At 42.4% G+C, this 230,767-nt stretch overlaps 1 protein-coding gene across 3 annotated transcripts; it reads left to right on the forward strand.

The window, feature by feature from the left end:
• The first annotated feature begins 26,669 nt into the window (after positions 1–26,669).
• Neb (nebulin) lies at positions 26,670–225,792 on the forward strand. Of its 3 annotated transcripts, XM_051167175.1 has the most exons (163): positions 26,670–26,738; positions 30,558–30,599; positions 33,529–33,723; positions 35,413–35,520; positions 35,959–36,063; positions 37,131–37,235; positions 38,348–38,452; positions 43,509–43,613; positions 49,790–49,894; positions 50,453–50,560; positions 53,048–53,164; positions 54,814–54,918; positions 55,013–55,120; positions 55,227–55,331; positions 55,806–55,904; positions 56,791–56,895; positions 58,012–58,119; positions 58,199–58,312; positions 59,892–59,993; positions 60,092–60,199; positions 60,290–60,394; positions 61,620–61,718; positions 63,717–63,821; positions 64,336–64,443; positions 64,523–64,636; positions 67,012–67,209; positions 69,260–69,367; positions 71,239–71,337; positions 72,125–72,229; positions 72,313–72,420; positions 74,091–74,402; positions 74,482–74,688; positions 75,719–75,823; positions 76,722–76,829; positions 79,618–79,929; positions 81,042–81,248; positions 83,208–83,312; positions 84,583–84,690; positions 85,556–85,867; positions 86,754–86,960; positions 87,375–87,479; positions 87,639–87,746; positions 88,302–88,613; positions 89,918–90,124; positions 92,961–93,065; positions 93,989–94,096; positions 95,542–95,853; positions 96,036–96,242; positions 97,031–97,135; positions 98,312–98,419; positions 102,024–102,335; positions 102,527–102,730; positions 105,952–106,056; positions 107,191–107,298; positions 108,246–108,557; positions 108,889–109,092; positions 109,318–109,422; positions 109,508–109,615; positions 110,655–110,966; positions 111,253–111,456; positions 111,894–111,998; positions 114,881–114,988; positions 116,967–117,278; positions 119,882–120,085; positions 120,434–120,538; positions 122,609–122,716; positions 123,778–124,089; positions 124,552–124,755; positions 124,853–124,957; positions 128,967–129,074; positions 130,256–130,567; positions 131,746–131,949; positions 134,123–134,227; positions 134,932–135,039; positions 136,522–136,833; positions 138,282–138,485; positions 139,640–139,744; positions 139,887–139,994; positions 140,517–140,828; positions 141,401–141,604; positions 142,366–142,470; positions 143,476–143,583; positions 145,034–145,345; positions 146,126–146,329; positions 146,929–147,033; positions 147,637–147,744; positions 148,595–148,906; positions 151,042–151,245; positions 151,620–151,724; positions 152,726–152,830; positions 152,957–153,268; positions 154,105–154,209; positions 154,748–154,846; positions 155,028–155,129; positions 155,254–155,361; positions 156,002–156,313; positions 157,316–157,420; positions 157,530–157,634; positions 157,933–158,037; positions 158,694–158,801; positions 158,906–159,019; positions 159,475–159,672; positions 159,994–160,098; positions 160,759–160,863; positions 160,962–161,066; positions 161,332–161,439; positions 163,197–163,310; positions 163,755–163,952; positions 164,270–164,374; positions 164,999–165,103; positions 166,249–166,356; positions 168,383–168,487; positions 169,849–169,956; positions 170,498–170,602; positions 170,699–170,803; positions 171,924–172,022; positions 172,405–172,515; positions 173,163–173,267; positions 174,284–174,388; positions 174,801–174,905; positions 176,768–176,872; positions 177,016–177,120; positions 177,910–178,014; positions 179,042–179,146; positions 180,698–180,802; positions 181,434–181,538; positions 183,057–183,161; positions 183,881–183,988; positions 186,590–186,694; positions 188,085–188,189; positions 188,586–188,690; positions 189,364–189,468; positions 189,559–189,669; positions 190,285–190,395; positions 190,633–190,734; positions 190,844–190,948; positions 196,061–196,171; positions 196,936–197,040; positions 197,699–197,803; positions 199,223–199,327; positions 202,169–202,279; positions 202,734–202,844; positions 203,385–203,498; positions 204,508–204,612; positions 205,389–205,493; positions 206,065–206,169; positions 206,807–206,899; positions 208,080–208,172; positions 209,609–209,701; positions 210,240–210,332; positions 211,191–211,283; positions 212,999–213,091; positions 213,980–214,072; positions 214,587–214,679; positions 216,323–216,415; positions 216,718–216,810; positions 217,138–217,230; positions 218,067–218,174; positions 218,878–219,061; positions 219,301–219,393; positions 220,359–220,511; positions 220,892–220,998; positions 225,619–225,792. In XM_051167175.1, exons 1-163 carry the CDS (start codon positions 26,703–26,705, stop codon positions 225,790–225,792), a joined length of 22,566 nt encoding a protein of 7,521 aa, XP_051023132.1. In that variant the 5' UTR covers positions 26,670–26,702. The 3 variants fall into 3 exon arrangements, with proteins under 3 accessions (XP_051023132.1, XP_051023134.1, XP_051023133.1); XM_051167177.1 differs by lacking the exon at positions 181,434–181,538; XM_051167176.1 differs by lacking the exon at positions 180,698–180,802.
• The last annotated feature ends 4,975 nt before the right edge of the window (positions 225,793–230,767 follow it).

The following is a 230,767-nucleotide window of genomic DNA, read 5'->3' on the forward strand; positions in this document are numbered from 1 at the left end:
GATGCGTATCAAAGCTGAGGTTATTACGTTGGCTCCTAGTTTAAACGACAGTCTGTCTAACCGTTTGGCAAGCTAGAGTGATCATTCAAAGAAAAAGAAACAGAGCACCATATATGAGACCTTTGTGCCTGGATGTACACACGCTCAGGGTTAAAACTTGCTGTATTTCCCGCATCATAGTGTTTAAAGAGCACCAGGCAGGGGTTCTGACCACTGAGCAAGAAGCTTTGGTTGAGAGGTAGCAGGAAACTCTTCACTTTCAGTGACTGGTTTGTGCTAGCTGACTCAAGACCTTGGTTTTTTGGCATCTTTTTCTCAGTCAAAATGGTAAACAAATAGTGAGCATATAGTCAGCCTCTCTCTCTCTCTCTCTCTCTCTCTCTCTCTCTCTCTCTCTCTCCCTCTCCCTCTCTCTCCCTCTCCCCCCCCCTCTCTCTCTTTTGGTTTTTCGAGACAGGGTTTCTCTGTGTAACCTTGGCTGCCCTGGACTCGCATTGTAGACCAGGCTTCTGGCCTCAGACTCACAGGGATTCAGCTGCCTCTGCCTCCCGAGTGCTGGGATTAAAGGTGTGTGACCACCGCCTGGCTAGTCAGTGTCTTTTTATCTGATGCTCTCTCACAACTGTGGCTAACAGGGTGGCTCCAGTTTCAAGTCACAGCTATCCCGTTAGACATAACTTAATTTGGACTTAGAAACTAATTAGAAAACACAGCCTCCAGAGAGACATAAACTCAATACTTTTGAGTTTGCACATTTTGAAAACCTTGAAATGTCCGAAACTTTTGAAAAGGCATAGATTTTAATGCCTTGCTTTTTGTTTTACCACCTTTTCTTTTTTCATGATATTCATCACCTTTCCATAATTGACGTGTTTAATGGTAGCATGAGCATTTTCAGTTAAATGGCTGCATATGAGTAAAAGTTGAATTATAATAATTGTAAAAGGTATAATATATCAAATCAAATGATGTCGGCAACATCACACCTACCATACATTAATACGTGTGTGTGCACGCACCTGCTGAATATGTGGAGAACATTGAACTACAGCATGCATAAACTCAAGTGTGACCACAACACTGAAGTGACTCTCATTTTTAATTACAAAGGTTAATTTTATAGGGGAAGCAGTGTGATGAGTCAATATCTCTAACTTATCTTTTAAAAAGTCATCAGAGAAACTGGGCCTTTGACACAAACCTGCAATCCAAGGACGATAAGGCAGGATAATTGAAAGCTTAAAACTAAGCTGGGCTACACAAATAGTTCAAGGATAGCTTGGAAAAATTAACAAGACCTGCATCAAAATAAAGAAGTAAAAACGGGCATAAAGACGGCTCAGCAGGTGAGAGCATACGCCGCTCTTCCAAAGACCATTTGGTTCCCAGGCCCCATGTCAGGCAGCTCTCAACTGCCTATAATGTCAGCTCCAGGACCATCCAATGTCTCTGAGCACCACAGGCACCTGCGCTCACTTGCACATACCCACACACAAACACACAAACATACACACACACACACAATTTTTAAAAAACAACCTAAATTTGTCTAAAAAGTAAAAACACAGCTGGATTCAGCTGGTAGAATACTTGCCTAGCATAGCATATTCAAGTCCTAAAGTTCAATCCCCAGCACCAGAACAAAACAATACAACAACACCCCAAACGACCAAAGTCAAGCGTGCAGCTGAAATCTTCTCCGAGGTAATGGGTATCACTGAGGCCAGAGCGGTGTGGCCAACTGTGGTTTCAGGTTCCACAACGTCCTCCAGGTCCATTTGCTGCCACCTTGCTGTCTCATATTGCATATTCGTACATCTCCTCAGTGAGGAAGTTGTTCAATATGAAAGGGCTGAAGGTCAGAGAGTGGACACAGCCAATGTAAAGCCTTAACATCCTTGGAGAGCCATCCCTTTGCTCACGCCTACATTGAAGAGCAATCTCTATGGGCTGAGCATCAAGATGGATAGCTTCAATGCTGTGCAGTGCAGGCGAATGCAGTCAAGGCAAGGGAGCCTCTTCCAACAGACGCTTGCTTGGACCACCAGTGGAAGTCCAACAGGCTTGGACCAACAGGCAAAGTCACCTGTACTACTTTAGAATTCTGAAAAATAAAAAGCAAAAATGAGGGATTTGGCAAGGCTAGGCTTCCTCTCCTCACCTCTCCTCTTCCTTCCTTCCTTCCTTCCTTCCTTCCTTCCTTCCTTCATCTGAGATTTGCTGACAACCTGCAGTTTCCTTGGCTTTCGGGTGTGTCACTCTGACCTGGTCTTTCTATGTGGCGTTCACTCTGAAGCGCTTAGTAAGAGCAGAAACCATACTGGGCTAAGGCCTACCATATCCCAGCTGACTTCATCTTAACCAATTATACCTTTTACAAGCCAGTTTCCAAATACAGTCATAATCTTAGTTCCTGGGAACTAAGACTTGACCATATCTATTGGGGGGTGGGGTGGGGGGCGGGGGAACACCATGCTCCGTGGTCTACTTTGAAGAACTAAAGTTGTGGGAGGCTCAGCTCCTGACTTGTTTTTGTTCTACTTCTGGTTTCAAAGTCTCTGTCTTTGCTGCTGAATGTGGCTAACGGCTCATGACTTCCCAGCACCCGGGGAACTGAGGAAAGAGAGGATCAAGGGCTTGGAGCCAGCCTGGACTATGTAGTGAGATGCTGTGAATAAATAAAGCATTGACTTACTGAAAAAAAGATACTTAAAAACTGCTGAAGTACAGATGAAACACTTTACGTGGCTTAAGCGAACAAATTAACTTGTAACACAAAAGCAGAGCACAATGCAAGTATGTGGCTCACAAGGCAACCTGAGTCAACTAAACAGAATGATTGATAGTGTACTCCCAACGGTGGGATCTGAAGTTTGAATTTCAGATGAGTGGTAATTTGAGTCCCCTTGGTTTATGTCAGTCAGCCACTGTGTGCCTCATTAGTCATCACTTCAGTCACCTACCCTCAAGGTTCTTTGTGCCATGGAAGGTAGGGCACTGTCCTGGCTGGGAGGGAAGCCACTTACAATGCAGTATACTGTTTCTTTTCTTCTACCTGCTGAGACGACCCATGCTGCCTTCTCCCTAGCTTTGTTTTCCCACTCCTGGCTCAGACCAGCATCCTCCTAGCCCCTGTCCTTTCTCCTCTGTGTCTTGCTTGCTCTTTGTCAGAGGGTGGACATGCAGCTGCACAGCTAAAGGTGGTTGCTATTTACAGCAGCAGTGAGCTCCATAGTCAGGCCTTAAGCCTGTGTGCTCTTGTCCTATGACTCAAGAGGGCTCTAGGCCAGAATGATTTTTCTCACTACTGTGAGTGTTCTGTCATTGCAATGACTGCCACTCTGTATTCTCCACATGTGACAGAGAGAAAGGAGAACAAGTATAACTGTCCTCTGAAGGCTGGAATCCAAAGCCCAAAGCTGGCAGATTTACCCAAGTTGGCATCTCTGCAAAGCCAGGACATGTCCAAGGTGGTTTGAGTGAAAATGGCTTCCATATGCTCATATATTTAAATACTTGGTCCCCAGTTGCTAGAACTGTTTGGGAAGAATTAGGAGGTGTGGCATTGACAGAGGAGGTGTGTCACTGGGGGTTTAGCTTTGAGGTCTCAAGAACCCACAATGTTCCCAATTAATTCTCTCTGCCTCAATGTTGTGCCTCAAGATGTACTCTGCAGCACTGTGCCTGCCTCCTTATCGCCACACACTATGCTGTGGAGGTCATAACCCTCTGAAACTGTAGACCCCCAGATTAAATGCTTCCTTTTACAAATGGTTATAAATTTGCCATGGTGTTTTATCACAGTAATAGAAAAGTAACTAAGATACCCCCAGAGAGGTAGGTGATCTGACCCCAGGGATAAGACTTTTGACAATTGTGGTTCTGTCTCTTTTTTTTTAATATTTTATTAATTTATTCATAGTACATCTAAATTGTTAGCCCATCCCTTGTATCCTCCCATTCCTCCCTCCCTCCCACTTTCCCCCTACTCCCCTCTCCTATGTCTGTGACTGAGGGGGACCTCCTCCCCCTGTATATGCTCATAGGGTATCAAGTCTCTTCTTGAGAAGGTAGCCTGCTATCCTTCCTCAAGTGCTACTAGGCCTCCTCATCCAGGGGACGTGGCCAAATATGAGGCACCAGAGTTCGTGTGAAAGTCAGTGGGAGAGATCAGGAATACAAGGCACATACCTAAACATAATAAAGGCTATATACAGCAAGTCAATAGCCAACATCAAATTAAATGGAGAGTGGTTCTGTCTCTTTTGGCCTGCCATAACAAAATATCACAGACTGGGTAGCTAGATTGTAAACAAATGTATTTCTCATAGTTTTGGAGGTAGCGCTGTCTAACATCATGATGGCAGCAGATTTGGTGTCTACTGAAGGCCCATTTCTGCTTAATAGAGGGCCATCTTTGAGTATAACTTCACAAGGCAGAGACATTCTCAAGCCTCTCCTATCAGTACACTAATTCTATATGTAAGGGCCTTAATTTCCCAGAGCCCCCATCTCTAGATAATCTCACAGGAACGTGGATTTCAAGCTATCGATTTGGGGAATACCTGACACTCAGACAATGGCTATAGATCTCTAAGAGTTTAGAAACCTAATGCATTTTTAAGCTAGGATGGTAGCTAGAGGGGGTTAGAAGCCAGGTGGCCTGACAGACAGATCCTGAGAAAAAGGCCAGCTCTCCTTCACTCTCACTTCATAAGACACCCCAAATGGTTCTGGGCTCTGATCCCTTGAAGGTTTGATGCTGCCTTAGAAGGTTGCTCTGTGCATGCCTATGGCTTGTTTGAAAGGCACCAGCGTGGCTGTTAATACAGATGCCACAGCTACTTTGAGAAGCACTAAAGGGACATTTTTTGCATTTTAGGTAGACAGTTCTTGCAGCTGATAGGAATAGACAGGGAGCCTAGGTTCAGAGACACCAGCTTGGAAGCCATATTGGTAACCCAGATGAGAAATACTGATTGGTCTACATTAAAACCGTGACATAGAAGGAGGAAGAGGGATGAAGAAGAAGGAAGAAGGAAGAAGAAAGAGATGGCAGGAGGAAGTTCTAGGACCAGGGGAGCACTAGGCTTTGCCAGATCTGCCAGTAACAGTTGAGTGCATGAATATGGTACGTAGTGGGGGAGTTCTGCGGTCAGGTTGAAGATGGGGGAAATAACATCTCAGTGTAGCGAGTCTTGAGCCAGGGATTGTATCAGAGATAATTAGGTTGTTAATAATATGTTGCTGTGTGAGCCTAGTGGTACATACCTATAATCTTAGCACTCAAAAATGCTGAGGCAAGGGTTCAAGGCCAACCTGAGCCATGAACGGAGACTCTGTCTCAAAAATAAACAACAAAACACTGCTGATCTTGAGGCCACAAACTGAAAGCCAGTTATATTGAATACAAGACAGTGTAGGTAGGTTTGGATGTGACTTTGGAAGTATTTAGATAGAGCACGGTTTTGAATATGGAAGGAAGCGTTTAGGTGGGTTAAATAGTAAGGACAGTGTACTAATGAGAGACAATGACCTGGCCTCTCAAATGGCCTTTTGAGGGACAGATCATGGTGGAGATGAGGTGTTAGGTTATAGTCATGTCTTCATGCGGGCCTCTCTGGCTTTGAGACTGTTTCTTGCTTGGCCTATACAATAGCTCTGGGAGAGACACCATATTAGAATAGGTTCATCCAGATGAGAAAGGGGTGGAAGTAAAGATACACCATTTACAAAGTGCAGAGCTGGCACGGTGGCCCAGTGAGTAAAGGCACACCCACCAAGCCTGACCACGACACCCTGGTCACATGGTGGAAGGAGAAAACTGACTCCTGCAAGGCATCCTGGCATGCAGGTGTGCTTATATACAAAGATACTCATACAAACAAGTATAATTAAAAAAAATTTTTTTTTAAAAAATCACAGACAAGCTTGGGGCTATAACTCAGTGGTAGGGTCCAGTTGGCTTTCATACACAAAGCATTTGACTGGATCCCAGAATGTTAAAAAAAAAAAAGTTGAATTAAAAAACCTCTAGGTTTGGCTTCCTCTTTGGTGGCTTGTCTCATGATAAGAGCTCAGGTAAAGGACTGTTCTAAAAGCCTGTGTCTATGATCAGGACCAAGCCTAGGGTTGCTGTCTAACTCCACATCACTTGGCCAGTTGCAAAGGCATTCCCTGACTCAAGAACAGCTCCAGAAGAAGGAAGTTGTTAACCAATAGAGATGCTAGGATGAATTTAAAGCACAGGCCTTACATTATGCCACCCACAGCAGGAGGGAACTGAGTGTATGTACACTGCCTCTTAGCCATCATCATTGAGTGACAGAGGAGGCATATCAATACTCCTTGGCATGCCTGGTCTTCCATTTATTCCATAGTAGCTTACCTTGATCCTGGGCAAAGAGCCTCGGGTACCAAGATGCAGATACTGGCTTTAGATGGGCAGAAGGCCTTAGATGGATTTGCTATAGTCAAAGATCCAAGGAGACTCAGGGTAAGTAAAGCAGCACATGCCAGTAATGCTTTTCATAAGGATCCTGACCTGGACCCCCAGGGTGGCCGTGGTAAAATGGCAAAAAGCATGGGATTCCCTGTTTCTTCCTATTTGGGCTTCTAGAAAAAGAGAAAGCCAATCAGGTGAGTGGAGGTGGAGCAAGAGGAAGGATTGCCTTTGTACTCTAAGGTGCAGGTATATTTTGCCTCTGGAAATAGGGCACCATTAGAGGTTTCCATGCCTGCATGTGTGTGTGGGAGGTGTTTATTTGTATGGCTGACTTTGTTTGCTCTTGTTGGTCTTTGCTTTGTCTAGCCAAAAAGCGGAAGAATGGTTCATACTGAGCAGGGCCCCAGGGTTTGCTTTAGTTCTTCGTTTTTTTGATTAGCACATTTTTATGGTCATTTCCTCTCATAGTTTCCCACTATTGCTTTTTTTTTTCTTTCTTCAATGAATTGAACTATTATTTTACTAATTGAACTACTATGGTACTATCTTAGTCAGCATGACTTATTATTCTGAGACACCATAAACTCAGTGGCTCAAGTAATACAAATGTATTTCTCCCAGTTCAGGAGGAGAGGTCTAGGATCTGCCAGTGGGTTCAGTTTTGGCCAAGAGCCTCTTGGTGGTTTGCAGGTGGCCATCTTCCCACTGCGTCCTTACATGGCGGAGTAAATAGACTCTTTTTTCTAAATATGGTAATCTGTCATGAGGACCTGACATTCTCTGACCAGCTCGTCAAAATTCAACTACCTCCCAAAGCCCCGTTTCCACATATCCCCTCAGAGGTACAGCTTCACACTATGAAGTCGGGGGGTGGGGGGTTGTGATAATTAATCTCCACTGTTGCCTTGATGAGATTTCGGATCACTATGGAAACAGACCTTCGAATGTGTCTATGAATGTCTTTCCAGAAAGGTCTAACTTAGCCAGAGAAGATCCACCCTGCTGTGGGGTGGCATCATCGCGTGGGCTGGGCTTCCAAACTAAATACAAAGAGAAACAAAGCCGAGCACTGGCAGTCATTGCTCCTTCTTTTCTGACTGTGGACACAATATGGCCAGCTTCCTCTCACTTTTGCCTCCTTTCTTCTCTGCTATGTGACAGGCTGTGGCCACTAGAACTGCGAGTTGTAATAAACCGTTTTTTGAAAAGGCAGGTTAAAAAATTTTTTAATGTATGTATATAGGTGTTTTGCCTGCATATATGTCTGTGCACCATGTGTGTGTGTAGCCCCTAGAGACCAGAAGACAGGGTCAGATCCCCTGGAACTGGAGTTATTAGCTGCCATGTTCTAGGAATTGAACCTGAGTCCTCTGGAAAAGCAGCCAGTGCTCTTAACTACTGAACCATCTTCAGCTCCAGGACACCTTTTCCTTTCTAAACACCTGCTTCTTCTCAGGTATTTGGTCATAAGGATGAGAAAATTAACAAATACAGGGAAGCACACACATATACAGTGAGTAAGAAATGTTCTTCCCTGAAAATGATATTCTCATGGGCATCTAAATTGGATTTCCACTCTATCTTTGGCTCCTCAGTCTCTACAGTCTCAGATCCACTTTGAGCTTGAGTGGGGTGATATTAATTCATTTGTCACCACATGGAGTTCGAGAAAATGATGGAAATGTTGCTGCCACTTGTTAAACTCTTATGGTGACTGAACACTCACAGGAAACCAAGAAATGTACTAGTCATGTACGAAGGCCTTTTGCACGCAGTAAAAATTTAAAAAAGCAGATTTTCAGGTGAAAACAGGTAAAAACTCCTAATAGAACTCACAGGTGCATTATATTTCTCGTAGATATTTTCCTGTCCGGAGAAAATTTTTACCAAGTATTAATTAGCTTTAGACATTTAAAATATTACAGCTAAAGTAAAAATCAGGCCTATATGTTTCTCAAATAAAATATATACTACTGCTTTGCAATGTGTAATATAATGGTTAAAGGCAGTTGAAAACTATTTTTTTCCCTTGGAGGTCAAATTGGTCTTGTCTGAAAGTTACTAAATGTCAGTCCCCAGCTATAAATTTCATCCTGGGACCTGAGCTAGGGAACATCTATTTATGGAAGATTAGCTGTGGGGCCTGTCACTCACCAGCCTCAGGGCAGTGGTAAAGCCAAGTTCTGGAGTGAGCCTCTCTCCCAGGAAGGTATTTCTTGCAACGACAGAGCCTAAGAGTTCACGTGGCTCACTCATTTTACACATGCAGAAGAGTGACTTCCATGAGTAATACAGTTAGTTGAGTAAATGGCATGTGGCTCAGAGTTGGCAGGGCAGGAAGCTGAGCTTTCCTTCCCAGACTTGGATGCCTTCTCTGATCTGGGTCAACCCCAAGGATTTGTGTTCAGACCAGGGTGGCTTTGAAGTTACCAGTCTGCATCAGAATCGAGGTAGAAAGAGATTTGCTAAGCGTTGTGCTGCAGGACAAGCTTTGCCAACATTACTTGACGGGATTGTTCCATGCTAGGTCAATTCTCAGACACCGAAGGTGAAACTGAGTCAGTAGGTTTCTTTGACGTTGAGTTTCAGCTTCTTGGAGTCATTACAAGGTGCCTGCAAGTGCTGGAGGAATTTACGACACTCGGCTTTCCCACAGTTGCTGCCGCTGGAACCCTCCTCCAAGATGGCAGCTGTGACATTAAGGTTCTCAAGAGCACATACCGAAAAGGCCCATCAGTTCCCTTGCTTACTTAGGAGGAAAGGAAGCTCCAGGGAGGTTTATGAGACCAGAATGACTTCCATTTTGGAAAATGATATTTATCTTCATGTTTCACCAAGTCTTAGATCATACTTACTCTGGGCAGATGTCTACTGAGAAAACTCTAGGGAAGCATCATGTGGGGCTTCCGTTTGGCTTCCAGATGCCTGTGTTATTCATGGCCCAGGGAGCAATCTTCATTCATCCCTAAAGCCATCTTTGACCACTGCAGATAAATTGCTCACTGAGGGTTTCAGTGGCCTCCAGACCCCTTGTGTTCAGTGGTCCAGCCAAACACTACACGATGAACTAGATTTCAGGACTAGTTCTACACCGCAGGTCTCAACAGGCCCTAGGAATCAATGAGATAACTGCCCACTAGTTATCTGCCCATATTTGTTATCATTAAACTTTCTATTTCAGATATTGAATCATGAAAAGTTAATGTAAACAAATGTGTTCTTCTTTGATTTCTTTAAAAAAAAAAAAAAACCTATTTGGGTACCAAATTTTTTGCTAACAGTGGTGAGGGAATGTATTAGGCATTCAAATTTGCCACAAGAGACTTAGACATTTCCATACTACTCATTACCCCACAAAGAGCATTAATAAGTCTTTTTTTGGTTTTGGGAGACAGGGTTTCTCTTTGAAACCTTGGCTGTCCTGGACTTGCTTTGTAGACCAGGCTGGCCTTAAACTCACAGTGATCTGCCTGCCTCTGCCTCCCTAGGTGTTGGGATTACAGGCATGCACCAGCCTTAATAAATATTTTTAAAAACAATTATTTGGATCCACGATGGCAGACAACATGCTAGAATCTCCAGGAAAAACGCTGAGGTAAGCTAGGTAACAGCTATCAGACGTCAGACTAGGTGGTTGATGGCCAAAACTCTCTAGTACAACAGAAAAGTCACATGGGAAACTTTACAATCCTAACAAGAAAAAGAAATCCTCATATAAAGATTGGCAGATCTGGGAGCTTCTTCCACCCCAGTGAGAGCCGGTGAGTAGAGCCACACTTAAGATGGCCTCAGAACGTAACTATTACATCTCGGTAACAGACATTGTCAAGACAGAGAATAAAAGCAGGATGTGGGAGATAAAAGTGTGGACAGACTCCAGAAAAACCCTGTCTGCTCAGTGTTCAGAGAAGTGGCAAGAGTTCATCTTTAAAAGACCCCAGCTGAGTCTGCATTTTTGTGCCCTCCCCTCCCCGAGACCCTCCATGAATCACCCTCTCAGGAAGTTAAGAGTTAGTGTTACTGGACTGTGTGCTGCAACTTGAACAGCAAATACTCTCTTGCGGGAGAAACTGAATCAGAGCCTTGTGGCACTCAGTGAGGCGGAGACGTGCTTGGAGCCAGTATCTACAGGAGAACATAGAGTTCCAAGCGACACGCGGCTGGGGACTCCAGTGTGACCCCCGTCTGGGACGTGAGCCCTTGAAGTAACAGCACGAAGAAGTGACAGGCACCTGGAAGCCTAGGAAGGACGGTTGAGAGAGTAGGGGATATAAGGAGCAATCAGTGGGAGCTGCCATCAGCCTCTGCACCCTGCCCACCTCTCACCTTCACAGTCATTCCTCGCTTACTACCCAGTGTTGCTTTAGCAGGCTGGGTCTGTCTTGTCTTGCTCTTGTCTCTCTTCCTCCCTCTTTTTCTCTCTACTCTTTTCTTTTCCATCTTCCTTTTGATGGACACTCCAAGGGGCATAAAGCAGCCTTTCTCTCATTCCACCTTTAGCCCAAAACTGCCTCATTCACCTCCCTTTGTCTTTACTGGTCTCCACTTATATTTATTTTCCCTCTTCTACTGTTTTCTCTATCAACCTAATACTAGCTAGTCTTGTTCCTTTCCCCCCACATCCACGGACCCTGACATCTCAGTACACACCATGCTCTTAGTGTCCATTCGCTTCCTACAATGACTAGAGTTTGAGGAGTTTGTGTTTGCTTTTGACCATCGCTGTATGTTTTGATAGCATCCTTCAGTAGTAATTGTTTTTCAGACGGTATTTCACTCTCAGGGAAATATTGGGAGCTAATCTGCTGCCCTAAACACCAGTCTAGAGAGAAAAATGACACCACAACTATACCTATAACTCAGCCATCTAGAAGATTGGAAACTGAAAGAATTGGGTGATTATACAACATGACTCTAGTGGACATGTCCCAACACACAAACACAGGAAGCACTCAAAACAAGGCAACACGACTCCTCCAAAATGACTAATCCCCCAGTAGTAATCTCCACAAGAATGAATTCAATGAAATACCAAAGAACTCAAAAAGTGTTTCTAACTATGTTCAAAGAAATAAAAGAGAACCAAAGCAAACTCCTGAGAAAAATTTGAGAGAACACAAACAGCTGTGTGAAACAGAGACAAACAAAAAAATTCAGATTATCGAAAAAGTTATGTGGAAACACAAGAAATATGGAATATTGGGGCTTAAAGACCAGATATAGAAATTTGGACATTCAGTCAATGGGAAAGATAGATTAACAGACAAATATAAGTACAATTTGCAAGATATAAAGAAAACCAGGAAGAGACAAAAACTAGAATCCTAGGCAAAAAAAAAAAACAAAAAACAAAAAAAAAAAAAAACACAAAAACACACACACAAAAAACAAAAAAGAAAGAAAAACATGCCAAAGTTCTAGAAAATATTTTCAAGAACCATAGTAAAAATTATCTAAATCTAGAGAAAGAGATGCCCAACAGGTACAAGTGGCATTTAAAATGAAAAAACAAGACCAAAAGAGAGCCTCCCCTATCATATTATAGTCAAAACATTAAATATAAAGGACAAGGAATATATATTTAAAGATAAACACCAGGCCACATACAGAGGCAAGCACATTAGAATATCAAAATATTTCTTATGGAAACTTCAAAAATCAGGAGGTCCTGCAATGACGTATTTCAAGCTCTGAAAGATAATGACTGCCAAGCAAAATACTTATACCCGGCAAAAACCACCCATCATTACTGAAGAAGAATGAGAAACTTTCTATGATAAAATTAGACAAAAAGAATTCCTAGGCCTATGGATGATATGCGGAGGAGTCCCTTGGGGTGGAGAGATGAGTAAACACACCCGCTAGGCTATAGAGAAGAGTAAAGGACACTGAGCAGATGAAGAATAGGGAATCCTCAGAAGCCACGAGCAGCAATAACATAAGAGGAATTAATATACACTTTTCAGTAATAACCTGGAACATTAATGTCTAAATTCTTCAGCCAAATGCCACAGGCTAATAGATTGGACTGAAAGCAAACAAACAGAAACAAAGCCCAGGAGCCATCTATTTATTGCCTCCGAAGGCATCTTCCCATGAAGGACAGACACAGTGGAAAAAAGAGCTGTATGGCAACAGGGCAAAAGAAACAAGCAAGTGTCGCTGTTCTAACATCCAAGAGATCAAATTAAAACTGAAATTATTTAGATGAGACAAAGATAAAGTACCTCTTATAGTTTTTATGATAACACACCATCAACAGGGCATTTCCAATTAAAATGTATATGCACCAGATGTTGGTGCGTATTAACCCTGACACATTAATTGTGGATGACATCGATGCTCTACTCCCAGCAATAGGAAAGACTTCTGAACAAAAAACAAAGAAACATCTGAGTTGAATTACATCATAGATCAAATGAACCTACCGGACGTCTACATAACATCTTGCCCGCTCATTAAAAGTGCAAATTCTTCTCAGTAAAGAACTTTTCCTAAAGTAGATCATATAATAAGATACAGAGCAAATCTTAACAAATACAGAGAAATTGATGTTCTTACATACTGTCTGACTGCAATGAAGCAAAACCGGGAAGCAATAGCAAAAGTGACTACTGAAAATACACAGAATTGTGGAATTGGACACATTCTTGAATAATGAATGAGTGATCAAAAGATTAAGAAGGAAATAAAAAGTCCTAGAACAGAATTAAAATGAAGTGCAACCTAGCAAAATCGGTGGAATACAAAGAAAGCAGTCTTAAGAGGAAGTTCATAGCTGTAAAGGTCTACATTAAAAAAAAAAAAATTACACAAAGGAAGCCTGCAGAGATTCCCAGAACAATAGAGGCTTTTTCTCTAGCTCTTGCTCAGCTAGAACCAGGGGGTAAGACCATACGGCTGGGACATAGCCAGAAACTTTCTCCCCACTGGAGTAGCATCCACGGTACTGGAGGGTGTGATGCAGGCCGCTAGAGAAGTCATATTCTCACCTGTGTGCCATAACTCTGACCTTCCAGGTAAGATGTGCCCATTGGTGCAATAGTGGCATGATAATGGTAAGAGTAGATGCAGGTGGTAACCAACTGCTTTCTGATTGGATTTGAGGTTCACTCTGTAGGAGGCAATATATGGTGGGTGCTGTGTATATAGTCAAAAGCCTAGGGTTGGGCAAGTCATAGATCCCAGAAGGGAACGTAATACTGGTGTTTTGTTAAATGAGTGTGTAGTCAAACTGCAGTGCAAATAGCTATGTTTATACCCTTAAACTAGTACTTTTGGCCTTGTTCAGAGAAGCAGCTTTTTGAAGTGAGCAATGGTTAATGAATAGACTGGTCAGCGACCACTGAATGCTCAGTACTGAAGAAGATGTCTATATCACCTTGTCCAAGGCTCAGGGAACATCACAAAAGAGGAAGTGAAAACAATATAAGAGGGAGAGCCTGGGAGATAATGCCAGGAAACACTGTCTTCTGGTTATGGTGTGGTAATCTTTAATACACAACAGTGGTGGCTCCTTACAGAGCATCACAAATGAAGGCACATGCAGGGCATGAAATTCAGGGGTCGTCAGGAGTAGGAGAGGGTGAAAAGAAGGTAATGTGGTGATCATAATATGTTGTATGAATGTATAGAATTAATTTTAAATTAAGTCAAACTTAATTTGTTAGATCACAAATAAATTGCTTGACACCTAAGGATTCCGTTAGACAGCAACAAGCCAAACCCCAAACAGTAGATGAAAAGAAATAATCAAGATCAAGACAGAAATCACTGAACTAGAAATAATATGTACATGAATCAACAAAAAGGGAGCTGGTTCTTTAAAAAGATAAGATAGAAAATCTCAGCTGAATTAATCAAGCAAAAGATGAGACTCAAATTAGTAAAATTAGATAAAAAGGGGTATATTATGACAGATAACAATGGAATTTGGAAAATCATTAGGACATGACTTGGAGACTTACACTCCACTAAGTTGGAAAATATAAAAAGAAATGAATTAATTTCTAGATGCATATGACTACTCAAATTGAACTAATATAGGATAAACAATTCATTTAGAGCTATAACAAGGAATGAGACTGAAGAAGTAATTTTTAAATTTCCTGCCTAAAAAACCTCTAGACCCTGATGGATTCACTGCTGAATTCTGTAAGACCATCAGTGAAGAATAGTGTTTTTCAAACTATTTCATAACTTAGAAAAGGAAGGGATTCTGCAAGTCCTCTCACAAAGTCAGTATTGTCCCAGACCGAGACCAAATAGAGTAAAGGAAAGAGATGGAAGGGGAAAGAAAGAGGGGAGGAAGAAGGGGGGCAATAAATTATAGACCAACCTCCCTGGTGAAAATAGATGTAAAACTTCTCAATAAAATACTTGCCGGCATGGTGGCGCACGCCTTTAATCCCAGCACTTGGGAGGCAGAGGCAGGTGGATCTCTGTGAGTTCAAGGCCAGCCTGGTCTACAAAACGAATCCAGGCATCCAAGGTTACACAGAGAAAGCCTGTCTCGAAACCACCCCCCCCCCAAAATACTTGCAAGACGAATTCACAAATACATTTTAAAAATGTATTTTAATTAGCTCCATTCCAGAGATGTATAGATAGCCCAACAAATACAAATCAACGTAACACATCATATACACAGACTCAAGGACAGAAATCATGTGACTATCATTACAAAGATGCCAAAAATAGGGGAAAAAAAAAGAAGCTTCTTTAATGCTGAAAAAACTTTCTGACAAATTCAATATATTTTCGTGTTAGAATCCCTGACTACACTAGAAATAGTAAGTGCAGAGCACCACGTAATAAAAGCTATATGTAGCAAACCTATAGCCATCATTATTCGAAATGGTGGGAACTCAAAGTATTTTGACCAAAGTCAGGAGATAGACAAGGTGTCCACTATATCCAGTCTTAATATAGCACTGGAAGCCTTGGCTGGAGCATATAGATAGCGAAGCAAACAAGTGAGGCACAAATTGGAAAGGGGGAAGGTAAAGTGTCTCTATTTGCAGATGGTATAATTCTATACATAAGTGGTCTTAGAGACTATACCAGAACACTCTTAGATGTGTTTCTGCAATGTGCCAAGCTACAAAATCAGGATGCAGAAACCAGTAGCTTTGCTATGTACCAATAACAAACATGCTGAGAAAGAAATCAGAGATGGAATGCTATGTACATTTACCTAAAAATATCTTGGAATAAACCTAACAAGGAAGTAAAAACCCTCCACGTGAAAACTGTGAAGCACCAAAGAAAGGAAGTTAAGAAGACACTGTAAGATAGAATGAGCTCCTCGCCAGCATGTGGTGTCACTTGAGTTTTTGATCTTAGCCATTCTGATGGGTGTAAGATGGAATCTCAGTGTCATTTTGATTTGCATTTCTCTGATGACTAACGAGGATGAGCATTTCTTTTTTTTAAAATTTTATTAATTTATTCATATTACATCTCGATTGTTAGCCCTTCCCCTGTTTCCTCCCATTCTTCCCTCCCTCCCATTTCTCTCCTTTTCCCCTCCCCTATGTCTGTGACTGAGGGAGACCTCCTCCCCCTATATATGCTCTTAGAATATCAAGTCTCTTCTTGGTAACTTGCTATCCTTCCTCTGAGTGCCACCAGGCCTCCCCATCCAGGGCACATGGTCAAAAAAGGGGCACCAGAGTTCGTGTGAGAGTCAGATCTCACTCTCCACTCAACGGTGGAGAATATCCAGTTCGTTGGCTAGGTCTTGGTAGGGGTTCGAAGCTTACTGCCTATATTCTCCTTGGCTGGTGCCTTAGTTTGAGAAGGACCCCAGGATCCAGATCTGCCTGTCATCAGGTTCTTCTTGTAGGTTTCCAGGACCCTGTGGGTCCTACTATTTCCCCTTTCTTCCATGCTACTCTTGCCTAAAGTCTCAATCGGATGTCCTCTCCTCTGACCCACTTTCTTGGTAAGTAAAGATTTTCATGGTACGTATCCCTTGGACTAGTGTTTTGATATAAGTGAGTATATACCGTTTGTCTTTTTACTTCTGGGTGAACTCACTCATTATGATAATTTCTAGTGTTTCTCAGCCATTTGATATTCCTCTGTTGAGAATTCTCTGTTTAGTTCTGAGCCCCATTTTTCAATTGGGTTGTTTGGTTTGGTGGTGTTTAATTTCTTGAGTTCTTTATATATTTTGGATATTAGACCTTTGTCAGATGAAGGGTTGGTGAAGATCTTTTCCCAGTCTGTAGGCTGTCGCTTTGTTCTGCTGACAGTGTCTTCTGCCTTATAGAAGCTTCTCAGCGTCATAAGGTCCCATTTATTAATTGTTGATGTTAAGGCCTGGGCTGTTGGTGTACTGTTCAGGAAGTTGTCTCCTGTGCCTATGTGTTCCAGGCTCTTCCCCACTTTTCCCTCTAACTGAATTAATGTCTCTGGTTTTAAGTTGAGGTCTTTAATCCACTTGGACTTGAGTTTTGTGCATGGTGACATGGTGACAAATAGGGGTCTAATTGCATTTTTCTACATGTAGACATCCAGTTAGACCAGCACCATTTGTTGAAGATGCTATCATTTTTCCATTGAATAGATTTGGCTTCTTTGTCAAAAATCAAGTGAGCAAATGTGTGTGGATTCATCTCTGGGTCTTCGATTCGATCCATTGATCCACCAGCCTATTGCTGTGCCAGTACCATGCTGTTTTAATTACTGTTGCTCTGTAGTACAGCTTGAGATCAGGTATGGAGATTCCTCTGGAGGATCTTTTATTGTGTACTAATGGTATATACTCACTTATATCAAGACACTAGTCTAAGGGATACGTAGCATGAAAAACTTTACTTACCAGGAAAGTGGGTCAGAGGAGAGGACATCCTATTGAGACTTTAGGTGAGAATAGAATGGAAGAATGGGGAAATAGAAGGATCCAGAGGGTCCTGGAAACCTACAAGAAGAACTTTATGACAGGCGGATCTGGGTCCTGGGGTCCTCCTCAAACTAAGGCACCAGCCAAGGAAAATATAGGCAGTAAACTTCGAACCCCTACCTAGACCTAGCCGACGAACAGGATATTCCCCACCATTGAGTGGAGAGTGAGATCTGACTCTCACACGAACTCTGGTGCCCCTTTTCTGACCATGTGCCCTGGATGGGGAGGATTGGCGGCACTCAGAGGAAGGATAGCAAGTTACCAAGAAGAGACTCGATATTCTAAGAGCATATATAGGGGGAGGAGGTCTCCCTCAATCACAGACATAGGGGAGGGGAGATGGGGGGAAGCGGGAGGGAGGGAGGAATAGGAGGAAACAGGGGAAGGGCTAACAATTGAGATGTAATATGAATAAATTAATAAAAAATGGAAAAAAAGATAGAATGAGCTCTTGAGAATGTGGGTCTGACTTAGTTCTAAGAAATGGCTGTTGTTCTAAAAGTGATCTACTCATACACATGATTCCCATCACATCCCAACATCATTCTTCGTAGAAATGGAAAAACAGTCTAAAAATTCCATGGAAACACACAAGACACTGAATAGCCAAAGTGATCCTGAGCAAAAAGAAAAATGTTAGCTACATCACCAAACTTGGTTTCAAGTTATACTATCGCGATGCAGTCACAAATCCAGCATGGTGAGGGTATAAAGCCAACTGCAGACCAGTTGCATAGAATAAAGGAATCAGAAACAACTCCACACAGCTACAGTCGCCTTGTGATTCTTTTTTAAAAATTTCTCTTAGGGCTCTGTACATAATAAAACATGATGAAAGAGCTCACCTATGAGACAACGTCCAAATCCCATAACAACTAAACACAAGAGAAAAGAAACTAGACTTAAACTCAAACGCACAGGAGGAGGAGGTAGGAAGACTTAGAAGGAAGAGTGGGCAGCCCTGGGGGGAAACGGATTGTGTTCAGCAGTCTTTGAAGAGCAGACAATTCTCAATAGCACTGACTTCAAGAAAGCTCCTTGACTTTTAACAGAGCTGTGCATTCCTGTCTCCCCGCTGTGTCATTTCATCCACGTGTCTCGCAGGTGAATGTGTGACATTGTGAGCTATATGATGGATATTGGATGTATTTCCATTTTGCTAATGGCTGGGTGACTCAACGCCTTATGTGCTCTAGAATACAATAGCAACTTCCCTGTGTGAGATGCAACCTCCTGCTGCTCCGTGAGTGGGCGGCTTCTCCAGCCTGTTGCTTCACAGCAGCTGCTTGCAAAACCTGTCAGATTAATCTCCCTTCTCCACGCATGCCGCACACCTTCCACCCAACACTGCTAGTGCCCCTACTGTCTATCACCCCAGAATGTTCTTCCGTGTCTCATTTCTAGGTCTCAAAGTCCTACTTAAAATTTCCTTAGACTCTAATTCAATGCTGGGGATCCAACCTGGACATTGCTCAGAGTATCACTGTTTGATCTTTCTCAAGACCATGACAAATTTTGCACACAAAAAAGTCAATAATAGCAACAAATAGGAAAATCAGTATCAGCAAATGAATCAAGAAGCTTGATAACTAGTACTTACTAGCAATTCCACACAAACTCTCATTCACAAAGGCAACGAGTGTGACGCAATATACAGGAAGATGAGTCTGGTGACTCACCACTCTAATTTCAGCCCTTGGGAGGCTGAGGCAGGAGGATTGCCAGAAATTTAAGGTTAACCCTCCCTACACAGAGGCAACCTGAAATATAGTGAGACTCTTAAACAAAAACAGAAAGATAAAACAATTAAGAGAAAAAGCTAGAAAGTGTACTCATAATATTAACATGTAAGATGTATATGAAGAAATTAAAACTTTGCTCATGGGTGTTAAAAAGGGATCTGGGTGGGGAGATTAGTTTAAAAGTCATTCTTGCTCTCAAAAAAGAAAGAAAGAAAGAAAGAAAAGAAGAAGAAATAGACACTTTCCATACAGGTATCTGAGACCCCCCTCTTGGCAACATCAAAGCACACCAAGGAGCACACTATGATACTGACAGGAGTGGTAGACAGGCAATTTGAGGCAAGAGCCTGCACTTCTCTGGGATGGAGACACGTGGAAGAGTGTGCTGTTGCAGAAAGGTGTTGTCAAGTCACAGAATGAAAGCCTCTTGGTGCCAGTGCTGAGGTGGACAGACAGGCTGGTAGGAGGCCAGCGAGGCCAGAAGGAACTCATAGAGATGAGGGCAAGGTTGACTGTGGGAGGAACCTCAGCCAGCAGGGAACAAAGACGCTCAATAAACACTACCTGAGAAAGTAAGATTCACACTTACACCTCATGCCAAATAAAATTAATTTACAGATAGGTGAAAGATTTATGTGGACGGTTAAATGTTAAGCCTTTTGGAACAGTATATGAAAATGTTTTCATCACTGTGGGGTACGAAGTATTCTTCCAGAAAACACTAGTCATAAAGAGAGAACACTGGTGAAATTTACAACACTGGAGTGAAGAACTCAAACATCGATATAAGACGAATGAGCAGCCAAGAGGTAGAAGAAGCTGTGACGCACACGTGTGATGGACAGATGAGCATCCAGGAAAGACTTACAGACCACCAGACATGAGGTCAACAATTCAGCAAGAAAACAAGCAAAATCTTAAGCAGATTCTCGTCAAACCACAGGAACAAAACTCCGTGATGACTAAGAAAGAGGCGAAGAGGGTGGTGGTCTGCTGTGGGCATCAGTGGCACAGTACTTGCCTGGCACGAAGCCCTGGGTTCAGTTCCACACTGTTATGTATACGGAAGAGGAAGGGAGGAGGAGGGAGGGAGGAATCCAAGTGTTCCACCTCACGAGCTTTCATAGAGATACAGTTAAAATCAGAAAACTGACTACTGCACATCCGCCAGAAAGCTGAACTTTGGAAAGTCAATTTCAAGTCGTGGCAGGGGAGGAGTGTGCTCAACTGTTAGGAATGTAAAATAGCTCCAACAGTTTGAAAAAATAAGTGATTGTTTGAGCAAATTAAACACGGGAGTACTGGATAACTATTAAATTCTCTATCTCCATGATTGGTCTGGTGATTCTGTGACCCACACACTTGAAGAATGTCAGAACATGCCACCTCCAAACTTGTCACTCTGGAGCACGGGTTCTTTTGAACTGAAGATAATTGAGAAAGCATATTTTTTCACTAGGAAACCATCCTCCCCCTACCAAGGAAAGACACTGTTAACCCAGATGTGAGAGAGCCAATGCTGAGATGAAATCAACCCACCAAAATAGCCCTTGTCTTCTGCTGGCTTCTCCCATATACAGCCTGTCATTTTGTCCCAGTTTACTGCCCCTAGCTGACAGCTTTCCTGTGTCTTGTCATGTCTCTGAAATGTCCTATTCTTTGTTAAAATGATGCTGGCCACAGAACATTCTAACACAGCAGAAAGTTGTCTCAGCCAAAGCTCATCTTGTATATGAGGTGGTGGGTGGGGCGTGGGAGTAACAAAAGAGAAAAAAACAACAGTTAGCAGAGAGACAAACCATTATGCAGGAGAAAGAAAGAAAAAAATATACTAAGTGGGAATCAGCAGAGGAGAGTGAGAACCTTTTGGTGGTCATGATAATATAGGCCTGGAACTTGGTATCACACAGAGAGTTAGATTGGGAGGTGAGCGTGTGTGTGTGTGTCTGTCTGTCTGTCTGTCTGTCTGTCTATGTGTGTCTGTGTGTGTCTGTATGTGTGTGTCTGTGTGTCTCTATGTGTGTGTGTGTGTGTCTGTGTGTCTGGGAGGGGATCCTATGAGGGCTGGAGGGTATATAAAAGTCAGCTGCAGCCTCGTTTTTCCTTGTGGGGCTGAACAGATAATGTGTGTGACTGAGAGATCACAGAAAAGCAGTATAGACTTTTGTGAAATGTGTAGGAAATATGACAAGAGAATCGGGGGCGGGGGGCATGGATACTGATTTAATTAACCAGCCATATTAGATGCTTTTCTGTTACTGTGATAAAATACCCTACCAAGAAGCAAGCTAGGGAGGAAGGGTTTATTTTGCCTTACAGTTGCCAAGGGGCTACAGTATAACATAGTCTTAGTAGGGAAGGCATGACGAAGGAGCTTTGAGGCCATCCGGGCGACATGGAAACCAAATAATCACATTTCATTTACAATGGAGGGACGGACAGAGAGAGAGATGAGAGAGGAGGAGAGAGAGAGAGGCGAGAGAGAGGAGAGGAGAGAGAGGAGAGAGAGAGAGGAGCGGGAGAGAGAGGAGGAGAAGAGAGAGAGAGAGAGAGAGAGAGAGAGAGAGAGAAGGAAGTGAGGAAGGAGGCTAGGTAACAATTCTGTCTCCCCATGATGCGCTTCTTCAGCAAGGCCCCCATAACTATCCCAAATAGCACCACCATCTGCCTACCAGCTTTACAAAACTGTTTGATTATTAATGCATGCACATATAATTTATTAAAAAATATATAAAACCAAAGAAATTGCAGCCACAACACCTCTGTAGCAACCGCCCATCACACACACACACACACACACACACACACACACACACACACACACACACACACACACACACACACCCTATCTTCCCACAGGAAATGCACTGCTTAGGAAGCAATGCCTGAGGTTCACCTGCGGGGCCTCAGGCCACCCTTCCGCATTATGTGGTCAAGCCCTATCAGTTCTTAAATTCTTAGGTTAACCACTGGCTGACTCCAGAAGCTGCATGATATTTTGGTACTTCAGCTAAATACAGGGAAGAAAGAAAGAAAGAAAGAAGGAAAGAAAGAAAGAAACAAACAAACAAACAAAGAAAAAGAAAGGAGAGAGAAAGCTTTTCTAAAAAGTTAAAAACAGTAAGAACATTTTTTAAAAAAGATTTATTTATTATGTATACAGTATGCATCAGATCACATTATAGGTAGTTGTGAGCCACCATGTGGTTGCTGGGAACTGAACTCAAGACCTTTGGAAGAGTAGAGTAGTCAGTGCTCTTAACTGCTGAGCCATCTCTCCAGCCCCAAGAACATTTAAAATAATAATAAACTCTATATGCAAGACGTGTGATAAGAAGCTATCACTAAGCCAGGATTTTGTTTTATTCTTGTTCCACACAAGAGGCCAGGACAGTTGAGCTGTGCTCGCATTCTTCCGGGTTAACCTCTGCAGAGCTCACCAGCAGCATGGCAGTGTTTGGGTTTGGGTAATGAGCAGGGAAATGCATGCTGCTCACTGGCACATTTATTCCTGGGTGACCAGGATGGGAACACGACTGACTCCCTAGTGACTCCGATTTCTTATGTGCTTGGCAAACTGTTGATACAACAGTGAGCAGACAAATTTGGCTGGGGATTTGGGACTTGCATTTAGGATTGAACTCAAGAAATCTAAGGCAAAACATTTTCACATGAGCTTACTCCCTGCCCTCGGATCTGTTTCAGCCTGATTCTGGCTACACTGTACATGCCCAGAGTTAGGGGTTCCACTCCTCTGGAGTCTCTGTGGACTGCCATAGAGTTTTCAAAGTAATGTAGCGTGTCTGAGCCCATCAAGTCTGCTAAAACAAATGACCATAAGCTGGGAGCATGCAAACAACAGAAATCCTACTCATGTAGTGCTGGAGCTGCAAATCTGGGGCCAGGCTGCCAGCAGGGCCATATTCTTAGGTGGCTACTCTTGCTGGCAGCATGTTGCCAGCTTCTGGTATCCTGACAACATTGTAAAAAGAGGGCAAGGCAGCAAGGCCTTTCCCGAACCCCCTGCCCCCCCATGTGAGAGCCTTCCCTTCTGATATGATCATTCTAGGAGAAAATATTTCCATGTATTAATATCTAGGATACATTCACATTTGCCCTACAGCAGGAAAATGAATAGTTCCCCCAATAGACTGCACACTTTACAGGGCTGATAACCCTGAGGTAGCTGGGATGCATGCACAACAAATGAGAGTAACTATTTTGGATGGCAACTTGACAAGAGCTATCAATTTTTGAAATGTGCCTATAACCAAGGGCTTGGTTATAGAGATTTATTCCACAGAAGCATTTCCTACAGCTAGGCAAGCATACCGTGCAGGGGTGCCTACTGTGTGTTTTTCCTTCTTTAGTGCTCTATTGTTTTTATTTTGTTATAACAAAAAGCAAAAACAAAACATAAAACAAGCCATGTCTGGTTGTAATCCCTGCATTCTGGAGGCTGGAATTAAAGACCCTGAGTCTGAGGCCAGTCTGAGCTACACAATAAGAACCTGGATCAAAACAAATAAACAAAAGTAACACAGCACAAACATACATGAATGAAGCAATGGTTAAACAAACTCTATTCATTCAATAGAATTATTTGTGCAAAGTAAAGTATCTGTGTGGTTTATAAAAGAGGCTATTACAGTTTTCGTATGTCAGTTTGTTCATGCCTCCTTTAGAAATATCTCAATTTAACTGCCTTTGAGAAAGTCTGTTTAATTGTTTTGTAATTTTGGACTAAAAATAATGTATTACATTTTTGTTATATTTTTTAGACAAGGGTAGGTAGCCCAGATTGAGCTGGAACTCATGGGCAGTCTCCTGCCTCTGTTACCTGAATGCTGTTTGCAGTGTGTCTTACCATATCTAGCTCTCATTTTCCAACAACATGTTTTTTCTATAATATATATTCACACACACACATATATTGAATAAGCAAGCTATGTATCCAGTCTACAGCCACCAACTGAATGACCTCATGTTACACAAATATCCCTTGATCATAAGATTCATGAGACCTCATGAGATGAACTGGTAAACTTAGTTAAGATGATAAATAGAGGTTAAATATTATTTACTGCCATACAAATCATGCAGCAGGGAAGACAGAGAGGTAAATAGCTTCAAAGTATAAGATAGCTTTGTAATACTTCACCCAAAAACCTCTTACAGTAAGATTAGTGTCAGTGAGGCCTCTCGGGCTTAAGCCTCTGGTCAGAAGCAAGCCAAAGATGAATTATTTCTCTACATGACTTTAAAGTTTCTGTGCTGTGTTTGAGGACAGATAGAATCAGACTGTAGCCTTAAATAGCACACTAATTTCAAAGACAGACTAACAGTGTGAGACACAGGCAAGCTTTAAGAAAGTTGTTGGATGGTTTTGCTGTTGCTTTGGTCTATTTCTGATTTTTGTATTTTTTTGCTATTTGTCTTTTGAGACAGGGTGTCATGTAGTCTAGGCTAGCCTTGATCTCCTTCCCGAGCGTTGGGATGGAAGGCTTGGGCTGCTGTGCCCAGCTGTTAGATCATTCTTTACAAAGTACATGCCTAACACTAGGAATTTTCCAGCAGGGCACCGTTTTCTCCTACTGTGGTAGTAATTTCCTAATTTCCAGTTGATCTGAACTTGCCATTCATAAACGGAGCCTTTGGGGCTGGCATCCACACTTTGCTTCTAGGAGACCAGAGTCAATAGGAAATCAGCAACCCATTTACCATGGGGAGGTGAAGCCTTGTGTCGCCCGCAGCTAGGCATCTGGGGGAAGAAGTTAGACACCACTGGCCATGCCCCCTTCCTTACAACCAGGAAACCAATGAGTTCAAACTCTCTGATTACACTTGTGGATATCTCATCCACTGTTACAACCAAATATTATCACATATTTTTAAAGCATGCATCACATTTAAAAAAAAGTATTGCTTCTGACAGCCCCATGATTTCTGGGTTGTGTTCCTCAGTCTCTCGGTCACCCCGGTGGTAGGCCTGTCCCTCCACAGTCAGCATTCCAACGGAATCCTGTGGGCCTCTGTGAAGATCAGCTGGTGTAAGGCCACCGACAGAGGAACCAAAGCCTCCAAGTCCCGCTTACTTCCCCCGAATCATTCTGCGCAAGTGGAATGCCGAGCAAGGCTTCAGAAAATGAGCTATTAAGCCTGAACTTGACTCTCCGGCAGTTAGGTAAAATTCCATCGCATTTAAATAGTTCTAAGCTAGCAGTTTGTTACCCTTTATCCTTTAGCGGAATTGATGAACAGGTGGTTTGCAGAAGATCACCCAGTATATTTAGCTTCTGAAATTTGAGCAACTCGAGATCTGATTGGTTGTTCCTGCCACATGATAAGTTGGGCGCTCGGCACCCGGGTGGCTTTTGCCTGGGCGGCTCAGGAGGGGAGAGAGGGGAGAGGATTTGCTGCTGGCCAGGGTTATCGTGTAGCTTGAAGGTAAGGCCCATTTATGTCTTCTTCTGGAATGTTCTCCTGAGGGACCGTTCCACGGCACCCCTTGAATTATTTTTTTCCAAAGTTTTGCCTAGCTAACTGGGGAAAACAGTGATGAGATGTTGCTTGGAAGAGCCTACTCATCATGTCTGACATTGAACTCGGTCCTGCCCTCACCAGTTATGACTTGACCAAGTTGGCTGTCTTAACACCAATTTTCTTTTTCATTTTTTTGTCTTGAATATATTCCTATGAAGAAGGCTCTATGGTCAGTGTTCCTATATTTATCCCATCCTACAGAGCTGCCTTTGCCTCAGAAGGACCAGCAGTTTCGCTAGCTTAACAAAACCAGCCACTCAGGGTATTGGTTTACAGTCAAGCGTCTCTGGGAGCCGGACAGCTGCACTCAGACATCATGCAGCTTGCGTAGGGTGGCCACTCTCTGGCGTCAGGCCGAAGGGCTTTCAGCCTTTCCCCAGTTCCCAAATTAGAAATGTAGGCCAAAGACTGACAAGCTCACATGCATTTCAACCAATGCTTTAATTTTTTTTTTTTTTTTCAGGCTTAAACAAGAGCTACAGAAGGGAAAAAAATATATATATATATCCACGGAAGCCAATGGTTTTCCAGAAGAAAATAACCCCATTGCCTTGAGGTTTCTACTTTTATTCTAAAATTTATAGACAGATTTACTCTACATGTTCTCATATTAGATAGACTTCATTAGCATTCTAGACCAGAGCAGAAAACCAAGTTAGCCTGCCTAGAATTGGGGGGTCAGGAGGCAAAATTCCAACTACTGAAAGCAACGCTCACTTTTCTTTCGCGAAAGGTTTTGCTTAAAAACATTTTCTGTCTAAATGTTTGGTTATTTAAATGCTGCCTCTTGAGTCTGAACTGCCTCGCCTCCTTTTAAAACTTGAATTGAGCGAATGGGCACGGGCAGACGTTCTCAGTGTAGCACTGAGGGAATTAGGAGAAAAGAATTGAAGCTCTATTTACAGTGTTTTAAAGTCCCTTAGCTGACAAAAAATATATATATAATAGTGGAGGCTGGGCTGGTTTAAAAATTCATTTATGGTGTTCTAAGTAAATACTAATATGTTTTTGTTTGTATGGAATATGCGCAGTTTGTAGGTGCCACTACTGCTCTGGAAAAATGGCGGATGAGGACGAGTATGAGGAGGTAATAGAGGTAAGAGGAAAGCCACTCTGGCGGCAAAACACTTTAGGTGGTGACAGCTGAAGCCAGTGGGTGAAATCAGTTGTTTGAAAAAAAAAAAAAAAAAAAAAAAAAACCAAAACACACACCGTCCATTATAACTTCCCAAGGAGTCACCATCAAAGTGCAAGAAAGGCCTATTTTATGTGCAGTTTCATAATACTTGCATGACCTACGAGTGACATGATGTATCACCGCTTCCCAGTTTTACTTTTGCTTATAAATGCTCAAAAGACCCTCACAAACAGCAACAAAACAAAGCACGCCAAGGTATAGGTGCAGATAGCTTCTGTTTTGCCTTTTAAAACTGATTGCTTTCCCACCTGCCAACCCCAGTGATTAAAGGGCCCTGTGCGTGCGTCCCAGCATCTGCACCAAGAGGGAATTGCCTAGCTGAGTTGCCTAGGGGAAGAGGGGTTGCACACAGGAACAGCCGCCATATGTGAACTCTGTGTGTGTGTGTGTGTGTGTGTGTGTGTGTGTGTGTGTGTGGTGGGGGGTGGTGGTATGTGTGCCCACGATCTCACAAACACAAGCATGAACCTATGAAGGTCACAGTAACAGCTGGACCCACTTTCCCACCGACTCCATCGTATATTAACAAATAAATAAGATGAGCTTTTGAACCTGGACTGAGAACTAAGGCTACAGCAGCTATCTTGAAAATGCCAGCTGCCCCCCATCATTGCTGGGCACCTGGCAGGTTTGCAGCATTAACTGTGCACGGCACATTGATATCACATTGTTATAATCACGGTGTTTTCCTTATCAGCTCTTGCCTTTAGCTTTATCGGCTAGAACAGAAACCCAAAGGCTTGCTGCTAATCCATGTGAATACACTGCTATTAAACTGGAAATGCCCGAAAAGCTACAATTAATGCTGACCTAAGCAGATTAAAAAAAAATCTGTGCTCATTTTTAATGACTGAACTTAAGTAGAGGAGCTGTCTCAAACAAAACTTTAGATAAAGGTGCCAAAATCTACCCTTGCTGATCAATCTTTATTTAGGAAAAGAAAAAAAAATTGTGTTCTATAAATAAAATTACTTTTATTACTGAAGCAAATAAAAACCAGACTGTATCTGACAGAGGTAGTATTTACCTCTCTGGCTTATATGCTGATGGCCACATCTTCTCATGGATAATAACATAATTAATTAGATTTTTAATGTAAGTTCCTAAAAGGCAGAACTATCCCTGTTAAATACCATATTAAATTATCTATAGCTTATATATCAATAAACTGTATATAACTATATATTATACATTTATTAAACCATAAATTAAGGAATAATTATGATTAATTCTTTCCTGTTGTGATAGTAAAAGGAACACTTTCAGGCCTCCAGTTAAGCTACCCTTAGGTTTTCTTAAGTGTTTGAGTGATCCTGGGCACTGTGCTTAGTGTTAGCCTTGACTGAGTCAACCAGTCCCAACAATGGGAGGCGCTATTTTAGGCATTCCATCCTTTTCCTTTGTTCTCATTACAGCTTCTGGTCTGACCAGCACATACTAAACTACTAGAGTGCCTGTCGGGGAGCCTTGAAGCTGAGTCTCTCTGGTCTCAGATCACAAGAATGGGGTGGTGGCAGATTCATGAGAATTGGCTCAAAACCAATACCAAGCCTCAAAATACATAGCTCTTAGGGGTCTCGGATACCTGAAATAAATTTTTACTGACACTGTCCACACAGACTAAACTGTAGGAGAGAGGAGCGATACTGTACTGCCTAACTAGCAGCATAACTCTAAAAACAAGATTCGGCATTCGAGTTAATGCCAAGCTTGTGGATGGCACTGCACTCTTATGAGCTTAGTTCCAAGACTGATCTCTCAAATGTGAGATCCCAGCAATGGTAAAACCGCATTCCTCACAAAAGCTGCTCTAATCTAAAGTTGGTGGGGATCATCCATTGTAGTTTAATATTAATATTAATATTAATATTGCAGGCTACTCAGGCTCCTTGTGACTAAGGGTGTGGCTCCGTTTGCCCTCAGCACCAAACAATATTTCTTAAAGTGTCTAAGTGACCTTTGTCCTGTGTTGAAGGCACAGGGATACAGAGCTCCCCTCTGCCCTGAGAGCATCTGGCACCTATTACTATATGTGACGATGTGTGCGCACAAAAATTAAATTTTAAATGGAGAGTAAGTTCAAGCGGAAGAGACATTAAGTGAGCTTTATAGAGTTATGACCACGGTGGCTAGATCAGAGCTTACTGAACCAAGGGCAAGAGGAATTAGGGCACTGAGGATTTTACATCCGTGTGCCCCTCCCTGTCCCCTGCCCCTGCCCCTGCCCCACAACACTTCAGTGTCAGAAGTCAAAGAAGCATTAAATGCCATGCTTTTTCTTGACTGAGAAAAAAAAAAGAGAGAGAGAGAGAGACAAGCGCTTCGTTTTTATCCCTCTCTTTTGTGCATTGACCTACAGGAGCCATTCCTGTGGTCAGCCCAGCCGAGCGGGGTGAGGCTGGACCAGAATTCCACTCTCCTCAGGCACTAGAGACAAAATGTCAGCCAGTCCCTCTCTGAGTCTATTTATTGCGCATGATGTCAGAGACCTAAAGCTAGAGTGGGTTTCAGATGCAGGCGGCAGGCCCGGGGGCAAACTACAGCCTCACTTCCCTAATTCCCTGAAGCCTCTTCTCCTTCCCATGACCTTCACCAACTGAACCTTAGCAGCCCCTCTTCCTCACCCCAGCTAAGCTAGTGAGTCAGTCACCTGTGCTTCAGTACCTGTGCTGGTACTGAAAAAGAGGCAGCCCGCTGGGCTCTGGTGGTGCACGTCTGTAATCCCAGCACTTGGGGTGGCAGAGGCAGGCGGATCTCTGTGAGTTCGAGGCCAGCCTGGTCTACAAAGTGACTCTGGGACAGCCAAGGCTACACAGAGAAGCCCTGTCTCAAAAAAAAAAAGGGGGGGGGGGGGGGGGGGGGGGGGGCAGCTAGAAGAAACTCTTCGTAATCTCGGGGGAGATAGAAATAACTGACATGTGAATAGTATTAAACATTTACTCACATTAGGTTGTGTTAGGCTTTTTATTTAGTGACAATGAGCCCTGTCCTGGCTTCTCTTTGCACATATAGGACCTGCAAGATAGTATTACTGTGCCCTTTAGTGAGCAGATTCTCTTAGATATTGTGCTAGTTCGTTTATTGTCTACAAAATACACTCACCTGGAAAGAGGGAACCTCACCCGAGGAATAGCCTCGATCTGTCTGGCCAGTAGGCAAGTCTATGGGGCCTTTTCTTGATTAATGATTGATGTGGAAGGGCCCAGCCCACTGTGGGCAGTTCCACTCCCTAGACAGGTGGTCCTGACATATAAAAGAGAGCAGCAGGAGAAACCAATGGAGGCGAGCCAGTGAGTGGCGTTCCTCCGCAGTTCCTACCTCCGCTCCTGCTTGAGTTCCGGCCCTGACTTCCTGTGACGATGGGCTGCCACGGGACATGTAAGCCAAATAAATCTTTTCCTCCCTAAGTTGCTTTTAGTCATGCTGTGTATCATGGCAACAGGAAGCAAACTAAGACAGAAATTATAAGGGGCCTCATCTAGCTGGACACTTGGCAGCTTTTTGTCAGATCGGACCCGTCTACTTTAGCTTTTCTCAAGCTTCCTCGGTGAAAATAGGCCCCAGATTATGAACAGGTCCTCACCTTCTTGCTCCCTGCAGATATTCCATACCCATTCAAGCAGGGACGCCACCTCGCAGGTTCAGAGGAAGCAGGGAGGGCTGAGTGCTGGCTGCTCTGTTTGTCTCACTGATACAACACCTGTGCTCTCTTTACAGTACTACACCGAGGAGACAGTTTACGAGGAGGTACCGGGAGAGGTAAGACTTGCATGGACTGATTCTCGTTAGAGAAGAGCGAGCCTCTTTCCCCTTTCAGACTCCTGCAGCCAGAACGATGGGGAAAGGGAGGGAGTCTCTTTAGGAAGCTCACCTGCCTGCCTGTGCCCGGAAGCTGGCGGTGAAAGAGCAGACTTCACATTTAGTGGGCTAATTCCGCTGGGTTTTATGCTCTGCTTACCCTAGATGGCAAGAAACGGTTCTCTGCTGCTCATGTGGCTTGGTGTGTGTGTGTGTGTGTGTGTGTGTGTGTGTGTGTGTGTGTGTGTGTGTGTGTGTGTGTGTGTGTGTGTGTGTGTGTGTGAAGATGGTATGAGTGTGAAGGTCATGGCTTTCTGTCCTGGACTGCCACGTGAGGGAAGCCTTGACTTGTGATTGGCACAGTCTAGCATTTCATTACATGGAGTCGTAACTTATAAGGTAAGGTCTCTGCCATTAGGGCGGTGCTCCTGGGAATCATCCCCAGTGACTTAGTGGCTTGTCACTTTAGGCGTCCCAGGAAAAGGTGTGAGGTATTTATTTTGGTAACAATTCCAAGTTTGAATCACCCAGCCCCGTGCTTTACGTTCTGTGTGGCGCTGTTCCTCTTTGAGTTTGACATCCTGGTAAGAGCACCAGTGAAGCTTGCTCAAAAAGCTTATGACTGGGTAAAAACTAACATTGGTGTCTTGGCTTGGTTTCTGATGCTCAGCCATGCCTTAGTCATAGTTGGCAGAGTGCAGCCAATTAGCAATGGGAGTTGTCAGATTTACAGTTGCTGCTGCACCAGGTTTCTCTTCTTTCCCACTAATGCTAGCACGCTGCCTTTGGGACTGGAGAGCTTCGGCTTGAAGGACATGGTCTCTGTTTACTCCTTTCCTTGGACGGCACTCAAACTTTGAATCTTAGTTTTTTTTTCCATTATAGGCTACTGACAAGAGTCAGCGGTTTCCCACCTACTGCATAGTTAACACTGTTGAGAGTATAATTGCCCGTTAATGCTGTCACTGTTGTTCTGGTCCCCAGTGTAAGTGACAGTCTAGTTCACATTAATGACACTAAGCCAAGAGACTAATACTTATAATACTGATGTGATTAGTTTTTTAAAAGTTTTTGTTAGTTTTTGTCTCATGCTTTAGAGAATGATTGAATGCCTACAGGAAATGCAGCTGGTCTTTCTTACTCACTTAAAGGTCATATCAACAATTAAAGCTTTATTTTATTTTCTGTTGTGTTTTTATTTGTTTGTTATTAAAATTTTTATTTATTCACTTTACATCCCAGGTGTAGCCCCCTCCCTCCTCTCCTCCTAGTCCCACCCTCTCTCTCTCTCATCCCCCTCCCATATTCTTTGGAAAAGGGGAGCCCCCTTGCCCACCCACCCCAGCTCATCAAGTCGCATCAGGGCTGAGTTCGTCCTCTTCCCCTGTAGCCTGTCAAGGCAGTCCTGTCAAGGGGAAGTGATTAAAAAGCAGGCAACAGAGTCCATGTCAGAGACAGCCTCCTACTCCCCTTACTAGTGAACCCACGTGAAGCCTGGGATGCCCATTGGCTACATCTATTTAGCAAACCTAAGTCCAATCCAATCATGCTCCTTGGTTGGTGCTTCAGACTCCACAGGTCCCTCTGGGCCCTAGTCAGTTGGCTCTGTTGGTCTTCTTGTGGAGCTCTTGTCACCTCTAGGACCTTTTATTCCACCACCACCCCCCCTCCCCTACGACACACACACACTTTTCCATTAGACTCCCTATGCTTTGCTCAGTGTTTGCCTGTGAATCGCAGCATCTGTTTCCTGGCTGCTGGGTAGAGCCTCTCAGAGGACAGCTCTGCTAGGCTCCTGTCGGCAAGTGTAGCAGAGTATCATTAATAGTGTCACAATCTGGCTCTCTTCCATGGGGTGGGTCTTGGGTTGGGCCAGGCATTGGTTGCACATTCCCTTGATCTCTGCTCTATCTGTTCTATCTTTATCCCTGCATGTCTTGTAGGTAGTGTAAGTTTGGATCAAAGTTTTTGTGGGTGGGTTGATGTTCTCCTCTCTCCACCAGGAGTCTTAGCTAGCTAGAGGGTGTCCTCTTTAGTCTCCATGGCTCCTGCTACTAGGTCCCCCTCATATCTTCCCAGGGGCCTATTCTGACTTACATCTCCAGCTTGTCACAGAAGTGCTCCCACCCACAGTTTCTCTTTTTTCTGCAGGCCTTCTGCCCTCCTGCCCCGTCTCCCCAAGTCTGATTTCCACCCTTATTTCTCTCTGCATTGACTTTCTGACCTTGTTCCCTCTCTTCAATCACTACCTCTGTCTATTCTGTTTCCTCTTCTGAGTGAGATTTAAGCATCCTCCCTTGGGTCCTCGTTGTTACTTACCTTCTTTGGGTCTGCGCATTGTAGTATGTTTATGCTGCACTAAATGGCTAAAATCCACTTATAAGTGAGTACATACCAAGTGTGTCTTACTGGGTCTGGGTTACCTCACTCCACTAATTTTTCATTTTCCAGTGTCCTTTGCTTTTTCTTGATCTAGATGACTTGAAAAGATTCTCACTGTTTTGCTCTGTGTGGATGCTGATGCTGGTTGAGCACAGGGATTTGTGCATGCTCTGCCATGTAAGGACTCTACCATTCAGCTACTGCTCAGCCCGGCTTAAGAAGACATGATTGAGCCTATCTCATTTCTGATTTCTGTATACTCCCATGATGCGTTTGACTAGCTCTCTGAAAATGCAGCTTGTAGATGGTGTCGCAGTCAGTCTCCAAGCTGAGGTGTGTTACATGTCTTCCTGTGGCTGTACGAATAGGATATGCATCTTCCTGCTTTGGCTGGCTGTGTGTATATGGAGCAGGAACACCAGGAGTGTCAGAGTGACTGAAATTAGAACAGTATACTCCAAGGTTGTGGCATTAGTTTTTACTTCATAGCCACATGTTTCATTTTCAGACAGTTACCAAAATCTATGAAACTACAAGGACATCTGACTATGGCCAACCAGAACCTTCCACACCAGCTCTGGTACAGCCACAACCAGCAAAACCGGTGGAGCGGAAGAAGGTCATCCGGAAGAAGGTGGACTCCTCCAAGTTCATGACTCCCTATATTGAGCACAGTCAGAAAATGCAGGATCTTTTCAGCCCAGTAAGTAGTCTTCGCCACCTCCTGCGCTTACTGTATGACTGAGAAGTTACTGATCGATTTTGTTTCTCAATCTTCCAGGAAATACAAACATTTTGTAGACATGTGTCTTTTGTGTGTGACTCAGGAATTTTTGAGTAATTCATCCATGCTACTGCAGCACCGTGATGAGCCCTTATTGTTATCTCAAGATTTGTAGGGGTCCAATTATAAAATACTTGTTGCAGAGCCAATCCAGAGCAATTATAATACAAACATGGATATTTTATTTCTTTATTTATTTACTAGAAGTCTGTTCATAGAAGCCGAGTTGCATAGTTAGACTGTCTTGAGTGGAAGAGCCTCTTAGAGTAGCCAACAGCGAAAACGATTACAAAATGGTGACAGGTGAAGGAAGAAGAGCTTGTGACTCGGAAGCCAAGAGTGTTTGAGGGCAGCCCAAAACCATGGGTTTTCAGCACAGATACACAGCAGGATCTCCTACAAGACTTAAAACTACTAGAGCTCAGGGCATTCTTTTTTTAAACTGGTCTGAGGCTCAGGCTGGTACAAAAGGAGTCTTCAAAGCTGCCCAGGTGTCCTTGTACACATCACGGACTGAGAATGATTCGAGAGTTAATGTTCTCTGCTTCCTGAAGACCCACAACAGTCCTGTAATATACAGTAGCTGCCAGAAGAGCCACACCTATTTCAGTGGAACTGATTTGTTGATTTCCGTGCCAGGCTAAGGTTGATTATATGTTTTCTGGAGGCTTGAGGAGATGAATTGTAGCTCAGGGGGATGTTGCATTGTGTGGGCTCAAAACCAATACCTAATGCTTCCATGTGTGATTGACACTCAAGATTCAATTTTGGTTGTATCAACTTCTGGGGTTTATGAAGTGTAGGATTCTAAACAAGACTTGAGTGACCTAACATGTAGGATCCTAAATAAGACTTCCTTGCCACCTTCTTACTGCACTGTTCAATAAAACCAAAACCATCTCATTAATTTATTGCCATGTAATCTCACTAAGTCAGGCACTAGGAACCTAGAATTTCTGATATTCTGAGTGGAATATTGGCAACACCCCCAAAAGCTTGCCAGTGGTTGGTGTCTAAGTCAGCAATTTAATTTAAGTCGGTGACTACTCAAGACTACTTTTTGAGGCCTTGATAATTATAAATGATGTATATTATTACTAAAGCAAAGACCAACTGCATAGCTAGCAGACATAGTAAATTTGCATGTCATTATGAGGTATTCCATAATTCAGGCTTTCCATTAATTCAGCTGGCATCTCAGCTGTGTAACCACTGCAGTTCAGCTGCAGATTCTGAAGTGAACATTTTTACATTGTATTAGCAATTAAATCTTTTCAGACATAACTCGTTTTCTAGAATAATTGATATTCAGGCTTTTGTATATGTGTGCAAGCAAAAAAAAAAAATCAAAAGAATTATTTTAGGACACACCCAGGACAATTGTTTGTAACAGCTTTCCAGGATCCTATCATGTTTAGGAGGGACAATTAACAGATCTATTTTAGTTTTTGCTGAAGAGGGTATGGGAGAGAGTGAAAACTGTTGCAACCGATAATTGTTATTACTTGGAAGATTTAAAGAAAAATCAGATGGGTGTGTGTGTGTTGCCTGAACTTTCTGCTGCTGTCTGGTCACATTTCCAGACTAATAATCTGGTATTCTTCTCAGAATAAGTACAAAGAGAACTACGAGAAAGCAAAGGGACAGCCATACGCCATCACAAGTGATACTCCGGAACTGCGCAGAATCAAGAAAGTGCAGGATCAACTCAGTGAGGTGGGCTTCATTCCTAAAGTAAAGGAGGGAGGCGGTATGGAAATCAGCCTAGCTCTGGGTATCCTGGGGTTCCAAGTGTAGGCAGAATAGGGATTCAGATTACTCTGAGCTAGTCCAGACACCCAGAGATGGCGTTAGCCATGAGTCATGTCTGCTGCAAGTGAAACGAGAGAGACTTTGGAAAGCTTGGCTTAACAACCAAAGAGGAGACTATCTTCCAACTGTATTTCAATTCACAGGGGTCCTCCACATGGAGCACGCAAGGCTGAGAAGCCTCAGGCTGGAAATTCAGCCAGCAGAGCAGATTAGTCATAGATGCAGTTGCTAAAATGCAGGATCTTTGCTTGGTGATACAGACCTATAGCCGTTTTGGGTTACAACAGCCTCAGGCACATGCCCGAGCTTATCATGAGCTTTAAGCATGTGTTGTTTCTGCAGGTCAAGTATCGAATGGATGGAGATGTTGCTAAAACTATCTGTCACGTGGATGAAAAGGCAAAAGATATTGAACATGCCAAGAAAGTGTCGCAGCAAGTCAGCAAGGTAAGGCCATGTTCTGAGTGGCTCTGGGCTATTCAGCGGCATGTGTAGCACCCATTGCTGTGGCTTAGAGGTGAGCGACAGCCACTAGTGCTGCTCATAGAGAATGTGGACGAAGTGTTTACATGCAACAGGAGGCTCCACAGAGGACTGAAGTGGCCTGTAGATGGCTTGGTTGGATTGAAATGTTTTTGACCTGCCTAAAGAGGCGTTTGCTGCTGTAATGCCAGGTAGTGGTTGAGGTGGGGGTGGGGTGCTGCTGCAAAGAGCACAGTCCTGATGTCTTGTTTAATTATTTTTACAAGATAAAAAGTCAAGATTTTATTTACTGTTATTTGTAAGTTATTAGATGTTGTCACTGAAAGCCAGAAATAGTCTTTTTTTCTTCTTCCTTCTCCTCTTCTTCTTCAGTATTCATTTCTGTCAGTTAATTAATTAATTAATTAATTAAACTTTTCTTATATATTATGTCCTGACTGCAGTTTCCTCTCTTTCTAGTCCTCCAAGCTCATACTTTTTTGATTTGCTCCTCCATTTATTTCCCTTCAATAAAATAGCAGGCCATCTTGTTTGGTTTTGGTTTTTTAAGACAGGGTTTCTCTGTGTAGCCTTGGCTGTCCTGGACTCATTTTGTAGACCAGCCCGGTCTTCAACTCAGAGTTCTGCCTGCCTCTGCCTCCCTGATTGCTGGGATCACAGGTGTGTACCACCATGCCCAGCAGTTATTTTTCAAGGAATTTAGAAAGTGAAATAGTGACAAGAAATTTCCAAATTCAAATGTGGGCAGCTACTTAAGGAGTTCTAGAATGTTATGCAAGTCAAAAGAAAATTGAGTTAATTGGCCGAGTGCAACCTTTGAAAGAAATGGATTGAAAATCAGAATCATGAGGTCATTTTCAAATTTAGGTTTTTGCTGTTGTTGTGTAGCAAAAGCTTACTGATGCAGAAGGGGTAACCTAGGGCGTTGGCACTCTCCTGGTAACAGTAAAGGTGGCTCAAGGCCACCTTAACTCTCCTGTCTGCTGTCCTCCTGCCTGTGTCAAGCTGTAGTCCACCTGTTTTCTCTCTAGGTTTTATACAAGCAGAACTGGGAAGACACCAAGGATAAGTACCTGCTTCCCCCTGATGCCCCTGAACTTGTTCAAGCCATCAAGAATACAGCCATGTTCAGTAAGGTGAGGTCTAGCACTTTCTAATGTCCCATCGCACACTTAGAGCCGTACCTGCTGAGCAAGTCAGAACCAGTGTTTTCATGAACAGCCTCAGGACATGTATAGGGCTATGATTTGCATAGGTGGAAGGTTATTGGGTAATTCGAATGCTAATCTCTGTACCCTGCCCCCCAATCTCTTGTTGCAATGCTTGTTCTGAGGCTCTCCTGCTCCCCAATTGTCCCCTGGTAAGCCAATAAAGCACCTTAAAGCCATCCCTGAGGAGAGGAGAGAATAGGGCTGGACTTTCTGCCAGCCAGGGAAGGAGGAGGAGTTAGGGGAGGAAGTAGGGGATTCAGCCACAGGAAAGGTCCAGGAGACTTCATGAAAGGAGCCAGAACAGGAAAAGCTACAAAGCACAAATATCCCTGGAATATAAGCCGGGAGGAAACCAGATTAGCTTAGAGGGTTAAGAGTAGAGTAATAACTGCTTAGTTCTTGTGCTGTGAAATGTGTTAGAATAGTATAATAGAGTCTTGATTATTTGTGTGATAACCCGGTTAAGAGAAAAACTAAAAGGCAAACACAGTTTTATAAAAATAACACTAACAGATTTGGCCAGAAGAACCCTTGGGTCCTACTGAGGTGCACTGTTGGGCATTGTGTCTGAAAGTCCCTGGAGAGCCTGAGCAACCTGTACCAGGGAGCCTAACGTGGAGAGAACTAAGACGCACCACGGAAGTGATTAGCAAATTGACAATGCAGTCTTTTATTTTTAGATGTCGGTTATGCTTTGGATAGCCCTGGCTGTCACTCTAATTAGAAGTTTGTTTTATGACATAAATTGGGGTAAATACTTCCTTCTTCCCTAGGCAGGAGGCAGGTAAAGTCACACAGAAGACAATGTCTAAAAATAAGGTTTTTGGTGTTGGTGTTGTTCAGAAGTAGGACAAGCTACTAACAAAAATAATATAAATTGCATGGAAATGGGGGCGGGGGGGGGAGGTTGTCTGTGATTTTTACTGACCTCAGCTCTCACCTTGCCCTTGGTACTTTGTCATTGATGGAATTCAAATTATGTGCGCCATATGATTCGATCTTGTTTTCTCACTGCTTTTTGCTTTTCTCTCATTTAGAAACTGTACACTGAAGACTGGGAAGCTGACAAAGGGTTGTTTTATCCCTATAATGACAGTCCAGAACTGAGGAGGGTCGCCCAGGCCCAGAAAGCACTTAGTGATGTAAGTTAAATACACTTGGGACCATATGAATGTGGGGTCAGGAAAGCCTGGGCTATGCCCCTAGGTCCTTAAAAAAAGACCCTGTGTCATTATTATAGAGGATTACATCCAGAATCAAAAATCATTATATGTATTTATATTAGCTATAGTTAATGCTTTATAGTAGACATAGTTTAGCCCAATTCCTTCTTCCTTTATGTGAGGAACCTAAGTTCACATCAGTAGTGGCAAAGTCTAGACTTCAATTCCAAGACTAAGATGCTTCTCACCAAACCACGTCTCAGCCCCCAACCCCCTTTGGCTCAGTTAAAGTTATTTTGTGGTAATGGAGTGGCATTTTTTTTAAACAGCCATTGGAATCACATCCCTCCCTTTGCAAATTTCCTAAGCAAATGCTGTCACCTAGTGTGATTTAGCTCTGCCCCACCATCCAAGCCAAGTCTGAATGGGATGTTTCTCTCTCTGCTGGGGACTCTTGAAACCTGCTTACACAGTGATCCCACTGAGAGAGCCTGAATCAGTTGTCTTCTAGAAGAACTCAATGCAGATCTAACAAACCAGTTGAGACTTACATATGACTTACTTGTAGTGGATGTGAGGATCTCAGCTGAATCAGCGTCCGCACCTTACGATGTCTTTAACCCTGAAGTCTGATGTTTACCACTGTCCTTTGCTATCACTTGCAAATAGAATGGAATTTTAAAAATTCTACTTTTGATTAAAATTCAGCTTGTGTAAACTCATGATTCCACAGGGCAGGTTAGGAAATAAATCACAATGGCATTTTGAAGTCATCTAATACACGCATGTGCCTCCTGCTTCTCTTTTAAGATAAACATTTTGGTTTTGTCTCTCACGGGTTTCGCAGCTTTGCCATGAGGCCGTGTTCTGTCTGAAGAATGATCTATAATGGTGTCTATGCTTTCAATTTCAAGGGACTGAATGTGCTAAGCGTGTAGCAGGAGAAGGTAAATGAACAACTGGTCAGTAGCAGGCAGAGAGCAGAATAGCAAGTTGGGTGCTTACAACATCCAGCACAGAAGAAACCTCCCAAAACATTTAGGCCAGAGTTCCAGACTGGGAGAGCGTTCCAGGCAGAGTGTCTTCTCCATGGATGAGCTTCTGGCTTCCCATTCCCACCGAAGGTGTTTTATACCGTGGGATAAATAACAGCAACATTGATTGGAAATGGCTTACCTTCTGCCTGTTCTCAGAAGAGCAGACGAGCTACCTGATGTTCTCTCTTCTTGTCACAGTGTCAAGGGCCCTGTCCCTGAGCAAGGAGTCTTAGGGGACACAAGATAAATGCACTTGAGTCTGAGACAAATCTTGTTTATAGTATGGATCTTTATCAAGTAATAAATAGCTATTTGTTGAAAGTTTATTATATATGAATTTTGGTGAGATTTTGAAGTTTTCATATTTTTTCCTTGAAAAATATATAATCATACTGGCAGGATGAAAGAATTATCTGTGAACCAAAAACTCCAGAAGTATCTTAACAATGCTATGAGAAAGGACACATATAAGGAATGATTGAAAGATGGGCAAGGATGGAGAACTTTATTTCAGGCTTAGAAACCACCAAATCAAAAGCAAAGCATTAAATAACCTGGAGTGTTAGAAAGCAATGAAAGTGGGCACCTCATTTGCAGGGCTCTTATTAAATTGCTAGATCAGGGCCTTAATCAGACTGATGAGCCGGGCATGGTGGCACATACCTTTAATCCTAGCACTTGGGAGGCAGAGGCAGGTGGATCACTGTGAGTTCAAGGCCAGCCTGGTCTACAAAGCCAGTCTAGGATAGCTAAGGCTACACAGAGAAATCCTGTCTCAAAAAGAAAAAAAAAGAATCAGACTGATGTAGACATTTAGGCAATAAGTCGTCATGAAGTACAAATGAGGAAGACGATGCAATGAAAGTAGAATCTAAAGAAACTCTTTGTAGTCAGTATGAGGAATTGGATCAAAGGAAAACTAGAAGTTGTGAGTAGTCATAGAAATCTAACTTGTAAGTGGAGAAAAGAGAAAGAAAGGAATCCTAAGACAGTAAATATTAAGTGTTAATGACATCAGATATTGGAGACGAGGAAGAGAATGGAGTCACAGGAAAGTTTATTACACATAATGTATATGCTTTAACATATGCGTTGTGGAGATAGAGGCAGACTTGCAATAATAGGGAAAACATTTGGATCAAGGAGTTCTATGGACAAGCTAAAGACTGAGGATGTAAAATCCTCATAGATGTGAAAACAGGGTAAGAACTTATTGCTTAAAAGTCAACAGAATAAATGTGATGGCCAAAGACAAGGAATGTATGAGGGAAGCAGAAGAGCCAAGTGGTCAAGGACAGTCCTGGAGGACACTCAACCGCAGGATGCCTAGGAAAGAGCCAGAACAGGGAAGCCAAAGGGGACGCTGGAAATGCCATGCCATGTCATGTAGGCAAAGGGAGAGCTGTCCAAGAAGACATTCACTGAACACCTCCTTTTCCCCATAAGACAAGGGTTAAGGATTGTCTCCATGCCACTTGAAGTTGACTATGCCATTGGGATATCACATTCATGAACACAAGGAAGAACTTACAACCATAAACTAAAAATCTCACTCTGACTCTGCAAGGCTGGGCAGTTAGGGAATAGCTTTTATTTTTATTGCTGTACCAAGTGTCGCATTACAAGTGTGGCTATTAATACTACTGTTAGCAACAGGAGCTTTTACAGTCACTAGCTCAGGGCAAGCTGTCGTCTACAGAATATACCACTCTGTGGGCACATAGCTGTCAAGCCAAGGGCTTATGTTCGAGTCACTCTTGTTCTCACTCTACCTTAGTTCTGTGTCTCTCTAAATACTATTTACCATGTTTTCCTGTTACTGAAATGGAGACAACACTATTTGCAAAGACTAAGAATGTCTTTAAATTGATCTGGAGTGCAGAATTCTTACTAGACAGAACTCTGAGCATGACTCCTGAACAGCAGGGACTTGGTGATGTGATTTCTCAGAAACTTTTTAACAGGTTGTCATACTTAATAAGCATTTTTCCTGTTTGTTACTTTCTCCCTAAGGCCTTAGCTGTCATGGAAAACTCCACTTCCCCTTTACCTAAAATAAAAATTTTATATACTTAAATCAAGCAAGGAAGTGCATACATATTATCAGCTTTTTAAAAAAAAAGTCTTTTTATGCCAGTTAATTTGATGATATTCATGAAAGCTATGTTATAGGTACTGGTTGATATTATTAAAATATACTTAGACCTGGTTAAGTATAAGATGACTGGGGTCTGGAATAAGCCAAGTTCTTTTTACTATAAGAATGCTGCCATGTTGGAGGAAAGGCACTGTGTGAAGGAAAAGTTGGGAACGTGGCATTTCAGTCTAGACTTCTGCTGGAGTCAGTCACTACCAGTCTCACTAGATAGAAGATTTAAGAAGGCAGGAAAAAAAGGAGAGAAAGGATGAAGAGGCTCAGTGATTCTTCTATACCAGACTTTAAAAAAAAAAAAGACAATAGACACTTTTATAGGGTGGCAGGAAGGAGGTAATAGATGGGGAGAGATCGGAGCCATGAGACATAACAGGAACTATGGAGCTACGAACAAAAGGCAAGCTAGGGACTGGCAGAGAGCTCAGGAGGCCGATGAGATGAATTGTGAGTGTAAAACCCCTCCTTTCTCTATAAAAGAGGAAACTGGAATAACATAGAGTTGACTGAGGACTTATAGGAGTGTTGGGGTTGAGAGCTGCTTCTAGGAGTCTGGGCATCATGGATGTTCATGTGTCACTGAAGACAAAGTGGCAACTGGACATTGTAAAGCCATAGAGCGTTAGACACAGAACTCGAGGCAAGCCACAGTTCACAGAGCAGAAAACTGGGTAGGGAGCCTGTAGAGTTCAAGCTAGGTGCTTTGGCTTGAAGACCTATTCCCATATACCTTGTTCATGTGTCTGTCTTAATCCCACTTACGTTGTGAGCACCATGCCATCACTAAGCATTTGATTCTCCTCTGGACCACTCAGCATCTCAGGGAAAAGAATAGGATGACATGTAATTAAGTTGGTCCAAAAAGTGGGGGTTGTAAAGTAGGTAGGAAGAAAAGACAAGATTGAGAGTTGAGGATGTTAGTGAAAAGAAAAAGTTGCCGTTACCACATACGGCATGAAGCCAGATGCAAAGAACCAAGTTTAGGACCAAGAGTCTTTAAGAAGAGAGAAGACTCTAAGTGGTAGAAATATGGCAAACCAGCCACTGAGCAAAATGTTCTCATTCCTGGAGCAGACAGAATTCTGCCTAGAAAATGGGCAAGCTTGGGTGCAGGCAGAGTAAGCAAGTCCTCAATAGTTCTTGACTCACAAATATGTCTGTCAGATATACTGGGCCAGAAGACGGAAGATGATGCTCCAACATTATAGAGAGTTTTTGGGGACTGTTCAGGCAGTAAACTGTCTCTGTCAGTTTTTCATTTGGAAGCTGCTAACCTGCACTTCTGGTTCACTCAGATAACTAAGTTTTATTCCTTCTCAAGTCTCTGATGGGGTTGAAGACCAAATATTTTAGTCTTACAATTAAGCTTAGTTGTTTAGGGTTTAAGTTTTTTTTTTTTTTTAGGTCTAGATAGATGTTTTAAGTTAATAGAGATGAGATATGATGAATATTGATTTTCATTCAGAATTTTAGACTCACCAAGATAGGAAAGATGGTTTCCAAGTTTGCCAAATACAAATAGCCAAGTCACTATGAGTATAACATTAATATAATTCCTGATTGTTTCGTGTCTCTTTCTGCTGTATGCAGTTAATTGCATTTGTGTGTAATAATATAAATGTATATGTAAAAAAGAAAGGTAATAAAAAAATTTTTTTAAAAAAAATGTGTGGAATCCTGAGAGGCAGGACATGCAAACCAAAGGACAGACATGGCTAGATGGTGCACGGCACTTAAAGACTGAGAGAGAAGACACTGGCATTGTTAAAAATGCTGACAATTGAAAAAGAACATTAAGGTGTCTTTTCAAATGCTTATGGACATTCTTGCCATTTACTTTTGTCAGATTGCCTACAAAAAAGGACTCGCTGAACAGCAAACTCAATTCACGTCCCTGCCCGATCCTCCTGATGTAGAATTTGCCAAGAAAGTAGCCAACCAAGTGAGCAAGGTAAGTATATAGGGGGGAACCCCTTTTTTCTTGGAAAGCTACTCAGTTTTATTTTTTGTGTTTGTTGTTGTTGTTAATCCATTTGGGAGAAAAAACAAACCCTGATGGTGAAGTTGAAGAAGAAACACAAAACACTACAGGTGTTTTTTTTTTTTGCATATCCCCTGCCCCCACAACACAACAAAACAAAACAAAAAACCAAAAAACAAAAACCTTTACACCAAAGACAGCACATGTGTCAACAGCATAAATGATGTCAGTGGTCAGCCAACTTGGTGACTCAGTGATTTTTTTTTTTTAAATGTCACAGTCACCTCTTGATTAGACAGCTTATGGCTTAGTGCCACTTGACATTTTCCTTTTAATTTCTGAGGCAGATAACTTAGGTCACCATCTAACTCTACCCCTCCATGGAAGCTGTGGTTTAACTTGGGGTCTGCGGAGAGACTCCATGCAGTTTTGTACCCTCACACCCTCACTCAGATGTGGACAGATGAGACTGTGCAAGTGAACTCTCAGACCTGGCTCAGTGCACAGTGATAGAGCCCACACTTAAGAGCTTTGAAGCCCTAACAAGCTGCTTCTTTTTTGCCTATATTTAGCTGAAATAAAGTAGTTCAGAAGGGTGCAGCTGTGACAAGGAATGCAGAGAGACAAATGTTTGGCTGGTATATAGGCTGAGCTAAGTCCTGCTGTAACACGGTCTGGTCAAGGCCACTTTCTCTGTGACACAGCTGTTTTTATGTGCCTTTCTTCTTTCCTTTCTTTCTTTTATTTTTCTGGAAGTCAAGACTCAGTTTCTTCTGCTGTTTCACTTTGGACTGAACTTCGGGTTTCATATTTTTCTTTTTTTGGTTTTGGTAGAGGTTGGCTCTTTAATAGAGAAGAAGGAGGAAAAAATAGAAATGCTGTGTTCTTAGCTTCTCATTTTGCAGAGCACTTAATGTAAAACCCAGGAGCTGTGGAAGCATAACAAAATTAATGAGAATACTAGCAACCTACTATTTCCCCAAGGGCTGAGTGGAGATTAACTGGAGGCCTTTGTGTAATGGAATGGCTTCTGGGTGTGTCTGTAGCAGGAAAAAAAAAAAAAAAAAAAAGATGGAACAGAAAGATAGATTAACTTTGGGAGAAGTTGTTTTTTAAGTGATCATTTAAAAGTAATCTATTTTTAGCTTTTATGTAAAGAGTATCTCAGTTCAGGTAGAATTCCTTTTTATCTAAGTTGAGCAAGCAGTATGGACATTTGAAAGTGATTTTTAAGAGTCATGTTCAACCTTTTTTGTAGTCATTCTCCCCAACGATTGAGACTTGCCAATGAAACTCCAATTGTGCTTTTCAGTATGGCAGCGCTGGGACAAACCTGACAGCTGAACACTTACAATGTGACTGGAAAAAACTAAGAATATTAGTGAATTTGGATTCCTATAATTAAAAAAAAAAAACACATAGAGTCTTAAACCGCAGGCTTTTGGCTTCCCAAAGTCTCATAAAATTGAAAGTCAAAATGAAGTGCCATCACATTGAGAGCTAAGGATTCAACATGTGAACTGGAAGTGAGCACATACATGTATCCACTTCCATAGCACTGAAAGACTTACACATGAGAAGTGTATCCTGGATCTTAAATGTTTACCATGAAGTAAAAACAAATGTAAAATAGCTCATCATTTTTATGCTGATTGTATGCTGGAATGGGAATGCTTTGGATCTATTGGGTTAAGTAAAATTCCCCACCTGTTCCTTTGTACCTTAAGAAACATGGCTTCTGGAATAGCTTTCGTGTTAGCTTTGTTGGACTGCACACTCTGGTTGGATAGGGTGACAGACACAGTATTGGAAACTTGGAAAAAGTTGCCAACCTAGGTTTGACCTTGTAGACTCAGATGAGCTGAGGAAGAGTAGCTGTAGATGAAGGTCACTAGCTTTGGCCACAGCGACATGATTTATCCTTGTCTTACCAGATTCCAAGTTCGAAGTGTCTGTTGTGCATTAAAAATACTAGTGTATCTAAAATCTTGCGCATGGTAGCCAGTCCATCCAGCCACCAGGCCCCGGGCTGCCAAGGGTGACTTCCTCGTGATGTCCTCCTCTCTTCCTCACATCCCTCCCACTGTCAAGCTACTTGAATCCCCATTTCGTTAACATCATGTCTTCTTTTCATCCAAAAATAGATTAAAAATGTCTCCTTCATTGTCTCACTTTCAGACACTTAAACTCTTGACATATCCTCGCCAGACTGTGTCTTCTATGTCTGTTGTATGACAGCTCTCTGTTCAGCCATTAACGATCACATATTGGCGGCGGTGGTTGTATTGACGTTGCATTCTCTTTATCAGCCCTCCTTATTATACTTTTCAGAGTATATTCTCATACCCTTGACTTTGCCAACATCATGAGCTTCATGCTGGTACCTTTCCAGGCTCAGGTGTGCTTCGTGGCTGTAACTTAGGTGGCCCAGGAGAGTTGTTCATTCCAGGGGAGGGGGGTAGGTTCACCATGACCAGCTGAAAGTGAATTCTGCACAAACATTGGGAGATCCTTTTACTTTCTCTGTGCCTACCTCTTTGGAATCTAGGATGCTTTTAAAAAATATATATCATACAGTGACACGATGTTAGATACACAGACCCTCCATCTTCTGAAATATTCTATTGCATTGAACTTGGGAGCCTCCTATGAATCTCGGCATAAGGCATTTGACTGAGTCATGAAGCAACTCTGGACCAACTGTGACCAACAACAACAGCAACAATAACAACAACAACAAAAACCCAGTCAGGTTGCCCCACATGCTCTCAAAGATAGCTTCTCTGTGAACGGAACTAACAAGTATCTCAGGGATTAGCTACTTAGAAAAGAGGATATGTGATTATCCCACTTCTTTCCATTTTATAACCACACAAAAACTACAGGTGCCAATCTGGAAAGTGGAAAATGAAGCCATGAGTTTAAGTGAGACAGCAGGGAGCCTAATTTGTAGCCCAGTGCCCATAGCTGACTGCTGTTGAGGAGGGCCTATGGCTCACAGAAGCAACCACTGTGCATACTGGCACGTGGTCACCTTCCCCTACAGTCTATCCATAGTTTAGACCTAACAGAATATACTTTCATCTATTAAATGAAAATTCCAGGAAAAGTTAAATCAGATCTTTCTTCTAGGCTGGGGAGGGAAGTTTAAAGAGAAAGTTTTGGGGCTAGAAGGTTAGATGTCAGACTCTTGACATGGGGGAGACTTCCCACATGGACACTGCCTGCCTTCTCCTCAACTCTTGAGCAGAGTCCTGTCCCTTTGACCTCCTTCTTACCTGCACATGAAAAAGAACAAGGGTACCCTCCTCAACAGTTAGCAAGCTGCAGCCCTCTTCTCCCATGCTGTGGGACCCCTTAATAACATAGACTTTGGAGTAGGCTGTGAGTGATCAGTCCTCAGCCAGACCCATTGAAAAAAGGGATGGGATACCAATTTATATGTAATATGAATAAATTAATAAAATATATTTTAAAAAAGTAATAGACTGCGAGTCCCCAGCTAGACCCATTACAGGAAGTAATAGCAAACTGTTGTAGGAAGTTTTTCCCTCGTGTTCTTAGCTCCCGGAATAATGACTCAATAGATTCAAAATATTATACAGATGCCTAGGCCATATAGCTAGGCTCTTCTCTGACTAGCTCATAATTTAAAATATACTGTAAATGGTATTCTTAGTTCTGCCATGTGGCTGGTTACCTGTGCTCAGGCACTATGTGTGTATCCTCTTCACACCTTGCTGACTGAGTCTTCCCACCCCTGGCTCTATCCCAGAATCCTTTCTGTCTCCAGAATGTTCACCTCCTTTTTCCTGCCTAAGCCATGAGATTCATTCTTGACAGGTGTTAGTTACATCCATGCAATACGCAAGATATTCCTTCTACAGCAAGCTTTTATTCCTGGGGGGTCAGAAGAGAAGAAGGACTTTGGATGAGGCATCTGGATGGTTTTCTACTCTGCTCTTTATCTTGTTTAACTACCTTCTTTAATACTTCATGCCTATCTTTGTTGTGAGAATTACATCCCTACTCGGTTCTTCTTAGCAAAGAGATACAACCAGTTCCTGTTTCTCTGTAATAGCCCAAGGTTGGCTGGTAAGAGTATCTGCTGTGACAACTTGATGTTACAAAGGCCTCTGTATGTTGGCTTTGTGATTCCTTCACCTGAAGTCCTGAGCTTCCTGGGGTTTCTCTGCATAGAGGTCCAGAACCCCAGAAAAACATAGATTCTGGATGAGCTGAGATGAGGGCACATCAAGAACTTCTGAAGTGGCCTTTTGTTCATAAAATATTTTTATTGTTTTATGAGGTTTGGTGTTTGTTTTCAAAGACAGTCTTATTATGAAATCCAGGCTGGTTTTGAATTCTTAGTTTCCTTGCCTCAGATTTCCAAAGCACTTTTTCTTTTTCCTAACAGTTATCTGCCACCAGGCTCAAATCAAACTTCAGAAGCTTCGGTGTTTATGGGTACTTTATTCATTTATCAGCTTCTCAAGCAGCCTGTTTCTCAAAAGATTCCAGGCAGTAGTCTCAAAAGATCTACAGGCAGTCTTGACAAGTCCCCAAATCAATTAATTGACTTCAATTTTGTTTTGGGGACATACTTGAACTGAGGAGTTGTCTCAGTTTCTATTGTGATGAAGAGACACCACAAGCATGGCAACTCTTATTAAATAAAACATTAAACTGGAACTGGCTTACAGTTTCAGAGGTTTAGTCCATTATCACCGTTACGGCAGAAAGCATGATAGCATGCAGGCAGACATGATGCTGGAGAGGTAGCTGAGAGTTCTACCTCTGGATTGACAGGCAACAGGAAGAAACAGTGACAATGGGCCTGGCATGAGCATCTGAAACATCAAAGTCTACCCCCAATGGCACTCTTCCTCCAACAAGGACACACCCACTTCAACAAGGCTACACCCACTTCAACAAAGCCACACCTCCTAACAGTGTCACTCCCTATAAGCCTACGGGGGGTGGGGGGGGGCTGTTTTCATTCAGACCACCACAGGAGGGTAGCTAAATTAGTTAGTGGTCTAATTCAGATTTTGTGGTTCTGTTTTGTGTATCGGGGTAGGGTCTTTCCATGTAGCCGAGACTAGCTTGATCTCAAGATCCTCCTGCATCTGCCTCCCCATCTACAACTCAGATCTGAGTCTCAGCAGAATTCAGTTTGTCTGTGTGCCTCCTCTCTCTGTCTCTCTTGTCTAGCATATAATTTTCTCCAGTTTCCTTATGGTAATTTGTCATTATTATAATTACTCCATACATTTGTTAAGTGCTATGGATATGCAAAGCATCTTTAGCATATGATCTTGCTTTATCATTCTAGCAGTGTTCTGTGTAAAATACAGAAGTCCTTGGGATTGAGAGTCTTGAAGTGTTGATACTCTAAGTCAAAACTTTGATAATGATGGTGTCCAGTCATGGACACTAAAGACCCAGACATCTAAAATGGACAGCTATAAAAGCTGCCCACTAATAATTAGCGTATTAGCCATTGCAAAAACAAGAAATAGGTCATTTGAAGAAAGCTATAATTCCTTTTACTCTGATACATTGGTTCTGTACACCAGAGCTTGTGCTAATAGTATAGCAGAGATGGACTTTCTATTTCTATGACGGACATGGTGAAAGTATAGGTGCCCACAAGACACTTGTGAGTCAGCAGTGACATCTTTAGCATAGCTATAGGAGCCAAGGAGGAGACCCTCCCTAACCCTGACCCAACTTTGTTTCATGGGCCCAGAACTAGGGTTGGCTAGGTTAATTTTATTCCAAGAACCCATGGGCCAAGATAATTCACAACAACATATCTTGGGTTAGTTGTAGGGTAACTTCTACACACCACATTTTGGGTTAGATGCTAATTCCTCCAAGTCAGCAAGGAGAGATAGTCTCCTCTCTCCCTCCCTCCCTCCCCACCTTTCCCCACCACCACCACCTTCTGCTCTCCCCCACTCCCCATTCCCTTTAAGTCAACTTTCTTGCTGGATAAGTTGACTACACTGCAAGATTACATGTAGGTATTTATTAAGAACTTAATAGGAATCTTGTCTAGATATTTAATAGTGTACTATTACTTAATTCTTATTTGTCAACTCTTGGATTTTACTTTTCATTTCTTTTCTTTATGCCATCAGCAAAAATATAAAGAAGACTATGAAAAGAAAGTCAAAGGAAAATGGAGTGAGACACCCTGCTTTGAAATTGCAACGGCCAGAATGAATGCTGATAATCTGAGCACAGTAAGCAGGAGACCTGGGCCAGATGTCCCTTTCTTTGACAACTTCCATCTGCTTGCAATAGCTCAAGGAATTCTAGAATGCTAGATAGTATTTTGACCAAATTTCATGCTATCTACCGTACTTTTCATAGGAACAACCTGATGGTAAGACCCTCTTACCAATTGCAAAGTACAGTTAGCATGAGTCAAAGAGGCTCTTTTTAGTTTATCCGTTTGTTGCCTGCTGAACAAAATTGTACATTTATAACATTGATTGACTTGGTTTCACTGGAAGACAGAAATCTAATTCTTTCATTCATCTGCTCTGACTTTCCAGAGCTTTCTCAGAGGGCCAGAAAAGCTGTGGCTTTCCAGTTGTTCTCACAGCTTGTTCTAATTTTTCAGATCTCTGGCAAGCTGATATTTATTTTGGCAATGCCACTACATTCTCCAATTGCAACCTGACTGGCCTGAACCAAAGTGGGGGGGGTTTCATGTGTACTTGAGGGGCTCTGCCTAATACACTCTGTCCTGGGTGTCTGTCTCCACAGCTGTGCTAAGTGTCTTTACTGTCTTACAGAGGAAGTATCAGGAAGACTTTGAGAACATGAAAGACCAGATTTACTTCATGCAGACTGAAACACCTGAGTATAAAATGAATAAGCAGGCTGGAGTTGCAGCTAGCAAGGTATGAATAAAGAAATCTTCCCACTGATCGTGTCTTTAATGGGAAAAACTTCTCATAACAATTGTTCTTGTATGCAATGGAAAAGATGATGGGGTAGATTCTTAGGGAAATTACTGAAGCTGAGACCAGTGGATAGTAGGATGCCCAAAAAGAAAAGAAAAATATGCTGCAATGACAGTGGAAGCCTTCACAGCACCTAATTGCCCTTTTCATTATTTCATGGAGCGAAGGGCCTTTTGCTGGCCAAAAACATGAAGATGATCATCTCAGCAAGTAGTATTTCTACCAGAAAAAAAATGACAGCCTCATATGAAGCTGCAGGCTTCACACTCAACACTGTCGCTGGTCTTGTGTCCTTGCTAATTGGTGAAAAACCTAGTCACAAATAAGATCAGAAGTCCATGGGTGTCTTCTTGTGCCGTGCACAGTGACTTTGATAAAGGGGTTATTCATTGACAAAACATGGTATTGTTTTTATTAAAAAGCCAAGTACACTTGTTTGATCAATGCCTTTCCCAGGGCCCTGGTTCTGCCATAGGAGAGAAAACAGGAAGACTCCCTTCCTTAGAAAGTGTAAGGCAGTGGTGTTTTGGATCAGGATACCAGCAAGACAAGGGATGAGAAATATTTAGGAAGTGGAGCACCCTTGATTTGTGAAGGATTGGATGTAAGATAGGAGAGAAAGTTTTCAGTCTAAGAAGCTAGTTGGATGGGCTTCCCCTTGGTGGATACAAGGAAGATTATAGAAGGAAGAGGTGATTAAAAGAGGTTGAAACAAGAGTTCATCTTCAAACCTGTTAGATTCCAGATGCCTTTTTGATTTTTTTTTTTTTAGGAGAAAATACCAAGTTGGTTGTTGGTTCTATGAGTCTGGAGTTTCAAAGAACCTTCTTGGGAGTTTTATATACAGTTTGGGTTGCATTAGTGTGTGGAGAGTAATGTCTTGAGACTGGACAGCACAAAGGAGGAGGGTGGATGGACAGCTCCACAGATGAACCATGGTGTGCTCCTGTGTGAATGTATCAGCCCAGTGAGATAGGAGCACAGCTGAGAGGTAGCAGGATTGTATACAGCAAGTGAAGGGGGAGGTGGAGTTGTCATTCGTACCAAGTATCGTTCATGGGTTTGTGAATGCATCGTCACTGGCAGCCCAAAGAACAAGTTTGCTTGGAGAGGGCTCATGACTGAATAAGAAAGAAGAAACTTCCAGAGGTCAGAACATATTTAACTCTTTCAAGAATTTTCCCCCAAAGAAAAGAGAATGGGTGGTAGCTGATGGAAAAGAAGGTAGTAAGTTTTAAGATGTAATAAATACAAAACCCCATGCTGCAATGTCAGTGGGAAAATTTAGTAGAGAGGCAACACAGAACGGATGCTGAGAGTTGCTGGACTGATGCCCTTGAAGGAGGGAAATTCTGGCATGGCTTTGTCACACAGTTCTCCCACGTAACAGAGGCAGGTGAAATGGGAGGATCTGTGAGTGTCTTGTCTGCTCAATTCTGTTTTGCAAGGGCCTTTCTAACTCCAAAGGAAGAAAGGCTGTGCAGACCTCCCATGCCTGTAGAGCCCATGAATAGCTCCTGTAATAGTCTATTGTAGACAGCAGGGTGTGTTTCACTGATCGGCTTTGTTTTGTAAGGTTTGTAAAGGTAGTGGATTATTTCATAATATATACTCTATTATATTAGTAATATATAAATAATAAATATAAAATAAATAATATATAATTATTTATTAGTTATTATTTACTATTATACCTCTCAATAAATATACTACTCAAATAAAAGTCTTAGACTAGAGATCATGGTCTGAAGCAGGGTCAGTTTGCTGTTCTGCTCGCTCAGGACATGTTCCCAGTTGAAGTTTGTTTGTTTGTTTGTTTGCTTGTTTTCATTTTCCCCAGCCCCCAACTTACTACTCCTGACATAGTTGAAATTTAAAGTACTAGGTGAGAAGGGAAAGGAAAGCTGAGGTTGCCACCATCAACCCACTTAGCTCCTTCTTGTCCTGCCTGTAGATGAAATATGATGGTGCTCCTAGCTTCTTGTCGTTATGGTGGCTAGACAAGCGGGCAGTTGGAAGTTAAGTGCCGAGCAAAGGCTCTGCAGGAGCAGACATCTGGGGCTCTGTGTGCCGTCACTACTTGTGTTTCTTTCTTTGCTCCGATATTTATGTGTCTTCCTCCTTTCGAGGACAGAGACCATATGCTGTTCTTTTTGTGTCTTTCCCAGAGCCAGGCACATAGTCAACTCTATCCAATATATTTTTGAAATGAATAAATGAATGAAAAAAAAAGAGTTTCCTGGAAATCCATGCAGTTTCTGTGCTGCTGTTATGCATTTCTATGGGTATTGTGGCAATAAAATGTCACACTGCCAGTTTTCTAAAGAGGAAACTGCTTTGTGGAACCATGTCGTACTCGCTATAATGGAGATGAGGACAAAAATAACCCGTGGAGTTACTTCATTATTTTATTTCATCCTACAGGTAAAATACAAAGAAGACTATGAAAAGAATAAAGGAAAAGCAGACTATAATGTGCTTCCTGCTTCGGAGAACCCACTTCTCAGGCAGCTGAAGGCGGCGGGAAATGTCCTCAGTGATGTAAGTCAACCTCCCCTCGCAGAGTCTGTCTCCTTGTGTGACACCTGTATGCCTGTGTGGCTTTGCTAATATTTTGAAGGTATGGAGGATGAGTTCGAGCAGAGATGACTACCCATGGAAGGCCGAGTGTCTCTGAACATAGCATGCTTCAATGCCTGCAGCTGGCTGAGTGGGTTCAGAGGGCAGGGAGATTCCTCTCTGCTTAGAGCTTTCCAGCATCTGGGCCTCTGAGTGGGCACGGAGCATGATATGCTGGGCTTCTGAACAGGCAAAGGGAGACTTTCCTTTTCTTTTTTGGGGGAGGGTGGGGTGGGGAGGGGGCTCAAGACAGGATTTCTCTGTGTAGCCTTGGATGTCATGGACTCACTTTATCAACCAAGCTGGCCTCGAACTCACAAAGATCTGCCTGCCTCTGCCTCCCTGAGTGGTGGGATTGCAGGTGTATGCCACTGCACCTGGCTAATAGGAGACTTTCAAAAGACATCCTGACACTACCGTCTGAAGACCCTCTCTGACGAGTTCCCTGTCTGCTTCTACTATAGAATTGTTAAAGGCCTGAGTAAGCTATCCGAATCAAAATAAAGAAATAAGCCACAGCCTGTTATTAGAAGACAAAAGGTCCAAGATCAGTTTACCAATTTTACTGAAACACACACATACACACACACATAATAATAATCATAATAATATTGATAATAATAATAACAATAATAATAACAATAATAAAAACACATATGCAACAAACATACACAGGCTAAATGTGTGACCACTTAAAGTATTTTTATGGACAGATTATATAAAGCTTTTTCCAAGATTCAAAGATTTGACATAGTTCTCTGAATAAGTTAGTGACCATCTCTCTACTCTTGAACTATGTCAGCATGGTATGAAATGTGTGCATGTGGCTGGGGGGGGGGGAGGCAAGGAAGAGGGTGTTCATCCATCTATCCAAATTGCTCTGCTGTGACCTGTGTTTCCAAATGAAGGGCATGTCTATCAAACAAGCCAGCTCAGCTTCAAAGCTGCCTTTGTGGCTAGAAACAGGAATATAAGCATATTACAAATGAATGGGTTTACTGAAATCTTTGAAAATCCAACATGAAAAGATGGTGATGGTCTACTTTCTCAGCCATGTACTTGAAACCACTAACTGATTGACTTTTTGTTATTTTAAGGCTAAGTATAAATCCTAGCAGTGCAGAAGGGTTGAGGTTGACCTGTGCTTCAAATTCCCATATGGAATTTTTAAGCTAATTATGTTTTTTTCAACTCACTTTTTCATGTATGTTTATTTGAAAAACAACATGGCTAAATAGACTGCTGTTACCACAGCCTCTGTGTACCTGGGGCATAGTTAGTGAGAGAATAAGTGTGCTGAGAGAGTCAAAGCAGCCCAGGGACATAGTCCCGCCACAAGGCTCAGTTCTAGGAACCATGTTAGATTCTTAAGTTTTGAAAAAGTAAAAACTCTGGTTTTACAATCATTGCTAATAATACCGTCTCTCCCTGTGTTTGGTTGTCAGTTTCTAAGATAGTTGACAGGTGGTGTCTTTTCTTCTTCTTTTGTTTGGTGTTGGAAAATATAAGTGTTATAATCAGCGTAGGAGTGACAGGATCTATTTTAACTGTTCTCCCCTCCCCTTTGGCAGAAACTATACAAGGAAAACTATGAAAAGACAAAAGCGAAGAGCATAAATTACTGTGAGACCCCCAAGTTTCAGCTTGACACAGTACTGCAAAACTTCAGCAGTGACGTAAGTCACCACGCTGTCACTCTTCCTGTTTTAAAGGTCTCTTACTTAACAAGCCACTGATCAATTAACGAACGAAGAGCATTTTGTGTTTCAGACTAAATATAAGGATTCCTACCTAAAGAATATTTTGGGACACTACGTAGGCAGCTTCGAGGATCCATATCACACACATTGTATGAAAGTTACAGCCCAGAACAGTGACGTAAGTCCTAAGACTATTGTTTTCACTTTCTAAATAAGACATTGTAGGTTGAATAATGATAAAATAAAGGCCGGATCCTTACATCTGATTCTGTTCCCCCTCGTAGAAAAACTACAAAGCTGACTATGAAGAAGACAGAGGCAAAGGCTTCTTCCCCCAGACCATTACCCAGGAATATGAAGCAATCAAGAAACTGGACCAGTGCAAAGATGTAGGTTCACAGGGTGAACCTGTGGCAGCCATCCCTGCTCTTACGTACCAGATCCTTCCCATTTCAAGGGCATTGACCCAGATGTTGCTGCCCTTTGTGGCATTTAGAAGCCAGGATACATTTTAAAACATTGGCTGCTTTCTAACTATGTTTAAGCAAGGAACTTGTAAGAAGCAACACCTATCTTGCAGAGACATGCTCTTTTCCCGCTGGCATCCTGTGTCTCTGGAGCTAATCTCTAGCTTATTGCTGTGAGGAGCTATCAGGAATCTGAAGACAGGGGAGCAGTCCTCATATTCACAGCAAGCATCTTTCAAACAAACCGCAATCCAGCTAAAAACAAAACCCAACAAATGTTTGATTAGCCACCAGTTTCTTTGGGGTGGGGGGTGGAACGGGTTCTTTTTTCTTGGCTCATAGGCTGCCTTGGATTTCACAGACACTACTAAACCAAATCCCTCTGTTCCTTCACAGCATACATACAAAGTCCACCCAGATAAGACAAAGTTCACTCAAGTCATGGACTCTCCTGTTCTGGTGCAAGCCCAGGTCAATTCCAAACAACTGAGTGATGTAAGTTCTTCTAAGTATCTAGGGAACCAGTTATAGGGGGTGGGAGGGGGCACCCCATAAATCCATACAGAGATTCAGTTTGTTCCATTTTTGCCATTCTGGGATCAAGCCCCAAGCCTTATTCATGATCACAGCCCATAAAAACCCAACCTCTTATTTTATTGTATTTATTAGAAAACATTTACACTTTGCTTGATGCTTATGTGTTTACCATCACATAAAACTCCAAATTCTAGATTTAGACAAAATTGGACTTACATGCCAGTTTCCTGTGACAAGATAGTCAAGTGCCTTAATCTTTCTGTGCCTCTTTCTCTTAGGTAATTTGTAGATGTTTTCAAAGTTAACATAATAGACTATGTGCTCAGGGTATACAAACCACAAACCACATCTCAGAATATATATATCATACAAGTTTCTCACTGACAAATAACTTTCTAGAAAATGGAAGCCTAGAGATAAAGTTTTAAAGGGCCTCGGTGTGTTTATGGCCAGAAATGACAGTTTCAGCTGCAGTTATCAGTAAGCATGAGACATGCCTGGCGACACTTACGAAAGGATCTCCAGTGAGTGACATGAGTGATGAAAAGAAAGCCAGGACAGTGCCTCCCAACCTAAAGGGCCACTCATGAGAGGTACGGAGAGGAACGTGACTACAGAGCCACCTCATTCTGTCACCTCCCGTGGTGGTGGTGGCCATGGTGACTGCTGACAAGGGTCTAGTACACAGGGTCAGCAGTGCAGTGACTTTCCTAAGCTCTTGCTCGCGGGATCTCCGCCAGTTATTTCCCAAAATGCCTAAAGGAGCTTTTTGTATTTGGTAAATCTTTGTCTTCTGAACTTAATGGTCCTCTCTCTGCCCTACACCCTGCTTCCCCCTCCCTAGCTAAACTACAAAGCCAAACATGAAAGTGAAAAATTCAAGTGTCACATACCTCCGGATGCTCCTGCCTTTATCCAGCACAGAGTGAACGCCTATAACCTGAGTGACGTGAGTACCTCACGTCCTGCACCACAGACAGCTGTGGCTCTGGTTCTGAGTTGCTTTGTTGAGATTCGACGACTACTTCAATGTTGAATATAGGAAAGACCTTCTAGCATTTGTGTTATGTTTCTCCCTTTCGGCCAGTGTAACTTTAAGCTTGCCCTGTAAATCCCTACTGTGTCTGTCTAGTCTTCTTGTAAGTAGCTTCATTCGATTGTTACATAATCTTAGTATATTCTAAGTGGCCTCTAACACATCAGCATGCGTGTGTATTTCAGGGCAAATCTTAAATGTTAGATCTGTTAGCAGAATTTATGTGTACCATATTGTAATTCAGTTTTTCTAGGATGCGATCTTTTTTTAGAAATGATTTCCTTTGTTCCCCAGGCCTACAGTGTCCCTTTTTATACAAATTAGACTTGTTTCTACCTGTAGGAATGCTTATGCTAATGATAACACAGAGGCGCTAAATGGCAGAAGGCCATGAATCCATTGCCAGCGTTTATCTTCCAAATTTAATTTCATAGAAAAGTCAAAGTACCCTTGGGAGAAGAGTGTATCTGAACTTCTCAACAAGTCCTCAAACAAGCGCTGTGATTATCCAGCATTGGTGGACAATAGGATGATTTGTGAAATGACCTCTGAGTGGATTTAGAGGGCAAAAAGAAAGTGATGCCTAAAAACACAGGCTAACTGCAGAGTGCTTGTACCGCTCTGCGTCAGGACTCAAACATTAGTGTGGCCACTGGAACTGAGCTAATTTGATGAAATGTTCTGATGGAGAACAGGAAACAGTATTAGAATTAGAAACTCCAGCTTGCGGAGAATTACCTCAAATATGCACATTTTCCTAGTGAATGAACAGGGTCCGTTTATTTTCTGTTAAGATAAAATGACAGTTGGGCAGTGACTCCTTTAACCGTAGCACTCAGGGGCAGAGGCTGTCAAATCTCTGAGTTTGAGACCAGCCTGGTCTACAGAGTAAGTTCCAGGACAGCCAGGGCTACATAAAGAAACTCTGTTTTGAAAAGCCACAAATAAATAAATAAATAAATACGATGAGTTAGCCATCTTCTTCGAATGCGATGATAAGCCTTTCATTTTTACTAACTCCCTCTCCAGAACGTCTACAAGCACGACTGGGAGAAGAGCAAAGCTAAGAAGTTTGACATCAAGGTGGATGCCATCCCCCTGCTGGCAGCCAAAGCCAACAGCAAGAATGCCAGTGATGTGAGTGTGGCCCTGGGCTGGGCTGCTGCTGGCCTGCAGTGTCCCTGCTGAGCGGTTAGCATGTGTGGTGTCCCTGCAGGTAATGTACAAGAAGGACTATGAGAAGAGCAGAGGCAAGATGATCGGTGCCCTCAGCATCAACGATGACCCCAAGATGCTGCACTCCCTGAAGACCGCCAAAAACCAGAGCGACGTAAGCATCTTTGGCAAACCACTTTGTCTTGATGCGGGTATCGCCATAATTAATATAGCCACGGCTGGATGTCAGCCTGCACTCAGATCTCAGATTCACATGGCAAATTCAATGTAGAGAGGCAGCGGTTAGCAGGGATTCACTGTTTGTGATGTCATTCTTCTCCGGGAAGATCGGTTCTTTAGTCTCCTCTAGGCCTTTGTTTCATGGGGAGGAAACAAACAATAAAAATGCTGTTTTCTCACTTTCCAGAAGTGGGCTGACTATGTTAGTATGTGCAGTGCTCCTCGTATCAGTGTGGATGTGGACTCACACCATGCCCTGAACTGAGGCACTGGCAAAGACATGGAGAAAACAAAAAGCAGGAAGTGAGGAGACCAACGGGGAGACAAAGTAGAGATACTGAATGAAACATAAACACAAAAGCAAGATATTTCAGTTTATAAAGCAAGATATTTCAGTTCATAAATTTTGTAACAAGCGAGTGTGAAGAAAAATATGATAGATACACTCATTAAGGGATTAAAAACTATAGTTAATGGGCAGCTGCTATAAAGAAAATAAAAGGCCAATGGAGATAATCCGACTTCTATGGGTTGGATGGAATATGTGTGTGTGCCACGTGTTGAGCTGGTGGCTTTTGTGGACTGACTGTGTCTTTGGGCCTTTTTTAAGCCTTAGGTGTAATTTTACTCCAATTTTTTAAGCAATTCACATTCTTTTTTTTTTTTTTTTTTCTTCTATAATGATTCTTTATTTGGTTAGATGCTCTGAGTTTTATGCTGCCTTTTTTGAGAGGAATTGAGGGCCCTTTTTATGGATATAGTATCTAATTTGTTATTTTAGCTACATAATACTTAACTGGAGCCTCCACTGTTTTACAGATAGTCACAGAGGCGGAGGGACAAAGTACATTAAAGCATATCATGACATGGGCCATAAAAATGAATGTGGAAAGGGAGCTATAAAAAGAAAATAATACTATTTATCATTCTATTGAGACATCCATATTTAAACACATTTTCTTAGCATCCTTCTTCATACAAGATAATGCATCTTCTACAAGCATATTTGAGGATGCACTTAAGTGGCTTTTTTTTTTTTTTTTTTTTTTTTTTTTTTTGGCTAAGATCAAAAATTCAAGTGACACCACATGCTGGCGAGGATGTGGGGAGAGAGGAACACTCCTTCATTGCTGGTGGGAATGCAAACTAGTACAGCCACTTTGGAAATCTATCTGGTGCTATCTCAGAAAAATGGGAATAGGGCTTCCTCAAGACCCAGCTATTCCACTCCTTGCAATTCACATTCTTTAAGCACTTGCAAATGGGGCGGTTATTTCAAGGCATTCACATGCTTTCCTTTTCAATGTGAGCAGTACTGGGATAGATAGTATGAACACTTTCTGTTATTAGCAGGTGAGCTCATACAAGACACGAACCTCAAGAGCATCTTTTCTACATAGCAGGAAATGAGTGGAAGAAAATATAAGAGTTCTGTCCCACTGCAGGGGCAATGGCACAGATCAGATGGCTGTTAGTGTGTGCGATATATTTTTCTTTCCTTTTTCCTTTGACAGAGACTATACAGAGAAAATTATGAGAAGACAAAGGCCAAGAGTGTGAATTACTGTGAGACCCCTAAGTATCAACTGGACACCCTCCTCAAGAACTTCAGTGAGGTTCGGAAGGCCACGCCCACCTCTTGGGTGGGAAGGCTTTTCTGCCCATTGAAAAGTCACCATTAATTAACTCAAAGTATGTGTGTTTTCTTCATTAGGCTAAATATAAAGATTCATATGTAAAGAATATTCTGGGTCACTACGTAGGCAGCTTTGAGGACCCATACCATACACACTGCATGAAAGTTTCCGCTCAAAACAGTGATGTAAGTTTGAATCCAGTTCCTCTGGCCTTGCAGTGACATGGTTTGGGAGCAGCGGTCGTCCTGATTTGTTTTTGTTCTTGTGCATTTCAGAAGAGTTACAAGGCAGAGTATGAAGAAGATAGGGGGAAATGCTATTTCCCTCAGACGATAACTCAAGAATACGAAGCTATCAAGAAGTTGGACCAGTGTAAAGATGTAAGCCAGCTGCCCTGGGTTCCTCATTGGCTGTGGGGTGCTTATGACATCTAGTGGTACCTTGAACAGGAGTTTACATGCTCTCATCTTGTGGCCAGGATGTGATAGTTTACTTAAGTTTAGTTTTGGGGGTGAGATTGGGGAAACACAAAAATCGCCAGGAAGAAGTCCATTGGTTATGAAAGTGTTTTCAGGTTTTAATGTCTTTATTTTCAATAGTTTGTATAGCTATAAACTCAGGTCAAGAGGACACTATTCAAACTTGTCATAATCAGGGTGTTCGTTGCTCAACAAAGTGACCCCAGGGGCTAACATGAGCCTGACACTGTTCTTAGTGCTGGGGGTTGGGGAGCAAGCTGGCCTGCAATCCTGTACACGCTACTGAGGTAGAAGAGACAGGCAGTGAACAAGGAGAGGAACACTCAGGATCAAGGAAGATACCATCTGATATAAACGTGCAAATCAGATGTAGACCAGGGCAACGTGAAGAGACTGTGGTCCGGGGGGCGATCTGAGACAGGACTGTTCTGCCATGCCAAGCTCAAGGAGCAGAGAAGCCGAAAGAACAGGCTCCAGAGGGAAAGAGGAGCCGAGAAGGTGTGGCTAGGATGTACTGGGGAAGGAAACAATACAGAGATGAAGGGAGGGGGATGTGCAGAACTCAGAACTCGAAGTCCAGCCCAGATGGAACACAAGTTTCAGTATAGAGCCATAGCAGTGCTGGGAATATTGACTTGGTGGCTTAGATGTAGCAGAAAACTTAATGGTTTCTCAGGCTTTTAGCTAAAAACTGAGAGAGAGAGAGAGAGAGAGAGAGAGAGAGAGAGAGAGAGAGAGAGAGAGAAAGGAAAAGAGAGAGTAGAATGGGTAGGGAAAATGGATGGGAATAATGTGATTATGGTTTTTTGTTTTTGGTTTTGTTTTGCTTTGTTTTTTGTTTGTTTTTTGATTATGTTTCAGTTAAAAAAAACTAACAACAACTGCACATCTATGATACAACTTAGGGGAGGGGAAGGTGACAAGGTGACCAACTTAGGGGAAGGAGAGATGACCAACTTAGGGGAGAGGGAGGTGAAGAAGGCAAGGAGGAGTAGAGAATTGAACCATGTTTTCAGGACTAAAGAAAGTAAATCTCTGCATGTAAACTTCCCCTACATTGGCGTGGTATGAGCAGGAATAGAAAAGCACAGTGTGAAATGTCAGCGGAGACTCTCTTCTCTTCCAGCACACCTACAAAGTTCACCCTGATAAGACTAGATTCACAGCGGTCACCGACACTCCAGTGCTACTGCAAGCCCAGCTCAACACTAAGCAGCTCAGCGATGTAAGTGTCCTGACTCGCCTGTGTGCGCGAGGGGATGGCGGGGCGTGACTTGCTGCAAATCTCTGCATGTTCAAGGGCTTGTCTGTCATGCCATAAATGCCATATTCTCAGATTTTGATTAATAAGATGCAAATGGGGCTGCTAGGTTGGACCGTAGCTCACGGCAAATTATTATACAGCAATGAAGTAAGCCATGTTTTCAAGTAACTCAGTGATTTCTCATAGAATTACCTCATTTATTAAAATGTGTCCCATGCACACTAGAACTTTGTGCCACTTAAGAGAACAGTGGCAACAGAGGCATCCATTTGACCTGTGGAAAGGGAAGTATTCCTGTTTCAGTAACATCACAAAGATTTTATAGAAAGAGACAGTATATGGGGTACAACAAAGAGCTACTCCAGGCAGTAATCTGGAAACAAGGCTGCTGCCATGAGGAAAAAGGTGCTTGCCACCAAGTCTGATGACCTGAGCTCATCCCTGACCTCCTTCCACATGACAGAAGTAGAGAGCTGACTCCAAAAATAAATTGTCCTTTGACCTCCGCACTTGTCACAGCACATCTGTGCATGCATGTGCACGCACACACAAATAGAAATGTAAAATGTAATTTAAATGATTTTAGAATTGAAAAAGATCTCAATAGATACATCTCATGTGAAGAACCAGAGGACCACAGAGTCTATAAGATTGTGTCACCTAGCAACGACAGGCAAGCTTCACTCATGGTACCTCAACAGTATGGCTAGCTAAACAAGATCTGAACAACAAGACACCAACACATATGCTAATATGGAAGGGGGAAATCTCACGGAGCCCCACCCTTAGGCAAAGGACTACAGGCAACTAAGGCGTGCTGGGAATGGGAGAGGCAGGCTTCCCACAGGAAGGAGACCCTAGTTGGTTGATTATCCAGTGCCTACTGGTCAGCTCTGAAATAATCATGTACATATGCAGCAATGAACATGCTCAACAGGTCATATTTACATATTTATGCATGAGTGCATATTTGTATTTAAAGTAACAGTTAAAGAGGAGGAGGAGGCCAGGCATTTGAGAGGGAGTAAGGGGCATGGGAGAAGTCAAAGAGAGGAAAGGGAATGGAGGGAGAGTAATGCAATTATGCTTTAATCAAAAGCGAGGCTAGGATGATAGTTAGAAGAGTGACCGGAAGGGCACTGTGGATAGATAGGTGAGGAAAGCCAGAAGCGGGGTTGGGGTGTCGGGATTTTATAATCATGTCAAGATGTTACTGGGGTTATTACTGGTCTCGTTACTGCTCTGATTATAGAAATGTATCACTTTGGGTTTTCATGCCCTCCAGGCCCAGGGTAGTGATGCTGATGAGGTGTGTGTTAACCGTGTCTGGAGGATAGAAGCAGAAATATCAGGGTGAAACCCAGTTGTTTCATAATCCTCTGAGAGAGAACACTTACAAGATTAAGTAGCTCCTTGAAGCAGTTTTCTTAAAAAGACATCAGTACTGTCTTAGGTAAATTCAAGGAATTCCTACTTTGAGGTGTTTGAATTTCTACCGAGTCCATTTTCTGTGCTGGGAGAGAGAGAGAAAAAAAAAATACCTGGGGCCAAGTAATTTAAAAAGAAGAGAAGTTTACCAGATATATTGACCCTTGAATGAAACCCCAGCACCTGGGAGGCTGAGGCAGGGGATCTTGAGATTGAGGTCAGCCTGGGGCTACCTAAAAAAATGCTATTTCTAAAACTGTCTCTTCTCCCCTCAAGAAGGATAGAGGTTTACTTATCCATAGTCCTAAAGGTTAGGATGTTTAAGAGCTTGGAGCCAGCACATATTGTTGACCCACTCCCAAGGAGGAATCAGCCCATTAGGGCAGATCTCTTGTGAGCCAATCACCTCTGACAGGTGCCTCCTGTCAAATTATCACCGGTGTGACTTTAAGGGATTAAGTGAAACTTGGGGCACACAGTCAGCCCACAGCAACATATATTTTCCCTCCCTTCCTCCCCTAAATCTTTCAGCTGAACTACAAAGCAAAGCATGAAGGTGAGAAATTCAAGTGCAGCGTGCCAGCAGATGCACCAGAGTTTATACAGCACAGAGTCAATGCTTACAACCTGAGTGACGTAAGTAAGATGCCACATGCTACCCTTGTGTGGGGGAAGAGAGAACGTGAGAGGCTGAGCTGTGGAGATGGTTATAAGTGGAAATCGTACATACTCTGGGGACCTACTTCATTAGTAGATATCATTTTTGTGGCCTCTGTTGTCATCAGAAGCATTTCCTCACTTATCCCTTTGATGATCTCTAGAGTTTTCGAGATGTCTCCCATGTAAATTTCTTGTTTTATCTTTTCTAAATGGCTGTCTCTTATATAATTATTTGTGATAAATACAAGAGTCTTTAGAAGGTTCCTAAACTTTTAAAAATCAACTATATTATTTATATTTTTAGTGACTAGAAGACGAACCTATATAATAGAAGAATCAATAGTTGTCTACTGTTTGATTAATAAATTACTCATAGATGAGATCATCTTACACATACAAACTTCCAATTTTTTAATAGTCACTGGATTAACCTGTTTTCAATGCTTTTTTTAAAAAACACATATTAATTTCTTTTGTGAACCTTTCCTAGAACGTCTACAAGCATGACTGGGAGAAGAGCAAAGCTAAGAAGTTTGACATCAAGGTGGATGCCATCCCCCTGCTGGCAGCCAAAGCCAACAGCAAGAATGCCAGTGATGTGAGTGTGGCCCTGGGCTGGGCTGCTGCTGGCCTGCAGTGTCCCTGCTGAGCGGTTAGCATGTGTGGTGTCCCTGCAGGTAATGTACAAGAAGGACTATGAGAAGAGCAGAGGCAAGATGATCGGTGCCCTCAGCATCAACGATGACCCCAAGATGCTGCACTCCCTGAAGACCGCCAAAAACCAGAGCGACGTGAGTGTCTGCCCTAACTCCAGGATGCTTTCACCGACTGCATGCCAGGGAGTAGAAGGGTTTTGGTTGGAGGGTTTTGTGCCCCTGGGCTCTCCTCAAGTTCATAAGGTCCTGCTTGAGAGCCTTACAGGTAGAGTGTACCCTGGCTCTTACGTGGCTCATGTTTGAGGAAAGAAGTTATTGACAGCGTGTGACATCATTGCACTTTGAAGACTCTGCATAAATATCTAACAGAGCCTCAAAATCCCCTGGAGAAAATCACTAGATATCTTAATCTAATTGATAAATAGCTTTCAAATTGATTTTTAAACTGTCTTTAGGAGAAACTAATGAGCTTCCAATATAAAAATCAAGTATGCCTATCAATAATTTATATTGATTTTAACAGTTGGTAGTGGCCTCAATCTAAGAAAAACATCCCATTGATGATAGGCCTTTTAAAGAATATGATTATTAAAGTATAAACCACCTTTATAGAACACTTTCTTCATCATGCTTGTTTCTTGAGTTTCAGGGACTTCTGGGTTCCCTAGAGGTGACCCAGGGGTCACCTGTCCTTCTTTGGTTGGGATTTTTACTATAGAGAGGCCAGCATCTGCTGTTGCCAACTAAGGTACATACTGCTTAGAAGATACTTCAGAAGTGGCTACAGTGTTCAGCATAGCTGGCAAATGCTCATTTCCATGGTGAAGCTAGAAGGTGTGGGTATCATTTGATTGTTCTCACCATGTGCGCACACAGTGATCTGGGTGTGCTTTCTTCGTCATTACCATGAGCATCACACAGTGCTCATGCCTCTACTTGTCCATTCCTTATGCTTTCTCAGGCTCAGGAGCTGCAGCTAGCTGTACACAGATGCCACAGAAAGTTCTAGCATTCTTTGTTTTCATTTGTTTGTTCTGGGTCTTTTTTTTTTTTTTTCCATCCTTTTCCTTGAAAGCATTAGACCACTAGGCACAAAATAAACTGATGAATTCTTATCAATTGATTGACATTGGCAACTGAAAGACATTGCCATTGAATTGTCCTCACAAGATGCCCAGACTTATGCTAAGCTGTGTATAGCAGGGAAGCTTTTCCTTAAAGCCTTTTGCATCTTTGACAACATTTTAAAATGATTTTTTTAAGTGTAGCATACAAAGTAACTTGACCATGTCTATCATGACATCTTTGCACACATGACTTGTGTCATTAGATTTGGCTCTCCTTAAGTCACCTCAGCACTGCCTTCCCTCACATTCCCCCAACACCTCTCACTTGCTCCCTTCCTTCTGGTTAGTCTCCCTACCCCACCCCTCCCCCGACCCCGCTTTCCTATATGTATTCCATTGCCCTCTGTTTCCCAACTACTTTAGTGGCTTTTTCTCTTTCTCACTCCCTCTGTAGTTTGCTACGTAGACATCTACACATATAAACACACATACATGCACACATGTGCACACACACACACCTAAATCTAGGCTCCACCATACAAGACAAAACATGGGGTTTGTCTTTCTAAGTCTGCCTTTTTCACTGAACATAATTTCCATTTGCATTTGTTTTTCTTCAAATGTCCTCATTTCATTTCCATTTGTGGCTACGTGAAATTCTATTATGTGGAGCATCCACGTTTTATGTATCATTTGACTACTGATGGACAGCCAGGCTGATTGCGTTTTCTGGCTACAGTGGCTTGTGCAGCAATAGGCATGAATGTGCAAGTGTTTCTGTGGTGTGTTTTGACAGCGTTTTATAGACACTGCTGTGTGTGTCAGATGGCTGAGAACATAAACACAAGTGTCACAACAAATGATCAAATCACTTCCCCCCAACTGCTGTTGCAGCACTGCCTCGCTAGTTCCTTCCCAATGAGACAGGCTTTAAAGATGCGCTTGCGTGCCTTGGTAAGTCCTCGAGTTCTTCATCCGTCAGCCAGCGCCTGGGTTTTATAGTTGATAAACGACTTCCCTAAAACTAACAACCCACAAAATATAAGAAGGTAGACACAGTTCCCTGAACTTGCTGATAGGTTTCCCTGATGGAAAATCTTTGGAAGCTGATGTGGTACTTCATGCTTGCAATCGCAGCACTCAGGAAACTGAGGCAGGAGGATTTCCATAAGTTTGAGTCCAGTTTGGGCTTCATAGATAGTACCTGACCAGCCAGAGCCAACAAGCAAGAATCTGTCTCAAAACTCACAAGATAAAAGTAAAATGAATTTGGGAAAGATCTGTCCATGTCTCATTTTTCTAGAGGAAATCGATGATATACGTCCTAGGAACAAATCTGGGGTAAAATAATTGCTCAAATGTTTGCCTCTGTTTTTTCTGTTATACTTTGTTTTTCTGAGAACTCACTAAGGATGCCGAGAACTAAATAGCCTCTTCTTACAGCGTGAATACCGTAAAGACTATGAAAAGTCAAAAACGGTCTACACTGCCCCTCTTGATATGATCCAAGTCACCCAAGCTAAGAAATCTCAGGCGATTGTCAGTGATGTGGACTACAAACATGTCCTGCACAACTACAGCTACCCGCCTGACAGCATCAACGTGGACCTTGCCAAGAAGGCATACGCCCTGCAGAGCGATGTGAGTAGCGGGGTGCTTTTCTCCTCCCCTCTCTGGAAGGTGAGATGGGACAGGATCTAGTACGAGCCTTGTCCTTGGTACCCCGCTCCCTGAAGCGTTTGCCTTATCCATGAGGAAGCATGGAGACACTCGGAAATGGCCCCTGTGATTCTTAGGAACGTAAGTGCTCAGGATAGTACTCATGTGTCAGGCATGTGCCCTGTTAATATTTCCTCCTGGGAAAGACACCAACCTTGCTGAGCCAAAAGGCCTTCGGCTGTTAAAGTGAAGTAAAAGTTGTTGTGAGTATTTAAATGGATGCCGAGGGCCAGCAAGGTGGCTCAGAAGGAAAAGTACTGACTATTAAGAAATAGGTTCCCCACTCTCATTCTGTCCTGCCGAAACCACCTGCCGACATAAGTTTGGCTATTGCAGGCCCCTCCCATGTGTGGAATTAGACAGTGTTTGTCTTTGGAAACTGCTTTACTTCTCTTAGCCAGTGCTCTCAACATTGGCCCTTGTCGCAGCTTTTGTCAGAATTGTCTCCCTTTGTAAAGCTAAGCAATATTCCTTTAGAAATATATGCCATGTCTTTTGTATCTGTTCTTCGGTTGCTAGGTGTTTGGATTGTTCCAACCTTTTAGCTATTGTGAATTGTGTTTCTATGACCATGAGTAACTGAATTTGTCCTGTCAACATCTGATTTCGGTTCTTCTGGGTATATGTCCCAGAAGTCAAGTTGTTAGATCATATAACAGTCTTTTAGTTTTCTGAGACACTTATTTTTCCAATGACTGGATACTTTACATCTCTGCTGTCATAGAAACATTAACCAGCAATGACCAAGCAAGCATTTGGAGAGACCAGGGAAAAGTCAGCTTGGTTTCAAACCCAAGTGCATGCTTGGTAAAGCTCAGCTTTTACAGGTCAGGTAACAATGTGACATCTGAGGCTGGCCTCTGAGTCCCACGCTCACCAAGGGGAAGTCCCATCACTGTTAGACATGTCTGCAGGAAACAAGCATTTGCAGGTAGAAGTTAAAACACACAAATGCTTGCAGATAGGGAGTAAAGCATTTCTTCCTGTGATATGGCCTTGATAGCTGCCATGAGCATCCCTTAAGGCAGTTTGTGCAAGTGTTTGCCTTCCAAATGTAAGAGGAAGGGGCGTTAACCCCATAGTGTAATGAACTCAGTGCACTTGAGTAAGCTTTGACTGATTCTATTTTCTAAGTAATCCTATACAGTGTCCAGGCAGGAATTTCTATTAGAGTAATAATTTGATTTTGTTAGATACATATACTACCAATGGAAGTTCTACTGTATGCATGATCTTATTTCTTAATAATTTAATTTTTCTATGTGTCTTCATCACAATTCTATTAGAAGTTCCTCAGAGGCAAGGTTGATATCTTGATTTTTTTTTTCCTACTCCAGTTTTTAAAAATCCATCATAAAGAACAACAAATTTCAGTTTGCTTCTAGAGATAAATTTCATGTGTCATCTATGGTCAGATGACCAGAAGAGCTCACTATTTTAGTGGCATCTGGTGACCGTCCCCACATAATACCAATTCCAAATAACAGCTGCCCATTTAAGCAAAGTGACAAGTAGAACTTTTCCAAATGTTTTGTTGGCCAATGCAGAAACCCTCCCAAGATGGTCATTATCCATGAAGGACAATGTGTGCCAAGGTTTTGACAAATAACAACCATCAAACCTTGCTAGAAATTATTGAGATTATTCACCATTAGTAGGCGTTCCAAGGAGCAAACCTCTACAGCCACTAGTCCCAGTGTAATTGGTCCATTTATTCTTTGAAATACAGTTTGGAATCAAGCGTTTTCTGGCCTAGAATCAGAATTCCACCCATTTTCAGTAAGCTAAATGCGAGGGGGAAATTGAGGATGTGGCCAGTAGAAGCTGAGAGTTCAAGTGTTCCAAACTATAATCATAGAAATATACATGTGCGGAGTGACACAGCCTGCTTAAAAACCTTTAAAATGCTGAATAAAATGCCCATGGTGTACTAATGACAGCAAAGAAAACTGTGCCTCCTCTTTTCTTGTAGGTTGAGTACAAAGCTGACTACAACAGCTGGATGAAGGGCTGTGGCTGGGTGCCCTTTGGTTCCTTGGAGATGGAAAAGGCAAAGCGAGCCTCGGAGATTCTTAATGAGGTATGGCCACTGGTGTGTTAGAGGGCACTGAATCCTAATAAGATGCAAAGGTCATTAGATGCACATTTTCTACTTCATTTTTCCAATCATTGCCACTTAAAAAGATTAAAAAGCACAAATAATCCAGAAAGATACTCGTGCCCCTTTATAGTATACAAACTACTCATGTAAAGCATTTAAATATAGTTGAGCAACTTTATTCACATAAAGTAAAATTTACCTGCTTTAAACATGATTTATGTAGTTGTGTACTCACTACCAACAGGAATTTTTTTCTACTTTTTTGGTTGTTATTGTTTATTTATTTTAAGGCATAATCTCGTCTTGTAACCCAGATGAGCCAGAATTTATTATATCACCCAGAGATGGCCTTGAACGTGTGGTGCTAATCTTGCCTCAGCCTAGGAATATGGGGATTCCAGGCATAAGCCCTAACAGCCATGTTACAAATTATTTTAAAATGCTACTAGTGCTCCATGAATTTTCTCCAAGAAAACCTCTGCCTGGATTTTCAGCTCTCCGGCATTGTTGAGATGCTCTGGTCTCTATAGTTTTTACCTTTCATAAACGTTTCTGTGAAAACTGGCTTCTTATGGTACTTTTGCCCCTGCCTAAAATTCATCCCTTTTCTTTCTTTTTTAATTGCCTGATCTTCCTTTGCAAAGATATATCACGTATCAGTGCCTTCTAGACCTGTTGGTAGGTATGTAGCTTGTGTTCAGCCTGGGGTAATTCTGAGTAACGTAGCTGTCAAAGGTTCTCCTTTAAAGAATTGTGACCTACATTATAGTCTTGATAACCCCGGAATGATATACAAATTGCCTTTCAGTCATAGGAAAAAGGCAGTAATAGTCCTGAGATTCTCCATGTGGCCACAGTATCTGTCGCTTCTCCATCAACAGCTGAAAACACCCTGTTGTCACATGACTGGAAAGGGTGCAAAGTGAGGCTTGTCTGCCATGCTCTGGCTGGATGTGTTCTAGCTACTGTGTGCTTTTGTCTGGTTTTGCTGAAAGCAATCCTGACTTCTCCAACGATCTTTCAGAAAATATCTTCCTGGCTTAGTAGATTCCAGAAGTTCAGAGTTGAAAAAGCGTTAAAATATATGTAAAAGTGGAATGTACCATATGGCCCAAGGGTGACAAATGAGCAAATCAGCGGAGAAGACAGGCCTAAAAGTAGTGACAAGTTGTCAATTCCCCAACTGGGCCACCTTCCCAAAGTCCCTCTTTCTTTCTTCTTAAGCACATCAAGTGGCGCCTACATAAGACGCCACAAGGCTGCAAAGAGGACATGATCTCTGCCTCATTAATCACTAGCAATTTATCCCTCAACCAGAAAGCCTCTTTACTCCAGGTGCTGATGGAGTTGTTAGAGCAGTGTAAAGTCACCCTAGTATTCAGGAGGCAGAAGCAAGAAGATCAGGTGTTCAAGACCATCCTTGGCTATTCACTGAGATTGAAGCCAACCCTGTGTTGCATTTGGACCCTGAGTTGGTTGGTTGGTTGGTTTCCAAGACAACCAAATGTTCTTGCTTGGTCTTCTGATGACCCTTCAGAGACAGCTCTGCTGTTTCTGGACTCAGCATAAAGGAAAGGCCTTCTTTTACGCCATAAGCAAGGAACTTAAGGAATACAAGCGTGCTCCCACAGAGCTGGGCCTCTTTCCTGCACAGACCACCCATGATGACATCAGTTTTAAAACATGGAGTTCTGTATCACATTCATTTCTCATCCAAGACGATCAGGACTCTATCTAGTATTTCAAAATTGTCTTTCTTTCTGTGTCTTTCCAAAGTAAATGTCAAGGATTTCAATGTTAACCTGTAGTGAGAAGAAATTATGAATCTTTCTTTTTGATTCTCCAAACAGAAAAAATACCGCCAACATCCAGATACACTCAAGTTTACCTCGATTGAAGATGCTCCAATTACAGTGCAGTCTAAAATTAACCAGGCCCAGAGAAGTGATGTAAGTGTCCATCCTGCGTGTTTTTGTAACTGTTTACTGACACAAAGCTACCCACACTCAATGCACTGGCCTCCTGTAGCTGTCTTACCATCCGAAGAACCTCCTGTGGGCAATTGTAAATTCCTGCTGTCCAATGACCTAGTCATAGCTTTAGGGTTACTATATATACTGTTCCAACTGTCTGGGCACCACCAAAGGAAGGCTCTCTGAGGGAAAGGTGAAAGAGGCTTTTTTTAATAGCAATTATTAGTTATCTCTAGGGAGACCAGAAAGGATGAATATGTGTGTGTGTGTGTGTGTGTGTGTGTGTATTATACACACACACACACACACACACACACACACACACACACACATATATATATATATATATATATATATATATATATATATTCAAGACCACATGTATGTTTCCTTAGTCTCCCATGAAATCTAAAATAGATTATTGTTATGTTCTTCCCTGCTAGCCTGCGCTGGCTCAGGGAAGCACATGCAAGTTAGAATTTCCACCAGGTCACCTCCTTGAGTTGAGATCCTCGAGGCACCCTGACCTAGAACCAGAGATTCCCAGTCTATGCTCAGAAACTGTGTCCAACTGTGAACATGCAATGAGACAGGACTCTGTACCGCTGCATGAGTGTCCTAGAATGTACATTTATTTTTGCAGATGAATGTAGGGACAGCACAGAGAATGTCTTTCTCTGTGAAATACACACCACCTTGGAATTACTCTCCGGTGCCTTTAACAGTCTCGTCATGCTCTGTGTTTGCACGGTTTCTCTCCTAGATCGCTTACAAAGCCAAAGGGGAGGAAATCCTGCACAAGTACAACCTGCCAGCAGACCTGCCGCAGTTCATCCAAGCTAAGGTCAATGCGTACAACATCAGTGAGGTGCGCACGTCACTGCCCTGCGTGCTCAGCCTTTACTAACATGGGTTACGCTTAGTCCTACTCAAGGGGTATTTCTCTTACAGAATATGTACAAAGCCGACTTGAAAGACTTAAGCAAGAAGGGATATGACCTGAGAACTGATGCAATCCCCATCAAAGCTGCCAAAGCTGCCCGGCAGGCTGCGAGTGATGTAAGTCATGGTCACGTGTGTGACACGGGACATGATGGGATACCCAGAAGTCATGTCCGATGCCTCTGACTAGTCAGGACAGAAAGTACCCTAAACAGACCTTGGTATTCTTGGAGGCAGAATTGGCATAAATTACCACTCATGAGTTACCACCAAGACTTAAAGTCACTGTGGAGATTTCTGCACAAATTCACCATTTGACCACTTCCCCTTGGTAGGGAGGCCTGGTGACACTCAGAGGAAGAGTAAGCAGGCTACCAGGAGGAGACCTGATAAGCTGTGATCAGGTGGTGGTGGGGGAGGTCTCCTTCTGTTACAGACCTAAGGGAGGGGAATAGGGAGGGAGGGGGGAACAGGAAGATACAAGTAAGGGGATAACAACTGAGGTGTAATCCAAATAAATTACTTAAATAAGTTTTTAAAAAGAAATAAATAAATAAAAATAAACCGAAGTAGAACTAAGAAAAGAAAGAGAGAAAGAAAAAGAAAGAAAGAAAGAAAGGAAAGAAAGAAAGAAAGAAAAGAAACCAAGAAGAAATCAAGTTATTAAAGCGTCTGGATGAAATAATTTTCTATCTAATCTTATTAGTTTATGGGTTTCCTCTTTCCTTTTCTTTCCTTTTTCACGCATTACATATATTTTTCTAGGAAATCTAAGTATGGCTTCTGATTGAAATGAAATTTTCATTACACCAATGTAATTGCAATGCAATTAAAAAAAAAAAAAAAACCCTACAAAACCCAAATGTCCTTGTCCTGAAAAGCCCTCCCAAATGAAATGTGTCACTGACCTCCTTTCTCATGGCTGGATCCTCCAGCCACCCCATACCCCAAATCTCCCAGAGTTCTCTTCTACCTACTTGCTTGCTTTCCAGGATCCCCTGCACTTCTCCCCAAGAATTCCCAGTCCCCCGCTGTTTATAATTCAGAGCCAAATGGTGTTCTCTATGATTGGCTCGGTTTCCTCTTCAATAATCAAGGACTCAGAACATTTCTTCTACTATTAAGAGTCTTCATCTGTCAAATCCCCCATCATTCCAGGGCCCTGGCAGCAGAGAAAAATTGGAAAAGAATGTGAAATGCTTAATTTTATGATTTTTACCAGTGTCTATGGAGATGGGAACGGTTTGTCACTAATGTGAACTATGCGAGCATCTGCATTCCCACCACCTTTGGGTGGACAGAAGTAGCTATAGACACCCAAGTGGCTTCTAAATGATGTTTCGTTTTACTGCACTACAGGGGAGTTGGCCCTTCATAGCCTCAGATTTCATATCCATAGATACCTAACTATTGGTGAAAAAAGATCTCTAAAATTATATCTGTGTGCTGAACATGTACAGACTATTTTTTTGTCATTATCCTCAAAATGACACAAAACCATTTATATAGCATTTAAAATTTGTCAGATATTAAAAGTAACCTAGAGATGATGTGAAGCATGCATGGGAGAGTGTGTATAGGTTATATGCAAGTACCATGGTTCATAGGAGGGACTAGAGTGTGGGGGGGGTTTGGTGTCTGCATGGGGTGGGGAATCCTGGGACCAATCCCCTTGTTATAGGCATATAGAAATTTCTAAGAAGCTCAAAAATTCATATTACAACCTCGCCGCTCAGTAAAATCTTCGAAGCTACCTCTTAAAATATGTCTACCTTCATTCCCAACAGATTCATTACAAAAAAGACTATGAAAAAGCTAAAGGGAAAATGGTTGGATTCCAAAGTCTCCAAGATGATCCTAAACTGGTTCATTACATGAACGTGGCCAAGATACAATCAGACAGGGAGTATAAAAAAGACTACGAAAAGACAAAGACCAAGTACAACACATCTCACGACATGTTTGATGTTGTGGCGGCTAAGAAGGCACAGGATGTGATCAGCAACACCAACTACAAGCAACCTCTCCACCACTACACCTACCTGCCGGACGCCATGGACCTAGAGCTGTCCAAGAACATGATGCACATACAGAGTGACGTAAGTGCTGTGGTACCCAGGGGACCATCCCCCAGTTCCCAGAGTGAGTCTGGGCCTCACCTCTTCCCTCCCACCATAGAATGCCTACAAAGAAGACTATAATACCTGGATGAAAGGCATTGGCTGGATACCGATCGGCAGTCTTGACCAAGAAAAAGTGAAAAGGGCAGGTGATGCCCTGAGTGAAAAGAAATACAGGCAGCATCCAGACACACTCAAGTTCACCAGCGTTGAGGACTCGCCAGTGATGGTGCAGGCAAAGCAGAACACACAGCAAGTCAGTGATGTGAGTATAACAGGAGAGAGGGTGTGTGTTGGGGGGCGGGGGCTCGTCTGGGGGTAAGTACCAGCTCAACATGTTTGCTCTTATTACAGTGTCTTTTCATTTCTATTTTAGTATTCTGTACATTCGATGTTATAACTGTGAGGGCTGGAGAAATAGCTCAATGTTTAAGAGTACTGATTGCTCTTATAGTGGTCCTGGTTTAGTTCCCAGCAGCCACACATGTGATGCACAAATATACATGAAATAAAAATGCTTATATATAAAACAAATAAATTGTACATTGTTAAATAATTTAAAAAGAAAAGAAAAATTTAGGTTAGGCATTTTTTTTTACTCCCCAGGCACTGACTTTGTAAAATTGTCCTTTATAAAATCTTCCTTTTCAACTGCCGTTAAAAGACTGTTTTTATGGGGTTGGAGAGGTGGTCCAGTGGTTGGGAGCTCTGATTGCTCTTCCAGAGGAGCCTGGTTTCACACCCAGAACACACATGGCAGCTCACAACTATCTGTAACTCCAAAGATCTGACACCCTCACATAGATATACATGCAGGCTAAACATCAATGCACATAAAATTAAAGTTAAATTATAAAAAAGACTGTTTCATATGGTACACTTTAAAAATCTATTTGCTATTCATAAATGGATATAAGATGTTTAGAACCAAATTAATAAAATAAAATAAAACAAAATAAAGATGTTTAGAACCAACCTATACTTCCCACCTTTTTCCCCTTGATTTTCCCCTTTATTGGATACATTTGGCAGGTACAAAAAAAGTTTTATTCCAGGCCAGGTGTGGTGGCACACATTTTTTCATCCCAGAACTTGAGAGTCTGAAGATTTAGGCCAGGCAATGCTACATAGCAGCTCCATACAGGAAAGAGAAGGCCACGAAAGAGAAGGGAAACTGGGTGGGCGGGGGGTGGAGGGGGGTTCTAACAAGAACAACGTCTTTAAGTGTGTACTTAATGGTTTGTCCTTTTAGCATGGTGTGGAAGGTGTATTATTTTGGTGTCTGTGTATTGCAGATCTTATACAAAGCTAAAGGAGAAGATGTAAAGCATAAATACACTCTGAATCCTGATCTCCCACAGTTTCTCCAGGCCAAGTGCAATGCTTACAATATAAGTGATGTGAGTACTGTGGGGTCTCTGACGGGGTGTGAAAGCTCAATGTGACAGTACGAAAGAGCTCGAGGGTAGGAAAGCATCTGATGAATTATTTAAGTCAGCTTCTCACTCTTAGTACCCAAGCAGAGTCCATCTCAAGACAGTGGCCTCTTAACTTTTTGTTTGTTTGGTTTTGTGTTCTTGTTTTTGTTTTGTTTTGTTGAGACAGGGTTTCTGGGTTTCTCTGTCCTGGATTTGCTTTGTAGACCAGGCTAGCCTCGAACTCATAGCACTCCACCTGCCTCTGCCTCCCCGAGTGATGGGATTACAGGGGTGCGCCACTGCGCCTGGCTGCCTCTTGACTCTTGAGTGGGCTCTTGGCATGGAAGGAGCCTTTCATGGGGTGTAGCACTCTCCTTTACATAGAGTACATTGCGTATTCCCCTAATGCTTGTGCTTAGTTTTCCAGTTGGCACACGGGAGAGGAACGAGAATCCTTCCCGAGAAAAATGAAAATGAACGAAGTCCTTATTCACTGGTTTACTTTTTTAACAATAGCCTTACAATGTGTAAAGCTGTCTGCCTAGTCTCCTCATGACCATCCTTCATAAGATTGGACAACTTCCTGTCCTCTTGATGGCCCTCAATATACCAGAGTTCCCATAGCCTTCCTTTGTCCACCCTAAGTTCCCAGCATCCCTCGGCTATACGTGCCAAGGCCAGATTTGGGTAACCAGTGATTTGGGGCTAGATACAAAGTGTGACCTTTTGCTGATGCAGTTCCTGGAAGAGTATTGCGACTGGGGGAGCTAACCCCTTAGCTTACACGCCTGAGAGAACTGAAGAATCTCAGTGGTTGAGGGGCTCCTGAGTTGGTTGGTTAACAGTGCACTGACTGACTCCCTTTTGCAATTTACCCCAGGTCTGTTACAAACGGGACTGGCACGACTTAATAGCTAAAGGCCACAATGTCCCGGCTGATGCCATTCCCATCACAGCCGCCAAGTCATCAAGAAACATTGCCAGTGACGTGAGTAAAAGCTTTAGGTGGAATTTGAGTGGCTGCCTTTTTGTAATACAGTCGGATACCTACTTGCTTTTGTGTGTGTGTGTGTGTGTGTGTGTGTGTGTGTGTGTGTGTGTGTGTGTGTGTGTTACACACACACAATTAATGACATTCAAACTCTCCACAAAGTATTATTTTGAAAACCTGCCACCTTTTCAATATTGTTGTGATTTTTCTCAGATGACTGCACTTAGTAGCAATGTCGTAAGTCTGACAGTGGCATTCTTCCCTGACTCATGGCCAAAATTACCTTCACTGACACATTTCCCTGACAGCTTGAACTTATATTTTCAGGGAGAATATGAAATGAATGGCAGTAACACGTTAAATTCAGATGACTGCCTGCATTACAATTGCACTAAAAAGAATGGAAACTGTTAGGTAGCTGCAGCTATTTCATAAGCCAAGTAGAACCCCTGCCCCTTCTAGGATATAATAATAATTATTTTTATTCCATTGATGTCATTTATCTATGATAATATATATACATATGATATATATATACATATGTGATACACACACACACACACACACACACACATACACACACACACACCACACCAGGTCTGTTATAAACGGGACTGGCACGACTTATAGCTAAAGGCCACAATGTCCTAGCTGATGTGACACACACAGTCACATCTCATCTTTAAAAACACATTTTCAGGCATTCACATCTTGCAGGTTTCACTATTGTGTTGTATTCCAGGGACTGCAATCTTGACTTGAGAAAAGAGAAGAAATCAGCTGTGTGCATAGTCCACATAGGAGAAAGGGGTGTAAAGACACTACAGCTCTCCTTGTAGGACTGGACTGAAAACGCCTTCCTCAAAGCTTTGTACACAGTACACCTCACTCTGAAATGCACTCCTGACTTACACTGAAAGTGAATGCCTGCACTTTAACTCTGTCCCCTTCCCCACCTAGCAGGCTCTCATGGCTTTCTCTAATATATCTTGTAATTACTTGTTAGCCCTTTTACCTGCTAAGTCCTTGCTTATGAGTTCCGGTTTACACAGCCAGTGTTCAGTGTCTGCCGGGTTCGGGCAGATTTGAATCCTCTTGAATTGAGGCTCTGACCTATTACAGGGTACCTCAATCTGCATTTCTTTTACTATATTACAGTGAACTTTTAATTTTTTTTATTTATTTTACATCCCGATCACAGTTTCCCCTCCCTCCTCTCCTCCCTCCCTCCCTCTCTCTCTCTCTCTCTCTCTCTCTCTCTCTCTCTCTCTCTCTCTCTCTCTCTCTCTCTTACCTCACCTCCTACTATCCGCCTGTCCTCCCTTTCTCCTCAGAAAAGGCTCAGAAAAAGGAGGGCATCCGTGCATATCAACCCATCTTGGCATATCAAGTTGTAACTAGGCACATCTGCTGCTATTGTAGCTAGGCAAGGCAGCCCAGTTAGGGGACAGGGATTCCACAGCGGGCAACAGAGTCGGACACAGCTCCTGCTCCTGCTGTTAGGAGTCTCACATGAAGATGGAGATGCACCACTGTTACATGTGTGCCGAAGGCCTAGGTCCATCCCAAGTCTGCTCTCTGTCTGGTGACTCAGTCTCTGTGGGCTCCTATGGGCTCCTTCAATCCTTCACCCTCCTCTTCCATAGAATTCCCCAAGCTCTGCCTAACGTTTTGGCTGTGAGTCTTTGCATCTGTTTCCCATCAGTTGCTGGGTAAAGCCTCTCAGATGACAGTTATGCTAGGGCCCTGTCTGCAAGTACAGCAGAATATTATTAATCGTGTCAGGAGTGGGCTCCCTCTCGTGGCATAGGTCTCCAGCTAAACCAGTCATTGGTTGACCCCTCAATGTCTGCTCCATCTTTAACCTTGCATATCTTGTTACCAGGAGAAATTGTGGATCTAAGGTTATGTGGCTGGGTTGGTGTCCCAAACCCTCCATTGGAAACCTTGCCTGGTTACAGGAGATGGCTCTTTCAAGCACCATGTCACCCATTGTTAGGAGTCTTACCTAGGGTCACACTCATAGATTCCTGGGTTTATAGCTCATCCCAGATATAACCACACACACACACTGATTCTGGTTCTCTCTCCCTGTACTCTGTTCCTCTGTCTTCCCCACATGTGATCTTACAAAGCTAGACTTCAACAGCAACAGAGACAGCAGAAAGCCCTACAAACCCATGGAAACTGAGCAACTCCCTATTCAACCTGCATCTTAATGATCTCAGCTGTGAATGCACTTGAGAAGATTTGCTTTGGGTTGGGGTCTATCGATGAGAAAACCCATAGCAGTTCCTGCCTTTGCTGGAGTTGTTTAATTCATTCACAGTTACTTAGCCCTGAGTTTGCAGAGGGAGCCGATGATAGAGGGACTGGGTGAAGGCTCAGCGACATGTATGGCTGATGTGCACATCCATGATCAGAAATTGCATACCGGATTAGAAAAGGCCACATTCCCCATGAAGTTAAAAGACATTGATCTTATACGGGAAAGTGGCATGTTCATATTCTGGTTGATTTTAAAAAATAGTTCTATAGACAAATCATCTGTAGGAGCCGAGCAAAAGTGGAAAATTGTTAAATTTATCATGGGACTCCCTAGAAATTCCAGAAGAGTTTAAAGGGGTTTTTTACTATGAATTTTCTGGAAGAGATGTGGTATGTGTTTTGTGAGCACTTATCTAGAAGGTCATAATATTCTGTTTACTTTCTGTGTGTGAAAGAAAATTGCCCTGCCTAATGTTACTAGTCCCAGGAATTGGCTAACCAATTTTTATTTCTGCAGTACAAATACAAAGAAGCTTATGAGAAGTCAAAGGGCAAGCACGTTGGCTTCAGAAGCCTCCAGGACGACCCCAAGTTGGTCCATTATATGAATGTGGCAAAGTTGCAGTCAGACCGAGAATACAAGAAAAACTATGAGAACACCAAAACCAGTTACCATACCCCTGGGGACATGGTTAGCATCATTGCTGCAAAGATGGCCCAGGACGTGGCCACCGGGGTCAACTACAAACAACCATTACATCACTACACATACCTGCCTGATGCCTTGAGCCTCGAGCACACAAGGAATGTTAATCAAATTCAGAGTGATGTAAGTATGTGCTGCATAACAGACGCGAAGACACGTGTCCTTAAAAAGCATGATCATTTCTTCCACTTTATGCAGCTCTTTAAAATGCAGTTAAGAGGCTCAGAAACCCTCATTAGAATAAGCAAAATTCATCCAACAACTTTTGAAGCTACATTCTTGCTGATGTTTTATACTTCCATTGTAAACACTGCCATCATCTCTGTTGCCTTACGGATGAAGCTAGGACCACGTTCTCCTAACGAGGCCCTTTGATTCTCAGCCAGAGGTATCCTTGTGGATCTGTTTCAGTGGTAATAGCTGTCAGATGCAAAGTGAATCCACAATGTTTCTGAATTCAGTAAAGTTTTTTTTTTTTTCTTTTCAAACTCAAGGTCACATTGCCATCCATGTAAATCTATACAATGAGTCACAGCAAATGAACTGAGGACGCTCTATTTACAGCATGATTCATAGAGAGCCCCACGGGGGAACTGTTTAATATTCAGGGCATTTCTTTCTGCAGATTTCTGTAAGACTTGTCCTCTGTCGGGGAAGAAATAGTATTCAGTTATTGAGCTGTCAGCAAAAATATCTCTAGCCAGCTGAGATCAGGAATGGGTGGACAGTTTGGGTGAGACTCAAACTTGCGAAGTTTTTAGTGCAATAAAAAGGAAAGCCCAATTAATTGTCAAAAAAAAAAAAAATGTTTGCAACACCCGTGGAATTATATGACCTAGATTGCCTTATGCATTGTAGAATACACTGTAACAGCTGACCTGCTCTTTATTTTTTGTTGTCTTTGTTTGTTTGTTGGTTGGTTGGTTTGTTTTTCAAGACAGGGTTTCTCTGTGTAGCTTTGGCTGTCCTGGAACTCTCTTTGTAGACCAGGCTGGCCTCGAACTCACAGAGATCCACCTGCCTCTGCCTCCTGAGTGCTGGCATTAAAGGCACACGCCACCACTGCCTAGCCAGACCTGCTCTTTCTTATTCCCAGCTCCTAGTAACAAGCTGAATGGCAGAAAAGGACAGCACAGGGACAAGAACTGCTTTCATTTCTTCTGAGTAGAGTTGCAGATGCCAGAGGCGTCACTGTTCCCTGGGCTACCTTCTCATGTGAGCTTCCTCTTTGACAGAACGTGTACAAGGATGAGTACAACAGCTTCTTCAAGGGCATTGGGTGGATTCCCATCGGCTCCCTGGAGGTGGAGAAGGCCAAGAAAGCAGGTGACGCCCTAAACGAGAGGAAGTACCGACAGCACCCGGACACCATCAAGTTCACGAGTGTGCCCGACTCCATGGGCATGGTTTTGGCTCAGCAGAACACCAAGCAGCTGAGTGATGTAAGAGGTTTCCCTTTAGTCCGTGAATAAGCCCCATGACCACGCCACGCACCGTGCCCCCTCATTCAGTTAGGTGAGGGCTCATCTATCGTAACACATAAACAATTCCGGGAGTTAAAGCCCAGGCTCTGCTTTGGAAACGACAACATTGAATCTGAAGACAGGGGAAACGGGTGGCCTTACAACTCTGTATGCTAGTCATAAGTAGGTCCTGCGCGTCACACATAGGAGATAAGTGTTCCTATTATCCTCTTCAATTTGGTCTGAATTGCAAAAGCCGTTGATTGCTCTGAGTTGGAGTAAGTTTCCCCAGACACACAGCAATGTGCCACTCCTCCTGCATAACAACTCGCTCCATGAGGCGCTCTTAAAGTGAGGCCTCAGGGGAAGAGATCAGCAGTCTAGTTGTCATCATTTCTGAGACAACGTCCCTTTTTGTCCAGTCAACAATGTCTCTGTCAGAAAGGGAAGCATAATTTTTTTTGTTGTTGTTTTTTTTTTTTTGTTGTTGTTGTTTTTCGAGACAGGGTTTCTCTGTATAGCCTTGGCTGTCGTGGACTTCCTTTGTAGACCAGGCTGGCCTCGAACTCACAGTGATCCACCTGCCTCTGCCTCCCGAGTGCTGGGATCAAAGGCATGCGCCACCACACCTGGCAAGAAGCACATTTTTAAAAGACTTATTTATTATTTATACATATTCTGCCTGCATGTGTGCCTGCCCGCCAGAAGAGGGCACTAGATCTCATTGTAGATGATTGTGAGCCACCATGTGGTTGCTGGGAATTGAACTCAGGACCTTTGGAAGAACAGTGAGTGTCCTTAACCTCTGAGCCATGTCTCCAGCACCCCACCCCCCAGAAGCACATTTTAAAACATAAAGATTGTGTTTGTTTTAGCCTCAGCTGTTGGAAAGTAGGGGACACTTTGTCTGCCTTGAACCTGCAGGTCGTCTGGGAGTTTCATTCCTTCAGGACAATCCTGTGTTACTGCAGGGCTTAAGGCTACATTGCACTTCAGTGCTCATACATGCTGGAGATTCCTTTGTGCTGAGAAAGGTGTCACTTGTCCCCTTTGAGTTGGCTAGGAAAGCAGAACTCATTGTACCGTCTGCTCCGTCTCAGTAAACGCCATCGGCAAGAGCCTAGATGCTCAATCCAGGAAGGAGGGGGTTACTTCTGTTATAACTTCTGCACCCTCCCTACATCTTGTACCTCTGCCAAGCCTGTGTGCTGCTGCAGGACTTGTCTTTGACCAGCCACGCACCAGAGTTCCTTGTCTCTTCATGTGGATGGCTGCAGTTGACTTAGATTTACTGTCTGTGCTTCCCCAACAGCGAGATCCCATTCTCTCGTGTGTAAACCATCTTAGGCATTTCTCTTCAAACTTAAAATTCACACTCATTACCTTGTGTGACGAGAGTGCTGTCCCATGGATTGCTCTCTGGCTATCCAATCTCACTTTCAGTCTTGGACGTCGGGTTGCTCTTGAGCTTCCTCCACGTGGCTATTCTAGCTTTGGGGCCCTGAATGCTCTTCTGCCCAGAGCCCTATCATCCATCTAAGTCTGAGTACAGACACTACCTCTGCCTTCGTGATTGTCCAAGTGTCCCTGGTATGACTGTTGTATTTGCAAAATATCCCAATTTTAGCTATGGTTTATAGTTTGTATGCTTATGCAAAAACATGCCTTCTCTGTGAGATTATAAACTCCGAGGGGTGAGGTCTGCCCCACTCCCCTCCCTCTGTCCCTCCCTCTCTTTACTTTAAATACAGAATGCACCACCTTACCTTGTTGAATGAAGACACAAACATACCTACCCTAGCTCCCTGCCCATGACGATATATGAATTTGCCTTGTATATGGAAAACACCAATGGTAGCCTTCCCTTATAAAGGCACGGCTACCTGACGAGCCGCTACGGTGTCTGCTCATAATCTTTGCATGTGTCTCTCTTTGCAGTTGAACTACAAAGTAGAGGGAGAGAAGCTGAAACATAAGTACACGATGGACCCTGAATTGCCTCAGTTTATTCAAGCCAAGGTTAATGCCATCAATATGAGCGATGTGAGTATCAGACCTGGTGTCAGCCTACTACTGCTTCTGTGGACACCCCTTTTCCAATTCTGGGTAACTCTTGCTCTGAGACATCAAGGAGAGCAAATGTAGACCATTTGAATACTCAGATGGGACATTTATACATCAGGGAACTAGAAGTCACCATAAAATTTTGCTTACTGTATGTTCTTTCTAACTAAGAGCTGTGACTTGCTAGTAGATGGTAAAAGTGTCCCATTTAAAAAACACACACACACACAAAGTATGGACAAGCCTGGGAACCATGGGTGCGTAATCTGCTACAACAATAAGTTGTACAATTTTCTTTCAACAGTTTATGAAAAGTTCTAGAAGAGTTCAGTTTTCTTCTGTAATTATTGGGACCTTTAAAGCAACTACTTATTAGGTGGTCTGGGCATGTAATTGGTTACTATTTTTAAAGCCCAAACTGTGAACCCAGGGTTATAACATGTCCCTGCACTATCAGGAAGGAGCATTGACACTGAAGCTGAAGAGTGAAGACGATGAGTGTAGCCTAGGCAACGCGGTGGGACACCATCTTAAAACAAACAGAAGCTTAATCTTAGTGATTCTTAACATCTTAGGTACTGTTTTGTCTTCTAAAAATGTGCAGGAATTTTGGTAATCATTTCTAATTGGTAATGCTTTTGGTCCATTTAAATTTTTTTCTCATAGTATAGCATTTAACAATGAAAGCTACAGGTATAGTACTGGGTCTGACTTTTTAAATTTTCAATAATAAATCTAACTTTGAAGTGCTTTATTGTGAAAAGGCTGTCAAAAAATATGAGTCTTACAGGAGAGATTAAAAATGCAGATATTTATTTTAAAAATGTTTTGTTACCCTACATTCAAAGCACCCCATTTCCATTGCTTTGTCATACAAACATAGAAATGTCATTGTTTAGTTGAGATTATGCGGTGTGTTGCTTTTTGGGTTTTTTGTTTTGTTGTTGTTGAATTGGCTTTGGTTTTTGTTTTGTTTTCTGAAACAGGGTCTTCCTGTATAGTCCAGGCAGGCCTTGAACCATCATCCTTTTACCTCCTCAGTGTTGGGGCCACTGGCCTCTATCTCCAGCCCCTACTATAGTTCACAGAAAGAATGTAACAGGCACACAGGCAATGACCCAGTCCCTAGCTGCAGGCTCTCTTAGTAGAATGGATATAGATGCCTTGTAAAAAATACCATAGAGTCTGTCCAGTTTCAATCTGTCCTTTAGCAGTGTCAAGTGATGACGCAGCCCTTTGTCTCTCACAGGCACATTACAAAGCTGACTGGAAGAAAACCCTGGCCAAGGGTTATGACCTGAGACCAGACGCCATTCCCATTGTTGCTGCCAAAAGTTCAAGGAACATTGCTAGTGATGTAAGGCAAACTCGGCATGTTTTGTAATCTGCACATTGTGCATAAAACCACGATCTGTAGAAGGAAACACATAAAAAGATTACACTATAAAATTATTGGCTTATATCCTAATCACCAATGGTGTTCTCCTATAACTTCATTGAAAATATTGTAAAACTGCATTACAAGGAAAATTTTACAGATACACTTTCTTTTTAACTGTGGAAAGTTTGGAAATTTTACTCGTTTCACTGTAAACTTAAAAGTTTTTTATTTATATTTTTCAAGAAACAGTCTCCATATACTAAAATATCACTAAATAAAGTCTCCAAACATTTTGAAGAATATACCGTTTTAATTTCACAATGTACTTATATAAGAAAAAAAGTCTAGTGAAACAAGAGAAACAGGGAAGAACTACAGGTTAAATAACAACATTTTGATTGTTTTTTAAACAAATTACATATTATTCACGAATTGACATAATTATTATAATAGAGCGTGAATTCATTTATTTTAAGTTCAGTGCTTTAATTTGTAGTAGAGCTTTTCTGAAATGGAGTCACAATTACATAAATACTTTTAAAAACGAGTATAAATTATTAATGGAAATGAGATAGAAATATATAACTGCTTAATAAGTAAGCTTTTCACACATGTAAAGAATGTGCTAATAAACAATCAAGATACAAATTGCAAATTATCATATTATTTATTCTCAGAACAAATGTTGTAGTCATCCATTAGAAATATTTTGCAAGTTGTGTATTAAAACGCTAAAAGTAGCTTAAGTATTTTGTAGGTTCAGACTGAACTTAGCTTTGCGTAGATTTTTAAACAAATTCAGTTCGTACCAAACTTCTATCTGCCCCTCTCTTCTGAACAGTGCAAATACAAGGAGGCCTACGAGAAAGCCAGAGGCAAGCAAATTGGCTTTCTCAGTCTCCAGGATGATCCTAAACTGGTTCACTACATGAATGTGGCCAAAATACAATCAGACCGTGAGTATAAGAAGGGATACGAGGCCAGCAAGACCCGGTACCACACGCCCCTGGATATGTTCAGTGTGACCGCAGCAAAGAAGTCTCAGGAAGTTGCGACCAACAGCAACTACCGACAGCCCTTCCACAACTACACCCTCCTGCCCGACGCCTTGAATGTGGAGCACTCCAGGAACGCCATGCAGATCCAGAGCGATGTACGTACCGGTTAGCAGCTGGTGTGGTCGGCTTTCCATTCCCGAGGGAGGGAGGGAGGGAGGGAGGGAGGGAGAAAGGGAGGGAGGAAAGAGCCAGAGTCATGAGTCACCTTCCTCTTGCACCTAACCCAGGCCATTGTTCTCCCCAGGGATTTGCAGAGTGGGAGTATTTCCTCCACATAGTTACATGTGGCCCATTCTTGCACACATCGTGTGTCTGCATGTCTTCGACCCACATACTATATATCCTGTGAAAGAATTAAGCTATGTAATATTCTTCCCAATGCAGTTTTTTTAAAGTTTCATCCTGGTTTTTTTGTTGTTGTTTGGTTTTTGGTTTTGTTTTCTATTTAGCCTTACCTGAGTCTCACTGTGTAGTACAGGCTGACCTTGAACCCACAATCCAGTCTTCGCCTCCTGAATGATAGGGTTATAAACACGTATCATCATGCCTAGCTAAGAAAATTAGTTTTTTAAGTGAATTGTTATGTTAAGATCTCCATAAATTTTTGTTTTGTTTTGTTTTGAGACAGGGTTTCTCTGTGTAGCCCTGCCTGTCCTGGAACTCACTCTGCAAACCAGACTGGCTACAAACTCACAAAGATCTGCCTGCCTCTGCCTCCCGAGTGCTAGGATCAAAGGCGTGAGCCACACCATGCCTGGCTACATGTTTTTTGTTTGTTTGTTTATTGTTGGTTTTAGGATTTCCAGTGTAAAACCACCATTACTGCAACCATTTTCTTCTAAAAGACTGTGATGGGTAAACACGGGGCATTCTCTCTCTCCTCAGTACCACCCCCTTTTCTTTTTGATACAAAGTCTTGTAGCCAAAGAAACCCAAAGTTTGCTTCTTTCTGAAATGGGATTTTCTTTCTTCGTGCTAAAGAATCTGTACAAATCTGACTTCACCAACTGGATGAAAGGGATCGGCTGGGTCCCCATAGACTCCTTGGAGGTGGAGAAGGCAAAGAAAGCTGGAGAGATTCTGAGTGAGAGGAAATACCGACAGCACCCGGAGAAGCTGAAGTTCACGTACTCCATGGACACCATGGAGCAGGCACTTAACAAAAGCAACAAGCTGACCATGGATAAGGTGAGAGCCCGTGGGCTAGCCTCAGCCCATGTCACCTAGCACCTTGATCTCATGCTCAGGGCACAGGGATCTGTAGTGTTGACGTGTGTGTGTGTGTCCATGTTTGTATATGAATGTGTGTATATGCATACACATATGCACGGGGGTTTTTTTTTTGAAGGATGTTAATAGATTTCACAATTTGACTGTCTTTAGATAGCTCTTCTCTATTGACTTTTAATGAGACAGAACTCCCAAAGCTCTGCATTGCTGTAAAATGGGGCAAGGCGGTGCTTGTGTCAGGAACAGGGCTCCCTTGTTGAACGATGATTTTTTTTTTTCTCTCATTAACGGACTTAACCCCTTCCACCATGGAGCTGCTTCTCCCTCTTGCTCCCATTATCACAAGCTCATGTGCCGGCTTTCTCATTACAGAGGTTGTACACCGAAAAGTGGAACAAAGACAAGACCACCATTCACGTCATGCCTGATACTCCAGACATCTTGCTCTCCAGAGTAAACCAGATCACCATGAGTGACGTATGTAAACCTGCAGCAAAGGGGGGGGGGGCGCGCAGGTGCTGAAGGGAGCTAATGCTTGTGGGGTCTCTATCATTTCCATGCCAGCCATCTTGGACTAGGGAGCCCTCTTGTAACTGAAGTAACAAGACACTCTTGCTTCTCTGGTTTTGGATTTAGAAACTATACAAGGCAGGCTGGGAAGAAGAGAAGAAGAAAGGCTATGACCTGAAGCCTGACGCCATCTCAATAAAGGCTGCCAAGGCCTCCAGAGACATTGCCAGTGACGTAAGTGCATCCACTGGAATGCCTTGAGGATTAGTGAAGGTGCAGACAAGCCAGGCTTAGGCCTGAGCAGGAGGTGGGATCAGCTCACCAGCTGGACACACTCTCCCGAGGCATTTCCCTTCACACAGGCCAGCTACCCACTAGCCAATTTTGCTCATTGTTCACTGTGAAAATGATGAGGTCATACTAAAATGAGTCATGCCAAGAGTACTTGAATCATGAGAGACAATTCTAAGTAAATATGTGTGATCTACATGCTTTACCTATGAGATCCATAGCCAGCTCTCAACCTAAGGACACACTAAGGAATTGCACTTATGGTCTTTTCTGTGCTTACACAGTGGGAGTCAGGAGGGAAGACACCGTTTCTGAAATTACTCTCCATGTGAAGCGTAGAACTGTTGCTTCCCAGCTTGGCTGCCCCCTCTCTGCCTCATTATAGGAATCTCTGCAGTTCTTTACCTACACAAAGCTAAGCGTGCCCAGTGAATCACATCTTAGTCTCTTGCTCGCACCGTGTATTATTTCAATGCCATTTTCCTTCTCTGCCCACAGTACAAGTACAAGCAAGCCTATGAGCAAGCCAAAGGGAAGCACATTGGCTTCCGCAGCCTGGAAGACGACCCCAAGCTGGTGCACTTCATGCAGGTGGCCAAGATGCAGTCAGACCGGGAGTACAAGAAGGGCTACGAGAAATCCAAGACATCCTTCCATACCCCAGTGGACATGTTCAGTGTGGTGGCAGCCAAGAAGTCTCAGGAAGTGGCCACCAACGCCAACTACAGGAACATAATCCACACCTACAACATGCTTCCTGATGCCATGAGCTTTGAGTTGGCCAAGAATATGATGCAGATTCAAAGTGATGTACGTGACAGTGATGGCCATTTGTGGACCCGTTACCTATATCATAAGTAGCTCATAAGTGACCATATGTAAAGACATTTCAAGAATCCATATGCAATTTTCTGAAAGGGCAATGTACTCATTCCCTTGGGCTGAATTCATCTCTTTTCATGAAATGAGATCTACTCTAGAAACTAAAATCTAATCAGAAACTATATCAGTGCTATAGTCACCATTGGCTTCTGAATTCAGCAACAGCAAATTCCTTTGGTTTTGAGAGAATCCACTGTAGCAAAGAAGATCAAATGTGTGAAAGGCTCTTGGTAGAAGGATGAAAGAGAAAGGCCAGCATGGTGGTATACATCTGTGATCTCAGTACTTGGGCAGCCCTGGCCCTTCTCACCCAACCAACTTCCCTCCTCTCCTGTCACTGCGATTGCCTCTGCTGCCAAGGTAATGTTGATGAGTTGAGGGATGAGGCAGCTTCAGGGACAAATGGAGGGAAGACAGTGAGATCCCAGAGCCTCTATCAGGTAATGTGCATAACAAAACCAAGACCCATCAGGCCAGGCCTAGATTTCCCACTGGAATAGGAACCTGGATGATGAGTTTTCATGGAGACAATGTCCAAGTGGAAGCAGCATCAGGGAGAAATGTCTCAGCAGAAAGGGAAACCCCACACAACTGTGCCGAGTGCTATCAGGTTCCTGGTAGGCGTTAGGAAATTGTAACAACAGTAGATGATCAAAGACTTGCTGCTGGAGAGAAAACTCTGATTTTAGGACTTTCCTATCAATGGAGGGAGCTGGACTAATACTGTGCAACGAGTCTGGAGATTGCAACCACATGGCAGATGAGTCCATTAAGTGGTTCTTTTTGGTTTTGTTTTGTTGGTTTTTGGAGACAGGGGTTTTTTTTCTGTATAGCCCTGGCTGTCCTAGACTCACTTTGTAGATCAGGCTGGCCCTCAAGCTCACAGAGATCCGCCTGCCTCTGCCTCCCAAGTGGTCAGATTTCAGGTGTGAGCCACCATTTAGTGGCTCTTAACACATTTTCTTTATGAAGCTGTCAAGGAAAACAAGTCACCAAGATATTTATTTTTAATTTCTCATGAGAAGAAATGGGAAAAAGACAAAATGTTGGGGTGAAATGGTTGGTGTTGAATATACTGCGAGTCAGAAACAAGTGGAAATGACAACATGTCCAACACACATTCCTGACTTGCAGCAAGCTTGAGTCCTTCTCACAACTGATGGGGTTGTTTTTTTTTTTTTGTTTTTTTGTTTTTTTGTTTTTTTGTTTTTTTTTTTTTTCCTCTCTGGTAGAATCAGTACAAGGCGGACTATGCTGACTTCATGAAGGGCATTGGGTGGCTCCCCCTCGGCTCTCTGGAAGCTGAGAAAAACAAGAAAGCCATGGAGATTGTTAGTGAGAAGAAGTACCGACAACACCCAGACACATTGAAGTACTCCACGCTGATGGACTCAATGAACATGGTTCTGGCCCAGAATAATGCAAAAATTATGAATAAAGTAAGTCTTGCAAGTGTGTGGTGTGCCGCATGCATCAAAGCGAATCCATTACATTTGATCTGTAGGTTGTGCTAACAGTTGGGAGAGATCTTTCTTGAGGTTTGATTTACTTAGAAATAAAGGTCCTGTAGACTATATAAAAAAGAAATTATCCTTAATTAGTAGTCCCCAAATGCTTAATGAATAGCCCACCTCACTGACATAACAAATGAGTGGTACTCTTTCTTTTTGGTTTGGTTTTGAGATAGGGCCTCAGGATGGCCTCAATTTTTCCATGGAAGCAAGGATGATGCTGGATTTCTGACCCTCCAGCCTTTCTGATCCTAAATGCCAGAAGTGTGGCCCCATGTTTGGTTTATGCAGTACAGGATCAAACCCAGTGCATGCTAGGCAAGCACTCTACTGACTGAGCTACAGCGACAGCCTGGAGTCTATGCAGTTGGAGGGTGCATCCTGCCTGTGTCAGGTGGGGATGCTGAGCCACAGAGTCCCTGTCAGAAGTGGGAGCTGTAGCCATACTCCCTGACATAATCACAGAGAAATCCTTCCTATATCTGTAGCTTTAGAATCAGGTCCTTCCCTGGGCGGTCCTGATAGCAATCGCCCCACTTCATTGCTTCCTTGTAGTTTTAATTATTTAGAAAGCCTTACTGGTTTGTTTTCTATGCAACTTACATATCTATAAGAACGGTGTCAAGACTGACAACCATACCAACCATGTTGATATGGATATCTGTTTTTTAAAGTTTAGATAAAATATTGCACTGGCCCTGGCTATATCATTGGATCACAACTTGAAATGCCTTTGATTAAGTAAAAATGTCATGTGAACCTTAACACTCAACAACTGTAGAAAAATGACAATTCTAACCGAGCAGGACACATTGACTTGGTGTCTCCCCTGGAGGCTGATTTGTGCACCTTTGAAAAAGGACCTGCCCAAAAGACAAAGCACGAGTCTCACTGTCCCTCTTTATTATTTAGAACCTAAGCTGTCACAAAGATGTACTTATCTTTTAAAATATTAAGCGAGATATTTTCAATCTGGCAGCACATAGGAATCTAAGGTAAGAGGCTCTGGAGACTAAAACCAGCCTGGGATGCACAGCATGAACCTGTTCTAAAACCCAAATCCTAACAAAAGTTAGGATTTTTTTCCTTCTAAAATTAGTGATGAAAATATTAGGCTAATGATAGATATTCTGAGGATCATAAGATAATAAATGCTGGTGTTGTACAGTTGAGGAAATTGAGCCCCAGGGAGGCAAGGTAACTTTCCAGCAGGATGCACAGAGAATCAGTGGCTGGCCTGGATGAGAAAGATTCCAATGACTAGCCACTGCCTTTCCACTAGAACGCTACCACACCTGTAAATCACAAGCTGCCTGCATGGAGTGTGTTATAGTCAAGTTTAATGTGAATAACTTAGCCCCCTCTAGCACTGTCATGTATTCAGGCCCTCGATGGCCTTGTTCAGCTTGGGGCTACCACAATGGTTTATGCAAAACATTTTCATCATCACGGAAAATTCTACTGGATAACACTGGGCTAAATGTAGCCAATTCTCCACATGGGGAGGAGAGACTGCCTCTGACAAGAACTCTGGAGCCCTCAATCTGATCACTGCCCCCTGAGAGAGAGGCCCAATGGGTACACAGAGGAAGGGGATGCAGGCTCTCCAGATGAGACATAATTGGCTGTGAACAGACGGTGGAGGAGGAGGACCCCACGTGTCAGAAGTCTAGGGGAGGGGAATAGAACAGAAATGGAGGATGAGTGGCGACAGGAAGATAAGAGCAAGGGAATTACAATCTGGATGTAATGTGAATAAAATATAATAATAAAAAAATTTTTTAAAAACTACTAGGCTAAGACAGAGACCAGCCACAGACAACACACCAGAGCGGTGCCATTCACCATGTCTGTGGGGGAGTTTATATTAATGTGAAGTTTTAATCAATATTTGTGAAAACAGAAAATGGGGATGCTCCTTGTCCTACTGAAATCTTCGTGTGTGCCCCCCCCCACACACACACATGTGTTCCTTGCAGGTTAGGGTTTCTGAAGAGAAGCTAATATGGAATTAGAGGCTTGCAGTATTTTTTTTTTTTTTAAGGGATAGTACCTGTAGGAGAGAGGACTGTTCAGAGGGAGAAACTGGACTATAAGGCAGGTTCAGCAAGGCCTTGGCCAATGCAGCTGACCATGAGAATCCATCTGCCAGAAGCTGCTCCTTCCTAGACTAGAAATGTGTTTCCAGCATTGTTTCTGCAGTAGAAACGGACTGGAAGCTACAGATGAGTGTCTATCCATGGAGAACTGCTTAAGCTGGGTGTACCATGCATCTGCAGCTTCCTACACAGAGTAAATTATTTTCAGAAGGTTCCAAGAGGTCTAACCCATATTTTGTAGTAAAAGCAAACTGTATAACATCATATGTTGTGTGATTTTTTTTTTAATGGTATGCTTAGAAAATTCCAGAAGGAGCCAGGTATGATGGCACATACCTTTAATCCCAGCACTCAGGGAGGCAGAGGCAGGCAGATCTCTATCAATTTGAGGCCAGTCTGGTCTATAAGTTGAGTCCAGGACAGCCAAGGCTACACAGAGAAACCCTGTCTTGAAAAACAAAAGTCTAGGCAGGAGAATCCACCTCTAGGCTTAAGACGAAGGGATGGGGGCATTTTGACCTTTTGTCTTGCACTTTCTCCACCATGTTTTTCATTTTGAAAGACATGTAAAAAGTGGCACCTGTGTACACATGATGATGCGCTTGTGTAAAATGACATCTTTTTATAATTTTTAAACACTTTCTTATACTTCCCCTCCCCCCCAGAATCTCTACAAACAAGCATGGGAAGCCGACAAGACCAAAATCCATATCATGCCTGACATCCCCGAGATTGTTTTGGCAAAAGCAAATGCAATTAATATGAGTGATGTAAGTATAAGCCCTCCGTTTCCATCCTTTCTTTTAGCTTGTTCACACCAATAATAGAAAACCAACTCGCCTACGTCGCTTAGCTTATGAGAATGAACATTTAAAAGCTGATGGACTGATGTCTTTTACTGAGGACAAATGAGCATCCTTCCCTCCGATCTTTGCTAATTTGGAGCTGGGCTGTCAGCGGAGGCTGGGACAGCAGTTAAAGTTTTGAAAAACTACTGGATTTTATTCTGGGGCAGGTGCTCCTTGAGCTAAGAGACCAGGCAGAAAGAGAAAGGCCTGGGGCCATGCTTCAGAGATGGTCCTAATGAAGGTTAAAACCGTAGAAAGAGAAGACGGATATTTTAAACAAAGTGGAACAAGTCCTACAATAAGGAATGTGGAACTCTCGTTAGAAAATGCATTTAATACTTAACTTCACTTCCTTCTCTCCCTGGCTATGATTTGCTGGGAATCCTCTAAGCTTTGCTGCTGCTGCTGTGGTTTTCTTTCTTTCTTTGAATTCCACAGAGATCTGGAATTGCTAGCACATTTTATTTGGCTGTGGAATTCACACAACAATTTTTATAAGTAAAGCTAAGATGCCCTTTTGGCATGTGAAGATGGCTGCTTTGTAGTCATTCTTTGCCTCTTATTTGATAAAAATAAACCAGTAAGAGTCCGCTGGACTCTGACGTCCTCACAGTATATTTACGGCCTCATGGAGACCAGAACATTTCCTTTTTGTAGTGATATACTAAAAACACATCTGAGCTTAGATAGTTGTTTTTGCCTTTCTCCCCCACACAGTGATGTTACTTAGAACATCCAACCACTGAACCACCTATAACAGATCTGCCCGACAGTCTTGGTGTGCAATGAGTCAGCCTTCTAGAATAAAGCCATTTTTTTCCTGTTGCCCCATCTTCTCTTTACAGAAACTCTATAAACTGTCGCTGGAAGAATCTAAAAAGAAAGGCTATGACCTCAGAACGGATGCGATTCCTATCAAAGCTGCCAAAGCATCAAGAGATATTGCGAGTGACGTAAGTGGGAAAGGGTGGCCGGCAGGCAAGCAGAGCAGTGCAGCCGCGAACACAGAGAGAATGAAAAACATGCCCGATCCTGTGCCTGAGAACAGTAGACTTCCTGTGTCCCACAAACGCTTTTTGGCAATGCTTGTGTGTCTTCTTTGGCGCTTCTAGAAAACACAGACGCAACAGAACGCCCGCCATTTAGTGCCTTCACAGGCCTCAGCCTCCCACCTCAGGAGGTCTAGATGAACTCTCTGCTTCTTGGCGCCTGAATTCCCAGCAGCATGCTTCATGCAGTGCAGCAAGGGTTTTGATCACTGGTGCTGCCAATGGCCGCTCTTAAACAACGAGAAAACTTTCCATCTAGTTGTTAAACCGTCAGTGGCTTGGCATCAGCTGTGGTGGGTGGGCTGGCACCACAGAAATGGATGAACCCTGTGAGCTAGGGCTCCCCACGCCCCCAAGAAAGCTGGTGTACCAGGCCAACACTCATATGAAACTTGATCTGGGCCCCAGAAATCTGCTCTCAGAAGTGTTTCATAGTGTAGAATGATGAGGAGCACAGGGCAAAGCTCTCCTTGCTGGCTACGTTGTTCCCAGCTGTACTGTCCTCTTTCTCCCTTGTCCTGCATCTTCCCTTCCCGTAGAGCTCCTCGCCATCCCTCCATTGCTAAGAATTCCAGGTTCTTCCTGTAGAATACTGGAGTCTCTTCCCTTTCCTCCCCCCACCCCCTTGTCCCATAACAGCCACATAACCCTATGAACAGAAGCAGTGGCGTTGCTCACTATCTCCCCCTATGGAAGCTAGGTGGGAATAGCAACATTTCTCCTTTAAAAAAAATATATAGTTTATTAATCTATTCATATTACATCTCAATGGTTATCCCATCCCTTGTATCCTCCCATTCCTCCCTCCATCCCACTTCCCCCTTACTCCCTTTTCCTATGACTGTGACTTAGGGGGACCTCTTCCCCCTGTATATGCTCATAGATCTCCTTTGTTTTGTCAGTTTGGAGAGAAAAAAAAATCCTCCAGGATACAAAGCTGCTCTAAAATTAGTTCTGTCCTTGCACTAATATTTCAGCAGTAAGGGACTGGCTGGTTTATTCCATTGGGCTGCTTGTTTTTTCTCTTGTTTGCTGTGATCTTCCCGTAACAGCAGAGTGTGTGCACCAATCACTGTGGCCCAGGATGATGTGCACTCACTGTGGCCCAGGATGATATGCACTCCATTTTCATTCACCTGAGGCACTCACTCAGCGTGTAGTCGCATATAAAATAAGGACTGGGCTAAGAACTCTGCTGCCAGGTTCCACAGGCCAATGTCAGAAATGTGCTCTGTCCACAGTGGAACTGTATACAAGTACTGACTATATGAAATTCAGAATATTGACACTAGAATGATCTTTTTAGTTAAGGAAATTGTTCTTCATATTAATTCATATTCCCTTCACAGTATAAATACAAGCACAATTATGAAAAGGAGAAAGGAAAAATGGTTGGTTTTCGCAGTCTTGAGGATGATCCCAAATTAGTCCACTCCATGCATGTGGCTAAGATGCAGTCGGATCGAGAATACAAGAAAAACTATGAAAAGACGAAGACCAGCTACCATACTCCTGCCGACATGCTGAGCGTCACGGCCGCCAAGGACGCGCAAGCCAACATCACCAACACTAACTACAAGCGCCTCATTCATAAGTACATTCTCCTCCCCGATGCGATGAACATTGAGCTGACCCGGAATATGAATCACATCCAGAGTGATGTAAGAGAGTCTTCAGATGACGGTGGGCAGGCCCATCCCGGGGGGCGGGCCCATACCGGGGGGCGGGCCCATCCCTGGGGGGTGGGCTCATGGGGGGCGGACTGCGGGGCATCGCAGTCTTAGGTACCACAGCCTGTGTTTTAGTTGAAGAAGTGAAGTCAAGTCTGTCTCTTTCTTTATAGAACGAATATAAGCAAGACTACAAGGAGTGGTACAGAGGGCTCGGCTGGAGCCCAGCTGGCTCCCTGGAGGTGGAGAAGGCCAAGAAAGCAACTGAATATGCCAGCGATCAGAAGTACCGCCAGCATCCTAGCAACTTCCAGTTTAAAAAGTTGACCGACTCCATGGACATGGTGCTGGCAAAGCAGAACGCTCACACCATGAATAAGGTAGAGAGAACGGTGCTCTTCCTTCCTCCCAATCAAGGAAAGGCCAAAAATCTGTGCCCCTTACTCAGGGAGTTAAACTCAGGTTCTGCATGCCTAGGAAAATGGCAAATGATTACAGAGCACTGACCTGTGATATTTCAGTGTCCATCTCTTACAGTGTCTTACAGTGTCTTCCTTATCATCTAGCTGAGTTAGAAATTGCTTAGATTGCCGGGTGTGGTGACACATGCCTTTAATCCCAGCACTCGGGAGGCAGAGGCAGGTGGATCGCTGTGAGTTCGAGGCCAGCCTGGTCTGCAAAGTGAGTCTGGTACAGCCAAGGCTACACAGAGAAACCCTATCTCAAAAAACCAAAAAAAAAAAAAAAAAAAAAAGAAAAAGAAGAGGAAAAAAGAAAAAGAAATTGCTTAGATTTTTAAATGCATATAACCTAAGTACTTTCATTCTATTCTAAAGATGGAAAAGATGCAAAATATTATTTTCCAAACCTGACATTAAAGCCAGGTGTGACAGCACACACCTGTACCCTAGCAGTTAGAAGGCTGGGCAGGATGATGGGAAGTTCAAGGTAGTAGATAGAATATATGTATATGCAATGTATACGTATACGTATATGTAATGTATATATATATATGTATACGTATATGTAATGTATGTATATATATAACGAGAGTCTTTTTTTTAAAGGATAGTTTAAACTAAATGCATTCAAATATTCTGCTTATTTTCTTTCCTATTTATTCTTATCCATTATTCAGACTTAAACTATCTCTTCTTGTGCTTCCTAGCATTTATACACCGTTGACTGGAATAAAGATAAAACCAAGATTCATGTGATGCCTGATACTCCAGACATTCTGCAAGCCAAGCAGAACCAGTCACTTTACAGTCAGGTAAAGAAGGCATGCACATCAATGATGTATTTTGTCTCAAAACTTAGTTCTAAACTGATGAAATAGGCCAGGCAGTGATGGTGCACACCTTTGATCCCAGCACTTAGGAGGCAGAGGCAGGCAGATCTCTGAGTTCGAGGCCAACCTGGTCTACAGAGTGAGTCCAGGACAGCCAGGGCTACACAGAGAAACCCTGTCTCAGGAAACAAACAAAACAAAACAAAACAAAAAAAGCCCAACAACAACAACAAAAACAAAAGGCCCCTGACATAATAGAAAATAACCGCTGTAAATGCTGGAGCAACAGGAGTGAACCAAGCTCTTCCTCCTAGAAAGCTTTCAAGATATTGTTAGGAGCAAGGGCCTCAGCTGTCTGCCCCGGGGAGGCAGGAGCTGCATCTGTTCTCTCTCTCTCTCTCTGCTCATTGTGCTTGATGCAAAACAGAGTTGCCATAAATAATTATTGAAACATAAAATTACTTCAAACAGATGTGTGATGTAAGTGTGGCTTTGGCATCTGTGCATTGCTTGATACTAGACTAACCACCTACTCTGAAGTCTGATTCCTTCACTACTAAAGTCAGGACCATAAAAGTACCTGTGACATTGGATTGCCATGAGGAACCAATGAGAATCTCCATACGGTGTACAGCACAGTACCCTGTATATAGAATGTGCTAGATGACCATTGCACTTTGGTGACTTTTTACATACCCCCCAACAAATTGGACTAGAACAGCTAGCTCATATATTGCAATTTACAAAGGCCTTTATTACTGTTGCCATGTAGACAAATGATTGAAATTGTGTGATATCATTTTCTTTCTTTCTTTTTTTTATTATCTTAATGTCGATATTTAAAACAGTGCTCCAAGCCTGTTTGTTAACAACAGGACAAAAGGCACCTTATAAACCTGATAGGACCAGATTGTTGTTAAATAGTAGATGATGCCCTCAAATGCACCATCACCCCAAAATGGAACCAAAACCAGTGCTAGATCTCATGACACTATGCTGGTGCTGAGTCTGTGCTTAGCAAGCCACCTGGTTGGTGTTATGTGTTCAGAGGCAAGAGAGGTGATCATAGGGCTCTGCATCCACTCTCTGTGCAGTCTTTGGCTTGTCTGTGGTTTTAATATAGAAAGAAGAGTGCTAAAGAGTCTCTTTGCTTTTCAGAAATCCTATAGACTGGGTTGGGAGGAGGCTCTGAAGAAAGGCTACGATCTCCCTGTAGACGCGATTTCTGTCCAGCTGGCCAAGACATCAAGGGACATCGCTAGTGACGTAAGTGCTGCTGTGGGTAGAAGAATGTGTTTTCAGCTGGGCTGGTGATGTAATGTTGATTACTTTTGAAATGTACTTCTGGTTTTTTTGTTTTGTTGTGTTTTGATTTTTTGAGACAGGGCTTCTCTGGGTAGCCTTGCCTATCCTGGACTAGCCTTGGAGACCAGGCTGGCCTTGAACTCACAGCAATCCGCCTACCTCTGCCTCCCGTGTGCTGGGATTAAAGACGTGTGCCACCACGCCCGGCTTGTACTTTTGTTTCTTTATCTCTTTCTACCCTGTTTACTAAGAATCGTCTCCCCAGGCCCCAAACATCCAAGGGGCTTTTCCAGTCACCCAGTAGCCAGAGAACCTCTAAGACCCATTACAATAAGGTGCTGTTCCAGATATTACAATGAAAGTAGACATTGTGGGAGTTTTATGCCTTGCCTAAAATTAATATTCCTGTTTTTTTATTTGTCTATTTTAGACAACTTCAGGCCAGATGATAAATCAACTTTAGCAAGCTGAGGTTAATAGTTTTTAGCCATCAGTCATTTTAATTTAGCCCTTCCTTGCACTCACATAATTATAATAATAAGTTAGCTGTAGGCACTGAAAATTCAGAAAGGCTCTCTTTACAGTCTAAAGATCTGGTTAGTAACAAAATGCCATGTGTGCTCCAAAGGGCGGATTCCTCATATGACTGGAAAAGTTGGAACTTTTGGTGACACCTTACATATGGTCCCTGTATTTACAACATTTTTTAAAAATTATATTTCACTTGCATATAAATAAATATTTCATTTGATAATCTCAAAAACTAACTAGAAGAAACTGAAATCATCTTGGAAGGGTGGCATGGCTCTGTGGGTAAAGGAGTTTGCAGACAAGCCTGAAGACCCGAGTTCAATCCCTGAAGCCCACATGATGGAAGGAGAGAACTGACTTCCATAAGTTGTCTTCTGGCCTCCACACATGAACCGTGGCGTTCATGTGCCCACACATGCACACAAGTAAATAAATAAATATAATAAAATTAACTTATGGGGGTTGGTTTATTATGACAGTGACTGCTGCCAAAACTGACCACCTGAGTTTGGTCCTAGAGATCCATTTGATAGAAGTAAGAAAATGACTCCCACAAGTTATCCTCTGACCTCTGTGTGCCCTGTGACAGAAGCACATTAAGTCTCTCTCCTCCTTTGTTTCTCTCTGTCTCTCTGTCTCTCACGTGTGTGTTTTAATTTTTTATAGTTATAAAAAATGTCAAAGAATCCTTATTTTAGAGAATGAATTACCAAACTTTCATAGGGACACACACATCATCTTAAAAACCTCAACATAAACAATGATTTGCAAGCTGGGCATTGGCTCTTGCCTTTGATCCTAGTACTCAGGAGACAGAGGCAGGCAGATGTCTGTTGCGTTTGAGGCCGGCTGTCTATATGAGTCTTAGCGCAGCCCAGAGCTACATAGTGACACCCTATCTCAAAGCAAAAAGCAAACCCAACCACAAGATTTGCTTCTACATATAGGCCAAAGTAGAAGGGGAGAAAGAGAGACAGAAAAACAGAATCTGACAAGAAATTCAAACAACACAGGGGGAAGCGCTATGTAATTTAATTGTGGCCCTCCAAAAATACCAGGAAATTAACTCGGACTCTCTGGCTTTCGGATCAAGACTCATTAAGTTGAACTGAAAAAATGATGAGCCTACATGATAAAGCAGACACATTTTCATTTAGTGTCATGTGCTAATGATACTATAAAAACCGAAGGGGCATCCAGAATTTCCAAGCAACCCCGTGGCCACCAGTTCCTCATTGCTTTCCTTACAAACCCACTTGAAACTTCACAGTTAAATCAGCTACTTGTGACCTTTCCCACGACAGAAAGAAATTGTGTTCCCTCTCGGCTTCAAATGGTTCTAATATCTGTAACATTTCATAAAATCAGAGGTACATTTGAAGTGGGTAATGTAGTAAGTTACGCTAATGGAAATTGGAATTAGGAGATAGAAAGGTGGTTTAGTTCAAATCTCTGGCCGGACATCCTGCCTTTCCTCATGCGTGGCATGGAGGGAGGATGCTATTTGCATCCTCGGGTATCACAAGCAGAGGACTTCCGTGATCTGCGGAGTGCCTGTGTTCTTGGTTGGCTTGGGCCCAGCTGTTATCAGACTTCTTTTTGCTTTTATGTGGTATTTCATAATCAGCACTAAGTCTGTGTTCTGGAGTATCATAAAGTAGCTTATCTGTTCTTCTACGTGACATTCATTCAAGCATCCCAGTATCCTTATTGTCCTTTGGTTTTAGTTTTATAGCTACATTTAACCTTCTATTAGCAGTTCATTCTATTTGTGATTTGTTTTGTTTTGTCATCTTCAAATAGGGCGTCAAATTTTACCGTTTTGTTGGTGCAGGAGCTCAGGCCAGCTTAAATGAGCTCCTGGTATGTGTTTATCTGTGCTCCATACAGAGTTAATGGCTCTGCTTTTTTTTTTTTTTTTTTTTTTTTTTTATAAGCTATTTTGTCAGGCTGTGCTGGGTAGCTTTTGTATCACTATGACCCAGAACACCACACAGAAAGAAGCAAGCAAAGACAAAGTGTTTTGATTCACAGTTTCTAAGGCTTTTATCCATCCTGGCAAAGAAGGCATGGAGAGCACCTCAGTATACATCACTCTAAGCCAGAAATCTGAAGATCGGAAAGCTGACACTCATGCGGCTTTCGCCTTTTCCCTTTTCCTTCAGGCCAAGCCCCTGGTTCATGGGATTGCAATCCATGTGCAGAGTGGATCTTTTTCCTTCTGGAAAAGCCCTTACAGACACACCCAGCGGTGTGCCTTCAGCCTGTAGATGAGTCTATATCCAAGCAAGTCAAGAAGGCAGATCAACCAGTATGAGGATATAGTCAGCTTACAGTCACAATTGTTTAAGTGTGTGTAATCTGAGGGAGCAGAGCCTATATCTGAGTTCTGGTCTGCGTTTAGTGCTTTACATTAAGCAGCTGTCATTCACTTGTTGGCAATGCTGTTGTCTTTTAGTAGTAATGCCTTTTCCCCCAGCTACATCTTTCTGGATTTTACATTTGTTATCTTAAATTTGCATAGTTGTTTTTGTTTTTGTTTTTTACCTACTTGACAAGTTGTTGAGCCTTTGTGGAATTTTGCTTCTAACTAAAATAACAAGATAGTCCTATCTGTGCCCATAAGACGTAAGTTCCAGTCTAGACAAAGCTATGTAATGTAATCATATGAAAACCCTGTGGTCTACATTTTTAGCTTGCTCACCCAATCGTACATCTTCACCACTCTTTCTGTGTCATCCAGCCCTTATTTTCCTCATAAACATGTAACAAGCATTTTGCTAAATGTTTTCCTGAAGACAGACAACAACACCTTTAGGTGGAACAGATTTCTCCACTACGTTATATTTCTTGGATAGATATGATTAAACAGGGCATACATATGGAAGAAAACATTTCCTGTTAGGTTAGCTCTGAATCCATTCTTTTACATCTGGCTTTTTGGGGGGAAGGGAAGTATAACAACAATGCAAGTTGAGTTTAACTTAGCTTTTGTTTATGTTATTAAAAAAAAGACTGTGTTTCCTGATTTCAGTTTAAATATAAACAAGGCTACCGGAAACAACTGGGACACCATATTGGATTCCAGAGTGTACAAGATGACCCAAAGCTTGTGCTATCAATGAATGTAGCCAAAATGCAGAGTGACAGAGAGTACAAGAAAGACTTTGAGAAGTGGAAAACCAAATACACCAGCCCTGTGGACATGCTGGGCGTGGTGTTGGCCAAAAAGTGCCAGGCCTTGGTCAGTGATGCGGATTACAGGAACTATTTACACCAGTGGACGTGCCTGCCGGATCAGAATGACGTCATCCAAGCTAAAAAAGTCTACGAGTTGCAAAGCGAGGTCAGTGTCTCTCAAACTAGGTAGGTTAAAATGATTCCACATGTTAATAGCTATTTGTATGGGGGAGAAAATCAGAGATTGGAAAGAGGAATTGTCACTGACCACCTTAGACATACTTGTCTGTCATGTGATATAACAGCCATGGTGAAGGTGAAGATGGGATTTTGATGGCTTGTTTTATCTTTTGCTAGAACATGTATAAAGCTGACCTTGAGTGGCTGAGAGGCATAGGATGGAGTCCCTTGGGTTCTTTGGAAGCAGAAAAGAACAAGCGAGCTTCGGAAATCATCAGTGAGAAGAAATACCGTCAACCTCCAGACAGAAATAAGTTCACCAGCATCCCTGATGCCATGGACATAGTTCTGGCAAAAACAAATGCCAAAAACAGGAGCGATGTGAGTATTTCTTTAGAAATGGATGGAATCAGTTATAACCTGTCATTTAGGAACATTCACTTAGCGAATGATTAGAACACGGACATCACCTCATCTCGTTTAGTACAACATAATGTTTTATATTGGTTTGATCTATCTGAATTGTCAACCACTTTACACTAAATAATTAAATGCAGTTTATTGCCAATCTTAGTTCAACCAAGTTTCCTTACTTAGCAAAATATAATAAAAATTGTTGAATGTGGTTTTTTTTTTTTTCTTTGAAACCTAAATATATTAAGGACCTACATATTTTTTAACTGGAACAGAGCGAAGGAAAGGGAGCAATTCTGAGAGCCTGACACAGTGGAAATGTTACAAAGAAACAGATTTGGGGTTGTTGTTGTTTGCCACAGAGCCACACCTCCCTTAAAAGGTTTTATTTTCTGATGATAGTTGCCGAGCATGCATGAGGCCCGAGGTTCAATTCTCAGTACCACAAAAGTATACTTGTTTTAAAGACAAAATGATCACGATGCATTTAGTCTAGCTGGATCAAGATCATGTGTGTTCCATGGCATAGTGAGTATATATTCTGCCTTTAGTGTTCCCCACTAGCGCAGACACCAGTGCTTGGCGTAGAGTAGGGACTTAACAAGTACCGATAGGATGAGGTAAGCAAAAGCAGCTATGTGCAATGTTTTTATACAGACAAGAGGTAGACACTGTTGCTACTCAGCCTAAGCTTGAACATTGTCAATGCACACATCAGTGCTTACCTGATACATAAAGCTCTATTTTACAGCTGATAGCCATGGCTCCTCTCCTCCTAACCAAACACAGACAGCCATTTTGTTTTCCAAAAGCTGTAGCAGTTGCAATCCTGCCAGCCTCTTCCTGTCTCAATCTCCATTTCTTCTCTTTTTGTCTTTGTGATACACTTTGGCTACAAAAGGTGGACGAACAAGCAAGCATATTTTAGGTTTTGTTTTGTTTTGTTTTTCTCTAGAACATTGTCCCTTTCTTAGAATCTAAATTTCTTTGAGAAAAAAGAAAGGAAGGAAGGAAGGAAGAAAAGAAAGAAAGAAAGAAAAGCTCTGAACCAAGAAGATAAGGGAAAAGACTAGACTGTAAAGCTGACCAGTTCGTGTCATAATTGCAGGGATGCTGAGCAACTGTGAGCAAGTCTGTGAGGGCTTTGCACACTCAGGCACAAGCCAGACCAGCTAGGGTCCTTGAGTATCTTATTTTGAATGTACTGGCCTAACTAGTATTGGCATTCATTGTGCATTCTGTAGGATCAAGTTGGCATTTAATATCGAGGATATCATCTAGTTTCGTGGTTCTCTTCTGGAACGCTTTGCCCCCTGGCAGAAATTTTACAGTACCTAGAAGGCTTTTTGCCCTTTGCTTGCCCAACTTGGAGGTGGTGTGCTGCTGGCCTCTAGTGGCTAGGAAGCAGGCATGGCTACTAAAAATCCCATAAGACTTAAGACTGTTCCGTACAACCAAGAACCTCCCAGTGTGTAACACCAACATTATAAGCGTTCTTACCAGAAAGATTGTTAAAGAACTTGAGTTTACATATATTAATACCAATGAGCCTTTCTTCAGCTTAGTCCTGAAGGCCTAATTAACTTCTCTGTACCTTCTGCATGATAGGAAGCGTATTCATACATTACAAAAGTAGCAGCCCTTTGAATGCCCCAGACCATATATCTTAAAGGGAACTTGGCAAATCTAAGGAATTAATGAATTGTTGAAAATGTTTATACTGGAGAGATGGCTGGCGAGATGGTTCAATGAGCCTTGGAGCCCACGTGGTGAATGAGAAACCACTCCTGTATGTTGTCCTTTTGCCTCCCATGTGCAAGCCACAGTACCTGGACCCTACACACACACACACACACACACACACACACACACACACACACACACACACACACACACACACACAATGTTAGAAAATAAAAAGGTACTCTGTTTTACTACAAATACCCTTTGTACTAAAAGGAAAGTATTCCCCCTAGCTGTCTATGAAATCTGAGGTCACCATTGCATTTGACTCTGGACTATTTTCCTGCTGTCTCTCTGTCACCTTGTATTTTCAGAGTGTCCTCGGGATGATTTACATCATGTATTTTCTTTTTGGGGGTGGAGCGGGGGCTAGGGTGGGGTTTGAGACAGGGTTTGTCTGTGTAACAACCCTAACTGTCCTAGACTCACTTTGTAGACCAGTGGACTTGAACTCACAGAGATCTACCTGCCTCTGTCTCCCAAGTGCTGGGATTAAAGGCATGTGTCACAACACCCAGCTTCAAGAGGAAGACACATACCGTGCCCTTCTTGGGCCTCTGAAGAGATGGCCCAGGACATCAAATTGTCCTGTTGCTGATTGTTTGAACTTTTATCAGTTGCTTAAAGTGATATTGCCAGATTCTTCTATTGTTGAGTTAATCATTTTATCCTTTGAAAAAATTTAAAGACAGAGTCTCAGTAAGTATCCCTGGGTGACCTTGAACTCATGGAGATGCCTGCCTCTGCCTCTCAGGTGCTGGAATCAAAGGCATGCATTGCACTACCTCATTTCACAAATTATCATCAAATGCACCAGGAGCAGGGCTCAAAACTTGTAATTGACAAATTTGTTGTTAATAAAGCTTGATACTATATAAATATCCTATTTTTCAAACTTTCACTTTTAGTAAATTGCTGAGATTTTTTAAATTTGGGTTCCTATGGTCTTCTGTTGAAGAGAGATTTGAAGATGGATTTAGCACGTTCAAGAGATTTTTTTTAAATTTTCTAAACTTCTTTTTGGAAATCCCAAATTCTCCATCAGTTTACTTGTCCTCCAAAATAATTTAAATAGTAAACCAAATGAAAACTAAGACTCTCTGGTTCCTAGGCATAATTTGAAAAGATCATCTTTAGATAAGGCAAATTAAGCACTAAGGGAGATTTTGATGGCCTAAAAATTGGAAAATACTATTCTGTTTGATAGAAACAATAAAGCTTTTATTTCATTATTGATTTCTATAGACAGTAGTATCTGTAACTACCAAAAGGTCGTCCATAATCTCTATTCACATAAGAAAAGTCTGTCTATTCTCTGCTTGTATTGTCATCTTGTTAGCAATTATAATGGTCAATGCATGTGAACTTAATAAATCCCATCTGAAGCCAACAGTTATGTTTGAACCTGATGATACCACTGATAAAATTGTTATTTCTCGTTTTAGAGACTTTACAGAGAAGCTTGGGACAAGGACAAGACTCAGATCCACATTATGCCGGACACTCCTGACATCATTCTGGCTAAGGCCAACCTAATCAATACAAGTGACGTGAGTTTCCAAATGCAGTGTGCCTTTTCAGAAAGTTCTGCTAATCACTTCTAAGTCAGTGAAGTTGTCTGAAAGTTCTTTTGAATTCCCAAGTCATTTTAATTAGCAGACTATGAACTACTCCGATTCCTATTTGGTAGGGATTTTTGCACACCCAGTGTTGGTGCTCCCTAGCTCAAGCAACATTAGAGCACAGGTTACTCTATTTTTGCATTTCTTTATTACATTAATTATCATAATTAAATATTTATATCACTCTCACTCTTTCCTCTGTGGGAAGAAACAAGTCTTACTGGATCCGAATTGTTTACAATATTTTGTGCTCTATAAGTAGATTCTAAGTGAAATTTTGAACAAATAAATAAGCAATCTATTGGAGGAGATTTTTCCTTTGCTGTCAAATGTTAATCCTTCAAATGTATGGATATAAAAATTAAATATATAAAGCAGAAATTCTGAACCCCAATAGAGTGATTTTTAATGTTAAAGAATACATGAGGGTAATATTACAAATACTAAAATATGAACAAAAGTCTAACATCAATCAATAGGCAATGGGATTCTAGGTGAAAAATACATTTGAATATATTCTGAATTATTCAGTTATGTCACAACCTGAATGAGCAAATTATAGACACTACAGTTTTAAAATTCGGTGAAGTCTTCTTTTAATTACACAGGACCATCTTACTTCCAGAGCTCAGTCTGCCTTTCAGTGGCCCTGTGGAATGAGGTAGACACTGACCCCTGATGCACTAGCTCCACGAAGGGAGTAAAACTGAAAGGCTTTCTCTTCTCTACAGCAACCTCTAATGAAACACAGCATTAACTGGAAAATACCACCAAAATGACCATTCATTTCTCTGTCAGTTGGCTTCTGCTGCACTCTCTAAAGTACTTGGGAAGAGCTGGCATTTAATTTTGTGTCTTTGGTAATCAGAGCACTTTTAAATTTACAACAGGATCATTAGCAATTCGTAGACATAATATCAATTGCAGTGGAGTGGGGCAGAGCACAGACGGCTCTCATGGACTCTTCAAGTATGCAGTGCATTGGCTTCACTGCTCTGCTTACTCATTCTACTCTTTCTGGGGAATGGTTTTCCCGAAGCGACTGTCTTCCTCTCTCAACAGAAACTCTACAGGATGGGTTATGAGGAACTGAAGAAAAAAGGTTACGATCTCCCTGTCGACGCCATTCCGATCAAAGCAGCGAAAGCATCGCGGGAGATTGCCAGCGAAGTAAGATGGCGTGCTGGAAATAGTGATTTGATTGTAATGAGTGTAATTTTAAATTGAGCAAAAAATAATCTACGGGATCACAAATTAAAACAGTGATGGTCCTAGACATGCAGTGCAGGATAAGGATAAGACCCAGGGTCAGTTTACTATGTATATGATTCGTTCAGTATCATAATGACTGAGTTCACCCAGAAGCAAAAAGAGTTAAGTGGTATGTACTCACTTATATCGAAACACTAGCCCAAGGGGCATGTCCCATGAAAGTCTTCAGGGTCAGAGGGGAGGACATCCTATTGGGACTTTAGGTGAGAGAAGCATGGGAGAATGCGGAAATAGAAGGATCCAGAGGGTCCTAGAAACCTACAAGAAGAACATTATGATGGGAAGATCTGGGCTCAGGGGTCCTGCTTAAACTACAATACCAGCCAAAGACAATACAGACAGTAAACTTCGAACCACTACCCAAATCTAGCCAAGGGGCAGGATATTCTCCACAATTGAGTGGAGAGTGGGGACTGACTTTCATGCAAACTCTAGTGCCCCATTTTTGACCACGTCCCCTTGATGGGGAGGCCTAGTGGCACTCAGAGGAAGGATAGCAGGCTACCAAGAAGAGACTTGATGCCCTATGAGCATATCCAGGGGGAGATCCCCCTCAGTCACAGACATAGGGGAGGGGAGTAGCGGGAAAGTGGAAGGGAGGAAGGAATGGGAGGATCAAAGGGATTGGATAACAATTTAAATGTAATATGAATAAATTAATAAAATATTTTAAGTGTATATGATTTGTGGTTAAATTTAGCCTTTACTCTTTCGTATCAAAAAACAGAAGTCTGTAGCTCTACAGGCTTAGCAAGATATTTAGAGTTAATAGGTTTTAAAAATAGCCACAGGTGACAACAAAAGTTAATTCTTTAAAGAAATGATATTTACTTTTGTTCCTTTAGTACAAATACAAAGAAGGCTTCCGAAAGCAGCTTGGCCATCACATCGGAGCCCGGAACATCAAGGATGACCCCAAGATGATGTGGTCCATGCATGTGGCCAAGATCCAGAGTGACAGGGAGTACAAGAAGGACTTTGAGAAGTGGAAGACCAAGTACAGCAGCCCAGTGGACATGCTTGGGGTGGTGCTGGCCAAGAAGTGCCAGACCTTGGTCAGTGACGCAGACTACAGGAACTACCTACACCAGTGGACATGCCTGCCTGACCAGAATGACGTCATCCATGCCCGGCAGGCCTATGACCTCCAGAGCGATGTGAGTCTAAGGTTTTCCTTTCTTTAATGATACATTCTGTCTCCATTCCTAAAAGACTGAGTTTATACACTAATGCCCAAACTCTGCCTAGCAATCTAAACGACATTATTCTGCAAAAAAATAGTCTACAGTGGAATATTCTGGATAGCCAGTCTAGGCAATGAAGAACTGAGTCATTCTATATACATTTCTCTCACTTGACAAAACATGCTTCTAATCTAAGTATTTCATTAAATCTCCAGGAAGTCAAATGTTAAATATTACAAACATAAACTCCTATCTCTTTGTGAATTACATGCTCACATTTGTGACCTGTCACTTGAAATTTCAGAATTTGTACAAGGCTGATCTTCAGTGGATGAAAGGCATTGGTTGGGTGACTTCTGGTTCCCTTGAGGATGAGAAAAACAAGCGAGCCACTCAGATCCTGAGTGACCACATTTACCGTCAGCACCCCGATAAATTGAAGTTTTCCAGCCTCATGGACTCCATACCAATGGTTTTGGCAAAAAATAACGCTATCACCATGAACCATGTAAGTCCTTTCTCTGCACGAGGGAGGTGTTACGTGTTTCTGGCAGGGGTGGGTGGCACTGCTGCTGTAGAAGGAAGAATCAGATTCAGTTCTCTATAACATTACGGCATCTCTAAAGGAAGCTGCTTCTTACTGAGACATTGAAAGTTGAACACAGCACAGAGTGGACTCACAGATCCTGGCTTCCACGTGTTCACTACTGACCTGTCTTCTTGTTGTTCTTAGCACCTCTATACAGAAGCTTGGAATAAAGATAAAACCACCATCCATATTATGCCAGATACCCCTGAAGTTATACTGGCCAAACAAAACAAAATAAATTACAGTGAGGTAAGCAATATATTTGTAATATGTGATATATTTCCTTATATTATGCGTTATAAATCAAACCTATAATTATCTATGTCTGTTGCAGAAATTATATAAGCTTGGCCTGGAGGAAGCCAAGAGGAAAGGCTATGACATGCGGCTCGATGCCATTCCTATCAAGTCAGCCAAGGCCTCCAGAGACATTGCGAGTGATGTAAGTACTTAGAAGTTAGGTATGCCTGGGAAGTTCTCACCGTACCTTTGGCTCCATTATCCCTTTGTCTCTCTTAGATTTACAATGGATCAAGCTACAAAGTTAAAATTGTTGCTAGTAGTTTATTACCTCAGCAAGTAGCTTAAAATAAGGATACTGAACTTGTGGCTTCGAGCTATCCATCAGCTGTAATAATGAGTGTTTCACAGTTGCTCACTGCATGCTGAACCAAAGCGCTGCATACTTAACTGAAGTTGGGATCATTTTTTTTTTTTACTTCTCCACATGATATATTTCTTATTCTTACAATCACAGGTTTTTGGGAGAGTCCTTCAAAACTTAATGCGTGCCATATGAACGAATGCATCTAAGCAAATTGGCTGTGTCACTTAAAGTCCAGCCATCCACATGGCCATCTGTCTGTCTCAGCCTCCAGTGCCTGGCTGCAGATATTTATTTGCTTTCCTAATACAGCATACACATGTGCTTTGGTCATCTCCTCATCCCCTGCAACCATTCCCTTTTTCATTCTTCTTTTGTTAAAAGATGGTTTTGCTCACATTGCTAAAAGGTTTTATTCATGTTTTTGTCACTGAGTCAAAAGTGCATTGTTATTTTGTTTCCAAAATATACAAAGTTTTAAAAATAAATGGTCAACATGGCAGAGTTTAATATTAATGTAAAACTATGTAATGACAAGCCTACTATAATTAAAATGCATGTTCATAAAGAAATTTTAATGACATAGAAAAATGCTTACATAATACCTGCAAAAAAGCAGGCAAAACCCATTAACTTATGAGTCATATTCTAATTATATTCTTTCGTGCACATACACCACAAAGCGCTCTGTGTAGTAAAATAATTTATTTGTTTTCCTTTTTTTTTAATATTTTGCCTATTTGCTATATGGTATAAAATACATATACTGTATATTCAAAGGAAATCATTACGTTTAATGAACAGGGTAATTCTGTCCTAGTGGATGTATTTTTCTAAAGGTCAAAGCAGATTACTAACCGTCTTTTTCTTCTTGTAGTTCAAGTACAAAGAAGGCTACCGGAAGCAGCTGGGCCACCACATCGGAGCCCGGAACATCAAGGATGACCCCAAGATGATGTGGTCCATGCATGTGGCCAAGATCCAGAGTGACAGGGAGTACAAGAAGGATTTTGAGAAGTGGAAGACCAAGTACAGCAGCCCAGTGGACATGCTGGGGGTGGTGCTGGCCAAGAAGTGCCAGACCTTGGTCAGTGACGCAGACTACAGGAACTACCTACACCAGTGGACATGCCTGCCTGACCAGAATGACGTCATCCATGCCCGGCAGGCCTATGACCTCCAGAGCGATGTGAGTGCTGATGATCATAAAGATAGGAAACAGTGAGTTTATTCCACAGAAGGTGGTTTAAGTAGGCAGTCCAGGCCTCACCTGTGCCTGCAAGTGTGTGAGAGGATAGCACGCCTACTCTCCTTTTGAACACTTATCCTTGGCATCCATACAAAATGAAGTGGTACCTGAACCTGCTACTACTAACTCGTACTTTTAAGATTCTTCTTACCTGATTTTATGTCCTCTCACTAAAGATGCACTCCCAATGTGGAGACAAATATTTACTGACTGTTTGTGCCAACAGAATATGTACAAGGCAGACCTCCAATGGATGAGAGGCATCGGCTGGGTGCCCATTGGCTCCCTGGATGTGGAAAAATGCAAAAGAGCCACTGAGATCTTGAGTGACAAAATCTACCGTCAGCCCCCAGACAAATTCAAGTTTACCAGTGTGACTGATTCTCTGGAGCAAGTATTAGCCAAGAATAATGCCATCACTATGAACAAGGTGAGAAGTCAGAGGTCAGGGAAGCCATGTGGGGTTGCTGAGGCAGAATCCACGAAACAGGAACACGACTGAGGTTTTACACAATAAGACATCTATATGTATCTTTTATCCTTTCCTATTTCTCTAATCTATTTACCTATCTAATGTGGCATTCACATTTTACTACTGGCTTCAGTTACTATTTCTTGGCTTTGATAAAATGGCCTATTTTGTGGAAAAATAACCATTGTATAAAAATACTCTTTTTAAAATTTGTACATTTTCAGATTATCAAAATATATAATCTGAATATATTCCACTATGACAAGTATATAATATAACGTTTATGTAAAATACCACATTCCTGTCTCCTCAGTTTGTAATTTTTTTATGATCTTGAAGCTCCTATCGACTAGTCATTGGTGATTTTCCTGATGAGTGTGTCTCTCCTTTGATAGCGATTGTACACAGAAGCCTGGGACAAAGACAAGACGCAGATCCACATAATGCCAGACACACCAGAGATCATGTTGGCTCGGATGAATAAAGTGAACTACAGCGAGGTGGGAGTCGATGCCAGTTCGTAGGCATCTGTACTGTTTCGTTTTTGGTTTGCTTGTTTTTTTTTTTTTTTTTTTTCATGTCAATCAATCATTCCATGGAAATATAATGATAAATGGCAGCTTTGTATAGAACAACCTTTCTTCAGTTTGTGAGAAAAGCAACATTTTCATTTCTCAATCACTATCATAAATGCTAAACTTTAAGATGAGTTTACCATTTTTGGGTAAATTTTGCACTAGTTACAAGAATTAATGGCTTCAGCAATAATCATAAGGAGAAGTACAACATTTTTGTTCAACTCCTTTTTTAAAGCATTTCACTTTACATGTATGATATTTTGTCTGCATATGTGTCAGTGCACCCTATGCATGACTGGTGCCCACAGAGGCCAGAAGAGGGTGTTGAATCCCCTTGAACTGGCGTTACATATGGTCACTGGTGGTTGTGAGCCGCCATATGGGTGCTTAGGAATCGAACCTGGGTCCTTTGGAAGAGCAGTCAATGCTGTTAACTACTGAGTTAACTATCTAGACTGGTTCTCAAAGGTTGCAGCCCCTTTGAAGGTTGAACATCCCTTTCACAGGGGTCGACTAAAACCATCTCCATATCAGATATTTATATTACAATTCATAACAGCAGCACAATCACAGTTATGAAATAGCAACAAAGTAATTTTATGGTTGAGGAATTGTATTACAGGGTCACATTGTTTATTAACTTTTGAAGTAAAGAAATTAAAAACAGAATATATATGTGTCTCCCCTTTGTGCTAGTGCAAAGCTTCATAAATATGGTTTCTATGTTTCTTATGATGTCTAAAGTATAGGAATGAAGCCAAGATCTAAAAATCTCCGAACCATCAAACTGCCAGGTTTATACAGGAATGAGCCTCTTTCTTCTTTGTATCTGGTGAACATGAGATCATGTGTCCCCACTTTAGAATCTGTGTTTCAGGTAGACATAGGTGTCAGTCCCCTCACCTGGCCCACTCACAGGATTGTGTCGCCTTTGTTTAAGAATGCCCCGTGACAAGGAGCCTATTTCATAAATCAATCTATTTGTTCTGGATATTTCCATTGAAAAGTGTTTCTCTTATATTTATCTCTGAAAATCCCCAAAAGTCCTCTGTAGCTGGCAGTATACACCAGTGTGTACAAAGACACAGAGATACCCACCAGTGTCCTTTCCTGCTGGCCTCCCTCCACAGGTTCTTTTTGCAATCTTAGCATCCCCACATCCCTAGACATCCTTTCAGCTGCTCAAATGTGCCTCCGACTAAATAAAATACTATGAGTGAGTTATTGAGTTATGATCAGGACTGCTGGGTTTCATTTCTCAGACCTGTGGCCAGCATTTCTGCACCCTGCTGGAGCACATTGGCTGCTGTGTAAATGCTAGTGCATGTTCTTGAACCCCCTTAGACTCTGAGGCCTTTCACAGGGGCTGACGTTAAGTTACATTTCTCCTAGGCGGTTTGTGTGCATTTGTAATTTAAATCTAGCTCATTGATTGACAGTCATCCTTACGTAATTTCTTTCTGTTAGATTGAGGCTACAAGGTTAAGCCTGTTCTTCGTGAGTCTAAGATTCTGACAGAGGTGTATTACCTTTTCCTCTGAGCTTTGTGCCACATGCAAGTCAAACATTATTTCTCTGACAGGACAGATCAATAGAATACTAACTTTCTACACAACGTAACTTAGAGACTTTAGACAGAATTACAGGTCTAAAGTCGTTTTATTTGGGGAAGGCAGACTGTAGATGTAGTGCTTGTGTAACTAACTTTTAATTGTCTACCAGACTAAAAACATCAAGTCCTATGATGATTCTGAAACTTTTAAATCTGTGTTTCTGGAAACTTGCAGAGATAACACAGTAGGGCAATGTCACTGGTCAAGCATGGCAGGAAGAACTCCCTTGCCTGAGGCCCTAGCCCACCTAGTCTCCTTTCTCAGCATTTTCTCTACCAAATTTCTTCAATTCTGTTCTGTTTTAATCTTAGTTTAAGAAGGAGAAACACAGTGTAAAATATGTCGTATCATTCGCCCTCTAAATTTTTCTTGATTTCTATAGAACAAAGCCTGCCCGACCCCCACAGATACTGGGGACTGAATTTGGTCCCTCGCACGCATGCTGGCACCATGGTGTTGTAGCCCTAGCCCTAAGTGCCATATTCTTTTCTTGGCTTCCAGAATCTTTTTGGTCCATGTCCAGCATTCCTCCCTGGTAGCTCATCCCACTCCTTCGTATAGTCCCTTCTCTCCCAGCTTAGTGTATGGAAGCCTAGTTAATCATTCAAGGTACAGCCCAAGGGCAGCCCTCTGCCGCAACCTCCTTCATTCTTAGGTCACAGCAAATAGCTGGCTTCCTGGAACGCTGCCATCTCTGTGGTTGAACTCTGTGTTTAAATTGCCTCTTGTGGTTTGGCTTCTCAGCAGTTGGTCCCCTAAGTTACCTGGCTCTCATCACTTCTCCCAGAAACTCGGAGGATGGGGGAGTCCTCACCTTCATCCTTGCCAAGTGCATAGCATAGTCACAGGCACAAAGTCAGGCCGGATAGATTGAATTAATGTCCATCAACAACGCTTCACCTACGTGCTTCCACCTTAGGCATTAGCTTAGTGTCTCTGGAAACATTTTACATGTATATTTGTTTATTTAATTCGTTGTAAAAATTTAAAATAATCAAATGTAATGACCTTCGTAAGTTTTTTTCCTTTGTTGCAAAAGATGGAGACTGGAACTCAGAAATCACATCATGATAAGCACTATACGGAGAGTTTTAGGAATTATTTAAGTCCTTTTTGAGTTTTTTAGAAATGAACATCAACATCTAAGCAATTTCTTTCTTTTTTTTTCGGGGGGGGTTGGCCCAAATTTAGAGTCTGTATAAACTTGCCAATGAAGAAGCAAAGAAAAAAGGCTATGACTTACGAAGTGACGCCATCCCTATCGTGGCAGCCAAGGCCTCCAGAGACATCGCCAGTGACGTAAGCTATCAACTCTCTTCCCATGTGTGAGCAGCGTGGTGTGGCACGTTCACATAGCTAAAGCTTTACCAAGTACTTCCCATAGGCTGTGTGGTGGTATATGATTGTAAAGCACTTAGGAGACTGAGGCAAGAAGGCTGCCTTGGGTGTGAGGCCAGCTTCCACTATGTAGCAAGTACTCAACTAGCCAGAGTGTTGTACCAATGCGCCTTTGTTAGTGTTTCTATTGTTATGACTAAACACCATAACAAAAAACAAGTTGGGGACAAAAAGGTTTATTCAGCTTACACTTTCATATCACTGTTCACCATCAAAGGATGTCAGAACAAGAATACAAACAGGGCAGGTACCTGGAGACAGGAGCTGATGCAGAGGCCATAATGAGGGGCTGCTTGCTTGCTTGCTCTTCTTGGCTTGCTTGCTCAGCCTGCTGTCTTACAGAACTCTGGGCCACCAGCCCAGGCATGGTCCCACCTACAATGGGCCTTCTCCCATCAATCAGTAAGAAAATGCCCTACAGCTAGGTCTTATGGAGGCATTTTCTCAATTCAGGTTCCTTCCTTTTAGATAACTCTAGCTTGTGTCAAGCTGACATAAAACTAGCCAGGACACAATGTATTTCTCAAAAAAAAAAATTTATCTCCTTTGTATGAAAATTTTCAGAAATCCAGTTTTAGAGGGAATGGGAAATTTGGTATTTGTATTCTCAGAAAAAAAAAAAATCACTTCCAAAAAGAGGGGGGAAAAGACACTCCTAGCATGAGAGAATGCTAGAGTAGGGCTGCAGGCTTGGTGACATTTACATAAGAGTGACCGTAGGCCTATAGCGAAACTCACAAGCCTACATTCTGTTGAGGATCTGGGTCTAGCTTTATGAGGTGTTTTAATGTGTAGTGTTTAAAAACGAGTGTAGCACTTGCTGTTATAACTCACCCTTGTCAGATTATGAAGAGAAAGCATTTGCCAGTACCAGATGCTCCTGGCTATGCAGCATAGCACCCCTTTCCCTGCCCTATCCCAGGATAACACCATCCTGCTTTCCGGATGCCTCCCAGACTCTTGAGGAGTGGATAGCTGCTATAAATAGGCCCAATGTTAATAAATATGGTGGTAGACTGTTTCTTATACTAGAAGTGGACCACTTCTAGCATATGTTATATCCCAGCTCCCTCATCTATGCCAACAGTAATAAATAAATAATTTTTTATGAAATATACTAAGAGTTTTCTATGCATTAGCTTCATATGCTACCTTTATCTCCATTGTATAAATTATTCAAACAGCCTTCCTGAAATCAGTCTTAATAAATGGGGAAGTTTAAACTAGACAAACTCATTCCTTCCAACTATGCCATAACTCTTCCCATTTATTCTTCTATACTTTCTAACTCAATCCTCTTTAACATGGAAGACATTGAACTTGTAATAATAAAAATAATAAAAAGCACTGTTGACCCATGTGAAAATGCAACACAATGGCCTTAAGAGCGCTCTTAACCACATGGGTTGCTATAGCAACTTTGCCAATATAACCAGTCTTTGTGCTGATGATAGAAATTTGTTAATAACACTGAGTGTGTGAGTCTGGTATGGAATATCTCCTTTATTGCACGCTTTAAGCCACTTTAGGCTTGATAAACACACAGTGCTCCCAAGTATGTTCCCCTCCTGCCATATTTTAATGTGTAAGATCCAATTCTTCAGGTTCCTCCTGTTCAAGTGGCCTCATTCTGACTCCACTGAGTGACCCTCCCCAGTGTGTGTGCTCCCTGCCTTCAGGAGTGTGTCTTATGTAACATGTTGTATGAAATCTACCTACCTCACCACATCAACAGGCTTTAGGGGTAAAGGATGCTGCCTGGAGTTGGTGCTCATCAACAAGACTCAGTTAAACCATACTGAAAGTGACATGATTTTATACAAATTTTTGACATCAAAGTGTTTACAATAGAAGCCTGATTTATGAATTTTCATTTCAGTACAAATACAAAATTGGCTACCGGAAGCAGCTGGGCCACCACATCGGAGCCCGGAACATCGAAGATGACCCCAAGATGATGTGGTCCATGCACGTGGCCAAGATCCAGAGTGACAGGGAGTACAAGAAGGACTTTGAGAAGTGGAAGACCAAGTACAGCAGCCCAGTGGACATGCTGGGGGTGGTGCTGGCCAAGAAGTGCCAGACCTTGGTCAGTGACACGGACTACAGGAACTACCTACACCAGTGGACATGCCTGCCTGACCAGAATGACGTCATCCATGCCCGGCAGGCCTATGACCTCCAGAGCGATGTGAGTATGCTATCTGTAAAAGAGCCTCCAAGCTAAATGAAAAGGCTAGCCTTTATACACACCCATGGGCCTATTCAAGCTACGATTTGTTGGTTGGTAAATGACATCTTTATAAGGAAGTGCTGGTTCATTACTAGAGTGGATTTTATAAAGACAAAACTATAATTAAATGATGTGTGAATCAAGGGTCTACAAAAGGAAAATGTTTTTCTTATATTCTTTAAGAAGTTAACTGTTTTTGAAAAAGCAGATTTTTATTTGGAAAAAATTACTCTGGAAGACTGGAGATGTGACTTGGTGGTAGAGGGCTTGTTTAGTGTGTGTAAAGCCTGGATCTAATCCCCAGTACCTTACACACACACACACACACACACACACACACACACACACGTACTGTAGAATTTGCTACTGGATCCTCGGTGGTTCTAGTCATTAGCCTGCTAATGATAATGCATACTCACGCTACTCTTGGACAATGATGCAGCTGCTGTGTTTGCAAGCTGTTGGACAGTTTCTCTGACATTTGCTCCATTTGTGTGAGGCTTCAGATGCTAATGACTAAACTGAGCATCATCGATTGGCAGCAGATGCCTGTCTCAGATCTGGGTGCGAGGAGCGCATTCTCAACACTGGGTGCTTTATAAACACTTGAGGCCGTTTCAAAGCATTAGAGAGCTCTGGAGAATGAGCTACATCCACAGGAATAACCCGTTCATAGCTGTTCCTCGGAGCTGTCTGCTCTGAACTTTGTGGCGTGAAGAAGGGAAGTAACAAGGGGTGGCCGCATGCAGTAGCAACGCTGATACACTGCTGGCCATTGGTTGCTAGGCACCTGTAATGGACTGCCTTCCTCCCACCACGGTTGATCTGAGTGCCGCAGAAGCATCCACTGCAGGTACAGCGAGTCCTGGGCAGGCCAGCCTTGCTGCGGCTCTTTCAGCATGATAAGCAGTCCACGCAGGGCGGTGCTGCAGGCTTTGTCTGTGAAACTCCCATTTATCATTCCCATGCAGCTCCCGAGGCTGCTGGAAATCTCCCAGCTAGCTGGCCAGGGGTCCAGTATCACTGTTGGGAAGGAGTTTTTGAATACTTATGGGGCATTAAAAATCTTTAATAGGAAAAAAATGGCTGGAAAAAAAAAAAAAACCTGAGAGACATATGGCAAGATGGTTGTCTCTGGAAACTAGCCTGAGACTCCTAACCTGAGAACTTGGTGGGCAAATGACTGAGGCCACAGCCCAGTGCCATGTGCATTTATTGTTCCCAGTCTTGGGCAGTATGGTAGCTGTCCACATTCTGGGGACATCAAGGGCTCCTTATTATTATATGTCCCTTGTCACTGTAAATCATTCAGGTTTTTTGTTTTTGTTTTTGTTTTGTGTTTGGGGTTTTTGGGTAAGGGGTTCAAGACAGGGTTTCTCTGTGTAACCTTTGTTGTCCTGGAACTTACTCTGTAGACCTGACTGGCCTTGAATTTACAGAGATCCGCTATCTCTGCCTCCCGAGTGCTAAGATTAAAGGCATACACCACCACCATCTGGCTTTTTTTTTTTTTTTTAAATAATTGGAAATATAAGAAAAAGTACACCAAAGGCAACAATCTAATTCAATCCAACCACCCCCCCCCCGCGAAAACTTGCATATATAGTTTTCCGACCCACATTGCTTCAAAGGTCAGTTTTTGTTAAAATATAGATTAATAACATTTTTACATGTTGTCAGTATTCTTAGAGATGAAAGTTTTGGCAGCTGCAGAATGTTTCGTGTGGATAAGGCCATGTATGATTCTCCTCACTCTGGGGTGGCATTCTGTCCTGTGTACATTGTTTATAACATGACAGACAGACATTAGTTGGGATCATTCCTTCCCTAACGGTTTAAGTATTTGGCATATTTTTATTGTGAATGGGAAACCATGGGTTCTCCTCTTCCCCGGGGCACTGCTGGCCACCAGCCCACCGAGGCAAGAGAAGCAGAAGACAAAGATGCAGAGATGTAAGCACGATGGAAATCAAACACTCCGGGGACCACTACAAGATAGTTCACCTTGAATCAGAGAGGACAAATGCTATATACCCCGTGAGGGGAGGGGCTTCCAGGATAGGCGATCATAATTGGTTGGAACCAGGCACGTTTAGGATGCTTGTTTTGCATTTGGCAGCATGCTACTATCATATGAACGGGAACACAGTACCTAATTATCCTATAGGTTCAGGGAGGGAAGAGCTAGCAGGGAGCTATGTCAAGGGCCATAGATCAAATGTGGTCAGGGGCTTCTATGTCAAAGACATTCTCCAGATGGAGTCAGGTAGAGAGCTGAGGCCCTGCTGGGGAAAGGAGGTCTTAGGCCTAACCAAGCTCGGAATGGCTATCCAGACCGGGAGGACTGCAACCTCAATCAGCAAGCAGGGTTCTTCCAACAAAACCATTTCTGGGTCATTTTTAAGCACAGTTGTTCTTGTAGCCTACCTAATACATTCAGCTTGCTTTCGATGCAAACAGTGGGATCTCACTTTCCTGTCAACACCATTTGCATCTTTACCATGAATTATCTTTGTTCTACTCGTTGCCCTCTTTGAAGACCTTCTGCCTTCTCTTCCCAGAATGTGTACAAGGCTGATCTCCAGTGGATGAGAGGCATTGGCTGGGTCCCCATCGGGTCCCTGGATGTGGTCAAGTGCAAGAGAGCTGCCGAGATCCTGAGTGACAACATCTACCGCCAGCCTCCAGACAAGTTCAAGTTCACCAGCGTGACGGACTCTCTGGAGCAGGTTCTGGCCAAGAGCAATGCCCTCAACATGAACAAGGTGAGGCCAGCCACCCTCAGACCTCCTACACACCTTTACGCTTGAATTCGTATTCAATTCGACAATACGCTTGAAGTCGTATTGAATACAACTAGTGGATTCAAAGTTCCCAAATGGCACAGGGTCACATCTAACTTTTCAGCTGTTCTTGAAATCTAATTAAGTCTCGTCGTTTCCAGTTTTAGTCTTGGTAACAAGCAGTAAGACCCAGACCTCTACTCTAATGCCTTTTATTCAAACCTAGCTTATTTTTCCTAATTACATCAACAATAATCATGCATTAATTTGGCTTTTTAAAGTGCCTATCTTAGATTGTTTTCTTTCAATGTCTTACCTTATTTTTAATAGCGATTATACACAGAGGCCTGGGACAAAGACAAGACTCAAATCCATGTGATGCCCGATACACCCGAAATTGTGCTGGCCAGGCAGAACAGAATCAACTACAGCGAGGTAGGGGGCTTCTAAAGCCATGTGGGATTCTCCTGTGGGCTGGTGGGAGATGAAGGTACTTGGAAACGGGGCCCTCCGTGTGAACGCTGGCCCGTCCAGTTCTGTTTCATGGGGTTCTGCGAGCACAAGGAACTCACGCTGTTCCTTACAGGTTGAAGTGACTCCTAGAGTGACTCAATAGAGCAACGAGTATTTTTCCGGCATTTCTGGGGTGGGGGGTCAATCTGCCAGATAAAACACTGGCTCATTATTTACACCAGTAAATAATATTCATTTACCTGGAATTCAAGTTCAACTAATGTGCTATATTTTAACTGGCTGAGTTTCAAGAGTCCTAGCACGGAGTCTTGTCCTTTTTTTTTTTTTTTTTTTTTTCCTTTGAATTTTTTTTTATTATTATTTAATTGATTTATTCAGATTACATCTTAATTGTTATCCCCTCACTCGTATCCTCCCGTTCCCTGCTCCCTCTCTCTTTCACCCTATTCCCCTCCCCTAGGTCTGTGACAGAAGGGGACCTCCTCCCCCACCATATGGTCACAGCCTATAAGTCTCATCTTGGTAGCCTGCTTATCTGAGTGCCACCAGGCCTCCCTTTCAAGGGGAAGTGGTCAAATATGGGGCATCAGAGTTCATGTCAGAGTCAGTCCCCACTCTCCACACAGCTGTGGAGAATGTCCTGTCCATTGGCTAGATCTGAATAGGAGTTCAATGCTTACCACATGTATTGTCCTTGGTTGGTGCAGTAGTTTGAGCAGACCCCCTGGGCCCAGATGTGCTCATCATGATGTCCTGAAAGAGAGTTTCAGACCAGTTACTATCATGAACATTGATGCAAAAATACGGAGTCTTTTCTAATGCACACTTTTTCCCACACTGGTCTTGAATTAAAATTGAAAAATGAAACAAAAGAGGAGAAGTTATAGTCATAATACCACTTTTAAAAAAACTGCTAAAGTTAAACTAAGTGACACAGTGTATGTTTGAGAGAGAAATGAGAGAGAGAATAGGCCAGGTCCAGGCTGCACCAGAGTCAGTAGTCTGCCCCCACTTAGCTTCAGAGATGGTGACCACCTGAGAGGGCACCAGGCTGGCTACTAGGAGACAGCTGAGCTGTGCTTGCCACAGACCCATCCCCAACAGCCAGACAAATCGCTGTAATCAGGACATAGAGAAAAATGAGGCATAGAAAGGTCAGAGGTGAAGGAACAGAGGCTCTTTTACAGACATGTACTCCATGAACGATGCCAGGGGCTGGTTTATTCACAGGAAAGTGTAATCTTATAGATTCGTTTTACTAATATATAACCAAACTCTAATCTTAAAGTCGACAGTATAGTCCACTATGTTGTAAGTTATGGCTTAATTTTTATTTATTTTTTAAACACTGTAAGATATTCCCTGTTATAATAAAAGCGAAGTAGTGAGGAAAGGAGTAAAAGAATATGTCACATAAGTAAAATGACTAATACTGGACATACTGCTCTCCCATTTCTTTTTTAACTTAGCAGCATGTATGAATTATATTTTAGCAGTTGACATTACTAAGTTATATAAACATATAACAATAGTTTTATCATTAATCTACAAGTAATATATAAATCTATAATGATAAAGCATCTAATAAATTATTATATCAATTCTAATACTTATTGATACATCTCATACATTTCTGACACTAAATAGATTTTTGTTTGGGTTTTTGGTGGTGGTGGTGTTTTTTGTTGTTGTTTGGTTTGGTTTGTTTTTTTTGTTGTTGTTTTTTGTTTTTTTTTTTTTTGGTTTTTCCAGGCAGGGTTTTTCTGTATTGCCTTGGCTGTCCTGGAACTTGCTCTATAGCCCATGCAAACTCAGAGATCCACCTGTCTCTCAGCTTCCCAAGTGTTGAGATTAAAGACATCTACCACCACAGACAGCTAAATACTTCTTGAAGAACAGACTAGATTTCATTTGCTTTTTCCTATAACCAGGACTGTAGCTTGTGTCCAGTTCTATCCTTTAAAAACCACATGGTAGAAGTTGCTTGTTCCTCTCCATGTGGTCGCTATCAGCTCTTTTCTCTTTTGGTAGAGCCTGTATAAACTCGCCAATGAAGAAGCAAAGAAGAAAGGCTATGACCTGCGTATCAATGCCATCCCCATCGTGGCAGCCAAGGCCTCCAGAGATATCGCCAGTGACGTGAGTAGTGACACACAGATACTATGTGCCTGGATGGGTAGGGGAGGCTGACTCAGGGACACAGTGACAAGATACAGTCTGTTAGAACACATCTATTGACTTATTATAAATCACAAAAAATTACATTAAAAGCTTATTTTAACTCCAAAAGGTTAATATCCAGGTGCCATTGGTTTAAAATCTATAATAGCTCATATCTGTAATTATGGAAAATTCTTTTTTATATTTCATCATGTAGCCTTCATAGGCATAGAAAATACTAGAAGATAATTTGATTGTATTCACTGTCCAACAGATAAAGACCTAGGGGACAGGGAACTCTACTTTTTTTTTTTTTCAAACTTGCTCTGTATTATTGCCAACTCTTTCTTTGAAAACTATCTCATGAGATTAAAATTATCTAATGAAAATAGAAAGACAAATATGAACAAAATAAATGTGAATATTCCTTCTATTTCTGAAAAAAAGGAAAAGGTCCTTTGGTAGAATGTAGGCTATATTAATTTTTTAGATTAAAATTTCAGTGATGCTGTTGCATCACTTCTCATGTACATGTCATTTTCTCACTTGTGGAAGCCTCACTTCAGCCACCTTAAGCACAGGACATGCAACATGGAGGTCTAGTCCTGCCCATTTCAAGAGACTCTGTGAAAATCATCAGAGCCAGACTTCAGTGAGGGGGGTCATAGGAAAAGAAATAGAATCTACCAACAAAAGAACACTATTCTTGAAATCAGAAGTATGATTTCTGCTTAGTGTTTTACTGGCCAAAGATGAAGAGACGATACTATATGGTTCTGAGTCAGCTTTCGAAAAATGTTACTGCCTTTATGTCCAGAGACTTGATGCAAGCAAGATATAAGATAATTTAGCTTGGCTGGCATTCCCACTAGAGTGTTGCTGTACATTTAAACTACAGTCTAGGATAGAGATAGGGAAATATCCAGATAACTTTATTTCTCAGCAAGCACTTGCAATTGAAAAATTATGAGATTTTAAACTAAAGAAACTCTTAACCCATTCCACTAAATTTTTTAAAAATATGGTCATTTTTGTTTCAGTACAAATACAAAGATGGCTACCGGAAGCAGCTGGGCCACCACATCGGAGCCCGGAACATCAAGGATGACCCCAAGATGATGTGGTCCATACATGTGGCCAAGATCCAGAGTGACAGAGAGTACAAGAAGGACTTTGAGAAATGGAAGACCAAGTTCAGCAGTCCAGTGGACATGCTGGGGGTGGTGCTGGCCAAGAAGTGCCAGACCTTGGTCAGTGACACAGACTACAGGAACTACCTACACCAGTGGACATGCCTGCCTGACCAGAATGATGTCATCCATGCCCGGCAGGCCTATGACCTCCAGAGCGATGTGAGTGCTAAGATCTATGGGGGTCCCACTTATAGTAGTAATTCATAATAATATTTATGTTTAAGATCAGGCCAAGCCCTTGGAGAGCTGATGTATCTTATTTCTATTCCTCATTTTGTTAAACACTCTTTACTTATTTTTTTTTTAAGGATAGCAATTATTCCATAAGATGAAATAACAATTTAGCCTTCATATTTTGAAAGATATACACAAAGCTGAAAGTTTCCAATCATTATTCTTCATGTTGAGACCAAGTGACATAATGAGTTCAGTAGCACTTGCTTTTGTGTTGGGTCTCACTAGACTGTAGAACAGTTATACTCTTCTCGTAGGACACTTACAATCCACCCTAGCTGAGTGGAAACGGTTGGGAAATATCGGGTCTCTGGATGTAATCAAGTATAAGAACGAATGGCACAGAGATTCTTAGTGATGACATCTGTCTTCGTCTCCTCTTCCCAGAATGTGTACAAGGCTGATCTCCAGTGGATGAGAGGCATTGGCTGGGTCCCCATCGGGTCCCTGGATGTGGTCAAGTGCAAGAGAGCTGCCGAGATCCTGAGTGACAACATCTACCGCCAGCCTCCAGACAAGTTCAAGTTCACCAGCGTGACGGACTCTCTGGAGCAGGTTCTGGCCAAGAGCAATGCCCTCAACATGAACAAGGTGAGGTCTAGGCTGCTTTTTAATTTGCTTATGAACTCCCAAGTAAAATCTGTTTAAAACATTTTTTTTTCTGATTTTACTGTTTTATCTTTCACAGCGCCTGTACACAGAAGCCTGGGATAAAGACAAGACCCAAATCCACATTATGCCTGATACGCCTGAAATTATGTTGGCCAGACAAAACAAAATAAACTATAGTGAGGTAAGACCAATCATCTCTTTGATTTCCTTTGACCATTTCTTATTTCCTTCATCTGTCTCCATGTTGCTTTTTGTTGATGCAGGAACATCAGATTTTTATTCATCACAGTCATGATGTAGTCCACCATAATTAGTTTTGTTTTTTATACTCTTCTTACCTTTGAAAGACAAACATGAAATATCTGCCCTCACAGTCAACAAATAATAAACTAATTTCAATTAACAGTAGTTATTGCTGGAGATAGAAATATGGGACCAATGCAAAAAGCACTTGCCAGGCAAGCATAATGACCTGTGTTTAAAGCCCAAGAAACCAGGTAAAGGTAGATGAATTAGTGAGTAGCTTAACTCCAGAGCTAATGAAAGATGGGGATAGAGACAAGAGAATTCCTGAAAATTCCCAGGCCAGCTAGCCAGGAACACACACGAGCTCCTGTCTCAAACAGGCTAGAGCGGAATACTGACACTCAGGATTGTCCTCTGACTCCAAGTGCACTGGACACACTCATGTATGTGGGAGAGGGAGAGAGGGGACCAAGAGACACATTTGTATGTACACACACACACAAACACACACACACAGAGAGAGAGAGAGAGAGAGAGAGAGAGAGAGAGAGAGAGAGAGAGAGAGAGAGAGAGAGAGAGAGAGAGAGAGAAAGAGAAATTGTCCATCAAATTAGAAGCTGTTTTGAAGTTTATTCTGAATATTTGTTTTCTCCAGTTACCTCATCCATAAAAATGTCTGTGTAGAAACTTTTTTGTGATGACAAAATGAGGTAAAATCTATAACATGGGTAAAATGGGAACTGATGTCAAATAGCTGATTAACAATTTTTTATGCTTTTCTGTCTGGATTTTTTTAGATTTATTTATTTATTATGTAGACAATACTCTGCCTGCATGTACACCGTCAGGCCAGAAGAGGGCATCAGATCACATTATAGAAGATTATGAGCCACCATGTGGTTGCTGGAAATTGAACTCAGGACCTCTGGGAGCGTAGCCAGTGTTCTTAACCTCTGAGCCATCTCTCTAGCCCCTGATTAACAATTTTTAATTTTTTTCTTTTAACTTCAAGTTACCATGATATTTAATATGTTGGAAGAAGCAAAGATTATTAACAAGTTCCAAAAGAGAGTTTTTTAATTCATCTTTTTCAAAATTGCCTAAAGGCAATAAAACAAATTTCTCTTGTCTCTGAAGTTTATTAAATACATTAGAACTTAAAATAATAATAATCTTTGCAGTGCAGAATCACTGCTGCATTGATTGTTCTTGTCCAAGTGAAGAATTTATCTGATTGGTTCAAGTATACTAATTTTTTACATTTTTTCAATGTATTACATTTTTCATTTTTTTTAAAGGACCACATTTTTTCTATTATTCATAGTGATATTTTATGCTTTTTTTTCTGAGACAAGATTTCTCTGTGTGGCCCTGGTGTCCTGGACTCACTCTGTAGACCAGGCTGGCCTCGAACTCACAGAAATCCACCTGCTTCTGCCTCTCCAAGTGCTGGGATTAAAGGCCTGCACCAGCACACCAGCTCAAGTTAAGTATTTTATCTGTATTAATCACATCTATTTGCAGTGAACAGAGACATGAAGAAAGGGCATGCTTCTTATATCATGTCACAAAGACAGATTGATGAAGTCGATGTGGTTTTCCTTCCTCCAGCATCACAGAGCAGGCCCACCTCAAATCCCTGACTGACCCCGGCTCAGTCTCATTAGTGCAGGCTTTTCTGCTGGACCTGGGCTCATGAGCCTAAGGCAGATGGAGCTGTCCCAGGCTGCTGTGGTGAGGCCCCTGCTCACCTGAGGAGAAATGAAACAGATTTTCCCGTTAGACTAGTAAAAATACTATTGGGACTTTTTGTTTGTTTGTTTGTTTGTTTGTTAATTCTAAAATTTCCAATTTGATTTACTTTCTTTAAAATGTCAAGGTTAATTCTCCAACCCCTATTCTTTGAAGATGAGGTTTCAGAATGCCCCCCCCCGACTAACTTTGAGAGCCATCACCAAACGCCTTCATCACACAGTTCCCTCCATGAGTGTAAACACAGCAAACACATCTCAGCTTTTACTCTCGTGTATGTATTCTAGTTCCATTGCATATGTGACCTCCCCAAATGAAGCTTAAAAACACATGCCTTGGAGATAGTGCAAAACATCATCTGCCTTAAAATACCATGCCTCTTTCAAATGTTGGGGAAAATTAAAGGCATCTGACTTGAGGTCGCCGATGAGATGGTTCTAGGACAGTTTTCCAAGTTGTATCATGGGGGCGTTTATTTATGTATTTATGAGGGCAGTAAGCATTTATTCTGGAATGGGAAGGTGTAATATATGGAGTGTGTGATTCCCTAGTTATGAATATCCTGGGGCTGAAGAGATGCCTAAGCAGTAAAGAGGACTTTCTGCTCTTCCACAGGACCCAGAACCCCATGTAGGTTAGTCTACAGCTGCCTGTAACTCCAGCTCCGGTGGCTGTAACACGTCCTTCTCCCCTCCTCTAGCACCCATACACACTTGGCATCTACTCACACAGATACATATACAGACACCTGTGTAAAAATGACATAAATCCCTTGTTTAAAAAATTACAAGGGAAGTTTGTGGTGTCTAATCTTTTCTTAATTGGTTGAGTACTTTAAAATATTTTCTAAAAGCTGTAGAACAGTTCATTTGATTCAATCTTTATCAGTAAAGTGGTCTTTATTGACAGTGAAATATATCCAGCAAATATAAATATATATATATACATAAATACAAAAATAGCGCAGGAGAGAACTGCAAACATGGCAAAAGTTGGGACTTTGTCTTGAAGCTTTTCCATGGGTTTTCAAAAGAGGCAAATACCATCCTAATGTATCAAAACATCCACTAAAATATTTGCCCAAATATGATTACATAAAAATCTTATTTTTTAAAGCAAAATGCACACCTGTGTCACTAGCATGGCACTGTGCATCTGAGGGTACTGAAACAAAGCTCTGGAGGCAGACCATTTAATTTGTTAGTGCCCGTCAGACTCCTTTTCATTCAAGATATAGTTAGCTTCTCTAAGTAACACATCTCATTAAGAGATCTAGTAATGTTTTATTCTTTACAATTAAAATTTGTTTATTCAAGTAAATACTTTGCCAAGCAGAGTGCACATACATACAACTTATCTCAGCATCAAGGAACACGGAGTCGCAGGATTGTAAGTTCCAGTCCAGCCGGGCTACACAGTGAGATGCTGTCGTGAAATCAGACAGTGTGCTGGTTTTGGTTTGCCAGTGGCCAGTGTTAGCAATGATTGTAAAGTCTACGCTGTTTCAGAAGGACACGAAAGTAGTCAACATTTTCGTGAACAAAGAAAATTTTAAGAAGTTGTCTGTCATGAGAACAATAGTAATGGTGTTTTTTCAGTCAAAAAAAAAAAAAAGAAATTATTTTGACTCATAAGTCTTTGGTATCTTCGATCCCTGTATCTGCTACAAATTTTCAGCATTTGAGACCAATTGCTAATGAACAACTAAATATTATCTAACTATTAGAAGCAGTTACCCCGTCTTATTGCAGCTTGGTTTTGGTTAGGAGCACATGCTCATAGCACTTTGTCATATATTATACAATGGTCATATGATGTACAGTTATACAGTGATGCTGGCTGTCAGACAAACTTGTTCCTATTTCAGATATGGAGTTATAACATACTTCTTGGCTGTTTTATGGAAGGAGTAAGTGCTGTTGACTGATTTAAATGCCACTGAGAACTGCTGCTGACTTAGTGTCTAAAGTCTATAAGGATTTGTGCAAGAAGATATCATGCTACAATTTACTGAATGCGAAATTTCCATTTAACTTAGTAGCTTGGGGAAAATCCTTTATTGTGTTTTTGATTGCATAGTTCCAGATCCAAGGGTGCTCTTCTTTTGATTCTGCATACACACACATACCAAAATATTGTGGTTTCCAAGTGAATGTGAGACTACATCTAAGGTGGCTTCCTTCTTTCCGCAGAGCCTCTATCGCCAGGCCATGGAAGAAGCTAAGAAGGAGGGCTATGACTTGAGAAGCGATGCCATTTCCATTGTGGCTGCCAAGGCCTCCCGGGACATTGCTAGTGATGTAAGAGCTGACTCTGCAGCCGCTCGGGCAAGCCACTGGCACGGGGAATCACATTTCTGTAATACAGTGGGACTTAGTCATCATCCACCTCACCACCCCTCACCCGGTAGATGAGACAGGACAGTGGGTAACCCACTCGTGATCTCAGGCGCATGGTCTGCACTGCATTATGCCCCTTTGATCCTGCCTTTGGTCTACACTGCACTGTGCCCCTTTGATCCCGCCTTTGGTCTACACTGCACTGTGCCCCTTTGATCCCGCCTTTGGTCTACACTGCACTGTGCCCCTTTGATCCTGCCTTTGGCCTTTGTTAAACTGAGCAGATGCCTCAGAGTCAGGTGGACTTGTGTTGAGCTGCTCTTGGAATCTCACGATACACTCAAGACAGTGAAGCCAGGAAAGAAACAGGCATATCTGGGGTGGCCCACCCAGCAAGGAGGGCATAGGACAGCCAAAGGCTGAAGGGTCCCTTTGTTCTGAGGTTTACAATATCATCTCTGCACTCTGAAAGTGAAGATAACAGATTCCTTGACACGGTTAAAGTTACCCAAAATGAGAAGCAGTGTCCATCCTCATAGTCTTTTAAAGAGTTTTTGTTATGATCAGAAAAGGTAAAACTGACCACTGTAACTGTTATGTATGATTCAATAGTACTCAAAAAATTTCCCATTTTCTCCAGGGAAAATGTCTCTATTTATAACTTTCTCATTTTATGAAACCAAAACTCTACCCCTATAAAATAACAGAAACTGTCCATTTCAAAACTGTCTGCTGGGTTCCATTGTGCTCTTGCGGGCTATCTGGTGCTCGAGTAACACATGTGCTATATTTCTCTACCTTTCTGAGGAGAGAAAACCTGCAAGCCACGTAGGCACACATGCAGGGGTGCTCTCTAACAGGCTGGCAGGTGGAACTTCCCGGGCACTGGCCTGGCTTGTGGCTATGGTTAGACAGCCTCCTTCAGTGTTTTCTTTTGTTCAGTTTTTTGCCAGCATAGGATGCTCTGGACTTATAGAAAGAACAGTGAGTTTCTTCTTGCCCCGAGACATGGCATCACAGCATCTCGCTGGAAGTACCTCCTTGTCCTGTGATTTCATAGAGGCCACCCTCACAGTAGCGGCAGGCAGTGGTCCTCTCCTCCTCCTCCCCCTTCCTTACGCTCTGCGCTGTGTCTTTTTCAGTACAAATATAAAGAAGCCTATCGGAAGCAGCTGGGTCACCACATTGGCGCCCGAGCGATACATGATGATCCCAAGATGATGTGGTCCCTCCACATTGCCAAAGTGCAGAGTGACCGCGAGTACAAGAAAGAATTTGAGAAATACAAGACGAGGTACAGCAGCCCGGTGGACATGCTTGGTATTGTTTTGGCCAAGAAGTGTCAAACCTTGGTCAGTGATGTAGACTACAAACACCTTCTGCACGAGTGGACCTGCCTGCCAGACCAGAATGACGTCATACAGGCTCGGAAAGCGTATGACCTCCAGAGTGATGTGAGTATCCCAGGTGCAGGATAAAAGCGTATCGTGGACAAATCTGTGAGATTCTGATTAGTGTCAAGCGCCTGGGATCTGTATGTCCCTAGAAGTATGCAATAAATGGCCGAAAGGAGTTTCTTGTTGGAAACCCCTCCAAAAGTTATGTGTGAAACAGGACCCAGCCATGGTGGCTCACACCTGTAATCCCAGAGCCTTGGGAGCAGGAGCAGGAAGATCAGGAGTTCAAGTCCAGCCTTAGCTACAGAGTAAGTTTTTAAGCCCAGCCTCAGCTATGAGACTCTGTCTAGAAAGGAAGAAAGGATGCAAGGAGGGAGGGAGGGAGGGAAGGAAAGAAGGGAGGAAAAGAAAAAAGGAAGCATCACTAGTGAGTTTTTGGCTAACAAAACAGAAGTGAAAAGAAAGAAAGCAAGAATGCATGTTGACAGAGCAATAAAGAGTGGGAATAAAAATGCATTGTTAAAAGAAAAATAAAATAAAATAAAAATAAAAATGCATTGTTTCATCTTACTTTAATAGATATTTATACTTTAAATGCACAGGAAAATATGATGCCATTCTTGCTTTTTCAAAAACCAACTATTTTATATTAACAGTTAGCTTGTCCTCTCAGGAATGAACTAGATAAATACCTAATGTCTTTACATCAGCAGCACATTTCCTTTACTCACTTGATATTTTTAGAAAGGGAATTTAAGGCAAGTTTGTGTGTGTGTGTGTGTGTGTGTGTGTGTGTGTGTGTGTGTGTGTGTGTGTGACTGACATTCTTTACAGCATTGGTCTGCTTGCATGGTTTTATTTGAAATGATTAGAACACATTTTTTGAGGTTTAATAAGGGCTGGTCCTCTGTGAAAGATCTTGCATAATTCTTAAGGACAAGACATTGTCCCCCCCCTTTTTTTTTAAACACTCTATTAAAAAAAAAGTCTTCAAAGGCTTCTACCAGGGACCAGGTGATTGAGTACGCAGACAGCTTTATCTGTTCAGCAGGAATTATAGTCCTTTTTTTTTTTTCATTAGTTAATTTTTAAAGGATTTTGTGTATGTATATACTGTATTTTGAGCATGCTTCCGCCTACACCTGTCTACTCTCAGTACTCCTGTTTCTTGAGTATATGTTTTAGGATGAGGCAAAAGGAGAGTTAACACATCTTTCTTACTTGTCGGTTTTCAGAATCTGTACAAGGCAGACCTTGAATGGATGAAAGGCATCGGCTGGGTTCCCATTGGGTCCTTGGAAGTTGTCAAAGCCAAGAGGGCCACAGAGATACTGAGTGATAACCTCTACCGCCAGCGCCCAGACACACTGAAATTCACCAGCATTACTGACTCACTGGAGCAGGTGCTGGCAAAGAACAACGCAATCAACATGAACAAGGTGAGGCCTCACCCTCCACCACGAAGCAGCAAGAGCTACTGCAGGGCAAGGCGAAGCCTGCCATGCTGCGATGCCCCCAAGACTATTGCAAGGCTTATAACGCCTTTTAAATGATTTTAGTTAGCATATTAAGTGTGTTTGGTAGCCCTCCCTCAATTTCCTCCACCTCTTTGCCCCACAATCTCTTCTTGTAGTCTTCTCCCAGGTGCTGTTCTGCTTTTGTGTGATGTGTGGTCCTTTTCATCCCCTCACTCCCTCCATACTTCATAGCCTTTCTTGGCCTTCTTTCTAGTTTTTGAAGGTTTTGCCAACATTTACACTCATTAAGATTCTCTATTACATTTTATTTACTTATGTTATAGATATGTATAAACATCCATACATATATATGCATACATGTGTGCCATGACATACATATGGAGGTCATATGAGAACCTGTGGATTCAATTTTCTCCTTTTGCCACATGAGTCCCTGGAGTCAAACTCAGGTCTTCATGCTTGGCAGCAATCACTCTTACTCACTGAGCGCTCTCTCTCTCTCTCTCTCTCTCTCTCTCTCTCTCTCTCTCTCTCTCTCTCTCTCTCTCTCTCTCTCTCTCTCTCTCTCTCTCTCTCTCTCTCTCTCTCTCTCTCTCTCACACACACACACACACACACACACACACACACACACACACACAGTACAAATTAGAGTCTACATATTAAAACAAGTGTTTTGCTTTCTGAGTTTAGATTACCTGTCTTCATATAAATGCTTTTCTACTGAAATATATCTGTTACATGGTAGTTGTCTTAGTTAAGGTTTTTATTGCTGCAACAAAACACCATGACCAAAAAGTACATTGGAGAGGAAAGGGTTTATTCAGCTTTCATGTCCATATCACTGCCCATCACTGAACAAGTCAGGACAGGACCTCAAGTAGGGCAGGAACCTGGAGGCAGGAGCTGATGCAGAAGCCATGGAGGAGTGCTGCTCACTGGCTTTCTCTTCATGGCTTTCTTAGCCTACCTTCTTACAGAAGCCGGGACCACCAGCCCAGGATGGCACCACCCACAATAGGCTGGGCTGCCCCCCCCCCCGCATTGATCATTAGTTGAGAAAATGCCTCACAGCTGGATCTCACGGAAGCATTTCTTCAACTGAGGCTCCTTCCTCTCTGATGACTGTAGCTTGTGTCAAGGTGACACACAAAACCAAGCCAGTACAGTGATGCTTTAAAATATTAAACTCTTGTTAAAAGTACTATGAAAAAGAGGAGTGAAGTTGAGAGAGAAATGTTTTAGAGGAGCCCAGGAGAAGTTGGAAGGGAGGATTTGATCAGGATCCACTGTGTCCTGTCTTAGGGTTATCATTGCTATGATGAAACACCATGATGAAAGCAACTTGGAAAGGAAAGGGTTTATTTGGCTTACACTTCCAAATCACTGTTCATTATGGAAGAAATGAAGGATAGGAACTCAAGCAGGCCAGGAACCTGGAAGGGAAACTGATGCAGAGGCCATGGATGGATGCTGCTTACTGACTTGCTCCCCATGACTTGCTCAGCCTGCTTTCTTATGGAACCCAGGGCCATCTACCTAGGGATAGCCCTACCCACAATGTGCTGGGCCTTCTCCCATCAGTCATTAACTAAGAAAATGGCCTACAGCCTGATCTTATGGAAGCCAATTATCAATTGAGGTTCCTTACTCTCAAATGACTCTAGCCTATATCTTGTTGACTGACATACAACTAGCCACCACATAAACACTTAAGATATTTTCAAAGAATAAATTTGAAATATTATTGAAAATACAGACTATACACTCTATATAAAGCCTGGCATGATGGTTCATGCTTGTAGTCCCAGAACTTGGGAGGTGGAGAAAGGAGGGTCCAGAGGTCAAGGTTATAGGAAATAATTTTGAAGCTAAGCTGAGTTATAGGAAACCCTGCCTTGAAAAAAATTTTAAAAAACAACAAATACGAGACAGTAATTCTCAGATATATTTTTAAATACCACAACCCAATTATTCTTTGCAGAACTGTTAACCTCTTTAATAGTTAAAGTATGTATTTGTAGATTTTTGGTAAGTAGCATAGGAAGGTAGTTTTAATGAATTTCATTCTACTTTGTGTCAAAGATAACAATTTCTGTGGATACCAAAATCATTTTTCTCCTTCTTAAAATAGCGCTTGTACACTGAAGCCTGGGACAATGATAAGAAGACCATCCACGTCATGCCTGACACACCAGAAATCATGCTGGCCAAACTCAACAGGATAAACTACAGTGATGTGAGTATCTGGAGAGGCAAACTGAGGAACTGTAATGTTTTCCTTAGTTAAATGTTTGACTAATTCATTACCTACCCTATAACTGACATTGTTGGCAAAAGAAACAGTTCACCCCTGATTTAATCTTGGGCTATGTGGTGGGGAAGTAGTCTAAACCTTCCTTCCCTTGGGTCAGCCGTGGGTACAAGGTCCCCATAGTCAGTTGCCATAAGTGTGGTCCTGCATCTGTAGATTTATCCCTAGGCTAAAGATGCCCCAAAACACTGCACCTGTTTTGAAAGTATATGGAGTTTTTATTGTTATTTTTCCATGAATCATATGTAACTATTGACATCTATTTATGTTGTACTATATGTCATAAACAACCTGGAGATTATTCAAAACATATAGGATGGTCAGGCAAGGTAGGCCATGTGTGTAAATCCCAGCACTTAGAAGGAAGCCTGAGGCAGGAGGATCGTGAGTTTAAACATGCTCTAGGCTACATAAGAAGGTCCAGTATAGCCTGAGCTTTTTCAGGACTTGAAAAGGGAAAGATATGCAGAGAGAAGTACATAGGCTACTGCCCCGCCTCATCTATATGGGGGACCACCAGCTCATCTAGGGGGTTCATTTCAGTAGTTGAAATGAGGACAGAAAAAAAATTAACAGACATCAGCTTCGTGTCTTCTGAAGGGAACAGTGACTACGGCATCTTTCCACAGAAACTCTACAAGCTGGCGCTGGAAGAGGCCAGGAGGCAAGGCTATGATTTGCGCCTGGACGCCATTCCCATCCGAGCAGCCAAAGCATCCAGAGAGATTGCTAGTGATGTAAGTGGATTTTTTTTTTTAAGAAGTGTTTCTTTCTTTAAAAGATTGTCAGATGGAAGTTTTCAGAGTGTTTCTTTACAGAACTTGCTTGCGCTTGCAAGTTTCATCCTCCTTTAGTGGCTCCCCTCTTACACAAAGTTAAAAGTGTAGGGATTAGGAGTAGAGCAAAGGAACTGACCTGAGCCTATTATGTCTGTCAGCCAGATAAAGACCATCATTTTTGTTTTTGTTTTTAAGATTTACTTATTTTTATGTATGTGAGTGCCCTGTCTGCATGTACACCTGCATGCCAGAAGAGGGCATCAGATCCCAGTATAGATAGTTGTGAGCCACCATGTGGTTGCTGGGAATTGAACTCAGGCCCTCTGGCAAAACGGGCAGTGCTCTTAACTGCTGAGCCACCTCTCCAGCCCCCAACCACTGGTTTTTGAAAACAGGAATCTTTCTCTTTAAGGACCTTCTGATTTTTTTTTTCTGATACTCAGGATGGAAGCCAGAGTCTTGTTCAAACTAAGTGATGACTCTGACACCAAGCTGTGCCCTGGTTCATATTTTATTTTTGATTCTCATAAGTTGAGCAGTAGTTAATCCAGATGTTTATGAGTAAAAATGACTGATATTAGAGGTAAATGTACCAATGTCAGTGTAACTTTTTTCCTGTTGCTTCCTTGTATTTACTGTAGTATGAAAGAAGGTTGGAGGGGGGATGTGGCTGGATGGTGGGCATGATTTAGGGTTCTCTTCATCCTTTATAGCTCTCAGTGAACTGCTCTTGTAAGAAGTCCTTAATGCTGATCAACAAACTGTGAAGCAAGTGGGACCCTCTCACCACTCACTCACCTCTTCTCTCCTTGCCCGTGCACAAGAAACATCCTCGGAGAGCGTCTGTGTTCTGTGCATCCTTGAAACACAAACTCTTTCCTGTACCAATCCCAGACCTTAAACTGAGTCTTCCTTTAATCCTCACAGCATTCTCAGATGCTAGGCTGGAGTACCATTCTCTGACGCTCATGGTAAAGTAGGAGATGATACATTACTTTTGATAGGAGATAGATTCTAAACCCCAAGACATGGCTCCCTCCTGGCAAAACTTCAGTAATGTTGATAGGTTAATAAGGAGAATAATTCCATGACACGTAAACTCTTCCTAAGTATATCCTTGACCAAGGGATTTATTCCAGGGTTGAACAACAAGAGAGAGATTCTAAAGTAATGTTAATGGTTTAAACAAAAACCACATATTTACTTGTTAAGGAATTTGATGTATACTGGAGAGTGTAGTTTAGAGAAAGGAGGAATACAAAATACAAAAAACTCTGCAGTCTAGGCTCAGCCCTGCTACAAACATAGACTATGGCCATTAGGATCCTGTTTTATAAACAGTGGGTGATATTCATCTTTGCTCGGCTTGAGAGCAATGGAGAATACACAGGAGTAGTGTGTGTTCTTTTTGTCAGATTCACATACCTTTTCTTTCTTCAGTACAAGTACAAGGAAGGCTACCGGAAGCAGTTGGGCCACCACATCGGAGCCCGGAACATCAAGGATGACCCCAAGATGATGTGGTCCATTCATGTGGCCAAGATCCAGAGTGACAGGGAGTACAAGAAGGACTTTGAGAAGTGGAAGACCAAGTACAGCAGCCCAGTTGACATGCTGGGCGTGGTGCTGGCCAAGAAGTGCCAGATCCTCGTAAGCGACATAGACTACAAGCATCCTCTACACGAATGGACGTGCCTGCCTGACCAGAATGACGTCATCCAGGCACGGAAGGCCTATGACCTACAAAGTGATGTGAGTGGGACTAATATCCGTCAGCTATGTGTTCAAACGGTTTAGCGGGGGAATCCTAAACTTTCAGTGTCATGGAATCATTGGGAAGTCTGATAAAACCCATGAATCCCTTTCCAAAGAAATATTATGAAATACATAAAATAAGCATTGGGATCAAAGGAAATCAATCATATTAAGAATGATTATGAAAATATTAAACCAAATCTGATATATGATAATATGCATGTTTATTTGTTAACACATCAAACATATATTAACTAGCTTGGTGCATAATAACTAACCCCAAAGATATGTGAAGGGCATAAATATTTTAAGAAGTATGCAACATCTATAGTAATACAACAGTGTCTCTAACACCTACACTGACTAAGACACATGTAGTATTTGTAGTTCTGTTCCACATGCTGCTACTTGCATGAACGTGTTTCAGTTAGATGTTAATAAAAACATGTATTTCAGGTTTAGCTCTGGCCAAGTTCACTAATGTCAGGTTAGAAATCCTGATTTGGAGCAGACTTATTGATTGCACCACCTTTTTTACTGACTTCCTTTTCTTATAGAAAGCATCAGTAATAATTTGGGAATGAAAGTCTACGAATGTGCCACATACATTTTGACCAATTTTCTAGGATACCAAAAGAAACTATAATGACCAAACTACACAAGAGACACATTTTTCTTTGACAGTAGGCAGGCGCCCTGTAGCCATGCGGACACTCCATTCCTGCCATAGGTGCTTCTTCTTCTGATTGACCTCTAACTAAATAGTTGCTTTTAGAAGAATTATCAAAGTAATTGCATTTAAAACTGTACTTTAAAAAATATCTTCAAAAAAATCTTCAAAAACCATAAAACAAAATATTGCCCTTACTTAAAGAAGAGTTCTCTTATAGCCGATTATTTAAATTCAACAAACAAAATAAATTCTAAGACAAGTAAAAAGGCTAGGATAAATACAAGAAAAAATACTGTTTAGAAGCCTGCACATAAAACCATGTGAACATACTACTTTTGTTTGCACAAGAAAGCATATTTAGTCATAAATGGTCAGTCAGTAGTATTCACCCCTGTATCTATCATGTGACTATCTGTGAAGGTCACTGTTAGACAAAATAGGAACCCACCCTGTTTTAAGAGGAGTATTCCCCATAAGGAGGTGTGGGCATCACATCAGACAGCAGGCACCTTACTCCAGAGGTCAGGCAGTAATTTCCTTAATGTTGTTTTGTATCACAGAAATCAAATGTTGAAGAGATTTTATGGGTCTTAAAAAAACAGCAAATATTACCCAACCTCAGGGACAAAGTATTTGGTAAACCATTTTAAACAAAGATGGGTCTTCCTAAAATTGTACGCAAGTACAATTCAGTAGTTATTTGTATGTGCTCGGTCAAAGTCAGATGCCAAGATGACTAGGTGCTATCTGAATGCTTGCACTTTGTTTTCAGGCTGTTTACAAGGCTGACCTTGAATGGTTGCGAGGCATTGGATGGGTTCCCATTGGCTCTGTAGAGGTGGAGAAGGTGAAAAGAGCGGGCGAAATCCTGAGTGACAGGAAGTATCGCCAACCCGCAGACCAGCTCAAGTTCACATGCATTACAGACACCCCAGAAATTGTCCTGGCAAAAAATAATGCCATCACTATGAGCAAGGTAAGTCCTTAGCGTTTTCCTGCCACCTGAGTCGGGTCTCCCATGGACTCGGCCTGTAAGATGGGAAATGGCCTGATGAGCCTGGGAGCAGCAATCAGGAAAGGGCTCACTTCTGCAGCCACCTGTAGAATGACACCAAGAATTCTAGCCTTGTGCTTTTCTCCCACTGTGCCCTCTAACCATGTGTACATGTGAGAGCCTAGCCTGAGCTGGTCTCCCTACACTAATGTGCATGCCCTCCTTGGCTGTGACCTACCCCTGTGTAAAGCACTGACTCAGATGGAGCAGACATGGGCCTCTGATTTTCTTGGTCCATGTTTCATGCAGCAGCTTAGTTGCCTCTTTTGCTCTGCTGATTTAGGCTGTGAAAATCCACTTTTGAGACTGAGCTGTTGTTGCTTGCCAGTATCATGACATAAGGTAGATTATTTTCTGCAGAGGCCCCTCTATCTGTTCATCCTTGAGCAAATCAGTTGGCCCTTAGTAGGTACATTGACATTTTAGGCTGGGATGAACTTAAACGAATTCTCCTAATGCTGTATGGATGTCTTTCCGTCGTTCTGGTAGTAAGAGTGAGCCCTCAGAAGAGAATTAGAAATTAGCTCTCAGAGAGCAAAATCTGGGGTTTGCAGAATAGACCTCCAGAAGCTAATTTATACTTCACCATACCTATTAAGAGCAACCACAAAGAAAGAACATACATGAAGAGAGAGAGAATCTGCTGTGACTCCAGGCATTATACATAGTATGATCTCTTAATAGTCACTGAAAGATACCATCCCCTACCTTTAAGGAGGAGGAGTGTGAACAGTGCACACCCTTCTCAAGAGCAGTAGGTTTACAGTAAGATGTGCTGGGCCTTCTTCCAAGGCTGACTTCTCTCTGATCTCTGCTACATGAAGTCCTAGAGGTTCTAAGAGGAAGACCATGGTTCACTGGGTGAAACGGATTCATAATTAGAGCGCTTGTTTTGCATAAAATAATTATATTGGTTTGTGAGAGCTCTCAGGCCACGCTCTAGTTGTTTCTATGTTGCCATGTTTTACCGTTTACCACCTAGCAAGGCTTTATTTGTAGTAAGCTATGAGTTACATTCAACAGTGAGTGTAACATTGCTGGCTTCAGCAGAAGGCTTCACTCCTCCCTCTCCACAGCATTTATACACAGAAGCGTGGGATGCTGACAAAACCTCCATCCACGTCATGCCCGACACCCCTGAAATCCTGCTGGCCAAGAGCAATTCTGCCAACGTCAGCCAGGTATGTGATACCCTTGGCTGTAGCTGAGGCATCTGTAGAAGCCATTAAAATGCTTTTCCACCTTAGCAGTGTCTTCTCTGGGAGTGGACTGCTGGGTTTCTAAAACAATTGCATTTTCTCTTGGATTTTACTTTTTACCTAGAAACTATATACCAAGGGATGGGATGAATCAAAGATGAAGGACTATGACCTGAGAGAGGATGCCATTTCCATCAAAAGTGCCAAGGCCTCCCGGGACATTGCCAGTGATGTGAGTTCCTTCTCTTTTGGTCCTCTGCTTTTCATACTGCCGAGCATCCCCCCACAATCTTACTAGTAGACCACTTTGCAATTGTTTCCATGTTCACTTCCCCAGACCTCTCCTGCTTGCTTTGCAAAGAATACACTTTAGAATTAGACTTGATGCAAGGAGAGTTCTCAACAATGAGGTTATATCAATCATTACTGCATTTTAAATTTAATTTATTCTATATTATGTGTGTGTTTGCCTGTGTGTATGTATGTATACCATATGAGTGTCATGCTCAAGGATGCCAGAGGAGGGAATAAGATGCCCTAGTGAGCTGCCATGTGGGTGCTGGGAATAACACCTTGTCTTCTGAAAGAGCAGCTAGTGCTCTTAACCACTGAGCCATCTCTTCAGACCTGTTATTTTCATGATGGCAGAAAAGTGCAAACATCATACTGGGACGTCAGAGAGTTGAGGTTTGAACTCCTTATGCATCTCATGTGACCTAAACCTGGCTTTCTGAACCTGTTTCTGACATTTTAGTACAAATACAAGGAAGCCTATGAAAAACAGAAAGGCCACCACATTGGAGCCCAGAGCGTTGAAGATGACCCCAGGATCATGTGTGCCATGCACGCAGGCAAGATTCACAGTGACAGGGAGTACAAGAAGGAATTCCAGAAGTGGAAGACCAAGTTCAGCAGCCCAGTAGACATGCTGGGCTTGGTGCTGGCCAAGAAGTGCCAGACGCTGGTCAGCGATGTTGATTACCGCAACTTCCTGCACAACTGGACTTGCCTGCCTGATCAAAACGACGTTATTCAAGCAAAGAAGGCCTATGAACTGCAGAGCGATGTATGTAACAGGAACCTGGGGAGAGAGGGACGGAGGACTTGGGGATGATATCAGTTAGTTGTCAGTCAGGGCGTCTGGGTATGGATCTCTGGGCTGTGCACAACCCTGAGATGGAAGACCCTCCTGAAGCCATATCTTTTATTTCTAAACATTATTTCCATGTCTTTTCTGTTTTCTGGCAAGTCAAACAGATACACTAAATCTAAACATTTTAAAATATTACCACCAGTTCCAAACTAAACAGTATGTGAGTCATTTATCACAAAGTTAAAAATGGAATGAGATTCAACTGAGGTTCCCTTTAAATTTTTCCAATTGTATAATCTTTTAAAATCTCAAATAATTATATTGTGGCATTCATATATACAAGTAATAGTTATAGTTAGTACAAATAACTATTCCTTTACAAATGACTTTTGTCATCAGTACCAGAACCCCTGAATCCTGTCAGAAGGAAGTTCTTCCTTGTGTACAGCCGCCATCCCCCATGCTTCTCCACCTCTCTCCTCAAACCCTTGGGTTTTCAGCTAACAGAGGGTGTGTCTAACCTCTTTGGTCTGACATCTTGGCAGAGTGTGTATAAAGCAGATCTGGAGTGGCTGCGCGGCATTGGCTGGATGACGGACGGTTCCGTAGAAATGACCAGAGTGAAGGGCGCTCAAGACCTTGTGAATGAAAGACTGTACAGGACACGACCGGAAGCCTTGAAGTTCACCTCTATTGTCGACACTCCGGAAGTTGTCCTGGCAAAAGCCAATTCTCTGCAAATGAGTGAGGTAAGAAGCCACTCATCTATTAAGCTTTCATGTTTCTGGACACCGTGTTCAGATGGTGGCAAGTAAATCCGAGGAAACAGGCTGTTCTCTTCGAAGCATTCCAATGAAGGGGCAAGTCTGAGGGTCTGTTGAGTACCTTAGTGCAGTCACATTGAGAGTAGAACTCTCATGGGGGGATGTATCTTTCCTTTCTCACAGGAACTTTGAAGCACTAAACTGAAAACGGTCACTTCACAGCAATTCAATAGTATTTAACTCTTATTAGTTCTAAGGCCTGGGACATAATGCTGTTAAGAGTGCAGTACTGCATGAGTCAAGATTCCCCAGAGAAACTGGTCCAGTGTGCTCTGTCTATAAGTGTATATGTAGAAAGAGAGATTACAAGCTTAAGAAGTTGGCTCATGTGAATAACAAGCCGGCAGCTCTAGAATCTGCAAGATAGATTAGCAACTTGGAGACCCAGGGAAGAATGACAGCTCAGTGTCATGGGTGGTTTGCTGACAACATTCCCTCTGGATGGCGAAGCAAGAGTATTACAGCTTTCAATGGGTGGATGAGGCCCATCCATACAGTTGGGAGCACTTTGTGTTATTTGAAGTCTACTGAGTAGTCACTGCCTATTCAAATTAAAGCATTAAATTGGCCCTTGTAAGTGCATGCAGAAACATCTGGTTTTAAATAAAGTTGTTGCCAAGGCTTAATGTTTCAGATAGCCATTCTCTGCTGCTGAGTTTAAGGTGACGTTTCCTCTTTGTCCACAGAGGCTGTATCAGGAAGCCTGGAATAAAGATAAAACCAACATCAACATTCCCTTGGACACTCCAACCATGCTGCAGGCCCAAATCAATGCCTTGCAGATTAGCAATGTACGAAGAATATGCATTAAGTGCAAAATCCTTTACCTTCTAGAGAACAAGTAATGCGCATGGCTTTTGGTGCTAGATTTTGTTTCCCTTTGGTACCCGTGGATAGAAGTTCTGCCTTTTATGGTGCTAGCATAGTTACATCGCTGAGTGTCTAGACTGTAGGTATTCTCCCTTCACCCATGCAACCTTCTTCCCATAGCCAATAGCTGTGGCTTAGTTCCTTATGTATTCCTGGAAATAATTAAGCCATAGTCAGGTGCCTCCATGCTCAACAGCATCTACTGTCATCTCAGGTCTTCTGATTATACCTTTTTGTTTTACATCCCAAAGTCAAGTGGTAGACAAGCGAACATTTTAATTACATTCAAAGAGCAAGAGGTAATGTCACATTCCTTTATAAAAAACCAAAACACTCTTGAGTTTTAGGCAGTGATGGTGCATGCCTTTAGTCCCAGTTCTTGGGAAGCAGGGGCAGTCGGATGGATCTTTGTGAGTCCGAGGCCAGCCTGGTCTTCAGAGTGAGTTCTAGGACAGCCAGGGCTACATAGAAAAACCCAAGACCAAAGGGGGGGGGGCACGGAGGAGGAAGAAAAGGAGGAGGTGGTGGAAGAGTAATAGGAGGAGAAGAAAAAGAAGACTCCTTTCAGTTAAAGAACAAAAGGGCAAAATTAAAGGACAACTTCAGCAGGTCTTCCTGGACCTTAATAAAGCAGGCCTGGTTTTATTGTTCATTTTGAAATCTCCAGGTACTGAGGCAGGGGGATATTGTCAACCACACACCAAGTTGTGATGAAAGTAAATGTTCAGTCATCGGTACCGCTAAATGCTTAGCTTTAAGTTTTCCATCATAGGCATCCTCTTCTACAAAGTAACTATCCCACAGCCAGGGACCTCAGAGATGAATGTTTTCCTCATTCTGCCTTTCCACTACGGCTTATGCTATCTGGCATGCCTACTGTGAGTCTGTTTTCACTTTCTAAACAAAGCTGTGTTCTGGCTCCCTAGAAACTCTACCAGAAAGACTGGGATGAAGCCAAGCAGAAAGGCTATGACCTAAGAGCAGATGCTATTGAAATCAAGCATGCCAAAGCCTCCAGAGAGATCGCCAGTGAGGTAACTTCCTTCTGTTTGCTTTGGGGTTTTTCTCCTCCCATAAAGCAAAGACTGTTTCAAGAATCCCTTTCTCTTTTTATAATCCATGCAAACAATTGCATTTTATGTTGTGCTGAAGACATTTTGTACTTAAAATATTAAAATGAATAAAAATGTTAGTTAAAATAAGCATGGTAGATATCATTTCTACATTGTTTATCAATAACAACCAAAATATCACATTTAAAATTTTGCATGAAAATTCAGGAAACCACTACAATGTCATTTTATCCCCCAAATATTTCTGGCATTCTCCACAGCATAAATGATGGTCATTTTGTATAACACTCAAGAGTGAAATCATATTTTATATCAAATATTTCATGCTAGAGGCTTATGTATAAGATTTTATCAATGTTTCCAAGTTTGCTTCTTGCTAATTTAAAGTTCACTAGCCGTAATGTGAATATCTTCCAAGATGTCTTCTACTCCCAGCTCCAACCCTTAAACAGCCCTTCCTTAAGATGGGCCGGGTGGTGCACGCTTTAATCCCAGCAGTCAGGAGGCAGAGGCAAGTGGATCTCTGAGTCCAAGACCAGCCTGGACTACAGAGTGAGTTCCAGAACAGCCAGAGCTACACAGAGAAGCTCTGTCTCAAAAAAACAAAACAAAACAAACAAACTAACTAAAATAACAACAAGCCTCCCCTTCTTCCTTTCTCTGGTTCTTCTCTTTGCCCTGTCTGTACACAGCGGCGTTCTCCTCTGCAGTCCCCCATTTTCACCTCTTAACCACCAGTGCCCACAGCTTATTCCTAGTTTTCTCCCTTTGATCCGAATACTTCCAGGTTGCCCAAACACAAGAAAGAAAAGGGTACCATCTCTCCCCAGAGTTTATCACACAAAAGCTCTCATCTGCAGACCCCTTGTCATTGCCTGCTTGAAACCAGTGATCTTGCTTTATGAAAAATGTATCTTTCTTGAGTCTCTAAAATCATGCTAATGGCTCTTTCCTGAGGTGCCCTCAGCACCGTGGGGATCTATATTGCTGAACCCTCTACCTATCCAGCAGCCTTACTTCCACCACTGTGCCATCTTTCTTCTGAATTATGGGATATTGTAGGATCTGTCTCACCACAACACTGTGAGAATTGACTGGGATTTTAATTGCTACTGTTTAACTATTTTTCTATTTTTAAAAAACCCCTCATCACTTTAGTATGGATAAACCTTATACATCTGAAGCTCGTGTAGTAAACAGTGATTGCTCAGAAATGTTAGCTTTTTATACTATTTTAACTCACCATAGTGTTTTCTTCCTGGTTTATTCATCTGCCTGAAATAGTCCTGATTTCCTTTAAGCTGAAATATATAATGGCTTCTAGTGTTGAGCCAATTTGCATTAAGATTAACATTCTGAAATCACTTAAAATATTAATATATTATTTCTCTGTTTTCTTTCACAATTTCAGTACAAATATAAAGAAGGTTACAGGAAGCAGCTAGGCCACCATGTGGGTTTCCGTAGCCTGCAAGATGACCCCAAGTTGGTATGGTCTATACATGCTGCCAAGATCCAGAGTGACAGAGAGTACAAGAAAGCCTACGAGAAGTCTAAAGGGATTTACAACACACCCCTGGACATGATGTCAATTGTTCAAGCCAAGAAATGCCAAGTCCTGGTCAGCGACGTTGATTACCGCAATTACCTGCACCAGTGGACATGCCTGCCGGATCAGAACGACGTGATCCAGGCTAAGAAAGCCTATGAGCTGCAGAGCGACGTGAGTATGCCACAGCCTCCAACGAGGTGAAATGTGTGTGTGTTCAATCATAGTGTATGCTCCAGAGGCATCATTTGAACAGCAATCTTGGAAAGACCTAAGGCATTCTGGACAGTAATAGAAGCTGTCCCAATATGTCATATGTTGTGACGGATTCTTGTTGACGGTAGCAGTATCCTATTCACAAAGATATTTTTTTTAATTAGCCCTATTCTATATAATGAAGTAGAAAATTTTCAGTTCCACTGTTCTGACCCTTGCATGATCTAATGTCTAAATTCCAGGAACAGATAAAAGCATAAGGAAAAATATTGTTTTAATTTAGTTGACCCGTGTAGAAAGTAATATAGAGGTATTATTGTCCTACTATCCATACATCTAATGGGCTCCTTTCCTAATATCCCTATAGCTGTTATTCCCTAGTATCCCTATAGCTGTTATTCCCTAATATTCCTATAGCTCATGAGAGACACACATCAAGTAGGAAGCACAAAAACTCAACCTGGTATAAAAGCAAAACTATGTGTCACTGCCACGTATCGTTCCACCCACTGCTGTCTGTCATCCCACCAAGGGCCACTTGTGAGTGATGCTCCAGTTCCCACAGGAGACCATGAACTTCTAGAGATGGATGCCAGAGACATATAACACGCGAAGGTTCCAGTGTAATCCGCATGCCCTTTGGCTGACTTGAGTCGGGGTTATGTGTGGTCTTCACGTGTCAAATCCCACTGGCTAACTTGAGTCTCTCTACTGTGTGTGTTCCTCTCCTCCGTATAGAACGTGTACAAGTCAGACCTGGAATGGATGAAGGGTATTGGATGGTTGACCGAGGGTTCTGTGGAAGTGATGAGGGTAAAGAACGCTCAGAACCTTCTGAATGAAAGGTTGTATCGCATAAGGCCCGAGGCCTACAAATTCACTAGCATTGTCGACACTCCAGAAGTGATCCTGGCAAAGACCAATGCTCTGCAAATCAGTGAGGTAAGCTGGTGTGGCTATGGTCCCAAGGCAGACCTCAGTCAATCAAAGGGGAGATTAGGTCATGAGCGTCAGATTGCTAATATCACAGGAAGTAAGATCTGGGGCACAGCTGAGTCCAGGTCATCATAGTCTGTGGTTGATGGATGCATCTTGGGTCAAAACAACTGAGACCAGACTCTGACACACATTTCAGTTGCATTGGAAGATGCACTCTGAAATGCTATAACCACAAAATTGTCACTTATTTGTGGCTATTTAATCGTGGCATAGGGTGGCAAGTCCAGGGGCAGTCCCATCTTTAGACGTGACAGTTGTTTTGATGGAGAAAGCAAACTCCTAACTAGCATTGTATGTTATCAGAATTTCAACACTACAGACTTAAGAGTCACGTAATTAGATGTGCTGATTGGACAGGAATTTTTTACTATCCTATTTAGACTTATGTTGTGTCATATCTGAATCATTCATAAAGTTACTTGGTATTTGTAAATACAAAATACATATAGAAAGCACCCAACAATAACTTTTTAATTTTAAACATTATCCATGTGGTGAGTGACTTTTTAACCTGCCATGCTGTTACCCTTCATATTTACCAGCCATTGTATCGTGATGCCTGGGACAAGGAGAAGGCAAACGTGAATGTGCCTGCTGACACGCCAGTGATGCTGCAGTCCAAACTGAACGCCATCCAGATTAGCAACGTAAGACTCTGTAGCATTTGCCTCACAGAATTCTGTCTACCAAACCTTTCCTTAGCGTATTCAACAAAAGTTAAGCAAAAAGCATGAGTGGTTTTTTTTTAATCTCCAGGTTTTAAGACACTAGTAATTTGTAATGTAAAGATATATCCTTGTTGAAAAGGAAAAGGTACTAATGGTTTCTCAAAAATAAAACAAAGTATAACCTAAAGGTATTTGTATTGTAATACTTGGTTTTCCTTTTCAGTGAACCATTATCTTTTTTTTTTTCTTTAAAAGCCAACAAATGTATGGTTTTGTGATTTTTTTAATATGGCTTACTGTTTCTGAAATTTCTGTCATAAAAAAATTACTGGATCTTCCTTTACTACGAATCATTGTAAATGTGTGTGAAGTCAAATTCAGTGTGAAACTAGACGTTCCTATAACTCTTAAGGAGATTTATGTTCAGCAGAACTGTTAGCAGTAGTTCATTTTTCACAACCAGTAATGTGTTTTATTGTGACTATAAATGCCATGTACTGCCAATAGCTAGTCTTGATCAGTACTGTTGACTCAGCGGCTCCCTCTTCAGACTTACTGTGGCATTGCAATTCTCATTTGCAGAAACACTATCAGAAAGCTTGGGAAGATGTCAAGATGACGGGTTATGACATACGTGCAGATGCCATTGGGATCCAGCACGCCAAGGCTTCTCGCGATATTGCCAGTGATGTAAGAGAGCTTCTCTGTCTGGGTTCAACAAATACTGACTTGTAGACACATAGGAAATTTAACTTAATTCTTCAGGAATTACATTAGAATGTCAGTAATTTTTCTTAGTATATTATTTTAAAATTCCAGAATAACTTGTACAGTGATTTGAAAAGCTCCCTGCACTTTCACTTAGTTCTACAATTCCTATAATTATGCAGAAAATCCCCCCCCCCAAAATCTTCTCAACATCACTTGATTTACAAGAACACACATTTGTTGGGTTAGTGAACATAGAAAATTTTATTACCCCAAAGTGTGACACGCATACTATTTGTGGTTCCTGAGATAATTTTGGGCAGTATAAGGGACAAGTAATTTTTAATAATGAAAGTCATTTAATATAACAAACATGCTAGTTTTCCTCTATATGTTATACATTTAAAACTTATTTTAAAAAATAAGTTTATAATTTCAAGATAATTTTATACAATTAATTTCACTTAAAGTGATTGGTTGGGAGTGCAGGGTTGTGGTTGATTATGATAAAACATCTGAAGGTAGCAAACAGTGACCAGAGTCTGAGGCGCCAACGAGACTTGAGGAGGGAGACGCCCAGGCAACACGTCTTATCTCCAGGGTGCCCACAGTGTTTCAAGACATGTGCTCTTAGAAAGTAAAGCAATGTAACACAAAGTGCAAAAGAAAATTTACAACATGAACTTAGAGAAAATTAGTGTCCCAAAATAAAGGTGACCCAGAGAGATGGGGTTACTGTCGATAGAAAACACGTTGTCTGTAGGAAATGAGAGCACGGGAAACCTGATCTTCCTTCTCGTGCCGCCCTCCCCCCCCCACCCCCGTTTCCCAGTATCTGTACAAAACTGCTTATGAGAAGCAGAAAGGCCATTACATTGGATGTCCCAGTGCCAAGGAAGATCCAAAACTGGCTTGGGCAGCAAACGTGTTGAAGATGCAAAATGACAGGCTGTACAAAAAAGCCTACAATGACCACAAGGCCAAGATCTCTATCCCAGTGGACATGGTATCCATCAACGCTGCCAAAGAGGGCCAGGCATTAGCAAGCAATGTGGACTACCGGCAGTACCTGCACCAGTGGTCTTGCTTTCCCGACCAGAATGACGTGATCCAGGCCAGGAAAGCCTACGACCTGCAGAGTGATGTAAGTGCCTCCCCCCCCCCCTTCGCCCCAGAGAAAGCCTCCCATGGCGTGGCACGCTGACTGCTGCCAATGCTCCAGAAAGCCTAATGCCCCGCCCCCATGTGAGCATGCCCCTCTACTGATTGGCCATGGTATGACTAGATTTGCTCAGGAGACTTTAATTTTCATCAAGAAGGTGATACCAGAATTTCCCCTGGAATTTGCTGAGGCATTTAACACGTATAGCTTGTTCAATGTAAGAATGTTCGTGGCCTTCAGCTGTATAATGAAGAGCAATAAGGATGTCTTATTTCCCTGAATGGAATGATGTTCTCAGTATCAGTGTTTGTTTGTTTATTTATTTATTTATTTATTTATTTATTTTATTTTATTTTTTTAGACAGGGTTTCTCTGTGTAGCCTTGGCTTTCCTGGACTCACTTTGTAGACCAAGCTGTCCTTGAACTCATAGTGATCCTCCTGCCTCTGCCTCCCTGAGTGCTGGGAGTAAAGCAGTGTTTATCTTAGCCAAGACATTTTTAGATGTATTCATATTTTATGCCAGTTTAATTTTTCTAAAATTATGGATTCTTTAAGGTTCTATGTTTCATTTTTAAATATATTGTTAATTTTATGTGTATGCATACTTTGCCTGCATATATGTCTGCATACCACATGTGTACTTGGTATCCATAGAGGCACTGGGACTGGAGGTATACAGTTGTGAGCTACCATATGAGTGCTGGACGTGAACTTGGGTCCTCTGGAAGAGCAGACAGTGCTCTTAACCACTGCCTCATTTTTCCAACCCAAGGTTATGTGTTTCTTGTATAGAATGGATGTCTTCTTTTAATTTTTGAACTTGGTTTCTTTATTCTTCAAGAGATGTGTATTAAATATTGAATGAGCTATTAAAGGTAGTGTGCCTGTGGATGACGTGAGTTGCCTAGTGGCAGATGCAAGCCAGTTTTAGCATAAACTGCATTAGTAAAATCACATTTTTTTAAAAATGAGACATGGAAACATGACTTTTGGAGCTGTCCTATTTTAAACACTGCAGTGTATGGTGCCACCCTTCTTTTGAGATTTTTCTAGTATTTTCATTCTCTTGTTCCCATTTTAGCTTGACATTTGGCTCCCATAACTAGTTATTAAAATATCATTCCTAACCAGGGGCTTTTTATATTAATTGCTGGTGTTTTAGCAATAGAACAGTTTTTTATCTGTAAAACTTTTATATTTGGGGCGATAATCAAGAATGTGGCAGATCCCAGTTGGAAGAGAGGGACTATCTTAGATAAAGAAGACTCAATTCAGGCCAGAATTGTGCAGTTGGCTTTGAATTCTTAATTATCCTTCTAAAAATACGTATTAACTATGCCATGTTCCTGGCATTCTATTAGCACAAAAGATATGATGGCAAATAAGGAAGAAAGAGCAAGATGTGGCCCCTGGTGTGAGGGAGTTCACAGTGATACAGAAACATGTGCACTGAAAGATGCCGGTGAGGATGGAATGGTTGAGAAAGTGTGGTCTCTGGCTCTCTGAAAAGAGAAGGGAGACATTCCTTGGAAGAAGCAATGATTTAGCAGGCTTATCATGGAGAAGGGGGCACAAAGACACTCAGCGACAGACGGTGTGATCAGTACGGAGGGGATGGATGACAGGAGGTCGGAAGAGTAGGTGGTGGCTAGAACCAGGGCAGAGTCATGCTGAATTATTTGGTCTTTATCCTGAGGCCAGAGGGAGCTATAGGAGGAGGCATTCAGTGGCGCCAGGTTGGAACTGAGGACTTTGAAGAGGTCGTCCTGGTTATGCAGAGAGCTATTATTGGTACTTTGAATCTTTACATTGGCTAGCGTAATGATTGCCTAGGTATCAGAAAGTATCCACTGTACGTCCAAGGAGAGGGTCGCTTCCACACATGCCCATAGGTACCTCTGTATAGGCCCCCATATAGATCCCATACAGAAGTAAAGCACTGCTGTGTGGGGGTCTGGTGATGTCTGGCAAGGGCTCCTTCAAATTATTGCTTGGAAAAATTAAAATACAATGTAAGGGATGTGGCTTCCTTTATTTTATTGCTGCAGTCAGAAAGATCCAACACTGCATCTACTTCACTGTGCCTTCTCCCGCGCCCCCCCCTCCCCGCCCCAGGCCATCTACAAGGCTGACCTGGAGTGGCTGCGTGGCATTGGCTGGATGCCAGAAGGGTCCCCTGAAGTGCTAAGGGTCAAAAATGCCCAGGAGATCCTGTGCGACAGTGTCTATCGGACGCCCGTGGTGAAACTCAAGTACACAAGCATTGTGGATACACCGGAAGTTGTCCTGGCTAAGTCAAATGCCGAAAACATTAGTATTGTGAGTCACTGTTGTTTCTTATGTGTTAAAATTGAACTCAAGCTATAAATGATAATGAATAATTTCCTTGACCCCACCTATTTTTAAGAAAAATATTGATAAATGTAAGCAGCATTGGTAGCATTGTTTTGGTTTGGGCTACTTTTAAGAGCTAAAATGTTAATAAAGAGTACTAATATAATTCTCTTACAAAATTTAAGTAACTTGTGTGCAAAAAATTAAAAAAAAACTTTACCTTAACATGAAAATATTCTGGATCAGACCTAAAAGAATAGTTATACGTGTTTGCTGAAACTAGTAAAATTACAAACTATCAACTGATTTCTGGTTTGTTGTTGTTTGTTTGTTTGTTTTTGGTTTGGTTCCTTCCATAGCCAAAATACAGAGAAGTTTGGGACAAGGATAAAACTTCCATCCACATAATGCCAGACACGCCTGAGATTAACCTTGCTCGAGCAAATGCTCTTAATGTGAGCCATGTAAGTACCACAACAGATGATCTCTTGCTCAGAAGTCACCCAGCTGGTGCCTCTGCATGACCAGGGTGTGTCCGTGTGGCCAAGCCAAGCACTTGGGCAGCAGTGGAAAGCAGAGCAGATCCCTGGCCCCAAAGCCTAGTAACCAAGCCAGTTACTGGTGAGCCAACAGCCACGGGGCAAAGGGGAGAGAAGAGAATAAAGAAACGCACAGGCTAGAAAAGAAGGGAATGCTGGACTCAAATTCAAAATATTAATTTTTTCAAAATTATGTGGATTGATTACAAAAACTGGATTGAGGGAGATATCTCAGGAAAAGAGAAATTACCAAACTGTTATTTCTGAGTATTTCTACCATGGTCAGTACAGACTATAGCTATTAAAATATGCACAATGCACGTGTGTTTCAGGCACTCATTGGCCAAATGCTGTCACTTTTTATACATCACACTCCTTAGCAATGCAAATAAGAATGCCACGAGAGACTATGAACTGTCCTTTGCTGTGACCTTTTATGATAGTTTTAGTCATCTGAGTTTAAAATAGAAAAAAAGACTTTGGATGGAGTGATAAGTTTTTACTTTACTTCACTTGTTTTTAATAACAAAAAATAGAGCTATTGTACCCCATTGTACTTTACCAGAAGATCTGGTATTCTTGAGCAATGTGCACTTATCAGCCATGGAAGAGTGAAAACTCTGTATTGAAAAGAAAAAAAACTCAAAAAGGTAGAATGTTTGTAATTATAAAAATAGCAAAATTGAGCTGAAGATACTGGTAATAGCCTGTTGGTGTCTAACTTATCCCAGTGCCATCTCTACATTGACACTAAGAAAGGGACAATGAAACTGGCTTTGGAGAAGCACATGAAGGCTGTCATTCAAGTGCACATAAAAACAATCCTCGTTGGGTCCAGGCCTTTGACTGTGGATGCTATTTCATGTTCCAGAACAATGACATAGATAAGAATGTTCTTCACCTCTTCTACCTTTTCTCCTCTTCAGAAACTCTACCGTGAGGGATGGGATGAAGTCAAGATGAGCTGTGATGTCCGGCTGGATGCCATCCCTATCCAGGCTGCCAAGGCCTCCAGGGAGATTGCTAGTGATGTAAGTGGACCTTTTAGTTTATACCTTCAGGGTGGTTCCCTCCCCCTCCCCCCAGCAAATTCTCTGTATGTATCAGAGGGCATGCTGTGACCCATCTGCTCCACTTTTTTTTTTTTAAACCTCCAGTATAAATACAAGCTTGACCACGAGAAGCAGAAGGGACACTACGTGGGCACCCTCACAGCCAGGGATGACAACAAGATCCGGTGGGCCCTCATAGCTGGCAAGATTCAGAATGAAAGGGAGTACCGGCTGCAGTGGGCCAAGTGGAAGACCAAGTTCCAGAGCCCTGTGGATATGCTTTCCATCCTGCATTCTAAAAAGTGCCAGACCCTGGTCAGCGACGTGGACTATCGCAATTACCTACACGAGTGGACGTGTATGCCCGACCAGAATGATGTGATTCAGGCCAAGAGAGCCTACGAGCTGCAGAGCGACGTGAGTGGGCTGCACTGTACCCTTTCCCTGTGACACCCAGGAAGGTCGTAGCATGAAGCACCTTTGTCACAATCACGCGTCTCTACACGGCCCAGAGTTTTGATAGTAGTTAGGCCTTGCAGTCTAGTATCAGAATCAGCAACGCCAGGAAAGATCTAACCTTCATGTGAAGGAATAAATGGAGGTGTAAATGACTGTAGGACTTGATGGAAGGTCAAAAACAAAACAAAACAAAAACAAACAAAAAACCAGTATGTGGGGAATCAGGTTTGCAGAAGTGAACATCTGTAATCCCAGCACTTGGGAGTCAGAGGTAAGAGGATTGCAGCAACCTCAAGGCCAGCCTGGTCTAAATAGAGAGATCAAGGCCAGTGCAAGGGCTCCATCATTAGGTCCTGCTGTTGGGAGGGAAGGGATGAATTATAGTCAAAAGTTATTGTCTACAGCATTTAGATAACAATCAATGTTTGTATAAATGAACTATTGGTAGTTCATACACAGGATGTAGGCATAAATGTGCTTTTCCAATTGTTTAGAGATCTTGAATCAAGTTGTCAAAATTTCAAATTGAGATTTTTTTTTTTAAAGTCTAAGACTTCCTGTTTCTCTTGAAAAGTCTTAACACGCAGCTCTAGGCAGAAGACATGGCAACTGAGCCCTGCCGCCCTGCAGCTGAGTTCAGGCTGACTCATATGAAATAGAAGGGGCTGATTTTATTGCATTACCTGCCTAGCTGCTTGAGTACAGCTTCCATTGCTTCCACACTGTTTACATCGTGTCTCCTCCTCAGACAGGCAGTCAGTCTTACTGAACTAACTCGGGCCTTGTTTTCCCAGGCGGTTTACAAGGCTGACTTGGAATGGTTACGTGGAATCGGGTGGATGCCAAATGACTCCGTCTCTGTCAATCATGCCAAGCATGCGGCAGATATCTTCAGTGAGGTACTGCACGTTTCCTTAGAAAATGACCAAAAGATATCAGCTGGAATACAGTCCCTTTAGGTCGGCGTTGGAACTGTTTTTCACTGCTGGAATTTAAGCCAGACACTTTCCAAAATGTCACTATTCCTATCATACTTTGGGACCATGTCCCTAACAGTATCCAACCTATTGATGCACGGAATAGCGCAAATGGAAAATTTCTTTTGCCAACAATAGCAATACACTGGGAGAAGTTTCTCCATTGGAAAAATAGATTATGATACAAGTAATGTGAGGCCATGGGAGGTGAGCCGTCTTGCTACTTTAAAATCTGTGAGGCCCTGGATTCAAACCCCAATATTGAGAAAAAAAAAAAAAAAAACAATCTGGAGATAGTATAATAAGACAACCTGGTTGTTAAAGAAATAAAATGCTAAGTTGCCAAGAAGATGCCATTCACTAATGGTACCTTATGCCTCCAATAGAGAACCCTTAATTTAGTGTCTCTCTGCCCACATATCTAGTGACTATGGCTGACAGATTTCTCTCTTCCTCACAGAAAAAATATCGCACAAAAATAGAAACTCTCAACTTTACTCCTGTGGATGACAGAGTGGATTATGTGACAGCAAAACAAAGCAGCGAGATCCGAGATGACGTAAGTGGATGGTTGTCGTAAAGCCATACAGCCATGCAGAGACTGCTGCCAAAACCTTCCTGCCTCTTGCAGTCACTGAGCTAATATTTTCATCGCCAAAATTATCTGTGCTGGCAGTGCTTGGACAACAGAGGGATTTCTTAACATCAAGTAATTTTCTCCAAACGCCTCTTATTTTTAGATTAAATATCGGAAAGATTGGAATGCCACCAAGTCAAAGTACACCCTTACAGAAACCCCACTGCTGCACACTGCCCAGGAGGCTGCCCGCATCCTGGACCAGGTAAGGACTTTTGCAGATGACTAGTGCTTAGAGATGGACAATCCATAATGGGTCTGCAGGAGATTTACATATATGACCTCGTCTTCCCCTCATTTAACTCCTTCTGTGGCTCTTTGTCTTTTAGTACCTCTACAAGGAAGGCTGGGAGAAACAGAAAGCCACAGGCTACATTCTGCCACCTGATGCTGTGCCATTTGTCCATGCCCACCATTCCAGTGATGTTCAGAGTGAGGTAATTTGTCCCACTATGACAGCATCCTGCAGGAGATGGACCTTGCTTGAACGGAATGCAGGTTGTAAAATACAGATGTCAGATTGAGGAATACTCTGTCTCAGCATGGTAGCCCTGGCTGTGCTTGCTGAGGGCTGAAATATCCCCTCCCTTTTGGGTCTTTTCACTTGGTTCAGGGCTTTTGTTTGTTTGTTTTTGTTTCTTTAGGTTTTTTTTTTCTTGTATCTTGTGGATGCTATAAAATCTTCAGGCTCCCAAATAAAGAAATAGCCACAATTAAAGAACAAGAATTTTGGGTTTGTTTTTTTCTATTTAAAATGACCATTTCAGCCAGGTGTTACCACACAAACCCATAATTGCAGAACTTAAAAGATGGAGGTATGAGGATCCAGGAGTTCAAGGCCACCTTCAACTGTTTAAAGTCCAACTTCCACCGAGTGAGCTGAAAAACTGTCTAAAGCAACAGCAATAACAAGTCTAAAGTAGTTGCTTCTCCATATCTGTTTCCTTCAGTGTTATTTATTTATTTCAGTGTTTTTTTGTTACCTCAGACTAGAAGTGTCCAACAAAAAGCTCAGGGCTGTAGCTCCTGCTGCGCGCTTATCAAAGCTCATGGGTTCTGTATTCGACCTCTCCCCAGCTGAAGTACAAAGCAGAGCATGTGAAGCAGAAGGGTCACTACGTCGGTGTTCCCACCATGAGAGACGATCCCAAGCTGGTTTGGTTCGAGCACGCGGGCCAGATTCAGAACGACAGGCTCTACAAGGAGAGCTACCACAAGTCAAAGGCCAAAATCAACATACCTGCTGACATGGTGTCCGTTGTGGCTGCCAAGGAAGGGCAGAGCCTTGTCAGTGATATTGATTACCGTCACTACCTGCGCCAATGGACCTGCCATCCTGACCAAAATGATGTTATTCAAGCAAAAATTGCCTACGACCTTCAGAGTGACGTGAGTGGCTGTCATTTCTTTTTATTGAGACTGTGCCATACACGCTGAGAATAAGAAGGAACACCCCATCTTGGACACTTTGGATCATAAGCATTTTTGTCCCTAGAAAGGAGTAATGCTGGAGAGTGAGCCGGGGTTTTAGCAATCATGATCATAGACAAAGACTGAAAAGCCTCCTTCTCATGTCACTGAACGTCTGAGAGAGAGCGAGAGAGAGAGAGAGAGAGAGAGAGAGAGAGAGAGAGAGAGAGAGAGAGAGAGAGAGAGAGAGAGAGAGAGAGAGAAATTGTAAGCTGTATGAGCCCAGCATCCAAGCTAGGGCATACTATGACACCGGCTACCTCACACCAAAGCGTGAACACACATTAGAGTCCTGTCTTAGATGAAGAGGAGTAGCTCAGTAGCTCAACGTAGGTCTTTTCATCATTACCAGATAGGCAGGGAGACTGTCTCACTGAGTGCTAAAATATGATTGGTGTCCAACTTTACTCCAAGGATCTATTCTTCTTCATTTTATCTGGAGAGGGCTGGTGAGTCCAGTAGCTAAGGCGGGAGAGAGGGCGGTGATGGGAATAGGCAGGCTTGTCCCCAGTAGAGGAGATGCCGCCCCCATCCCCCTAAGCCTTCATGAGCATTTACATGTGCGCGCGTGCCCCTTCATTTAGTCCAGGGAGCTAACTGTAGCAAATGTCTACCTGAAACTGCTGCCTCTTTGGTAAGCTTGTCTTTAGGTCAGTGACTTCTTCTTAGCTTCAACAGCTCTCCAGCACTGTAGCTCTCATAGTACTTCACCCTATGCTGATTCCTTAAGACACTGAATTTCAGGCCTCTGGGCAGTCACAGGCTCAAGAAATGATGCCAGGTAAAGCTGTGGCTGAATGAATGAGACCAGAGCCTCTAAAGAGAAACCCATTTGAATCTTCTAAAAAAAAAAATAGCCTGGAGTCTTCTGCCCTCATCCTGTGTCACTTACGGGTCCTTTCATTTCTCCTCTCCCCACAGAATATCTACAAAGCTGACCTGGAATGGCTCCGAGGTGTTGGCTGGATCCCTCTGGATTCTGTGGACCACGTGAGGGTTACAAAGAACCAGGAAATGGTGAACCAGGTATGCAGCCTGTTGGGTGTTTAATCTAAAGCCTGTTTTCCCTGCCTGCCACATAGGGACGGGTACCCCATGGGGACGGAGCCATCTTCACTGTCTCTCTTCATTTCAGATCAAATACAAGAAAGCTGCTGTTGACAACTATCCCAACTTCACGAGCGTAGTGGACCCTCCAGAGATCGTTCTAGCGAAGATTAACTCAGTCAATCAAAGTGATGTACGTTCGTGTTGTACACGGCCGCGTGCTTAGCCTGGGAAGCTAAGTGAATGGTTGATTTCCTTACGTCTGGATAATTGATGATTAGAAACTGAGAGAGGGACAAACTGTAAGACCGTCTTTATCAATGGTCTATACTTTAAGATATCTGTATTCTTGACCAGAATATTCAGTTAGCTAAAATGAACAGAAATTAATTTATATATAGATGAGGATTGTTACGTCTTCAGTGTGTCTTAGGAAAACTTAAATACGTGTTTAGACTAACCAAAAGGTGTTTTTTTTTTCCTCTTCTTAGGTGAGATATAAAGAAACATTTAATAAAGCCAAGGGCAAGTACATATTTTCTCCAGACACACCATACATCTCCCACTCCAAGGACATGGGGAAACTCTATAGTACTGTGAGTCCTATTTCATGTGATAACTTGTTTCCTAGTTAAGCTCTTGTCAGATTTCATATTCTTGACTGATTTTTTAAACTGGTAAACTTGGAAGGTGACCAGTTGCCTTCATTTCTTATACTGACACAAATAAATAAGTCATGGTATAAGAAGTGCTATCAAGGCTCTGGAGACACAGCAGAAAGGATGGAGCAGGTACCAACAGGGGGAAAATGGAGGAGAATATATCCCTAAGTGACTGTCATGCACACACAGTGCTAGCCAACAGATGGAAGGCATTTCCTTCCTAATTTAACTCAGCTAATTTAAAGAAGTAGGAGTGTGTGTGTGCGCATGTGTGCATGTGCGCGTGCGTGTGCACTCATGTGCACATGTGTGCTTGTATACCAATACAGAGCAATGTTTAGCAAGCCTTGTGTACAAATTTCTCATCATTTTTTTCAAAATAGAAATATAGTCAACTGTGTTATAAAGTGTCTCAGTTTGTAGATTCAAGCAAGTAACTACCCAGTTCTCGGCTTGTCACTCTAGTGACTACAGAGGTTTCAACCTTGCCTTGAACATAAACAACGTTCCACCCCAGTTTTAGCAGTTGTTTTAGTGCTCTTTGAATATAGTTGAATGCAATTTTATTAACACATGCTTCTGTGATCCAGATACTATACAAGGGAGCATGGGAGGGAACCAAGGCCTACGGCTACACCCTAGACGAACGCTATATTCCAATTGTTGGAGCCAAGCATGCCGACCTGGTGAACAGTGAGGTCAGTTTGACATTTTGTTCCTAGGATTATAGTCTTTATTGGGGAGCACAAAGCTGGATAGGGAACTACAGAAATTCTCAGTGTTGAACCCATTTTTTTTTCAGCTAAAATACAAAGAAACCTATGAGAAGCAGAAGGGTCACTACCTGGCTGGAAAAGAAATAAGTGAGTTCCCCGGTGTCGTCCATTGCCTGGACTTCCAGCAGATGCGGAGCGCGGTGAGCAGTGCTTGCTTCCTGTAGATGAGTGCGACTTCAGTGTGCTCCTCTGTCTGCCCACTTAGAGCTTTCCCATGACTCAAAATTAGCTGAGGGAGAGAGTGGTATGGGATGGACCATCTTTCAGATGTCCTCAGCCTCACCTGGGGACCCTCGGAGTCTATGGACATTGTCCCCACTTCCCCCTACCCCCTCACCCCCATCCCACCCCCCCCCCCGTTTTTTTTTTTTTTTTTTACCCAGCATACACTAAGGGCTTTGAATTGGCAAAAGGGGGAAAACAGCTTCCCTGTTTACAATGAATTATGCAGGGATGGGGAAATTTTTTTAATTGTTAGTGTTATTTTAAACATTATTCTGTACATACTGCTCTACATTGGAGACTAAAGAAATTGGTCAAAATAATTTAAGTTTTAATGCCGTAACAATTTTTTTGTCTTTAAAAACATCTTTAGTTGAACTACAGAAAAGATTATGAGGACACCAAAGCCAATGTGCATATCCCCAATGACATGATGAACCACGTGCTGGCAAAAAGGTGCCAGTACATCCTCAGCGACCTGGAGTACCGACACTACTTTCATCAGTGGACGTCACTTCCAGAGGAGCCCAATGTTATCCGTGCCCGAAACGCCCAGGAGATCTTAAGTGATGTACGGTGCCCTTTGTGCAGTTCGACTAAGCATATAGACTTCATCTCTTCCGGCTTAACCTTCCATGGTGCAACTTCTGCTCGTAGATGCTGAGATTTTCACAACTAAGTGGCATGTGAACCCCTTTGAGCCATAGGGTGCCTATGTTGAATACTTAATCTGTTTAGCACTACACTTAGACTTAGGCACTGAGACATCTTTCAACCGGGAAGTAGCTTTCAACTAGTTGGGTTGAAGGCCAGGGAGCCGTAAGAAACCATCCAAGTGACCAACTGTAAAATCTGAATGCCTGCCACTCTTCATGTTTCTTCTTCACTGCAGAATGTATATAAGGATGATTTGAACTGGCTGAAAGGCATTGGCTGCTATGTTTGGGATACACCCCAGATCCTCCATGCCAAGAAGTCATATGACCTCCAGAGTCAGGTGAGCCAATCTTCCTATAAGGACCAACTATCCAGATGTCATCGTGGTCCATGGTGGCATCAATAGGCTGCTGTCTCTAAGCCCTGGTTGAGAGACTGCTATAAAGGTGATGATCTAAGGCAACCAAATTGGTCCCAATCAAACCTCTTGTGGGGACCTGCTCTGGTATGAGTCTGTCCCATGGTTGAAGACCATGCGTATTGATAACAGGATGTTATAGAGAAAGGGGCAGGTGAATGATGAACTATACATAGGCATCTCCATCTTGGCCAGGTTAGCTTGCAGAATATAGGAAGTGAAGTGTGCTTTGACAATAGGTACATATGTTTTGAAGGGAAAAAAAAATCAAAATCTGGGGCATGTCCCAGCATGTAGCTGAGCTGCAATTGGGCAGGTCTCATGGACTATTGGCACGGCACCCCAGGATGCCGCTGGGGGGGAGGGGAGTGCTAAGGTGTGGCACAGAGAAGGGAATGAGGTGAAGACAGACACCTCACGCAGAGGAAAGCTGCTGTTTGTTTTGGCTGCCACTCAAAGCCCCGCAAGCCGCAGAATGATGGCAACCTGTTTCCTACAGCAGAAAGCCAGAAATAAAGAAAAGGAATGGCTGAGTTACCACAAACAACTAGTGCTGCTTTTTACTCTGGTTTTCCTTCACAGCTACAATACACAGCAGCAAGTAAAGAAAACCTACAGAATTATAACCTGGTCACAGATACGCCAGTTTACGTGACTGCTCTTCAGAGTGGCATTAATGCCAGTGAGGTATGGTGTCCTTGTCCTGTCTGGTATGGCAAGCCCTGTCCCGCCTCGAGAGGTCTTCTAGCCGCAGAGGTGCACAAGGGATTCTCCTTTGTCTGCAGGTGAAATATAAAGAAAATTACCATCAGATTAAGGACAAGTACACCACAGTGCTGGAGACAGCGGACTACGACAGAACCAGGAACCTGAGGAGTCTGTACAGCAGTGTGAGTGGTCTTTGCCTCATACTTAGGAGCTGTCTTTCCCCCTTCAGAGACAATAAGAGAAAAAGGGGGATAAAACCTTTCCCCCTGGACCATAGAATTCCAACCTTACCTATAGATTCTCACTATACAATTAAACTTCAAATCAAAGAAACACCTCGGGGTTGGCAAAGCCCATTGGACAAGAACAGAGACACAGGAAAACATTGATGTGGGGGCTAACCAGAATACAGCACCTGTATTCACAAATTTTTTTTAACCCTTCTAGAACATATACAAGGAGGCCTGGGATAAGGTGAAAGCCACCAGCTATAACCTGCCAAGCAGCACCTTGTCTTTGACACATGCAAAGAACCAGAAGCACCTGGCCAGCCATGTAAGTCACGTGCAAAAATCATAGCCTCCCCTCCCCCTCTGCTCTCCTCCACTCCCCATACCAAGAATTTCTGCCCTCCCCCCACCCCGGGCTGTTCAAATGTTGCCCAGAATCATCCCCCCACATTCTCAGGGGGTGTCTAGTAAATACTTCCAATAGTTGGGCACCAGAGACCATAGTCACTACCTCTTCTCAGGGTCTTGCGGTCTCTGGAGAGTCACACATACCACCAGGAGGACCCAGATGCACTCTTTCAGGCAGATGTACAGATGAACTAGATGAATAGCATCTGCTTCAGCCTATAGTGGAGAGAGAAGCAGAAACAAAATACCACACAAGGATAGAGAGCTTTCCAGCCAGGCCTGGAGGCTCACAGCTCTAAGTCGAGCATTGGGGAGACTACATGCGAGGCCAATGTAGCCCATGGTAGTGAGTTTCAGCCTAGCCTGAACTACAGAGTAAGACCCTTTCCCAGAGAACAAAACCCAAAAGAGGATATTTCAATAGAATTATGTAAGATCTGGTGCAAAGCTAGGCTAGTGAGCATGGTAACTTGTTACTGCACCATTACCGAGGAGCATGCCTCTCATTTGGATTTGTAAATACACGTCACAGAGCCTGGTTGGAGGCTTTTCTTATTCTGTTGCGGATTCTTGGCAAAATGTTGTTGGAATGAGGGGTGAGGGGTATAGAAAAATTAAGGATCCTAACATTAGTTGGAAACTTTGGTTGGTTGGTTTTCGTTTTTCAAGACAGGATTTCTCTGGCTGTCCTGGAACTCTGTAGACCAGGCTGGCCTCGAACTCACAGAGATCCACCTGCCTATGCCTCCCAAGTGCTGGGATTAAAGGTGTGTGCCACCATGCCTGGCCTAGTTGGAAACTTTTTTTTAAGGGGGGAAAAAAAGGATGAATTTCTTCTAATGCTAATTTTTCTTAGCTGAGGGGCAGAGCAGCACAAAGAGCCTGGAATGTTCTGTTCTGGAAGACTCTGGTGGGAATTGTTTGGCCTTAGTTGCTGAAGTAGCTCCCCACTTCCTCTGAGAGTGGGTCTCTGAGTGCTGACAGCCTGTGGGGTACTCCCATGGGCTAGGAGGCTGGCTCCCACCATTGCCTTTTTCCTAGCTATTGGAGTCTCAGAGTATTGGTTGATAGGTGGCACTGCCAAAAAAACTAAAGCCCAGCTGTAATACTTTTTTGAAATACTTGGAGAAACTGAAATGTGGGGAATTGCCACTTTCTCAACCACAGGGCATCACCCCTTAAAAACAAAGATTCCAAGCATAGCTTGAACCTTTCACTCAGGATAGGAAGAAGGAGAAAGCCATCTCACTAAATGATTATTTTACTTTCACTTATCACAAGCTGGGAGTGTGGCTTAGTGGTAGACTGTTTGCCCTGGGTTGGATCCTCATCACTACAAACATTTTAACCAATTAAGCACAATCCTAAAAGCAAGGTGTAGTTGTAGCAGCAGTGCTTGGTTTGGGCACTTAAAACAATACAATTTTATGCACTGTCCAGGATAAAAAGTACTTACAGATATAACCTGCTTTACTGGCCCTGTGCTAGCTCTAGGGTCTTTTTAAAGGTAAGGAAGTGAGCACCACGAAGAGGTCCAGCCCGCTCCTCCCCCTCCCCCACTGCACAACAGCTTGATCTTAGATCCAGGACCCTTCCACTGTTTCATGCTTTTTATTTGTATTTTTAAAATAAGTCTTAGTCATCGTGTTTTAGCTTTTCTACTTGTTCTCTTAGATCAAATACCGAGAAGAATATGAGAAATTCAAAGCTCTTTACACATTACCAAAAAGTGTTGAAGACGATCCGAACACGGCACGGTGTCTCCGAGTGGGCAAACTTAACATCGATGTAAGTACCTGCCAAGAGGCTTTAGTGCAAACAGAAGTTGAACCAAATAGCCCTATGTGCCTATATAAAGAAGGTAAGTGGTATCTCAGCCGAGAGGTTGGAGAGATGAGGTGGTTCGGAGGTAAGAATTCTTGCTGCTCTTAGAAAGGATCCAAGTTTCTTTCTCAGAACCCATGTCAGACAACTCACAACTGCCTGGATGGAACTCAAGCTATGGGAGCCTGACACGCAGTGACATACACTCAAGTATTTATACACACATAGACATGTGCATAAAAATAAAAATAGATCTTTTAAAATATGCAGGTATTAATCTATACAAAATGCAAGGAAATTCCAACCTCTGCCCCAACCCCAGTTGCTCACTACAAGCTGGAGAAGACAGACACACCATGATGACTTGGCGGTTTTCCTGGTAACTGGATTGTAACTTGACTTTCACAGCGCCTGTACCGATCAGTATATGAGAAGAACAAGATGAAAATCCACATGGTGCCCGACATGGTGGAGATGGTGACTGCCAAGGATTCTCAGAACAAAGTCAGTGAGATTGACTACCGGCTGCACCTCCATGAGTGGATTTGCCACCCTGACTTACAAGTCAACAGTCACGTCAGGAAAGTGACAGACCAGATCAGCGACGTAAGCCTGTTGCTTAGAAGGGACCCCCCCCCCCGTAGTTGCCCCACCATCCTCACATCCCCACATTGGTGAGAAGCAGGCTCACCTGCATATCTGCCTTGCCTTTTCTTATGATCTGTGAGTCTGAGGGGATTTTAGAGCTCTTGCTGGAAGCAGGGCTGAGCAGCTTTCTGTGGCCTCTCAGACTCCCTGCCCCATAGCTTTTGCTTTTAATTCCCTCTCCAGTGTCATCTGGTCTAGGGTATATCTATCCTTTAGTATTCAAGGGATGGTCAATTTTTTTCCTCTGATCCTCCGCATCTGCTGAAACCCCCTAGATTGTGTACAAGGATGACCTCACCTGGCTGAAAGGTATCGGTTGCTACGTCTGGGACACTCCTGAAATTCTCCATGCAAAACACGCTTATGATCTACGCAATGATGTAAGTGTCCTTGTTTGATTGGTTGGTATATGTACACACGTTTACATAGTTTAGAGTCTAGGAGACAATGTTTAAAATGAGAGCAGTGCCATGGCCCAGTTGTGCAGTAAGTCCTGTTGAAGATGGATAAGCTGGAGAAAGATGCTAAAAAACCGAGTAGTTGTTTCTTAGCAACACATTTACTATTTCCATCATATAACCTGAAGTGGCTGGGCCACCCTCCTCTTTGGAGAAATGACTCCAGTCTCTCCTCTCTTTTAAACTGTCTTGAATATATTAAAAACTATTTTGAATATGATATTGAGCACATAATTTTTATATGAAAAATTCATTTGCTAGGATAATCAATGGGATTTATTTGTAAGGAACAGGGGAGTTTGCCACACGAAGTAACATGGCAGTGAGGATTCCAGTGAGAGTTTTTAGAGAAGAGCAGCCATCACACCTTCTAGATCACTCTAAAGCCCCGTATGACTGTAAACACGGGTAGTGTGGGTTGCTATAAAACTCAAGTCCTTCCTCTACATATCACTGGCAGGAGGGACTCTCAAGACCTCTGTGAAATCCTGTGCTGTCTGGTACAACACATGTCCCAGCATAGGCTTGCTTGCTTGTTCTTGGCAGATCAAATACAAAGCGCATGTGCAGAAGACGAGGAACGACTACAAGCTAGTGACTGACACACCGGTTTATGTTCAGGCTGTCAAAAGTGGAAAGCAGCTGAGTGATGTAAGCCCTCCCTGCTGGAAGTGACTATGGGTAGCAACGAAGGTGGGGCATGGCTCAACCAAAGGCTGGGAGGTGGCAGCCTTTCCTAATGGGGGACTGGACTTGGCACATGAGAACCTGCTTGCAAAGCTCCCTTTCCCTAACATCTGGAGTGTCAGTAGTTGGCAGGAGTGAAACTGTAAGTGAGCTGAGCCTGTGAAATGCTTTGTCCAGAGGTGCTTTCTGTTGTTGTACTGTGTGTAGTGAGAGACATTTACATCTCCCTGTCTGGGCCTTCTAATAATTAGAGCCAACTGGTAGAATTAGAAGGAAGTAGGCTATGGTGTTTAAGGATGTTGGAGTCCTTCCTGCCTCTGCTGAGTAATACAAACCTGGAAAGAGAATATAATTCCTCTGAGGCTTGGCGTCTTTATGTGTAAAATGGAGAAGGATGTGTGTGGATTCCCTGTCGTGCCTGAGAGCAGGCAGAGAAGAGAGCCACCAAGCGGTCCTTTTTCAACTATATGCACACGTAGCAAGCAAATATTACATCCCACCAGTGGGAATCTGCTCCCACCTATTATCTTGACCTTACAGAGGGGAGTTGTCCACCGCTGTCTCTGACACCTGAGCTGTGCCGTCCACTTTTCAGGGCTGTCTGTGGCCTTGGTTCTGAGTCCACTGCATAAGACACAGTAGCATAGCAGAAGTCTCTAGGTGCCTCTGTTCCTTTTCTTTCATTGTGACAGAAACAATGGGAAGAGCCATTTAATTTGTCTTTCAGTTTTAGAGAGTTCAGACCATGGTTTCTTGACCCTATGTACTTGGGCGGATATCATGGGGGTAAGAGCATGTGGTGAGTGTGAGTTCTCTGGCTCGTGTAGAAAGGGGAGAAAGGAGAGAAAGGGGTAAGGAAGCACACCTGGGGCAAGAATCTGCCCCCACTGACCAATTTCCCCTAGCTAAGTCCCCACTTCCAAAACAGTGCCACCAGAGAGGGTCCAAGTAGTAGTGGCAATGGAGGAAGGTCGTATTTATAACACTGAGCCAAGGGAGCAGGCTGCTCCCTTTTCATGGTCTTAAATATGGACTTCCATTTGCTGTGCTTGGCTCCAACAACGCTACTGCAGTCTGAACAAACTCACCTTAGCCCTCTCTGCTTCCAGGCTGTCTACCACTACGACTATGTGCACAGCGTCAGAGGCAAAGTGGCTCCAACTACAAAAACCGTGGATCTGGATCGAGCCCTCCATGCATACAAGCTTCAGAGTGAGGTGGGTGTTGGGAAAGCAGAATATCAGGAGAAACCCAGGCCACAGGGCAGCTAGAGGGATGATGGCTGATGTATCCTCATTGCCTGGTCGTGTAAGATATACAAATGCTGCTCCATTCAGTGAGTTGGAGAAACAAGCAAAGAAAAACAAAAACAAAAACAAACAATTCCAGGGGTCCCGCTCAAACTAAGGCACCAGCCAAGGACAATACAGGAGGTAAACTTTAAACCCCTTCCCAGATCTAGCCAATGGTCAGAATATTCTCCACAGTTGAGTGGAGAGTGTGATATGACTTTCTCACGTACTCTGGTGCCTCACATTTGACCATGTCCCCTGGAGGGGGAGACCTGGTGGCACTCAGAGGAAGGACAGCAGGTAGCCAAGAAGAGACTTGATACCCTATGAGAATATATAGGGGGAGGTGATCCCCCTCAGGAACAGTCATAGGGGAGGGGAATAATGGGAAAATGGGGGGGGGGATGGGAGGATACAAGGGATGGGATAAACATTGAGATGTAACAAGAATAAATTAATAAAAAAAAATTAAAAAAAAAATTCCGTTCAGTGAGTTGCAAACAAAAGACAACATGCATTGACGTCCCTCTTGACTAATGGGATCCTCCTACCAAACAGTCAAACATTAATAAATGGCCATGTCGTTGACCGATATTTGCAAGTCAGAAAGAAGAGAGCTGGTGTACCGTCGCTGCTCTTTTTTGTTTTTTAATGTGTGAGTGCTCTCTATCTGCCTGCACACCTGCAGGCCAGAGGAAGGCATCAGATCACATTACAGATGGTTTGTGAGCCACCATGTGGTTGCTGGGAATTGAACTCAGGACCTCTGGAAGAGCAGACAGTGCTCTTAACCACTGAGCCATCTGTCTAGCAAGCCTTAAAACCACAATGGCAGAGTTAAGCATGTGATACAAAAGGCTACAAACAGTAAGAGGTGAAGGTAGAAATCACTGTTTGAATTTGGAAGAACTTCGCACCTGCCTTCCATCCCCTCCCTGTGAAGCCTCAGGAAGCTGCTCTGGTTTCAGTTTTTACTGCTAGTTTTTATTTTGCACATGAGATGTCAATTGATTTTTTTTTCAACTTTAAACACTATTCTTAAGCTTGCAGCTCCCCCTGAGAGCCAGAATATTTAAGACCACAGATAGACCCATCCCCCTACCCTCCTTCTCCACCAATATATACACCTTGACCTCATTCTCCAATGTCACTGTGTTTGTGAGGGAATACCGGAGGTCAATGTCAGATGCACCTTATAGTGATGACTGCCTCAGGGCACATTGGTGGCTTCAGTATCTCCTGACAGTGGGTTAAGTGACAGAGGTGGTGCTTGGCTGCTTGTCCCGAGTTCTTGCTAGATGTCACGAGGCCAGTCAGGTACATGTCTGGAAGCACAGACAGCCTCTTCTCTATAAGCAGTTTCCCTCTCTCAGCCTTGTCTTAACTTTTCCTGTTGCTTTGGCGAAATACCCTGACAAGCATAGCTTAAGGGAGAAAGGGCCTGTTTTGGCTCATGGTAGGGAAGTCATGTTGGCAGGAGCTTGAAGCAGCTGCTCACATTCTGTTCGCAGTCAGGAAGCAGAGGGAGATGATCACCTGTGCTTAGCTAGCATCTTCTTTCTATACAATCTAGGACCCAAACTTAGGGCATGGTGCTCCTCTCCTCTAGGGTGTGTCTCCTCGTTTCAGCCAACTCAGTCAAGCTACTTCTTCCTAGACATGTCCGGGGCCTCACCTAATATAATCCCACATGGGGATGCCTAGAGGCCTGTTTCCTAGGAGGTCCTGTAAAGATCCTATAGAGGCGCCAGCACCAACCCCTACAGTGCAGTAAGAAAAGCAGAACCTGCCTGAATTTATGATTCTTACTTAAGTTCTTAAAATCAATTCAGAGAGCATAAAGAGATCAACTATCTGACCAAAAAAATCTAACAAATTGCCTGTGATATGTTTAACTACCTGTTATATGATACTTAGGAGACATTTTGCTTGCTCTCTTTCATTCTGGCAGAATTTGTACAAGAAAGGCCTGCGCTACCTGCCTACTGGGTACAGGCTCCCAGCTGACACTCCGCATTTCAATCACACCAAGGACACCCGCTACATGAGCAGCTATGTGAGTATTCCTCATTCCATCAGGGTCTGAAGCTCAAATGTGAAGAATTTATTACTTAGTAATCTGTTCTCGTGCTCAAATTACACCCAGGAGGCTCAACGTGATGATAGAGAGGGTAGGAGCCGACAGCATGTTTACTGGGGATGGGATGGCACTGGCTGTGTCTACAGTTGGGATGCGCCTGGCTAGGATAATGAGTTAGAACAGAGCATCACGGGCACCTTGGCTCAGTGCTCAGTGTTCTCAAAATGCCTCTGTTTCAGCTGCCCTCAGATTAGCAGCATCCCAGACTCTCCCCACGTCATTTACTAGAAACACAACTTCACAAATGTGTTGTGTGCCATGGATGTAAACTCAGGAGATGTCACCGTGTGTCCCTTTGAGGTGACTTCTTGCTAAGCTACGGACCGTGACACTTCCCTTGACTTCCGCCTCTGTGCTCAGTTCATGGGCACCCAAGGGGTATCTAAACTCCCGCTGCTTGTGACTTGCCACTGGTTGCCTCTGGCGCTACCCTTTCCTGGGTGTTGTAAGAGCCAGCACAGGACCTGAGACGTGTACCCCAGGGGCAAGGCTTAGAAAGGTTTAGTAGTCTACAGGCCATCCTGTGAGCCAGCCATTGGCTGGACATACGAGTAAGCTCTCTTTCACTGATGCTCATCATCAGAGTCCTGAAATCAATACTGCTCACCAGACAGTGTCAGCATGGCCTAATAATGCTCTGCCAGAGCAGACATTAACAGATGCAATGACCAAACCTGTTGTTTTTAGAAACCAGTCCATACATCATTCAGCAGTATTAAGAATAGCATCTTGGACCTTTTTATCTTTTCTAATTTTTAAGCCACTTTGAGATTAAAATGATAGGTTTTTTTTTTCTTGCATTTTGCATCATTTCCAACAAATAAATTCACCTGGTAAAGGGACATTTTTCTTTACATTTCCAGACATGTCTTTATCATTTAACTAATAAGCCTCAAGGCTTAGGAAAATATTAGAATCATGTCATTGGAGCCAGTGAGATGGCTCAGAGGTAAAAGCATATGCCATGGAAGCCCAACACCTGATTTGACTCCCAGAGCCCATGGTGGAAGGAGGAAGCAGATTCCAAAAAGAGGCCCTCCAACCTCCAAATACATGCCATCCACATATCCTGCACCCACAGGTGCACATCATGGACATATATACACACAGTAATAATAAAGACATAACATTTAATTTATGTCAAAGATTAGTTCTTACACTTGATGTTTAGGGAATAAATTTCAAATCCAGGGCAATCTCTTTTCTAATTGAGAAATACAATACAATCCTTTGTGCAGCCATAACTGATCTCCATCTATCTGGTTTTGCCTTTTCAGTTCAAATACAAAGAAGCCTATGAACACATCAAGGCAAATGGATACACGCTTGGACCCAAGGATGTCCCATTTGTCCATGTCCGGAGAGTCAACAATGTTACTAGTGAGGTACTGTGAACACTCACTCTCTGGGAAAAATACTGAATTTCAAAATCATGGCTTTGTTTGAAATGCATTAAGAAGTCTTGTGTTTCATCTGTAAGCTTACAGCCTGGACAACAGTAGGAGGACCTTATTTTGATTCTGGTGTCCCTCGCAGTGTTTTGATTTTCTATTTTGTTAAATCACCATAGAGACTTGGTTCCATAGACGATGATGAACTATTTACTAAAGAAGTAATTTGTTTTGATATTTGCATTAAATCTTTCACTCAATTATAGTTTTGTCTGACTTCCAACCCTGCTTGGCATCGGCTGTATTTGTGTATCTGCCCTACTGGCCAAGCATCCTGTGGAATGCAGATCACTTTGCACTCAGAATTCTCCACCTGAATGAAATAAACAGTTTCTCTTATTGTAATCTTAAAGCATTTTAGAGTCTCAGAATTTCCTCTCCTAGATCTTTGTGTCAAGTATTCAGTTGTTTGTCAGTCAGTAGATGCCTTGTGGTCCCGCCCTGAATACCTAGAATGGTTTCTCCTTCACTGCAGAGACTGTATCGAGAACTGTATCATAAACTAAAAGACAAGATACATACAACTCCAGACACACCTGAAATCCGCCAAGTCAAGAAGACACAAGAAGCTGTCAGTGAGGTGAGAATAAAGGGAGCAGACAGGCCATCTGCCAAGGAACAAATGCGGCCATTTGCTTTCTAAATGTATTTCTTCTGTTCCTTGTTTTCCCTTTAGCTGATCTACAAATCAGACTTCTTCAAGATGCAAGGCCACATGATCTCACTGCCATACACTCCCCAAGTGTTGCACTGTCGTTATGTGGGAGACATCACCAGTGACGTAAGCATCTTATAGGCTCTTTCTAAAGGGGCCCTACCAAGAAGTAGCATTGCTTTCAGCATTTAAGATACTCGGTGAGCTTTGAAAATCCTTTTCCACTGCATTCCATAAACTAAATGTACAACTTGGAGGTGAGATTGTGAGGGAACTCCCACAGGTCTCCAGCCACAGGAAAAGTCACCATGAGAAAACCCACGGGGTGGCCACCATGCCTGCTCATTCAGTGACCACCATTCTATACCTGCATAAGATCTTCACCAACTCCTACCATTCAAGTGTCCTAGACCATATTGGGTTTCTTTCTCCTCCTGATTCTGTTAACACTCCCTCTTAGCATCTTCCTAATGCCATTAAAACAAAACAAAACAAAACAAAAGAACTCTTTGGATGTCTCCTTTTCCTGGTGGACCAACCCATTGAATCTGTAGGTTTTTCCATTGACAGGATAACACAATATTAGTGTTCCCCCTTGGCTCAGTGTTAGAGGTGTAACTTATGGTATGAATGTGGGCAGAGTAACAGCACCAGGAATACATGTTGAATCAAGCTGAAAACTGTAGTGCTTCCCTTATCTATAGAGGAACCTCCCATAGACCTCCAGTGGATGCTTCAACCATGGCTACACTGTCATATTAACACATAACTCTGGATGAAGTTTAATTTGTGAATTAAGCACAAATATAAAGCTTAACAGCTAATAATAATACAGTAGAACTATTGTAACAATATGCTAGGATAAAAGATATTTAAGATGTACAGACTGCTTTTTTTCTGGAATACTCCATTTTATAGTTTTTCATTGCAGTTGACAATGGAAAGCTGAAACCACAGAAAGCAAAGCTATGATAAGGAAAGCTACTCTGCACCAATAAAAAAGTGTGCCTGGTCAGGTGGTGGTGGTGCACACTTTTAATCCCTGTGGATTAAAATCACAGGTGGATCTCTGTGAGTTTGAGGCCAGCCTGGTCTACCATGCGAGTCCAGGACAGCCAAGACTACACAGAGAAACCTTGTCTCAAAAAAAACAAAAAACAAAAAACAAAAAAAAGTGTGCCCATCCTGTGCTTTGTGTCCTGTATTTACATGGGCTCATAGCCAGCTGTCTGTGTTTGCCCCACAGATTAAATACAAAGAGGACTTGCAGATCTTGAAGGGACTTGGCTGCTTCCTGTATGACACTCCTGACATGGTCCGCTCCCGGCACCTAAGGAAACTCTGGGTGAGGACACACCTTCACAATGCAATATCATGCACCCCACCAACAGCTTCCAATCAGGAGAGCAGCAGAAAGAGTCTTAGGTTACATCTACTTTTAAGGAGAAATTTGCCATCAACTTACTTGAGTCAGTCATAATTTACTTACAATGCTCTGTGCCTGTTATAAAGGTAATGAAATTAGTTAAACAATGGCTGTTTTTGTTCTTGCCTGGGAAGACTAAGAGGGGGGAAAGCATAAAAGAGTGTGGGCATAGTTGAGACTCTTAGTTTCCCAGGACACATTCGGAGCCTGCTCAGTTGAACTATTCCATCCGTTTGATAGACATAACATGTGGTCCCTTAAACAACTAATCAACTTGTGTTTCTGCTTTTCTTCTTTTAAGTCAAACTACGTGTACACTGATAACGCCAGGAAGATGCGAGACAAATACAAAGTGGTGCTTGACACCCCAGAATACAGAAAAGTGCAGGAACTGAAGACACATCTGAGCGAGGTAAGGATGCATCACTTGTCTCTACACGAGAGGCCGACAGACCAGATGGACTGAGCTACTCAGGATTCTCAGTTCCTGTCTATGGTGACCAGTGTTCAATGATGACAGGAAAAAAATGTCCCTTCTGCCCTTGACTTCAGAGTGGCCCAGTGTCTATCTATGCAAAGCAGTTGAGCTCACATTGGTTCAATTTATCATTTTTTTTAATCTTCTTGTGAAAAGACATTAATACTTGCCCTTCTATAACTAGGACAAATAGGAGACTTGTCATGATTTTATAGCTTAGAAGGTCTTTGTCTTACACAATTGTCTACAAACGAACATTAATTCAAGTTCTTCTGTCTTGAGTATGGGACCAAGAATACAGCAACAGGGTAATTGGCTATCAGGCAGCTTGATAATGTCTACTGTATTGACTCAATGGGAGGGAGGGAGGGAGGATGGGAGGGAGGGAGGGAGGGAGAGAGTGTGGGAGGGAGGGAAGGAGGGAAGGCTCAGCAGGCAACTACTCATAAACCATCAGTTTAGAGGGAAGAAACTTAGCTAGTTGCAGTAGTGGGTCGCCTGCCTTACCCACAAGTAAGCAGTCAGAACACTAGCCACACCAGCTGAACAGGCATGACAGTGGTGACTTGTTTTGCCTCTAGCTGGTGTACCGAGCTTCAGGCAAGAAGCAGAAGTCCATCTTCACTTCAGTTCCTGACACCCCTGACCTTCTAAGAGCCAAGCGAGGACAGAAGCTTCAGAGTCAGGTAATGCCTATCAATCAGCTTGCCATGGGGCAGCAATGTCTACGTGACATTCCTGGCTGTCCTTGCTGCAGCCTGTGAGCACACTTTGTAGTTTCTTCAAGACTGTCATAAGTGCACTTACATTTCCACAGGCAAGGATGCCACGTCTTCTTTGCTAAGGGCCATTTAATTTTGTCCTCAGATAAGTAGTCATGGACTCTGTAGTAAAAATGGTTGTTTGATCACTTCAAGAATATGTCTGTTATCCACGAGCAAATGAAACTATGTTACATGTGTAGGCAAAGTTAGGAGGAAAGGATAGTGAAGGATCTTTCAAAATCCACCCAGTCTTCAGTTGGCATTCTTTATTCCATGGCTTTAGACTGGACCACACCCAGCAGAAGTGTTGTTAGACAACTGGTTCATAGATATGTGTTTTTTATTATAAAATTCTTTTATTATTATTATAATTTATTTACATTACATCCTGACTATAATCCCCTCGCTCTTATCTTCCTGTTCCCACCCTCCCTCCCTTTTCTATTCTATTCCCCTCCCTATGACCTCTGACAGGTGGTGCCCTCCTCCCCCACTGTCTCACCACAGCCTATCAGGTCTCATCTGGATAGTCTGCATCCCCTCCTTCTGTGTTCCCATAGGACCCCTCTCCTAGGAGGCAGTGCTCAAATGGAGGGCACCAAAGTTCTTGTCAGAAGCAGTCCCCTGCTCTCCCCCACTCCCCATGTGGAGAATGAGCTGTCCATTGGCTACAGCTGATCAGGGGGTCTAGGTCCTCTGCTTGCCATGGCCTTGGTTGGTGCATCAATTTGTGCAGCCCCAACCCATCCCTGGTCTAGATATGTGTTTTCAAAGGTCAGGTACAAAGAAACAAATAAAGAAACATATACATAACAACCAACTCAGGCACACACACACACACACACAAACACACAAATAAAATAAAGACTCGAAACAAAGAGGACAGACTGTACAGATGAAGCTTCATCTCTAACTCCTCCCCTGCTCTCTTATTATAGTATCTCTATGTTGAGCTTGCCACGAAAGAGAGACCCCATCACCACGCTGGAAACCAGACCACAGCCTTGCAACATGCTAAAGATGTGAAGGACATGGTCAGCGAGGTAAGTTGGGGATTCCACCCATTAGCTAAGAAATACTGCCAAGCCTTCACCTGCAATTTCCAGGAAGAATTTTATCACTACAAAGTGTGCTCAGCATCACCCAAACACAGAAACTGTACCCTTAACCATGAGATATGTTGTGCCTTTCCCTTAGATCTGTGACTTGGGTGTAAATTGGGAAGCGTAACAAAACACAAACTTGGACTGGTGTCAAGGCTCCACACATAAAGTGCTTGCAGGACAAGCCCAATAGCCTGAGTTCAATCCCCAGAATCCATATACAATTGAGAAGAAAACCAATTCCACAAAATCATGCATATGTCACATGCACATGCATGCACACACACACACATTACAATAATTATAATAAATTTTAACCTTTTTTTCTTTCTCTTCTATTTTCATACTTTAGAAAAAGTACAAGATTCAATATGAAAAGATGAAGGACAAGTATACCCCAGTTGCAGATACGCCAATCCTCATCAGAGCCAAGAGGGCTTACTGGAATGCCAGCGATGTAAGCATATTTTCCTTCCTTCTCCGGTTGTGACAGGAAGAGTTGTGGCTATCTAAGCAACACAAAGTGTGACTCTTTGATGGCATCCTAGAGATACTTAATAACCAAATTTCTTAGACATAAAATCATGGTCCTGGGTGCAGACAAAACAGATTCAGTTCGGTTGCCTGCTCTTTAATTCTATATAACTTGTCTAAATTTTCTTATGTGTAGAATAGGTTGAGAAACATGGTAATGAAGTAAGACTACACACACACACAAAAAAAAAATGTGAATAACGTGTCTAGTACAATACTGAGCTCTTAGTTAATGCTTGGAAAATGTTCTTTTCCGTCTCTTAATTGCCTAATATGGAATGTATGGGTTCCAGGACATGTGAACATAGTAGCTAAATCAGAAGGTGGACTCTCTTTGTCCACATCACTTGATCAGTGACAAGTATGCCTTTTACTGATAATGAGTTTATCTAGTTTTGAGGAATAGGAATTATTAGTCTACTTGAGACAGGTGGCCAGTTCTTCCTGGCTTTGTACCCCAGAACTCAACTGCAGATTTGCTATCTGTTGCCACAAGCCTTAGTGGATTGGACAACTTGAAACTTAACACCTAGCCAAAAGCCCCAGCTAGCACCACGTATCCACAATATAGCTCTAAATTTCATGGGCATGTAAGGTAATTAGTAGGAAAGATACAATTACAGTTAGTATCCAAGCTGAGAAAACCATTGATTCTCTTCAAAATCTAACCTTCATCACAGTCTCAATCTTTGTAGGACATCCCCTGTATTTATCAAAGTTACTGGCAAGTTGTTCTCATTTTGTTTTGTTATCTTGTCTAGGCTTTTACTTTGTAGCTGAGAGTAGTCTATTGTTCACTGTGTAGCCCAGGTTGGCCTCAAACTTACAGCAGTCCTTCCTGAGTATTGGAAGTACATTGTTTGAGCCACTGTGACCAATACTACTCACTATTAATTTGTATCAAATTTAATTTTCTTTGCACAGGGATAGTTACACATGAAATTGATGCCAGGGTCTGACTATGCCCTAGATCTTCCCCCATGCCAATTTTTATATCCTTAATCTTTAAATAGTCCTCAGAACCAATTTCAAGAGCCTTAATCTTTAAAACCACCCAATGCAACAAGGGTGTTATCTGGTGTTAAATGTAATGTATCCACCATGGCTGATGCAGCAAGTAATTTTCTGCCATCACTCTTGTAAAGAACAAAGTATTTCAGAAAAGATGTCTTTCACTAATGCTTCCTCAGTTATCCAAGAAAATAACTGCTCAGGATTAAAAGCAGCCTGCCTAGATAAACATGTCTTATGTGGATGTCACAAAGACAAGTGAAATTTCAAGATTGTTTAGTAGTGGAAAGTCATTTTAATAGCAGGAGCTGGGAGGTGAGTGAATGTCTCCCCCAGCCATGTGCATTATTATGTCTTAGATATAGTAAGGTCTTTGTTGTTGTTTTCTTCCTTGACACCCCCAAAATAGAATATTTTAACATTTCCATGCTTTTTTATGTTAAGAAAAACAGCAAAGACATGCAGAGAATTCTAACATGCCCCACGTGGTGTCCCTCATCACCAACAACTCATTCTATTGTCAGACATTTCCCACAATCACACACTATGAGCTATGGCTTTGCCCATTATTATTTTACCAACCCATGTGTTGTTGTTGTTTTTTTTTAATTATGACTATTCCTTGGTGTCTTTCTATCCTCCAACATCTGGAATGACTTTTCAAACTTTCCCCTAAATTTATTCCTGGGCAAAAATGTAAGAGTTAAAGCTGAACAGAACTGAAGTGTTTAACTTGGCAATCTTCATAATCCGCACTGTATTTTCTCTTAACAGCTTCGCTACAAAGAAACGTTCCAAAAGACTAAAGGAAAATACCACACTGTGAAGGATGCACTGGACATTGTATATCATCGCAAAGTCACAGATGACATCAGTAAAGTGAGTCCCAGGGAATCACTACTGAAACCCTTTATACTTTTCTTTTCCCCTAAAGGCAGTCTCCCTTTTCTAAACTTTCAGAGAGATAGGCTTTACATTAGCTTTGAGTCGACTTTATAGCTGCCTTGACGTTCCTACAACAGGTGAAATACAAGGAGAACTACATGAGCCAGCTGGGAATCTGGAGCTCCATTCCTGACCGCCCTGAGCATTTCCACCACCGGGCAGTCACGGATGCCGTCAGCGATGTAAGTGTTACCTGTAATTTTTCACGTCGAAAGCCGTGTTCCCCTGTGAGCTGTTCAGCCAACCACTGCATAAGAACTGGTAGAACACTTGCCTGGTTTACTTTTGGGAGGGAGGAGGAGGAGGATGGGGGCGTGAGTATCATATGCCACACTACATGAGAAATGGTCAATGTGACATGTTCAAAGAACAACTTCCGGGAGTTGGTTCTCTCGTTCTGCCATTAGGGTTCTAAAGATCAAACTCTATGGAATGTACCTTTGCCTGCTCAGCCATCCAGCTGGCTCCACTTCCATAGATTTTTAGATCTTGTGCATGGATATTCAAGTCATTAAATTCAATTACTAAGTAAATAGGCCCAAGTTTAAGAGAGGGAAATTATCCTTGTTTTAGTTACTCTATGTTTTCCTCTATGACTCAAAGCAATATAGTCCATGCCTATCTTTCTTCCTTTGAAAAGAATGTGACAGAGAGCAATGCCCACTTAGAAAGAGGTTTCCCCTGTTGGCATGACAACATAGCTGCCAAGCCAGTGGTGTTCTCCATAGAAAGGTACACTGGTTTAGAGTTGGTTTTAATCAATAAATGAAAACTTCTACATATTTAAAAACAAACCAGAAGAAGAAATCAGTAATTTCTAGAAATGCATTTAAATAAAAAGGACTTTTAAATCTTCGTTATTTGGTAAACTTTGGGAATCAGTGTTTCTAATTCGTTTGCTTGGATGGCTCTCAACCTATAACTATTTGGAGATGAATTACCAAAACTCTATGATATCCCTCTTCTCTCAGGTAAAATATAAAGAAGATTTGACCTGGCTTAAAGGCATTGGCTGCTATGCCTATGATACCCCTGACTTGACACTAGCGGGACAGAACAAGACTCTCTACAGCAAGGTATACCTATCTTCTCAAGGAGAAAGGCTTCACGCGCTAAATAGAAAACTGAGCTCACAAAGATGAGCACTGAGGAAATCGCCTTACATAGCTTCATCCGTGTCCTCACTTCTAGATCCAATAACAGCACTATTTACTATGTGTAGCCTAGATTGGCCTTGAACTCACAGCTCCAGCTGCCTCTGCCTCCCGAAGTGCTAGGATTAAAGGCGTGTGCAGTCATGCCTGGCTAGAGATTTCCTTAGTGATGGCCTCATTAACTGTAGTCTATTTGTATTTGATTAAAAAAATATTTAGTATGACTATTTACAACTCCTCCAGAATTTCCTCTCATTAATGTATATGAGTGATTCACTCGACTAAAGCATTAATACAGCAACAAATATCAAGTGTGGGTATTTTAATCTACAAACAATTTGGTCCATAAGGCAAATCAAGTTTTTTGGGGCCCCCTTTTCCTGTTTACAAAATAAAGCAGTTGAATTTGTTTTTAATCTAAAATAAGAAACTGCGAACTTCTAGATGTGGGATGGAAGGTATTTTACAGTAGCCACATTTATCATAGTACCTATTTTCCTTGTTATCATCATTTAAAGTTGTATAAACATTCTTAATTTGTAGAACTGCTCAAAAACATCACCCACCCCTGCTCTATAAGATTTTAATTATATGATTAGTTGCTAGAAAGCGGTAGTCTAATTAATGTACTAAAAATGGCTTTCATGTGGCACGTCAAAGCACATTAAAGCCAAGTCATCACACAATAGCAAAACAGAGAAGAAACAGCTTTAAACATTTGATCAGAATGAAATTTATATTTGGAAACCATCTAATGGATGGTCTATGCTATGTATTTTGGGCTATTTTCAAGATGTTCGCCCCTTCTATTTTTCACTGCATTGTGAGGTTTAAAAACTATTAAGACTTGTTAGTTCTACGCATGTGTTATTACAATCATAAGATAAAGAGCATGGCTCACCCCTAAGATTGGATGCAGTAGAATGATTATGGTTTTTTTCCCTCCCAGTATAAGTATAAAGAAGTATTTGAAAGAACAAAGTCAAATTTCAAGTACGTTGCTGACTGTCCAATTAACAGGCATTTCAAGTATGCAACTCAGTTGATGAATGAGGTATGTACGACTAATTTGATTAAGCCTATTCGGTTCTCTTAAGAAATCTGCAGGGCCCTGATGCCCTCGATTTGATCACTTCCCCTTGGCAGCGAGTCCCTGCGGTCACACAGAGGAAGGGGATGCAGGCTATCTGGATGAGACCTGATAGACTGTGGTCAGATGGTGGGGGAAGAGGGCCCCTTCCGTCAGAGGTCTAGGGGAGGGGAACAGGGCGGGAGGGTGGGAATGGGAAGATACAAGCAAGGGGATAACAATCAGGGTGTAATATGAACACATTATAATAACAAAAGAAATCTTCAGGGCTATTTCATTAAAATCTAATGTGTAGCATGACAGGAAACTTGTCCTAAGTGTCCGTTCCACATAAGGACATAGAAAAACCACAGTATCACTATCTGATGGGTTTTGCTAACACGTTAAATAGGCCCACGCTCATCTTTACCTCTGTGACATAGCCCTGTGATGCCCAGGAAAGGAGGAAGGTTTTTTGTGGACTGTGGGTTAAATGCCTTTAAACAGTGTAGAGCTGGGAGACCTGGAAGTTCAAGGTAGATTCAGTAGTCCCACAGAGGCACCAAAACGCAAGTAGTTAGAGCCCCAACCCTAGCAGTGGGAAACTTGTGTGAGTCATGCATTCGAGTATATTATTGTTACTCCCCTGGAACTGAATGCACGGTAGCATATTTATTTACACCCCCTTTTATACTCTACATAATCTTTCCCATAGCCTTTCTTTGCAGCGATGTAATTTGAATATAACTCAAGCAAGTTGAAATAAGCACGTTGTTGTGAGTTCTAGTTGGGTTGCTTTATAGTGATTAGATGTTTTCCTAACTAAAATTATACTTTTCTGCTTTCAGATAATCCGTGGACTTGCCTAAGTTCAAACATATTAGAAAATTAGCCAAAGAGAGCTAATAGTAAGAATGTAGCCAGTGATACATTTACATATGTGGCCTTTGTCAATTGTAATCATTTTTGTTTAATTATTTCATTTCAGTATATTTCCAGGCTGGACAACTATATTAAAAAAAAAAAACATCAGCAGCTTCCTAAGACATTGTTGATATATTGTGTTTTTCCTATTTCTTAAATAATTTCCAGATGTCTTTTAAATCAAGTCAATTAGTGCTGGGTAATGACAGCCTATATTTCAGGATATTATAGTTAGTTACACTTTTGGATTCTCACTGTCCTGTATGTTAAACTTGTGCATTATCAGCCCCTCATTTTAAATACAATGTAAGATGCCATAAAGCCTGACATTGCTAACGCGTCATGTGAGAAGATGGAAACGTTTGGGCATAAGGCACACCAGTTTGTTTCCGAGGTTGCTCTCTCCCAGGCTCCGGCCTCTCTCCAGGCAATCTGTCTTCACCTGTCTTCCCTACTCCCTGTGTGAACACTGACACACTGTCCTGGGGGCGTTGGAGGGTACTCAGTGCTGAAAATGATAGGTTTCAAGCTCTCTGGAGTGCTTAGATTGAGACATTACTGTGTTCCCTTGATGTCATATTCTTGCTGTAATTTAATATGATGTTTGAGCAGAAAAAGTACAGAGCTGATTATGAGCAGCGGAAAGATAAATACCACCTGGTGGTCGATGAGCCTAGACATCTGCTGGCTAAGACCGCAGGCGACCAGATCAGCCAGGTACTGTGCCGAGGCCGGCAGCGCGGCCCAGACACGACTGCGCTCGAGTTCTCACAAGGTGTCGTCCTGTCTGCTGCAAGGATGTCATAGGTTCTGCCTATGATATTGAGATGTTCTGTTTCAAAGTATCTGTCTAGCCACCCAAAGAGCCCTGTGAGCTATTTGAGTGTGCCAGTCGATGCTCTGTGTCCTCACTTGCGCTGTGGTGAAGCAGAAAACAGAAGCCGGGACCCTGTCCGTTTCATTCTTTTGAAGAACCTGTTTGTTAAACAACTATCAAGTGCAAATTCAGGCGTAAAAACAATTCTTTTTTTAATTTATGGGAGAAAAAGACAGACATCTGTGCTGTCTTTCTCTGTTCTGATGATGTCCTCTCCGTAAGGCATTCTAGGTGGTAACATACATGTCGCTACCTTTGTCCACCTCATTTGCAAGGATTATGGATGGTCAGGCATAAATATCTCGGCCACTTTCCTTGCACTCGACATACGGGTCTTCACTACACAGCCCTGTGAGCACACAAAGTATGTTAAGCCTACATCTCTTCACTCAAAGGTGACTGGGATATAGAGCCTTGTTCTTTCTGTCTTCATAAGTCTCTTTTGTGCTTCACCGCTCTTTGCATGGACAGAGAAAATATAAATCTAGTGCCAAGATGCTTCTGAAACAAGGATGTAATGAAATTCTGCGCCCAGATATGTTGACTGCCCTCTACAATACACACATGTGGAGCCAGGTAATGTCCAGCACGGCGAGAAGAAGCAGGTTGAGAGCTTCAGTGCATTTCTTTGGATGCTTTCTTTGGCCTCCTCTCCTTACCCCTGCCTGTGCTGCTTTCTCATGATAAAGCATACGAATATTCATTCCTTACAAATACAATCTGACCATGGCCTGGTGTACTTGGCAGCCATTGTCTGCATAGCTAATGCTTAGAAATCCTCGAAGATCGGCCAAGGCTCCCTGACACATTTTTTTTAAAAACTAGTACAACACTAACTTATATTTTTTAGTGTTTGGCTCAAGAGACAGATTCCTTGGAAATTGGGGTAATTTCGTAGGTTAATAGCCTTTAAAGGTCTGGATACTTAATGTTTTCCTCTAAGCACCCTGTTGCTCAGTTCTCACTGCAACTACCCTGTTCCAGGGAGCTGAGGCCATGCAGTCTCTGGACATTGTCCTTATTCATGTTGATAATATAATCACCCAACAAGGTCTGCTGAGCACGCACTGCCACCTTTCCATCAGAGGCTGAAAGGGAAATGTGGTAACTGCTGATTACCAGCGAGATCATTAATGAAATGCCACTTTCTTGGCCCAAACTGAAAAGGCGTTAGCCAATCTTTTGTATTAGCAGCTTGCTTTGCCATTTTAGTTTGTTGCCAAATCAATATATATATAGACGGGTATGTTCTCATCATAAACATCCTTGGCCTTGATAGGATCATCAAAAACATTGTGCATGAAAGTTTGTTGGTCTCTGTATCTGTCCTGCTTAAAACAGCTTGTGTGCATGAGAGAAAAAAAAAGAAACGAAACAACACACACACACACAAATATGACTTTGGAAATTACAAAAAAATGCATTTTGGATCTGGGAAGGAGGGAAAGGGGGATTGCGAGGATTGGAGGGGGGCTTCGAGGAGGGAGTTGGGATATATTTTATGAGAGAAGAATACATGATAGATAGATAGATAGATAGATAGATAGATAGATAGATAGATAGATGATAGATAGATGATAGATAGATAGATAGATAGATAGATGATAGATAGATAGATAGATAGATAGATAGATAGATAGATGATAGATAGATAGATAGATAGATAGATAGATAGATAGATAGATAGATAGAAATTCTAAAATACTTTAAAAGTCATATATATTCATTTTATTGGACATCTATTTCACTTAGGCATGGAAAAATATCAACATAATATGGAAGGTTAGGAGTGAAATTGTACTTTTCAGTCCAGAGAAGATTATAGCTCTTCTCTGAAATTTACTCCACACAGGCCCTTGGCCTGTCTCCTAACTTCTGAGAGCTCCTTTGCTCCCATGTGTGTGAAATATACTGGAAAATATCTGTCCACTCTACTATCCTACTGTGATGAAATAACAGAGTTTATTAAACATCCTCAGTTAGGATGTAAAAAGTGGAAGCCACCACAAAGCCAACACCCACTCTAGTGTTTCATGAGATTTCATTAAAGCCTCTGCTCTTGAAAGTAACTTGACCTTTTCTTCCATGATCTAGATCAAATACAGGAAAAAGTATGAAAAGTCAAAGGACAAGTTCACCTCAGTTGTGGACACTCCAGAGCACCTGCGCACCACAAAAGTCAACAAGCAAATCAGTGATGTAAGTACAGAAGCCAAGGAAGTGCCCACGTTCTCAGGCTCCCAGCGTTTGCCCAGGTGAGGGTGGGTCATCATAGAAACTGTGAGATTTCTGTCATGGGACGGAGGCGAGGGTGCTGCACAGCCGCTGCGCACAGAGCTCTTCCTTCACAGTGAAGGCCTGTCATTCAAATCAGCACACAGGCAATGAAGAAGCAGAGGCCTCAGCTTATATGATTGCCTTTCCTTTTGATCAGTATTCACCTGTCAATGAAATGAGCCAATTCAAGCCAAATCAGAGTATATAAATGCAGGTTTATTGGTGGGCAGCTCTCTGGCAGGTTGACTGAACTCACAGGTAGTGGTCAGTGACATTGCCACGAAGAGGTAGACAGAAAAGCAGTGAGGAGCGAGCAGAGCAAAGAGAAAGCACACAAGCAGAGAGAGGGGGGGGGGGTACACAGGAAACAAAATGTCTGGATTATATAGGGAAGTCCAGCCCCTGGGCCAGAAAGTTCTGAGTAGAAGACGGATTATACCAGCCTTGCCCTGTAGCAGGCTGGGACTGAAGGATGCTGGGAGAACCCGGAGGCCAAGTCACTACAGTATGTAAATTAGGCACTTCAGCCATCCTGCGTCTGAATCCCAATGCTTTCTATTCATTTTCCATTTGTATTTTAAATCGTAAATGAAGAAACATAAAGCTATAACTTCCTGCTTTTGTTTTTTTATCTGCTTCAGATACTTTATAAACTGGAATACAACAAGGCCAGACCCAGAGGCTACACCACCATCCATGACACACCCATGCTGCTGCACGTCCGCAAAGTGAAGGACGAAGTCAGTGATGTGAGTACCCTTTCTTAGCCCCTCTGTCCTGGGCTTTCATTGTGATGCAGTAAACTCCAGGAGGTAACCGCTGTATGTGACGTAAATAACAGTCCTCCATTTTCCTTATGAATCTGTGAGTTGGCTAGTCATAGCAAAATAGATCTGATCAAATGTCCCCAGGCAGACATCCAGGGCACAGCTGGGCCAAGACTTCAAGGTGGCTCTTCCAGGACACAGTCCCAGTATATGAGAACTATGCCAAGGGTAGACAGATCCAGAGGCACACAGTGTAATTGGAGGGAACTTAGAGCTTAGCCCAGGTGAGCAAGAGAAAGCAAATCCCTGCAATCTGTGTCAGAAGGAGAGACGTGTATATTGGTCAGGTCAAAGGCAATTTTCCCAGAGCCAGGAATATACCTATCCATCTTAAGATAATGTCAGCCAGGCTTGGTGGCACATGTCTTTAATCCCAGAACTACAGTAGGCAGGTCTCTGTGAGTTCTACACCAGCCAGAACTATATAGTGATACCCTGTCTCAAGAAGAAAAGCAGACAAAGACAGCAAACAGCAATGTCAAAGACTCAGTTACTTCCCTGGCACCAACCTTGAGTAGTAAAGGTCTATGTATCACTACAGTGATTTTGTCTGGGTGTTTTGCTAGGAAATATTACAGGGGAAAAAGTGCTAGGTCACATTTCAGGTGAACCTGGGACAGTCATGGCGGTTATGATCCACTTGAGCAGGTGAGGCTGAAAGCACTAGAGCCATGTTCACCTAACTGCCGATAGTTGATGGGCTCCTGTATAAACGAGGCCCTTTTGTACATCTTTTCCACATTGCTTGGCATCTCACAGTGTAATGTCTGGGCTCTAGAAGGCAGAGAGCCAAAGCTTCTAGGTGAGTCAAGAGTTATTCCTAGAACTCAGAAATCTTTGTCTTCCTATCTTCCTATCTTCTACACTCATTCAAGAGATGTGTTCGCTTACCGTCACTGAGATAAATTCCCTTATAAAAAGAAAGCCTTGTGTTGACTCATAATGGGGTATTTCCACTCTATGATTGGTTGAGCCTGTGGCTTGAGCCTGGATGAGGCTGCACCTCATGGCAGAGGTGTATGGCAGAGCAAAATCACCGACCCACCATGAGATAAAAAGAGGAAGAAAAAGTAGCTGGGTCTCGCTATCCCCTCTGAAGAGCAGGTACCTGCCCAGAAGATAATGCTATTGGGACATCGTAGGACCTCGGGAACTGCCTTCTACTGCCTCCCAGTAGCACCTGAGGCTGGGACTAAGATGTTAGCATGGGAGACTTGAGGGATATTCCAGGTTCAAACTATGGTAAGTGATAAAGAAAGGGTTACCAGCTCTTAGTGAACGAACAGCAAAGTCACGTTCCAGGACAGCATGTGGAAGAGGTCTCACTCAGGCCGTTGTAAAAAGCACAATGCGACACAAGCGACAAAAACACTCCGTCAGCCTTATCTTCCCTGAGAAACAAACCAGTTGTTATGTTCTCATCCCCTGAATTTCAGGAGAATTTGAGTTCATCAATTTAAAAATACTTGGCTTTAAGCTGGCATGGCCATACATGCATACAATACTTCTAGCATTTGGGAGGTTAGACAGGAGGATTGCTAATTTAATAAGGCTAGGCAGGGCTGTGTAGCAAGATCTTGTTTCAAAAAAATCCAAACAAAACCAAACAAGATATTTTGCTTTGATTTTGTAATTGAAAACCACCATTATTTTCATTGGAAAAAAAGGTTCACGATTTATCCACTTCCTCAAACGCTTGTTAGAATATGCTGGGGTGGGTGCTGATGCAAAGTACTAATTTCTAGAACTTTCTCCTGATGTTCTAGAAATTAATTAATGCAGCAGCTCCTTCTCTTTGAGTTTGCAATCTCTTTGAGTACCGCAATCACATTGCACCTGGGATCCTGCCTCTGCAATGAGTGAAAAATGACCTGATCGCACCCTCGGGCCATGGAATTTAGGGAACGCAAAGTAGATGAAGCTAGGGGCCCCAGGCTCAAGGTAGGGAACTACTTGTTGGGCCGCCCACATTCAATCCAGTTACCAAAACTCACAAGGTTTACTTCTGGACTGACAGCTGTGATGCCAGCATCTTTGGGTACATTTGCCCCCTGGGTTTTTATGTGCTGGTCACTGAGAAGGAGATAATAACAATAAGAAGTTCAGCTTACTAGAAAGAGTAGACAAACTTCTATGCTGTGTGACTAGAGAGCAGGAAGGAGCGTGGGAACACAGGAGAGAGGCAGCCCTAAACACCTCCTGGAGGGCAGTTTTCAGGATACCTGCACCAAGGCTGTCCTGACATGGGAAGGAAAAGTACACGCGCCAAGCTGCCAGCTCACTCTTCAGCCCAGACTAGCAGATGGGAAGCCTGCGGCCACGTTGCTGACCACAGTCAGTGTGTTCTGACACACATGACTAAGAAGGCTCATCTCCCCACAGCAGGGTTTTTAGCCAAATACTCTCTCACGGGGAGAACATCACATACTGCCATCACAGTTTTAACTTCTTGGTTTGTAAAATGTTTAGCTCCCTGGGGGAAAAAAAAAAAAGAATTAACCGTGTCACTGTTGCCTCCCATAGCTGAAGTATAAAGAAGTTTACCAAAGAAATAAATCTAACTGCACCATCAAGCCGGATGCCGTCCATATCAAAGCCGCCAAAGATGCCTACAAAGTTAACACCAATGTAAGTGCCAAGACTGCCACCAGCCAACCTTAGTCTCTTTTTCCTGCTGTAAGAGAAAATAAATTCACTGTGGCTGGGGACTTTGCAGAAATTGATTTAAGTTCTAGAGATTGCGGAGGGAAGGGTGGTCAAGAGCATGTACATATCAGGCCTGGCTCCTCTTCCCACATTATCCCATGGCAGGAAGCAGAAGGGCACATGGAAAAGTCTAAGGCAGCAAATGCTCACTTTCCTACAGTGTGAGCCGCAGTCATCCTGGAGGCTCTGCTTTGGGACCATGTCGCCTGCCAGAGGTCTCAGCTCACAGTGGCGGTCAGACCTCAACATGAGTTTTGGACGTTGCTGTGGTTTGCCGTTTGAACCATAGCAAGTGTGGTGGGGATTTAATCCACACGAGGAAGTGCGTGGCCTTTGAAATCTCTCTCTGAGACCAAGCTCTGCCTGTCCAGATGAAAAGTTCAGCTCCAGGAGAGTGCGTAATGGATGGTGTTAAAAACTAAATGCTCTTTTGGCTCCTCGTGAAGGAGAATGAAGAAGAGCAAGGGTGGCCTCACCCGGGTCATACGTTACATCTACTTAGTGTCCTTGGGCAGCTGAGACCCGGAAGTTAGTTCTGACATGAAGGCAGCGTTTTGGAAAGTGCTTCAGCATCTTCCATTCTTTTCTCTGGGTTCTCCCCATGCCCCAAGCTCTAACGTCTGCTACCGAAGGGGAAACAGAGCTGCTAGCTGTTGTTAGGTCTGGACCCACTGCTTGCTTAGCTCCTCCCGGATGCATTTCTTTAGCTGGAGCACGCTAAAGACTTTACCCACAGAAACAGCTCTGAATTACATGGGCACTAGCTTTTAAATATATATAAATATCGTGCCGTGAAACATTAGTAGTCCAACTGATTCTCGCTCATTCCAAAAGCATCCTTTTATTGGGGCCAGTAAACTAAGGTGCCATAGGAGCTGGCAGATGGCTTAGGTATGAGTCAGTGGGCAATAAATAGGGAACTAGATGTGGGGAGGATATGTGCTCAAATAGACCCTGGAATCTAGGTGGTATACATATATAGTCTCTGTAATATTTTGGCCACCTTTACAGAAATACCTGTAATTTACTTACAAGTTACCAAGTACTTGACTGTGAAGGGTGGACGGGCAGTTAAGATAGACTGTAGAGAATCATTTCACCTGGAGGTGAAATGTCAAAGCTTAAGCACCAACTGGGGGCCAAAGGGTGCTAATAGCTGACCTGAGTGACTGACAAGCTGCATAGAACACAGTTTCATGAGAGTTCTGTGAGCTATGATCTGTGGAATGTTGACCTGCAAGCATCCCCCTGTGCATTGCATGTGTGTGCAAATGCAGCCTGAGCGGTTGTCTTTCTGTCACACTCAAAACAGCTGGACTACAAGAAGCAGTATGAAGCCAACAAAGCGTACTGGAAGTGGACGCCCGACCGGCCCGACTTCATCCAGGCTGCCAAGTCATCCCTGCAGCAGAGTGACGTAAGAGGGGAGACAGGCATGTGGGTGTTTCCAATGCTCACTGTCAGGGCACTCGGCCCAGCTCATTTGGGGTCCTAAGTGAAAGGAAGTTTGAGGGGGAGAAGTAAGCTCCTAAAACACGCCTGACTGTTGAGCCTGCCCTCTGACAACTGGGCCCAGGCACCGAGGCCTCAGAGACCTGAAGCTAGAGAGAGCTTGGCTGGGAGAGCTGAATCCTCGCTCTGGTCCTAAGAGACAAATCTAGGGATGAGATAGCAGTGAAAGACCAGGGAAGCCCCCCCCCCCACCCCACCCCCACACACCCCCATCCCTTTACTCTGAGAATGAGCACTCCCTCTAAAGAGCCCTCTCTGGTTGAATCAAATGACGTGCTTCCTCTGTTTTCTCCTACCACAGTTTGAATATAAGCTGGACAGGGAGTTTCTCAAGGGCTGCAAGCTTTCTGTCACTGACGATAAAGACATGGTGCTGGCCCTCAGGAACTCCTTAATAGAAAGTGATGTAAGTATCCAGCCTTTTGCGATAGCTACCCTGACTCAAGGCTTTTTTTTTTTTTTTTTTTTTTTTTGGCTCCTCCAGCAATGTCTACCCATTCAAGGCCATCTTTTACAGCAATGGTCCCCAGAAGCATCCAGGACAGGACTTGGAGCTCAGCTGTGGTCCTGACACATGATCCTGCCCTTGGTGGCATCAGTGATGCTCTGGAGGGCCTCTGTAAAAAGCTCTGTTAACCTCAGGACGGTTCTTGGTTATACTGCAGCCAGCAGCTCGCACGGCACAGACTGGGAATCTGAAGGGCTGGCTGGATTATGACTCAGATTTTAAGTTTCTTTTCTGTGGGATCCTGTTCTTCCTACCTCGGGCTTTCCACATCTGTAGAGGGAGAGAGATTATGTCTCCAGGCTTGATAGCGGGTCAAGTGACATATTTGAGGATGCTTTGAACTAAAGGCAAAGATTTACTGTGAGATTTTCGTAATTATTCAAACCTAAACTTGAAAGTTGTCAGGAAAAAAAAAAAACATTTTGACTAAGCATAAATCCTTTACTGTGTTCCTTGTTTACCAGCGATGTTATTCTCTCAGTTATTGTTAAGGGTTTGGGGCGATGAATGAAAATGTGCAAGCTACTCCAAAAAAGGTAAAGGGGCGCTTCCTTCCTTTCTATTCCCCCAGCTGAAATACAAAGAGAAACACGTTAAGGAAAGAGGAACAATCCATGCTGTGCCTGACACCCCACAGATCCTCCTGGCAAAGACTGTCAGCAATCTGGTGTCTGAGGTAACCCACCCACAGCCCATATGCTGCCCTTCCAGCTCAGGCTGGCTCCCCAAGCACAGTCCTTAACTCGCTCTTCGTGGATCCCCTCAGAACAAGTACAAGGACCATGTCAAGAAGCACCTGGCCCAGGGCTCATACACAACACTGCCAGAGACCAGGGACACGGTTCACGTCAAGGCAGTGACCAAGCATGTCAGTGATGTAAGTGCCCAGCCACAGAGCTCTTGATGGCTACGCTGAATCAGGTCAAAGGCAGCCAACTCCTTGATTACAAATGCTTGCTTTTATCTATCAGCACTCTTGACCTGAGTACCTGTGTATGAATCCTAAATTCTAGTTATTATTAAAAATGTGTTGGTATTCCAGTTGTGGCAGATGTAGGCTTTGCTGCTCCATAGCACATCTCGCAATGTAAGGCATAATTAATGTTAGCAGTGGGAGGGAGCAGTGTCAATCAAGTGTAGCCTCTGCTATCATTAAGCAACTGTATAGTGTGTGAGAGCTAAAATCACCTTGTGCGCCTCAGTATAATCTCTGCCCACTACATCCTACCATTATAACCTATGACTTGTATGTTTTAAAGGTAAAAATTCGTAGTAAGCATTAGATGCGCTTGAATTCAATTTTCCAAGTTTGCTGGGTGGTCCTGGTGTTGGTTCAATGGAGTAAAGATGGGGCGGGAAGGAGAATAGGACCCAGAAATCACAAGCTCCAACTGGCACCATAATAGGATTTTCCTGGCATCTTCTCAGCTTTCTCAAATAAATCTTCTTCTTGCCTTCCTCTGCTCACATGAATAATTCTGATGCTGTTTAGACAAATTACAAGAAGAAGTTTGTCAAAGAGAAAGGGAAGTCCAACTACTCCATCATGCGGGAGCCTCCAGAGGTGAAGCACGCCATGGAAGTGGCCAAGAAGCAGAGTGACGTAAGTCTTCCTGCAGCATCCCTGACCACAGCATCCCTGACCACAGCATCCCTGACCGAGGCTCACTGGAGGCCACGGACTCAGAGGAGTGCACGGTCCAGCTCCAGTGGTTTCTTTGTTGGGTGGTTTAAAAAAAAAAGAAACAGTGATGGAAACTAGCTAATGTTATTTGTATTTATTGACAACTTTCAGAAATTCTGTGTGCCTCAAGTAAGCATTCTCTCCCCCCAAATAAAGGTTGCTTATAAAAAGGATGCCAAAGAGAATCTGCACTACACCACAGTGGCTGATCGGCCTGACATCAAGAAGGCCACCCAGGCAGCCAAACAGGCCAGTGAGGTAAGAGTGTCATGGAAATGACCCTGGCACTGAACACCTCGTGAAAACAGGAAGAACAATGTGTGCACCACCTAGACCACACTGCCCATTTTGGTTTTCTCTCATACAGGTGGAGTACAGAGCCAAGCACCGCAAGGAAGGCAGCCATGGGTTAAGCATGCTCGGCCGCCCAGACATTGAGATGGCCAAGAAGGCAGCCAAGCTGAGCAGCCAGGTAACGGAAAAGGGCAAGCAGTGACCCCAGCGTGAGATTTTTAAAACTGTACAGTTAAGAAGTGATTGCCGGAAAGAGCAGTATCAACAACTAAAGTGACACAGGGTCTTAAGTTGCATGACAGGGCTTTCAAAAGTCCTGAGGACCTTGACTCGTTTCCTGCTAACCAATCTAGGCTTCCTGGTTTTCCACCTCTCCATTTATAGGTGTGCATCTAGCGGCCTGTGTATTTAGCTCCTCTCTTATGTCAAAGGGTACTTTTTCTCGGGCTATAAGATTTCTATCCAGAAGGTCTGCTTCAGGCTTGGGTCACCTGTGAGAGCTTTGGTAGTGTGTGACAGTCACAAGATTCTAACTTATAAAACCCAACCGTGTCAAAGGACCTCTGTTCTTTCGTTTAACACACGGATATGGGGGCCCCTGCTGGACATGGCTGACTAGGGGTGAGCAAAGGTTTTCAGGTTCTTTTGCCTGTAGTTAAGCAATTATGGTCTAGTGTGATGAGCGCTTGGGCAAGGTATGCACAGTGTGTTGGGGAGAGTGCTCCATTTCAGCAGACTTTGTATTATTGAAAAGATAGACTCAGAAATGTGCAGCCTAAAGCTGACTGCATACTCTAGTCTCTCTGCAGGGCCTCTGGGTTTCCACAGGTTTTCAGAGCTCAGCTCAGAGAGCTGTGGCTAACGTTAGCTCCCTCAGCGGGGACACCCTGTGATCTGACTTCAGATTGAGAATGTCTCTTTTTCTCCTCTGGTTTGAGAGTCCTCTCCTCACCTTCTTCACTGTCCATTATCTTAAGCTTTTTGAAAAAAAAAAAAAAAAAAAAAAAGAAATTGGTTCAGGAGTCATAGGGTTGTACTGACCTCTGGAAACACCAATCGTGATATTATAAATCATAATACCAAGTTACAAATTAGAAAAACAAGTTGGAATTATTAAGAGACAAAAGGTTGAAATGACTGCCAACAAACATGATTTTTATAGTATTTCCAGGTTGGCACCAGTGCTTACTTACTGGGCCAGGGTTCCCTGATATGACCGATGAAAGGTGAATCTTACCCAGGCATGGGCTGGAGAGGTCACAGCAAGACTGAACTGCGACATGTTTATTGCAACCAAACAGACTTTTTAACACCTTTATCAGAAACAATACAATGGAGGTTGCAAGGATCAATACAATTGTACTTGCCAGGATACAATGGCCTTTGCAAGCTATGCAGGGTTCAAGATTAACATCTAAGACTAATTGTCCAGCCAAGTTTCTGTATGCCTCCTTGACTTCTCAGGAACATGGAAACACAGCCAGCCTGAACCCTTCACTGCCTGAGGGAACGTCTCGATTTTTCAGGAACTGAAAGGCACAAAGTATCCTCAGAAGCTGCAGACTCCAACCTGAAAAAAACCTATGATGTGTGCCTCTCAAGGCAGCTAGACCACACCAACTTCATGGTTTCCTGCACTGATATTTAAATTTTCTACTTAATATTTTATCAGAAACTAATAGAATCACATGACCACTTGAGACCAAAACATGACTTTTTAAAAAAAAAAAAAAAAAAAAAAAAACATAATCTTGTAGTGAAAAATAGTTTTTAAAAAAAACTTGGAAATATAAAACATTCTTAATGTTTTGAAAATTTCAAGGTTGTGCAGTTATCAAATTATTTGATGTTGAAACTTGGAAAATCTAACCATTTTTGAACATCAAGAGACGTGTAAATCCTAGTAAATTCAAATCCTAAGTAACTCCTATGTCATGAAGAATGTGTCTCACTCGAACTCTTTGTGAGCTCATCTTCCTGGCTCACATCCCATGAAAGTCTTGCTATTTTGATGATAGTGTCTGATGTAGCCCCTGGCCCAAGGGACCACAGCTGTGGGTGGTTTTTCTCTTTCTGACATTGCTGTTTTGCTGTGTACCTAAGTGGAACACCTCGATGACGTGTGTGTGTTTGTGTGTGTGTGTGTGTGTGTGTGTGTGTGTGTAACACATGCACCCACGATGAGGAAACAAGTTTCTCATCAGTAATGGAAGAATGAAGCCAGCAAGGCAGTTCCTCTGGCTTTGTTTTCTTGGCCTTGGTCAGAGGATTGACCAGGTCACACTTTTTCCTGTTTTATTTTTGTGTGTTAAAACATGTAGAATGCTGTGAGAAATTGTTGTGTGTGTGGTAGGGGGTGCTTATCATATGGTCTCTCCTTCTCAAAGCTTTACTTTTGAAACAAACTTGGAGCAGGAAGATACTGAAATATTTTCCTCGTAGCTCCTTTGTCCTCTGTAAAAACAAGTCTTTGTGGGAGTAATTTTCTATTTAGCAATTGTATTTCGGTCTTTATAAGTACCAAGTACCAATATCTCACTCAGTGCCCTGAAACCCAGCTAAACAATTAGATGTTAAACTATTAAATAGACATTAAATAGTTAAAATATAAATATAAGAAATAAAACTAGGCCAGGCATGGTGGAGTAATGCTTTTAATCCCGGCACTTGAGAGGCAGAGGCAGGTGGATTTCTGTGAGTTTGAGTTTAGCCTAGTCTACAAAGACAGCTAGGGCTCCGTTACACAGAGAACCCCTGTTTCAAACAACAACAACAACAACAACAACAACAACAACAAAACAGAAAAAGAAAAGAAAGGAAGCTAATGTATAACCACTTCCAGCACTGTGTGTGTGGCAGTCCAATAACTGAGCCTTATGGGATGACAGAGCCCGGATGCCACCTCTTGTTAGGCCATGGAGAAGAAAGGTGCTAGTTTTGATCGTTTTCTGTGTTGTGAACTTTAAGAAATGAAAATGTAAGTAAATTTGGGATGTAATGAAGAAAGCTAAGGTGAGAGGAATGGATTGGCTGCTCTTCAGATCAGTCACTCATTCAGAAAAGACCTCAAATTCTCAGATGGAAAGCAGGTGTTCTGTGTGCTGGTAGGTTTGGTTTTCACTCAGCACGGGTATCTGTTTCTTTCTGCCCCTATGTGGACCAGTGCACTTTCTCTTGGTGTCACGGCTGTGGTGACCATCCCTAATCTTCCGGGTTTTTCAACATCAGCTTTTGCCTTTGGGGCTGGACACCAGCTCTTCCCACTCTGATGTGGTTCCCACGGGGTTTCCCTTTGTTTGGGAGTGAACTGCTTTCGGAGCAGAGCCCTGTAGCATTGTAGCACTGGGGACATTCTGTTCCTGGGATGTATGGCTTTGCCTTCCAGCCTCCTGGGCTGCCTTTGTGTCTGCAGTTCCTTGTCCCTCCTCAGGCATGGTCCCTCTCTGCATGCTGACAGAATGTGTGAGTCCTACTGCCATGGGGGCCTCTTCTCCTGTGTGGCGGCTTTGTTGATTTTAGACTTCACACAGTCTCTGTGTCTGTCCTCCTGTTCTGCTGGGCCTGTCAGGTAGTAGGGGAGCACCAAGATGAAGCCTTGGGGGCCCTGATCTTAAATCTGACAGAGTTGAGGTATCTTGGTATGGGGATGAGTAACACTTTTTTTCCTTTTCTTGTTGGGAGTCTCTGTGTTAACCACCATCAGCTGCAAGGAGAATCAGTAGATGTCTCTGGTGCAGGTTGAGAGAGGATTTAACCTATGACTTACCCTGGGTTGTGTGACAGATGTTTCTTGAGTAGACACAAGACACATCTATTTCCCCAGAGAGGGAGCTCACAATAGGCCAAAGTAGTGATTGCAACAAAGTTCAATTATGGAGAACCAATGAGGGTTATTTGGGGAGAGGGGGTTACCAACAAGAGTATGGATGAGGGGGTACATCCAAGGAGCAGGGATAACTCACAAGCAGCTGCTTCAAAGAAAGGCCACTGCACCATGGTCAGGTCTCCTGAAGCCTACAGCCCCGACCTCTCACACAGCTTGCAGGCAACCGCAGCCTGAACAGCATTCTTTCTTTCTGGAGTTGGCTGCTTGGCTTCCACCCTATCCACTGTTTCTCCCTTTTATACTGTTGGTAGAGACACTCAAGAATCTTCCAAGGTCCATTCTTTCCCCCACACTAGCCTTTTGTTTATCTCCTCTCTACCTCCTGAGCCAAGGGCTTCAATTTGGAGGGAATGTTCCAAACCTAAGAGCCAAATGCTGCCCTTTAAATTGGTGTAACCTGTAGCAAGAGAGGACTTGCCAGTGGACTTCTAGACTTGATCTTCAATTGTTAGTGATGAAAGCACCCATTTGTCTGTCAATAAGGGAAGTTTTCTGTCACTCCCTTCTTTGGTTGGGTTCTCCAATGAGTAGCCATGTTGTTGTGTGTCTTGGCCATAATGACCATCTCTTCCTTTCATTCACTCCTTTGCATATCCTTACTCTTAAGTGCAACAGAAAGACAATCATTCTTACATTCCTCATCACTCTAAAGTGTCTTGCTTCTTTATTTCAAATCTGATACTTGAAGCCATTACCCGCTAATCCATCTTATCCAGCCCCTGTGAGAGGATGATGATGATAATGACAATGGTGGTGGTGGTGGTGATGTAATCAAAGTTCTATTTTAAAATAATAATTTTGCCAAGCTTAACAAGCTTTTACTTCTCAACATTTGATATTTACAACCCCCTCTCAGTTCCTTAGATTGTATCTATGATGATTGAGGTATCCAGCTGGGCAAGCTAAAATGATCCCAGAATTGTGGATAGCCTCTCTGACTTCAGCCTAAAGCTTTGGTTTATATGTTTTTGGCTTTGGAGACAGGGTTTGTCTGTGTAGCCTTGGCGATCCTGGACTCACTCTGTAGATCAGAATGGCCTCAAACTCACAGAGATCTGTCTGCCTCTGCCTCCCAAGTGTGGGAATAAAGGTGTGCTCCACCACTGCCAGCACCCAGCCAGCCTAAGGCTTTTACTGCTTAGTTGTGACCTGCATTAGCAAGATGTCATGTTGATGCCTCCAGAAAATAGGATGAGCAAAGTCAGTACTGTCCCACATCACTTCATACCACTCCTGATGGTCTGTTTCCTGTGTAACTATGGACAGTACTCCCTTATGCCCTTAAAACTGCCTTACTGGGGTAACAAACTGTGTGAGCATTTATAACATGGGCACATTCACTACTGTTTATGTTTCCTTAATCAGAAGCTCAGAAGTAATCTAGATGTCTGCGTTTGTTGTTAGGTTAAATACAGAGAAAATTTTGACAAAGAGAAGGGCAAGACACCAAAATTCAATCCAAAAGACAGCCAGCTCTACAAAACTATGAAAGATGCTAACAACCTGGCAAGTGAGGTATGTTCTTTTTGTTTGTTTGTTTGTTTGTCTGTTTTTTGTTTTTCGAGACAGGGTTTCTCTGTGTATCTTTCACTGTCCTGGACTCACTTTGTAGACCAGGCTGGCCTCGAATTCACAGCAAACCACCTGCCTCTGCCTCCCTGAGTGCTGGGATTACAGGCGTGCACCATCCCACCTGGCTGAAGTATGTTCTTTAATTGTGGTAAATGACATAACATACTGTTTACCATTTTAATCATATTTGAGGATCATTAATCACATTCAAACTGTTCTCCAACTACCACCATTTCTTTTTGTTTGTTTGTTTTCCCCACCACTATTTCAAAGCTCTTTAATTACTCCAAACAAAACCATTAAGCAGCTCTTACTTCCCTTAGTTCCTGGCAACTTCCCTGTTTGTATGAATCTGCCTAGTTTACAGATTTCATATAGATGAAATACTACAATATTTGTCTTTGTGTCTTATTTTATTTAGCATGACATTTCCAGATTCTGCCACAGTGCAGCATTAATTAGCTCTGCATTCCATTTCATGGCTGAGTAATATTCCCATGTGTATATCACACTTTTGTTAACGATATCCATGTTTCTATTAATGGCACTCCAGGCATTTCCACTTTTTGGTAACAATGCAAAGTGGTTTTCCTTCACAGCCATCCCCAGAGTTTGTTTCATGAAGGGATATCTTACTGTCACTTTCCTTAGTGCTGTTTTCAATTTCCTGTGTATCTGATTGCCAGTTTTTCCTTCTTTACCACTAGGTGAAATATAAGGCTGACCTGAAGAAACTCCACAAGCCTGTGACTGACATGAAGGAATCTCTGATAATGCATCACGTCCTGAATACAAGCCAGCTTGCCAGTTCTGTAAGCTCAGTCATTGGTTCTGGAAATAACTGCTTTCAGCCATTTGCAGCTCATTCCCTCCTCTGGGCTCCCGTAGTCTCCCCTCTATTACAAATTTTCTATTTGATGATATTTATTCCTGCAAATTGATCTACCCATTCTGCATCGACCACGAGGCCTCTGGGAATGTAAAAAAAATGCTTCTATTGGGGATGGGGAGATAGCTCCATAGTGTTTACCCATGGGTTTGAGGCCCAGGAGAAAAACAAAAAACACGTAGCTCTAGTCCTTATAAGAATATAAGGGACTCATCTAAAACAGCCTTTCACCTTCAATGATACCAATAGATACAGCCACACCAGCACCATTTGCATCTGACATTTATCAACAGCATTGCACGTGGAGCTTTATCAAGCCAACCTTTTTCTTTCTTTTTTTTTTGGCGGTGTGGGGGGTGGGGGGTATTGTCAAGGGCTCTCTGCATAGCCCTGGCTGGCCTGGACCATGCTATGTAAACCAGACAGGCTTTGAACACATAGACATCTGACCTCTCTGCTTCTGAATGCCAAGATTGAAGTCATGTGCCACGCGCTTAGTCCCAGACACCTAACCTAAAGAGGGAAGACGAGATGTTGTGGAGCCTTTCCACTGATGTGTTTTTCTTGCTTCTTCCGCTCAGTACCAGTACAAGAAGAACTATGAGAAGAGCAAAGGTCACTACCACACGATACCCGATAACCTGGAACAGCTACACCACAGAGAAGCCACGGAGCTGCAGAGTATAGTAAGTCCATGGCTTCCCCATACCCACGGTGTCAAAACCCAGTATGAGGTCCGCTCTAGGAATGGGCCTTTTAATAACCGTAGTTTGAGAAAACACAGGTACTGGGACTCTGAGTTCAGCAACATGTTGAGATTGTCACGTTAAGAGCATTTATGTAGAATGGAAAAATGTACCTGCTGTACTGCTTGTTATTCATCTTATCACGGGGCATCTTATGACAATTAATTTCCCAGAGAGACAAACCCCTCACAGTAACCCTGAAGTGACCCTTGGGTCTATGACCCAAGGCAGGAACACTGGTAGATGATGGGACGTCCAAGAGGAAGATTTTGCTAGACAGGTGACCAGATCTAGCACTGCAGGAGGCATGATGTGTTACCAGTTTTCTCAGAGGAAAGAGCTTTTAACTATTAACATGGCCTTCCTATCACAAAACCACCATTATGGGGTCCCCTGGGGTGTCAGCCAGAGGGCTGAGTTACCATAAGTGCCCCCATATCCCATGCAAAGCTGTGTGTGGCCTCTGCCAGTGTCCCATCATAATCAAGAGGAGTTGAGAGATGCCATTGAAGTTGTGCATGGAAAGGCTTTTCTGTCTCTCAGTTTCCCCTCTGTGAAATGTTCTGTGTATGTGACTCCCCTATTATTAATAGCCTGTTGTAAGGAAGAGACAAATTGTACTTGATAATGTCAGGTTGATTTGGAATTTGGTCCATATGTAAACTAGTTTCCCTTTCAATGCCATTTTATAATTAATAGTAGAATATATAAAGAGTGATGGCCCGGAAAGAGCTATTTGTTTATAAAGCCACACACATTCTCCATTCAGTAAAGACCACAGGTCTCTGATGATAGTTCTTATCAAAGATCTAGGGGTTTTATCAGAAATATTGACAGATGCTATTATTGTCAAAGGATTAAGATATCTATATCAAGTCTTGGCCAAACTCATATATGGGCAATTTTCTCCACACATCATTTCCAGAAATCAATATTTCTGTCAGCTGATTGTTGCCAATAATTCTTTCGTATCTCTAAGTTAAATCTAAACATTGCAGGTTACTCTTTTCAGACAGCATTGATTTTCATCCCCAACCCTACCCCATCCACAGGCATCAACTCAAAAGTCCTAGGTCTATATAATACAACAGGAAAGTCTGAATGACAATAGATGATCCAACTGAGTAAAATTTGGCAGCTGAAAGTCCTTTCCCTTGCCGGGTAGTGGCCTATTCTGGTGACACCAATCCATAGGAAGCTGAGGCAGGAGGATTGTGAGTTCACAGGCAGCCTGTGATGCATTGTGAGAGCCTGTCTCAGATGATATTAAATCAATTAATAAATTGCTGTCCATAAATAAAGCCCCTGACTCGGAATTGACCAGCAGTGAGATAGTTAACAGATTTTTCTCATCACTAGGTGAAATACAAAGAAAAATATGAAAAAGAACGAGGAAAGCCCATGCTGGACTTTGAGACTCCCACATACGTTACTGCCAAAGAGTCTCAGCAGATGCAGAGTGGGGTAAGTCCTACAGAAACACCACAGAGCAATTACACCACCAAGCCAGTGAATGCCTGCTCAGCCCAGGAACGTTTCCAGCCTCCTGAACCGTTACCCTTAAGCAGTAGGAAAGTATAGCTTTGAAACCTAAAAATCTCGCTCACTGCTGAGATCCCACAACACAATCATTTTCTTTAAAATGTTTTGTTCCAATAAACATTTTCATAAGATTAGGATACACTTATTCCTAAAAATGAGAAAGTTATGTGGAATATGGCTTGAATTTTCCTTTGCTGAGTTTAAAGTTCGCGCTGCGAAGCTGCATCACTGCTTCACCGCGCGGTCCACTTTGTGGGATGCCTCAAACCAAACAACAGAGCATCCATACCTGCGCACCCATGTCTACCGGGCCAGAAGTTTACTCCAGCCAAGCCAGGCAATCAGCCTGCTTGCCCATCAATAGACGAATAGCTATGGGGAAAGTGATGCTTTATAAATACACAGTGGAGTTCTACTGGCTCCTAAAGGAGAGAGTCACGGAACCTGTAAGGAAGTGGATGGGACTGGAGGTCATCATCTCAAGTGGAATGAGCCAGACTCAGACACGTGTCCTAGGTTTGCAGAATCCACGAATGCAGAGAGGCAACTATTTGTGAAGAAGACCAGGAAGGAAGAAGGGGGAAAAAGAAAGACAAAGAGACAGAGCCCATGATGGGGTGGGGGAGGTGCAAGATATGATCAAAGTATACTATATACATTGTATGGGGGGAAAGTCAAGATGCCATATTCCCTATAACGAAAAGCAGAGATTTAAAAAACAAAACAAACAAAAAACCTCTTTTTCATTTTGGGCCATAGTGAAGAATGGAACTTTACTTAGACTCCCAGAGATATGGGCCTTTGGGATCCTGCTTGCCTCTTCTCCTGGAAGCCTCTCTCCAACTATAACAACCAATGATTTGATTTTTGTTTGTTTGAAGAAAAATAGTTTGTAGACTTTCCTGGTATATGGAATGCAGGTCATGAAAAGTTTGAAACAGGTTCAAGTGATTGTTGAATCTGAATTAAGCACTATAGGGGTGTACTCTTGCAACTTTAGGGGTATTAAGAACCCCATGAAGATATGAAGTTACAAAAGCATGCTTCTAACATCTATTCCTGATCTCTGTGCAAGTGAAGTCATGTGTTGAAAAGATCAGGGAAGAGGGGAATAACCCTTTCTCGCAATCACGGGCGAAACCACAGAGTTCTATGCTCCACCTCACTATCCACCTAGTCTGTTCAGAGATTAATAGGCCACAAGCCCCTTGATGCCTCCCTGGGGCCCAAGAGGACATGACTGTGTCTGTCTGCACCATAATGCCAGAGCCTAGCAACGCGCTGACGCATGGTCGGTGTTGACTGTTAAATGAAGAGGTAGAAATGGAAGATACAGCCGGGGTGGTGACAGACACCTGTAATCTCAGCAGGTTTATGCAGGAGGATCATGAGTTCAAAGCCAGCCTGCCACATCTCAAAAAATAAATAAAATGCCATGATGGTGAAAAGTACCAAATGCCGATCAGTCCCTCGGGTTCTTCTTCCTAATTTTACCCCTTGGAGCCGCTGCAAATTCTGAGAAAATATTTGTCCCCATTTTTTAAAAAATGGTGAAAGAGCCGGTGAGATGAGGGCTCAGTGGTTAAGAGCACACTGGCTGCTCTACCAGAAGATCCAGGTTTGATTCCCAGCACCCATTGGCAGCTCACAACAGTCTGTAACTCCAATTCCTGAAGAATCCAACACCCTCTTCTGGCCTAGGCAGGCAATGCTCCCATACACATAAAAAATAAAATAAAATAAAGTGGGACAGGACCAGGAGATGGGTCAGTGTATAAGGCATGTGAAACCGAAGCCCAATAACCCAAGTTCCATCTTGAAGCGCCACAAGAGTCAAGGAGAGAACCAACCCCTGCAAGTTGTCCCTGCCCTCCACGTCCACACCGTGACCTGAGCACTCATTCACACATCACCCACAGTCATGGAAATAATAATTTAAAAAAAAAATTAAATGGGACAGTTTCAGGAAGAGAGTAGATTTTTCTTATACTTTTATGGAATGCCTATGATTTACATGTCATGCACCAAAATTCCTCTCCTCCCCCCAGTAAAATAAAACAAAAGTCTTGTCACAGAAGCTATAGTGTATCACACAGTATAGCCTTTTGCCCACCTATGTTTGCTTTCAAATGTTCATTGCTACGAGTCATGGGTCTGGTTGGAGGCCTACACTATCATTACTGGATCCTCACTGGGACTGTTGTCGGATAGCCCTGTTGTTGCTGTGTGTCAAGGAGATTCTTTATCTTTGAATCTGTAGGTCCTGTCCCTTCATGTGTTCCAGCAGGTCATACATGGGGTAGATGTTGGGGTGGGGTTCACGCAGAGCCCTGGATCAGGGCCCACTCCCTTGTCCTCAGGGCAGGGCCTGCTCTCTCGCTCCTGTGTCATCAGGGCAGGGCCAGCCCATCGGCTCTGGAGTCCCCAGGGCAGGGCCCACTCTCCCACCACCATGCCATCAGAGCAGGGCCGGCTCACCCAGAGAGTAGATTTTTAAGTTGATAGCCCATCCATCCTCCCACTGTGGTTAGGGTCAACTCCATCACAACCTTAGATAGAGTCTGTGGGGGTCATGAAAGAGCTTCACAGTTTCTCTGGAGCCAGCAAAGTATTTCCAGAACAATGAGACAGTTTTCAAATGTGTGACCTTGGTCAGAAGTGTGATTAAGAGGCCAAACCCTGAAAGAAAATATGCTTGTTCTCCTTAGGACTGAAATGTGGATTCTAACAGTCTTTCTTGTTTTTCCTTCCCACTCATATTAGAAAGAATATAGGAAAGAGTACGAAGAGTCCATTAAAGGCAGAAACCTGACGGGCCTGGAGGTCACGCCAGCTTTGTTACATGTCAGACATGCAACCAAAATAGCAAGCGAGGTAGTAGCCACTCGGCTTCCCTCCCTCTTCACCCAATAATCACACTAATGACTCATTGCTGTGTTCCTCCTGGGGTCATACCTGACGCAGACTCTTGGGTGACATTCCCATGTTTGATACTACTGTCTAATCTATGACCCATTTTAATTCTTCTAATTTTGAAAGTGGAATATCTAATAAAACACGCCTACCTTAGTATTCTATAGCAAATCTAATAAAACATGCCTACCTTAGTATTCTATTAATTTCTAGTTTTGTTTTTAATAATTAACAACAACTGTGAACCATACACCCTGCATTTACTCACATGTTTACTTACTCAACTGTTAAAAATTGGAATAGTTGTTTTATTTATTTATTTATTCATTCATTCATTTTGGTTTGGTTCTTGGCTCTTCACTGAAGAGAACAATCCAGTCTTTGTCAGTTTTGTTGATTTTATTTTGTAATATAGAAAGAGTATAGGAAAGATCTAGAAGAAAGCATCCGTGGGAGAGGTCTCACTGAAATGGAAGATACTCCTGACATGCTGAGAGCAAAGAATGCCACTCAAATCCTCAATGAGGTATAACCATGGCCAACTATTGCATGTACATAATTCATATGGCACTTTCATCCTACCCAAGTTAAACCAAGAGAGAGAAAAATAATAATTATTAACTGCTGAACAAAATACATGTCAATTTCTGATGAGTAGATATGAAAACAGATTGTGTCTATAGAAGTTGTCATAACCAATTAGAATCTGATATTACTTGATCTAGTTTTGATGTATTCACACTGCTCATTTAAATGAAAGCATCATACCACCCTGGGATGGTGTGCACCTAAATTTAATCCTAATTATGTACCAAACTACATTTAAATTTTACTTTCTGTGTTAACGGACTTGCCTTGATTGATGCCACTGTATGTGGAACAAGATGAACAAGCATGCCATCCTGTCTGGTGCAGGCAGCTGGCAAGGACGTCACCTGCAATTACTGAAGGGGCATGTTACGTGGATTTTTATTCATGCAGTTCTGTTACCATCCAAGAGAAGGCAGGTGACATTTTTCTTTAAAAAAAAACAAAACAACAACAACAAAAAACAATTCTTCTACAGAGAGAATATAAGCGAGACTTGGAGCTGGAAGTCAAAGGAAGAGGCCTCAATGCCATGGCCAATGAGACCCCAGACTTTATGCGGGCCAGGAATGCTACAGACATTGCCAGCCAGGTCAGTGCTTGTGCGCATGCTCGTCTTTCCAAAAGGTGGCCGTGGTTATAAGGATGTATTGTTGGCTCTCTGTCATTGTATTTGTTTGACAGTGACATTGTTTAGCATCCTTAAGCATCTGCTGTAAATGTGAGGCCCAGGGACTCTTTGCCAGGCTGCTTCTGTCTGCCTTTCTGAGTCTACCACCACTGGGGACAGTCAGAACAAAATGCAGAAGCTGGAGGGTCAAATTACTATGTGGAGCTGGGGCAGCTTCTAACCAGCTTGTTTCTTAGTCAATCCACTCCTTGTCTGGCACTAAGAACACCTTCGTTAGATTGCTTGTGGAGTCCTCTTTCCCCCTTGCTTCTAGACCTCAATTAAAAACACATCTTTTTAGGCATCCAGTGTTTGTAAGGCTCTCTCATGTCAGATCTTATGCAAAAACAAAATAAGACAAAAGATAAGAACAAAACAACAAAAACCCTGCTTTATCTACCTGAGATTCCCTTTGCCCATACTCATCCTCCATCCAAGTGGATAGGAAGTCTTTCAACAACCAAGACCTTTCTGATTCCCACTCTTTAATATAAAACTATAAACAGGAAGCAGGAAAGATGGCTTAGCAGCTACGAGCCCAGGCTTCTCTTGTGGAGGACCCAGATTAGATTCCCAGCACCACATCTCAGCTCACTGCCCTCTATAACTTCCACTCTAGGAGATCCAGTGTCCTCACCTGGCCTCTGCAGGCACCGGGCGTGCACGTGGTGCACACACAGACATCACAGGCAAAACACCCACACAAAAAAAAAAAAAAAAGTAAAGCTTTAAAAACTATAAACACACACACACACACACACACACACACACACACACACACACACAAAAGACTATAAACACGACAGGAAGAAATGTTATCGAATGCCGGGGGGTGGGGTGGAAAAGGAATATGATCACCTCTTAAGTCAACGAAGCTAACAGATGCTGTGCTTCGTAAACATTCAGCGGACTGTTGGGTGCCCTTTTGCAGATTAAGTACAAGCAGTCAGCCGAAATGGAAAAAGCCAATTTCACTTCTGTTGTTGATACCCCAGAGATCATTCATGCTCAGCAGGTCAAGAACCTTTCTAGCCAGGTAAGGATGTTCCTCAGGGCAAAGGTTTCCTTAGTCCTGACGAATTCTTTTCCCATAACTGTTTTCCCCACCACAACAGAAGACCTTTATTTACAGCGCCGGTCTGAGTCAGAATTGAGATTTCTGAACCGGATTTAAAGATAGATTGTAAGAAGGGTTTGGGTGTGGACACCTCAGTGACAACGTGTGACACCCTGGGTTCTAGCCGAAGCATTGGAAAGGAAAAAACTCAAGACATTATAAGGGAATTTCCAATTGCAAAAGAGGGTGTTGATGGTACACTCACAATTGATGGCTATTTTAGCATCTGTTATAATGTGAGTTTAAGGTGTATGAACGCATTGTGGAAGACACAGAGACCCCTCCACTTGTGGCTGGGACTGAGTCGTCATCAACTTGGGTGACACAAACTGCCTGAGGCATCCCAGGCTGGATAGCTTCCAGCTTCCTGCAAATCGTGTGACAAAGAACATGAAAGCTTGGCCTGGGGTGGCACATACTTGTAATCTCAGCACTTGGAGATAATGGGAGAGTGGGCTGTACAGCAAGACCTTGTTTCAGAAACAAACAAACAAACAAAAATATATATATACATATATATGATAAAAATAAATAGCATTTCTTCCTACGTTAGTACTCTTCAGTGATGAGCAGGATGTACCTGCCTGGGCAGGATGCAACAACCCTTCCCTCTCCTGCAGTAGAAAGGCTGTTTCAGGTTTACCAGCCTGCATGACTGTGGGCTCACTTTCTCTATTTCTTGGAACCATTTCCAGAAAAAGTACAAAGAAGACGCAGAGAAGTCCATGTCATATTATGAGACTGTTTTGGACACTCCAGAAATGCAAAGAGTCCGTGAGAACCAGAAGAACTTCAGCCTTGTAAGTTTCTGTTCGGCTAAGTCCCAGTGGTGGGCAGGCTAAAGGGGCGTGGCTTTGGGGACATGCACTTGGCATCCTGTGATAGAGAGGAGCAGACATGAGTCTTCTCTGGGCTCGCCCGTGTGTTTTAATCCCCTGTGAGCAAGGAAGGCTTACCTGCTCAGTAAATGGCTCCTTGTCACTGAATACAAATATTACCATCTTTTTTTTTTTTAAACTGGTGACATGTCCTTTTTAAACTAAATCTCAGCAAGAAATACTTTTCTAAAAAATTTTAATACGTTTTAGGTTCTTAAAATTTAGTTTCTGTGTCTGTAGTCAAACATAGGTTGGCATTAGAGGATGCTCTTTGTGAGGTGTGAGGCCCCAGGCTCAATCCTGGGAGTCTCTAGCCACGCTCCATCACTGTTTCTCTCCAAACTTCTTAACGACTTGGCTACCACATTGGGATTGTTGTGGGATGGGCTGTCATTAGTGTAAAATTCTAACGTCCCACCCGCAATACAGAACAATTATAAAATGTGTAAGAGAATGTTGAAATCTTAACAGGATATTTACTCTTTCTTCATAGCTCCAATACCAGTGTGACCTTAAAAACAGTAAAGGGAAAATTACAGTTGTTCAAGACACGCCAGAAATTCTGCGTGTTAAAGAAAACCAAAAGAATTTCAGCTCGGTACATTCATGATTTACTTTCCATCTAAATGCTAACCTAATAATACTGTTCTCTTTAAGAAGGTACCCGGGCCCCAGGCTGACACAGGCAATTAACCTCTAACTTGCCCAGTTAATGCTAGTGGGTCCCTGGTAAAATGCCCCAGTACTTTGTTTCCAAACCGTCACTCCTGAGAACAATTGAAATAACTTAAACCTAACAAAATAACTCTTCTCTTTCTATACGTATTTTTTTAATCTCAAACAGTAACTCAGACAGTAACACGTGTTGTATTGTTCCAAGAAGATGGATTTCTTTGTGATGTGGTTTTCTTTTATTAGCCTTCTCCAAAATAACTGACTGACTGTGCACTTCTTTAATGGTTTCTGTGGTTTTTAATCAGTGTTTTCTGTTTTTTTTTTTTTTCCTCATTCTGTATTAATATGCCGTGATACTTTGAAGAGAACTCTTCAAAGCTGGCAAGTGACTGGCCTTGCCTCTGGTTCGGGGCGTTGATTCTGACAGGACGGCCACTCCGTCTCTTGCCTGGAAACACTATAGTGTCTGTTTTCACAGAAGCCACGTGGCTAGTCCTTCTCCAGGCACTGCCCGGGTTCCTCTCTTTCTGTGTAACACTGTCCTCACTCTGAATGCCCAGGTTTTATATAAAGAGGATGTGTCCCCGGGAACAGCAATTGGAAAGACCCCTGAGATGCTGAGAGTGAAGCAAACGCAGGACCACATCAGCTCGGTAAGCACATGTCAGAGCCACTCGTGCTATTCTCAGCCTGTCTTTGATAAATCTGTGACTTCTGAGTTATACCCAAAACTTGTCACCAGAGACAGGGTCCAACCTAAAAGCAGGTGTGTGGGCACCGCCATCATCGCATGCTATGTGCCACCTCCTAAAGGTGAGGTTAGAAGTGGAAAGCAGAGGCTTGTGAGAAAACAGGACATATCAGCATTAGAGAATGACTTTCCAGAGACACATGTGGCCACATCTGTCCTCATCAAATGAACTGTTGGATATGAAGAGGCTGGCAGACAAGAGGCCTCTTTGTACTTACGCATTCTCTGGTTTCCATTGCCTCCCAAGAAGTCTTGTTCAAAAGAAAAAAAAGTGAAATGGCACAGCCTAGAATAATTATTCTTTCTGATAAATCTTATGGCTTCCCATCTCATCCTATGTGGGGTATGAATCACCCTTTCACCCAGGACATTCCGGAAGTGCATGCTACCTGTTCTCCCTAGCCGTCTACAGGGCCAGATTTTACTCCTGCACCATTTGTGCACAGGTAGCCCTTATTTTATTAAGGATGGCCCCAAAGTGCAAGAGGAGCAATGCTGGCCACTCAGACAGACCAAACGGCTTCACTGGGCTTCGTCTGTGTAAACAGGTCAAAGGATTTATTCCACATAAGAAGCAGAGGGAGGCACGGAAGGATACAAGTGATGGGAGAACAATTGAGTTGTAATCTGAATAAATTAATTAATATATATATATATATATATATATATATATATATATATAATTAAAATGCAAAAAAAGGAAGTAAAAATGCCGAGGTCGCTGAGAGGTACAGTAGGATGAACTTGGAAAAGAAGGAAAGAAACCCATGATTGTTTGCTGCTATGCCTCAGAAAGCCACAGTCCATGGCAAGCGCTTAATTAAAGAAAAAAAGGCAGTCTGTGTGTGGTGGCACACAGCTTTAAACCCACCACTCACTGAGGCAGAGAGAGGTGGATCTCTGTGAATCTGAGGGCAGCCTGGTCTATAGAGTGAGAAACACTAAACTAAAAGAAAGATGGGGTGTGACCCAATGGTAGAATGTGTGCTATTGGTGCACAACAGATCTACTAGTCAATCTTACACATGTGGCAGGAAGAATTCAGCATGCAGTAATACCTTTGCATTCCTATTTCCGTGTAGGTCAAGTATAAGGAAGCAGTTGGGCAGGGAACTCCGATCCCTGACCTGCCCGAAGTGAAGCGTGTGAAGGAGACCCAGAAGCACATTAGCTCGGTACCGACACTTGCATGCAGTTGTGTGATTGGCCACCTCTCAGGTGGTACCCTAGTTCCATCCATCCTTTCCTTCTGCCAAAGGCCCTCCCATGCTTGGGGATGCTGTGGCTCCTCCCCTGTCCCCCTCAGGTTGCAGAAGTAGCCAAGAGGCCTTATATAGCTTACTCCATTTGACTCCTTGACTCTCTGTGTTACAAACTTCATTTTGAATCTTCTGCCCACTAACCTGGAAAAAAAATGCCCACAGACTCTGTGTTGCTTTGAGTGGCAACTTTTGCCTTTCTGTAGTTTTCTTCTATTCAGGTGCTCCACCTGCCTCTGCCACCGTGTGCTGGGATTCTCAGTGCTCACCAAGACGCCAGGCCTAGGCTGGAACTCATTAAGAGGGAAGGAGCCAAGAGGTTTAGAAAGTGGGCATCCCTTAACAAAATTTACAGTTCTTAGGTGGTACCCCTAATGGGAAACAGATTTAGGGCAAGCACTGAGGACACAGTTCAGTGGTAGGACACTTGTCTATTAAGCAGTAGGCCCTGAGTTCAGTCCCAACATCACAAATAAACCATAAAAATAAACACAGTAGGAAAAGGCCAACCAACAAGAGCTAGCTTACTTGATCCTGCAGTCATGGCTAAAAATTTCAGAGAAAGATGCTCTTCCTGAAATGCAGATTATCCCTGCTCATATCAAGTGTCCAACTCGGGATCACCTAAGGCTTCATTAAAGCTGGGGCGTGGTGATGTATGCCTGGAACCCCAGAACTCAACGCTGAAGCAGGAGGAATACTGGGAGTTTAACACAAGTCGGGGCTAAGTAGCCTAAGAGCCTGTCCTGTGTGTGTGTGTGTGTGTGTGTGTGTGTGTGTGTGTGTGTGTGTGTGTGTGTACACATATGGTAAAATGCTAAGAAATTCATTAGGAAATGCACAGAATTCTCAGTGGCTCTGAAGGAATAAGTATCAGAACATCACATGGTTAGAAAATTATAACACAAACACATGCTTCGACTACAGACATGTAGATCTACTATGCTCAAGACATTAAGACTGGATACAATAAAATGGTTATCTTGGGTTGGAGTGTTATAATTTTTTTTTTTTTTTTTTTTTTTTGGAGGGGGAGGTTACTGGCAACTGAGCCCAAGGCTTTACACATGCTAGTCAAGAATGTTTCTCGTTGTTAATGAAATGTTTTTACCATAATTTAATGCATTTTAAGAATATACTAAGTATTGGCTGTGGAAAATGCAAATTTTGATGCCCAGTTTTCAAAGGGGCAAAATTTCTACAAATATCTGTGGATTCTGTTTTCCTCTGTCCCTAAGTTGATTTTATAAAAGCAGCTTGTTTTTATGGATGCCTATCAGAGCCCCTCACGCAGCTGTCGTCTGAAGCACTTGTGGTCACTCTGCTTTCTGGCTGTTCTAATTATTCCGCAGGTTATGTACAAAGAAAACCTGGGCACAGGCACCCCAACCACGGTCACCCCAGAGATTGAGAGAGTCAGACGCAATCAAGAGAACTTTAGCTCGGTATTTACAGATATACGAGATAAGAAATTCTTTCCCATTAAAAAAAAAAAAAAACTACCAGATAACCAACTTTTCAAAGTAACAGCTTAATGATTCTGTGTGTGTTTGTGTATCATCTTCTGACAAAAACCACCTGACCTGATTCAAAATGGCCACCCTCCTCATTGCTCTTTAACATTTTTAGCAACTGACTGGTGTGAGCTAGAACTGAAATACTGTTAGCACCATTAACAAGCTTCCTCCGGGTGCTTGCACCCTAGAACCCAGTGCTTCCTACTGTACCTTTCTAAGACATAGAAGTGTACATTTCTTCTGTAAAATTGTGACATGTGAAAGCATTGCCCTGACTAAACACTGCTATCTAAAAATCCCTTCCTCACCCATGTCCCACCCTCCCCACCTTCCCCTCCCTGCCCCCTTCCCCCCTGCCCCCCACCCCCTGCCCCCTTCCCCCTTCCCCCTCTCCCCTGCCCCCTTCCCCCCTCCTGTGTCTGTGTTTGTTTTAAATGTCTTCTGGGTACTTTCTTGTATCTCACAGGTCTTGTACAAAGAAAGTTTGGGGAAAGGAACCCCTACAGCCATCACTCCAGAGATGGAGCGAGTCAAACGCAATCAAGAGAACTTTAGCTCGGTATTTCTCAGGGGCAAAATTCCCAACCCTAATTCTCACTAAAATAATAGTAACATTACTGTCTTTAACATACAAATGTAAAATTACTAAGCTCATATAATGAAAGAATGATACCAATAGTACTTCATATTTCAACCCAAACCTAATGCAATCTGTAATACAGGTGTGAAATTTTAACTGTTTTCTTTACAACCCAGCTTTGTATCCATTCCCTTAAAAACCTACCGTTCTTCGTCTCCTTCCTCCAGTTCTAACTAGTGTGGTACAAGTCAAAAGTTAAACCTAACATCCTTCCTCAAAGGACAGCATTAATCAGAATTGTATTTATTGTGGCTTGATTTTTTTTAATAGTTGTAGCTTTTCCTAAATAGTCATGATTCTTAAACATCTACATTTGAAGACAAAAGACCGATTCACAGTAACTCAGGAACATCTGTTTACTTATGTCAGCGAGCGTTGTTGTATGCCATACAAGATCAAAGTGAGCTTTCTCGTGGAGTGTCTTCAGGGTCACTGCCAAGCTGATTTTTGTAGTTTTAATGCTTATGAATATTTAGTCTCCCCAAACCCTCTTTTTTTCTGATGCAGTGTTGTCTCTAACTCATTATAGATAGTAACTACAGTCAGCTTAAATGTTGTATGATAAAGCCTAACCCTGTGTATTTGAAGAGTATGTGTAAGCTAAGCAACCCTGTGTGTGCACTGAGGACCCCAAGAGACCAACTGTGATGGTTTCTCACTCACTCTATTTCTTAGTCTTATTTTATTTCTTTGTAAAATCTTCAAGATTTATTATAAGGTGAAATCTGCCTAAAAGCTGGCTCCTGGCTGATATGACTGTCGGTTCTGTGCACGCAGATATTGTACAAAGAGAACCTGAGCAAGGGGACCCCCCTACCTGTCACCCCTGAGATGGAAAGAGTCAAGCGCAATCAAGAAAACTTTAGCTCGGTATTTGCGAGACAGTTCCTTTAACTCCATATTAAAAAGAATTAATTTCGATAAAGCAAAAACTTTTACTATTTGTCCCTTTATAATAATTTTAACAAATTCTTTGAAAAAACAAAACCAAAACAAACTCACCAACTGAATCTTTCTGTCCTAGATTATTTTACTTACCATTTAATCTCAGTGCTTTGTGCTTTATGTTAGATGCATAGGTGTATCTGATTAGCTTGGTGTCTGTATGTGCTATTAGGAACTGGACTGGTGGGCTAGGCAGGTGCTCTACCGCTTGGAGCCTTCCCTTAACACTCTGAATTGGTTCCTTTCCTTTACAGTGTTGGTAGTCTTGGTACTTTTGAAATTAACTGATTTCCAAACACCTGAACCTGGGAGCTTGTATTTACTTGGGAATCGTTCAATCTGATGTTTCTTAGTTAGTGTAACAAGAAAAGACACTGATGCAAGGCTTGGGGTCTCAGTTTGGCGGGTGGCATGGGGGGGGCCATAATTCTCTTGTTTGGGAAAGTGGAGACCTTTACTACAGGTCCCACCTGGATAAACAGCAAAGAAAAATATTCAGAGTTGGAACAATTGTCCTAAACAAGCCATTTTATGACTAGAAAGCTATGCTTTCCTAAAAACAAAAACAAAACAAAACAAAAAACAAAAACAAAACAGGATCTTACTATGTAATCCAGGATGGTTTGAAACGTGCCAACCTCTGGCCTCAGCCTCCCTAGTGCTAGGACCATAGGCAGGTTTTTCTTTTTCAAGCATGCCAATTAAGTCAGGATACGTTCATACACACTATTGTGTTTCTAATTATTAACTGATGTTTTGGAAAAATTCCAATAATAAATAACCTGTGGTCCTTCCATATAAGGAACTTCTGGACCTGAAATGGAAATTCACGTAGCCTCTGAAAATTTAACTAAATCCACGCTAGGGAGGAGGGTAGATCTGAAATGTGCATCATTTTAGTGAAGTACTTCCTAACGGTGTGGCACTGTCACACATTCCATTAGTTAACTCCCTTTGCTTCCCCTTTTGCTTTGTTCCTAATTACTGCTCACTAACTTGTCAATTGCAGTGCATTTTCATTGTACATTGATATGTCTTTTGGGGTGTTTCATTTACTGGTTTTCCTATGAGTTCATTTTTCCTTTCTTGGGAAAGGTATTGCTTTATTTTTATTATTTATATATTACAGTGTGTTCTTGTGTATTTACTTGAAATTAACTATTGTAATAGCCCTGTTCAATTTTTTCATTGTCAAAGTATGATTTGTGTTATCTACACAGGTTATATTAAACAATGTTGTCTAGTGGTGCCCAGGCCTTTTAGATACTATGGGAAAGACTGTATTGTATACTAAATATAGACTTTTGGACTTGATCGTTTCTGCAACCTTAACAAAGACTTAACGTAGTGAGAGATCACAGATTCAGTCTGTAGTTATAAATGCCTATTATGCTCTAAGACAAATGTTTTATATAGGAAAAAAAAAGCACTATTTGCTGACTGATAAAGTTATCTCTGGTGTACTGAGCATGTCTATGCTCTTATGTACCAGTTTGAGTTTCTCCTTTAATTCTGTGGGTTGGAGTAGAAGGATGAGCAGGTGAGGTGGTACTTACCACACAGCCAGCCAGGGCAGGGGGCGTGGCCTTTCCTGCTCTGACTGCCTGTGTTCTCCTCCGGTGCTTTCTTGTGTCATCCAGGTGTTGTATAAAGAGAACCTTGGGAAAGGGATTCCAATCCCCATCACTCCAGAGATGCAGAGAGTCAAACACAATCAAGAAAACTTTAGTTCGGTATTTAAAACGAAACAAAACAAAGCCCAAAACCCTTTAACTGTCCTTTAAAATGCTATTAAAAAAAAAAAAAAAAAAAAGATTAACGGCTAGAACTTTAAAATCTAATTAACTCATCCCAGTTTTAAAATGATGACCTGTTTTGTATCCAACTTAATGCTGCCATTCCCCGTGACTCAGTTTCCTTGCCTTGGTTAAACATTAACCTGGTCATTAAAAGTTTTCCAGAGTAAAAATAAATAAATAACACCATCGCGTGTCTGAGCAGCTGTGGTCACCTTGCTTTGGCAACTTTCATGGGAGCATGAGGCTTCAGAGTGCCATTCGTGAAGATTCCCCCCTCTGGCTCGCTTCCTATCCTAACCTCCCGTCTCCTGGCACTGACATGGTCCTCCTGAAGTTTCCTTCTTAGCATCCGATCATTACTCTAGTTACCTTAAAAGTAATTGTCCCCGGTGTGTTCACCCAGACTAAAAATTACTTTGACTTCTTTGGAAAGTCAACAAAAAATACGTATGAATCCTCCCACTGATCATACTTATAAAACTCAAACATTCTTCACATGGTTTATGAAAGTAACTTCCTTGGTTTGGTTCGCGTCTCCTGTTTTTCTCTCATAATGACAACTAATTTCTCTTTTCATAGTGTTCTTTATTGCTTACGCTGAAGAAATGAGCTCAAACAACGAAAATAACAGAACCCCTTTAAATGTCTTTGTTTCTGTGGTTTCTTCCTGCCATCCTTTTGTCTTACAGGGTGACGCTTCCAGCTATTTCCCCAGCCCTAACTGTTCTTCCTCCCTCCTGTCCCACAGCCACCCGCTCTGCTCCACAGAGAGGGAAAGTGACTAATGGCTCTTTCTGTTCTGCATGCTTTCCTATCACATAGGTTCTCTACAAAGAAAACCTGGGGACAGGAACTCCAATCCCCATCACTCCAGAGATGCAGAGAGTAAAACTCAATCAAGAAAACCTTAGCTCGGTATTTTGGAAAGAAAAGAGGGGAAGACACCATCTAACTGCAGAACCAAACTCACCGTTAAACCCTCTTCCTTCCCCTTCCTTTGCTTCTAACCTATCTTTGTAAATGGATATTCGTTCTCAGTTTACGTTTTGATTTTTTTTTTTCACTTCACCTGATGATTTAAAACCTTTTTTTAAATGAGTAAACATTTTAGTTTTGTGGATAACAAAACCAAGTTCTAACCATCTCAAACCCCTGCAATTGATTAGGATGTACTATGCTCACGCAAATGGGGCAGGATGAGGGTAGGGGGCCTGACAGTGTGGATGACTTAACAGCCTTTCCTAGCTAGCAGTTTAGGTCCTTGCTTCCGTGACTCACAGCTTCCCTGGCCCAGTAACAGCTTCCTTAAATAGCACATGGTCTTGTGAGCATAGAACTCCCAGCTCCTGTGTTATTTTATACCAAAGAGGTTGACCTTACCTTCAAATGTCACTTACCATTGTTTCTCTGATGCTTTCTCATCGTGCAGGTGCTATACAAAGAGAACATGGGCAAGGGAACCCCTTTACCTGTCACTCCAGAGATGGAGAGGGTCAAACACAATCAAGAAAATATTAGCTCGGTACTCTGACAAAAAAAAAGAAAGACTTCTTTCATAATTTTAAAACTACTTCAATGACTTAAAATAATCCCTATTAATCCTACTTTTAAAAGTACATTAAGCCTTGTCGATTTCTTGACATTTATTCTTCACTCCTACCTGGCCTTACCTTAATTTCATAACAAAATTGCTTTATTCCATTTAAAATTCTAATATTGAGGTAACAGATTTTCCTGCAAAATATTCTGCTCTTTTCTCCCCAAACTTACTCCTGCTGTACCCAAAGTCTCTCTGTTTTGTGTGCTTGAGAAATTGGGGGTAGAGTGTTTTGAGGTGAAGTAGAAATTATATAATGGGTCCTTCTTGAATATTGACATCTTTGATGGCTTGGGGTTCTAATTTACCCCACCAGACTTGAATCTTTTGTAGTGCATAGGATTGGTCTGCTGGCCCTTGCACAGGCTAAGGTGTGCTCTTACACTGAGCTATATCCCAAGCCCTACTATGACAGATGTGGGCAAAGAGACCTTGGGCAAGTAACTGCTGATCTTCACCCATAAAAAAATGATGTAAACTTCACCCAGTGGTGTTTTTCACAATTGAGTAAGCTGCTGAAAAAGAAAAACGTCAGCAGAAAGGCTCCGTCTTAGCGATGTTAGTTTTGGTTTCGTTGTCTTTTTGTGATCTTCAGTGCTAGCTGTAACAATCTACTTCTCCCAAGCTTGTGTTCTCTGAGATTAATCTGTCAGTGGCTGGGAAATAAGGTTCGTAGGGACATCAGTGAAGTTATCACTCAGCCTTTAAACCACCTGAACGATTCTCTGGTCCATCAGAACCACCTGGGAGCTGGTTAAATCAGGCTTCTGAGTCTGGCCTGTGCTCCCTTTGCTTTGTCAATAGCTGCCGGATGGAGCAGAGAACACAAATTTCTAGTAAGTTCTCAGCTGATAGTGACCAGCTATTCCAGGGCTTAGAGAACTGCTGGAAGAGAAACCCTCCTTAGTGCCGCCTCCCAAGTCTCCTGGGCACCGAGGGCACCGAGGGGGACGTCGAGGTTGAGGATTTATCATGACACGTGTCTTTTGCTTGTACATGCTGGGAATGTAATTGATGAAAACATTTCTCATGGCTGATAAGTATGAATATTTAGTGAACAAAATAAGCAGAGCACAGGAGAGTAAGATAAACACTTGCCGGGGGGCGGGAGGTGGGGGTGTCTACAATTTTATTCCCTATGAGAGCCTGTGCTGCAAAAATGCCCATTAAAGAGCCGTTATATTGGGGCAACTTCAACCTCCACGGTACAAGCCCTCATGGTAACCCCAACTCGATGATGTGTGAGTGGACAGTCACATACTAGTGGTAAAATGATGGTAGTGCTTCCTCCTTTCTGCAACATCACGGTTCTCACTTGGAGTCTGTGAGTTTCAGTGCAAGGATGGACCATAGAAATGTGTGTTTGCGCCCTGCTCTAACTACAGTCAAGTTCTCCTTTGAAAACATAGACTGCTATCTAACCTTAGCACCTAAATGATTTGGTGTCCCGCCGCCCAAGGCCTTGTCAAAATTGAATGTATTATTCTATTTGTTCTCTTGGTAATTGTAACTCTTTTTGTTGTTGTTGTGTTTCCTTTTGGATCTTTGGATCCACTGGACTCATTTAGGTGTTGTACAAAGAAAATGTGGGGAAAGCCACCCCAACCCCTGTCACTCCAGAGATGCAGAGAGTCAAACGCAATCAAGAAAACATTAGCTCGGTATTGTCTTGAGAAATGAAAGTGCTTCTAATTTTGCAAAGTAACTCTTGCAGTTTGGCCTGCTCTTAATCCCATTTAAGGTTAAAATCAAATAAAGTGGCAGTTATGCTTTAATGTCCTCTAAACAGCACACGACACTTATCATTGCCATTAACTGTTTTTGCTTTTTTCTTGAAAGCTAGTCTCACTAATAGCAGTAGGCTACACTTAATGTTTTCCTCTCCTCCCCAGCTGTATTTATATTTCATAGTGAGCATTGTCTTCCGGTGAGTGGCTTCTAGCTTCAACTTTGTTTCTCACAGGTGCTATACAAAGAAAACATGGGGAAAGCAACCCCCACACCCTTTACTCCTGAGATGGAAAGAGTCAAACGCAATCAAGAAAACTTTAGCTCGGTATTTGAGAGGGAAAATGAACCATTAAATTTCTAACAAGCCTGACCATGGTGGCTACACCACTAATTCTTCTCACAGTGTTTCCAAGACTTGTGATACCTTTTACAATTCTTCCTTGGCCACTTCAAACCAATGACCCACCCTTGCTAGTTGACACTGAGTTCAAGTCTCCTCTCTTGCTTTCTACTGTTAACATTTTAATGGCTTTCTCTTCTTGAGGTGTTTCTTATACTGTGTGACATAATTGGGCCATAACAGCGAGGTTCTGACTTTTCAGAATTGTTTCCTCTGCTTTCTGATGTTGGGATGCTCTCTTGGCTCCTCTAGGTATTGTACAGAGAGAATATGAGAAAAGCAACACCAACACCCGTCACTCCAGAGATGGAGAGAGCTAAACGCAACCAAGAAAACATTAGCTCGGTATTTCCCAAGAGAGCAGTGGAGCAACTTGGAATTAACATTTTAACATCATGAAAACATGCCTTTTTGACTCAACTGAAAAAGACACTAAAACTTAAAACAAAGATAATGCAACATCTTGGAAAATGTTTTAATATTATAAAAATGTGCACTTCTTTTCACTGAAAATTCACACTAAAATTAATTCAATCATGCTTTTCCATTTCAAATGATCATACTAAACATAGGATAATTGTCAATGGCTTTGTTCCTCTTATACTTGACTTTAAGGTAGTTTTTCATAACCAGCTATAACAAATTGACCCCTAACACCATTTACCTTCTGCTTTTATTTCTAAGGTACTTTATTAAATGGGTAATACTCAGAAATTACTATCTTCACTTTGATATTCTTGTGATTTGTGTCTGGAAGACTGATTTTGGTTTCGGCATATTAGTTTACGTGATCTGATCATTATCTATGAAAAATGGTTACATGCTTAGAAGATATGTCTTTCCAGTTCCCTTCCCTATCAGATTTAACACAAAATGCCATCAAATATTCTGGCACTGGTATTGTAATTATAAGTAAATTCAAGAAGGCACTTTCTTCTTTTTTTTTTTTCTTCATAATTATACTGTGCCCCTTCTCCTTTGGAAATGAAGTATTTTCATTTCCAAAGTTGAAACAAGTCTTGTATCTTTTAATGCCAGCCTTGCCAGTCCTTGTGCTGATCTTGTACACCTGATCCAGTACCTGGCTACTATCTACTGACTTAAATTTACCTCACTAGTCTTTGAGCATGAGAACTAGAACAGCCCCATGCCATGTATTCATGCATGTCTCTTCTCCACAGGTTCTTTACTCTGATAGCTTCCGGAAACAAATACAAGGTAAAGCTGCCTATGTGCTGGATACCCCAGAGATGAGACGGGTTAGGGAAACTCAACGGCACATCTCAACAGTAAGTTAGAAATTCTTTTTTAAAATATATATTAATTTGTATAACTATTGCACTAACCAAGGACAAGACAAGTAGTAAACATCGAACCCCTACTCTGATCTACCCAATGGACAGGACATTCTCCACAGTTATGTGGAGAGCGGGGACTGACTCTGACGTGAACTCTGGTGCCCCATATTTGATGACCTCCCCTTGGTGGGGAGGCCTGGTGGCACACAAAGAAAGGATAAGCAGGCTGCCAAGATGAGACTTGATAACCTATGACCATATAGTGGGGGAGGAGGTCCCCCTCGGTTTTAGACCTAGGGGAGGGGAATAGAGTGAAAGCGGGAGGGAGGGAGGAGCGGGAGGATACAAGTGATGGTATAACAATTAAGTTTTAATCTGAATAAATTAATAAAATTAAAAATTTTTAAAATGTGTAGGTATTGCCTGCCTGTCTGCCTGTGTACTATATGTGTGCAGTAGCTGCAGAGGCCAGAAAAGGATATCGAATCTCCTGGAAGTGGAGTTCCATGTGTTTGTGAATTACCTCATGTGTGATAGGAACTGAACACAGGTCCTCTTTGAGAACAACATGTGCTCTTAACCGCTGAGCCATCTCTCCAGCCACACAAGTTATTTGATTGGCTGTCCAGCCTGCTGGACTATATTCAGAGACGACCACACTACCATAGTTTCATAAAGAAAATTCCTATTTCAGGTAAAATATCATGAAGATTTTGAGAAACACAAAGGCTGCTTCACACCAGTGGTGACAGATCCTATCACTGAGCGAGTAAAGAAAAACACACAGGACTTCAGTGACATTAACTATCGAGGTATTCAGAGAAAGGTGGTTGAAATGGAACAAAAACGGAATGACCAGGATCAAGACACTATTACAGGTAATTGGAAACAAAATGACAGAATTATATCAATTGACAAGGGACTCAAGTATGTGAAAGAAACGCGGGTCTGCAAAGCTGAGATATCAGTGGCATCGTCCGCCTTCTTGGTTCTGAGAAGACCAAAACCTAAGCTAAACAGGAGCAGCCCAGCCTTCCTGTGACTGCTGACTCTCCCACTTGGTTCTCAAGTTACAAACACAAGAACACGTGTTCTGACCACTGGCTTTTCCTTTCAGGTCTTCGTGTCTGGCGTACTAACCCTGGCTCAGTTTTTGACTATGATCCAGCAGAAGACAACATTCAATCCCGAAGTTTGCACATGATTAATGGTATGCACACCCTCAGAGATTCATGACATTACCACCACGATCTTGTGGCCTAGAGTCAATGAATGTTCCTTACCTCCAGGGTTTTTCATCTTCAGAGTTTGCTCACTGACTGGTGGACCAAACTAAGCATGTTTGGTTTAGGAAAAGATTTTGACAAACTCTCACTTCATGTCTCCTTCAAGTCCCGTTATCATTTTTGTTTTCCTAAAATTAGTCTTCTTGTTAGAGAAAAGATGATAAAATGCATAGGTGGAGGGACGAGAGCATGCTCACTCACCAGGGACATTGTGAACTACTTGTTAGGGCATATTCACAAAACTAGTGGGACATACTCATGCTGTCTGCTCAGGTACAGAATAAACCAATGGCCAGACAGCGCTGTGTACTCCTTTAATCCCAGTAATTGGGAAGCAGAAACAAGCAGATCTCCTTGAGTTCAAACCTAGTTTGCTCTACACGTTAAGTTCTAGGCCAGCCAGTGTTACACAGTGAGACATGACTTTTGTTTGTTTTGAAGTATCATGCTGTGCTGTTCTTTAAAGGTTTATACTGTAGTCTGTATATAGAGAGACCTATAATAACTCCTGGTTCTACCCTGACATGTGCAATTTTAAGGGTGTGCCCACACTACAGTGGGATGGAGGAAAGGCATCTCCATCCATCTGGAAGTGAGGGAGGTCTTTCTGTAGAAACCTAAAATGAAGTACGAACGTGATTGCTCTCTCTGGTCATGGAAGTGAGCCAGAAAAGGGGTGTGGTGATGGGAAGGCCCATAGTTAAAGACAGAATTGAGTCTGAAATCTCCTTGTGTCACTTAAGTCTCATCTGTAAAGAATAACTATACACTAGAAAGATTGTATGTAAGCCATAGAAAACCACATAGAACCACCATGTTTGACAAAACAAATGAATGCAACGGAGACATCACTGCTGTAGAAATCTTATCTTTGCTATATGTTTCCTAGTCCAAGCTCAACGCCGGAGCAGGGAGCAGTCGAGGTCTGCCAGTGCTCTGAGTATCAGTGGGGGCGAGGAGAAGTCTGAACACTCAGAAGCTGCAGACCAGCATCTTTCCACATACAGTGATGGAGGTGCCTTCTTCTCTGCGACGTCAACAGGTACAAGTAGGCGTTCCCAAATGGGCATTGTCATGCCCACCTTTAATCCCAGCATCTGGGTGGCTCTGGCAGGATCACTGCAAATCTGAGGTCAGCATGTGCTACATAGGGACTGTATCAAACAAATAAATACAAGTACAACAATTCAGGGGATGGTACTGACTGACAGCCATGAGGTCAGCTCATAGGTTGTTAATAATCAATCTTTTTAAAAGTTATTACTTTCCTGAGAAAGACTAAATTGTGGAGTTTCATGTTTAATTTTCATAATTTCACTAGCTCTTCTCTTCAGGTCATTGAAAAAAAGACAACATTCCTTGGCTGGTAAACACAGATGAACTGTCTACCATATGCCCTTACAAGCCATTTCTTCTTTGCAGCTTACAAACATGTGAAAACCACTGAGCTCCCACAGCAACGGTCATCTTCAGTTGCCACGCAGCAGACAACACTGTCTTCTATCCCATCACACCCATCTACTGCAGGAGTAAGTAAAGAGAAACAGGAACAAACTACTAGATGTGTGTGTGTCTTTTTCTTTAACTCTGATTATACAATGTGTGTGTGTACATACATACGCATTCAGCCTACTGGGTTCATAAAGTGTTGCTTATATGAATTTTTAGGGCTGACCACTTGGTATTAGATAACCAATGAAGGACCTCGTTCCAGCCTGACTCTCCGCTCTCATTAACTACCTATAAATCTTCATTTAGGTGTATGGCCTTGTAAGATTCCTCCAATTGTTGTCACTGTTCAGGACTTGTTAAGGCAGTCACATTGTTGACATTTCATGTGTGCAGCTCCCCTGCCCTATATATTAGGCATGTCCTGTAGCAGGCATCCTGGTCCTCTGGCTTCTTTGAAGAGGGGTAAGAGCCATACTCATCTGCAGGCATAAATACTGAGAATACAGTTGGAGATTATACTGGTTTTGGAAATGCACAGTAGTAGGCTCTCCTCTAGGTTCCATTGGGTAGTTGATAGGGAGGAAATTCTCCATTGAGCAGGCCTTAAGTTCAGTTAGATAGCTGTTGGCTATGGCTAAGACACAAGTGTCATTATTGTCTTTTCGGGATACTTCTCTGTGCTGCTCATGGCTGTGGTTCATAAGCATCACAGCTGCATAGGGCTGTTGATTTCCTCACTTGGCAGCTTGCACAGCACCTTCAGATATTGTGAGTCATCCTCAGGAAGGAGACTTTGAGGTCCGATCCAGTTAGACCCACAGTCTTGTATCTGAAGTGGGTAGTGTCTTCAGCAATAGGAACTTAACCTTACTGGCAAGCAACCAAGAACAGGAATAGCCTATATGGTTTTGGGGATCTCTTGAATTCTTCTACCTACAACTCCAAAGGAGATGTTTTTGTTAGACAGACTATGGCTCTTAGGGTAGCATTACTATCCCAGTGATATTACTTCATTAAAAAAGTATATGAAAGCTGGGCATGGTGGTGCACACCTTTAATCTCAGCACTTGGGAGGCAGAGGCAGGAGGATTGCCGTGAGTTCAAGGCCAGCCTGGTCTACAAAGTGAGTCTAGGACAACTAAGGCTACACAGAGAAACTCTGTCTCAAAAAAACAAAACAAAACCCCAAAACAAAAATATATGTAATTTTATAGTATATTATGCATAATTTATCAATTACATGTAATTATACATATGGACATAAAAGGATTGTCTATGGTTTTTTATGTATACAGTGCTCTGCCTGCGTGTACACCTGTAGGCCAGAAGGCTTTAGATCACATTATAGATGGTTGTGAGCCACCACGTGGTTGCTGGGAATTGAACTCAGGACCTCCAGAAGAGCGGTCAGTGTACTTAACCTCTGAGCCATCTCTCCAGGCTGCCTGTGGTTTTTTCAAACAGCCTCAGCACTCTTTATCCCTCCCACCTCCCCCAGCACCTGTGCCCTGCTGTTCCCTCTCTAGACCCTCACTCCCCACACCTTATTTCTACTTCTTTCATGGTTTCTGCAGTTATTCCAGGCAATGCACACACACTGGGGAGGCAGATGGCATTTCTCTTTATCTTTCTGGGTCTGGGTTACCTTACTTAGCATAATCTGCAGTCCATCCATTTACCTACAGATTTCAAGGTTGTGTGTGTGTATAACTGAACAGTATGCCATTCTGTATATATACATTTGCATCATCCCTTCATCAGTTAAAGGACCTCTGGGCCTCTGCAAGTGCTAGCTATTGTTGAGTAGAGCAGCAATGAACTTGGGTGAGCAAGCATCTGCAGAATAGGATCATCGAATACTTTGAGTACATGCTAAGAAGAGCTTTTTTATATCTATTTTGAATATTCTCCACACTGATTTCCATAAAGGCTACATCAGTTCATAATCCAAACAACGAGGGGTTCCCTCCTCTTTCCCACATCCTCACCCGCATGTCAACTGTTTTCTTGATCTTAGCCATTATGATTGGTGTAACATCAAATCTCTTAAGTTGTTTTAATTTTCCCAATTACTAATAATGTTGAATCCTTTTTGAGATACTTAGCCATTTTTATTTATTCTCAGAAGTTTCTGTTCAGAGCCACAGTCCTGTTTTTGTTTTTAATTGGATAACTGGTTCTTACCCTTTTTTTGAATTTTTTATGTATTCTGGTTATTAATCTATCAAAAGTATAGCTAGCTATGATTCCCTCCCAATCTGGACTTCCTCTGCACTTAAGTTTTTCATTTGCTGCACAGAACAACTGTTGGCCTTTACTCCAGGGTAAATGGATCTTATTCACAAAATCTTTTCCTATACGCTTGCAGCATACTGCCTACTCTTTCTTCTAGCGGTTTCAACATTTCAGGTTTTATATTGAAGTCTTTGACCCATTGCAAGGTTATAGAGACAGGTCTAATTTCACTTTTCTACATGTGGGCATTGAATTTTCCTAGCACCAAATTTTCTGTTTGTGCTGTGTTTGGCACTTTGACCAGATGGCTGAAATTATGTGAACTCGTGGTCTGATATTGTTTTCGTTGAGCTAAACGTCTATTTTTGCTCCGGTACCACACTGTTTTATTACTATAGCTCTGCAATATATCTTGAAATCTAGTGATAATCCCTCCAATCTTGTTCTTTTTGCACAAAATTGTGGCTATCAGGGTCTTTTGTGATTCATATGACATCTGAGGGATCTTGGTTGGGACTGCATTGAGGCTGTCCACAGCTTCTGGAAGGATGATCTTTTTCACAGTATTAATCCTTCTAATACGTGAGCAGTGTGGAAGTCATTCTATTTTCTAGTATTTTCCTCAAAATTGTTCTTCAGTCATTTAAAATTTCAAAGTAGAGGTTTTGTTGGTTCCGATTCTTTAACAATTTGACTTTATTAGGGATTTATTAAAAGGCATGTACTGGGGTCTGGAGAGATGGCTCAGAGGTTAAGAGCACTGACTACTCCTCCAAAGGTCCTGAGTTCAATTCCCAGAAACCACATGGTGGATCACAACCATCTATAATGGAATCTGATGCCCTCTTCTGGCATGTGGATGTACATGCAGGCAGAATACTGTATACATAATAAATAAATCTAAAAAAAAAAAAAAAAAAAGGCATGTACCTACCGTACAACCCAACTACCCTAAATAGGAGGGAAAGGAGATTAAGGAAAACAAGAATGAAACCTTCTGGCAATTCCCCTGGTGTAATTCTGTTGGTTTTTGTTTATCTCCAAAAGAATCATCCCTTAGATTCTTTGTTTTCTGTGACTTTTGTCCCATTAATTTCTACCCTGATTGTATTTCATCCTGTCTACTGGGTTTGGTATTTTTCCAAATGTTTAAGCTGTATCATTAGAACATTTACTTACACTGACTTTCTTAAAATTTTTTCATACAATATATTTTATCCTATTTTCCTATCTACCCAACTTTTATATTTTCCTTTTAGGACTGCTTTTAATGTGTCCCAGTAGTTTGTTGTCATCTTATTTAACTCCAGAATTTTTCTTTACTTGATTTCTTTGACCTATTTATCATTAACTAATGTGTTAATCTCCATAGGTTCATTAACTACTAGAGATTTGTTTACTGTTTAAGATTCATTACATGTGGTCAGAACAGATAAATGAAATTTCAATTGTTCTGAATTTGGTTAAGATTTGCTTTGTGTCCCAGGATATGGCCTATTTTAGAGAAATGTCTTATTTGCTTCAAACATTCTTTTCCATCCTTTCCCTTTAAGGTAGTATTTACTTACTCAAGTCTCCTGCTCAGAGAATTAAGGCAGTTAATACCAGTTTGGGGGCGGGGGTGATAGAGTTGCCTGCTGCCTGGGGTCATGGTCCTATCTTCTACTTCAGTAATTACAGCTTCATTTGGCTTTGTTGCTCTAGCCTCTCAGTTATGCTTACTCTTCAGTCCACAACAGTGCTTCCAATATGCTCTGGAAAGCTGTTTGGTGGATCAGTGAGAGGACGAAGGCGCAGTTGTGAGTTATTTTTTGTTTTTTTTCCAGACAGAGTTTCTCTTGTGTAGCCTTGCTGTCCTGGACTCACTTTGTAGACTAGGCTGGCCTCGAACTCAGTGATCCGCCTGCCTCTGCCTCCCGAGTGTTGGGATTAAAGGTGTGCGCCATCGAGTCTTTGTATAAGCTGACCAGCTATCCACGAACAGTAGGACATGTAAAGCTTTGTCAGTCTCAGCCTAGCCCATATGGGGAATGGCTTTGTCTTGGAGGCCTTTCTTTTTATTTTTCCCCCATACTTATTCATGTGTGCAGCATAGAAGACACTAAATCCCCTGCAACTGGAGTTAGACAGCTGTAAGCCACTAGGAACTGAACCCCGATCCTCAGAAAGAACAGGAAGTGCTCTTAATGATTGAGCCCTCTCTCTAGCAAGAAAAATCACTCATATATCTCCTTTGGGGAAGTCTTTATTCAGTGTTAGCATCTTAAGTACTCTTGGTGTTGAGTTGGAAGCCTTGATATATTCCAGGTATAAATTAATCAGCATACGATTTGCAAATATTTTATGGTTTTTTTGTTGTTTTGGTAGTAGCTACAAACTGTCCTTTTTAACTTGTTAATGGAAAAAGTCATATGCTCTTACCCTATAGATGTCGTTTTTCTTGTTTTCATTCCCATGAATAGAAAATCTTCCGTGCCATGTATGACTATATGGCTGCAGATGCGGATGAAGTGTCCTTCAAAGATGGAGATGCTATAGTGAACGCCCAAGCGATTGATGAAGGCTGGATGTATGGCACTGTGCAGAGGACCGGCAGGACCGGCATGCTCCCAGCCAACTATGTGGAAGCTCTTTAAGCACTTCAAGACCTCGATCAGGATGCAGTACCTACAATTCAGTGGAGACGTCAGTGTAGCCGTCCTCTCAAGCTGCCTCATGGTTTCACCTATATCAGTATCATTTAATGTGTTACCATCTCTTCTATAGAAACCAAATATTCATCTTTTCAGTTCTTAAACTAGACTTAGAGCTTCATTTTTTCTTGATTTTGCACATGAAACTAGAGACAGTAAACATGTAAAAGCACATCTTGAAAATTACCATTACCAACTTTCAGTTTTAAATTGTTTCACAACAGAATTTTAATAGCTTCTGTAGAGTTATGTAACCAAAACAGCTTTCCCAATTATAAAAACATTTTAATATTATTCTGAACATGCCAAACAATAAGAGAACAAATCACCTTTCTCGTGTTTACTAAGTGCTGATGCTTGTGTTTCTAATCTCATTTATGAAAGTTATAAAGATGGCAGTCAAAATAAACTGTTGAGGAACTGGAAACTAATAAAATCCATAGTACCAAAGCAAACTGCTCATGGCTAAACTTCAATTAAGTCTGAGTTTAAAAGTTACCTAAATTTGGGGCTGGAACAGTGGGCTGCTCTTCCAGAGGACCTTCTTTGAGTCCTAGTATCCACACGGCAGCTCACAAACACCTTTAACTGGAGCCCCACAGATCCCATGCACATGGTGCACACATACACACAGGACATAATAAAATTAAACATCAAACGAAACCAAAGAAGTTACCTGCTTCTTAATGTACTGATAAAAAAATGAGAAACAGACATTCTCCGAATGATCACATCTAATTCTTTTCGGCTAACACGAGTCGAGTCACTTGGTTAGTAGAGAGCTGAGGCAATTAACTCTAGCTTCTGCAGTTGGCATTAATCCACACTTAGTTCAAGGGGAGAATCCTCCTCTGCCTATCAGCTATCCTCAAGATGCTTAATCTTGCTGGTTTGATTAGCTTTCCAGCCAACCAGTGCACTCCTCCTGTAACTTCAAGTAAATCTGGTTAGTGACACTTCACTCTGAATCCCACAAAGTTCTCAACATTAACCACATCCTAGAAGGGGGCAATTGCCTAATGCCCCGACTTGCACCCATCACCCTGCTTCATGCCCAATACAGAGACACAGACATACCATCCACTTGTGCTATTTTTACCAGTGTCTCACGGGATTGAAAGGCATCCTGTGGCTCTCCACTACCACACAAGAAAGACTACCAGCTAATTTTTCCACCTCCAAATTGTAATAAAGGGAAGAGATTATCTAACACTTGTGCCAAAATGTGTTTTGGACTGTATCACACCCCACACCCTGCCCCATTTGTTTAGATGAGATTAGCCAAGTAGGCCTGCTGTCCTTTCAAAGGGAGTTTGGACAAAAAGGCACATAGGGAGATAAAGACAAAAAAATGCCCTGAGCTACCAGGAAACCTGGGAAGCAGCACAGAACGTTGACCTCAGCTTTGAAATCATTCAACCTGACACCTTTGAAAAGAGACTTAAAAGTAGAGATGCTGGGGTGCTGTCCCAGTTTGCTTTCTACCATGATAATCACCATGACGACAGCAACTTGAAGCCAAGGCAGGAACTACAGGCAGGTGTCGGGCAAGAACCAAGTAGAAGGCTTTCTTACTATACACCACAGGGGCGCCTGTCCAGGGATGGCACTGCCCACAGTGGGCTGGTCCCTCCAAGACTTACCCGTATAATCTGACATAGGCATTTTCAATTGAGGTTCCTTCTTTCCAAGTGACTCATTTGTGTCAAGGTAGCAAAAACTAGCCAGCATAACTGACCCCTTGTCAATCTGACAAAAAACATCACTATATAACCATAACCCTTACTTATTTCTAAATCTCACATCAATATCACAATATAAAACACACAAAACTTTGTGGTCTTTAAATATTTCAACACTTCAATAAAAGTCTAAGGTGTCTTTAAAGGCAGCATCTCTTAACTATGGACAAGGTGGGGGTTAACTATGGACAAGGTGGGGGGAGGGGCGCTAAACATACTTCTTGTTCAAAGAGGGAAGAACCAGGGCATAGTTCCAGCCAAAGCAAAACCAAAAACAAAACCAAAAACAAAAAAAAACTATCTCAAATAGCTCAGTATCCACTGTCTCAAAGGGCTTGGGAAGTTCCACTTCTCCAACCCTGCCATTTGGTGTCCAAGCAGCTTGTCTTGTAGCCCCGGACAGGTTCCACTTCACACCTGCCAGGCATGGACTCTCCGACAGGAAGGTGTCTCAGTTACTGACAGCCTCACGATACCATTGCAACTGTGGCTGTACTTTCCCCAGTGGTTTCCTGGCCTCTCCACCAGGACTCCAACCCTACCACCACAAGGTGCCAGGCCTCTGCTTCGATAACCCCTTCAATCTTGTAGCTTTTGTGCAGTCAAAACTAGCACCAGGTGGGAGACTTACACATTACTTAGCTGCCAGCTTGAGATGCCTCCTTGGTGCCCTCAGAACCACAGCTTTGGGTGCTGAACCCAAGGAAATAGTTCCCAGATGATGCTCATCTTTTCTTAACTCATTTTTTTTAACCCAGCTAACCAACATCAATTCTCAGTAAAAAAACAAGATTTTAACTTCGGTGGCGCTTAATCAGCATCTAATGCAAACGATTCTTCAGTCTCAGCTCATCAGAAACCAGACTCCTACTATGAAATATCAGTCAAAGAAAAAACAGGAGCGCTTGAGGGACTGAAACTTCCATCTGAAACCTCAAACATACAAAAAGGCCTTCATCACCTGCATTTTTATGAGCATTCCTATCTTCCAAGTACCCACAGAACAGCACTCAAAATGGTTTTCCATCCAATAGTCCAAACACTTCAGTATCTTCCTTATGGGGAAATGTGTCACAATATCCCAAGCTTCTACCACCAACTTCCATATTACCCAGTTCTTTTGTTTTGAAACACGGTTTCTCTGTGTAGCCTTTGCTGTCCTAGAACTCACTCTGTAGTACAGACTGACCTAGAACTCAGAATACCTACCTTTGTCTCCTATTTCATAAAGGATAACTACTATGGGTAATAAAAAAGTTCAGTCCAGTCTATCAGATCACCTAGCAAATATGAACTGTATGTAGGCTAATTTCAGATTACTGTCATCAAGACAGGAAAACATCCAAACACACGATCACCACAATACAGCTACTTCTGGATACTAAAGATTTTTGTTTTTCATCTGCTTCAAATACTTTTAAAAAATTTAAATTCTTCCCAAAAGTTTAGAACAATGAATAGGAAGTGGGCCCGGAAAGATGGCTCAGTACTCCTCTAGAGGACCAGGTTCAATTCCTAGCACCCATATACCAGCCCACAACCATCTGTAACTCTGGTGCTAGGCCCTCTTCTGGCAAACAAACGCAGGCAAAACACCAGTAACACACACCCACACCCACACTCATGACTAGATTATCCGTTGGTTTCTATACTCAATTCCAGCTTCTTAGAAAATTCTTACTCTATAAAGTAAGTAATGTGCTTTAGAGACTTATTAAGCTGTGTACAAAGTCTGTGTGACCTATTGTCTTATGGCACTATCACGTTGAACACCCTAGTTATGCATCTTTTTAAGAATGCAGGCTTCCTTTTAGTTCGGCATTAACTGCTGGGATTGTAGGGAGGATACTGACCTAATACTTTGTTAACATTTGTTGAAACAGGGTCTGTCTCTCATAGCCTAGATCTCTTGCTCCTGTCCCTACCTCACAAGGTTAGAAAGACACAAGCGAACATCCCTCCCTTGGTTAGTATTTTAAAATAATCGAGTGATTATAACTCATGTTAATTGTGAAAACAAACTTCCCTACTGTGTTATGTATTATAGAAAAGCATCCATGAACCAATGGCAATTTTCAAAATACACGACTGGTTGTTCTTACACCAAACGGCTTTTATAAATTTTTGGTTAAGCAGATGCTGTATGGTAGTATACAGACATTGTTAATGACTACACTGAGAAGGCAGAGGCAAGCACATCTCTGCAAGGGGGAAGGCACCCTGATCATTATAAAGAGCTAGGCCTACAACAAAACTCTGTCTCAAATGGTTTTCTTTTCTTTTTCTGGTTAAAGCTGAAGGATCACCATGAGTTTGGCTCCAGTCCTGGCAATAAAGTAAGTTCCATACCAGTTGGGGCTAAAGTAAGACTGTCACAAAAACTAATTCAGCTCTCCCGTTTTCCTCTATTACTTCCCTGTGCATTAATAAGCACTTTCTATACTCAAATACAAATCAGCAAAGACACGGTTCCCTCTGCTATAACTGAAGCTTAAGCTACATGGGAGAGGCTGCGCTTTCTGACACCAGCAATGAAAATGATGCCTGCATCCCTACCACATCAAACAGCCACATTTTATACTAGGAGTACTTTCCAGGAATGTGAACATCTACAGCTTAGGTCCTATCTTCTTTTAATTGAAGGTTTAGTGTATATATAGAAAAAAAATGTTTCAACAAAACTATAAGACTATCTAAGAACTCAGTGACGTCACATAGCTAGCAAGAGCACTTTCACAACGTAACTACAGATCTTAAACTTGAAGGACTTTAATGAATACTTCCAAAGAACAATAAAGCCAGGCACATCAGACATAACCATTAACTGAGTGGTCAGAATCCCCAAAATCTATTGACATGCTTATAATCAAAACACTTGGGAGGCTTAAGAAAGAGGGTTGCTGTGGGTTTGAGATTAACTGATCATATACACACAGTTCCAAGACAGCCTGAGCTCGTTTTTGGTAATGAACACAGGCTTCTGCCCCAAGTGTCACCCCAATCATGCCTACAAGTGCCTGCTGACCTAACAAGCTTCCTCTGAAATCAACTACAAATAATCAAATAAAACCTGAGCCTTCTTAAGTTTTAGTCAAAGCTGGAAGCATGGCCAGTAATGGACTGGTTTTGTCAAGTATTTCCATTGACTTCAGAACCAGAACTTTATTATTTCTTAT

Source organism: Acomys russatus, chromosome 24 (assembly GCF_903995435.1).
Source record: "Acomys russatus chromosome 24, mAcoRus1.1, whole genome shotgun sequence".
Taxonomy (NCBI): Eukaryota; Metazoa; Chordata; class Mammalia; order Rodentia; family Muridae; genus Acomys; species Acomys russatus.

Coding starts and splice junctions, on each gene's coding strand:
- Neb (XM_051167175.1), top strand. CDS start 26,703: ATGGCGGATGAGGACGAGTATGAGGAGGTAATAGAG. Junction 87,747..88,301: donor CCAGAGACATTGCCAGTGAC/GTAAGTGCATCC, acceptor CTCTGCCCACAG/TACAAGTACAAGCAAGCCTA. Junction 169,957..170,497: donor TCAACAATGTTACTAGTGAG/GTACTGTGAACA, acceptor CCTTCACTGCAG/AGACTGTATCGAGAACTGTA.